Genomic DNA, 288,358 nt, shown 5'->3' with positions numbered 1-288,358 from the left:
ACTACGGACTACGAGAAATAGAATTATCGGTAAGTAAATTCTTATTTTTTGCGTGTATGTCGGATTAATAGTAACTGTAAAGAAAAGGATCTTCAGCTCGAACAGATGTTTCAGAAATGTATTCAGAGAGGTTATCCTGCGGAGGAACTAAGAAAGGCTAGGGTAAAAGCATTAAGTAGACCACGTGACAAACTTCTGGAACCTGGGTTCAAGAAGCAAGGCAAAGGGAGATATCCCTGGGTTACACAATATAACTCTAGTAGCCCTCAAATAGCCAGAAGTGTTAAAAAACTCTGGCCTATCGTATCTACGGACAGAGAGTTGGGTGAAGCTCATCAGTCTAAACTATTGTTTAGTTATTCTAAGAATAGGAGTATATGGGATATGGTAGTGAAGACTGATTTATCTACGTTTAATACATCCAAAACACATTTTTTAACACGAAAAAAAATGGTTGTTTCCGCTGTAGTGGGTTTATAACCTGTAGCTATTTAAGCACAGGTGATACATTCCAACACCCGCACACCGGGAAAAAAATCTTCATACGTTACCCTTTAACCTGTGACTCCAAATTTGTAGTCTATCTGATTACCTGTCCCTGCGGTATGACATACGTGGGAAAAACTGATTGTGAATTCAAGATCAGAATGGCGCAGCATAGGTATGCCATTAGGGAAGCTTATAAGTTGGGCCACAGTGATCAACCTGTGGCCAGACACTTCTCATTGGCAAAACATAGTATGGCAACCCTGCGTTATAAAATAATTGATCAGGTCCCTGGAAGTTTGAGGGGTGGAGACAGATAGAAGAAGTTATTACAAAAAGAGGCAATGTGGATTTTTAAACTAAATACACAATCTCCGAAAGGTCTAAATGAGTCCCTTAGCCTTAGATGCTTTTTGTAATACAGTTCCTCAAGATTCTATGTTATTGCGACATTTGTAACAGTTTGGTGTTACTTGAGTTAAAAGCTGTCACGATGTGTAACATAATTACATACAGCCCTAACAGGAGGCAGAATGATCTAAGCCTTGCTGTACGGGGGATATTTTATTGATAGACTATTACCAGTATGATAAAAACATTTTCAGTAACCAGTTATATAATTTAGGTACTGTTTTTCTCTGACGTCCTAGTGGATGCTGGGTACTCCGTAAGGACCATGGGGAATAGACGGGCTCCGCAGGAGACTGAGCACTCTAAAGAAAGATTTAGGTCTACCTGGTGTGCACTGGCTCCTCCCCCTATGACCCTCCTCCAAGCCTCAGTTAGATTTCTGTGCCCGGCCGAGCTGGATGCACACTAGGGGCTCTCCTGAGCTCCTAGGAAGAAAGTATATGTTAGGTTTTTTATTTTCAGTGAGACCTGCTGGCAACAGGCTCACTGCATCGAGGGACTAAGGGGAGAAGAAGCGAACCTACCTAAGTGGTGGTAGCTTGGGCTTCTTAGGCTACTGGACACCATTAGCTCCAGAGGGATCGAACACAGGACCCGACCTCGTCGTCCGTTCCCGGAGCCGCGCCGCCGTCCCCCTTACAGAGCCAGAAGCAAGAAGGTCCGGAAAATCGGCGGCTGAAGACTTCTGTCTTCTCCAAGGTAGCGCACAGCACTGCAGCTGTGCGCCATTGCTCCTCATGCACACCACACACTGCGGTCACTGATGGGTGCAGGGCGCTGGGGGGGGTCGCCCTGAGCAGCAATATTAACACCTTGGCTGGCGAACTGGCACCATATATAGCCCCAGGGGCTATATGGGTGCTTATTAACCCCTGCCAGAATTTTTACAATGGCGGAAGAAAGCCCGCCGAAAAAGGGGCGGAGCCATCTCCCTCAGCACACTGGCGCCATTTTTCCTTCACAGTTCCGCTGGAAGGAAGCTCCCTGGCTCTCCCCTGCAGTCCTGCACTACAGAAAAGGGTAAAAAAGAGAAGGGGGGGGGGCACAAATTAGGTGCAGTATAAATATATTATGCAGCTATAAGGGGAAAACACGTTTTTATAGGTGATATCCCTGTGATATATATAGCGCTCTGGTGTGTGCTGGCATACTCTCCCTCTGTCTCCCCAAAGGGCTTTGTGGGGTCCTGTCCTCTGTAAGAGCATTCCCTGTGTGTCTGCTGTGTGTCGGTACTGCGGTGTCGACATGTATGAGGAGGAAAATGATGTGGAGGCGGAGCAAATGCCTGTGAATGTGATGTCACCCCCTGCGGGGTCGACACCTGTGTGGTTGGACTTATGGAAGGAATTGCGTGAAAGTGTCAACTCCTTACACAAAAGGTTTGACGACATAGGTCAGCTGGCTACACAGCTTGTGCCTGTTCCAGCGTCTCAAATGTCATCAGGGGCTTTAAAACGCCCGCTACCTCAGGTGACAGATACAGACGTCGACACGGATACCGACTCCAGTGTCGACGATGATGAGACTAGTGTACCCTCCAATAGGTCCACCCGTTACATGATTGAGGCAATGAAAAATGTATTACACATTTCTGATAATACCCCAGGTACCACAAAAAAGGGTATTATGTTTGGTGAGAAAAAACTACCTGTAGTTTTACCTACATCTGAGGAATTAAATGAGGTGTGTGAGGAAGCGTGGACTTCCCCCGATAAGAAATTGATAATTTCAAAACGGTTATTGGCAGCGTACCCTTTCCCGCTAGAGGATAGGTCACGTTGGGAAACACCCCCTAGGGTAGATAAGGCGCTGACACGCTTATCAAAGAAGGTGGCACTACCGTCTCCGGATACGGCTACCCTGAAGGAACCTGCTGATAGAAAGCAGGAAGCTACCCTAAAAGCTATTTACACACACACGGGCATTATATTGCGACCAGCGATTGCATCAGCTTGGATGTGCAGTGCTGCTGCTGCGTGGTCAGATTCCCTGTCGGATAATATTGATACCATGGATAGGGACAATATTTTGCTGACGATTGAGCATATAAAAGATGCAGTCTTATACATGCGTGATGCACAGAGGGATATTTGCCGGCTGGCATCAAGAATAAGCGCTATCTCCATTGCCGCCAGAAAGGGGTTATGGACTCGGCAATGGTCTGGCGATGCCGACTCTAAGCGGCACATGGAAGTTTTGCCCTATAAAGGGGTGGAACTGTTTGGGGATGGTCTTTCGGACCTCGTGTCCACAGCTACTGCTGGGAAATCGACCTTTTTGCCACAGGCTGCCCCACAGCAAAAGAAAGCACCGTATTATCAGGTACAGTCCTTTCGGCCCCAGAAAAGCAAGAGGGCTAGAGGCTCATCCTTTCTGCCGAGAGGCAAAGGTAGAGGAAAAAAGCTGCAACACACAGCTAGTTCCCAAGAGCAGAAGTCCTCCCCCGCGTCCGGTAAGTCCACAGCATGACGCTGGGGCTGCGCAGGCGGACCCCGGGGACGGTGGGGGCCCGGCTCAGGAATTTCAGCGCTCAGTGGGATCTCTCACAAGTGGATCCCTGGGTTTTTCAAGTAATATCTCAGGGGTACAAGCTGGAATTCGAGACGTCTCCCCCCCGCCGTTTCCTAAAATCTGCCTTACCGGCAACTCCCTCTGCCAGGGAGGCGGTGTTGGTGGCTATTCAAAAACTGTATTGACAGCAAGTGATTGTCAAAGTACCCCTCCTTCAGCAAGGAAAGGGTTACTATTCCACAATGTTTGTGGTACCGAAACCGGACGGTTCGGTGAGACCACTCTTAAATCTAAAATCCTTGAACACTTATATCAAGAGGTTCAAGTTCAAGATAGAATCGCTCAGGGTGGTTATTGCGAGCCTGGACGAGGGGGATTACATGGTCTCCCTGGACATCAAGGATGCGTACCTCCATGTCCCCATTTACCCTCCTCACCAGGAGTACCTCAGATTTGTGGTACAGGACTGTCACTATCAGTTCCAGACGCTGCCGTTTGGGTTATCCATGGCACCGAGGGTCTTTACCAAGGTAATGGCCGAAATGATGATACTCCTTCGCAAGAAGGGAATTTTAATTATCCCGTACTTGGACGATCTCCTGATAAAGGCGAGGTCCAAGGAACAGTTGGTAGTGGGGGTAGCGCTTTCTCGGGAAGTGCTACAACAGCACGGCTGGATTCTCAATATTCCAAAGTCACAGCTGGTCCCGACGACACGTCTTCTGTTCCTGGGAATGATTCTGGACACAGACCAGAAAAGAGTGTTTCTTCCAGTGGAAAAAGCCGAGGAGTTGTCATCTCTAGTCAGAGACATCCTAAAACCGGGACAGGTGTCGGTACATCAATGCACACGAGTCCTGGGAAAAATGGTAGCTGCGTACGAGGCGATTCCATTCGGAAGGTTCCACGCAAGGACTTTCCAGTGGGACCTGTTGGACAAATGGTCCGGGTCCCATCTCCAGATGCAACAGCGAATAACCCTGTCGGCAAGGACCAGGGTGTCGCTGCTGTGGTGGCTGCAGAGGGCTCATCTACTAGAGGGCCGCAGATTCGGAATACAGGACTGGGTCCTGGTGACCACGGATGCCAGCCTTCGGGGCTGGGGTGCAGTCACACAGGGAAGAAATTTCCAAGGACTGTGGTCAAATCAGGAGATTTCGCTTCACATAAATATTCTGGAGCTAAGGGCCATTTACAATGCCCTAAGCCAAGCAAGGCCCCTGCTTCAGAACCGGCCAGTACTGATCCAATCAGACAACATCACGGCGGTCGCCCATGTAAACAGACAGGGCGGCACAAGAAGCAGGAGGGCAATGGCAGAAGTCATAAGGATTCTCCGATGGGCAGAGAATCATGTGTTAGCACTGACAGCAGTGTTCATTCCGGGAGTGGACAACTGGGAAGCAGACTTCCTCAGCAGGCACGACCTCCACCCGGGAGAATGGGGACTTCATCCAGAAGTCTTCCAGATGCTGGTAAACCGTTGGGAAAAACCACAGGTGGACATGATGGCGTCCCGACTCAACAAAAAGCTAAAAAGATATTGCGCCAGGTCAAGGGACCCTCAGGCGATCGCTGTGGACGCTCTAGTGACACCGTGGGTGTACCAGTCGGTTTATGTGTTTCCTCTTCTACCTCTCATACCCAAAGTACTGAGAATAATAAGAAAGCGAGGAGTGAGAACTATTCTCGTGGCTCCGGATTGGCCAAGAAGAGCTTGGTACCCGGAGCTTCAAGAGATGCTTGCAGAGGACCCTTGGCCTCTGCCGCTCAGGCAAGACCTGCTGCAGCAGGGACCCTGTCTGTTCCAAGACTTACCGCGGCTGCGTTTGACGGCATGGCGGTTGAACGCCGGATACTAAAGGAAAAAGGCATTCCGGAGGAAGTCATCCCTACCCTGATCAAGGCCAGGAAGGATGTCACCGCAAAACATTATCACCGCATTTGGCGAAAATATGTTGCTTGGTGTGAGGCCAAGAAGGCCCCAACGGAGGAATTTCAACTGGGTCGATTCCTGCATTTCCTGCAAGCAGGTGTGACGTTGGGCCTCAAATTGGGGTCCATTAAGGTCCAGATCTCGGCCCTGTCTATTTTCTTCCAGAAAGAACTGGCTTCACTGCCTGAAGTTCAGACTTTTGTCAAGGGAGTTCTGCATATTCAGCCTCCTTTTGTGCCCCCAGTGGCACCTTGGGATCTCAATGTGGTTTTGGAGTTTCTGAAATCACATTGGTTTGAGCCACTTAAGACTGTGGATTTAAAATATCTCACGTGGAAAGTGGTTATGTTGTTGGCTCTGGCTTCGGCCAGACGTGTGTCAGAATTGGCGGCTTTGTCCTGTAAAAGCCCCTATCTGATTTTCCATATGGATAGGGCAGAGTTGAGGACTCGTCCTCAGTTTCTCCCGAAGGTGGTATCAGCTTTTCACTTGAACCAACCTATTGTGGTGCCTGCGGCTACTAGGGACTTGGAGGATTCCAAGTTTCTGGACGTAGTCAGGGCCCTGAAAATTTATATTTCCAGGACGGCTGGAGTCAGGAAAACTGACTCGCTGTTTATTTTATATGCACCCAACAAGCTGGGTGCACCTGCTTCTAAGCAGACTATCGCGCGCTGGATTTGTAGCGCTATTCAGCTGGCGCATTCTGCGGTGGGACTACCGCAGCCTAAATCTGTAAAAGCCCATTCCACAAGGAAGGTGGGCTCATCTTGGGCGGCTGCCCGAGGGGTCTCGGCTTTACAACTTTGCCGAGCTGCTACTTGGTCAGGGGCAAGGCTAAGGCTAAGGAGGACCTGGAGTTCTCTCATTCGGTGCTGCAGAGTCATCCGCACTCTCCCGCCCGTTTGGGAGCTTTGGTATAATCCCCATGGTCCTTACGGAGTACCCAGCATCCACTAGGACGTCAGAGAAAATAAGATTTTACTCACCGGTAAATCTATTTCTCGTAGTCCGTAGTGGATGCTGGGCGCCCATCCCAAGTGCGGATTGTCTGCAATACTTGTAAATAGTTATTGTTGCAAAAATCGGGTTGTTATTGCGAGCCATCTGTTCAGAGGCTCCATTGTTATCATACTGTTAACCGGGGTTCCTATCACGAGTTATATGGTGTGATTGGTGTGGCTGGTATGAGTCTTACCCGGGATTCAAAATCCTTCCTTATTGTGTCAGCTCTTCCGGGCACAGTGTCCTAACTGAGGCTTGGAGGAGGGTCATAGGGGAGGAGCCAGTGCACACCAGGTAGACCTAAATCTTTCTTTAGAGTGCCCAGTCACCTGCGGAGCCCGTCTATTCCCCATGGTCCTTACGGAGTACCCAGCATCCACTACGGACTACGAGAAATAGATTTACCGGTGAGTAAAATCTTATTATTACCCTTATTAGAAATGTTGGAAATAGCCATGGTATACTTGCTGCTATATTTTATTGCACACGTAGGGTCTTTTGCATTTGTTTGTTATTAACAGTGTGGTTTCTATGACAACCTCTTTTTCAGCCCTAACACGTTTGCTGGTCGGATCGAGGTGTACATGGTGGACATGACCGGAAACCGGGCAGCGTGATTGGAGGCAGCGAGGAGGACTGGTGTGGGTTAAAGTATTTAAACACTTACTGTTTGAATGTATGGTTATCCTGATGAAGGGGCTGCGACCCCGAAACTGTTGATATTATTATGACAGCACTGCATTAAAGCACTTTATGCACGACTGAAAGTCTCCAAGTGCCGCCTGTTTGGGAAATTGTATTGCGGGCTTCATACCTCGGTTCGGGATGGCACGGGAGCAAAGTAATTACCGTTGGTGAGCGGGTGAGTGCCGGGTTATTCAGCCATGCATATATATATATATATATATATATATATAAAATATTTTATCACTTGATGAATTATTTTTATTGGTGTATCCTTACATTGTGTTTTTTTATGGCATCACAGAGATGTTTTTCATATTGCGAAATCGGTTTGCACCAAGTGTAAATTTTACACATTGTTTTGTTGCCGTAGTCCCCGGAGCCGGACGGGTGACGTCACTTCCAGCGCGACGAGGGAGCGCTCACTGCAGGAAGGCGGCAGGCGGGACCTGACAGCACACTGCAGTAGCGCACGCAGGGGGGGTTTCCGAGTACCTGGAAACCCCCCTGATGAGCCACATGTTTAATTTTTGAGACAGAGACAGCAGTGTCTCCGTTTCAGCAAAAGCCGCGACCATGTAGCAGCAGCAGAGAGCTACGTAAAGTAGCTCTCTGCGCATGCTCAGCCGCAGCAGCTCCCTCCCTCCTCACAAGACCACCAGTCTGCTGCTCCCGCCTCCCAGCCCCTGGTGGAAGGGTAACTAGATGCTACCCTGGTGGCATGTATACCACCATATATGTATTCTGAATGTACTGTATGTATTTGTGTGTATGTATGTATATTATATATTATATAAAGTCCAATAGCCTGGCACCCTCCTCCATCAGGAATATTGCCATGGTGCCGTAGTCAAACAATACAGCACATCCAATGTAGGCACTCTGTCTTATTATATATATATATATATATATATATATACATATATACACACACACACACACACACACACACACACACACACACACACACACACACACACACACACACACCACCCCCCATGGAAACCCCCCTGAATAAATCCTGCGTTTGCCCCTGCACTGAGGAAAGCAGGAAGGGGGAAAGGTTCTTTTGTTTTTAAGGTATAAATTGTCACTATTTTCACATGTTGCGTTGTCTGAGGAAGGGGAGAGGACCCCGAGACGTTACACATTAAAGCACACCCTGCGGGGTCTTTTGCACTTTACCACGTGTTGAAAGTCTGAGTGCCGCCTGCTACATGGAAGGTATATTATCCGGGGGTGCACCCTTCAGGAAGGCACTAGAGCCAGGTATTATGCAAGACCGGAGTGCCAGGGCAAATTGGACTAATATAGGTAATACAACGCACTGCTGCGGTAGGTAAGCTCGTTTTCAACCCATGGCACACGGCAATTTGACTTATCCCTTCTGCAGTATCTGGACTTTTATTCACGTTTATTGGTTTCTACAGCACTGATGCAGAACTTGCACTAATAGCAATTGCACTATGGTGATGCACTTTGGTGATGCACAGGCACTTTGCTGGACTTTATACTGCTATTTAAAGGAACACGTCAGAAACTGCAAGTGAGCCTTAGCAAAAAATGGCCACATCAGATGCTGATGGTGATTTTACAGGTTTTTAATTGAATGTGACAATTATGAAACGCTGAGTTTTTCTGATATTGATGCAGAAAGTATACTACATAGATCAGATGATCCAGTGGATTCCAGTTTCGGTATATTCAAATTATGTAAATTGAAAAAGAGGTAATTGGACTTTTTGTACCACAGCAGAACACTCTCCGATTACTACAGGGCCAAGCAGATCACACGTGGTTTCAGGGTTCATAACATCCCAATGATTGGCCGACAAAACACTTCTTTTTGTAAGAGATGGATTTCCATCCTGAATAAATGTGCCATGGACCTCATCCTATTAGTGATAGAAGAATCCACAAAGAAATGGAATGCCATGAAAGAGAAAATTATAGCATTTGAACAGGAGCATTTGACAGCAATAACCATGGATAAATCCATAGATTGGTTAACCAAATTCAAGGAACAAGTGGAGACATATAAGAATGATCTGCTGAAGTATAAGCCTGAAAAGTACAAAAAAGTCCAAGCTGATTACGCACAACATCGCGTTTATAATTGGTTACATCAGACACCGAAAGTTACTAACAGAAGGCAAAATCCACATTTTCGGGGAAGACAACAAAGAGTTCAATTCTCTAGCACCTCTGCGAGTGAATCGTAGGAAACAAGCCAAGGAGCTACAGGTCCCAGTTCAGCGGTGACCCCTTTAGGGGTAAGCACCCGGGCAGGCTTTTCTGCCCGGGGAAGAGGCCAACGCGCTGGGGGGGCAATCAAGTAGGCAAGCGGGCAGGAAGAGCAGTGAAAAACAAGAAGATACCATCTTCAACCTGTCCTCCCACCCTCTGACAGGACCAGAACAACAATTACTTTGTAAAAGAGTGTCCTTCATCCCCACAAACAGACCTGACAAGTTAAAATGGAAGGTTGACTCATATAAGTTAAATCGATCACTGAAACTGAAGGACTATTTTTCAAAACAACCTCCAACTACTGCCACCAAACCATTGCCAGTGAGGATTCAAAGTTTGGGTCCTAAATCAAAATTCGACCCACAATCGACCAATCCAACCCTAAAGACGGTCCATTGTTTATTAGAGGAGGGAATATAGGAGGCTGAAACACTAATAAGTCACAATCTGTCCGAAGATGAGAAAAAGGCCCTGACTAATTTACAACAACGGATGGATATTATAATAGGGGCAGCCGACAAAGGCGGATCCATTGTGATTCAAGATACATCAGGCTACATTGAGGAATGTGACAGATTGCTAAGTGATTCTAACACGTACTGTAGACTAGAGCAAGATCCAACGGTGCTTTATAAACAAGAACTGGATGCTATACTAAAACAAGTAGTGGAACAGGGTTTGCTCACACAGGTAGTTTGTAATAAGTTGTCTTCAGCTTTTCCCATCATTCCTGTATTCTACCTAAAATTCATAAGGACGCACAGAGACCACCGAGCCAACCTATCATCTCTGCCCGTGGGTCTCTGTGTGAACTAGAGATGTGCACCGGAAATTTTTCGGTGTTTTGGATTCGGTTCCGCGGCCGTGTTTTGGTTTTGGATTCGGTTCTGCGGCCGTGTTTTGGATTCGGACGCGTTTTGGCAAAACCTCCCTTAATTTTTTGTCGGATTCGGGTTTTTTTTTCTTTTTCAAAAACAGCTTAAATCATAGAATTTGGGGGTCGTTTTGATCCTATAGTATTATTAACCTCAATAACCATAATTTCCACTCATTTCCAGTCTATTCTGAACACCTCACACCTCACAATATTATTTTTAGTCCTAACATTTGCACCAAGGTCGCTGGATGACTAAGCTAAGCGACCCAAGTGGCCGACACAAACACCTGGCCCATCTAGGAGTAGCACTGCAGTGTCAGACAGGATGGCACTTAAAAAAGTCCCCAAGCAGCACATGATGCAAAGAAAAAAAGAGGTGCACCAAGGTCGCTGGATGGGAGTCCCTCCGCGTCACGCTGAGGACGCTAAGGGAGTAGAAGCCAACCTCTGAACCCGTGCACCTGTACAGGGTGCAGACTTTCTGCTCCTTCTATGGCCTAGCCTCGTGCAGAAGTAGGCCCTCCCGAATTTTCTCGATTTGGCAGCCCAAGGGGACTGCATGAGAGAAGCAGAGTTACGTCTTCTCACAGGTGGTGCTGTGGAAGGATTTGTATTCAGAGTGTCCCCAAGCGGTGTCTCACCTGCGAAGGGGAGGTACCTCTTGGAATCGGCGTCTGCGTTCCATTGGCGGATCCAGAGACCTCTGCGAGCCGCTACTGCCATGGAGGATGCTCTAGAATTCATCAGCCCAATGTCCCTCATGGCTTTCACCATGAATTTAGCTGAATCATTTGTGACCTAGAATCAAAACAACATCGTCCCTATAGATTGTATCAAGGTCTTCTATTAAATTGTCTGACCATTTTAACATAGCCTTAGCTACCCAAGTGCATGCAATAGTGGGCCTAAGGGCAGCTCCAGTAGCAGTGTAAATGGATTTTAGAGTTGTCTCTGTCTTGCGGTCAGTCGGCTCCATTAACGAGGCCGAGCCTGGTACAGGTAATGTAATTACCCCTGATGGCCTGGACACCGAAATGTCCATTATGGGAGGAATCTCCCATCTCCTTCTATCCTCCTCATGAAAGGGATATGTCTTAACTCTTAAGTACTTTATTGGGGATGTGAAAAACCTCTTCTGGGTTTAACCAGGATCTTTCAAATAGGGTATTCAACTCTTCTGAAACCGGGAATGTCACTAATGATTTTGCAGTTAGCATACAAGAATATTCCTTTATTTGTATAGGTATTTCTAACACATCCCTAATGGCATTGGTAAATTGCTGAATTTTATATTCCAATCTATCATAGTGCCCCCATCTAACTTCTGTGTTGATCCCTGTGTCGGCATCAATGTCCGCGTTGGCCTGCAAGACCTGGTAATCAGGAGCTGAGAGGGTCCTAGATGAACTGGACTGATCAATATCTAGAGCATTCTTCGTAGCTTTTTTCCAGCAACTTAATAGAGTATGCCCTAATGAACTCTGAGGAATATTATTTCCTAGGCTATCCAGCCATTCTGTCTCCATCCTAATGGGATGAAACCACTCAGGCAATCCTGAGTACCTGGTACAGACTCCTGTGAGGAAGACACCTCCACAACCTCCAAAACATTTTGTCCTGACATGACACTGACCAGTGATACTGAACACTGTTCAGGATACTAGAAGTGGCATGGAGCTGCAAGATACAGCAATGGCCTGCTGTACTGTACTACTATATACTGATGGTCACCAAAATGCTGCACTGTACTACTATATACTGCTCACAACAATGCAGCACAGATATGGATACTAGAAGTGACACAGAACTGCAAGATACAGCAATGGCCTACTGTACTGTACTACTATATACTGGTGGTCACCAAAATGCTGCACTGTACTACTATATACTTGTCACGATCCGGGTATCTGGACGCCATTTCTTACCCATCAGATGCCTCCTAAGGCTGGCTCAGCGCTCCAGGACCGGATTCCATCTGTTATCCTGATGTGTACATTCCTGTATCCTCTCCTGTCACTCTGGGACGCTGTCACACTAAACGCCATATTACACCTGGCATGGCGTCTCCCGCGGCCTCCGCCGCCGTCCCTGAACTTCTGCATGCAGAGTGTCTGAGTGGCGATTACGTCAGCCGCGGCCTCCGCTGTGTCCGCGTGGTTGGATGTGCATCTGTCAGCCTGGCGCCTCCTGTCTCCGGTGGCCGGCGCCGCCATTACTGTTTTCATTACCACATGGATTACAAACCAAACTTCCCTCCAAGTGTCTGCATGGGCGCAGCCATCTTGGATTCTGTCAGCTGATCATTTCCACCAATCTGTTCTCAGTATTGATAATCTGCATAATTGCCTAGCCAATCCCTTCCTTGCTGCAGGTATAAATACACTGTGCCTGAGCAAGGAAGGCGTCAGTGCTTTGGTTGTCAAACCTAGTTCCTGTTTGTCTCTCTCCTGTGATTGTCTTCCAGGTTCCAGCTCCTGTCTCAAGACTTCCACCATAGAGACCCGCACCAGCATTCCACCTGCGGTGTAGCCTGACTCTCCAATCCATTGTGGATTCATCTGTTTCCAGCTACAACATTACCTGCTTCCAGCTCAGCTTCCAGCAGAGTACAGCTTCCCTTAAAGGGCCGGTGTCCTTTCTACACTTTACCACTCTCCACCGGTATTATTATTTCTCCGCTCTCAAGTTCTACATTTCAGTTCATATTTCATCGCTCCCAAGTTCATTTATTATTTAACTGGTTCCAGCCAGTATCCACTCCGTGCTAACAACAGTCTGGTTCCAGCCAGTATCCACAGCAGCTGTTTTATCTTCAGCAACCCAGCTTTTCCTGGAACACCAGCTGGCACAATCCTGGGTTATCTCCATTGCTACAGTCGGGCCTGGTAAGGACTTTCCATCTAGAAGATCATAAGAACTATCTCACACTACCAGTGCCCTGTGGCTCCTGCCATCCTGTAGTACCCAGGAACTGTATTTATTCTTTGCTGACTTTTACGTTTTCTTTTACTGCTGCTGTGTTGCGGAGTTGTCATAATAAACATCATTGACTTTTATCCAAGTTGTCGTGGTCACGCCTTCGGGCAGTTATTATTCATGTTACTTACATGTCCAGGGGTCTGATACAACCTCCCAGGTTCCGGTACATCTCAGCCCCTACAACTGAGGCTGCCTCCCGTCAGCTCAGGCCCTCAGTTGTGACAGTAAGCACTGACCTAATGAATCCAGCCGGAGACCAGGATCAAGCGGCCAGGCCGATGCAAGAACTGGCAGCCCGACTAGAACATCAGGAGGCTGCACAGGGCCACATCATCCGCTGTCTCCAGGATCTCTCTACTCGGCTGGATGGGATTCAGACAACTCTCCGTGGATCAGGCGCGTCTGGTGCGTCAACCACAGTGACTCCAGCTATAACCCCACCCACCTTACCCATTTCTGCTCCACGTCTTCATCTTCCAACGCCAGCAAAATTTGACGGATCTCCAAGATTCTGCAGGGGATTTCTCAACCAGTGTGAGATTCAGTTTGAGCTACAACCTGGCAATTTTCCCAGTGACCGTACAAAAATTGCCTACATTATTTCTCTTCTCAGTGGCTCAGCCCTTGATTGGGCATCACCGTTATGGGAGAGGTCCGACATCCTGCTATCTTCCTACACTGCCTTCGTGTCAACATTCAGGCGCATCTTCGACGAGCCAGGCCGGGTAACCTCAGCTTCATCCGAGATTCTCCGTTTACGCCAGGGGTCACGTACTGTAGGACAATATCTGATACAGTTCCAGATCCTGGCATCCGAACTGGCATGGAACGACGAGGCCCTGTATGCTGCATTCTGGCATGGCTTATCTGAGCGTATTAAAGATGAGTTAGCTACCAGAGACTTACCTTCTAAGTTAGATGAGCTAATCTCACTCTGCACGAAAGTTGATTTACGTTTCAGAGAGAGAGCAACTGAGCGTGGAAGATCATCTGCTCCAAAATCTTCTGCTCCTCCTCCTCGTCAACTGTCACCATCTAAAGATGAGCCCATGCAACTTGGCCGTTCCCGTTTAACTCCTGCTGAGCGCCGAAGACGTCTCTCCGAGTTTCTCTGTCTCTATTGTGCAGCTCCGTCTCACACCATTAATGCCTGTCCCAAACGTCCGGGAAACTCCAAATCCTAGCTCGCCAAGGAGAGGGCCGGCTAGGAGTAATGATCTCCTCTCCATCTCCTCAAGATTGTAATCTCCCAGTCTCGCTTCAAGTTGCTCAACGTTATCGGAACGTCATTGCCCTCCTTGATTCCGGAGCAGCTGGGAACTTTATTACCGAAGCCTATGTTAAACGGTGGTCCCTACCCACCGAGAGACTTCCTTCGTTCATTTCTTTAACTGCCGTGGATGGCAGCAAAATTTTTGATGCAGTTATTTCTTTAAGGACTCTACCAGTTCGTCTGAGAGTGGGAGTTCTTCATTCCGAACTTACAGTATTTCTTTTTTAGTGATTCCAAGAGCCACACATCCTGTGGTCCTGGGCCTTCCATGGCTCCGTCTTCACAATCCTACAATTGATTGGACGACTACGCAAATCCTGGCATGGGGTTCCTCCTGTGCTGAGACATGTTTGTTTAAAGTATTGCCTGTCTGTTCTTCCTCCCCCAGGTCGTCTGATGTTCCACCTCCTCCATATCAAGATTTCACGGATGTGTTCAGTAAAGCTTCTGCTGATATCCTTCCTCCTCATAGAGAATGGGACTGTCCGATTGATCTCGTTCCAGGGAAGGTTCCACCTCGAGGCCGAACTTATCCGTTGTCTCTGCCTGAGACGCATTCTATGGAGGAATATATTAAAGAGAACCTAGCAAAGGGGTTCATTCGACCTTCTTCTTCTCCAGCCGGCGCAGGCTTCTTTTTTGTAAAAAAGAAAGATGGTGGTCTGCGGCCGTGCATCGACTACAGAGGTTTGAACGACATTACCATCAAGAACCGTTATCCTTTACCCCTGATTACTGAGCTCTTTGACAGAGTTAGCGGAGCTACCATCTTTACAAAGCTGGACTTGCGAGGTGCATACAATCTCATCCGGATCCGTGAGGGTGACGAGTGGAAGACCGCCTTTAACACCCGTGACGGACATTATGAGTACCTCGTCATGCCCTTCGGATTGAGCAATGCTCCAGCTGTCTTCCAGCATTTTGTCAATGAGATCTTCAGAGACATTCTATACCGTCATGTCGTGGTCTATCTAGACGATATCCTCATTTTTGCCAACGATTTAGAGGAACATCGTTTTTGGGTTAAAGAGGTTCTGTCCCGTCTCCGTGTCAATCATCTCTATTGCAAATTAGAAAAATGCGTCTTTGAAGTCAAGTCCATTCCGTTTCTAGGGTACATTGTGTCCGGTTCCGGACTAGAGATGGATCCTGAGAAACTACAAGCAATCCAAAATTGGCCGGTACCCTTAACCCTCAAAGGGGTCCAGAGGTTCTTAGGGTTCGCCAACTATTACCGAAAGTTTATACGAGACTTTTCCACCATTGTGGCGCCTATTACTGCTTTCACTAAGAAGGGTGCTAACCCGTCCAAGTGGTCTGAAGAAGCCATGCAAGCATTTCATCTTTTAAAACAAAGGTTCATCTCTGCGCCTGTTCTGAAACAGCCTGACATCGACTCTCCTTTCATCTTAGAGGTGGATGCCTCCTCCGTTGGAGTAGGAGCGGTGTTATCTCAGAGGGCTAAAGATGGCCATTTACACCCTTGCAGTTTCTTCTCCCGGAAGTTCTCCCCAGCTGAGCGCAACTATGCCATTGGCGACCAGGAGTTGCTAGCCATCAAGCTCGCTCTAGAAGAGTGGAGGTATCTGTTGGAGGGAGCTTCTCATTCAATCACCATACTTACAGACCACAAGAACCTTTTATACCTGAAGGGCGCACAATGTCTCAACCCTCATCAGGCCAGATGGGCACTTTTCTTTTCCAGGTTCGACTTTAAACTCCAGTTCTGTCCGGGCTCTCAGAATCGCAAGGCCGATGCCCTTTCCCGCTCATGGGAGCAAGAAAATGAGTCAGAGTCTTCAGACAAGCATCCTATTATAAATCCGTTGGCATTCTCCACGGTAGGGATGGACTCTACGCCCCCATCAGGGAAAAGTTTTGTGAAGCCGATGCTAAGGAAGAAGCTCATGCATTGGGCCCATGCTTCCCGTTTTGCCGGACATACAGGTATCCAAAAAACCCTGGAGTTTATCTCTAGGTCCTATTGGTGGCCAACTCTGAAAAAGGACGTCTTGGAGTTTATTGCATCTTGCCCAAAGTGTGCCCAACATAAAGTATCCCGCCAGTCGCCTGCGGGGCAACTGGTTCCACTATCCGTTCCCCGTCGACCATGGACCCACTTGTCGATGGATTTCATTACAGACTTACCCATGTGCAACAAGTTCAATACCATCTGGGTGGTAGTTGACCGGTTCCCCAAGATGGCACACTTCATTCCTCTCACCGGTCTTCCGTCAGCTTCCAAGTTGGCTCAAGTATTCATACAAGAGATCTTCCGACTCCACGGTCTTCCTGAAGAAATTATCTCAGATCGAGGAGTTCAATTCACAGCCAAATTCTGGCGAAGTTTATGTCAAGTCCTCCAAGTCAAGCTAAAGTTTTCCACGGCTTACCATCCTCAGACCAATGGTCAAACCGAGAGGGTGAATCAGGACTTGGAGGCCTTCCTCCGCATCTATGTGTCCTCCTCTCAAGATGACTGGGTTCAATTACTTCCCTGGGCCGAGTTCTGTCATAACAACCAGTATCATTCTTCATCTGCTTCAACACCATTCTTCACTAACTTTGGATTCCACCCTAAAGTCCCTGAGTTCCAACCGCTTCCAGCAACTTCTGTCCCCGCAGTGGATATCACCTTGCATCAGTTTGCCAATATCTGGAAGAGCGTACGATCAGCTCTGCTCAAGGCATCGTTCAGGTACAAGAAGTTTGCGGATAAGAAGCGTCGAGCAGTTCCTGCTCTCAAGGTGGGTGATCGGGTATGGTTATCCACGAAGAATTTGAGGTTAAGAGTTCCCAGTATGAAGTTTGCACCTCGCTATATCGGTCCTTTCAAGATTGAACAAGTCATCAATCCTGTTGCTTACAGACTCCAGTTGCCTCCCTTCTTAAAAATACCCAGGACATTCCATGTTTCCCTGTTGAAACCGCTGATCTTGAATCGGTTTCATTCCTCACTTCCTCCAACTCCGAAAGTCCAAACTCAACGAGGCGTTGAGTATGAAGTGGCCAAGATCCTGGACTCACGTCACCGTTACGGTCAACTACAATATCTTATTGACTGGAAAGGTTATGGTCCTGAGGAACGTTCATGGACCAATGCTTCTGATGTCCATGCTCCTGCCTTGGTCCGGAGATTCCATTCCAAGTTTCCTCAAAAGCCAAAGAAGTGTCCTGGGGCCACTCCTAAAGGGGGGGGTGCTGTCACGATCCGGGTATCTGGACGCCATTTCTTACCCATCAGATGCCTCCTAAGGCTGGCTCAGCGCTCCAGGACCGGATTCCATCTGTTATCCTGATGTGTACATTCCTGTATCCTCTCCTGTCACTCTGGGACGCTGTCACACTAAACGCCATATTACACCTGGCATGGCGTCTCCCGCGGCCTCCGCCGCCGTCCCTGAACTTCTGCATGCAGAGTGTCTGAGTGGCGATTACGTCAGCCGCGGCCTCCGCTGTGTCCGCGTGGTTGGATGTGCATCTGTCAGCCTGGCGCCTCCTGTCTCCGGTGGCCGGCGCCGCCATTACTGTTTTCATTACCACATGGATTACAAACCAAACTTCCCTCCAAGTGTCTGCATGGGCGCAGCCATCTTGGATTCTATCAGCTGATCATTTCCACCAATCTGTTCTCAGTATTGATAATCTGCATAATTGCCTAGCCAATCCCTTCCTTGCTGCAGGTATAAATACACTGTGCCTGAGCAAGGAAGGCGTCAGTGCTTTGGTTGTCAAACCTAGTTCCTGTTTGTCTCTCTCCTGTGATTGTCTTCCAGGTTCCAGCTCCTGTCTCAAGACTTCCACCATAGAGACCCGCACCAGCATTCCACCTGCGGTGTAGCCTGACTCTCCAATCCATTGTGGATTCATCTGTTTCCAGCTACAACATTACCTGCTTCCAGCTCAGCTTCCAGCAGAGTACAGCTTCCCTTAAAGGGCCGGTGTCCTTTCTACACTTTACCACTCTCCACCGGTATTATTATTTCTCCGCTCTCAAGTTCTACATTTCAGTTCATATTTCATCGCTCCCAAGTTCATTTATTATTTAACTGGTTCCAGCCAGTATCCACTCCGTGCTAACAACAGTCTGGTTCCAGCCAGTATCCACAGCAGCTGTTTTATCTTCAGCAACCCAGCTTTTCCTGGAACACCAGCTGGCACAATCCTGGGTTATCTCCATTGCTACAGTCGGGCCTGGTAAGGACTTTCCATCTAGAAGATCATAAGAACTATCTCACACTACCAGTGCCCTGTGGCTCCTGCCATCCTGTAGTACCCAGGAACTGTATTTATTCTTTGCTGACTTTTACGTTTTCTTTTACTGCTGCTGTGTTGCGGAGTTGTCATAATAAACATCATTGACTTTTATCCAAGTTGTCGTGGTCACGCCTTCGGGCAGTTATTATTCATGTTACTTACATGTCCAGGGGTCTGATACAACCTCCCAGGTTCCGGTACATCTCAGCCCCTACAACTGAGGCTGCCTCCCGTCAGCTCAGGCCCTCAGTTGTGACAATACTGCTCACAACAATGCAGCACAGATATGGATACTAGAAGTGACACTGAACTGCAAGATACAGCAATGGCCTACTGTACTGTACTACTATATATACTGATGGTCACCAATGCTGCACTGTACTACTATATACTGCTCACAACAATGCAGCACAGATATGGATACTAGAAGTGACACTGAGCTGCAAGATACAGCAATGGCCTACTGTACTGTACTACTATATACTGGTGGTCACCAAAATACTGCACTGTGCTACTATATAGTATATACTGGTCACACAACAATGCAGCAGATATTGAGCACTGATCAGGATACTGTCTAGAACTGAGTCTGACACTGAGCTGCAAGATACAGCAATGGCCTACTGTACTGTACTACTATATATACTGGTGGTCACCAAAATGCTGCACTGTACTACTATATAATACTCACAACAATGCAGCACAGATATGGATACTAGAAGTGACACAGAGCTGCAAGATACAGCAATGGCCTACTGTACTGTACTACTATATACAGGTGGTCACCAAAATGCTGCACTGTACTACTATATAGTATATACTGGTCACACAACAATGCAGCAGATATTGAGCACTGATCAGGATACTGTCTAGAACTGAGTCTGACGGAGCTGCAAGATGCAGTAATGGCCTACTGTACTATACTACTATAATATACTGGTGGTCACCACAATGCAGCACACTGAGCACAGATATTTGCAGCACACTGAGCACAGATATTGAGCTTTTCAGGCAGAGAACGTAGCCACGCCCTCTCCGCTCAATCTCCAATGCACGAGTGAAAATGGCGGCGGCGATGTGCGGCTCTTTATATGGAATACGAATCTTGCGAGAATCCAACAGCGGGATGATGACGTTCGGCCTCGTTCGGGTTAACCGAACAAGGCGGGTAGATCCGAGGCTGCCTCGGACCCGTGTAAAACACGTGTAGTTCGGGGGGGGGGGGGGGGGGTTCGAAACTCGACTAACCGAACCCGCTCATCTCTAGTGTGAACCTGTTGCGGTATACTTAGATGCCTTCTTGCAGCCATGTATACATAATACCTTCAGATTCTGGCACGCTACTTAAGAAATTTGTCCATTTAAGAACTGTCCCGGACAACACAACGCTGGTGACCCTTGATGTCACCACCTTATACATGTGTATACCTCATGAAGGAGGTCTGGCAGCAGTGCGAAGGCTGATCACTGGCAGTATACTGTATGAGGGACCTGATATTGATTTGTTTCTAACTTTATTGGCGTTTACATTGGAACATAATTTTTTAATGTTTAATGGCAATTTTTGAAAACAATTAACGGGGTGTGTGATGGGTTCTTCAGTAGCACCCTCGTTCGCCAATTGTTTTATGTGGGAAACTGAAAAAAGTCTGTTCTTTGAGGATATGTCAATTTCAGTGGCAATATTTGTCTACTACAGATACATAGATGACCTACTGATCTTTTGGAAACAGGATATCTCAAAACTCCAAGAAATTATTGATATTCAGAATCTGTCCTCCAGTCCGATCAAATTTACGTTAACTAGTAGTATCATCGAGATCTATTTTCATGGTATATTTATTAGAGATGAGCGGGTTCGGTTCCTCTGAATCCGAACCCGCCCGAACTTCATGTTTTTTTTCACGGGTCCGAGCGACTCGGATCTTCCCGCCTTGCTCGGTTAACCCGAGCGCGCCCGAACGTCATCATCCCGCTGTCGGATTCTCGCGAGGCTCGGATTCTATCGCGAGACTCGGATTCTATATAAGAAGCCGCGCGTCGCCGCCATTTTCACACGTGCATTGAGAGTCATAGGGAGAGGACGTGGCTGGCGTCCTCTCCGTTTAGAGAAGAGAGAGACACAGTAGAGACGAGAGAGACACAGTAGTAGTAATTTTGGGGAGCATTATTAGGAGGAGTACTACTATACTACTATACTACTTGCTGAAGTGATATAGATTAGATAGTGTGACTGTAAGTGTATTGTATTATCTGACTTGTGGGGGAGACACTGACAGTGGGGAGCAGTTAGAGTCTGAGAGCAGGACTCAGGAGTACATATAACGTACAGTGCACACTTTTGCTGCCAGAGTCAGTGCCACACTGCCATTGTTGTGACCACACTGACCACCAGTATAATAATATATTTTGTGATTGTCTGCTTAGGACTCGGAGTACTAGTTGCAAGTTGCAACGTGAGTGACCTGACCACCAGTTTAATAATCAATCACCACCAGTTTAATATATATATATATATATATATATAATTGTATATAATATATATATATATATATATATATATATATATATATATATATAATATTGTATACCACCTACCCGTGGTTTTTTTTTTCATTCTTCTTTATACATACTACTATAGTAGCTTACTGTAGCAGTCTGCGGTGCTGCTGACCTGACAGTGTCCAGCAGGTCCGTCATCAGTCATTACATAATAAATATATATAGTACCTGTCCGGCTGCAGTACTAGTGATATTATATTGATTTCATCTCATTATCAATAATTTATCATCCAGTCTAGACTCTATATTAGCAGCAGACACAGTACGTTAGTCCACGGCTGTAGCTACCTCTGTGTCGGCACTCGGCAGTCCATCCATAATTGTATACCACCTACCCGTGGTTTTTTTTTTTTCTTTCTTCTTTGTACATACTACTATAGTATAGTAGCTTACTGTAGCAGTCTGCGGTGCTGCTGAGCTGACAGTGTCCAGCAGGTCCGTCATCAGTCATCATTACCTAATAAATATATTATCTACCTGTCCGGCTGCAGTACTAGTGATATTATATATACATACATATATATATTGATTTCATATCATTATCATCCAGTCTATATTAGCAGCAGACACAGTACGTTAGTCCACGGCTGTAGCTACCTCTGTGTCGGCACTCGGCAGTCCATCCATAATTGTATACCACCTACCCGTGGTTTTTTTTTTTCTTTCTTCTTTGTACATACTACTATAGTATAGTAGCTTACTGTAGCAGTCTGCGGTGCTGCTGAGCTGACAGTGTCCAGCAGGTCCGTCATCAGTCATCATTACCTAATAAATATATTATCTACCTGTCCGGCTGCAGTACTAGTGATATTATATATACATACATATATATATTGATTTCATATCATTATCATCCAGTCTATATTAGCAGCAGACACAGTACGTTAGTCCACGGTTGTAGCTACCTCTGTGTCGGCACTCGGCAGTCCATCCATAATTGTATACCACCTACCCGTGGTTTTTTTTTTTCTTTCTTCTTTGTACATACTACTATAGTATAGTAGCTTACTGTAGCAGTCTGCGGTGCTGCTGAGCTGACAGTGTCCAGCAGGTCCGTCATCAGTCATCATTACCTAATAAATATATTATCTACCTGTCCGGCTGCAGTACTAGTGATATTATATATACATACATATATATATTGATTTCATATCATTATCATCCAGTCTATATTAGCAGCAGACACAGTACGGTAGTCCACGGCTGTAGCTACCTCTGTGTCGGCACTCGGCAGTCCATCCATAATTGTATACCACCTACCCGTGGTTTTTTTCTTTCTTTCTTCTTTGTACATACTACTATAGTATAGTAGCTTACTGTAGCAGTCTGCGGTGCTGCTGAGCTGACAGTGTCCAGCAGGTCCGTCATCAGTCATCATTACCTAATAAATATATTATCTACCTGTCTGGCTGCAGTACTAGTGATATTATATATACATACATATATATATTGATTTCATATCATTATCATCCAGTCTATATTAGCAGCAGACACAGTACGTTAGTCCACGGCTGTAGCTACCTCTGTGTCGGCACTCGGCAGTCCATCCATAATTGTATACCACCTACCCGTGGTTTTTTTTTTCTTTCTTCTTTGTACATACTACTATAGTATAGTAGCTTACTGTAACAGTCTGCGGTGCTGCTAAGCTGACAGTGTCCAGCAGGTCCGTCATCAGTCATCATTACCTAATAAATATATTATCTACCTGTCCGGCTGCAGTACTAGTGATATTATATATACATACATATATATATTGATTTCATATCATTATCATCCAGTCTATATTAGCAGCAGACACAGTACGTTAGTCCACGGTTGTAGCTACCTCTGTGTCGGCACTCGGCAGTCCATCCATAATTGTATACCACCTACCCGTGGTTTTTTTTTTCTTTCTTCTTTGTACATACTACTATAGTATAGTAGCTTACTGTAGCAGTCTGCGGTGCTGCTGAGCTGACAGTGTCCAGCAGGTCCGTCATCAGTCATCATTACCTAATAAATATATTATCTACCTGTCCGGCTGCAGTACTAGTGATATTATATATACATACATATATATATTGATTTCATATCATTATCATCCAGTCTATATTAGCAGCAGACACAGTACGGTAGTCCACGGCTGTAGCTACCTCTGTGTCGGCACTCGGCAGTCCATCCATAATTGTATACCACCTACCCGTGTTTTTTTTTTTCTTTCTTCTTTGTACATACTACTATAGTATAGTAGCTTACTGTAGCAGTCTGCGGTGCTGCTGAGCTGACAGTGTCCAGCAGGTCCGTCATCAGTCATCACTACCTAATAAATATATTATCTACCTGTCCGGCTGCAGTACTAGTGATATTATATATACATACATATATATATTGATTTCATATCATTATCATCCAGTCTATATTAGCAGCAGACACAGTACGTTAGTCCACGGCTGTAGCTACCTCTGTGTCGGCACTCGGCAGTCCATCCATAAGTATACTAGTATCCATCCATCTCCATTGTTTACCTGAGGTGCCTTTTAGTTGTGCCTATTAAAATATGGAGAACAAAAATGTTGAGGTTCCAAAATTAGGGAAAGATCAAGATCCACTTCCACCTCGTGCTGAAGCTGCTGCCACTAGTCATGGCCGAGACGATGAAATGCCAGCAACGTCGTCTGCCAAGGCCGATGCCCAATGTCATAGTACAGAGCATGTCAAATCCAAAACACCAAATATCAGTAAAAAAAGGACTCCAAAACCTAAAATAAAATTGTCGGAGGAGAAGCGTAAACTTGCCAATATGCCATTTACCACACGGAGTGGCAAGGAACGGCTGAGGCCCTGGCCTATGTTCATGGCTAGTGGTTCAGCTTCACATGAGGATGGAAGCACTCAGCCTCTCGCTAGAAAAATGAAAAGACTCAAGCTGGCAAAAGCAGTAGCACCGCAAAGAACTGTGCGTTCTTCGAAATCCCAAATCCACAAGGAGAGTCCGACTCCAATTGTGTCTTTTGTGATGCCTGACCTTCCCAACACTGGACGTGAAGAGCATGCGCCTTCCACCATTTGCACGCCCCCTGCAAGTGCTGGAAGGAGCACCCGCAGTCCAGTTCCTGATAGTCAGATTGAAGATGTCAGTGTTGAAGTACACCAGGATGAGGAGGATATGGGTGTTGCTGGCGCTGGGGAGGAAATTGACCAGGAGGATTCTGATGGTGAGGTGGTTTGTTTAAGTCAGGCACCCGGGGAGACACCTGTTGTCCGTGGGAGGAATATGGCCATTGACATGCCTGGTGAAAATACCAAAAAAATCAGCTCTTCAGTGTGGAAGTATTTCAACAGAAATGCGGACAACAGGTGTCAAGCCGTGTGTTGCCTTTGTCAAGCTGTAATAAGTAGGGGTAAGGACGTTAACCACCTCGGAACATCCTCCCTTATACGTCACCTGCAGCGCATTCATAATAAGTCAGTGACAAGTTCAAAAACTTTGGGTGACAGCGGAAGCAGTCCACTGACCAGTAAATCCCTTCCTCTTGTAACCAAGCTCACGCAAACCACCCCACCAACTCCCTCAGTGTCAATTTCCTCCTTACCCAGGAATGCCAATAGTCCTGCAGGCCATGTCACTGGCAATTCTGACGAGTCCTCTCCTGCCTGGGATTCCTCCGATGCATCCTTGAGTGTAATGCCTACTGCTGCTGGCGCTGCTGTTGTTGCTGCTGGGAGTCGATCGTCATCCCAGAGGGGAAGTCGTAAGCCCACTTGTACTACTTCCAGTAAGCAATTGACTGTCCAACAGTCCTTTGCGAGGAAGATGAAATATCACAGCAGTCATCCTGCTGCAAAGCGGATAACTGAGGCCTTGACAACTATGTTGGTGTTAGACGTGCGTCCGGTATCCGCCGTTAGTTCACAGGGAACTAGACAATTTATTGAGGCAGTGTGCCCCCGTTACCAAATACCATCTAGGTTCCACTTCTCTAGGCAGGCGATACCGAGAATGTACACGGACGTCAGAAAAAGACTCACCAGTGTCCTAAAAAATGCAGTTGTACCCAATGTCCACTTAACCACGGACATGTGGACAAGTGGAGCAGGGCAGGGTCAGGACTATATGACTGTGACAGCCCACTGGGTAGATGTATGGACTCCCGCCGCAAGAACAGCAGCGGCGGCACCAGTAGCAGCATCTCGCAAACGCCAACTCTTTCCTAGGCAGGCTACGCTTTGTATCACCGGTTTCCAGAATACGCACACAGCTGAAAACCTCTTACGGCAACTGAGGAAGATCATCGCGGAATGGCTTACCCCAATTGGACTCTCCTGTGGATTTGTGGCATCGGACAACGCCAGCAATATTGTGTGTGCATTAAATATGGGCAAATTCCAGCACGTCCCATGTTTTGCACATACCTTGAATTTGGTGGTGCAGAATTTTTTAAAAAACGACAGGGGTGTGCAAGAGATGCTGTCGGTGGCCAGAAGAATTGCGGGACACTTTCGGCGTACAGGCACCACGTACAGAAGACTGGAGCACCACCAAAAACAACTGAACCTGCCCTGCCATCATCTGAAGCAAGAAGTGGTAACGAGGTGGAATTCAACCCTCTATATGCTTCAGAGGTTGGAGGAGCAGCAAAAGGCCATTCAAGCCTATACAATTCAGCACGATATAGGAGGTGGAATGCACCTGTCTCAAGCGCAGTGGAGAATGATTTCAACATTGTGCAAGGTTCTGATGCCCTTTGAACTTGCCACACGTGAAGTCAGTTCAGACACTGCCAGCCTGAGTCAGGTCATTCCCCTCATCAGGCTTTTGCAGAAGAAGCTGGAGACATTGAAGGAGGAGCTAACACAGAGCGATTCCGCTAGGCATGTGGGACTTGTGGATGGAGCCCTTAATTCGCTTAACAAGGATTCACGGGTGGTCAATCTGTTGAAATCAGAGCACTACATTTTGGCCACCATGCTCGATCCTAGATTTAAAGCCTACCTTGGATCTCTCTTTCCGGCAGACACAAGTCTGCTGGGGTTCAAAGACCTGCTGGTGAGAAAATTGTCAAGTCAAGCGGAACGCGACCTGTCAACATCTCCTCCTTCACATTCTCCCGCAACTGGGGGTGCGAGGAAAAGGCTCAGAATTCCGAGCCCACCCGCTGGCGGTGATGCAGGGCATTCTGGAGCGACTGCTGATGCTGACATCTGGTCCGGACTGAAGGACCTGACAACGATTACGGACATGTCGTCTACTGTCACTGCATATGATTCTCTCACCATTGAAAGAATGGTGGAGGATTATATGAGTGACCGCATCCAAGTAGGCACGTCACACAGTCCGTACTTATACTGGCAGGAAAAAGAGGCAATTTGGAGGCCCTTGCACAAACTGGCTTTATTCTACCTAAGTTGCCCTCCCACAAGTGTGTACTCCGAAAGAGTGTTTAGTGCCGCCGCTCACCTTGTCAGCAATCGGCGTACGAGGTTATATCCAGAAAATGTGGAGAAGATGATGTTCATTAAAATGAATTATAATCAATTCCTCCGTGGAGACATTGACCAGCAGCAATTGCCTCCACAAAGTACACAGGGAGCTGAGATGGTGGATTCCAGTGGGGACGAATTGATAATCTGTGAGGAGGGGGATGCACACGGTGATATATCGGAGGATGATGATGAGGTGGACATCTTGCCTCTGTAGAGCCAGTTTGTGCAAGGAGAGATTAATTGCTTCTTTTTAGGTGGGGGTCCAAACCAACCCGTCATTTCAGTCACAGTCGTGTGGCAGACCCTGTCACTGAAATGATGGGTTGGTTAAAGTGTGCATGTCCTGTTTATACAACATAAGGGTGGGTGGGAGGGCCCAAGGACAATTCCATCTTGCACCTCTTTTTTCTTTCATTTTTCTTTGCGTCATGTGCTGTTTGGGGAGTGTTTTTTGGAAGGGCCAGCCTGCGTGACACTGCAGTGCCACTCCTAGATGGGCCAGGTGTTTGTGTCGGCCACTAGAGTCGCTTAGCTTACTCACACAGCTACCTCATTGCGCCTCTTTTTTTCTTTGCGTCATGTGCTGTTTGGGGAGTATTTTTTGGAAGGGCCATCCTGCGTGACACTGCAGTGCCACTCCTAGATGGGCCCGGTGTTTGTGTCGGCCACTAGGGTCGCTTATCTTACTCACACAGCTACCTCATTGCGCCTCTTTTTTTCTTTGCGTCATGTGCTGTTTGGGGAGGGTTTTTTGGAAGGGCCATCCTGCGTGACACTGCAGTGCCACTCCTAGATGGGCCCGGTGTTTGTGTCGGCCACTAGGGTCGCTTATCTTACTCACACAGCTACCTCATTGCGCCTCTTTTTTTCTTTGCGTCATGTGCTGTTTGGGGAGGGTTTTTTGGAAGGGCCATCCTGCGTGACACTGCAGTGCCACTCCTAGATGGGCCCGGTGTTTGTGTCGGCCACTAGGGTCGCTTATCTTACTCACACAGCTACCTCATTGCGCCTCTTTTTTTCTTTGCGTCATGTGCTGTTTGGGGAGGGTTTTTTGGAAGGGACATCCTGCGTGACACTGCAGTGCCACTCCTAGATGGGCCCGGTGTTTGTGTCGGCCACTAGGGTTGCTTATCTTACTTACACAGCTACCTCATTGCGCCTCTTTTTTTCTTTGCGTCATGTGCTGTTTGGGGAGGGTTTTTTGGAAGGGACATCCTGCGTGACACTGCAGTGCCACTCCTAGATGGGCCAGGTGTTTGTGTCGGCCACTAGGGTCGCTTATCTTACTCACACAGCTACCTCATTGCGCCTCTTTTTTTCTTTGCGTCATGTGCTGTTTGGGGAGGGTTTTTTGGAAGGGACATCCTGCGTGACACTGCAGTGCCACTCCTAGATGGGCCCGGTGTTTGTGTCGGCCACTAGGGTCGCTTATCTTACTCACACAGCTACCTCATTGCGCCTCTTTTTTTCTTTGCGTCATGTGGTTTGGGGAGGGTTTTTTGGAAGGGACATCCTGCGTGACACTGCAGTGCCACTCCTAGATGGGCCAGGTGTTTGTGTCGGCCACTAGGGTCGCTTATCTTACTCACACAGCTACCTCATTGCGCCTCTTTTTTTCTTTGCGTCATGTGCTGTTTGGGGAGGGTTTTTTGGAAGGGACATCCTGCGTGACACTGCAGTGCCACTCCTAGATGGGCCCGGTGTTTGTGTCGGCCACTAGGGTCGCTTATCTTACTCACACAGCTACCTCATTGCGCCTCTTTTTTTCTTTGCGTCATGTGCTGTTTGGGGAGGGTTTTTTGGAAGGGACATCCTGCGTGACACTGCAGTGCCACTCCTAGATGGGCCCGGTGTTTGTGTCGGCCACTAGTGTCGCTTATCTTACTCACACAGCTACCTCATTGCGCCTCTTTTTTTCTTTGCGTCATGTGCTGTTTGGGGAGGGTTTTTTGGAAGGGACATCCTGCGTGACACTGCAGTGCCACTCCTAGATGGGCCCGGTGTTTGTGTCGGCCACTAGGGTCGCTTATCTTACTCACACAGCTACCTCATTGCGCCTCTTTTTTTCTTTGCGTCATGTGCTGTTTGGGGAGGGTTTTTTGGAAGGGACATCCTGCGTGACACTGCAGTGCCACTCCTAGATGGGCCCGGTGTTTGTGTCGGCCACTAGGATCGCTTATCTTACTCACACAGCTACCTCATTGCGCCTCTTTTTTTCTTTGCGTCATGTGCTGTTTGGGGAGGGTTTTTTGGAAGGGACATCCTGCGTGACACTGCAGTGCCACTCCTAGATGGGCCCGGTGTTTGTGTCGGCCACTAGGGTCGCTTAGCTTAGTCATCCAGCGACCTAGGTGCAAATTTTAGGACTAAAAATAATATTGTGAGGTGTGAGGTATTCAGAATAGACTGAAAATGAGTGTAAATTATGGTTTTTGAGGTTAATAATACTTTGGGATCAAAATGACCCCCAAATTCTATGATTTAAGCTGTTTTTTAGTGTTTTTAAAAAAAAAAACCCGAATCCAAAACACACCCGAATCCGACAAAAAAAATTCGGTGAGGTTTTGCCAAAACGCGATCGAACCCAAAACACGGCCGCGGAACTGAACCCAAAACCAAAACACAAAACCCGAAAAATTTCCGGCGCTCATCTCTAATATTTATCCAGATTAACAATGGACAGATTCTGACTTCCCTTTATACAAAACTGACAGATCGCAATGCAATTTTACACGCAGTTTCCATCCCAAAACCACCATACGGGGTATCCCCCATTCACAGTTTTTAAGAGTCTGCAGGTGTAATAGCAATCTCACAACAAGAGAGGTCCAATTAGACAGTATGGTCAAAAGTTTACAGAAAGGGGTTACCAGTTATCAGAACTTAAACAAGTACGGAATAAAGCTGTAAAAGTACATCAACAGAACTCCCCCAAAGTGTCTGCCAGTAGGAATGCTCATACAATAGCATACCTCCCAACTGTCCCGATTTTCGCGGGACAGTCCCGTTTTTTGAGGCCTGTCCCACCAGCGGGCCGCAGTGTCCCTCGGTGGGGGGAAGATGGGAGGCTCCTGCACGCGCTGCCCTGCTTAGCAGAGCAGCGGTGAATAGACGCTGTGCGCATGCGCGCAGCGTCTATTCATTGGAGTCAGAGGGAGAGGGGGCATGCCAGCGGCTCACAGAGCGCTGGGCATGCCCCCTCAGTGACGAAAAGGGGGCGTGGCTCACGGTCGCGGGTCCTCCCGTGAACCCACGCTCCCTTTTCTTAGGCCATGCCCTTTTCCAGGAGCATGTGTCCCTCCTTGTGAAAATGCAAAGTTGGGAGTTATGCAATAGCATGGGTAAATTAATATAATACCAGCAGCCCACAGACATTAAAAAAGTCCAAAAATCTGTGGCAAATGGTGGTCACAGATCCAGATTTAAAATGTTTCCACAAAAGCAGGCTTCAACCAAGTTATTCCCACAGCAGGAATCTTAAAGATTTACTCGTCAAGACTCAAGACTGATATAACAGGGTTTACCAAGTCCACCAGGGACGTGCGGTAAGCTAAATGGCTCAGGAGTCACTGGCTAACCCCAGAGCCAGATTTACATGCAATATATGAGACAAAGGGTACATCTGGGCATTATACACAGGTGCAACAGTATAAACTCCTGGAAATTTGGTGAGTTTTGTTCAGAGATGTGCTGAAAAGATAAGTAGGTTAGGCACTGCCTCACCTGCCATAGACTTTTTACTCCAGAGTTTGGGCTATAAAAATTATTAGAATAATGCAAAGAAGATATTTCAAACAAATTATCAGTATTTTTCATATATTTTATTCAGTCAAAACTCTGGTTTAAACGTAAGTATGACAGGAAAGGCTCTGCCTCACCTGCCTCACCGCACGTCACTGGAGTCCTCTGCACCTCAACACTTCCTAAGCAGGAAGAATGGATGTTTCAAGTGCCTTGGATGTACAACCTGTTATTTCATGTCCGTGGGTGACTCAATTCCACACCCACATACAGGAAAAAGACTTAGTATTAAATGGCCACTTACTTGTACCAGCCACTTTGTAAATTATGTCATATGCCCATGCGGCTTATACAGGGCTGGCTCCGGGTCTTGTGGCGCCCCGGGCGGATTTAGGGGGCGTGGCTTTGTACAGGGGGCGTGGTCATTTACGCCCCCCTGCACAGCTGAATTGATGTGCGGTGCGCGATGACGTCATCACGCACCGCACAGCAAAGGTCCTCTCCACGAAGGGAAACTAGACGCGTAGCGTCTAGTTCCCTTCGTGGAGAGGACCTTTGCTGTGCGGTGCGCGATGACGTCATCGCGCACCGCACAGTAAAGGACCTCTCCAGGAAGGGAAACTAGACGCGTACGCGTCTAGTTTCCCTTCCCAGCGGTAGCGGCCGGGGGCAGCGGGCAGCAGGGGGCACACACCAGTAGCGGATCTTGCCCTGGTGCGGCGCCCTCCGGAGGGCGCCCTGCGCCCTCCGGAAGGCGGCGCCCCGGGCAAAAGTACTGCTTGCCCGTGGCAAGATCCGCTACTGGGCTTATATTATGTTGGGAAGACGGAGTGTCAACTCAAAGTTCGTCTAGCCCAACATGGGTCTGCTATCAGAGGGGCGTGGTCACTGAGACCAGTGAGCAACTCGTAGCGCGCCACTTCGCATAGTACAAACATAATCTGTCTAGTCTTACCTATAAAGCCATTGACCACGTTCCAGCAGCACGGCATGGCGGCGATCGTGACAAGCTATTGTTACAGCTCGAATCCAGGTGGATTTTTCAGCTGGACTGTGTGGCCCCCAAGGACCTCAATGAATCCCTCAGTCTTCTTCATTTTTTATGATGTCAATCATATATAATATTCATAGTTATTGATATTTTTACAGAAAAAAATCAGCATCTGTTAAATGGCTCAGTATAGTTTATATTCATATTTATTTTTATACTGTATTAAACTGCATTCTAAACATTTTCATGGTTTTACCAGTAGATGGCAGCACTCACTTAACTATATGTGTCGCGCATATGATGAGCTATATATGTGCTTTTTGCTTTTAGGAATATTTGCACTGAGTTTTTTTAAACAATGTTTTTTTAGATATGTATATATTTTATAACTTGATGCATTATTTTTATTGATGTATCCTTACATTGTGTTTGTTTATGGCACCACAGAGATGTTTTTCATATTGCAAAATCGGTTTGCACTAAGGGGGTCATTCCGAGTTGATCGCTCGCTAGCTGTTTTTAGCAACCGTACAAACACTAAGCCGCCGCCCTCTGGGAGTGTATTTTAGCTTAGCAGAAGTGCGAACGAAAGGATCGCAGAGCAGCCACAAAAAAAAATTGTGCAGTTTCAGAGTAGCTCCAGACCTACTCCTAGCTTGCGATCACTTCATTTCCTGATTTGACGTCACAAACACGCCCTGCGTTCGGCCAGCCACGCCTGCGTTTTTCCAAACACTCCCTGAAAACGGTCAGTTGACACCCAGAAACGGCCACTTTATGTCAATCACCCTGCGACCAGCAGTGCGACTGAAAAGCTTCGCTAGACCTTGTGTAAAAAAAATTGGCCGTTGTGAAAGTACGTCGCGCATGTGCACAGCGCTGCATGCGCAGAAGTGGCTTCTTTTTGCATCATCGCTGCGCAGCAAACATTTTTAACTAGCGATCAACTCGGAATGACCCCCCTAAGTGTATATTGTACACATTATTTTGTAGCAGTGTATTGCCATAGTCCTCGGAGCCGGACAAGTGACGTCACTTCCGGTGCGACGAGGGAGCCGCGACCGGAAGTGCTCGCTGCGGTAAGGTGGCCGGCGGGACCTGACAGCATACTGAGGAAAGCAAGAAGAGGGGTAAGGTTCTTTTGTCTTTAAAGTATAAATTGTCACTATTTTCACATGTTGCGTTGTCTGAGGAAGAGGGGAGGTCCCGGAAACGTTACACATTAAAGCACACCCTGCAGGGTTTTTTGCCCTTTACCACGTGTTGAATGTTTCTGAGTGCCGCCTGCTACATGGAAGGTATATTATCCGGGGGTGCACCCTTCAGGAAGGCACCAGAGCCAGGTATTATGCAAATTGGACCGATATATATATTTACAATATATTTGCCCAGATCTGTGACTCATTTCCTAACGCTGGGCGGAGTCACAACGCTGGGCGGAGTCAGTGTCAGAGTCACAGATCTGGGTGGCTGGATGCAGGGCATGATCCCTTAACTTTCTGGTGAGTACTTTAAATATAGTTGATGAGAAGCAGACGCACCTAAGATGCAGAGGTCGCGTTCCCTGCCTGACCACATGCTGCTACAATTATTTCCGTCCTGCCCCGCGCACCTGCCACTCCCCCACCCGCTGCACCACTGAACTCGCCCCTACCCCACCCGCAGCACCCCCGCACTCGCCCCTACCCCACCCGCGGCACCCCAGTACCTGCCCCACCCACGGAACTCCCACCCCCCTGCACCCCCTTCCTCACCCGCAACCCCCTATCATACCCCCCCCCCCCCCCCACCCACAGCACTTATGGACCCCCTGCCCCATCCACAGCCCCCCTCTGCATCCACCACTCTGCCACACGCAGCACCTTGGACACCATACGCAGCCACTACCAGCGATTCCCTGAATTGGGTGATCAGCGGCATGGAGAGGCACCTCCACCTCCCTGCACCCACCCCCTTTCCAAGCCCCCCCCCCCCCCCCCCCACACACACACACTCTGAACTTCTGTGAGTATAGGTGCAACCAATGGACATTGGGTTAATAATAAGCAACACTAATACTGTGGCCATTATGTGTATAAGCCACACTGCTACCTGTGGCCATTGTGTATAAGTGGCTCTGCTACTTGTGGGCATTGTGTATAAGAGGTGCTGCTACCTGTGGGCACTGTGTGTATAAACGCAGCTACTACCTGTGGGCATTGTGTGTATAAGCGTCTCTGCTACCTGTAGGCACTGTGTGTATAAGCGGCTATGCTACCTGTGGCCATTGTGTGTCGCGTCTCCCCTGCACCCCCCACTCCTCCAACCACAGTACCTACTAGGTGATTCATTGTGCCCTGCGTGTGCTGTTCATGCTGTCGCAAGGGGCTACGGCCCCTTAACCATCGCACGCCCTATGTCCATGCAATATTTAACCACTCACAAAATTATGATTGGAGGTAATACTCCATTTCTGCTCTTGACTCTGTTGCTCTACCAACCACTATTCACCCTCGCAAATTAACACCTCAACCCTGGCACACCAAATGCACCAGATATCTGCAAAAATGCTCACGTACTGCTGAGCGACACTGGAGGAAATCACGCTCTAAGGCAGACTTCCTCCATTTCAAACTTATGCTCTCATCCTTCAGTGCTGCCCTTTCTCTTGCTAAACAGTCATACTTCAAGAACCTCATCTCCTCCCAGTCTTCCAACCCCCGGCGCCTCTTTGCCACTCTCAACTCACACATCAGCCCACCTCCACCTCGTTTCCCTTCCTCACTCTCTGCTCTTGACTTTGCCACTTACTTCACATCCAAAATTGACTCCATACGTAAGGACATCACATCGCACCAGACCATCAGTAACCAGCTCTCTCCCATCTCTTACCACTCCTCCCCATCCCTCCCACCAACTCTGACATCTTTCTCCCATGCATCTGGAGAGGAAGTCATGGCCCTCATTCGTTCCTGTCCCCTCACCACCTCCCCACTTGACCCTATCCCCTCCCGCCTCCTCCGCTACCTCTCTCCTTCTGCTTGTTCCCATCTTTCTCCACCTTCTCAATATCTCCCTCTCATCAGGCACTGTCCCCTCTGCCTTCAAGTATGCACTCATCTCCTATTCTTAAAAAACCTACCCTTGATCCAAACACTCTCTCCAACTACCGACCCATCTCTTTTCTCCCTTTTGTCTCCAAACTCCTTGAGCGTATTGTCTACAACCGCCTAACTTCCTTTCTTTCCTCACACTCACTACTTGACACATTCCAGTCTGGCTTCCGTCCTCTCCACTCAACTGAAACTGCCCTTACAAAAGTATGCAATGACCTCCATGCTGCTAAATCTAAGGGACACTACTCTCTACTTATTCTACTTGATCTCTCTGCTGCTTTTGACACTGTGGACCATCCTATCCTACTGCAAATCCTTCACTCCATTGGTCTGCGTGACACTGCCCTCTCTTGACTGTCTTCCTACCTCTCTGACCGTTCATTCTCTGTCTCCTCACATGACTCCACCTCCCCCTCACTTCCACTAACTATAGGTGTACCCCAAGGTTCTGTCCTTGGTCCTCTTCTCTTCTCTCTCTATACGTCCTCACTAGGTATGCTCATTAGTTCTTTTGGTTTCCAATATCATCTCTATGCTGATGACACCCAAATCTATCTTTCCTCTCCTGACCTCTCCCCTGCTCTCCTCACTCGTATCTCCAACTGTCTCTCTGCTACCTCTTCCTGGATGTCCCAGCGCTTTCTTAAACTTAACATGTCTAAGACCGAGCTGATCATCTTCTCACACTTGCTTACAAAGCCCTCACCCACTCCTCTCCCATCTACATCTCTGATCTTATCTCCCTTTTCACTCCCACCCGTCCTCTTCGCTCTGCTAATGCACGACGACTCTCGACGACTCTCCTGCCTACGGTTTACTTCCTCCCACTCCTACCTCCAAGATTTTTCACGTGCTGCTCCACTTCTCTGGAATTCCCTACCTCTTCCCCTCAGACTCTCCGCCTCTCTACAAAACTTCAAACGGGCTCTTAAGACCCACTTCTTCACCAAACCCAGCCAAATATCATCCTAACCCACTGTTCGACGTTCTCTATGTACCCCATCTGTGTCACCCCTGTCTGTCTACCCCTCCCTTTAGAATGTATGCTCTCACGAGCAGGGCCCTCTTCCCTCATGTGCTTATCCTTTGTCTTACTTTAATAATCTTCAACTGTACCACATCCAGCAGTCTTCTGCCACCTGATACTTATTCCAGTGTCATCTGCTGATGTAACTGTTTATTTACTCTGTACTTGTCCTATACTGTCATCAACTGTAAGTTGCTGTTTTCCTGTTTGATTATTTATGTTTGATTATTTATGTACTCTGTAATTGGGCGCTGCGGAACCCTAAATAAAGGATGATAATAATAATAATAATAATATAATAAAAATACGATTTTAATACCTACCGGTAAATCCTTTTCTCTTAGTCCGTAGAGGATGCTGGGGACTCCAAAAGGACCATGGGGTATAGACGGGATCCGCAGGAGACATGGGCACTTTAAGACTTTAAAAGGGGTGTGAACTGGCTCCTCCCTCTATGTCCCTCCTCCAGGCCTCAGTTATAGGAACTGTGCCCAGGGAGACGGACACTTCGAGGAAAAGGATTTTTGTTAAACTAAGGGTGAGATACAAACCAGCTCACACCACAACACACCGTACAACATGGCTTTAAAGAAAATATCAGTTAACAGCATGATCCAAAAACAGCAACAGGCTGAACATAACCAAAACACAACCTTTGTGTAACCAAAGCAATAACTATCAACAAGTACTGCAGAAAGAGTCCGCATTGGGACGGGCGCCCAGCATCCTCTACGGACTAAGAGAAAAGGATTTACCGGTAGGTATTAAAATAAGAATTTACTTACCGATAATTCTATTTCTCGTAGTCCGTAGTGGATGCTGGGGACTCCGTCAGGACCATGGGGAATAGCGGGCTCCGCAGGAGACAGGGCACATCTAAAAAGCTTTTTAGGTCACATGGTGTGTACTGGCTCCTCCCCCTATGACCCTCCTCCAAGCCTCAGTTAGGTACTGTGCCCGGACGAGCGTACACAATAAGGAAGGATCTTGAATCCCGGGTAAGACTCATACCAGCCACACCAATCACACCGCACAACTTGTGATCTGAACCCAGTTAACAGTATGACAACAAAACGAAGTAGCCTCTGAAAGATGGCTCACAACAATAGTAATAACCCGATTTTTGTAACAATAACTATGTACAAGCATTGCAGACAATCCGCACTTGGGATGGGCGCCCAGCATCCACTACGGACTACGAGAAATAGAATTATCGGTAAGTAAATTCTTATTTTCTCTAACGTCCTAGTGGATGCTGGGGACTCCGTCAGGACCATGGGGATTATACCAAAGCTCCCAAACGGGCGGGAGAGTGCGGATGACTCTGCAGCACCGAATGAGAGAACTCCAGGTCCTCCTTAGCCAGAGTATCAAATTTGTAAACTTTTACAAACGTGTTCTCCCCTGACCACGTAGTTGCTCGGCAAAGTTGTAATGCCGAGACCCCTCGGGCAGCCGCCCAAGATGCGCCCACTTTCCTAGTGGAGTGGGCCTTTACAGATTTAGGCTGTGGCAGGCCTGCCACAGAATGTGCAAGTTGGATTGTGCTACAGATCCAACGTGCAATCGTCTGTTTAGACGCAGGAGCACCCATCTTGTTGGATGCATACAATATAAACAGCAAGTCAGACTTTCTGACTCCAGCCGTCCTAAACTATATATATATAAATATATTTTTAGGGTCCTGACAACGTCTAGTAACTTGGAGTCCTCCAAGTCCCTAGTAGCCGCAGGCACCATAATAGGTTGTTTCAGGTGAAAACCTGACACCCCCTTAGGAAGAAAACTGGAGACGAGTCCCAGTTCTGCCCTGTCCGAATGGAAAATTAAATATGGCTTTTATAAGATAAAGCCGCCCATTCTGACAATCGCCTGGCCGAGGCCAGGACCAACAGCATGGTCACTGTCCATGTGAGATATTGGTCAACAGCATGTTCACTTTCCATGTGAGATATTTCAAATCCACAGATTTGAGCGGTTCAAACCAATATGATTTTAAGGAATCCCAACACTATGTTGAGATCACACGGTGCCACTAAAGGCACAAAAAAGGGGTGTATATGCAATACTCCCTTGACAATCTGGACTTCAGGAACTGAAGTCAATTCTTTCCGGAAGAAATTCTACAGGGCCGAAACTTAAAACCTTAAAGAACCCCAATTTTAGGCTCAAAACACTCCTGTTTTCAGGAAGTGTAGAAATCGACCTAGTTGAATTTTCTTCGTGGGGCCTTCCTGGCCTCACCCACGCAACATATTTTCACCACATGTGGTGATGACGTTGTGCGGTCACCTCCTTCCTGGCTTTGACCAGGGTAGGTATGACCTCTTATGGAATGCCTTTTTCCTTCAGGATCCGGCATTCAACCGCCATGCCGTCAAACGCAGCCGCGGTAAGTCTTGGAATAGACATGGTACCTGCTGAAGCAAGTCCCTTCTTAGCTCCCCAGGCCCTTAGTCCTCTGTGAGCATCTCTTGAAGTTCCGGGTACCAAGTCCCTCTTGGCCAATCCGGAGTCACGAGTATAGTTCATACTCCTCTATGTCTTATAATTCTCAATACCTTGGTTATGAGAAGCAGAGGAGGGAACACATACACCGACTGTTACACCCACGGTGTTACCAGGACATCCACAGCTATCGCCTGAAGGTCTCATGACCTGGCGCAATACCTGTCCCGTTTTTTGTTCGGGCGGGACGCCATCATTTCCACCTTTGGTCTTTGCCAATGGTTCACAATCATGCGGAAAAACTTCCCTATGAAGTTCCCACTCTCCCGGGTGGAGGTCATGCCTGCTGAGGAAGTCTGCTTCCCAGTCGTCCACTCCCGGAGAGAACACTGCTGACAGTGCTATCACATGATTTTCCGCCTAGCGAAAAATCCTTGCAGTCTTTTCACTGCCCTCCAGCTTCTTGTGCCGCCCTTTCTGTTTACGTGGGCGACTGCCGTGATGTTATCCCACTGGATCAATACCGGCTGACCTTGAAGCAGAGGTCTTGCTAAGTTTAGAGCATTATAATTTTGCTCTTAACTCCATCTATGTGGAGAGAATTCTCCAGACTTGATCACACTTTCCTGGAAATTTTTTCCCTGTGTGACTGCTCCCCAGCCTCTCAGGCTGGCCTCCGTGGTCACCAGCATCCAATCCTGAATGCTGAATCTGTGGCCCTCTAGAAGATGAGCACTCTGTAATCACCACAGGAGAGACACCCTTGTCCTTAGATATAGGGTTATCCGCTGATGCATCTGAAGATGCGATCCGGACCATTTGTCCAGCAGATCCCACTGAAGAGTTCTTGCGTGAAATCTGCCGAATGGAATTGCTTCGTAATAAGCCACCATTTTTACCAGGACTCTTGTGCACTGATGCACTGACACTTTTCCTGGTTTTAGGAGGATCCCGATTAGCTCGGATAACTCCCTGGCTTTCTCCTCTGGGAGAAACACCTTTTTCTGGACTGTGTCCAGAATCATCCCTAGGAACAGTAGACGTGTCCTCGGAAAAGCTGCGATTTTGGAATATTTAGAATCCACTCGTGCTGTCGTAGAACTATTAAAGATAGTGCTACTCCGACCTCCAACTGTTCTCTGGACCTTGCCCTTATCAGGGAAGCGTACCAGTTTCTTTTAAGAAGAATCATCATTTCGGCCAATACCTTGGTAAAGACCCGTGGCGCCGTGGACAATCCAAACGGCAGCGTCTGAACTGATAGTGACAGTTCTGTACCATGAACCTGAGGTACCCTTGGTGAGAAGGGCAATTTTGGACATGTAGGTAAGTGTCCCTGATATCCAGTGACACCATATCGTCCCCTTCCTGGTTCGCTATCACTGCTCTGAGTGACTCCATCTTGATTTGAACGCTTGTATGTAAGTGTTCAAATATTTCAGATCTCACCGAGCCGTTTGGCTTCAGTACCACAATATAGTGTGGAATAATACCCCCTCCCTTGTTGTAGGAGGGGTACTTTGATTATCCCCTGCTGGGAATACAGCCTGTGAATTGTTTCCAATACTACCTCCCTGTCGGAGGTAGACGTTGGTAAAACAGACTTCCGGAACTTGTGAGGAGGAGACATCTCGAATTTCCAATGTACACCTGGGATACTACATGTAGGATCCAGGAGTCCCCTTGCAAGTGAGCCCACTGCGTGCTGAAACTCTTGAGATGACCCCCTACCGCACCTGAGTCCGCTTGTACTGCCCCAGCGTCATGCTGCGGACTTGGCAGAAGCTGTGAAGGGCTTCTGTTCCTGGGAATGGGCTGCTTGCTGCAGTCTTCTTCCCTTTCCTCTACCCCTGAGCAGATATGACTGGCCTTTGCCCGCCTGCCCGTATGGAGACGAAAGGACTGAGACTGAAAAGACTGTGTCCTTTTCTGTTGAGATGTGACTCGGGGTAACAAAAGGTGGATTTTTCAGCTGTTGCCATGGCCACCAGGTCCGATGGACCGCCCCTTTATACGGCAATACTTCCATGTGCCGTCTGGAATCTGCCTCACCTGACCACTGTCGTGTCTTCGTCTGGCAGATATGGACATCACATTTACTCTTGATGCCAGAATGCAAATATCCCTCTGCGCATCACGCATATATAGAAATGCATCCTTAAAATGCTCTATAGACAATAAAATCTTGTCCCTGTCAAGGGTATCAAAATTTTCAGTCAGGAAATCCGACCAAGCCCCCTCAGCGCTGCACATCCAGTCTGAGGCGATTGCTGGTCGTAGTATAACACCAGTATGTGTGTATATACTTCTTAGGCTATTTTTCAGCTTCTTATCAGCTGGCTCCTTGAGGGCGGCCGTATCTGGAGACGGTAACGCCACTTGTTTTTATAAGCGTGTGAGCGCCTTATCCACCCTAAGGTGTGTTTCCCAACTCGCCCTTACTTCTGGCGGGAAAGGGTATACCGCCCATAACTTTCTATCGGAGGAACCCCACGTATCACCACACACTTCATTTAATTTATCTGATTCAGGCAAAACTACAAGTAGTTTATTCACACCCTACAAAATACCCTTATTTGTGGTACTTGTAGTATCAGAAATATGTAACACCTCCTTCATGCCCTTAACATGTAACGTGTGGCCCTAAAGGAAAATACGTTTGTTTCTTCACCGTCGACACTGGAGTCAGTGTCCGTGAGGTAAATGGGCGTTTTTACAAGCCCCTGACGGTGTCTGAGACGCCTGGACAGGTACTAATTTGTTTGCCGGTCGTCTCATGTCGTCAACCGGCTTGCAGCGTGTTGACATGATCACGTACTTCCACAAGTAAGCCATCCATTCTGGTGTCGACTCCCTAGAGAGTGACATCACCATTACAGGCAATTTGCTCCGCCTCCTCACCAACATTTTCCTCATACATGTCGACACACACGTACCGACTTACAGCACACACACAGGGAATGCTCTGATAGAGGACAGGACCCACTAGCCCTTTGGGGAGACAGAGGGAGAGTTTGCCAGCACACACCAAAATGCTATAATTATACAGGGACAACCTTTATATAAGTGTTCCTCCCTTATAGCATTTAATATATATTTATATCGCCAAATCAGTGCCCCCCCTCTCTGTTTTAACCCTGTTTCTGCAGTGCAGTGCAGGGGAGAGCATGGGAGCCTTCCCCTCAGCCTTTCTGTGAGGGAAAATGGCGCTGTGTGCTGAGGAGAATAAGCTCCGCCCCTTTATCGGCGGGCTTTTCCTCCCGGTTTTTTAAGAACTGGCCTGGGTTAAAATACATACATATAGCCTTAATGGCTATATGTGATGTATTTATTTTGCCAAATAGGTATTTATATTGCTGCCCAGGGCGCCCCCAGCAGCGCCCTGCACCCTCCGTGACCATGTCAGTGAGCCGTGTGACAACAATGGCGCACAGCTGCAGTGCTGTGCGCTACCTCTCTGAAGACTGTGAAGTCTTCTGCCGCCTGTTTCCGGACCTCCGTCTCTGCCGTCTTCAGCGTCTGTAAGGGGGATCGGCGGCGCGGCTCCGGGACGAACCCCAGGCTGACCTGTGTTCCGACTCCCTCTGGAGCTCAGTGTCCAGTAGCCTAAGATCCCAATCCATCCTGCACGCAGGTGAGTTGGAGATCTCTCCCCTAAGTCCCTCGTTGCAGTGATCCTGTTGCCAGCAGGAATCACTGAGTGAAAACCTAAAAAAAACTTTTCCAAACAGCTCTTTAAGAGAGCCATCCAGATTGCACCCTTCTCGGACGGGCACAAAAACCTAACTGAGGCTTGGAGGAGGGTCATAGGGGGAGGAGCCAGTACACACCATGTGACCTAAAAAGCTTTTTAGATGTGCCCTGTCTCCTGCGGAGCCCGCTATTCCCCATGGTCCTGACGGAGTCCCCAGCATCCACTAGGACGTTAGAGAAAATCCTATTTTCTCATACGTCCTAGAGGATGCTGGGGACTCCAAAAGGACCATGGGGTTTATACCAAAGCTCCAGACCGGGCGGGAGAGTGCGGACGACTCTGCAGCACCGATTGAGCAAACATGAGGTACTCATCAGCCAGGGTATCAAACTTGTAGAACTTAGCAAAAGTTTTGAACCCAACCAAGTAGCTGCTCGGCAAAGTTGAACCGCCGAGACTCCTCGGGCAGCCGCCCAAGATGAGCCCACCTTCCTAGTAGAATGGGCCTTCACCAAATTCGGTAACGGCAATCCAGCCGTAGAATGAGCATGCCGAATCGTATCACAGATCCAGCGTTCAATAGTCTGCTTAGAAGCAGGGGCCCCAATTTTGTTGGGCTCATACAGGACAAACAGAGTCTCTGTTTTCCTAATACGAGCCGTTCTGGCTACATAAATTTTCAAAGCTCTGACTACATTGAGAGACTTTGAATCAGCCAAGGCTTCAGTAGCCACAGGCACCACAATAGGTTGGTTCATGTGAAACGAAGAAACCACCTTTGGCAGAAATTGTTGACGAGTTCTCAATTCCGCTCTATCCTCATGGAAGATCAAATAGGGGCTCTTGTGAGACAAAGCCGCTAATTCCGACACCCGCCTTGCGGACGCCAAGGCCAAAAGCATGACCACTCTCCAAGTGAGAAATTTTAACTCAACCTTTCGTAAAGGTTCAAACCAGTGTGACATAAGAAACTGCAACACCACGTTAAGGTCCCCTGATGCCACCGGGGGCACAAATGGAGGTTGGATGTGCAGCAATCCTTTCACGAAAGTCTGAACATCTGGAAGGACGGCCAATTCTTTCTGGAAAAAAAATCGATAAGGCTGAAATCTGCACTTTAATGGAGCCTAACTTTAGGCCCGCATCCACACCTGCTTGCAAAAAATGGAGAAAACGACCCAGCTGAAATTCTTCCATAGGAGCCTTCTTGGATTCACACCAAGACACATATTTTCTCCAAATACGGTGATAATGCTTCGCCGTTCCTTTCTTTCTAGCTTTAAGTAGAGTGGGGATGACTTCCCCGGGAATAGCATTCCGAGCTAGGATTTGGCGTTCAAACGCCACGCCGTCAAACGCAACCGCGGTAAGTCTTGGAACACGCATGGCCCTTGCTGCAACAGGTACTCTCTTAGAGGAAGAAGCCAGGGATCTCCTATGAGTAATTCCTGAAGATCCGGATACCAGGCCCTCCGTGGCCAATCTGGAACAATGAGTATCGCCTGAACCCTTGTTCTTCTTATGATCCTTATCACCTTTGGAATGAGTGGAAGTGGAGGGAACACATATACTGACAAACACCCATGGTGTCACCAGGGCGTCCACTGCACTGGCTTGAGGGTCCCTCGACCTGGAACAATATCTTTGAAGCTTCTTGTTGAGGCGAGACGCCATCATGTCTATTTTGAGGAATTCCCCGATGACTTGTCACGTCTGCAAAGACCTCTTGATGAAGACCCCACTCTCCTGGATGAAGATCGTGTCTGCTGAGGAAGTCTGCCCACGCCCGGAATGTACACTGCTTACAGAGCGCTTGCATGTTTTTCCGCCCAGCAGAGAACTTTTGTGGCCTCCGCCAACGCCGCTCTGTTCTTTGTTCCACCCTGGCGGTTTATGTACGCCACTGCTGTAATATTATCCAACTGAATCAGGACGGGCAGACCGCAAAGAAGATGTTCTGCTTGTAGAAGGCCGTTGTAGATGGCTCTTAATTCCAGAATGTTTATGTGCAGACAAGCTTCCTGGCTTGACCATTTTCCCTGGAAATTTTCCCCCTGTGTGACTGCTCCCCAGCCTCGGAGACTTGCATCTGTAGTCACCAGGACCCAGTCCTGGATCCCGAACCTGCATCCCTCTAGGAGGTGAGAACTTTGGAGCCACCACAGGAGAGATACTCTGGTCCTGGAAGATAGGCTTATTTTCCGGTGCATGTGCAGGTGAGACCCGGACCACTTGTCCAACAGGTCCCACTGAAACACCCTGGCATGGAACCTGCCAAACGGAATGGCTTTGTATGCTGCCACCATCTTCCCTAGCACCCGAGTGCATTGATGAATCAACACTCTTGCCGGTTTCAGAATCTCCTTGACCATGTTCTGGATTTCCAGAGCTTTTTCTACTGGGAGAAACACTCTATGCAGTTCCGTGTCTAGGATCATGCCCAAGAATGACAGCCGTGTTGCCGGAACCAACTGTGATTTTGTCAAATTTTGGAGCCAACCATGTTGTTGCAGGACTGTCAGGGAGAGCGCAACGTTTCTTAGTAACTGCTCCTTTGATCTTGCCTTTATCAGGAGATCCTCCAAGTACGGGATAATTGTGACACCCTGCTTGCGCAGGAGCACCATCATTTCTGCCATTACTTTGGTGAAAATCCTCGGAGCCGTGGAAAGACCAAACGGCAACGTCTGAAACTGGTAGACAATCCTGAACAGCAAACCTCAGGTAAGCTTGATGTGGAGGATATATTGGGACATGTAAGTAGGCATCTTTTATGTTGACTGACGCCATAAAGTCCCCCCCTTCCAGGCTGGAGATCACGGCTTGGACACATTCCATCTTGAATTTGAATTTTTTTAGAAAGAAATTGAGGGATTTTAGGTTCAGAATCGGTCTGACCGAGACATCCGGCTTCGGGACCACGAACAGGCTTGAATAAAAGCCTTCTCCACGTTGTGACGGGGGAAACGCAACAATAACTTGCTGCAGACACAGCTTTTGTATCGCAGCGCAGACTACTTCCCTTTCCGGAAGAGAAGCTGGTAAGGCCGATTTGAAAAATCGGTGAGGGGGCATGTCTTGAATCTCCAGTTTGTACCCTTGGACCACTATTTCTAGCACCCAAGGATCCAGGGCCGAACGAGCCCAGACCTGACTGAAGAGTTGAAGACGCGCCCCCACCGGTGCGGACTTCAGCGGTGGAGCCCCATCGTCATGCGGTGGATTTGGCAGCGGCTGGGGAGGACTTCTGCTCTTGGGAGCTTGTCCCAGCCGGCGACTTTTTCCCCCTTCCCCTACCTCTAGCAGCAAGGAAAGAGGACCCTCGTCCTTTTTTTCATTTATTAGACCGAAAGGACTGCATCTGATAAAGAGGCGTTTTCTTTTGTTGTGCAGGGACATATGGTAGAAAAGATGACTTACCCGCGGTAGCTGTAGATACCATGTCCGCGAGGCCCTCACCAAACAAAACACCACCTTTATACGGCAGAGCCTCCATAGCCCTCCGAGAGTCAGCATCATCATTCCATTGATGAGTCCATAATGCTCTCCTAGGCGAGATTGCCATGGCATTGGCCCTTGATCCAAAGAGGCCACTATCTCTCGCAGCCTCCCTTAGATAGACTGCAGCATCACTGATATGACCCAGTGTCCAAAGAATGCTATCCCTATCCATGGTGTCCAAGTCAGATGATAAGTTATCCGCCCACTTTTCAATTGCACTACTCACCCATGCCGATGCCACGGCAGGTCTGAGCAGTGTACCCGTAGTGACATAAATAGATTTCAAAGGAGTTTCCTGCTTACGATCCGCAGGATCCTTTAGGGCCGTTGTGTCAGGGGACGGAAGCGCCTTCTTCTTGGACAGCCGTGCTAGAGCCTTGTCCACCTTGGGGATTGGCTCCCACTTTTTCCTATCATCAGAGGGGAACGGGTATGCCATAATAATTCTCTTGGGAATCAGCAACTTTTTGTCAGGAATTTCCCAAGCCTTTTCAAAAAGAGTGTTCAGTTCATGAGAGGGAGGAAACGTTACCACAGGTTTCTTTCCTTTAAACATACAGACCCTTGTCTCAGGAACAGCAGGGTCTTCCGTGATATGTAACACTTCTTTTATTGCCACAATCATGTACTGAATGCTCTTAGCCAGTTTAGGATTCAACCTGGCATCACCATAGTCGACACTGGAATCCGAATCCGTGTCGGTATCTGTGTCTGCTATTTGGGTAAACGGCCGTTTCTGTGACCCTGAGGGAGCCTGCGGTTGGGATAAAGCACCTTCCATGGATTGTCTCCTAGAGATGAGCGCCTGAAATTTTTCGGGTTTTGTGTTTTGGTTTTGGGTTCGGTTCCGCGGCCGTGTTTTGGGTTCGAACGCGTTTTGGCAAAACCTCACCGAATTTTTTTTGTCGGATTCGGGTGTGTTTTGGATTCGGGTGTTTTTTTCCAAAAACACTAAAAAACAGCTTAAATCATAGAATTTGGGGGTCATTTTGATCCCAAAGTATTATTAACCTCAAAAACCATAATTTACACTCATTTTCAGTCTATTCTGAATACCTCACACCTCACAATATTATTTTTAGTCCTAAAATTTGCACCGAGGTCGCTGTGTGAGTAAGATAAGCGACCCTAGTGGCCGACACAAACACCGGGCCCATCTAGGAGTGGCACTGCAGTGTCACGCAGGATGTCCCTTCCAAAAAACCCTCCCCAAACAGCACATGACGCAAAGAAAAAAAGAGGCGCAATGAGGTAGCTGTGTGAGTAAGATTAGCGACCCTAGTGGCCGACACAAACACCGGGCCCATCTAGGAGTGGCACTGCAGTGTCACGCAGGATGTCCCTTCCAAAAAACCCTCCCCAAACAGCACATGACGCAAAGAAAAAAAGAGGCGCAATGAGGTAGCTGACTGTGTGAGTAAGATTAGCGACCCTAGTGGCCGTCACAAACACCGGGCCCATCTAGGAGTGGCACTGCAGTGTCACGCAGGATGTCCCTTCCAAAAAAACCCTCCCCAATCAGCACATGATGCAAAGAAAAAGAAAAGAAAAAAGAGGTGCAAGATGGAATTGTCCTTGGGCCCTCCCACCCACCCTTATGTTGTATAAACAAAACAGGACATGCACACTTTAACCAACCCATCATTTCAGTGACAGGGTCTGCCACACGACTGTGACTGATATGACGGGTTGGTTTGGACCCCCCCCAAAAAAGAAGCAATTAATCTCTCCTTGCACAAACTGGCTCTACAGAGGCAAGATGTCCACCTCATCTTCACCCTCCGATATATCACCGTGTACATCCCCCTCCTCACAGATTATCAATTCGTCCCCACTGGAATCCACCATCTCAGCTCCCTGTGTACTTTGTGGAGGCAATTGCTGCTGGTCAATGTCTCCGCGGAGGAATTGATTATAATTCATTTTAATGAACATCATCTTCTCCACATTTTCTGGATGTAACCTCGTACGCCGATTGCTGACAAGGTGAGCGGCGGCACTAAACACTCTTTCGGAGTACACACTTGTGGGAGGGCAACTTAGGTAGAATAAAGCCAGTTTGTGCAAGGGCCTCCAAATTGCCTCTTTTTCCTGCCAGTATAAGTACGGACTGTGTGACGTGCCTACTTGGATGCGGTCACTCATATAATCCTCCACCATTCTATCAATGTTGAGAGAATCATATGCAGTGACAGTAGACGACATGTCCGTAATCGTTGTCAGGTCCTTCAGTCCGGACCAGATGTCAGCATCAGCAGTCGCTCCAGACTGCCCTGCATCACCGCCAGCGGGTGGGCTCGGAATTCTGAGCCTTTTCCTCGCACCCCCAGTTGCGGGAGAATGTGAAGGAGGAGATGTTGACAGGTCGCGTTCCGCTTGACTTGACAATTTTGTCACCAGCAGGTCTTTCAACCCCAGCAGACCTGTGTCTGCCGGAAAGAGAGATCCAAGGTAGGCTTTAAATCTAGGATCGAGCACGGTGGCCAAAATGTAGTGCTCTGATTTCAACAGATTGACCACCCGTGAATCCTTGTTAAGCGAATTAAGGGCTGCATCCACAAGTCCCACATGCCTAGCGGAATCGCTCCCTTTTAGCTCCTTCTTCAATGCCTCCAGCTTCTTCTGCAAAAGCCTGATGAGGGGAATGACCTGACTCAGGCTGGCAGTGTCTGAACTGACTTCACGTGTGGCAAGTTCAAAGGGCATCAGAACCTTGCACAACGTTGAAATCATTCTCCACTGCACTTGAGACAGGTGCATTCCATCTCCTATATCGTGCTCAATTGTATAGGCTTGAATGGCCTTTTGCTGCTCCTCCAACCTCTGAAGCATATAGAGGGTTGAATTCCACCTCGTTACCACTTCTTGCTTCAGATGATGGCAGGGCAGGTTCAGTAGTTTTTGGTGGTGCTCCAGTCTTCTGTACGTGGTGCCTGTACGCCGAAAGTGTCCCGCAATTTTTCTGGCCACCGACAGCATCTCTTGCACGCCCCTGTCGTTTTTTAAAAAATTCTGCACCACCAAATTCAAGGTATGTGCAAAACATGGGACGTGCTGGAATTTGCCCATATTTAATGCACACACAATATTGCTGGCGTTGTCCGATGCCACAAATCCACAGGAGAGTCCAATTGGGGTAAGCCATTCCGCGATGATCTTCCTCAGTTGCCGTAAGAGGTTTTCAGCTGTGTGCGTATTCTGGAAAGCGGTGATACAAAGCGTAGCCTGCCTAGGAAAGAGTTGGCGTTTGCGAGATGCTGCTACTGGTGCCGCCGCTGCTGTTCTTGCGGCGGGAGTCCATACATCTACCCAGTGGGCTGTCACAGTCATATAGTCCTGACCCTGCCCTGCTCCACTTGTCCACATGTCCGTGGTTAAGTGGACATTGGGTACAACTGCATTTTTTAGGAGACTGGTGAGTCTTTTTCTGACGTCCGTGTACATTCTCGGTATCGTCTGCCTAGAGAAGTGGAACCTAGATGGTATTTGGTAACGGGGGCACACTGCCTCAATAAATTGTCTAGTTCCCTGTGAACTAACGGCGGATACCGGACGCACGTCTAACACCAACATAGTTGTCAAGGACTCAGTTATCCGCTTTGCAGTAGGATGACTGCTGTGATATTTCATCTTCCTCGCAAAGGACTGTTGAACAGTCAATTGCTTACTGGAAGTAGTACAAGTGGGCTTACGACTTCCCCTCTGGGATGACCATCGACTCCCAGCGGCAACAACAGCAGCGCCAGCAGCAGTAGGCGTTACACGCAAGGATGCATCGGAGGAATCCCAGGCAGGAGAGGACTCGTCAGACTTGCCAGTGACATGGCCTGCAGGACTATTGGCATTCCTGGGGAAGGAGGAAATTGACACTGAGGGAGTTGGTGGGGTGGTTTGCGTGAGCTTGGTTACAAGAGGAAGGGATTTACTGGTCAGTGGACTGCTTCCGCTGTCACCCAAAGTTTTTGAACTTGTCACTGACTTATTATGAATGCGCTGCAGGTGACGTATAAGGGAGGATGTTCCGAGGTGGTTAACGTCCTTACCCCTACTTATTACAGCTTGACAAAGGGAACACACGGCTTGACACCTGTTGTCCGCATTTCTGGTGAAATACCTCCACACCGAAGAGCTGATTTTTTTGGTATTTTCACCTGGCATGTCAACGGCCATATTCCTCCCACGGACAACAGGTGTCTCCCCGGGTGCCTGACTTAAACAAACCACCTCACCATCAGAATCCTCCTGGTCAATTTCCTCCCCAGCGCCAGCAACACCCATATCCTCCTCATCCTGGTGTACTTCAACACTGACATCTTCAATCTGACTATCAGGAACTGGACTGCGGGTGCTCCTTCCAGCACTTGCAGGGGGCGTGCAAATGGTGGAAGGCGCATGCTCTTCACGTCCAGTGTTGGGAAGGTCAGGCATCGCAACCGACACAATTGGACTCTCCTTGTGGATTTGGGATTTCAAAGAACGCACAGTTCTTTGCGGTGCTTTTGCCAGCTTGAGTCTTTTCATTTTTCTAGCGAGAGGCTGAGTGCTTCCATCCTCATGTGAAGCTGAACCACTAGCCATGAACATAGGCCAGGGCCTCAGCCGTTCCTTGCCACTCCGTGTGGTAAATGGCATATTGGCAAGTTTACGCTTCTCCTCCGACAATTTTATTTTAGGTTTTGGAGTCCTTTTTTTACTGATATTTGGTGTTTTGGTTTTGACATGCTCTGTACTATGCCATTGGGCATCGGCCTTGGCAGACGACGTTGCTGGCATTTCATCGTCTCGGCCATGACTAGTGGCAGCAGCTTCAGCACGAGGTGGAAGTGGATCTTGATCTTTCCCTAATTTTGGAACCTCAACATTTTTGTTCTCCATATTTTAATAGGCACAACTAAAAGGCACCTCAGGTAAACAATGGAGATGGATGGATTGGATACTAGTATACAATTATGGACGGGCTGCCGAGTGCCGACACAGAGGTAGCCACAGCCGTGAACTACCGCACTGTACTGTGTCTGCTGCTAATATATAGACTGGTTGATAAAGAGATAGTATACTCGTAACTAGTATGTATGTATAAAGAAAGAAAAAAAAACCACGGTTAGGTGGTATATACAATTATGGACGGGCTGCCGAGTGCCGACACAGAGGTAGCCACAGCCGTGAACTACCGCACTGTACTGTGTCTGCTGCTAATATATAGACTGGTTGATAAAGAGATAGTATACTCATAACTAGTATGTATGTATAAAGAAAGAAAAAAAAACCACGGTTAGGTGGTATATACAATTATGGACGGGCTGCCGAGTGCCGACACAGAGGTAGCCACAGCCGTGAACTACCGCACTGTACTGTGTCTGCTGCTAATATATAGACTGGTTGATAAAGAGATAGTATACTCGTAACTAGTATGTATGTATAAAGAAAGAAAAAAAACCACGGTTAGGTGGTATATACAATTATGGACGGGCTGCCGAGTGCCGACACAGAGGTAGCCACAGCCGTGAACTACCGCACTGTACTGTGTCTGCTGCTAATATATAGACTGGTTGATAAAGAGATAGTATACTCGTAACTAGTATGTAGTATGTATAAAGAAAGAAAAAAAAACCACGGTTAGGTCACTGGTATATACAATTATGGACGGGCTGCCGAGTGCCGACACAGAGGTAGCCACAGCCGTGAACTACCGCACTGTACTGTGTCTGCTGCTAATATATAGACTGGTTGATAAAGAGATAGTATACTCGTAACTAGTATGTATGTATAAAGAAAGAAAAAAAAACCACGGTTAGGTGGTATATACAATTATGGACGGGCTGCCGAGTGCCGACACAGAGGTAGCCACAGCCGTGAACTACCGCACTGTACTGTGTCTGCTGCTAATATAGACTGGTTGATAAAGAGATAGTATACTACTAATATTATATACTGGTGGTCAGGTCACTGGTCACTAGTCACACTGGCAGTGGCACTCCTGCAGCAAAAGTGTGCACTGTTTAATTTTAATATAATATTATGTACTCCTGGCTCCTGCTATAACCTATAACTGGCACTGCAGTAGTGCTCCCCAGTCTCCCCCACAATTATAAGCTGTGTGAGCTGAGCAGTCAGACAGATATATAATATATATAGATGATGCAGCACACTGGCCTGAGCCTGAGCAGTGCACACAGATATGGTATGTGACTGAGTCACTGTGTGCTGTGTATCGCTTTTTTCAGGCAGAGAACGGATTATAAATAAAAGTGGTGGTCACTGGTCACTATCAGCAAAACTCTGCACTGTACACTACTGAGTACTCCTAATGCTCCCCAAAATTAGTAAATCAAGTGTCTCTCTAATCTATTCTAATTCTAAACGGAGAGGACGCCAGCCACGTCCTCTCCCTATCAATCTCAATGCACGTGTGAAAATGGCGGCGACGCGCGGCTCCTTATATAGAATCCGAGTCTCGCGATAGAATCCGAGCCTCGCGAGAATCCGACAGCGTCATGATGACGTTCGGGCGCGCTCGGGTTAACCGAGCAAGGCGGGAAGATCCGAGTCGCTCGGACCCGTGAAAAAAAACATGAAGTTCTGGCGGGTTCGGATTCAGAGAAACCGAACCCGCTCATCTCTATTGTCTCCATGTTTGGTTCTGAGCCTCAGATTTATCCAATCTCTTATTTAATAAAGCCACATTTGCATTCAAGGCACTCAACATATTTACCCAATCAGCAGTCGGCGGTGCCGACAAATTCACTCCCCCACACTGTTCTGTCTCCACTCCAGCCTCCTCCTGGGAAGACAACCAACAGACAATGTTTGCAAACATTTGTGACTAATTCTCTGAATTTTATTACCAGATAGGTTCAGGGATGTTTACAGGTAATTTTCAGTGTGCGGAAGGGAGTTTGGGGGTGGGGATTTGCACCCCCCCCCCCTTTGTCTGTTGTTTGTCTGTGACCCCTCCCCCTTCCAGCACCTGATATATAATTATCTCCAGGTATGATTAAGCAGCTTCCAAATTGTTTGTCTCCTCCTGGGAAGAGCCTTCAGCCTCAGACATGTCGACACACTCGTACCAACACCACTATCACACTAGAGATGAGCGCCTGAAATTTTTCGGGTTTTGTGTTTTGGTTTTGGGTTCGGTTCCGCGGCCGTGTTTTGGGTTCGAACGCGTTTTGGCAAAACCTCACCGAATTTTTTTTGTCGGATTCGGGTGTGTTTTGGATTCGGGTGTTTTTTTCAAAAAACACTAAAAAACAGCTTAAATCATAGAATTTGGGGGTCATTTTGATCCCAAAGTATTATTAACCTCAAAAACCATAATTTACACTCATTTTCAGTCTATTCTGAATACCTCACACCTCACAATATTATTTTTAGTCCTAAAATTTGCACCGAGGTCGCTGTGTGAGTAAGATAAGCGACCCTAGTGGCCGACACAAACACCGGGCCCATCTAGGAGTGGCACTGCAGTGTCACGCAGGATGTCCCTTCCAAAAAACCCTCCCCAAACAGCACATGACGCAAAGAAAAAAAGAGGCGCAATGAGGTAGCTGTGTGAGTAAGATTAGCGACCCTAGTGGCCGACACAAACACCGGGCCCATCTAGGAGTGGCACTGCAGTGTCACGCAGGATGGCCCTTCCAAAAAACCCTCCCCAAACAGCACATGACGCAAAGAAAAAAAGAGGCGCAATGAGGTAGCTGTGTGAGTAAGATTAGCGACCCTAGTGGCCGACACAAACACCGGGCCCATCTAGGAGTGGCACTGCAGTGTCACGCAGGATGTCCCTTCCAAAAAACCCTCCCCAAACAGCACATGACGCAAAGAAAAAAAGAGGCGCAATGAGGTAGCTGTGTGAGTAAGATTAGCGACCCTAGTGGCCGACACAAACACCGGGCCCATCTAGGAGTGGCACTGCAGTGTCACGCAGGATGTCCCTTCCAAAAAACCCTCCCCAAACAGCACATGACGCAAAGAAAAAAAGAGGCGCAATGAGGTAGCTGACTGTGTGAGTAAGATTAGCGACCCTAGTGGCCGACACAAACACCGGGCCCATCTAGGAGTGGCACTGCAGTGTCACGCAGGATGTCCCTTCCAAAAAACCCTCCCCAATCAGCACATGATGCAAAGAAAAAGAAAAGAAAAAAGAGGTGCAAGATGGAATTGTCCTTGGGCCCTCCCACCCACCCTTATGTTGTATAAACAAAACAGGACATGCACACTTTAACCAACCCATCATTTCAGTGACAGGGTCTGCCACACGACTGTGACTGATATGACGGGTTGGTTTGGACCCCCCCCAAAAAAGAAGCAATTAATCTCTCCTTGCACAAACTGGCTCTACAGAGGCAAGATGTCCACCTCATCTTCACCCTCCGATATATCACCGTGTACATCCCCCTCCTCACAGATTATCAATTCGTCCCCACTGGAATCCACCATCTCAGCTCCCTGTGTACTTTGTGGAGGCAATTGCTGCTGGTCAATGTCTCCGCGGAGGAATTGATTATAATTCATTTTAATGAACATCATCTTCTCCACATTTTCTGGATGTAACCTCGTACGCCGATTGCTGACAAGGTGAGCGGCGGCACTAAACACTCTTTCGGAGTACACACTTGTGGGAGGGCAACTTAGGTAGAATAAAGCCAGTTTGTGCAAGGGCCTCCAAATTGCCTCTTTTTCCTGCCAGTATAAGTACGGACTGTGTGACGTGCCTACTTGGATGCGGTCACTCATATAATCCTCCACCATTCTATCAATGTTGAGAGAATCATATGCAGTGACAGTAGACGACATGTCCGTAATCGTTGTCAGGTCCTTCAGTCCGGACCAGATGTCAGCATCAGCAGTCGCTCCAGACTGCCCTGCATCACCGCCAGCGGGTGGGCTCGGAATTCTGAGCCTTTTCCTCGCACCCCCAGTTGCGGGAGAATGTGAAGGAGGAGATGTTGACAGGTCGCGTTCCGCTTGACTTGACAATTTTGTCACCAGCAGGTCTTTCAACCCCAGCAGACTTGTGTCTGCCGGAAAGAGAGATCCAAGGTAGGCTTTAAATCTAGGATCGAGCACGGTGGCCAAAATGTAGTGCTCTGATTTCAACAGATTGACCACCCGTGAATCCTTGTTAAGCGAATTAAGGGCTGCATCCACAAGTCCCACATGCCTAGCGGAATCGCTCCCTTTTAGCTCCTTCTTCAATGCCTCCAGCTTCTTCTGCAAAAGCCTGATGAGGGGAATGACCTGACTCAGGCTGGCAGTGTCTGAACTGACTTCACGTGTGGCAAGTTCAAAGGGCATCAGAACCTTGCACAACGTTGAAATCATTCTCCACTGCACTTGAGACAGGTGCATTCCACCTCCTATATCGTGCTCAATTGTATAGGCTTGAATGGCCTTTTGCTGCTCCTCCAACCTCTGAAGCATATAGAGGGTTGAATTCCACCTCGTTACCACTTCTTGCTTCAGATGATGGCAGGGCAGGTTCAGTAGTTTTTGGTGGTGCTCCAGTCTTCTGTACGTGGTGCCTGTACGCCGAAAGTGTCCCGCAATTCTTCTGGCCACCAACAGCATCTCTTGCACGCCCCTGTCGTTTTTTAAAAAATTCTGCACCACCAAATTCAAGGTATGTGCAAAACATGGGACGTGCTGGAATTTGCCCATATTTAATGCACACACAATATTGCTGGCGTTGTCCGATGCCACAAATCCACAGGAGAGTCCAATTGGGGTAAGCCATTCCGCGATGATCTTCCTCAGTTGCCGTAAGAGGTTTTCAGCTGTGTGCGTATTCTGGAAAGCGGTGATACAAAGCGTAGCCTGCCTAGGAAAGAGTTGGCGTTTGCGAGATGCTGCTACTGGTGCCGCCGCTGCTGTTCTTGCGGCGGGAGTCCATACATCTACCCAGTGGGCTGTCACAGTCATATAGTCCTGACCCTGCCCTGCTCCACTTGTCCACATGTCCGTGGTTAAGTGGACATTGGGTACAACTGCATTTTTTAGGAGACTGGTGAGTCTTTTTCTGACGTCCGTGTACATTCTCGGTATCGCCTGCCTAGAGAAGTGGAACCTAGATGGTATTTGGTAACGGGGGCACACTGCCTCAATAAATTGTCTAGTTCCCTGTGAACTAACGGCGGATACCGGACGCACGTCTAACACCAACATAGTTGTCAAGGCCTCAGTTATCCGCTTTGCAGTAGGATGACTGCTGTGATATTTCATCTTCCTCGCAAAGGACTGTTGAACAGTCAATTGCTTACTGGAAGTAGTACAAGTGGGCTTACGACTTCCCCTCTGGGATGACCATCGACTCCCAGCGGCAACAACAGCAGCGCCAGCAGCAGTAGGCGTTACACGCAAGGATGCATCGGAGGAATCCCAGGCAGGAGAGGACTCGTCAGAATTGCCAGTGACATGGCCTGCAGGACTATTGGCATTCCTGGGGAAGGAGGAAATTGACACTGAGGGAGTTGGTGGGGTGGTTTGCGTGAGCTTGGTTACAAGAGGAAGGGATTTACTGGTCAGTGGACTGCTTCCGCTGTCACCCAAAGTTTTTGAACTTGTCACTGACTTATTATGAATGCGCTGCAGGTGACGTATAAGGGAGGATGTTCCGAGGTGGTTAACGTCCTTACCCCTACTTATTACAGCTTGACAAAGGGAACACACGGCTTGACACCTGTTGTCCGCATTTCTGTTGAAATACCTCCACACCGAAGAGCTGATTTTTTTGGTATTTTCACCTGGCATATCAACGGCCATATTCCTCCCACGGACAACAGGTGTCTCCCCGGGTGCCTGACTTAAACAAACCACCTCACCATCAGAATCCTCCAGCGCCAGCAACACCCATATCCTCCTCATCCTGGTGTACTTCAACACTGACATCTTCAATCTGACTATCAGGAACTGGACTGCGGGTGCTCCTTCCAGCACTTGCAGGGGGCGTGCAAATGGTGGAAGGCGCATGCTCTTCACGTCCAGTGTTGGGAAGGTCAGGCATCGCAACCGACACAATTGGACTCTCCTTGTGGATTTGGGATTTCGAAGAATGCACAGTTCTTTGCTGTGCTGCTTTTGCCAGCTTGAGTCTTTTCATTTTTCTAGCGAGAGGCTGAGTGCTTCCATCCTCATGTGAAGCTGAACCACTAGCCATGAACATAGGCCAGGGCCTCAGCCGTTCCTTGCCACTCCGTGTGGTAAATGGCATATTGGCAAGTTTACGCTTCTCCTCCGACAATTTTATTTTAGGTTTTGGAGTCCTTTTTTTTCTGATATTTGGTGTTTTGGATTTGACATGCTCTGTACTATGACATTGGGCATCGGCCTTGGCAGACGACGTTGCTGGCATTTCATCGTCTCGGCCATGACTAGTGGCAGCAGCTTCAGCACGAGGTGGAAGTGGATCTTGATCTTTCCCTAATTTTGGAACCTCAACATTTTTGTTCTCCATATTTTAATAGGCACAACTAAAAGGCACCTCAGGTAAACAATGGATATGGATACTAGTATACAATTATGGACTGCCTGCCGACTGCAGACACAGAGGTAGCCACAGCCGTGAACTACCGTACTGTACTGTGTCTGCAGCTAATATAGACTGGTTGATAAAGAGAAGATGTCTATGTAACTATGTATGTATAAAGAAGACTGAAAAAAATCCACGGTTAGGTGGTATACAATTATGGACGGACTGCCTGCCGAGTGCAGACACAGAGGTAGCCACAGCCGTGAACTACCGTACTGTACTGTGTCTGCAGCTAATATAGACTGGTTGATAAAATGAAGATGTCTATGTAACTATGTATGTATAAAGAAGAATGAAAAAAAACCACGGTTAGGTGGTATACAATTATGGACGGACTGCCTGCCGAGTGCAGACACAGAGGTAGCCACAGCCGTGAACTACCGTACTGTACTGTGTCTGCAGCTAATATAGACTGGTTGATAAAGAGAAGATGTCTATGTAACTATGTATGTATAAAGAAGAATGAAAAAAATCCACGGTTAGGTGGTATTACAATTATGGACGGACTGCCTGCCGAGTGCAGAGACACAGAGGTAGCCACAGCCGTGAACTACCGTACTGTGTCTGCTGCGACTGGATGATAAATGATATAAAAAATATATATATATCACTACTGCAGCCGGACAGGTATATATTATATATTATATAATGACGGACCTGCTGGACACTGTCTGTCAGCAGAATGAGTTTTATTTTTATAGAATAAAAAAAAAAAAAACACACAAGTGAAGTCACACGACGAGTGTTTAACTTTTTCAGGCAATCACAATATAAGTATACTACTAACTATACTGGTGGTCAGTGTGGTCAGGTCACTGGTCAGTCACACTGGCAGTGGCACTCCTGCAGCAAAAGTGTGCACTGTTTAATTTTAATATAATATGTACTCCTGGCTCCTGCTATAACCTATAACTGGCACTGCAGTAGTGCTCCCCAGTCTCCCCCACAATTATAAGCTGTGTGAGCTGAGCAGTCAGACAGATATATATAATATTATATATAGATAATAGATGATGCAGCACACTGGCCTGAGCCTGAGCAGTGCACACAGATATGGTATGTGACTGACTGAGTCACTGTGTGTATCGCTTTTTTCAGGCAGAGAACGGATATATTAAATAAACTGCACTGTGTGTCTGGTGGTCACTCACTATATAATATATTATGTACTCCTGGCTCCTGCTATAACCTATAACTGGCACTGCAGTAGTGCTCCCCAGTCTCCCCCACAATTATAAGCTGTGTGAGCTGAGCAGTCAGACAGATATATATAATATTATATATAGATAATAGATGATGCAGCACACTGGCCTGAGCCTGAGCAGTGCACACAGATATGGTATGTGACTGACTGAGTCACTGTGTGTATCGCTTTTTTCAGGCAGAGAACGGATATATTAAATAAACTGCACTGTGTGTCTGGTGGTCACTCACTATATAATATATTATGTACTCCTGGCTCCTGCTATAACCTATAACTGGCACTGCAGTAGTGCTCCCCAGTCTCCCCCACAATTATAAGCTGTGTGAGCTGAGCAGTCAGACAGATATATATAATATTATATATAGATAATAGATGATGCAGCACACTGGCCTGAGCCTGAGCAGTGCACACAGATATGGTATGTGACTGAGTCACTGTGTGCTGTGTATCGCTTTTTTCAGGCAGAGAACGGATTATAAAGTAAACTGCACTGTCCTCACTAGTAAACTCTCTCCACTCAGTCTCTACACTTCTACAGTAACAGTACTCCTCCTAGTCAGCTCCAGTAAATCTCTCTCAGTCTCTTATAATCTAAATGGAGAGGACGCCAGCCACGTCCTCTCCCTATCAATCTCAATGCACGTGTGAAAATGGCGGCGACGCGCGGCTCCTTATATAGAATCCGAGTCTCGCGATAGAATCCGAGCCTCGCGAGAATCCGACAGCGTCATGATGACGTTCGGGCGCGCTCGGGTTAACCGAGCAAGGCGGGAAGATCCGAGTCGCTCGGACCCGTGAAAAAAAACATGAAGTTCTGGCGGGTTCGGATTCAGAGAAACCGAACCCGCTCATCTCTATATCACACTGGGCTATAGGTGACAGACCCACAATAAGGCCTCTTAGAGAAACACAAAGGGAGTTTTCCAGCTCACACCCAGCGCCTATCCCGGTCTGAAAGTATATATAATGCCCCAGACCTGTCAGCGCTTTTTATAAATAGTAATCAACACCAAATTTGCTGAGCCCCCCCCGTTTAGCACCCTGTTACTTGTGACAGAAGTGTAGGAGGCCAGGACCAGCATCTCTGCAGCCAGGGGCGGATTGGGAACAAAAAGCGGCCCTGGAAAAATTTGTACTAGTGGCCCCACATGGGCAGCACCAGAGGTGTAAGGTCTAGCCATGGGCCATGGCAGCAGCACCCTCCCCCCAACACTTTCCAGATAGTGGGCATGTCCAGCATCAAGGGGGAAGTTAAAAAAAAAAAAATTATAATAATATTATGAGCACATTATATGATATACCTTCAGAATTTAGGAAACTATATCATTCTTTAGAAAGATATATTTTCTTGCTTATTACACCAACCGTATCCAAATCACTATTCACTCAATCTTATATGTCAGCCAAGCAGACAGACAGAGCATACACTAGATCATCTGCAATCACAGGCTAAGTGGCAAAGTAATTTTCATATATGCAAATTATTTTGCATCTTATTCATTATGTCTATAAAAATGACCACATGTTCTCAAACAAAACAGGCTCCACGGGTGCGTCGGCCCACCGGGAATCTTCCCTGTAAACCCTATGGCCAATCCGCCTCTGTCTGCAGCTCACTGTGGAGAGAAAATGGCGCTGATTAGAGCTGGGAGGACCAAGCCCCGCCCCCGTAATGGCGCGCTTTTGTCCCGTTATTTTTTTATACTGGCGGGGGTCTGTATACAGTGCCTATGCACTGTATATTACTTTTGCCAGGCTGAGCTTGAGGTATTATTGCTGCCCAGGGCGCCCCCCGCGCCCTGCACCCAAGTAGTGCCGCTTATGTGTGGGAGCAATGGCGCGCAGCGTGACCGCTGCGCGGTACCTCTAAGACTGAAGTCTTCTGCCGTCTTTAGTGAAGTCTTCTGTACTTCGGTTACTCACCCGGCTTCTTTCTTCTGGCTCTGTGAGGGGGACGACGGCGCGGCTCCGGGAACGAGCAGCTAGGCTATACCAAGTGATCAGACCCTCTGGAGCTAAAGGTGTCCAGTAGCCTAAGAAGCAGAGTCTTTAACTCACAGAAGTAGGTCTGCTTCTCTCCCCTCAGTCCCACGAAGCAGGGAGCCTGTTGCCAGCAGTGCTCCCTGAAAATAATAAACCTAAATAAAGTATTTTCCAGAGAAACTCAGGAGAGCTCCCCTAGTGTGTGGTCAGTCTCTCTGGGCACAGAATCTAACTGAGGTCTGGAGGAGGGGCATAGAGGGAGGAGCCAGTTCACACCCCTTTTAAAGTCTTAAAGTGCCCATGTCTCCTGCGGATCCCGTCTATACCCATGGTCCTTTTGGAGTCCCCAGCATCCTCTAGGACGTATGAGAAAAAATTGCATGCCACAAGGGCGTGCAGGGGTTAAGGGGGCATAGTCCCTTGCAACGGTGTGAAGAGCGCCCGTAGGGCGCGATGAGTCATCTAGTGTGTGTGTGTGTGTGTGTGTGTGTGTGTATATATGTATATATGTGTGTGTATATATATATATATATATATATTACCTTAGAGAGGGCGGCACTCAAAGACTTGGCAAAAAAGAAGTAAATGAAAACCCCCCGCAGGGCAATCTTTAATGTGACGTTTCGGGGACTAGCCCCTTCCTCAGACAACACTAGTGAACAACAATCAGTGCTTAAATAGACAAAATAATTAGGTGAGACAACTTACCCTCCTCCTCAGTGTGCTTCCAGGTGTGCCCGGCTAACGAACTGCAGCGGCACCTCCGGCCGCGGGACCCCCGTCGCCCCGGAAGTGACGTCACACGTCCGGCCGGGTTACCATGGAGACCCACTGTAACAAAACACGGGGCAGCATAAGTTGTGTGTACACACAATAAAACAATCGTGGACAAAGATCTAAAAATAGGATGCAATGTGAATACACTGCATGGCAGTGTGTAATCATTTAAAATCACAGAATAAAATCTTAAACAGTATAAAACAGTGTTGCGTGTATGTGCCCAGATGCCTAAACAAATCAACCATCAACGTACATTCTATAAAACACTTCAAGGGACACAACGTGAAAATGCTAGTGTAAACATTATTCATTCTATATTTCTAGTTAATAAAAAATCCTTACAGTTTTTGGACACTTAAATTCACATGTATTGGTAAGCAAAATAGACTCCAGGGCATTCCTGCCCTCTTGTGGTGAAACCAAACAGCAGCATGAATTATCTTGATTTCAATTTTTTATTTTTAATTTGTAGTTTTTAATTTTTTATTTTTTATTTAGTTTTAGTTGTAAATTTTAAACAGCCAAACTATCAAAGCCATTAATTGTTTTAAAAAAATAATCAATAATTATTCAAACATAATTCATTTATGCTGCTGGAACATAGGATTAAATCCCATTTACAAGAAATGTGACAAGCCAAGGGATTCATTAAGTCCCTTAGGCGATAAACAATCCAGCCTATGAATCCAACGGGATTCCAGTTGTAGTAATTTTTTCCCCCGGTCCCCCCCACGTCGTGAAGGGGGTATATGATCGACAGCCTTATACCTCAAACTGGCCAAATTGTGTTTAAGCAGGACAAAATGTCGGGCTACCGGTTGTTCACTTGACCCTGACAATAAGGCATTTCTGATAGCCGACCTGTGCTGGGTCAGCCTTACTTTTAGTTGGCACTCGGTTTTCCCGACATAGTAAAGGCCACACGGGCATATCAGGATGTAGATAACAAACCGACTTGTGCACGTTAATGGCCATTTGATTTTGAATCGCTGCCCTGTGTGTGGATGGGGTATGGAATCACCTGTTAATAGATATGAACATGTTGTACACCCCAAACATTTAAAACAACCATTTTTTCTGGTGAGGAAATTTTGGGGTGTGGGAGATGCTAAAAACACTAGAGATGAGCGCCTGAAATTTTTCGGGTTTTGTGTTTTGGTTTTGGGTTCGGTTCCGCGGCCGTGTTTTGGGTTCGAACGCGTTTTGGCAAAACCTCACCGAATTTTTTTTGTCGGATTCGGGTGTGTTTTGGATTCGGGTGTTTTTTTCCAAAAACACTAAAAAACAGCTTAAATCATAGAATTTGGGGGTCATTTTGATCCCAAAGTATTATTAACCTCAAAAACCATAATTTACACTCATTTTCAGTCTATTCTGAATACCTCACACCTCACAATATTATTTTTAGTCCTAAAATTTGCACCGAGGTCGCTGTGTGAGTAAGATAAGCGACCCTAGTGGCCGACACAAACACCGGGCCCATCTAGGAGTGGCACTGCAGTGTCACGCAGGATGTCCCTTCCAAAAAACCCTCCCCAAACAGCACATGACGCAAAGAAAAAAAGAGGCGCAATGAGGTAGCTGTGTGAGTAAGATTAGCGACCCTAGTGGCCGACACAAACACCGGGCCCATCTAGGAGTGGCACTGCAGTGTCACGCAGGATGGCCTTTCCAAAAAACCCTCCCCAAACAGCACATGACGCAAAGAAAAAAAGAGGCGCAATGAGGTAGCTGTGTGAGTAAGATTAGCGACCCTAGTGGCCGACACAAACACCGGGCCCATCTAGGAGTGGCACTGCAGTGTCACGCAGGATGTCCCTTCCAAAAAACCCTCCCCAAACAGCACATGACGCAAAGAAAAAAAGAGGCGCAATGAGGTAGCTGACTGTGTGAGTAAGATTAGCGACCCTAGTGGCCGACACAAACACCGGGCCCATCTAGGAGTGGCACTGCAGTGTCACGCAGGATGTCCCTTCCAAAAAACCCTCCCCAATCAGCACATGATGCAAAGAAAAAGAAAAGAAAAAAGAGGTGCAAGATGGAATTGTCCTTGGGCCCTCCCACCCACCCTTATGTTGTATAAACAAAACAGGACATGCACACTTTAACCAACCCATCATTTCAGTGACAGGGTCTGCCACACGACTGTGACTGATATGACGGGTTGGTTTGGACCCCCCCCAAAAAAGAAGCAATTAATCTCTCCTTGCACAAACTGGCTCTACAGAGGCAAGATGTCCACCTCATCTTCACCCTCCGATATATCACCGTGTACATCCCCCTCCTCACAGATTATCAATTCGTCCCCACTGGAATCCACCATCTCAGCTCCCTGTGTACTTTGTGGAGGCAATTGCTGCTGGTCAATGTCTCCGCGGAGGAATTGATTATAATTCATTTTAATGAACATCATCTTCTCCACATTTTCTGGATGTAACCTCGTACGCCGATTGCTGACAAGGTGAGCGGCGGCACTAAACACTCTTTCGGAGTACACGCTTGTGGGAGGGCAACTTAGGTAGAATAAAGCCAGTTTGTGCAAGGGCCTCCAAATTGCCTCTTTTTCCTGCCAGTATAAGTACGGACTGTGTGACGTGCCTACTTGGATGCGGTCACTCATATAATCCTCCACCATTCTATCAATGTTGAGAGAATCATATGCAGTGACAGTAGACGACATGTCCGTAATCGTTGTCAGGTCCTTCAGTCCGGACCAGATGTCAGCATCAGCAGTCGCTCCAGACTGCCCTGCATCACCGCCAGCGGGTGGGCTCGGAATTCTGAGCCTTTTCCTCGCACCCCCAGTTGCGGGAGAATGTGAAGGAGGAGATGTTGACAGGTCGCGTTCTGCTTGACTTGACAATTTTGTCACCAGCAGGTCTTTGCACCCCAGCAGACTTGTGTCTGCCGGAAAGAGAGATCCAAGGTAGGCTTTAAATCTAGGATCGAGCACGGTGGCCAAAATGTAGTGCTCTGATTTCAACAGATTGACCACCCGTGAATCCTTGTTAAGCGAATTAAGGGCTGCATCCACAAGTCCCACATGCCTAGCGGAATCGCTCCCTTTTAGCTCCTTCTTCAATGCCTCCAGCTTCTTCTGCAAAAGCCTGATGAGGGGAATGACCTGACTCAGGCTGGCAGTGTCTGAACTGACTTCACGTGTGGCAAGTTCAAAGGGCATCAGAACCTTGCACAACGTTGAAATCATTCTCCACTGCACTTGAGACAGGTGCATTCCACCTCCTATATCGTGCTCAATTGTATAGGCTTGAATGGCCTTTTGCTGCTCCTCCAACCTCTGAAGCATATAGAGGGTTGAATTCCACCTCGTTACCACTTCTTGCTTCAGATGATGGCAGGGCAGGTTCAGTAGTTTTTGGTGGTGCTCCAGTCTTCTGTACGTGGTGCCTGTACGCCGAAAGTGTCCCGCAATTTTTCTGGCCACCGACAGCATCTCTTGCACGCCCCTGTCGTTTTTAAAAAAATTCTGCACCACCAAATTCAAGGTATGTGCAAAACATGGGACGTGCTGGAATTTGCCCATATTTAATGCACACACAATATTGCTGGCGTTGTCCGATGCCACAAATCCACAGGAGAGTCCAATTGGGGTAAGCCATTCCGCGATGATCTTCCTCAGTTGCCGTAAGAGGTTTTCAGCTGTGTGCGTATTCTGGAAAGCGGTGATACAAAGCGTAGCCTGCCTAGGAAAGAGTTGGCGTTTGCGAGATGCTGCTACTGGTGCCGCCGCTGCTGTTCTTGCGGCGGGAGTCCATACATCTACCCAGTGGGCTGTCACAGTCATATAGTCCTGACCCTGCCCTGCTCCACTTGTCCACATGTCCGTGGTTAAGTGGACATTGGGTACAACTGCATTTTTTAGGACACTGGTGAGTCTTTTTCTGACGTCCGTGTACATTCTCGGTATCGCCTGCCTAGAGAAGTGGAACCTAGATGGTATTTGGTAACGGGGGCACACTGCCTCAATAAATTGTCTAGTTCCCTGTGAACTAACGGCGGATACCGGACGCACGTCTAACACCAACATAGTTGTCAAGGCCTCAGTTATCCGCTTTGCAGTAGGATGACTGCTGTGATATTTCATCTTCCTCGCAAAGGACTGTTGAACAGTCAATTGCTTACTGGAAGTAGTACAAGTGGGCTTACGACTTCCCCTCTGGGATGACCATCGACTCCCAGCGGCAACAACAGCAGCGCCAGCAGCAGTAGGCGTTACACGCAAGGATGCATCGGAGGAATCCCAGGCAGGAGAGGACTCGTCAGAATTGCCAGTGACATGGCCTGCAGGACTATTGGCATTCCTGGGGAAAGAGGAAATTGACACTGAGGGAGTTGGTGGGGTGGTTTGCGTGAGCTTGGTTACAAGAGGAAGGGATTTACTGGTCAGTGGACTGCTTCCGCTGTCACCCAAAGTTTTTGAACTTGTCACTGACTTATTATGAATGCGCTGCAGGTGACGTATAAGGGAGGATGTTCCGAGGTGGTTAACGTCCTTACCCCTACTTATTACAGCTTGACAAAGGGAACACACGGCTTGACACCTGTTGTCCGCATTTCTGGTGAAATACCTCCACACCGAAGAGCTGATTTTTTTGGTATTTTCACCTGGCATGTCAACGGCCATATTCCTCCCACGGACAACAGGTGTCTCCCCGGGTGCCTGACTTAAACAAACCACCTCACCATCAGAATCCTCCTGGTCAATTTCCTCCCCAGCGCCAGCAACACCCATATCCTCCTCATCCTGGTGTACTTCAACACTGACATCTTCAATCTGACTATCAGGAACTGGACTGCGGGTGCTCCTTCCAGCACTTGCAGGGGGCGTGCAAATGGTGGAAGGCGCATGCTCTTCACGTCCAGTGTTGGGAAGGTCAGGCATCGCAACCGACACAATTGGACTCTCCTTGTGGATTTGGGATTTCGAAGAATGCACAGTTCTTTGCTGTGCTGCTTTTGCCAGCTTGAGTCTTTTCATTTTTCTAGCGAGAGGCTGAGTGCTTCCATCCTCATGTGAAGCTGAACCACTAGCCATGAACATAGGCCAGGGCCTCAGCCGTTCCTTGCCACTCCGTGTGGTAAATGGCATATTGGCAAGTTTACGCTTCTCCTCCGACAATTTTATTTTAGGTTTTGGAGTCCTTTTTTTTCTGATATTTGGTGTTTTGGATTTGACATGCTCTGTACTATGACATTGGGCATCGGCCTTGGCAGACGACGTTGCTGGCATTTCATCGTCTCGGCCATGACTAGTGGCAGCAGCTTCAGCACGAGGTGGAAGTGGATCTTGATCTTTCCCTAATTTTGGAACCTCAACATTTTTGTTCTCCATATTTTAATAGGCACAACTAAAAGGCACCTCAGGTAAACAATGGAGATGGATACTAGTATACAATTATGGACTGCCTGCCGACTGCAGACACAGAGGTAGCCACAGCCGTGAACTACCGTACTGTACTGTGTCTGCAGCTAATATAGACTGGTTGATAAAGAGAAGATGTCTATGTAACTATGTATGTATAAAGAAGACTGAAAAAAATCCACGGTTAGGTGGTATACAATTATGGACGGACTGCCTGCCGAGTGCAGACACAGAGGTAGCCACAGCCGTGAACTACCGTACTGTACTGTGTCTGCAGCTAATATAGACTGGTTGATAAAGAGAAGATGTCTATGTAACTATGTATGTATAAAGAAGAATGAAAAAAAACCACGGTTAGGTGGTATACAATTATGGACGGACTGCCTGCCGAGTGCAGACACAGAGGTAGCCACAGCCGTGAACTACCGTACTGTACTGTGTCTGCAGCTAATATAGACTGGTTGATAAAGAGAAGATGTCTATGTAACTATGTATGTATAAAGAAGAATGAAAAAAATCCACGGTTAGGTGGTATTACAATTATGGACGGACTGCCTGCCGAGTGCAGAGACACAGAGGTAGCCACAGCCGTGAACTACCGTACTGTGTCTGCTGCGACTGGATGATAAATGATATAAAAAATATATATATATCACTACTGCAGCCGGACAGGTATATATTATATATTATATAATGACGGACCTGCTGGACACTGTCTGTCAGCAGAATGAGTTTTATTTTTATAGAAAAAAAAAAAAAAACACACAAGTGAAGTCACACGACGAGTGTTTAACTTTTTCAGGCAATCACAATATAAGTATACTACTAACTATACTGGTGGTCAGTGTGGTCAGGTCACTGGTCAGTCACACTGGCAGTGGCACTCCTGCAGCAAAAGTGTGCACTGTTTAATTTTAATATAATATGTACTCCTGGCTCCTGCTATAACCTATAACTGGCACTGCAGTAGTGCTCCCCAGTCTCCCCCACAATTATAAGCTGTGTGAGCTGAGCAGTCAGACAGATATATATAATATTATATATAGATAATATATAATGCAGCACACTGGCCTGAGCCTGAGCAGTGCACACAGATATGGTATGTGACTGACTGAGTCACTGTGTGTATCGCTTTTTTCAGGCAGAGAACGGATATATTAAATAAACTGCACTGTGTGTCTGGTGGTCACTCACTATATAATATATTATGTACTCCTGGCTCCTGCTATAACCTATAACTGGCACTGCAGTAGTGCTCCCCAGTCTCCCCCACAATTATAAGCTGTGTGAGCTGAGCAGTCAGACAGATATATATAATATTATATATAGATAATAGATGATGCAGCACACTGGCCTGAGCCTGAGCAGTGCACACAGATATGGTATGTGACTGACTGAGTCACTGTGTGTATCGCTTTTTTCAGGCAGAGAACGGATATATTAAATAAACTGCACTGTGTGTCTGGTGGTCACTCACTATATAATATATTATGTACTCCTGGCTCCTGCTATAACCTATAACTGGCACTGCAGTAGTGCTCCCCAGTCTCCCCCACAATTATAAGCTGTGTGAGCTGAGCAGTCAGACAGATATATATAATATTATATATAGATAATAGATGATGCAGCACACTGGCCTGAGCCTGAGCAGTGCACACAGATATGGTATGTGACTGACTGAGTCACTGTGTGTATCGCTTTTTTCAGGCAGAGAACGGATATATTAAATAAACTGCACTGTGTGTCTGGTGGTCACTCACTATATAATATATTATGTACTCCTGGCTCCTGCTATAACCTATAACTGGCACTGCAGTAGTGCTCCCCAGTCTCCCCCACAATTATAAGCTGTGTGAGCTGAGCAGTCAGACAGATATATATAATATTATATATAGATAATAGATGATGCAGCACACTGGCCTGAGCCTGAGCAGTGCACACAGATATGGTATGTGACTGAGTCACTGTGTGCTGTGTATCGCTTTTTTCAGGCAGAGAACGGATTATAAAGTAAACTGCACTGTCCTCACTAGTAAACTCTCTCCACTCAGTCTCTACACTTCTACAGTAACAGTACTCCTCCTAGTCAGCTCCAGTAAATCTCTCTCAGTCTCTTATAATCTAAATGGAGAGGACGCCAGCCACGTCCTCTCCCTATCAATCTCAATGCACGTGTGAAAATGGCGGCGACGCGCGGCTCCTTATATAGAATCCGAGTCTCGCGATAGAATCCGAGCCTCGCGAGAATCCGACAGCGTCATGATGACGTTCGGGCGCGCTCGGGTTAACCGAGCAAGGCGGGAAGATCCGAGTCGCTCGGACCCGTGAAAAAAAACATGAAGTTCTGGCGGGTTCGGATTCAGAGAAACCGAACCCGCTCATCTCTAAAAAACACCCTGTGACATCAGTTTTAACTAGCAGGTCTTTAAGATTCCTGCCGCATGAGTAACTGGGTCTTAATTTGGTTTTCTGAAAGCACTTGAGGTCTAGATCTGAGCTGACCATGTGCCATAATTTTTTGGCCTGTTTTGTAATTCTTGGGCTCTGGGTATTGAATTCATTTACCCAAGTGACTGTCTCCTGTTTTTTCTTCATATTACCGCTGCTTCCAGGGAGATTTTTGGGAGTCTGTTGAGACACACTAATCGCTTTGTCTCTGGCTTTGTGTAATTCCTTAACGTTATAGCCCCTGTCACTGAATTTTTTAACCATCGCATCAAGTTGACCCGTGGCCTGGTTTAAATCGCTATTATTTCTGCAAACACGTAAACTTGTGAATATGGCAGCCCACGCATTGTTGATTTAGGGTGGAAGCTGTCCGCATGCAGAATGGTGTTGCGGTCTGTGGGCTTTGTATACAGGGTAGTGTGAATTTGATGATCTCTAATCTGTATGCATATGTCCAAAAAGCAAATCATGTGTGTATTACTCGTCATAGTGAACTTAATTGGACTACTAGATGCATTTTGTTTATCTATAATCGAATTTAGAACAGAAAGATCATCCTGCCGTAAAATCAACAGATCATCAATATATCGATGGTACATAAATAGTGCAGAGGCAATATCCTGATTTTCAAAAAAGATGTTTTTTTTCGGTCTCCCACATAAAACAATTAGCGAAAGACGGGGCCACCGAGGACTAGTGATGAGCGGGTTCGGTTTCTCGGAAACCGAACCCCCCCGAACTTCAGCCTTTTTACACGGGTCCGAGGCAGACTCGGATCTTCCCGCCTTGCTCTCTAACCCGAGCGCGCCCGAACGTCATCATCCCGCTGTCGGATTCTCGCGAGGCTCGTATTCTATCGCAAAACTCGGATTCTATATAAGGAGCCGCACGTCACCGCCATTTTCACACGTGCATTGATAGGGAGAGGACGTGGCTGGCGTCCTCTCCGTTTAGATAGAGAGTGAGACACTTGATTTACTGGAGCATTAGGAGTACTCAGAGAGTGCAGAGTTTTGCTGATAGTTATACTAGTGGTGACCACCAGTTTTATTTATTATTTAATATAATCCGTTCTCTGCCTGAAAAAAAACGATACACAGTCACATACCATATCTGTGCTCAGCCTCAGTGTGCTGCATGATAATATCATCTATGTATATCTGACTGTGCTGAGTAGTGCTCACTGCTCACACAGCTTAATTGTGGGGGAGACTGGGGAGCAGTTATAGCAGGAGTACATATTTAACAGTGCACACTTTTGCTGCCAGAGTGCCAGTGTGACTGACCAGCAGTGACCACCAGTATATTGTCTGCCTGAAAAAGTTAAACACTCGTGTGGTGTTTTTTTTTTTATTCTATAAACGCATTCTGCTGACAGTGTCCAGCAGGTCCGTCATTCATTATATTTCTATCTTCTTCATACTAGTAGTTTAGGAGTCTGCAGTGCTGACAGTGTCCAGCAGGTCCGTCATTATATAATATATACCTGTCCTGCAGTAGTGATATATATATATTTTTTATATCATTATCATCCAGTCTATACTAGCAGACGCAGTACGGTAGTCCACGGCTGTAGCTACCTCTGTGTCGGCAGTCGCTCGTCCATAATTGTATACCTACCTGTGGTGTTTTTTTTTTTTCTATCTTCTTCATACTAGTAGTTTAGGAGTCTGCAGTGCTGACAGTGTCCAGCAGGTCCGTAATTATATAATATATACCTGTCCTGCAGTAGTGATATATATATATTTTTTATATCATTATCATCCAGTCTATACTAGCAGACGCAGTACGGTAGTCCACGGCTGTAGCTACCTCTGTGTCGGCACTGGCAGTCGCTCGTCCATAATTGTATACCTACCTGTGGTGGTTTTTTTTTTTTCTATCTTCTTCATACTAGTAGTTTAGGAGTCTGCAGTGCTGACAGTGTCCAGCAGGTCCGTCATTATATAATATATACCTGTCCTGCAGTAGTGATATATATATTTTTTTTATATCATTATCATCCAGTCTATACTAGCAGACGCAGTACGGTAGTCCACGGCTGTAGCTACCTCTGTGTCGGCACTGGCAGTCGCTCGTCCATAATTGTATACCTACCTGTGGTGGGTTTTTTTTTTCTATCTTCTTCATACTAGTAGTTTAGGAGTCTGCAGTGCTGACAGTGTCCAGCAGGTCCGTCATTACACAATATATACCTGTCCTGCAGTAGTGATACAGTATATATATATTTTTTATATCATTATCATCCAGTCTATACTAGCAGATGCAGTACGGTAGTCCACGGCTGTAGCTACCTCTGTGTCGGCAGTCGCTCGTCCATAATTGTATACTTACCTGTGGTGGTTTTTTTTTTTCTATCTTCTTCATACTAGTAGTTTAGGAGTCTGCAGTGCTGACAGTGTCCAGCAGGTCCGTCATTATATAATATATACCTGTCCTGCAGTAGTGATATATATATATTTTTTATATCATTATCATCCAGTCTATACTAGCAGACGCAGTACGGTAGTCCACGGCTGTAGCTACCTCTGTGTCGGCAGTCGCTCGTCATCCATAAGTATACTAGTATCCATCCATCTCCATTGTTTACCTGAGGTGCCTTTTAGTTGTGCCTATTAAAATATGGAGAACAAAAATGTTGAGGTTCCAAAAATAGGGAAAGATCAAGATCCACTTCCACCTCGTGCTGAAGCTGCTGCCACTAGTTATGGCCGAGACGATGAAATGCCATCAACTTCGTCTGCCAAGGCCGATGCCCAATGTCATAGTACAGAGCATGTAAAATCCAAAACACCAAATATCAGTAAAAAAAGGACTCAAAAATCTAAAATAAAATCGTCGGAGGAGAAGCGTAAACTTGCCAATATGCCATTTACCACACGGAGTGGCAAGGAACGGCTGAGGCCCTGGCCTATGTTCATGGCTAGTGGTTCAGCTTCACATGAGGATGGAAGCACTCAGCCTCTCGCTAGAAAAATTAAAAGACTTAAGCTGGCAAAAGCACAGCAAAGAACTGTGCGTTCTTCGAAATCACAAATCCACAAGGAGAGTCCAATTGTGTCGGTTGCGATGCCTGACCTTCCCAACACTAGACGTGAAGAGCATGCGCCTTCCACCATTTGCACGCCCCCTGCAAGTGCTGGAAGGAGCACCCGCAGTCCAGTTCCTGATAGTCAGATTGAAGATGTCAGTGTTGAAGTACACCAGGATGAGGAGGATATGGGTGTTGCTGGCGCTGGGGAGGAAATTGACCAGGAGGATTCTGATGGTGAGGTGGTTTGTTTAAGTCAGGCACCCGGGGAGACACCTGTTGTCCGTGGGAGGAATATGGCCATTGACATGCCTGGTGAAAATACCAAAAAAATCAGCTCTTCGGTGTGGAAGTATTTCAACAGAAATGCGGACAACATTTGTCAAGCCGTGTGTTGCCTTTGTCAAGCTGTAATAAGTAGGGGTAAGGACGTTAACCACCTCGGAACATCCTCCCTTATACGTCACCTGCAGCGCATTCATCATAAGTCAGTGACAAGTTCAAAAACTTTGGGCGACAGCGGAAGCAGTCCACTGACCAGTAAATCCCTTCCTCTTGTAACCAAGCTCACGCAAACCACCCCACCAACTCCCTCAGTGTCAATTTCCTTCTTCCCCAGGAATGCCAATAGTCCTGCAGGCCATGTCACTGGCAATTCTGACAAGTCCTCGCCTGCCTGGGATTCCTCCGATGCATCCTTGCGTGTAACGCCTACTGCTGCTGGCGCTGCTGTTGTTGCTGCTGGGAGTCGATGGTCATCCCAGAGGGGAAGTCGTAAGACCACTTTTACTACTTCCACCAACCAATTGACTGTCCAACAGTCCTTTGCGAGAAAGATGAAATATCACAGCAGTCATCCTGCTGCAAAGCGGATAACTGAGGCCTTGGCATCCTGGGCGGTGAGAACCGTGGTTCCGGTATCCATCATTACTGCAGAGCCAACTATAGACTTGTTTGAGGTACTGTGTCCCCGGTACCAAATACCATCTAGGTTCCATTTCTCTAGGCAGGCGATACCGAAAATGTACACAGACCTCAGAAAAAGACTCACCAGTGTCCTAAAAAATGCAGTTGTACCCAATGTCCACTTAACCACGGACATGTGGACAAGTGGAGCAGGGCAGACTCAGGACTATATGACTGTGACAGCCCACTGGGTAGATGTATGGACTCCCGCCGCAAGAACAGCAGCGGCGGCACCAGTAGCAGCATCTCGCAAATGCCAACTCTTTCCTAGGCAGGCTACGCTTTGTATCACCGCTTTCCAGAATACGCACACAGCTGAAAACCTCTTACGGCAACTGAGGAAGATCATCGCAGAATGGCTTACCCCAATTGGACTCTCCTGTGGATTTGTGGCATCGGACAACGCCAGCAATATTGTGTGTGCATTAAATCTGGGCAAATTCCAGCACGTCCCATGTTTTGCACATACCTTGAATTTGGTGGTGCAGAATTATTTAAAAAACGAGAGGGGCGTGCAAGAGATGCTGTCGGTGGCCAGAAGAATTGCGGCACACTTTCGGCGTACAGGCACCACGTACAGAAGACTGGAGCACCACCAAAAACGCCTGAACCTGCCCTGCCATCATCTGAAGCAAGAAGTGGTAACGAGGTGGAATTCAACCCTCTATATGCTTCAGAGGTTGGAGGAGCAGCAAAAGGCCATTCAAGCCTATACAACTGAGCACGATATAGGAGGTGGAATGCACCTGTCTCAAGCGCAGTGGAGAATGATTTCAACGTTGTGCAAGGTTCTGCAACCTTTTGAACTTGCCACACGTGAAGTCAGTTCAGACACTGCCAGCCTGAGTCAGGTCATTCCCCTCATCAGGCTTTTGCAGAACTAGCTGGAGACATTGAAGGAGGAGCTAACACAGAGCGAATCCGCTAGGTATGTGGGACTTGTGGATGGAGCCATTAATTCGCTTAACAAGGATTCACGGGTGGTCAATCTGTTGAAATCAGAGCACTACATTTTGGCCACCGTGCTCGATCCTAGATTTAAAACCTACCTTGGATCTCTCTTTCCGGCAGACACAAGTCTGCAGGGGTTCAAAGAACTGCTGGTGAGAAAATTGTCAAGTCAAGCGGAACGCGACCTGTCAACCTCTCCTCCTTCACATTCTCCCGCAACTGGGGGTGCGAGGAAAAGGCTCAGAATTCCGAGCCCACCCGCTGGCGGTGATGCAGGGCAGTCTGGAGCGACTGCTGATGCTGACATCTGGTCCGGACTGAAGGACCTGACAACGATTACGGACATGTCGTCTACTGTCACTGCATATGATTCTCTCCCCATTGAAAGAATGGTGGAGGATTATGTGAGTGACCGCATCCAAGTAGGCACGTCAGACAGTCCGTACTTATACTGGCAGGAAAAAGAGGCAATTTGGAGGCCCTTGCACAAACTGGCTTTATTCTACCTAAGTTGCCCTCCCACAAGTGTGTACTCCGAAAGAGTGTTTAGTGCCGCCGCTCACCTTGTCAGCAATCGGCATACGAGGTTACATCCAGAAAATGTGGAGAAGATGATGTTCATTAAAAAGAATTATAATCAATTCCTCCGTGGAGACATTCACCAGCAGCAATTGCCTCCACAAAGTACACAGGGAGCTGAGATGGTGGATTCCAGTGGGGACGAATTGATAATCTGTGAGGAGGGGGATGTACACGGTGATATATCGGAGGATGATGATGAGGTGGACATCTTGCCTCTGTAGAGCCAGTTTGTGCAAGGAGAGATTAATTGCTTCTTTTTTGGTGGGGGTCCAAACCAACCCGTCATTTCAGTCACAGTCGTGTGGCAGACCCTGTCACTGAAATGATGGGTTGGTTAAAGTGTGCATGTCCTGTTTATACAACATAAGGGTGGGTGGGAGGGCCCAAGGACAATTCCATCTTGCACCTCTTTTTTCTTTCATTTTTCTTTGCGTCATGTGCTGTTTGGGGAGTAGTTTTTGGAAGGGCCATCCTGCGTGACACTGCAGTGCCACTCCTAGATGGGCCAGGTGTTTGTGTCGGCCACTTGGGTCGCTTATCTTAGTCACACAGCTACCTCATTGCGCCTCTTTTTTTCTTTGCGTCATGTGCTGTTTGGGGGGTGTTTTTTGGAAGGGCCGTCCTGCGTGACACTGCAGTGCCACTCCTAGATGGGCCAGGTGTTTGTGTCGGCCACTTGGGTCGCTGAGCTTAGTCATCCAGCGACCTCGGTGCAAATTTTAGGACTAAAAATAATATTGTGAGGTGTGAGGTGTTCAGAATAGACTGAAAATGAGTGGAAATTATGGTTATTGAGGTTAATAATACTTTGGGATCAAAATGACCCCCAAATTCTATGATTTAAGCTGTTTTTTAGGGTTTTTTGAAAAAAACACCCGAATCCAAAACACACCCGAATCCGACAAAAAAAATTCGGTGAGGTTTTGCCAAAACGCGTTCGAACCCAAAACACGGCCGCGGAACCGAACCCAAAACCAAAACACAAAACCCGAAAAATTTCCGGTGCTCATCACTACCGAGGACCCCATCGCACACCCAGTGACTTGTTTATAGAACTTTCCATTAAAAATAAAATAATTATGTTCTAAAGTAAAAAGCAGTGGCAATCTTTTTAGATTCATATTTACAACCCTGTATTCAGAACACTTTCACACATCTGAAAGACTCCAGCACTTTATTAAAATGTTTTGCTCGAATAGGTGAGGTTCCAGATAAGGTGATTTTGGTGACACTGGACGTCACCAGTTTATACACCTGCATACCACACAAAGCAGGTGTGGAGGCTGTCCATAAGTTGATTTTTGGCAATACCCTGTATAATGGTCCTGACATTGACTTGTTCCTGACGCTATTGCTTTTTACTTTAGAACATAATTATTTTATTTTTAATGGAAAGTTCTATAAACAAGTCACTGGGTGTGCGATGGGGTCCTCGGTGGCCCCGTCTTTCGCTAATTGTTTTATGTGGGAGACCGAAAAAACATCTTTTTTGAAAATCAGGATATTGCCTCTGCACTATTATGTACCATCGATATATTGATGATCTGTTGATTTTATGGCAGGATTATCTTTCTGTTCTAAATTCGATTATAGATAAACAAAATGCATCTAGTAGTCCAATTAAGTTCACTATGACGAGTAATACACACATGATTTGCTTTTTGGACATATGCATACAGATTAGAGATCATCAAATTCACACTACCCTGTATACAAAGCCCACAGACCGCAACACCATTCTGCATACGGACAGCTTCCACCCTAAATCAACAATGCGTGGGCTGCCATATTCACAATTTTTACGTGTTTGCAGAAATAATAGCGATTTAAACCAGGCCACGGGTCAACTTGATGCGATGGTTAAAAAATTCAGTGACAGGGGCTATAACGTTAAGGAATTACACAAAGCCAGAGACAAAGCGATTAGTGTGTCTCAACAGACTCCCAAAAATCTCCCTGGAAGCAGCGGTAATATGAAGAAAAAACAGGAGACAGTCACTTGGGTAAATTAATTAAATACCCAGAGCCCAAGAATTACAAAACAGGCCAAAAAATTATGGCACATGGTCAGCTCAGATCTAGACCTCAAGTGCTTTCAGAAAACCAAATTAAGACCCAGTTACTCACGCGGCAGGAATCTTAAAGACCTGCTAGTTAAAACTGATGTCACAGGGTGTTTTTAGCATCTCCCACACCCCAAAATTTCCTCACCAGAAAAAATGGTTGTTTTAAATGTTTGGGGTGTACAACATGTTCATATCTATTAACAGATGATTCCATACCCCATCCACACACAGGGCAGCGATTCAAAATCAAATGGCCATTAACGTGCACAAGTCGGTTTGTTATCTACATCCTGATATGCCCGTGTGGCCTTTACTATGTCGGGAAAACCGAGTGCCAACTAAAAGTAAGGCTGACCCAGCACAGGTCGGCTATCAGAAATGCCTTATTGTCAGGGTCAAGTGAACAACCGGTAGCCCGACATTTTGTCCTGCTTAAACACAATTTGGCCAGTTTGAGGTATAAGGCTGTCGATCATATACCCCCTTCACGACGTGGGGGGGACCGGGGGAAAAAATTACTACAACTGGAATCCCGTTGGATTCATAGGCTGGATTGTTTATCGCCTAAGGGACTTAATGAATCCCTTGGCTTGTCACATTTCTTGTAAATGGGATTTAATCCTATGTTCCAGCAGCATAAATGAATTATGTTTGAATAATTATTGATTATTTTTTTAAAACAATTAATGGCTTTGATAGTTTGGCTGTTTAAAATTTACAACTAAAACTAAATAAAAAATAAAAAATTAAAAACTACAAATAAAAAATAAAAAATTGAAATCAAGATAATTCATGCTGCTGTTTGGTTTCACCACAAGAGGGCAGGAATGCCCTGGAGTCTATTTTGCTTACCAATACATGTGAATTTAAGTGTCCAAAAACTGTAAGGATTTTTTATTAACTAGAAATATAGAATGAATAATGTTTACACTAGCATTTTCACGTTGTGTCCCTTGAAGTGTTTTATAGAATGTACATTGATGGTTGATTTGTTTAGGCATCTGGGCACATACACGCAACACTGTTTTATACTGTTTAAGATTTTATTCTGTGATTTTAAATGATTACACACTGCCATGCAGTGTATTCACATTGCATCCTATTTTTAGATCTTTGTCCACGATTGTTTTATTGTGTGTATGTAAGGATGTGCCCTGTGGGCACATCCATGCTGCTGTCCCTAACTGGGGGCCGCGCTGGGGCAGCTTGTATGTCCCCAGCGCGGAGTGTGCGGCGGCGGGGAGCGGCGCAGCGGCGCTTTGAACTTGGCGCCGCTCGGGCCGCCAATCAGAAGCGCCGCCCGCAGCGTTTGAATCTTGGCGCCCTCCGGGAGCCAATCGCGGCTCCCGGAGCGGCAGCCAATCGTAGAGAGACGCGGCGAGCCAATCGGCGCTCGCCGCGTCATAGGCCCCGCCCCCGGCGTCTGACGTCAGACGCCGGGCGGGACGGGGAGCAGGAGGCCGCGCCGAAGAGCGGCGAAGACAGAAGAGACGCCAGGCGGGAGCCGAAGAGGGCGCGCGCGCAGAAGAGCGCGAAGAGGAAAGAAGATCCCGGCGGCAAGAAGAAAGAAGACGGGCTCGGAGAAGAAGATGTCCAGCGGCGGCTGGACGCGGCGCGACGACGGCGCCGCTGGCCAGGACGGGCCAGCGGCCGAAGATTAAAGAACAGCGCCGGAGGGGTCACCAGGGGAGGGAAGCAAAGGGCTGCCGAAGCTCCCCCCTGGTGCCTCTCCCAGCGGGTCAGGTAGGCCCTTATCAGGCGCCCCTGTACCCGCCCCTCCCTAGACCACCGGGTGTTCGGGCAATAGGCCCGTGGGCACAGTCAGGCCCTCCCGGCCTGTGGGCATGTAGTCGGGCCCTCCCGGCCCGTGGGCATTTGGTCGGGCCTCTCGGCCCGTGGGGGCACATAGGCAGGCACTAGGCCTGGGCGCAGGTTGGGCACTAGGCCCATAAGTATAGTCAGGCCACCGGCCTGTGGGCGCAGTTAGGCGGGCATTAGGCCCGAGGGGCACGGTCAGGCACTAGGCCTGTGGGAGCATTAGAGGGCATTAGGCCCTAGTGGATTTTGGCCAAATAGGTACGATAAGGTGACCTTGGGCACAAGGCCCAGGTCACCCAACGGGCAGCAAGGTAGGCGGGCGCTAGGCCCGTGGGCAAAGTCAGGCCTCCGGCCTGTGGACAGTTAGGGGGCGCTAGGCCCATCGAAGCAGTGTTTTCCCCGAGGTGAGTAAAGGTGACACTGGGCGTTAGGCTCAGGCCACCCTGAGAGTACGGTAGGTGGGTGAGCTGTGCGGTCCCCACTGCTGGGTGTTCTGAGTCGGGTAGATAAAGGGACAGCACCGTTTTATGTTGTAACTCCGATAGTGTGATATATGTTGTTACCGTGCAGGGCAAAGTGTATGTGTTGTGTAAGTTGTGCATAGTTGTGTTGCACCACACCCACAGAGCTAGTTTGAGGGCTCTGCTGTTGTAGATAGTATAGGGTGTGACACTAGGTCAGAGTTAGGCCCTGCACGGCTGTTTCTCTTTGCCTCCTTACAGGGACCTGTAAGTGGAGAAGATCGGAGTGCAAGACTTGTGACGGTGAGTAGCATCCGTGTACGTCTGTCCCTTGTTTGTCCCCGAGCGCCGGAGTTAGGATTGCTCACGGACGTGAGAATCCCTTCATCACACTACGTGCGAAAGCGCGAGTGTGTGAAAGCTGGGTAGCTGAGGCTTTGTGCCGGTGATGAAGGTCGCAGCCACCCCTGGGGTATCCCCTGTTCCACCGGAAGCAGGGTCGATACCCCCTTTAATGTAGACCATTCTCTCCTCAGCTCGGTCGTCGGTCAGCTCCGAGAGGGAATCGCCGTGTCCGGATCCGAGTGAAGATTTCCAGGTCCGTTGAGGGTTCCGGTACCTGAAGGTGAGAGCGAGCGGCGCCTGGTGAGTACCGAGTCTACACCTGCACGGCAGCAGGCACCACCTCACGCACTCGCAGGCCCCCCACCACCTCTCACATTTGGCGTAGTCGGCAGGATCAAAGAGACCGGATCACGGACACGATGTGGAACGCCACCAAGAAGACCTCCCTGCGGACGGCTCCGGAGAAGACTCACCCCCGGACGTGTCCGGACCAGAGCGACTGGGTGACGGTGTCTGGGGCAGACATCCTGAAGATGGTGCAGCGGTCGGTCCAGCGTGGAAAAGAAGAGCGCCGGGAGAAGGGGCGCAAGAAGGCCGCTGTGACGCCCTGCAAGAAATGTCGGCAAACAGGTCACTTTGCCGAAAAGTGTACTTGGCGAGAGACGTCCCCAAAGAAGGTGGTCCAGGAAGCGGACCGAAGACGTCAGAAGGGCCAAGCGAAAGAGTCCTGGTGTTTGCTCTGCGGAAACTACGGGCATGAGCACAACAGTTGTCCCTGGGACGAAGAGTTGAGCGAAGACGAGGTTGATTCCCGGTGTGAAGGCTGTGGAGATCCCCGACATCGGCTCCTGGAATGTCCATGGACGGAAGACAGGACGGACTACGAGGCCACGGTGAAGCAGCTGACGGAGTCTCGTCAGCAGCTTTGGGACCGGGTGGCTGCAGAGCCTGTGTGTGCGCTCTGCGAGGCGAGAGGACATGCGCTTCCCGATTGTCCGTGGAATGAAGACCGGATGATTGCGGATGGTCGCGCCCAGAGATGGGAGGAGGAAACCAGGGAAATGGAGCGGAAGGCCTTGCTTGAAGTTAATTCGCAGGTGCCCATTTCCTCTGAGCCGGAACCAACGGGTGAAGATTCCCCAGTGAAGGAGGTGGACCAGGAACCCGTCTTGGAGAAGGTGGCAGTGGCCCTCCCTTGTTGGAAGTGTCGGCGACCAGGACATGCGGCCAGTGAGTGCCCTTGGGAAGATGCCGCGGACCTACTTTGTCCCAAGAAAGTGACCCCAGTAAGGCAGGATCCTTTCCCGCATGAGGCGGAGGTGGACGACTGGGAGGTGAGGAGGCCACGCTGTCAAGAAAAGCGTGAAGACCCAGTGACTGAGACGTCCGGAATCTCCCCACGATGGACCCGTCCCCGGCCAGGACGTGCGGAACAGGAGTGTCCTGGGTACCAAGAGATGCCAGCGGAAGCGCAGGAGTACGCTGAGGAAGAAAAGGATCCAGCGGAAGCGAAGGAGTACGCTGAGGAAACAGAGGTGCCAGCGGAAAAGACTAAGTACGCTGAGGAGGGAAATACCCCAGTCCAGATATCGGAAGAAGACTCGGACTACGGTGAGCTGTCCGCCGACGAATCCCTCCAAGAACAGATGGAGGACGACTCTGGCATCGGAAGCGCCGACGAGAGAGACTGGCAGGATCGGGTGGAGTCATGCTCCCAGTTGAATGCCCTCCGTGAAGAGGAGGAGATAGTCCTGGAGCAAGAGTACCTGCCAGGAGTGTCGAGATGGACCGACGTACGGGGACAGGACTGTGATGCCGTGGGAGGACCCATTCCAGAGGAAGACACAGGACCTTTGGAGGTGCCCCACGAGGAAATTCGACATGTGGTGGCTGTTACCCGGGAGGAAACGGATGCCCCGGAGGATTCCGCTGTTGGGTGGTGGTCGATACCACACCCGGAAGACAGGGACGAAGCCACAGACAATATCAGAGGCCAAGAGTGGGTGACTGTTGTCCCCGTGGAGGAAGATTCCCCTTGGTGGCCAGCGTCAAGCGACCGTGAGGAGATGCCACTCCCCCAGAGGATCCGCCGATGGAGGTCAGGCCGTAAGAGGAACCCAGAGCTGGAGGAGGAAGGATGTGGGGTCACAGCTGGTCCAGGCTGGGCCCCCGAATGCTCCCTCGCCGGAAGGACCTTGGAATTCCCTGACCCGCGGACGATGGACGTCGTGAGGAACTTTGTAGGGACTACAAAGGAAAAAGGGGGGGGAAATGTAAGGATGTGCCCTGTGGGCACATCCATGCTGCTGTCCCTAACTGGGGGCCGCGCTGGGGCAGCTTGTCTGTCCCCAGCGCGGAGTGTGCGGCGGCGGGGAGCGGCGCGGCGGCGCTTTGAACTTGGCGCCGCTCGGGCCGCCAATCAGAAGCGCCGCCCGCAGCGTTTGAATCTTGGCGCCCTCCGGGAGCCAATCGCGGCTCCCGGAGCGGCAGCCAATCGTAGAGAGACGCGGCGAGCCAATCGGCGCTCGCCGCGTCATAGGCCCCGCCCCCGGCGTCTGATGTCAGACGCCGGGCGGGACGGGGAGCAGGAGGCCGCGCCGAAGAGCGGCGAAGACAGAAGAGACGCCAGGCGGGAGCCGAAGAGGGCGCGCGCGCAGAAGAGCGCGAAGAGGAAAGAAGATCCCGGCGGCAAGAAGAAAGAAGACGGGCTCGGAGAAGAAGATGTCCAGCGGCGGCTGGACGCGGCGCGACGACGGCGCCGCTGGCCAGGACGGGCCAGCGGCCGAAGATTAAAGAACAGCGCCGGAGGGGTCACCTGGGGTGGGAAGCAAAGGGCTGCCGAAGCTCCCCCCTGGTGCCTCTCCCAGCGGGTCAGGTAGGCCCTTATCAGGCGCCCCTGTACCCGCCCCTCCCTAGACCACCGGGTGTTCGGGCAATAGGCCCGTGGGCACAGTCAGGCCCTCCCGGCCTGTGGGCATGTAGTCGGGCCCTCCCGGCCCGTGGGCATTTGGTCGGGCCTCTCGGCCCGTGGGGGCACATAGGCAGGCACTAGGCCTGGGCGCAGGTTGGGCACTAGGCCCATAAGTATAGTCAGGCCACCGGCCTGTGGGCGCAGTTAGGCGGGCATTAGGCCCGAGGGGCACGGTCAGGCACTAGGCCTGTGGGAGCATTAGAGGGCATTAGGCCCTAGTGGATTTTGGCCAAATAGGTACGATAAGGTGACCTTGGGCACAAGGCCCAGGTCACCCAACGGGCAGCAAGGTAGGCGGGCGCTAGGCCCGTGGGCAAAGTCAGGCCTCCGGCCTGTGGACAGTTAGGGGGCGCTAGGCCCATCGAAGCAGTGTTTTCCCCGAGGTGAGTAAAGGTGACACTTGGCGTTAGGCTCAGGCCACCCTGAGAGTACGGTAGGTGGGTGAGCTGTGCGGTCCCCACTGCTGGGTGTTCTGAGTCGGGTAGATAAAGGGACAGCACCGTTTTATGTTGTAACTCCGATAGTGTGATATATGTTGTTACCGTGCAGGGCAAAGTGTATGTGTTGTGTAAGTTGTGCATAGTTGTGTTGCACCACACCCACAGAGCTAGTTTGAGGGCTCTGCTGTTGTAGATAGTATAGGGTGTGACACTAGGTCAGAGTTAGGCCCTGCACGGCTGTTTCTCTTTGCCTCCTTACAGGGACCTGTAAGTGGAGAAGATCGGAGTGCAAGACTTGTGACGGTGAGTAGCATCCGTGTACGTCTGTCCCTTGTTTGTCCCCGAGCGCCGGAGTTAGGATTGCTCACGGACGTGAGAATCCCTTCATCACACTACGTGCGAAAGCGCGAGTGTGTGAAAGCTGGGTAGCTGAGGCTTTGTGCCGGTGATGACCATTCACCCAGCCGGTGAAGGTCGCAGCCACCCCTGGGGTATCCCCTGTTCCACCGGAAGCAGGGTCGATACCCCCTTTAATGTAGACCATTCTCTCCTCAGCTCGGTCGTCGGTCAGCTCCGAGAGGGAATCGCCGTGTCCGGATCCGAGTGAAGATTTCCAGGTCCGTTGAGGGTTCCGGTACCTGAAGGTGAGAGCGAGCGGCGCCTGGTGAGTACCGAGTCTACACCTGCACGGCAGCAGGCACCACCACACGCACTCGCAGGCCCCCCACCACCTCTCACATGTACACACAACTTATGCTGCCCCGTGTTTTGTTACAGTGGGTCTCCATGTTAACCCGGCCTGACGTGTGACGTCACTTCCGACGCGACGGGGGTCCCGCGGCCGGAGGTGCCGCTGCAGTTCGTTAGCCGGGCACACCTGGAAGCACACTGAGGAGGAGGGTAAGTTGTCTCACCTAATTATTTTGTCTATTTAAGCACTGATTGTTGTTCACGAGTGTTGTCTGAGGAAGGGGCTAGTCCCCGAAACGTCACATTAAAGATTGCCCTGCGGGGGTTTTTCATTTACTTCTTTTTTGCCAAGTCTTTGAGTGCCGCCCTCTCTAAGGTAATATATGCTGATCAGTGGTAACAAGCCCTGAAGGGAAGGCACCGGAGCAGGATTTTGCGTCAGTCCGGAGTGCCGGGGTTCTTCTGTTGTTTATATATATATATATATATATATATATAAAATATGTGTGTGTGGTGTATACGGAAAGGTCTGCATTACTGGGAGCCGCCATGTTGGAGACCAAATTCTGAAGCATAGTGCAATCTTCCTGTTTTTTCCAGCCAGTCCAGGGAGAGTTCTCCTTATAAAAAGGGGGCTGGTTTATGACAGGGACGCCAGTGCTTCAAGTTACAACCCAGTTGTACATTAGGTGCTTCAGCCTGTGCTCCCAGGATTCTTGCCGGGTCCTGGTTACTCCTGACTCTGCTTTGCCGTTTCTTATTTGCTGCTGCAGTCCTGCCGTTTCTAACCTACTGCCGCCTGTGGAAGCGCTCCTGGAAACCACGGTCCAGTAAGAGCCCTTGGGCACGGACGGTTCCGGGCTACAGACTCGTCTTTCAAGTCACAATCCGCAGTTCTTTATCTCCAGCCACGTCTTTAAACCACCATTCACAGTCCGCAGTCCATTATCTACAGCCTCGTCTTTCAAGCCACAATCCGCGGTTCTTTCACTTCAAACTTCTTCTTTAAGTCATCATTCACAAGCCACAGTTCTTTTCCCCAACCTCATTCTCCAGAACTACTACTCACTGACTCATAGCTCCGCCTACATTATCCTTTGATCTCTCGTTCCATGAGAAGGAACTATATCCAGCCTCCACGTCTTCTTCATCCGCAGTCAACTACTTCCTTGGGCAAGACTCAGCTGTTGAATCCTCAAATCCAGCTAAGCGTGACAGTAAGCACTGGCCCCATGGATCCGATAGGTGATCAGGCCTCAGGAGGTGATTCTACTGCGGATATTTTGTCCCGTTTGAGTAAGCAGGAGGCTACACAATCTCAAATTGTACAGTTTATGCAGAATATGTCTGACCGCCTCGACTCTCTGTGTTGCCATGATGGCTCCTCATGTTGTTTCGGCTGCTCCCACAATAGCGCCTTCGGCCCCACTTCCTCCTGCGCCAAGCCCACTTCCACGCTTGCATTTGCCATCACCCAATAAGTTTGATGGGAATCCAAAACCATGTCGCGGCTTTCTTAACCAGTGCGAAATTCAGTTTGAACTACAGTCGGCTAACTTCCCTTTATAACGAACCAAAATAGCCTACATAATTTCTCTGCTCTCTGGGCAAGCGTTGGACTGGGCTTCACCTTTGTGGGAGAGAACCCCATCCTATCAAACTATTCAGACTTCGTGGCCACTTTTCGAAGAGTCTTCGACGAACCGGGCAGGACCTCTGCCGCTTCTTTGGAGATCATGCGCCTACGTCAGGGCACACGTACGGTCAGTCAGTACGTAATCCAGTTCCGGACCCTCTCCTCAGAATTTAACTGGAATGAAGAAACCCTTATTGCGGCTTTCTGGAATGGCCTCTCCGAGAAGATCAAGGATGATCTAGCAACACAGGATGTACCAGACAAATTAGACAAGTTAATTTCCTTGTGTAAAAAATTAGACCTGAGGTACAGAGAACACTGTCTGGAGAGATCACGGTCAGATCGACCCAGGCCCCGAGTAATTCCACCACCGAGACAGCCATCCCTGACTACTGAAGAACCCATGCAGATCAATCGTTCCCATCTCTCCAACGAAGAACGCCAGAGACGGTGACAAGTGAACTTATGCATGTATTGCGGTGCATCCGATCACTTTGTCAGATCCTGTAGTCAACGTCCGGGAAACGCCTGCTCCTAACTTGTACTGGAGAGGTTAAGTTAGGAGAATCCCCAGAATTGCCTACCAAGAAAGAGTCTGTTTTGCTAACCCACCTGGAGCTCCCTTCTCATCCCTGCACTGCTTGATTCCGGAGCCGCTGAAAGCTTCATTACTTCAGCTCTGGTTAAACGATCTGGAATTCAAACGGTCCGTTTGGATCATACTATTTCAATTACTGCAGTGGATGGAAGTTGTATTCCTGAGGGAATTATATCCTTTCGTACTATTCCTCTCAAGATGAAGGTCGGAGTTCTTCATTCAGAAAACATCTCTTTCTTTGTAATTCCTAAAGCCTCTCACAAACTGATCTTAGGGTTCCCGTGGTTAATAAAACACAATCCCCACATAGATTGGCACACCATGGATGTTCTCTCTTGGGGACGAAATAGCTTCCAGAACTGTTTTCCCTCCCTCTGTTCCTCCAGCCTTCCTGTGGAATACCAGGCCTTCCAAGATGTTTTCAGTAAACACGGGGCGGACACCTTACCTCCGCATCACACTTGGGACTGTGCCATTGATTTGGTACCAGGCAAAACTCTTCCCCAGGGTCGAACTTACCCTCTCTCACTCCCTGAGACACAGGCAATGTCGGAGTATATCCAGGAGAATTTGGACAAGGGGTTCATCAGGTCTTCCACCTCTCCGGCCGGGGCGGGGGGGTTTTCTGTAAAGAAGAAGGATGGGGGTCTGCGACCTTGTATTGACTATAGAGGTCTCAACGCGATAACAATTAAGAACAGATATCCGTTGCCGCTGATTCCAGAACTATTCGATCGAGTTAAAGGAGCTACTGTGTTTTCCAAATTGGACTTACGGGGGGCCTACAATCTTATACGTATTCGCCCAGGTGACGAATGGAAGACAGCGTTTAATACATTACGATTACCTGGTAATGCCTTTCGGCCTGTGTAACGCCCCAGCTGTCTTTCAGGAATTTGTCAACAACATTTTCAGAGATATCCTCTATGACTGCTTGGTGGTATATTTGGACGACATCCTTATCTTTTCTAGGGATCTGAAGACCCATCGAGAACAAGTCAAAGAGGTTCTAACCCGTTTAAGGAGGAATCGGTTGTTCTGCAAATTAGAGAAGTGTACCTTCGAAGTACCCACGATCCCATTCCTCGGTTACATCCTCTCGGGACAGAAGTTAGAAATAGATCCTGCTAAAGTCCAGGCGATCCAGGATTGGTCGCTTCCCGCAACCCTTAAGGGGGTTCAACGTTTTCTGGGATTCGCTAACGTCTACCAAAGATTCATTAAGAACTTCTCTTCTGTCATAGCTCCCATTACCGCATTAACTAGAAAAGAAGCAGATCCTGCCAAGTGGCCTCCAGAGGCTTTAGAAGACTTCTCATCTTTAAAAGAAGCCTTCATGACTGCTCCTGTCCTTCGACAACCCAATCTCAGCCATCCATTCCTGGTTGAGGTAGATGCCTCCACTGTAGGAGTAGGAGCAGTGTTGTCCCAACTCTTCGAGGACAAGAAGGTCCATCCCTGTGCATTCTTCTCGCGAAGATTCTCTCCCGCTGAACAGAACTACGCTATTGGAGAACAAGAATTACTGGCGATTAAATTACCCTTTGAGGAGTGGAGGTATCTGTTGGAGGGAGCTCAGCATCCAATTTCGGTAACCACGGATCACAAGAACCTCCTATATCTACAATCAGCTCGATGTCTGAACCCACGACAAGCAAGATGGGCACTCTTTACCCGTTTCAACTTCAAACTTAGTTACCGACCATCTCATTCACTAAGTTCTGAAGAAGCCACTGATCATTCAAAGGAACAGTTTATTTTGGAATCCACCTCTTTCTCAGCAACTCGTACTTGTCCGCTTCCTCCTCCCGGGAGAATATTCGTCGCCCCGAACCTTCGTAAGAAACTCCTCACATGGGCTCACCCCTTCTCCTTTATGGGCCATGCAGGTGGTCAGAAAACGTTCAAATTCATTCAGCGTTCTTGCTGGTGGCCTCGACTCAGGACAGATGTTCAAGAGTTTATAGCTGCTTGTCCGAAGTGTGCCCAACATAAAAGTCTGAAAGGTCATCCATCTGGTTTACTCCACCCATTACCTGTGTCGCAAAAAACATGGACGCATATCTCTATAGACTTTATTACCGATTTACCTGTTTCCGGCGGACCAAATACCGTGTGGGTCGTAGTTGACCGGTTCTCTAAAATGGCACACTTTGTTCCTCTGTCTTGTCTCCCATCAGCATCCCAGTTGGCAAAATTGTTCACAGCAGAGATCTTCCGACTCCATGGTCTACCACAGGATATTGTATCAGATAGAGGTCCTCAGTTTGTGGCCAAGTTTTGGAGATCCCTATGTTCTGCTCTTGGTGTAAAACTGAATTTCTCCTCAGGGTATCATCCCCATACAGATGGTCAGACGGAGAGAGTGAACCAGGACCTGGAGACATTTTTACGTTTATGTCTTCCTCTCAGGATGACTGGCTGGACTTTCTCCCATTCGCAGAATTTGCCCATAACAATCTCTACCATTCTGCTACAAAATCTTCTCCATTCTACATAAACTATGGTTTTCATCCAAAGGTTCCTGACTTCCAACTTCTACCTACGCTTGAGGTTCCAGCCGCAGAATTAGCACTTCGACAATTCACCAAAACTTGGAGACAAGTTCACAAGGCTTTGCTTAAGACATCCAAAAGGTATAAGACCTATGCAGATTTAAAGCGGAAGGCTGTACCAAGTCTTAAGGTGGGAGATCGAGTTTGGGTTTCCACACATAACCTGAGGCTAAAGGTACGTACTAAAAAGTTTGCTCCCAGGTTTATTGGGCCCTACCCAATCGAGAAAGTATTAAATCCTGTGGCTTACAATGTGAAGTTGCCTCCGCATTTAAGAATCCCTAATGCATTTCATATTTCGCTTTTAAAACCGTTGGTACTCAATCGTTTCAGAGCTGCTCTGCCTAAATCTCCCAAGATCCAATCAGCACAAGAAGAAGAATTTGAGATTCACAAGATCCTCGACTCCCGCAGACAATATGGTCGCCTCCAGTATCTCGTTGATTTGAAGGGATATGGACCGAGGAAAGGTCTTGGGTAGGAGCAGAAGATGTCCATGCTCCAAGACTTCTTCGGGCATTTCATGCCAAGTTTCCAGCTAAACCATATAGGTGTCCAGAGTCCAGCCTCAAAAGGAAGGATACTGTCAGTGTCCAGGGTCTTACCGGCACGCCGGGGCCACGGGGTTTGCTGTGCAGGCGGCTTGTGGGCAGTGGCGGAGGAGGGCTGCCGCACCGGGTCCCTGTGCAGCGGTACGCGGAGGTGGAGGGTCTGCTCGTGGCGGCCGGACGCCGCTGCAGCGGTATCTCTCATTTAGGTGGTTGCTAGGAGACCAGGGGCAGGGAGCTGTGTGGTGTATATGGAAAGGTCTGCATTACTGGGAGCCGCCATGTTGGAGACCAAATTCTGAAGCATAGTGCAGGCTTCCTGTTTTTTCCAGCCAATCCAGGGAGAGAGCTCCTTATAAAAGGGGGCTGGTTTATGACAGGGACGCCAGTGCTTCAAGTTACAACCCAGTTGTAGGTGCTTCAGCCTGTGCTCCCAGGATTCTTGCCGGGTCCTGGTTACTCCTGACTGCTTAGCCGTTTCTCATTTGCTGCTGCAGTCCTGCCGTTTCTAACCTACTGCCGCCTGTGGAAGCGCTCCTGGAAACCACGGTCCAGTAAGAGCCCTTGGGCATGGACGGTCCCGGGCTACAGCCTCGTCTTTCAAGTCACAATCCGCAGTTCTTTATCTCCAGCCACGTCTTTAAACCACCATTCACAGTTCACAGTTCATTATCTACAGCCTCGTCTTTCAAGTCACAGTCCGCAGTTCTTTATTTCCAGACACGTCTTTAAACCACCATTCACAGTCTGCAGTCCATTATCTACAGCCTCGCCTTTCAAGCCACAGTCCGCAGTTCTTTGTCTTCAAAGTTCGTCTTTAAGTCATCATTCACAAGCCACAGTTCTTTTCCCTCAACCTCATTCTCAAGAACTACTACTCACTGACTCATAGCTCCGCCTACGTTATCCTTTGATCCCTCGTTCCATGAGAAGGAACTATATCCAGCCTCCACGTCTTCTTCATCAGCAGTCAACTACTTCCTTGGGCAAGACTCAGCTGTCGAATCCTCAAATCCAGCCAAGCGTGACATAAACCTTTGTTTTAGCGAAAAGCAGAAATTACCTTACCGACACACGGGATCCCGGCGGTCAATATACTGACGTCGGGATCCCGAAGGGGAATGCAATGCCAGCATCCCGAACGTCCTTACAGCGGGACGCACTGCCGTCCTGCCGCGGTGTGATAGCTAGATCCCAATAGCAGGTGACAAGAAATCATGTAACACATACCACAGGCTGCGATAGGATCCATCTCCATTTTATAACAGCATTTCTAGTCACCTGCTATTGTAACTAGCTGTCCCGGTATAGCCGGGAGCGTGGAGCCGCTCGCTGCAGCCAGCCGTGACCCATCTCACTGTAGCCGTCTAGGACCCGCTCGCCGCAGCCAGCCGGGTGCCGCTCACCACAGACAACACACTGAACATTGAAGCCGGGAGCACTGCACATGAATCTCAGGTACAAGTAGAGGGAAAGTTAATCACAAGTGTACCTAGCATGCTCACACTCATCCACCAACGGCAACAGATAGAAACGACGGTATAATCATTTCAATAAGTGAACTCTCAATCTACATGCTCATAAAAGACCTGTAAACATCACATTAATCTTTTAATTCTTCATTTTAGGTATTGCGTGCACATATCAAGCGCTGTTATTTTATTTTATTCCACACACATATACACGCACAGCACTTAACACACACATACATATACACGCACAGCACCTGACACATACATATACATGCGCAGCACCTGACAATCACACACATATACACATGCAACACCTGACACACACACATATACATGCGCAACACCTGACACGCGGCAGCTGACGCATACACACGCTGCATCAGACACACTAATATAAACACACAGCACCTGACACACATATACAGGCAGTACCTGACACACACACACACACACACACACACACACACACACACACACACACACACACACACACACACACAGCATCAGACACACACATATACATGCACGTAGCATTTAACACACATATACAGTATACACACGGTACCTGACACACTCGCGCGGTGGCACCACACACACATGTATGTACACACGCGGTACCTCACACACGTACATACATGTGCAGCACCTGACACACACACACACACACACACACGTCATAAAACGGAGTTTAGCTGCGCTCCCTAGTCACGCTTTAGCTCACCTCCACCGCAAGCCTGGGCGTGATCCTTCAATCAAGACGTGTCCCCGCTGTGTCCTGCTGCTCGCCGCTGCGTTCGTGACTGTGTTCCAGCGTCCTTCAGGCGGCCGGTCCAGGCCACAGCACGCCAGAGTTCCTGCCGCTCTCTTCCATGGGCAGCGCCATGACAGTCTCCAGTCAGCTGATTTCCCAGGAGCAAACCCGGAGTCTCTTCCGCGTCATGTGAGCCGCTCATCCATTCAGCTGCAAGCACCGGGTACAAGTTCCAGCTCTTTGCTCTAACAAGCTGTCAGTGCTTTGGTGTCTCTCAGCCTGGAGTGAGCTCCAGAATCTCCTGTTAATAGACTCTGTGCAAGTTACCATCTACCGAACTCCCCGACTCCCTGGATGATTTAAAAGGCCATTGCTGCCACTACATCATGGCATCACCAGCCTCACTGGAAGTCCTCCAGTGATCCAGAGGGACTGTCCTATATTCCTAATATTCCTAGTAGCATTAGAGGCTCTGCTGGTTCCAACCAGCTTCCAGTTAAACTGCTGCGCAAGGTAGTGCACCATAGTATCCAGAAAATCTGCCACTGCAGCCTATCACCTTGCAGTATCTATTGTGCAGAACCACCATACTACAGCTACTGGGAAACCAGCAGTGCTGACCCTGTACTGCACAAGCATACGGAATCCCCATTGCGCTACCATAGCGACCCAGCGTCTGAAAACCTGTATTGCCGATGTCCTCAGCTTTGTCTTCCAGTATTGCCGATGTCCTCGGCTTCGTCTTCAAGTATTGCCGATGTCCTCAGCTTCGTCTACAGCCACTGCTGATGTCCCCAGCTTCACCTACCATTATTGCTGATGCCCTCAGCTTCTTCTACAGTCTTTGCTGATGCCCACAGCTTCTTCTACAGTCTTTGCTGATGGCCACAGCTTCTTCTACAGTCTTTGCTGATGGCCACAGCTTCTTCTACAGTCATTCCCATAGACTTCAGCCTCTTCACAGCTACCACACTGGTCCCAGCCAGTGACCAGTGGCGGATCTTGCCACGGGCAAGCGGTACTTTTGCCCGGGGCGCCGGCTCCATCCGGAGGGCGCCACACCAGGGCAAGATCCGCCACTGTGCCCCCCGCAGTGCCCCGCTGTGCCCCCCCCGCTTTGAAGGGAACTAGACGTGTCTAGTTTCCCTTCATTGAGAGGACCTTAGTTGTGCGGTGCGCGATGACGTCATTGTGCACCCCACAGCAAATGTCCTCTCCATGAAGGGAAACGACGCTACGGTCTAGTTTCCCTTCATGTAGAGGACCTTTGCTGTGCGGTGCGCGATGACGTCATCGCGCACTGCACAGCATAGTGGCACAGACACTAGGGGTAATAATTGACCTCTAGTGTCTATGCTGTTCTATGGGAGAGACGTAATAACGTCTCTCCCATAGATTGAGGAGAGGAGAGGAGAAGAGCGGCGCCGCCGGCGGAGGAGGTCTGCAGCGGTCTGGATCAGGAACGGGGATGGTAAGTTTACTTTTTTTATTTTATTTTTTCTTTCAGCGTCGCTACAAGGGGCATAAATGGGGGCGTAACTGACCACGCCCCCATTTGAAGCCACGCCCCTATACTTTGCCCGGGGCGCCACAAGGCCAAGAACCGGCCCTGCCAGTGACCTAAGCATCTTCTGCATTGCTGGTCCTCCCAGCATTCCATCTACGCAACAGTCCTCACGTGACTCTATATATGTGATAACCCAGCTAATAATTGCACTGGTGGCTCCCACCACCAGTGTTCCAGTACCCATAGCTGGTCACCTTGCATCATAGTTCGTACTGCCTCGCCTGGATGAGCAGACCAATTCTTAAGCCGGCCCAGTTCTGTCCACTGCGCTCAAGACCAGACCCAGTGTCCAGCACTAGTCTGGGTGCACAAACAAACTCAGCAATGACAACACACACACACACACACATATATATATACTAGGTGGTTCATCGTGCCCTACGGGCGCTCTTCACACCGTCGCAAGGGGCTACGCCCCCTTAACCCTTGCATGCCTATCTGGGGTTCAATATTTGTATTATGTGGAGTATTACCTACATTCCTTTGTCATTGGTTAAATATTGCACAATGAAAGGGCATGCAATGGTGAAGGAGGTGCAGCCCCTTGCGACGGCGTGAACAGCACCTGCAGGGCACAATGTACAGAATGTACCGGGTGCAGGGGGGACTGCGGATGGGGGAGGGTGTCTGTAGATGCTGCGGGTGGAGGGAGGGGGGGCCCGAATGGGGAAGTGTCAGGAGGTGCTGCAGGTGGGGGAGGGGCAGAGAAGTGTGAGCTGCAGATGGGGGAGGGTTCTGGAGGCACTGCAGGTGGGGGAAGGGCAGGTGCGGGGATGTTGCGGATGGGTGAAGGGTTCCGGAGGTGCTGTGGGATGGGAAGGGGCAGGGGTGCCGGGGGTGGGGTAGTGGGTCCGGAGGTGCTGCAGGTGGTGGAGGGGCAGGTGCGGGGGTGCCATGGGTGGGGGAGGGGGGGACCGCGGATGGAGGAGGGTGTCTGCAGATGCTGCGGGTGGAGGGGGGGCAGGTGTGGGGGGAAACATATATGGGGGGTGGATGATGGAGGGGGTCTGGAGGTGCTGTGGGTGGTGGAGGGGCGGGGGAGTAAGAGCCACGGGTGGTGTAGGGGGTCTGAAGGCACAGCGTGTGGTGGAGGGGTGGAGTGCCGCATGTGGTGGAGAGGAAGGTGCGGAGGTGTGGTGCATTGGGGAGGGGTCTGGAGGCACTGCGGGTACTGTACCTGCCAAAAAGGTAGTTGGAGGGTATGCAGTAACAGGGTCAGAACAGGGGTGACAGGGTCAGAACAGGGGTGACGGGGCCGGGACAGGGGTGACGGGGCCAGGACAGGGGTGACGGGGCGACAGGGGTGACGGGGCCAGGACAGGGGTGACGGGGCCAGGACAGAAATGACAGGGCCAGGACAGAAATGACAGGGCCAGGACAGAAATGACAGGGCCAGGACAGGGGTGACAGGGCCAGGACAGGGGTGACAGGGCCAGGACAGGGGTGACAGGGCAAGGCCAGGGGTGACAGGGCAAGGCCAGGGGTGACAGGGCAAGGCCAGGGATGACAAGGCCAGGGGTGACAGGGCAAGCACAGGGGTGACGGGGCCAGGATAAGGGTGACGGGGTAAGGGTGACGGGGCCAGGATAAGGGTGACGGGGCCAGGATAAGGGTGACAGGGCAAGGCCAGTGGTGACAGGGACATGACAGAACACAGGGCACGGGAGAGATTGGTATTAGGGACAGAACAGTGGTGACAGACAGATGTGTATTACCGGAGTCACTGCTGCTGGCTTCTGCTGTTCCACTCCAGCCTGTTGGGATCTGCTGCTGGGGGAGACTTGGCATGGCTGACTCTCTCAGGCTGAAGTCCTGCTTCCTCTGCCCGCCCGCATCCCCCCCCCCACTCCTCAGTCACACAGCGCGGACCTCGCGCGGCTTCCGGGCACTGTGGTAAGGGGAGACTGGGAGTGACTGGTTAGCCCCCAGGAGACGCTGCGGCTGGAGGTAGGAGGGGGTCATAGCATGCACGCGGCGTGGACCTCGCGGCTGCCGGGCACTGTGGTAAGGGGAGACTGGGAGTGACTGGTTAGCCCCCAGGAGACGCTGGAGGGAGGAGGGGGTCGGAGCCTGCAAGCAGCGCGGACTTCTGCAGCGCTGCCCGCTGGCTAAAGTGTGTGAAGGAGCTAGGCGCACCTCACTGCAGGTGGCAGCGCTGCAGCTAGCGGTGGGGTTGCCGGGGCTGGAGATAACAGAGGCAGTACGGAACCTGCACAGCGGCAGGTATCCCACAAAACTGCAGCTAAGAAGCGTGGAGTGTGCCAGAAAGTGACGCTCCTCCACGCCAGAGAGACCCTGCTGAGTATGCTGATGTGGGGGATCAAGCACACAGTGATACGGTGCCCGTCTGTCTGTACGGCATACCCCCTAGCACACCCCCATACCTCCCCACTGTCCCGATTTTCGCAGGACAGTCCCGTTTTTGGGGGTTTGTCCCGCTGTCCCACCCGCGGGCCGCACTGTCCCGCGGTGGGGGTGGGGGGGGGGCAGTTGGGAAGCTCCTGTACTCGCTGTTCTGTTTAGCAGAGTAGCGGTGAATAGACGCATGCGCACAGCGTCTATTTAGTGGAGACAGTAGGATAGGGGGCATCAGGGGGTACGGATTAAGGGGGGGGGTCCGGCAGCAGAGCCGGATTAAGGGGGGGCCAGGGGGTACGTGCCCTGGGCCCCTCAGTTTTAGGGGGCCCCCCGGCTGGAGTAGCTCTGAAGCTCCCCCGTCCTGCCAGCAACAGCAGCAGCATTGTGCTACAGTCAGCACACGCTGCTGCATGTTGACAGGTCTGTGGTATTGCTGCCTCCCTGCTTTCTTCTGCCTGTGCGGGTGTGTAGGGGGGAGCGACCGCCCCCTCTGGATTTACCCCTAGCTGAGGGGCCAAAATCCCATTAAAAAAACAACAACTATCCCTGGAATTTGCATAAGGGGGCGTGGCCACATGTCCCGCGATTAGGCCACCCCCCAAAAACCACAGCAGGCACAACAATGAGATAGGGCCCCCCTGTCTCAAGTGCCCTGGGTCCCGCGGACTCCTAATCCGCCCCTGGGGACATGCCAGCAGCTCACAGAGCGCTGGGCATGCCCCCTCACTGACAAAAACGGGGGTGTGGCACGTGATCGCGGGTCCTCTGTGAAGCCACGCCCTGTTTTCCTTGACCACGCCCCTTTTCGCTGCACGTGTGTCCCTCCTTTTGCCTGAAGAAAGTTGGGAGGTATGCACCCCTGTCTGCCTGAAGAAAGTTGGGAGGTATGCACCCCTGCCTGTGCCATGCCCATACCATCTGCTTCTGCTCCTAGTCTCCTATAGATTTGCCCAGATCTGTGACTCATTTGACTAACTCCACCCAGTGTTGTGGCTCCGCCCAGCGTTAGCAAATGAGGCACAAAGTCACAGATCTGGGCTATTATATAGGAGATGCGCAGCACCTGACACACATTTTATATATATATATATATATATATATATATATGTATGCAAATCGGTGGCACTCCTAGGGACCTTCTATATTTGAAATAATGACAGAGACTGCGCCCTGAATTGAAGGTAACGTTTCAGCTGTATTTCAGCTTTCGTCAGACCATTACATGCCGCTGTGTGCTGCGGGCAACCGCTGCCCGCAGCACACAGACGCCCAGAGAGGAGAGGAGCGCACTGCAGTGGCACGGGGGAGAAGGAGGAGGAGGGAGGTGGAGGAGGGAGCCGCAGCAGCACTTTGTTACTGGTGGAGGCGCTGCTGCTGCTGTCCCTCTGCTTCACTATAGGCTGTATTCCAAGAACAGCCTATAGTGAAGCAGAGGGACAGCAGCAACAGCGCCTCCACCGATGACACAGCGCTGCTGCGGCTCCCTCCTCCACCTCCCTCCTCCTCCTTCTCTCCTGCCCGGGAATCGTCAGAAGCTGCACCGAGGAGCCTGAGCCAGCGGAGAGGGTAAATAGAATTCTTTTCTTTCTTTCTTTCTTTCTTTCTTTCTTTCTTTCTTTCTTTCTTTCTTTCTTTCTTTCTTTCTTTCTTTCTTTGGACTGTCTGCCGCAATATGTAAAAAGGGGGAATCTGCCTGCCGCAATGTGTAAAAAGGGGGAATCTGCCTGCCGCAATGTGTAAAAAGGGGGAATCTGCCTGCCGCAATGTGTAAAAAGGGGGAATCTGCCTGCCGCAATGTGTAAAAATGGGGAATCTGCCTGCCGCAATGTGTAAAAAGGGGGAATCTGCCTGCCGCAATGTGTAAAAATGGGGAATCTGCCTGCCGCAATGTGTACAAATGGGGAATCTGCCTGCCGCAATGTGTACAAATGGGGAATCTGCTTGCCGCAATGTGTACAAATGGGGAATCTGCTTGCCGCAATGTGTACAAATGGGGAATCTGCCTGCCGCAATGTGTAAAAAGGGGGAATCTGCCTGATGTAATGTGTAAAAAGGGGGAATCTGCCTGATGTAATGTGTAAAAAGGGGGAATCTTTGCTGCAATGTGTAAAAAGGGAGAATCTGCCTGCCGTAATGTGTAAAAAGGGGGACGCTGTCTGCCGTAATGTGTAAAAAGGGCACGCTGTCTGCCGTAATGTGTAAAAAGTGTACGCTGTCTGCCGCTATGTGTAACAAGGGCACGCTGTCTGCCATTATGTGTAAAAAGGGGACGCTGTCTGCCGTTATGTGTAAAAAGTGCACGCTGTCTGCCGTTATGTGTAAAAAGTGCACGCTGTCTGCCGTTATGTGTAAAAAGGGGGATGCCGTCTGCCGTAATGTGTAAAATGGGGACGCTGTCTGCTGTAATGTGTAAAAAGAGGAATCTGTCCGCCGTAAGGTGTAAAAGGGTCTCTACCTGGTGTAGTGGTGCTACTGTGCGGCGTAATTTGAATAATGGAGACTAATGTGCACCGTTTTATGAATTGGTATTATTTGTGGCCATACCCCTTCCCCACGAAGCCACGCCACTATGTATTTTTGCGCGCGCCTACGGCGTGCACTGCCCCTGTTTTGCATGCAGGGGTGGGGCTCCGATGCCGTTTCTTGCATACAGTGCTAAAATGTCTAGTTACGGCACTGTTGCTAGGTATCCATTTCTCTGGCGCTGAGCAGGTCCCCCTCACCAGATCCTCTCCAGGGGTGAGGGGGTGGACTTGGATGGGATGGGATATATATATAGTTAAGAAGTCTGGTGGCACTCAGGAGACTGTTCAACAAGTACTTAATTTAATGGAATAACATCCGATGTTGGATGTTATTCCATTAAATTAAAACTTGTTGAACAGTCTCCTGAGTGCCGCCAGACTTCTTTACTATTATTGGCTGTTCTGTCCGATGGAGGGCACCGGAGCAGATGCTGTATAAGCAAGGGGAGTGCCGGCTGCATTGACGCTATAATATATATATATATATATATATATATATATATATATATATAATACCTTGGAGAGGGCGGCACTCAAAGACTTGGCAAAATGATGTAGGTGAAGAAAAAACCCCGCAGGGCAACCTTTATTGTGACGTTTCGGGGACTAGCCCCTTCCTCAGACAACACACGTGAACAAAAACCAGTGTTTAAATACACAAAATAATTAAGTAAGACAACTTACCCTCCTCCCCAGTGTGCTCCCAGGCGTGCCCGGCCCCGATCTGCAGCGGCACCTCCGGCCGCGGGACCCCCGTCGCGCCGGAAGTGACGTCACACGTCCGGCCCGGTTACCATGGAAACACACTGCAACAGAAAACGGGGCAGCATAAGTTGTGTGTACACACAAAACGACTGACAACAAGAATATACAATGATGTGCAATACAGATGCAATACATGACAGTGCAAAAGTAGTTTAAAATTGTAGTTTAAAATTGTGTAAGATACTGAACGGTGTTATATACATGTGCCCAGTTTACTTAATATCAACCACCATGAAATCATTCTAATTATCACACCTAGGAGCAAAAGTTAAAGTGCTAGTGCAAACAATATTATTTATATGTTTATGGACTATTAAAATTCTTACAATTAAGAACACTCAATTAACCTTGTGCAGATAAGCAAATAGACTCCTAAACACTGTTGCCCTCTTGTGGTGAAAACTGGAAGCTGCATAAATTGTTTTTAAATGAATAGTTATTTAAAAGTAGTTGGTTTTTGCTACTAAAGAAAATATTCGATGAGATCAAATTACAGGAAATGTGACAGGCCCAGCGATTCGTTGAGTCCCTTAGGAGATAAACAATCCAACCTGAAGATCCAGCGGGATTCCAGTTGTAATAGTTTTCTCAGAGCCGGCCATAGGCATAGGCAAACTAGGCAATTGCCTAGGGCATTTGATATGCCTAGGGGCATCAGCAGCTTCTGCTGATTAAAATGATATGCGGCATGCCTATATTCTATGTGTAGCATTTCATATGCAGATACAGCCACAGTCTCACAGTATATAGGCATGCTGCATATCAGTTTAATCAGCAGAAGCTGCTTGTGCATCCTAGCCACATAGCAATGCAAATAAGATGCATTTTCATAAAAAAAAAGGTGCCTGACGTTAGCATTGAGGCAAGATTTATGAGGACACATCTGTATCCAAGCAGAGGCAGAGGTCACAGTGTTAGTGGCAGTGTGAGTGCTGTGTGCATGTGAGTGTGTTGGTTGTGCAGTAGTGTTCGGAATATGTGTAAGGAGCATTATGTGTATCATGTAAAAATGCATTAATAATGTGCAACATATGTGTAAAGGGGCACTATGTGTGTCATTATGTGTATAAGGGCATTAATAATGTGCGGCATATGTGTAACAGGGTACTACTGTATGTGTGTCATTATGTGTATAGGGGCACTAATAATGTGCAGCAAATATGTAGGGGTCACTATGTGTGTCATTATGTGTATAAGGGCATTAATAATGTGTGGCATATGTGTAAGGGACATTATGTGTAAAAGGGCATTAACAAAGGTTGTCATAATGTGTAAGGTGCATTATGTTTATAAGGGCATTAATAATGTGTCTCATAAGTGTAAGGGGCATTACTGTGTGCAATTGTGTATACATGCATTACTAATATGTGGCATTATGTGTATAAGGTGCTCTATTATGTGGCGTTGCGTATAGAAAGGGCACTACTGTGTCGTCTAGTGTGAATAAAGAGCAATAGGGTGTGGTGTAATGTGAATAAGGAGCAATTCAGTGTGATGTTATGTGAATAAAGGGCTCTACTGTGAGGAGTAACGTTTATAAGGAAAAGTGATACTACTGTGGGATGTAATATGAATTACGAACACTATCACATGATCAAATGTGAATAAAGTTGCAGTAATGTGTGGCATAATTGGAAGTGGGGTTACTATTGAGTGGCCATGCCCCTTGCCAGCAAAAAAACACCCCTTTTTGGGCTGTGCGCCAAATGTGCGAACTGTTCCTATTTAAAATATAGGGGGTACAAACACCAAAATAATGACTGCTATTGGTGAGGGGTGATGGTGCTAGGAAAGAGGTGCAAGGTCAGAGGCGGAACTAGCGGTGGTGCTAGGGGGCACCAGCCAAAATCTTGCCTAGGGCATCATATTGGCTAGGGCCGGCTCTGAGTTTTCTCCCTCGGTCCCCACCACGACGTGATGGGGGTATGTGGTCAACAGCCTTATACCTCAAACTTGCCAGATTGTGTTTAAACTGGACAAAGTGTTGTGTTTAAACTGGACAAGAGGACAACAGTGTTTAGGAGTCTATTTGCTTATCTGCACAAGGTTAATTGAGTGTTCTTAATTGTAAGAATTTTAATAGTCTATAAACATATAAATAATATTGTTTGCACTAGCACTTTAACTTTTGCTCAGTGCCCAGAAACAGCTGTAGCCACTTAATACAATTTTTTTGCAAATATCTGACTCCAGTGCCGTTCATCTTTGGGAGCTATATATATATATATATATATATATAAATATATATATCTATATCCCACATGCAAGCTCCGGCACTCCTGTAGCAGCAATAGATTCCTTGCTCCGGTGCCTTACACCCGGGGGGCTACCCCAGAATACCAATGTAGAACAAATGAGGCGGCACTCAGAGTCTAATGAACAGGTGAACCTTGTATTGGCAAAAGAGTTGACGTTTCGGGGACGTGCTGAGGAAGGGGAGCACGTCTCCGAAACGTCAACTCCTTTGCCAATACAAGGTTCACCTGTTCATTAGACTCTGAGTGCCGCCTCATTTGTTCTACATAGACTTCCTGATGACAATTTAAATAAATTGAAACGTTGAAGCAAGAAGGACTAAGGTCCATTTATTTCTGAGACCAGCACGAGTGCTGCACCATGGAATGGCTATAATATATATATATATATATATATATACACACACACACACACACACACACACACATATATATATATACAGGGCCGGCAAGAGAAATCTTGGGGCCCGGTACACCAATTTCTCCGGGGCCCCCCACCCTGCCTTGACTCCCCCCCCCTTATAAAGTACAAAGTCGCTGTAAAAAAATTATATATATATATATATATATATACACACACACACACACGCACACACACACACGCACACACACATATACTGTATATATATATGTATATATATATATATATGGTCCTTGTATGGGTGGCATACAAGGACCATATACACAGATGCAGATCTGAGGGGAGGGCACCGGAGCAAGGTGAACGGAAGTCCGGAGTGCCAGGGACATTTTTTGCATATATATATATATATATATATATATTGTAACGATGTAAGGGTACAAGGTGCCGTTTCCTGGGATAAATGGCAGCCTGCAGCAGCTGAGGAACCACACAAGTCCAGTTTCCGGTACAACTGGCCCCAGCCAGTTGTTTATTAGACAGAAAATAAAACAAACAGCAAAAGAAAATACCTTGCCTGTCCGGCACTAACTAAACACAAGATGTTCCTAACTATCACTAAACAAAAAAACACAGAGTTCTCCAGTACCCTGTATAGCTCACTTGTATCAGGAAGCGTGTCTCTCACACAGAGATCCTGCAGTCTTCCCAGGCAGTCTGCACACCCTAATCAGGCCAGCAGCTCTATAACACTCTTACACAGCTGAAACCCTGATTAGCCCTCTGTGAGGCCAAAGACCCGAACTGGGCCCAATGTCTAGAACTCGCCTTATCTCTCTCTCAGAGCCTTTACCCAGCTTTTACAGCAAACTGAAAAGGTTATGACAAAACAAAAGCATTTTTCCTAGAAGTTTTCATTTTCTAAAACACGTAAGACAAGAACCTGGGACAAACATACCTGCCCTCAAACACTATCCCAGTGTTCTTGTCACATATCCCCCTCCCCTGTTTCGACCTAGGGGCCGGAACACTTGTAGCCCCCAAACAGAAGATGCGAGACAATGCATCTGCGTTGGCCAATTGTGTTCCCGGTCTATGTTCGACCGTAAACTTAAAGTCCTGCAACGCTAGAAACCATCTAGTTACACGAGCATTCTTGCCTCTATTTACATACATCCATTTTAAAGGGGCATGGTCTGTCACTAGTCTGAATTGTCTACCCAAGAGGTAATATCTCAAGGTATCTAGTGCCCACTTAATGGCCAAAGCCTCCTTTTCCACAATGGCATACCTTTTTTCATGCTCTTTGGGGTCAATTCTATTCGGCAACTAAAGAATAGCACCGGGAATTAGCTCCCGACGCTATTCAATTCTGCTACTAGTTGCCCGCAATTGTCGGGAATTCTTCTCTCATCCCCGGGGGATGAGAGAATAAACCCGACAAAAGTGCTGCCTCGCGGCCGGCGCGAGGCTGATTCTGTCGGGAATCAGCCTCGCGCCGGGTAGTTAAGTCGGAGAATGCCCGTTCTCCCGACAAAACTACCTGTTAAGTCGGCGAGAACGGGACATCGCCGACTTAACTTTAGCTGAATTGAATAGCGTCGGGAGCTAATTCCCGGCGCTATTCTTTAGTTGCCGAATAGAATTGACCCCATTGAGTTTCCTACTCAAATAAATGATAGGGTGTTCGTCCCCATCTCTGGTTTGGGACAGCACAGCACCTATCCCTACCTCTGAGGAATCTGTCTGTACCACAAATTCTTTTGAAAAATCTGGTGTTATCAACACCGGTTGTGAACACAAGGCCACTTTTAACGCTTGGAACGCTTTTTCTGCATCAGGGTTCCATTTCACCATATTTGACTGCTTCCCTTTGGTAAGGTCTGACAACGGCACCGCTGTGGTCGCAAAATTGGGAATAAACCGTCTATAGTACCCAGTAAATCCCAAAAAAGCCCTTACCTGTTTTTTATTCACTGGACGAGGCCAGTTTTGAATAGCATCAATTTTATTCAATTGGGGCCTAATCAGACCTCTGCCTATGGTGAAGCCCAAGTATTTGACCTCCTCCATTGCGAGGCAGCACTTCTTTGGGTTAGCAGTTAACCCTGCCTCTCTGATTGAGTCCAGTACTGCTTGCACTTTAACCAAATGGGACCCCCAGTTTGTACTGTGAATTACCACATCATCCAAATAGGCAGCTGCATATTTTCTATGGGGCCTCAAAATTTTATCCATCGCCCGTTGAAAGGTTGCTGGAGCCCCATGCAACCCAAAGGGTAACATCTTATACTGGTACAGCCCCTCCGGAACCGAAAAGGCTGTTTTTTCTTTGGCGCTATCAGATAAAGGTATTTGCCAGTAACCTTTGGTCAGGTCCAACGTGGTGAGAAACCTGGCTGTTCCCAGCCTTTCTACAAGCTCATCCACACGGGGCATGGGGTATGCGTCAAACTTGGACACCTCATTTAACTTACGAAAGTCATTACAGAAGCGTATGCTACCGTCGGGCTTCGGGATGAGCACTATGGGACTGGACCACTCACTGTTAGACTCCTCTATGACTCCAAGTTCTAACATGGTTTTAACTTCTTTAGAAATAGCTTCTCGCTGAGCTTCAGGTATCCTATATGGCTTTAAATGAACCCTGACCCCTGGTTCTGTGACAATGTCATGTTTTATTATGGTCGTTCGGCCAGGCAGCTCTGAAAATATCTCCCTATTTTGGATGAGAAATTCTTTAACCTGATTGTTCTGATCAGCTGATAATGTCTCTGACACCTTCACTGCGGGAAGCAACCGGGGTGAAGACACCGAAGGGCAAGGCTCCGCTGACAGAGACAACCTATCTTTCCAGGGTTTGATTAAGTTAACATGGTAGATCTGCTCTGGTTTTCTCTTTCCCGGCTGGTATACTTTGTAATTAACCTCATTCACTTTTTCCCTAATCTCAAATGGACCCTGCCATTTAGCTAGGAATTTGATTTCCACAGTGGGTACCAAAACAAGAACTCTATCTCCAGGAACAAATTCCCGTATCTTGGCACTCCGGTTATAGACCCTCTGTTGAGCACTTTGGGCCTGTTCCATGTGCTCTCTGACAACAGGTACCACGGCTGCAATCCTATCCTGCATTTGTGTTATATGTTCAGTAACGCTCCTATAAGGAGTGGGCTGTCCTTCCCACGTCTCTTTGGCAATGTCCAACAGCCCTCTGGGGTGTCTACCATACAACAAATCAAATGGAGAAAACCCCGTAGAGGACTGAGGAACTTCTCTGATGGCCATTAACAAGTAGGGCAACAAACAATCCCAGTTTTTCCCATCTCTCTCAACAACCTTTTTTAACATACTTTTTAATGTTTTATTAAACCTTTCCACCAACCCGTCAGTTTGGGGATGGTAGATGGACGTCCTGAGGTGAGTCACCTTAAATAATTTGCACAATTCTTTCATGATCCTTGACATAAATGGAGTACCTTGGTCAGTCAAAATTTCTTTTGGTATTCCCACTCTACTAAATACCTGCACCAGCTCCCTAGCTATCGCCTTGGTTGTGATAGTGCGTAAAGGGACAGCCTCAGGATATCGAGTGGCATAGTCCATAATTACCAGAATATACTGATGGCCCCGAGCAGACTTTAACAAGGGCCCCACGAGATCCATGGCTATTCTGTCAAACGGGACCTCTATAATAGGCATGGGAACTAGTGGGCTCCTAAAATGGGGTCTAGGGGCATGATACTGGCATTCAGGACAGGAAGAACAATATTCAGACACTTCTTAATAAACCCCTGGCCAAAAGAACCTTTGTAAAACTCTTTCAGTGGTTTTTTCTGCCCCTAAATGTCCTGCGGTAACGTGACTATGAGCTAAATCTAGTACCGTTCTCCGATAAGGCTGGGGAACTACCAGCTGTTCCACCAAATCCTCACCCCTTTTGACAATGTGGTACAAGAGCTCATTACAGATGGCCATGTGGGGATATGTAACCCTGTCACCTGGTACCACAGGTTCCCCATTAACAATCTTAACATTCTCTCTAGCCTTTATTAAGGTAGGATCCTTTAACTGTTCAGACGCAAACGGATCCTTCTTTACCTCCAGGTCAGGCACGCTTTCAGTTCTAACTACTATGTCTCTGTTCCCAGCAAGAGGGTCCTCACTGGACTCCCCATCTGTCACTTCCCCAGCCAAACTAGCAAAAGGCAGAGGGTCAGAAAGTTCCGAAGACACACGTACATCCCTACAATCACCGGTATGATCAACTGGCTCTTTACTTCTCACATCTGTTGATAACCGTGCTTCCCACAGTTTCCAAAAATGAGGAAAATCCCTCCCTATTATGGCCTCATGCACCAAGGTGGGGACCAGTCCCACTTTAACCATTGCTGACCCACAACAAGTTTCTATATTCACTTCAGCAGTGACATAATGTTGGGTATCCCCATGTATGCAAGTTACCCCAATAGGTATTTGCTGGACCTTTAAGGGGTTCACTAACCCAGCTTTCACGAGGGTAACTAAACTTCCTGAATCTAGCAAGGCCTCTACCCGGTTACCCTCTAAGAACACATCGCACATTTGTTTTTCCAGCTCAGGTGAAGGTACCACAGTACAGGCTAACCTAGCAAAGAAAGACATTCTGCGACATTCAAAGGCAGCATCACATTGCATGGGTTCTTTGCGTGACTGGGCAATTGGCAATAACATGACCTGGCATACCACACCTAAAACATTTAACCACACGATTATCAACCCGTTTGGGCAGCATAGACCGTTCTAGCCCCATTGGCCTGTCTCCAGGGCCAGTGTTTACAGTCTCTCCAGCCTTGCGTTCTCTTAACCGCCCAGCAACGTTTTCCCACGGAACAGTCTTACCAGTCTTTACTGAAGGGCGCTGTCGAGGATCTATGGGTTGCTGGGTGGTCATCAGTAGTTCCTCTGCTGCCAAATACCTCTCTACCATGTCCACTAATTGGTCAGCAGTACCCGGGTTTCCATGGCTCACCAACTTGCGCAGGACCATGGGCAAAGATCTCAAGTAGCGGTCCATGACGACTCTTTCAACCATCTGGGGACCAGTTAATGCCTCTGGCTGTAACCATTTTTTTGTTAGCTGAATAAGGTCGTGCATCTGGGAGCGCGGAGGCTTCTCCATGGCGTACACCCAACGGTGCACCCGTTGTGCTCGTACTGACAGCGTGACTCCCAGGCGGGCCAGGATCTCAGTCTTTAGTTTATCATAGTCCCGAGCCTCAGCAGAGCTTAAATCAAAGTAAGCTTTTTGGGGCTCACCTGACAGGAAAGGTGCCAGCAGACTGGCCCACTGTGCTTTCGGCCAGTTCTCACGCTCGGCAGTCCTTTCAAACGTGGTCAGATAGGCCTCCACATCATCAGACTCTGTCATTTTCTGCAGGAAGTGACTGGCCCGTATAGAACTAGAGCTGGTCGGAGCACTGACGGCCACATCTCCAACCCGAGCTGCAAGTCTCTGCACCACTTCTGCTAAGGCCTCTCTATCCTGACGCTGTTGCCTGTAAAGTTCGTCAACAGCTGTCTGCTGTTGTCTCCTATTTTCCTCCATTGCCACCTGCTGCTGTCTGTTGGCCTCCTACTGTAGTCTCCAATTTTCCTCCATTGCCACCTGCTGCTGTCTGTTGGCCTCCTGCTGAGCCGCTGTAGCTTGCAGCAAGGCTTTAAGCAGTTCCTCCATGTCGACAGATTTTTCAGGCGGCTTTGTAGCTGCTTTCACCCAGGACATATATCAAACCCTCGGGGTGAGTCTCAGCAACTTCACACTGTGCTGTATCTGCATAAACCACCGTTTTCTGCAGGCCTCATAGAGCTGCTGCTTTCACTTATGCGCAGAGCGGCATGCTCGCATTCTCCACCAAGTTGTAACGCTGTAAGGGTACAAGGTGCCGTTTCCTGGGATAAATGGCAGCCTGCAGCAGCTGAGGAACCACACAAGTCCAGTTTCCGGTACAACTGGCCCCAGCCAGTTGTTTATTAGACAGAAAATAAAACAAACAGCAAAAGAAAATACCTTGCCTGTCCGGCACTAACTAAACACAAGATGTTCCTAACTATCACTAAACAAAAAAACACAGAGTTCTCCAGTACCCTGTATAGCTCACTTGTATCAGGAAGCGTGTCTCTCACACAGAGATCCTGCAGTCTTCCCAGGCAGTCTGCACACCCTAATCAGGCCAGCAGCTCTATAACACTCTTACACAGCTGAAACCCTGATTAGCCCTCTGTGAGGCCAAAGACCCGAACTGGGCCCAATGTCTAGAACTCGCCTTATCTCTCTGTCAGAGCCTTTACCCAGCTTTTACAGCAAACTGAAAAGGTTATGACAAAACAAAAGCATTTTTCCTAGAATTTTTCATTTTCTAAAACATGTAAGACAAGAACCTGGGACAAACATACCTGCCCTCAAACACTATCCCAGTGTTCTTGTCACAATATATATATACATACACACACACACACACACACACACACACACACACACACACACACACACACACACACACATAGAACTCACCATACACACATTTATATAGAATAATATGGCAGTACCTTGACATAGTATACAGTATGACAGGCTGTGAGGGTGCCATCCAGGCACGTAGGGAGCAGGGTTGGACAGAGGTAGTGCTGCGGGCAGCTGCTATAAGGAGCCCTGACTCACACAGTCAGTGTAGCCTGTGTTTGCTGCTCTGCTGCCCGGCTCTTCAGCGGCAGCAGATCGTCAAACAGGGACGGGGCGGCAGAGAGGCATGCCGCAAGCATAATGAAGGCAACAAAGCGAAGACCAACCAGACCAAGCAAGTGATGGGGCCCCCCTGAAGCTCGGGGCCCGGGAGGGTTGTCCCCTTTGACCCCCCCCCTGTCGCCAGGCCTGTGTGCCACTGCCAACCCACCTCTGTGCGGCTGCCGTCGAGTCTGCATCACGTCACCACAAGTGCAATGTATGCTATCCGGCACTACACAGCACACCAGTGAAACCCATCACCACAGTGTTAATAACAATTGTAGCCACAAGGTGGCAGCACATACTAATGCAAAGGGACATTTTTGTTCATCCTATAGAAAATTCTGGATTTAGAGCACATAAACAGTTATAGACAATAACTGTAAAAGCGATTTGCTGCTCTCCATTAGTTAATGAATACATACAGGCAATAGAAATATATATCATCTGTCCTTATATAAAATAGATTCACTAATGTAAACCTGTAAAGCCAATAGCCAACATATGAGACTATCATGGTGACACTATACAATAATACACTATTAAACGTTAAAAAAGATTAAGGGTGGGATGTACTAAAGGGAAAATACAGTAAACCCCTCCTCTGTTTGTGGTTTTGCCGCATTTCCCATATGTACTAAGCCCAACAATGCCGGACTTCGGTGCGGAGGGTAAGGACAGCTCTAATTGGGAGAGCTGTTCTTTCCGTTACTAATCACATATTAGTTCGTTAGTACATATTTGAATAGTATCAGCGCAATGTGTGAAAGGGGTGTAGTATGTTATGCCGGCACTTGGGATCCCGGCGCCGGTATGCAGGCCACGCTGCGCTCGCCACGCTATTTATTCTCCCTCCAGGGATGTCGTGGACACCCCAAGAGGGAGAATAGTTGTCGGTATGGTGGCTGTTGGGATTCCGGCATTGGTATGGTGAGCGCCGGGATCCCGACAGCCGGAATATCAAATGCCTCCTGTGTGGAAGGAAGTACCACAAGAGGTTTGTACATCCTGCCTTAAGTCAGCAGAAGAATGGACATAATTAATGCGTACAAAATCTCACAGAAAAAAACAAGGTTATACATTCCATTTAGCCTGTAGGATGCACTGGTTCATAAATCCAGCAAGCTTCTAACTGGAGGAGGAGATTCCCTTATTGCCACCCCTAATGTCTTTGGTAGGGAGGCCAATCCTGGGATCGGGATTGGTGGGATCCCCGGATTTAGGCCAAAAAATGGCCGGGATTCAATCCCGGGATTGGAAACTCCAATCCCAGGGATTGCGGGATTTACCTGCCCCATTGTGTTTTTAATGCCGGGCAGCATTGAGTGTCCTCAGGAGGCTCAGATGTTGCCCGGCTTTCTCCCCCTGCCCCCGGCAGTGTGTACTGCACAGAGTGACATGATGTCAGAGGTCACGTTGCGCAGTCTGACACTAGCTGCCCATGCCGTCCGGGCCGCACCTCGTCGCCTGCAGTGTGTGAGCCCTCCCACCCACAATTGTGACTCTGACGCCAGCCACCCACACCGGCCGGACTGCACCTCAGCGCCCACGAGCATGGCTCCCATCCACGATGGTGAGAATTTGTGTGGGCTGGGCGAGTTTTCAACCCAATCCTGGGTATCTCGGGAATCCCTGGATTGACCGTTTTTCAATCCCGATACCCGTCACATTACACCACACAGTAGTGCCCCTTATACACATTACGCCAGGTAGAGCCCCTTATACCACACAAGAAAAACAAAAATACATGAAAAAAAAAAAAAACCCTGACTCATGCCCTTTACATTATTTGTAATTTTCCTCCTTATAGTAATGCCCCTTACACATTATGCCACGCACTGTAATGCCCATTACACATTATTCCACACATCGTAATGCCCATTACACATTATACCACACACCGTAGTGCCTAATGCAATTTATGCCACACACCATAATGCTTATTACACGTTATGTCCCACACCGTAATTCCTTTTACACATTATGCTACACATGGTAATGCCTTTTACACATTAAGCCACACACTGTAATTCCTATTACACTTTACGCCACACATCGTAATGCACATTACATGTTACGCCACACACCGTAATGCCTATTAAATGTTATGTCACACCATAATGCCCATTACACATTATGCCACACACCATAATGCCCATACACTGTAATGTCCCTGACACCAATAATGTCCATTACACATTATGCCCCACAGTAAGGCTTCTAATTATTTTTAAATTACCTGCTCATGACAGCAGTCTCATGCTTGCTGCCAGGGGTCTCATGCTCATTGCCAGGGGTCTTATGCTCGTTCCCAGGGTTCTCACGCTCGTTGCCAAGGGTTTCATGCTGCCCACACGCATGCGCAGTTCTGACAGCTGCGAAAAAGTGCAGCGTGCATATGGGTAGGAATGACCCCACAGGACGCTGCAGTAAAATGATCCCCCCCCCTATCTACAGCACAGAGACTTGCTGCAGATGCAGTGGCATACCCTCCAGCTGTACCTTTTTGGCAGGTACAGTCACTTTTTTTTATGGTCTGTACTCTGTACCCTTTTTCTGGCTCTCCAAGCTTCCATTGAAAGTATAGGAAAAGGGACGTGACCACGGCACTTTACCCATGGCCACGCCCCCTTTTTTCAAATTTGTAGCGATTTTTATGTGTAAATTGTTGCAGGTTATGTTGCTGCAGATTAGAGATGAGCGGGTTCGGTTTCTCTGAATCCGAACCCGCCCGAACTTCATGTTTTTTTACACGGGTCCGAGCGACTCGGATCTTCCCGCCTTGCTCGGTTAACCCGAGCGCGCCTGAACGTCATCATCACGCTGTCGGATTCTCGCGAGGCTCGGATTCTATCGCGAGACTCGGATTCTATATAAGGAGCCGCGCGTCGCGGCCATTTTCACACGTGCATTGAGATTGATAGGGAGAGGACGTGGCTGGCGTCCTCTCCGTTTAGAAATTAAAATAGATAGGAGAGTGAGAGTGAGACACTTCATTTACTTACTGGAGCTTAGGAGGAGTTATACTAGTGACTGATGACCAGTGACCTGACCACCAGTGCAGTTTTATAATTTATTATTATTTAATAATCCGTTCTGTTCTTGTTCTCTGCCTGAAAAAAATGATACACAGTGACTCAGTCACACTCACATACCATATCTGTGCTCAGCCCAGTGTGCTGCATCATCTATGTATAATATCTGACTGTGCTCACACAGCTTAATTGTGGGGGAGACTGGGGAGCAGTTATAGGTTATAGCAGGAGCCAGGAGTACATATTAAACAGTGCACACTTTTGCTGCCAGAGTGCCACTGCCAGTGTGACTGACCACTGACCACTGTGACCAGTGACCTGACCACACTGACCACCAGTATAGTATATTGTGATTGAATGTCTGCCTGAAAAAGTACACTCGTCGTGTGACTTGTGTGGTGTTTTTTTATTCTATAAAAATTAAAAAACTCATTCTGCTGACAGACAGTGTCCACTCCAGCAGGTCCGTCATTATATAATATATACCTGTCCGGCTGCAGTAGTGATATATATATATTTTTTATATCATTATTTATCATCCAGTCTACTAGCAGCAGACACAGTACGGTAGTTCACGGCTGTAGCTACCTCTGTGTCGGCACTCGGCAGTCCATCCATAATTGTATACCACCTACTCGTGGTTTTTTTTTTCTTTCTTCTTTATACATACTACATCTCATTATCATCCAGTCTATATTAGCAGCAGACACAGTACAGTACGGTAGTCCACGGCTGTAGCTACCTCTGTGTCGGCACTCGGCAGTCCATCCATAATTGTATACCACCTACCCGTGGTTTTTTTTTTCTTTCTTCTTTATACATACTACATCTCATTATCAACCAGTCTATATTAGCAGCAGACACAGTACAGTAGTTCACGGCTGTAGCTACCTCTGTGTCGGCACTCGGCAGTCCATCCATAATTGTATACCACCTACCCGTGGTTTTTTTTTCTTTCTTCTTTATACATACATACTACATCTCATTATCATCCAGTCTATATTAGCAGCAGACACAGTACAGTACGGTAGTCCACGGCTGTAGCTACCTCTGTGTCGGCACTCGGCAGTCCATCCATAATTGTATACCACCTACCCGTGGTTTTTTTTTTCTTTCTTCTTTATACATACTACATCTCATTATCATCCAGTCTATATTAGCAGCAGACACAGTACAGTACGGTAGTCCACGGCTGTAGCTACCTCTGTGTCGGCACTCGGCACTCGGCAGTCCATCCATAATTGTATACCACCTACCCGTGGTTTTTTTTTCTTTCTTCTTTATACATACTACATCTCATTATCAACCAGTCTATATTAGCAGCAGACACAGTACAGTACGGTAGTCCACGGCTGTAGCTACCTCTGTGTCGGCACTCGGCAGTCCATCCATAATTGTATACCACCTACCCGTGGTTTTTTTTTTCTTTCTTCTTTATACATACTACATCTCATTATCATCCAGTCTATATTAGCAGCAGACACAGTACAGTACGGTAGTCCACAGCTGTAGCTACCTCTGTGTCGGCACTCGGCAGTCCATCCATAATTGTATACCACCTACCCGTGGTTTTTTTTTTCTTTCTTCTTTATACATACTACATCTCATTATCAACCAGTCTATATTAGCAGCAGACACAGTACAGTACGGTAGTCCACGGCTGTAGCTACCTCTGTGTCGGCACTCGGCAGTCCATCCATAATTGTATACCACCTACCCGTGGTTTTTTTTTCTTTCTTCTTTATACATACTACATCTCATTATCATCCAGTCTATATTAGCAGCAGACACAGTACAGTATGGTAGTCCACGGCTGTAGCTACCTCTGTGTCGGCACTCGGCAGTCCATCCATAATTGTATACCACCTACCCGTGTTTTTTTCTTTTCTTTCTTCTTTATACATACTACATCTCATTATCATCCAGTCTATATTAGCAGCAGACACAGTACAGTACGGTAGTCCACGGCTGTAGCTACCTCTGTGTCGGCACTCGGCAGTCCATCCATAATTGTATACCACCTACCCGTGTTTTTTTTTTCTTTCTTCTTTATACATACTACATCTCATTATCAACCAGTCTATATTAGCAGCAGACACAGTACAGTACGGTAGTCCACGGCTGCAGCTACCTCTGTGTCGGCACTCGGCAGTCCATCCATAATTGTATACCACCTACCCGTGGTTTTTTTTTCTTTCTTCTTTATACATACTACATCTCATTATCATCCAGTCTATATTAGCAGCAGACACAGTACAGTACGGTAGTCCACGGCTGTAGCTACCTCTGTGTCGGCACTTGGCAGTCCATCCATAATTATATACCACCTACCCGTGGTTTTTTTTTTCTTTCTTCTTTATACATACTACATCTCATTATCAACCAGTCTATATTAGCAGCAGACACAGTACAGTACGGTAGTCCACGGCTGTAGCTACCTCTGTGTCGGCACTCGGCAGTCCATCCATAAGTATACTAGTATCCATCCATCTCCATTGTTTACCTGAGGTGCCTTTTAGTTGTGCCTATTAAAATATGGAGAACAAAAATGTTGAGGTTCCAAAATTAGGGAAAGATCAAGATCCACTTCCACCTCGTGCTGAAGCTGCTGCCACTAGTCATGGCCGAGACGATGAAATGCCAGCAACGTCGTCTGCCAAGGCCGATGCCCAATGTCATAGTACAGAGCATGTCAAATCCAAAACACCAAATATCAGTAAAAAAAGGACTCCAAAACCTAAAATAAAATTGTCGGATGAGAAGCGTAAACTTGCCAATATGCCATTTACCACACGGAGTGGCAAGGAACGGCTGAGGCCCTGGCCTATGTTCATGGCTAGTGGTTCAGCTTCACATGAGGATGGAAGCACTCAGCCTCTCGCTAGAAAACTGAAAAGACTCAAGCTGGCAAAAGCACCGCAAAGAACTGTGCGTTCTTCGAAATCCCAAATCCACAAGGAGAGTCCAATTGTGTCGGTTGCGATGCCTGACCTTCCCAACACTGGACGTGAAGAGCATGCGCCTTCCACCATTTGCACGCCCCCTGCAAGTGCTGGAAGGAGCACCCGCAGTCCAGTTCCTGATAGTCAGATTGAAGATGTCAGTGTTGAAGTACACCAGGATGAGGAGGATATGGGTGTTGCTGGCGCTGGGGAGGAAATTGACCAGGAGGATTCTGATGGTGAGGTGGTTTGTTTAAGTCAGGGACCCGGGGAGACACCTGTTGTCTGTGGGAGGAATATGGCCGTTGACATGCCTGGTGAAAATACCAAAAAAATCAGCTCTTCAGTGTGGAGGTATTTCAACAGAAAAGCGGACAACAGGTGTCAAGCCGTGTGTTGCCTTTGTCAAGCTGTAATAAGTAGGGGTAAGGACGTTAACCACCTCGGAACATCCTCCCTTATACGTCACCTGCAGCGCAATCATAATAAGTCAGTGACAAGTTCAAAAACTTTGGGCGACAGCGGAAGCAGTCCACTGACCAGTAAATCCCTTCCTCTTGTAACCAAGCTCACGCAAACCACCCCACCAACTCCCTCAGTGTCAATTTCCTCCTTCCCCAGGAATGCCAATAGTCCTGCAGGCCATGTCACTGGCAATTCTGACGAGTCCTCTCCTGCCTGGGATTCCTCCGATGCATCCTTGCGTGTAACGCCTACTGCTGCTGGCGCTGCTGTTGTTGCTGCTGGGAGTCGATGGTCATCCCAGAGGGGAAGTCGTAAGCCCACTTGTACTACTTCCAGTAAGCAATTGACTGTCCAACAGTCCTTTGCGAGGAAGATGAAATATCACAGCAGTCATCCTGCTGCAAAGCGGATAACTGAGGCCTTGACAACTATGTTGGTGTTAGACGTGCGTCCGGTATCCGCCGTTAGTTCACAGGGAACTAGACAATTTATTGAGGCAGTGTGCCCCCGTTACCAAATACCATCTAGGTTCCACTTCTCTAGGCAGGCGATACCGAGAATGTACACGGACGTCAGAAAAAGACTCACAAGTGTCCTAAAAAATGCAGTTGTACCCAATGTCCACTTAACCACGGACATGTGGACAAGTGGAGCAGGGCAGGGTCAGGACTATATGACTGTGACAGCCCACTGGGTAGATGTATGGACTCCCGCCGCAAGAACAGCAGCGGCGGCACCAGTAGCAGCATCTCGCAAACGCCAACTCTTTCCTAGGCAGGCTACGCTTTGTATCACCGCTTTCCAGAATACGCACACAGCTGAAAACCTCTTACGGCAACTGAGGAAGATCATCGCGGAATGGCTTACCCCAATTGGACTCTCCTGTGGATTTGTGGCATCGGACAACGCCAGCAATATTGTGTGTGCATTAAATATGGGCAAATTCCAGCACGTCCCATGTTTTGCACATACCTTGAATTTGGTGGTGCAGAATTTTTTAAAAAACGACAGGGGCGTGCAAGAGATGCTGTCGGTGGCCAGAAGAATTGCGGGACACTTTCGGCGTACAGGCACCACGTACAGAAGACTGGAGCACCACCAAAAACTACTGAACCTGCCCTGCCATCATCTGAAGCAACAAGTGGTAACGAGGTGGAATTCAACCCTCTATATGCTTCAGAGGTTGGAGGAGCAGCAAAAGGCCATTCAAGCCTATACAATTGAGCACGATATAGGAGGTGGAATGCACCTGTCTCAAGTGCAGTGGAGAATAATTTCAACGTTGTGCAAGGTTCTGATGCCCTTTGAACTTGCCACACGTGAAGTCAGTTCAGACACTGCCAGCCTGAGTCAGGTCATTCCCCTCATCAGGCTTTTGCAGAAGAAGCTGGAGACATTGAAGGAGGAGCTAACACGGAGCGATTCCGCTAGGCATGTGGGACTTGTGGATGGAGCCCTTAATTCGCTTAACAAGGATTCACGGGTGGTCAATCTGTTGAAATCAGAGCACTACATTTTGGCCACCGTGCTCGATCCTAGATTTAAAGCCTACCTTGGATCTCTCTTTCCGGCAGACACAAGTCTGCTGGGGTTGAAAGACCTGCTGGTGAGAAAATTGTCAAGTCAAGCGGAACGCGACCTGTCAACATCTCCTCCTTCACATTCTCCCGCAACTGGGGGTGCGAGGAAAAGGCTCAGAATTCCGAGCCCACCCGCTGGCGGTGATGCAGGGCAGTCTGGAGCGACTGCTGATGCTGACATCTGGTCCGGACTGAAGGACCTGACAACGATTACGGACATGTCGTCTACTGTCACTGCATATGATTCTCTCACCATTGAAAGAATGGTGGAGGATTATATGAGTGACCGCATCCAAGTAGGCACGTCACACAGTCCGTACTTATACTGGCAGGAAAAAGAGGCAATTTGGAGGCCCTTGCACAAACTGGCTTTATTCTACCTAAGTTGCCCTCCCACAAGTGTGTACTCCGAAAGAGTGTTTAGTGCCGCCGCTCACCTTGTCAGCAATCGGCGTACGAGGTTACATCCAGAAAATGTGGAGAAGATGATGTTCATTAAAATGAATTATAATCAATTCCTCCGTGGAGACATTGACCAGCAGCAATTGCCTCCACAAAGTACACAGGGAGCTGAGATGGTGGATTCCAGTGGGGACGAATTGATAATCTGTGAGGAGGGGGATGTACACGGTGATATATCGGAGGATGATGATGAGGTGGACATCTTGCCTCTGTAGAGCCAGTTTGTGCAAGGAGAGATTAATTGCTTCTTTCTTGGTGGGGGTCCAAACCAACCCGTCATTTCAGTCACAGTCGTGTGGCAGACCCTGTCACTGAAATGATGGGTTGGTTAAAGTGTGCATGTCCTGTTTATACAACATAAGGGTGGGTGGGAGGGCCCAAGGACAATTCCATCTTGCACCTCTTTTTTCTTTAATTTTTCTTTGCGTCATGTGCTGTTTGGGGAGGGTTTTTTGGAAGGGACATCCTGCGTGACACTGCAGTGCCACTCCTAGATGGGCCCGGTGTTTGTGTCAGCCACTAGGGTCGCTTATCTTACTCACACAGCTACCTCATTGCGCCTCTTTTTTTATTTGCGTCATGTGCTGTTTGGGGAGGTTTTTTTGGAAGGGACATCCTGCGTGACACTGCAGTGACACTCCTAGATGGGCCCGGTGTTTGTGTCGGCCACTAGGGTCGCTTATCTTACTCACACAGCTACCTCATTGCGCCTCTTTTTTTCTTTGCGTCATGTGCTGTTTGGGGAGGGTTTTTTGGAAGGGACATCCTGCGTGACACTGCAGTGACACTCCTAGATGGGCCCGGTGTTTGTGTCGGCCACTAGGGTCGCTTATCTTACTCACACAGCTACCTCATTGCGCCTCTTTTTTTCTTTGCGTCATGTGCTGTCTGGGGAGGGTTTTTTGGAAGGGACATCCTGCGTGACACTGCAGTGACACTCCTAGATGGGCCTGGTGTTTGTGTCGGCCACTAGGGTCGCTTATCTTACTCACACAGCTACCTCATTGCGCCTCTTTTTTTCTTTGCGTCATGTGCTGTTTGGGGAGGGTTTTTTGGAAGGGACATCCTGCGTGACACTGCAGTGACACTCCTAGATGGGCCCTGTGTTTGTGTCGGCCACTAGGGTCGCTTATCTTACTCACACAGCTACCTCATTGCGCCTCTTTTTTTCTTTGCGTCATGTGCTGTTTGGGGAGGGTTTTTTGGAAGGGACATCCTGCGTGACACTGCAGTGCCACTCCTAGATGGGCCCGGTGTTTGTGTCGGCCACTAGGGTCGCTTATCTTACTCACACAGCTACCTCATTGCGCCTCTTTTTTTCTTTGCGTCATGTGCTGTTTGGGGAGGGTTTTTTGGAAGGGACATCCTGCGTGACACTGCAGTGACACTCCTAGATGGGCCCGGTGTTTGTGTCGGCCACTAGGGTCGCTTATCTTACTCACACAGCTACCTCATTGCGCCTCTTTTTTTCTTTGCGTCATGTGCTGTTTGGGGAGGGTTTTTTGGAAGGGACATCCTGCGTGACACTGCAGTGACACTCCTAGATGGGCCCGGTGTTTGTGTCGGCCACTAGGGTCGCTTATCTTACTCACACAGCTACCTCATTGCGCCTCTTTTTTTCTTTGCGTCATGTGCTGTTTGGGGAGGGTTTTTTGGAAGGGACATCCTGCGTGACACTGCAGTGACACTCCTAGATGGGCCCGGTGTTTGTGTCGGCCACTAGGGTCGCTTATCTTACTCACACAGCTACCTCATTGCGCCTCCTTTTTTCTTTGCGTCATGTGCTGTTTGGGGAGGGTTTTTTGGAAGGGACATCCTGCGTGACACTGCAGTGACACTCCTAGATGGGCCCGGTGTTTGTGTCGGCCACTAGGGTCGCTTATCTTACTTACACAGCTACCTCATTGCGCCTCTTTTTTTCTTTGCGTCATGTGCTGTTTGGGGAGGGTTTTTTGGAAGGGACATCCTGCGTGACACTGCAGTGACACTCCTAGATGGGCCCGGTGTTTGTGTCGGCCACTAGGGTCGCTTATCTTACTCACACAGCTACCTCATTGCGCCTCTTTTTTTCTTTGCGTCATGTGCTGTTTGGGGAGGGTTTTTTGGAAGGGACATCCTGCGTGACACTGCAGTGACACTCCTAGATGGGCCCGGTGTTTGTGTCGGCCACTAGGGTCGCTTATCTTACTCACACAGCTACCTCATTGCGCCTCTTTTTTTCTTTGCGTCATGTGCTGTTTGGGGAGGGTTTTTTGGAAGGGACATCCTGCGTGACACTGCAGTGACACTCCTAGATGGGCCTGGTGTTTGTGTCGGCCACTAGGGTCGCTTATCTTACTCACACAGCTACCTCATTGCGCCTCTTTTTTTCTTTGCGTCATGTGCTGTTTGGGGAGGGTTTTTTGGAAGGGACATCCTGCGTGACACTGCAGTGACACTCCTAGATGGGCCCTGTGTTTGTGTCGGCCACTAGGGTCGCTTATCTTACTCACACAGCTACCTCATTGCGCCTCTTTTTTTCTTTGCATCATGTGCTGTTTGGGGAGGGTTTTTTGGAAGGGACATCCTGCGTGACACTGCAGTGCCACTCCTAGATGGGCCCGGTGTTTGTGTCGGCCACTAGGGTCGCTTATCTTACTCACACAGCTACCTCATTGCGCCTCTTTTTTTCTTTGCGTCATGTGCTGTTTGGGGAGGGTTTTTTGGAAGGGACATCCTGCGTGACACTGCAGTGACACTCCTAGATGGGCCCGGTGTTTGTGTCGGCCACTAGGGTCGCTTATCTTACTCACACAGCTACCTCATTGCGCCTCTTTTTTTCTTTGCGTCATGTGCTGTTTGGGGAGGGTTTTTTGGAAGGGACATCCTGCGTGACACTGCAGTGACACTCCTAGATGGGCCCGGTGTTTGTGTCGGCCACTAGGGTCGCTTATCTTACTCACACAGCTACCTCATTGCGCCTCTTTTTTTCTTTGCGTCATGTGCTGTTTGGGGAGGGTTTTTTGGAAGGGACATCCTGCGTGACACTGCAGTGCCACTCCTAGATGGGCCCGGTGTTTGTGTCGGCCACTAGGGTCGCTTATCTTACTCACACAGCTACCTCATTGCGCCTCTTTTTTTCTTTGCGTCATGTGCTGTTTGGGGAGGGTTTTTTGGAAGGGACATCCTGCGTGACACTGCAGTGACACTCCTAGATGGGCCCGGTGTTTGTGTCGGCCACTAGGGTCGCTTATCTTACTCACACAGCTACCTCATTGCGCCTCTTTTTTTCTTTGCGTCATGTGCTGTTTGGGGAGGGTTTTTTGGAAGGGACATCCTGCGTGACACTGCAGTGACACTCCTAGATGGGCCCGGTGTTTGTGTCGGCCACTAGGGTCGCTTATCTTACTCACACAGCTACCTCATTGCGCCTCTTTTTTTCTTTGCGTTATGTGCTGTTTGGGGAGGGTTTTTTGGAAGGGACATCCTGCGTGACACTGCAGTGACACTACTAGATGGGCCCGGTGTTTGTGTCGGCCACTAGGGTCGCTTATCTTACTCACACAGCTACCTCATTGCGCCTCTTTTTTTCTTTGCATCATGTGCTGTTTGGGGAGGGTTTTTTGGAAGGGACATCCTGCGTGACACTGCAGTGACACTCCTAGATGGGCCCGGTGTTTGTGTCGGCCACTAGGGTCGCTTATCTTACTCACACAGCTACCTCATTGCGCCTCTTTTTTTCTTTGCGTCATGTGCTGTTTGGGGAGGGTTTTTTGGAAGGGACATCCTGCGTGACACTGCAGTGACACTCCTAGATGGGCCCGGTGTTTGTGTCGGCCACTAGGGTCGCTTATCTTACTCACACAGCTACCTCATTGCGCCTCTTTTTTTCTTTGCGTCATGTGCTGTTTGGGGAGGGTTTTTTGGAAGGGACATCCTGCGTGACACTGCAGTGACACTCCTAGATGGGCCCGGTGTTTGTGTCGGCCACTAGGGTCGCTTATCTTACTCACACAGCTACCTCATTGCGCCTCTTTTTTTCTTTGCGTCATGTGCTGTTTGGGGAGGGTTTTTTGGAAGGGACATCCTGCGTGACACTGCAGTGACACTCCTAGATGGGCCCGGTGTTTGTGTCGGCCACTAGGGTCGCTTATCTTACTCACACAGCTACCTCATTGCGCCTCTTTTTTTCTTTGCGTCATGTGCTGTTTGGGGAGGGTTTTTTGGAAGGGACATCCTGCGTGACACTGCAGTGACACTCCTAGATGGGCCCGGTGTTTGTGTCGGCCACTAGGGTCGCTTATCTTACTCACACAGCTACCTCATTGCGCCTCTTTTTTTCTTTGCGTCATGTGCTGTTTGGGGAGGGTTTTTTGGAAGGGACATCCTGCGTGACACTGCAGTGACACTCCTAGATGGGCCCGGTGTTTGTGTCGGCCACTAGGGTCGCTTATCTTACTCACACAGCTACCTCATTGCGCCTCTTTTTTTCTTTGCGTCATGTGCTGTTTGGGGAGGGTTTTTTGGAAGGGACATCCTGCGTGACACTGCAGTGACACTCCTAGATGGGCCCGGTGTTTGTGTCGGCCACTAGGGTCGCTTATCTTACTCACACAGCTACCTCATTGCGCCTCTTTTTTTCTTTGCGTTATGTGCTGTTTGGGGAGGGTTTTTTGGAAGGGACATCCTGCGTGACACTGCAGTGACACTCCTAGATGGGCCCGGTGTTTGTGTCGGCCACTAGGGTCGCTTATCTTACTCACACAGCTACCTCATTGCGCCTCTTTTTTTCTTTGCGTCATGTGCTGTTTGGGGAGGGTTTTTTGGAAGGGACATCCTGCGTGACACTGCAGTGACACTCCTAGATGGGCCCGGTGTTTGTGTCGGCCACTAGGGTCGCTTATCTTACTCACACAGCTACCTCATTGCGCCTCTTTTTTTCTTTGCGTCATGTGCTGTTTGGGGAGGGTTTTTTGGAAGGGACATCCTGCGTGACACTGCAGTGACACTCCTAGATGGGCCCGGTGTTTGTGTCGGCCACTAGGGTCGCTTAGCTTAGTCATCCAGCGACCTAGGTGCAAATTTTAGGACTAAAAATAATATTGTGAGGTGTGAGGTATTCAGAATAGACTGAAAATTAGTGTAAATTATGGTTTTTGAGGTTAATAATACTTTGGGATCAAAATGACCCCCAAATTCTATGATTTAAGCTGTTTTTTAGTGTTTTTTGAAAAAAACACCCGAATCCAAAACACACCCGAATCCGACAAAAAAAATTCGGTGAGGTTTTGCCAAAACGCGGTCGAACCCAAAACACGGCCGCGGAACCGAACCCAAAACCAAAACACAAAACCCGAAAAATTTCCGGCGCTCATCTCTACTGCAGATGCAGTGGTACTATTTTGGGGTGTGGAACTGGAGCTGCAGCTACATCAACCCCATTGTTAATCCTGCTCTGGGAACACACAGCAGCCAAAGGGAAGACCCTCCCATTGGATGTAACCTGTGTGGAAGGGCGTTTCTCACCCAATCAGCTGTGGACTGGTTGTGATAGTCCTGCTGCTAGCCACGCCCAGCTTTAGCCACACAGTCACAGAGTGACAGATCTGGGCTATTATATAGGAGATGCTTCCTGGCTTTTACATACCTCCCAACATGACCCTCTCCAGGAGGGACAGAATGCTCTGCTCCTGGTCTTCCCTCTTAATGTATGATTGACATCACCTGTGGTGAAACACCTTTCTTATCCATTAACCTGTTCAAAACAGGTGCCGGCAATCATAAATTAAGAGGAAAGCCCAGAAGCAGAGCATTGTGTCCCTCCTGGAGAGGGTCATTTTGGAAGGTATGCAAAGATTTATGGTGTTGACACAGTTTGGAGAGCTGATTACACTTGGTGTTTTATAAGACTCTGTTTGTGTACGAGCTAAGACGTTATATTGCATGTGAGCACAAGTTCCATAATATCCGTGGAGCATTTGGGATGAAAAAAGATGAGTCGAGGAGGGAAGTAAAGGATCTGATGTCACTTTTTTATTTGGCACGCATATTATTACTCTCCATAAGGATTGTGATCACACTGAAGGTCCTAGCTCAGCGCAGATTTCCTGGCAGTATGCAGTGAGCCATAACATGAGCACACAACAGAAGAGGTGACCTAACTCAAGGCAGCTGTGAAAAAAGAGCTGATAGAGAACAACAAAGAGTTTTTTTTACCTAAAGAGTTTATTAAATGCTTGTCTTACTCCGTGAGTACTAACAACTTTAATGCTGCATAATATCTGTGACTACACTACATGGACATACTACTGTATATAATATTTGTCGCTGTCTGTGCAAGCTTGTTGCATATTGCTACTTTTCTTATATTTGTGTGACTGCATAGTACAACTTCCTTAGTTGTGCATGCAATTCTCTCACTTTTTTGTTGGTGTTTTGAATTATTCATTTTTCTGCAGTGGGGTACACTGGTATTCCACAGGGAATAATATTGGGGTGTAGAGTTGGATCTTGATCAGAGGCACCAACAGGCTAAAAGCTTTGACTGTTCCCAGGATGCCTTGCACCGCCTCCTCTATATCCCCGCCTCCAGGCACTGGAGCTCAGTTTGTAAGTTTGTGCCTGCAGTGCAGGCAGCTAACAGGGAGGACTGCGCTAGGCAGCCCTGAAAAGAGCTTTTTGAAGAAAGAACACTTCAAGGGCCGCAGCACAGGCACTTAAAAGTGCTATATGTTGTATTGACATATCGTGCTGCGGCTCCCTCACCTTCCCCAGCGGCGCTGTATACTCCTGCGCCCTGGTTGCCGGGTACTTACAGCGGAGGGCTCCGGTCACTTCACGGCACACACCTGCTTGCTGCTCTCCTGGATCGTGTGGCCGCATCTTCGAGAGGAGGTTAGAGGGTCCCCAGGCAGGACCCGCTAAATCGCGGTCTCCAGGAGACGGACCGTGCGTGCTGGCGTGGACACTGTGGCTGTACAGGACCCCAATAAACCACCAGGGCAAGGGGCACAGGTCAGATTTATTAAAATCCATTTCAAATAGGCCCCACAGTACCCAGTGGTGAAGTCCAGCAAGAGGATAAGGCTCTGACCTGTAGCCCCTTCCCCAGCCCCAGGCGCTATTTACTGCAAATGTTTCCGTCCTGGAACTGCATCTCTCTCTCTCCCTCACTCCCGGTCAGCGTTTGGGCACCATTGCACACATGCTGAGCTGATTCTGGGACTGCTGGGCAATGTCTCCTTTGTGAAGCCGCCTGCATCATCAGCGCTGTGCATTTACAGGACACTTAAGTATTCTACATGTCATTTAGACAGTGTTAGTTAAGAACAAGGTAATAACTTCAGGGTTACTTAGTAGAAGTACCCTGTGATATACATCCAGTCTTTACTGTGCATTGTTATATCTGTATATATACATAGCTTTACTTAGTCCAGTTACTTAGTATTGCTAGTCCAGTGCAGTTTTATTGTTTGTAATAATTTCTGAATTGTACATGTGACTGTGTGTGCCAATAGCTGCTGTGTGGTCTCTGTTCAGTGTATCTCACACATATTGCTATCCATATATTCCGTACCCTGAGGGGGGTTCTAAGTGCGTCAGGGTTCTCATATGATATAGGCCCTCATTCCGAGTTGATCACTCGCCAGCTGCTTTTAGCAGCAGTGCAAACGCTAGGCCGCCGCCCTCTGGGAGTGTATCTTAGCTTAGCAGAAGTGCGATCGAAAGGTTAGCACTTCTGCAACTAAAAAATTTCATGAAGTTTCAGAGTGGCTCAAGACTTACTCCTAGCTTGCGATGACTGCAGTCTGTTTAGTTTCTGGTTTGACGTCACAAACACGCCCTGCGTTCGGCCAGCCACTCCTGCATTTTTACCTTGCACGCCTGCGTTTTTTAGCACACTCCCTGAAAACGCTGAGTTGCCGCCCAGAAACACCCACTTCCTGTCAATCAAACAACGAACACTCGAGCGACTGAAAAGTGTCGCTCGAGCTTGTGTAAAACTACAAAGTTTTGTGTGAAAGTACTTAGCGCATGCGCATAAATGCTCGGCAGCGAGCGATCAACTCAGAATGAGGGCCATAGTGTCTCACAGTATATACTACTTTGGTATTTTTCTCTGTGTGTTTCAGTCACCATATACCTCTTAAATTCTCTGTTTGTGCTCTGCTTTGCAGTCACACTATACAGGGGATTTTTGTCGGGTATTTTGTCTGCTTTTATTGTACTATTACGCCCTAAGGTTACGCTTACAGATAATGTCTGCTAAACAGGGTGGTAGATCCATGGCTGATCCTGCACCATGCAGTGCTGACACCATGGATTGCTCGGAGGAAAATATTGCAGCTGAGGGTTCAGGTACCGGGGGTTCTATACCCCTCAGTCAGTCTGCAGCACCGGGGGCACACGAAGACCCACCTTGGGCTGTCTTTTCTAATTTACTAACTACGCTGGTAACTAGACTTGCGCCCCCTGTGGGACTTCCTGTGCCTTTACAGCCACATATTGTCCCTGCGGTTAATCCCCCATGGGCAGATAATCTGTCCACTCAGTTACAGCAATTAAATCAGTCTTTGGCAAAACAAAAACCTAACCCTCGCCCGCCTAAGACCAAGGTGTCATCTAAGTGGGCCATTACTTTCTCACAATCCACACATGTTTCGGATACTTCATCTGATGAAGATGGCGCATATACTAACCCATCAGACACTGATGCAGATGCTTCTGATGGGGAATCTATTACACAGGTTGATGTTCCTGACCTCTTGGAGGCTATCAGACTGATTCTTCAAATTGATGATGAAGCAGAACCTCCAGATACCTCTAAGAAACCTGATAAGTTCAAGCGTCAGAAGGTTACTAAATTCGTTTTACCACATTCTGACCATTTGGTTGACATACGTCAGGAATCCTGGGAGTATCCAGGAAAGAAATTCTCCCTGTCTAAGAAGATGCTAGCTCATTATCCCCTGTTATGCACACCAGTGCCTGCAGGAATGTACTGGTTAAGCAAAGAGAATAAAAAAGAAAGACTCTGTGTTGGGGCACGCTTAGAAATTTGAAAAAAGTTTATTAAAACTTAACATTTAATTAATAACGAATAAAAGTAATGAGGAGTTTGATACAAAAAAATTGTTCAAGAACACAAAGTAAACATATATATTGACAGAAATCAGGATAAGCCTGATACAAAATTATGGGCACCTGTGGTGAAAAATATACTGAAAAACATAAAAAATTACAAAAAATTAATATTATTAAGGTGCCTGAGTTAATCAAAATTCAAAATTGGAGTAGAGGTAAATGATATGTACATATAATCACCGCAGTGATAATTGTAGGTAAGCACCTAGTCTAAAACCTCATGAGAATAGATGAGAGGCACAAAGGTTCATAATTGAAATGTCAAATGACTGAGGGTAATCACCTGGTAGAGATTCTGTTTGCTAAAAGGCTAGATCCTTGTAGATAACAAAGCATTTAAGATAAAAGTATGATTATGAAAGATACAAAAGAGCATTGATAAATAAGCCTAAAGGCAAAGCCAATTGTAGATAAATAGAAGGTTTGCGGGAAAGTTGGATAAGGAATAGGTAAGTTTCAGAAGTTGCTCTAACACTTCTGCTGTTTGTGATCAGAGGTCACAATCTTACTGCACCTGATATTCCCAAGAGGTCACCCTACTAGGTACTGATCAGGCTTATCAGCGCTTAGCTTCCAAGGTCGGATGAGATTGGGCGTTGCTGCTGAAATATGGCAGTAATAAACACTAGGACACAAATGAGAGAGTGTAATGAGTAGTGAGCAACAAGGTACTTCTGCTGTCCAGTTTCTAGCGCAGATTCTCTGTTGCTGTGAGCATTGCAGAGAGTGGTCTCGCATCTGGATGAGAGGGTACTAAAAATAGAAGTGAGATATGCTCAGAATAGGGAGGAAACCCTGCCTTCTGCTGTCCACTGTCTTATATAGATATATAGCGGACAGTGGATGAGAGAGGTGGATTAGGCTTACCTATTGAAAAAAAGGGTGGTGGGAAAATTAGAAGAAGGAGAAGAAATGGTAATGTGGTGAGATCACAAATTAACAAAAAATTAAGTAAATTATGAAATAAAACAATCATGAAATCAACGATTAATTGGAAAAAGGAAAGTAAACACAGGCTGCATGGTAAAGGCTTACCAAAATGGGTATAAGACCCTGTTTATGCAGAAAGGATTCTGCAAAAAAGTATTACATTTAAAAGGAAATACCAGAAAATGGTTTAGAGCAATAATTAAGGATCAAAAATAGCAAACATGGAAAAAAACAATATTGATTATATATCAGTATCAGTTAAATAACTGGAGTCCAAATGGGCACATACAATACCAGGGAGTCCCAAAAAGTGATCTGAGCTAGAAAGAGTTCAGCATCACTGAGCACAGACGGACCGTTTCACCAGGGTGGCTTGTTCACTGTGAACTGTTATGCACACCAGTGCCTACAGGAATGTACTGGTGTCTGAACTGTTATGCACACCAGTGCCTGCAGGAATGTACTGGTGTCTGAACAGATAGGGATGCAAAACAAATGAACTCACAGACAGACTGGGGAATATGACATTACGTACACAGAAGGTGATAAGGTAACAAAATAAACACAAAGTGAACAGAGAAGCCCAGAGGCTAAGAAACTGGGTGTCTCCCTAGTATTAGGAATGCTCAGATGGAAAAAGCAAGATGTTGCTAAGGGCAACATACGTAGAGAACCCGAAATGCTGTTGCTAAGGGCAACAGCAAAACCCTAAAGGGTTACCAACGGGTGTGGCAGTAAACTCCTTGGTCAGAGATGGAATGATAGACACAAGGAGTCTCCACAATCCTAATCCTCACTTGCAGTGCACAGGTTCAGCTTACTGCCACTAAACTGACACCTGAACACCTTGCACAGTGAGACAGGATTTAGGCAGGCAAGTCTGAGAATACAGCCGCAAACTTGCTAAGTTCACAGAGTAGCAAAAGAACCCCAGCAAGTTAAACGACTGACTCCAGTCTTACTGCTAGGTCTGGATTGGCAGAGTGTAGTACCAAATCCCAAGGCCTATTTGCAGTAAGCAACAACAAATACAAAGCTACACAGTACTGGCTAACTTTCAGGAACTAACTAACCAACAAAGATTCAGCAGCATCTGCTTAACCTGAGAAGAGGCCTTATATAGCAGGTGATGTCCACGCCCCACTCAGACCTCACAGACTGTGAGCACAAAAACCAGCACCGGATCCCCTGCCGTGCACAGAGCCTGTAACCACTGCACAGCAAAAGACCCGAACCGGAGTATCAGCTGCGCTCAGGTTACTCCGCTAGCACTTGTCTCCCGGTTGCCATGACGACGTGGCAGCACAGGGCAGGAGACCCTAACAGTACCCCCCCTCTGACGAGGGGTCAAAGAACCCCTACCACCGGGTTTATCGGGGAACTGCGAGAAGAAAGAGCGTATCAGTCTGGGGGCATGAAGATCACAACTGCGCACCCACGACCGCTCCTCCGGGCCATACCCCTTCCAGTGCACCAAAAACGACAGCCTACCCCGAACCATCTTGGAGTCAAGAATCCTTTCAACAACAAACTCCCTCTGGCCACGTATCAGAAGAGGGGAAGGTCTTCCACTGGAAGAAGGATTACTAATCGCCCGTTTTAAAAGGGAACAATGAAATGTTTTATTGATACCCAAAGAACGGGGCAGATCTAACTGAAATGCCACCGGATTGATAACCCTGGTGATCTTATAAGGGCCGATGAACCGGGGGCCTAACTTATGAGATGGCTGTCTCAACTTCAAATTCTTGGTAGACAACCAGACGAAGTCTCCTAATTTGAAGCTGCAGGGTCTTTTCCGCTTATCAAAAACCCTTTTGGTCACTAATGACACAGACACAAGGGCTTTCTTCACTTTCCTCCAAATACCTCTAAGGACCGAAACCACAGAGGAACCACCAGGCGTGGAGTCCAGGGGGTCAAAAGAATTGGCCTTAGGATGATGCCCATACACACAAAGGAAGGGAGAGATCCCTGTAGCAGAGTGAGCCGCGTTGTTATAGGCAAACTCCGCCATGGACAGATGAGCAACCCAGTCAGTCTGACACTTGGAGACATAACACCTGAGGAACTGCTCCAAGGACTGGTTCACCCTTTCAGTCTGCCCATTAGACTGCGGATGGTAGCCTGACGACAAGCTGACAGAAATCTGGAGATCGGAACAAAATGCCCTCCAGAATTTGGCCACAAACTGGGATCCGCGGTCAGAGACCACATCAAGTGGCAACCCGTGGAGACGCACAACATGCAGCATAAATAATTCAGACAGGCGTCTGGCCGATGGCAGCCCAACCAGTGGAACGAAGTGCGCCATCTTCGAAAACCTGTCAACGACAACCCAGATGGCTGTCATCCCCGAGGATTTGGGCAAGTCCACCACAAAATCCATTGAAATGTGGGTCCATGGCTTAGATGGGATAGAGAGTGGATGTAATGGGCCAACAGGAACCCCTCTAGGAGTCTTATTTCGGGCACAGATGTCACATGCCCGAACCCACTGATCCACATCCTTAGCCACCGAGGGCCACCACACCGCCCTAGATAGCAACTCCCGAGTTCTGGCAATACCCGGGTGACCTGCCGACTTCTTGGCATGGAATTCCAGGAACACTCGCTGTCTTAACCTAGGAGGCACAAACAAAAGACCTACCGGAAGGTCTGGAGGAGCCTGCTCCTGTGCTCTAAGGACTAATGATAAGAGGTCCTGGGTAATGCCCACTTTAATACATGATGGGGACACAATGGGCAACGGCTCCTCGGTGGTCTCCTGGATTGGAGCAAAACTCCGCGAGAGCGCATCAGCCTTGATGTTTTTTGACCCAGGGCGATATGTTATCAAAAAATGAAAGCGAGCAAAAAACAAAGCCCATCGTGCCTGCCTGGCATTGAGACGCTTCGCTGACTCTAAATATGCCAGATTCTTATGGTCGGTGAGAATTGAGACCACAAACTTAGCCCCCTCAAGCCAGTGTCTCCACTCCTCGAGTGCTTCCTTAATAGCCAACAATTCCCGTTTACCCACGTCATAATTCATCTCGGCAGGCGAAAATTTACGGGAAAAGTAAGCACAGGGACGAAGGCGATTATCAGACACTCCCATCTGAGAGAGCACTACCCCAATACCCATCTCAGAGGCATCCACCTCCACCACAAAAGGACGCTCTGGATCTGGGTGTCGCAGCACCTTGGCCGATACAAATGCCCTTTTGAGACGGGCAAAAGCCGCTTTAGCCTCACAAGACCAGTGAGCAACATCCGCCCCTTTCTTAGTGAGTGCCACCAAGGGCGCCACTATAGACGAAAACCCAGCGATAAATCGTCTATAAAAATTCGCAAAGCCCAGGAAACGCTGAAGCGCCTTCAAACTAGTGGGCTGCACCCAATCCAGGACTGCCTGTACCTTGGAACCCTCCATTTGGAAACCTTCTGGGGAGATAATATATCCTAGAAATGCGATTTGCTGAACTTCAAATTCGCACTTCTCCAGCTTCGCCCCAAGCCGGTGGTCTCTGAGTTTCTGGAGGACTAAGCGTGCATGCTTCCGATGTTCCTCCAGGGAATGGGAGAAGATTAGGATGTCATCTAAGTATACAACTAAGAATCTATCCAAATATTCCCTGAGTACATCGTTCATGAAATCCTGGAAGACTGCCGGGGCATTACAGAGCCCAAAAGGCATCACCAAATATTCATAATGCCCTGAGTGGGTATTAAAGGCAGTCTTCCATTCATCCCCCTCTCTTATTCGGATTAGATTGACCTACGTGGGGCGTACAATCTTAGAAAAAATGGTGGCAGTACGAAGCTGGTCAAACAAGACCGAAATGAGAGGCAGTGGGTATGAGTTTTTAATCGTGATACGGTTCAATTCCCTGAAGTCGATGCATGGTCGCAATGAACCGTCCTTTTTACCCACGAAGAAGAACCCCGACCCAACTGGAGACTGTGAAGGTCTGATAAATCCCTTAGCCAAGTTCTCCTGAATGTACTCTGCCATAGCCTGAGTCTCAGGACGTGACAGGGAGTACAACCTGCTCTTGGGAAGCTTAGCATTTGGCAACAAATCAATGGCACAGTCATAGGGGCGATGGGGAGGTAGTACCTCTGCAACTTTTTTGGAGAACACGTCCACAAAATCTGCATAACACCCTGGCAATCCTGGCAAACTTAGCTGCGAGAGCCTGACTGGAAGGCTCAAGCCAGGGCCGGCTCCAGGCCTACTAGCACCCTGAGCGAGAAAATTTAAAAGTGCCCCCCCCCCTCCCCCATGCGCGCGCCGAAGGCGCGCGCTCCTGAAAAAGTGGGTGTGGCCTCCTGAAAAAGTGGGCGTGGTCTCGCCCCCCAGCAGTGCCAGCTACACATGACATGCCCTCCGGCAGTGCCAGCTACACGTGACATGACTCCCAGCAGTGCCAGCTACACATGATAGTGTTCACTTTTTAGGGCAGGTTGCTGATCACAGGGAGGGCACATTTTTAAGTTAGGTGGGCAAAATGATGTACATATTGTAATGCTTGTTGTACCCATTTCCACACGCTAAAGCATGGACAGTGCGCGCCGAAGGCGCGCAGCAAAAATTTAGGGGAGTTACTTCGTGGGGAAGGTGCGTAGCCACATTATAGTGGCAATTCACATTACACCACACAGTAGTGCAGCTAATACACATTGCACCAGGTAGAACCTCCTATAAGAGCACGTTAGACACATTGCGCCAGGTAGAGCACTGAGACACACTGCCCAGCCACAGACGCCTAGCGGGAACACTACATGATATGCCCCCCAGCAGTGCCAGCTACACATGACATGCCCCCCAGCAGTGGCAGCTACACGTGACATGCCCCCCATCAGTGCCAGCTACATAAATGGCCACACAGTTCCAGATGGATAAATGCCCCCACAGCGCAGATATGCCCCCACAGTGCCAGATACATTAATGCCCTCACAGTGCAAGATATGCCCCCACAGTGCAAGAAATGCCCCCACAGTGCAAGAAATGCCCCCACGGTGCCAGATACATAATTGCCCCCACGGTGCCAGATACATAATTGCCCCCACGGTGCCAGATACATAATTGCCCCCACGGTGCCAGATACATAATTGCCCCCACGGTGCCAGATACATAAATGCCCCCACGGTGCCAGATACATAAATGCCCCCACGGTGCCAGATACATAAATGCCCCCACGGTGCCAGATACATAAATGCCCCCACAGTGCCTGATACATAAATGCCCCCACAGAGCCAGATAAATGCCCCCACAGAGCCAGATAAATGCCCCCACAGAGCCAGATAAATGCCCCCACAGTGCCAGATAAATGCCCCCACAGTGCCAGATAAATGCCCCCACAGTGCCAGATAAATGCCCCCACAGTGCCAGATAAATGCCCCCACAGTGCCAGATAAATACCCCCACAGTGCCAGATAAATACCCCCACAGTGCCAGATATGCCCCCACAGTGCCAGATATGCCCCCACAGTGCCAGAAATGCCCCCACAGTGCCAGAAATGCCACCCACAGTGCCAGATATGCCACCCACAGTGCCAGATATGCCACCCACAGTGCCAGATATGCCACCCACAGTGCCAGATATGCCACCCACAGTGCCAGATATGCCCCCACAGTGCCAGATATGCCCCCACAGTGCCAGAAATGCCCCCCACAGTGCCAGATATGCCACCCACAGAGCCAGATATGCCCCCACAGTGCCAGAAATGCCCCCCACAGTGCCAGAAATGCCCCCCACAGTGCCAGATATGCCACCCACAGTGCCAGATATGCCACCCACAGTGCCAGATATGCCCCCACAGAGCCAGATATGCCCCCACAGTGCCAGATATGCCCCCACAGTGCCAGAAATGCCCCCAGTGCCAGAAATGCCCCCCACAGTGCCAGATATGCCCCCCACAGTGCCAGATATGCCACCCACAGAGCCAGATATGCCCCCACAGTGCCAGAAATGCCCCCCACAGTGCCAGAAATGCCCCCCACAGTGCCAGATATGCCACCCACAGTGCCAGATATGCCCCCACAGAACCAGATATGCCCCCACAGAGCCAGATATGCAATGCCCCCCACAGTGCCAGAAATGCCCCCCCCATAGCCAGAAATGCCCCCACAGTGCGGATCCCCCCAATACCTGCGGCGCTGCTGGGGAGGAGTACTGCTGCTGTCCGCCTGTCCGAGTGTGCTGGCGAGCGGGCGGGAGTGCTGGCGGGCGGGCGGGCGGCCGGCGAGTCAGAGTGAGCCTGGGTCCGGGTGGCCACTTGTGTGCACTATGGCGCCGGCGTCTGACGTCAGACACCGGCGCCGCGCAGCGCGCATAGCGCACAGTGCACACGGGCCAATGCTGCACACACAGGGCCGGCTCCAGCATCGAATATGGCGGCGCCAGCGCGCGGCGCCCATTAAGGGTGGCGCCCTGTGCGGCCGCTCTATTCGAACATGCCTAGAGCCGGCCCTGGCTCAAGCAACTCCTGAAACAATCAGTACCCCAACTAAGAATCTCCCCAGAGACCCAGTCAAATTGAGGATTGTGGGCCCTTAACCAGGGTAACCCCAACACCAATGGGGCAAAAGTACAGACAGTCACATAAAAGGACAATTTTTCAGAGTGTGTGGCTCCAATAAACAAAGAAATCTGGCTAGTGCAAGAGGTAATTTTACCTTGGGATAATGGTTCCCCGTTTAACCCATAAATCTCAATTTCCGATGCCAAGGGTACTAAGGGAACAGAGTGTTTCAGGGCGAATTGGCGGTCCATAAAAACCCCGTCGGCCCCACTGTCCACAAAGGCCTCAGTCTTGACAGTTTGACCGAGGATCTTCAAGGTCACCGGAATGATAAAAGTCTTCTTGGGAAATTCTGACTTCTGGCCTGACAGGATATTTCCCATCACCCTCAGGCCCTGAAGTTTTCCGGCTTTTCTGGGCATGATACTACCACATGACCTTTATTCCCACAGTACAAACACAACCCCTGCTGTCTCCTCCGCGTCTTCTCACGCGAGGAGAGGCTGGTAGCCCCAATCTGCATAGGCTCCTCGGAAAATTCCTCAGAGTCTGAGGTTCCCTTGGGAAAGAAGGAAACCTCGGTCTCCCTTTCAAGCCTACGCTCTCTCAGCCGTCTATCCACCCGGATGGATAACTGCATGAGCTGATCCAAGCTATCAGGCAAGGGATATTGTACCAGTTGGTCTTTTATCTGGTTAGAAAGACCTCTTCGGTACTGGTGTCTCAGGGCTGGGTCATTCCACTGGGTATCATGGGCCAACCTCCGAAACTCCGTACAGTAAACCTCAACTGGCCTTCGCCCTTGCTTAAGGATCGAAATCTGAGCCTCGGCTGAGGCCGTCTTGTCAGGGTCATCATACAACATGCCCATTGCCGTAAAAAAAGCATCAACACTTTTAAGCGACGGACAGTCAGGCTGCAACCCATATGCCCAGACCTGTGGGTCTCCTTGTAGCAAGGAAATCACTATGCCCACCCGCTGAATCTCCGACCCAGAAGACTGAGGCCTAAGCCGGAAGTATAGCTTGCAGCTCTCCTTGAAACAAAAGAACTGCGAGCGATCTCCAGAAAAACGATCCGGGAGATTTACTTTCGGCTCCTTAACCCCTGAAGGTGCTGCTGCTGCGGGAGCTCCGCCAGCGGCCTGGGAGGTGTGCATTTTAATGGACAAATCATTAAATTGTTGAGTCTGGACCTGCACCTGATCGACCACCTGTTGCAACGTGTTTTGAGGGGTATGCTCCATATTCCCACAAAATTTCAACAGGAGTATTAGGCTGCTGAATATGTTATGCACACCAGTGCCTGCAGGAATGTACTGGTGTCTGAACTGTTATGCACACCAGTGCCTACAGGAATGTACTGGTGTCTGAACTGTTATGCACACCAGTGCCTGCAGGAATGTACTGGTGTCTGAACAGATAGGGATGCAAAACAAATGAACTCACAGACAGACTGGGGAATATGACATTACGTACACAGAAGGTGATAGGGTAACAAAATAAACACAAAGTGAACAGAGAAGCCCAGAGGCTAAGAAACTGGGTGTCTCCCTAGTATTAGGAATGCTCAGATGGAAAAAGCAAGATGTTGTGTTTTAATACGTAGAGAACCCGAAATGCTGTTGCTAAGGGCAACAGCAAAACCCTAAAGGGTTACCAACGGGTGTGGCAGTAAACTCCTTGGTCGGAGATGGAATGATAGACACAAGGAGAGTCTCCACAATCCTAATCCTCACTTGCAGTGCACAGGTTCAGTTTACTGCCACTAAACTGACACCTGAACACCTTGCACAGTGAGACAGGATTTAGGCAGGCAAGTCTGAGAATACAGCCGCAAACTTGCTAAGTTCACAGAGTAGCAAAAGAACCCCAGCAAGTTAAACGACTGACTCCAGTCTTACTGCTAGGTCTGGATTGGCAGAGTGTAGTACCAAATCCCAAGGCCTATTTGCAGTAAGCAACAACAAATACAAAGCTACACAGTACTGGCTAACTTTCAGGAACTAACTAACCAACAAAGATTCAGCAGCATCTGCTTAACCTGAGAAGAGGCCTTATATAGCAGGTGCTGTCCACGCCCCACTCAGACCTCACAGACTGTGAGCACAAAAACCAGCACCGGATCCCCTGCCGTGCACAGAGCCTGTAACCACTGCACAGCAAAAGACCCGAACCGGAGTATCAGCTGCGCTCAGGTTACTCCGCTAGCACTTGTCTCCCGGTTGCCATGACGACGTGGCAGCACAGAGCAGGAGACCCTAACATCCCCTCACTGCAGAGTTAAGTAAAAACTGGGAAATACCATCGCGCGTCTGGTGGTGTCATCTGCTCTGCCTGTCACTACCGTCACCTCTCTTATGGAACTGACGGATAAGCGTGTGGAGGGTTGCTTGTAGTCTATTTACACTCTTGCAGGAGCTGTGCATAGGCCCACTATTGCGGCTACTTGGGCTGCAAAAGCTATCAAAGCCTGGGTTCAGGAAGTTGAAGCGGAGCTACCGTCTGATTTTCCTGATAATGCCAGACAGTGTCTTTCCTATATTATTATAGCCTCTCATTATATTTAGGAGGCTGCATCTGATGCCGGTGTTCTGGCGGCCAAAGCGTCTACTACGTCCATTCTGGCTCGCCGGATTCTCTGGTTGCTGTCCTGGTCTGTAGATCTGGACTCTAGAAAGACCTTGGAGGTGATCCCCTTTAAGGGGAAGATCTCAACAAGATTGTTGCTGATTTAGCATCCGCTAAGACCGCCTTTCTGCCTAGTACTAAATCTTCGGCTCCGGGTAAAGCAAAGGGTCAGGCGTACCCGAAACAGGCTCGCACTTTCAAATCTGCTAAGCCCAAACCTAAACGTTCCTGGGCTGCCAGTCAGCCTGCTTCCAAAACGGAAAAGCCTGCTGCATGACGGGGCGGGCCTCCTGCTGGGGGACCAAAGGGTGGGAGGCCGACTTCTGCGGTTTGCTCAGGTATGGTTACAGATCACTTCAGATGCCAGGTTAAAGGAAGTCATCACTCACGGATACGCCATCTCTTTCAAGAACCGTCCCCCTTGCCAGTTTTGCTCAACAAACATCCCTTCGGATCCGGTAAAAGCAAAAACTCCATTTGGTGGTACAATCCCAAATGGATACAGGGGTAAAAGTACCGGTACCTCTGGCTCAGAGAGGCAGGGGGTACTACTATTCAAAGTTGCTCCTAGTTCTGAAACCAAATGGGTCCTCCCAGCCCATTCTCAACCTCAAGTCTTTGAACAAATTTGTGAAGGTTTCCAAATTCCATATGGAAACTCTTCGCTCTATTGTTCTGGCCTTGGAGCCCATGGACTATATGGTATCCCTGGACATACAGGATGCTTACCTGCATATACTTATTGCCATGTCGCATCAACAATACCTGCGGTTTGCTATTGGCAACCTACATTTTCAATTCCAGGCCTTACCTTTTGGTCTGACCACGGCTCCGAGAATCTTCACCAAGGTCATGGCGTTCATGACAGCTCTGCTCCACCTTCAGGGTATCAGGATCCTGCTGTACCTGGACGACTTATTGATCTGGAGAACTCTCTCCGGAGGTTCTCCTCTGTCATCTGGAACTGACTGTCCAATTCCTGCAAGCCCATGGGTGACTCATCAACTGGAAGAAATTCTCACTGGTCCCTGCTCAGTGCATGGTGCACCTGGGGGCATTATTGGACACCCACAACCAACGGTTGTTCATGTCTCCGGAGAAAGTACTGAAACTTCAGGACAAGATAAGGTGCTTACTCTCTTGCCTACATGTGTTGATACACTCGGCGATGCAAGTACTAGGCCTCATGGTGTCGGCTTTCGACATGGTGGAGTACGCTCAATTTCATTTACACCCTCTGCAGAGGATAATCCTTTCCAAATGGGACGACCTGCCTCACCAGATCAGGACTCACATGATCTCCTTGACTCCGGAGGTTGGCCTGTCACTGACCTGGTGGCTACAAGACCAACAATTGAGCAGGAGTCGTCCCTTCTGGATCTCCGACTGGGTCCTTCTAATGACGGATGCGAGTCTGTGGGTTTGGGGCGCGGTGGTCGAGCAACACTCTCTTCAGGGTCGATGGACCAGGGAGAATCTCTCCTTCCGATAAACATTCTGGAGTTGTGGGCACTGTTCAATGCTTTGAAACTGGCCCTGCCTCTGGTACAGAACAGGCCTGTTCAAGTACAGTCGGACAACGCCACCATGGTGGCATACATAAATCATCAAGTCAGCACTCGAAGCTGCATGGCAGTGATGGAAGTGTCAAAAATTCTTCAATGGGCAGAACGCCATTTGCCAGCTATATCGGCAGTGTTCATTCTGGGGGCCCTCAACTGGGAAGCGGACTTCCTCAGTCGTCAGGACATACACACCGGAGCAGTGGCGGAACTAGCGAGCGGTGGGCCCATGTGCGACAAAATGGCTTGGGCCCCCCCCCCATCCCATTCAAGTCCACCCCCTCACCCCTGGAGAGGATCTGGTGAGGGGGGACCTGCTCAGGGAACAGTGCCGTAACTAGACATTTTAGCACTGTGTGCAAGAAACGGCATTGGAGCCCCACCCCTGCATGCAAAACAGGGGAAGTGCGCGCCGTAGGCGCACGCAAAAATACATAGTGGCGTGGCTTCGTGGGGAAGGGGTGTGGCCACAAAATAATACCAATTCATAAAACGGTGCAAAGTAGTCTCCATTATTCAAATTACGCCGCACAGTAGCACCACTACACCAGGTAGAGACCCTATTACACCTTACGGCGGACAGATTCCTCTTTTTACACATTACAGCAGACATCGTCCCCTTTTTACACATTACGGCAGACAGCGTCCCCCTTTTTTAACACATAATGGCAGACAGCGTGCCCTTTTTACACATAACGGCAGACAGCGTGCACTTTTTACACATAACGGCAGACAGCGTCCCCTTTTTACACATAACGGCAGACAGCGTGCCCTTGTTACACATAGCGGCAGACAGCGTACACTTTTTTCACATAACGGCAGACAGCGTGCCCTTGTTAAACATAGCGGCAGACAGCGTATACTTTTTACACATAACGGCAGACAGCGTGCCCTTTTTACACATAATGGCAGACAGCGTCCCCTTTTTACACATTACGGCAGACAGCGTGCCCTTGTTACACATTACGGCAGACAGCGTGCCCTTGTTACACATTACGGCAGACAGCGTGCCCTTGTTACACATTATGGCAGGCAGATTCCCCCTTTTTACACATTGCGGCAGACAGCGTGTCCTTGTTACACATAGCGGCAGGCAGATTCCCCCTTTTTACACATTGCGGCAAGCAGATTCCCCCTTTTTACACATTGCGGCAGGCAGATTCCCCGTTTTTACACATTACGGCAGGCAGATTCCCCATTTTTACACATAGCGGCAGGCAGATTCCCCATTTTTACACATTGCGGCAGGCAGATTCCCCATTTTTACACATTGCGGCAGGCAGATTCCCCGTTTTTACACATTGCGGCAGGCAGATTGCCCGTTTTTACACATTGTGGCACACAGTCCCCCTTTTTTGTAGGAAAGAAAGAAAGAAAGAAAGAAAGACAGTAAGACAGAAAGAAGAATTATACTTACCCTCTCCGCTGGCTCCGGCTCCTCGGTGCAGCGTCAAACGATTCCCGGGCAGTAGAGAATGAGGAGGAGGGGGGGTGGAGGAGGGAGCCGCAGCAGCGCTGTGTTATTGGTGGAGGCGCTGCTGCTGCTGCCCCTCTGCTTCACTATAGACTGTTCTCTGAAGACAGCCTATAGTGAAGCAGAGGGGCAGCAGCAGCGCCTCCACCAGTAACAAAGCGCTGCTGCGGCTCCCTCCTTCACCTCCCTCCTCCTCCTTCCCCCGTCCGTGCCGCTGCTCCTCTCCTCTGTGGGCGGCTGTGCGCTGCGGGCAGCGGTTGCCCGCAGCGCACAGCGGCATGTAATGAGTCAATTTGACTCATTACATGCTTGGGCCCCTGGAAAGAGGCGGGCCCCAGTGCAACGCACTGCTTGCACTGGCGGTAGTTCCGCCTCTGCGCCGGAGAGTGGAGTCTTTATCCGGTAGTCTTTCAACTCCTAGTGGACAAGTGGGGCCTACCAGATTAGACCTGATGGCACCTTCGGAGCAAGGTCACGGGATCCTTAAGCAGCATTCGTGGATGCACTGGCAATTCCGTGGAACTTTCAGCTGCTGTACATGTTCCTTCCAGTGTTACTCCTGCCCAGTGTAATAAGGAAGTTCAAGCAAGAAGGAGGAATCCTACTTCTGATCTCTACAGTGTGGCCCAGACGGCATTGGTTCTCAGACCTGCAGGGTCTCTCGATAGAGCATCCTCTTCTGCATCCGCAATGCCCAGACCTCCTCGTTCAGGGCCCCTGTGTACACCAGGATTTGGCCCGACTGGCTTTGATGGCGTGGCTCTTGAAGCTTCAGTTCTGAGGGCCAAATGTTTTTCTGCGGTGGTCATTCAAACGATGTTGAAAGCCCGTAAACCGGCTTTGGCATGGATTTATTATAGAGTCTGGAATTCTTACTTCACCTGGTGTGCGGCTAAGAGTTTTGATGCATTCAAACTCGGTACCACCACACTTTTGGCGTTTCTCCAACAGGGCCTGGACTCAGACCTTCATCTGGCCTCCCTCAAGGTTCATATTTCTGCCTTGTCGATTTGGTTTTAGAGAAAAATTGCGACTCTGCCTGATGTTCATACCTTCACTTGGGGTGTTTTACGGATTCAACCTCCCTATGTCCCTCCTGTGGCTCCTTGGGATTTGTCGGTTGTTCTGGATGCCCTGTAAGAGTCTCCATTTGAACTAGTGATGAGCGGGTTCGGTTCCTCGGAAACCGAACCCCCCCGAACTTCACCCATTTTACACGGGTCCGAGGCATACTCGGATTCTCCCGTATGGCTCGGTTAATCCGAGCGCGCCCGAACGTCATCATCCCGCTGTCAGATTCTCGCGAGATTCGGATTCTATATAAGGAGCCGCGCGTTGCCGCCATTTTCACTCGTGCATTGGAAATGTTAGGGAGAGGACGTGGCTGGCGTCCTCTCCGTTTGTGCTTATTGCTTAATTGTGGGCACTGGGGAGCAGCTGTATTATATAGGAGGAGTACAGTGCAGAGTTTTGCTGATCAGTGACCACCAGTTTTATCCGTTCTCTGCCTGAAAAACGCTCCATATCTGTGCTCAGTGTGCTGCATATATCTGTGCTCACACTGCTTTATTGTGGGGACTGGGGACCAGCAGTATTATTATATAGGAGGAGTACAGTGCAGAGTTTTGCTGACCAGTGACCACCAGTATACGTTGTCTGCCTGAAAAACGCTCCATATCTGTGCTCAGTGTGCTGCATACATCTGTGCTCACACTGCTTTATTGTGGGTACTGGGGACCACCAGTATATTATATAGGAGGAGTACAGTGCAGAGTTTTGCTGACCAGTAACCACCAGTATACGTTGTCTGCCTGAAAAACGCTCCATATCTGTGCTCAGTGTGCTGCATATATCTGTGCTCACACTGCTTTATTGTGGGTACTGGGGACCACCAGTATATTATATAGGAGGAGTACAGTGCAGAGTTTTGCTGACCAGTGACCACCAGTATATATAGCAGTACGGTACGGAAGGCCACTGCTCTACCTACCTCTGTGTCGTCAAGTATACTATCCATCTAGATTTTATACCTGTGGTGCATTTTAGTTTTGCAGTTTGCTGACAGTGACCACCAGTATATATAGCAGTACGGTATGGAAGGCCACTGTTCTACCTACCTCTGTGTCGTCAAGTATACTATCCATCTAGATTCTATACCTGTGGTGCATTTTAGTTTTGCAGTTTGCTGACAGTGACCACCAGTATATATAGCAGTACGGTACGGAAGGCCACTGCTCTACCTACCTCTGTGTCGTCAAGTATACTATCCATCTAGATTCTATACCTGTGGTGCATTTTAGTTTTGCAGTTTGCTGACAGTGACCACCAGTATATATAGCAGTACGGGTCGGAAGGTCACTGCTCTACCTACCTCTGTGTCGTCAAGTATACTATCCATCTAGATTCTATACCTGTGGTGCATTTTAGTTTTGCAGTTTGCTGACAGTGACCACCAGTATATATAGCAGTACGGTACGGAACGCCACTGCTCTACCTACCTCTGTGTCGTCAAGTATACTATCCATCCATACCTGTGGTGCATTTCAGTTGTGCGCAGTATATATAGTAGTAGGCCATTGCTATTGATACTGGCATATAATTCCACACATTAAAAAATGGAGAACAAAAATGTGGAGGTTAAAATAGGGAAAGATCAAGATCCACTTCCACCTCGTGCTGAAGCTGCTGCCACTAGTCATGGCCGAGACGATGAAATGCCATCAACATCGTCTGCCAAGGCCGATGCCCAATGTCATAGTAGAGAGCATGTAAAATCCAAAAAACAAAAGTTCAGTAAAATGACCCAAAAATCAAAATTGAAAGCGTCTGATGAGAAGCGTAAACTTGCCAATATGCCATTTACGACACGGAGTGGCAAGGAACGGCTGAGGCCCTGGCCTATGTTCATGGCTAGTGGTTCAGCTTCACATGAGGATGGAAGCACTCATCCTCTCGCTAGAAAAATGAAAAGACTTAAGCTGGCAAAAGCACAGCAAAGAACTGTGCGTTCTTCTAAATCACAAATCCCCACGGAGAGTCCAATTGTGTTGGTTGCGATGCCTGACCTTTCCAACACTGGACGGGAAGAGCTTGCGCCTTCCACCATTTGCACGCCCCCTGCAAGTGCTGGAAGGAGCACCCGCAGTCCAGTTCCTGATAGTCAAATTGAAGATGTCACTGTTGAAGTACACCAGGATGAGGATATGGGTGTTGCTGGCGCTGGCAACCGGGGAGACACCTGTTGTCCGTGGGACGAATATGGCCATTGACATGCCTGGTCAAAATACAAAAAAAATCACCTATTCGGTGTGGAATTATTTAAACACAAATGCGGACAACAGGTGTCAAGCCGTGTGTTGCCTTTGTCAAGCTGTAATAAGTAGGGGTAAGGACGTTAACCACCTAGGAACATCCTCCCTTATACATCACCTGGACCGCATTCATCAGAAGTCAGTGACAAGTTCAAAAACTTTGGATGACAGCGGAAGCAGTCCACTGACCACTAGATCCTTTCCTCTTGTAACCAAGCTCCTGCAAACCACACCACCAACTCCCTCAGTGTCAATTTCCACCTTACACAGGAAAGCCAATAGTCCTGCAGGCCATGTCACTGGCAAGTATGATGAGTCCTCTCCTGCCTGGGATTCCTCTGATGCATCCTTGAGTGTAACGCCTACTGCTGCTGGCGCTGCTGTTGTTGCTGCTGGCAGTCGATCGTCATCCCAGAGGGGAAGTCGGAAGACCACTTGTACTACTTCCAGTAAGCAATTGACTGTCTAACAGTCCTTTGCGAGGAAGATGAAATATCACAGCAGTCATCCTGCTGCAAAGCGGATAACTCAGGTCTTGTCAGCCTGGGTGGTGAGAAACGTGTGTCCGGTATCCACCGTTAATTCACAGGCAACTAGAGACTTGATTGAGGTACTGTGACCCCGGTACCAAATACCATCTAGGTTCCATTTCTCTAGGCAGGCGATACCGAAAATGTACACAGACGTCAGAAAAAGAGTCACCAGTGTCCTAAAAAATGCAGTTGTACCCAATGTCCACTTAACCACGGACATGTGGACAAGTGGAGCAGGGCAGACTCAGGACTATATGATTGTGACAGCCCACTGGGTAGATGTATTGCCTCCCGCAGCAAGAACAGCAGCGGCGGCACCAGTAGCAGCATCTCGCAAACGCCAACTTGTTCCTAGGCAGGCTACGCTTTGTATCACCGCTTTCCATAAGAGGCACACAGCTGACAACCTCTTACGGAAACTGAGGAACATCATCGCAGAATGGCTTACCCCAATTGGACTCTCCTGGGGATTTGTGACATCGGACAACGCCAGCAATATTGTGCGTGCATTACATCTGGGCAAATTCCAGCACGTCCCATGTTTTGCACATACATTGAATTTGGTGGTGCATAATTATTTAAAAAACGACAGGGGCGTGCAAGAGATGCTGTCGGTGGCCAGAAGAATTGCGGGCCACTTTCGGCATTCAGCCACCGCGTGCCGAAGACTGGAGCACCAGCAAACACTCCTGAACCTGCCCTGCCATCATCTAAGCAAGAGGTGAAAACAAGGTGGAATTCAACCCTCTATATGCTTCAGAGGATGGAGGAGCAGCAAAAGGCCATTCAAGCCTATACATCTGCCCACGATATAGGCAAAGGAGGGGGAATGCACCTGACTCAAGCGCAGTGGAGAATGATTTCAACGTTGTGCAAGGTTCTGCAACCCTTTGAACTTGCCACACGTGAAGTCAGTTCAGACACTGCCAGCCTGAGTCAGGTCATTCCCCTCATCAGGCTTTTGCAGAAGAAGCTGGAGACATTGAAGGAGGAGCTAAAACAGAGCGATTCCGCTAGGCATGTGGGACTTGTGGATGGAGCCCTTAATTCGCTTAACCAGGATTCACAGGTTGTCAATCTGTTGAAATCAGAGCACTACATTTTGGCCACCGTGCTCGATCCTAGATTTAAAACCTACGTTGTATCTCTCTTTCCAGCAGACACAAGTCTGCAGAGGTTCAAAGACCTGCTGGTGAGAAAATTGTCAAGTCAAGCGGAACGTGATCCGTCAACAGCTCCTCCTTCACATTCTCCCGCAACTGGGTGTGCGAGGAAAAGGCTAAGAATTCCGAGCCCACCCGCTGGCGGTGATGCAGAGCAGTCTGGAGCGAGTGCTGACATCTGGTCCGGACTGAAGGACCTGCCAACGATTACTGACATGTCGTCTACTGTCACTGCATATGATTCTCTCACCATTGAAAGAATGGTGGAGGATTATATGAGTGACCGCATCCAAGTAGGCACGTCAGACAGTCCGTACGTATACTGGTAGGAAAAAGAGGCAATTTGGAGGCCCTTGCACAAACTGGCTTTATTCTACCAAAGTTGCCCTCCCTCCAGTGTGTACTCCGAAAGAGTGTTTAGTGCAGCCACTCACCTTGTCAGCAATCGTCGTACGAGGTTACTTCCAGAAAATGTGGAGAAGATGATGTTCATCAAAATGAATTATAATCAATTCCTCCGTGGAGACATTCACCAGCAGCAATTGCCTCCAGAAAGTACACAGGGATCTGAGATGGTGGATTCCAGTGGGGACGAATTAATAATCTGTGAGGAGGGGGATGTACACAGTGAAAGGGGTGAGGAATCGGAGGATGATGATGAGGTGGACATCTTGCCTCTGTAGAGCCAGTTTATGCAAGGAGAGATTGATTGCTTCTTTTTTGGTGGTGGCCCAAACCAACCAGTCATTTCAGTCACAGTCGTGTGGCAGACCCTGTCGCTGAAATGATGGGTTCGTTAAAGTGTGCATGTCCTGTTTATACAACATAAGGGTGGGTGGGAGGGTCCAAGGACAATTTCATCTTGCACCTCTTTTTTCTTTCATTTTTCTTTGCATCATGTGCTGTTTGGGGACTATTTTTGAAGTGCCATCCTGTCTGACACTGCAGTGCCACTCCTAGATGGGCCAGGTGTTTGTGTCGGCCACTTGTGTCGCTTAGCTTAGTCACACAGCGACCTTGGTGCGCCTCTTTTTTACTTTGCATCATGTGCTGTTTGGGGACTATTTTCTTGAAGTGCCATCCTGCCTGACACTGCAGTGCCACTCCTAGATGGGCCAGGTGTTTGTGTCGGCCACTTGTGTCGCTTAGCTTAGTCACACAGCGACCTTGGTGCGCCTCTTTTTTTCTTTGCATCATGTGCTGTTTGGGCACTATTTTTTTGAAGTGCCTTCCTGCCTGACACTGCAGTGCCACTCCTAGATGGGCCAGGTGTTTGTGTCGGCCACTTGTGTCGCTTAGCTTAGCCATCCAGCGACCTCGGTGCAAATTTTAGGACTAAAAATAATAGTGTGAGGTGTTCAGAATAGACTGAAAATGAGTATAAATTATGGTTATTGAGGTTAATAATACTATGGGATCAAAATGACCCCCAAATTCTATGATTTAAGCTGTTTTTGAGGGATTTTTGTAAAAAAACACCCGAATCCAAAACACACCCGAATTCGACAAAAAAATTTCAGGAAGGTTTTGGCAAAACGCGTCCGAATCCAAGACACGGCCGCGGAACCGAATCCAAAACCAAAACACAAAACCCGAAAAATTTCCGGTGCACATCTCTAATTTGAACCTCTTGAGTCTGTGGACGTTAAATGGCTTACACAAGGTCTTGTTTTTGCTGGCTATTGCTTCTGCTAGACGGGTTTCAGACTTGGGTGCCTTATACTGTAGGTCTCCCTTTCTGATTTTTCAACATGACTGCGGTTCTTAGAACTCACCCTGGTTATCTACCTAAGGTGGTGTCATCTTTCCACCTTAACTAAGAGATTGTGGTTCCGGCCTTTATCTCTCCTGGTTTGTCTTCAAAAGAGCGGTCTTTGGATGTGGTACGGGCTGTCTGTATCTATGTAAAGAGAAATGCTTCTCTAAGGAGATCTGATTCTCTCTTTGTTAGTTTTGGTTTTCACAAACGTGGCTGGCCTGCAAATAAGCAGACCTTGGCCAGATGGATCAGAATGGTGATTGCACAAGCTTATGTACATGCTGGACTTCCAGCTCCTGCTACTATCAAGGCCATTCTACTCAGTCTGTTGGACCTTCTTGGGCGGCCCGCCGTGGCGCGACCCTTGAACAATTGTGCAAGGCGGCTATGTTGTCCTCAGTGAACACGTTCATAAGGTTTTATGCCTTCAATACTTCTGCCTCCCAGGATGCTTCCATTGGATGCTGGGTTATTGTGCCCGCTACAGTGCGTCCCCTCCCGTGAGGAACTGCTTTAAGACATCCCCGATGTTATTCCCTGTGGAATCACAGTATTCCCCGCTGCAGAAAAGGAGATAAGAACTTACCTTTGTTAAATCTCTTTCTGCGAGGTACACTGGATTCCACACTGCGCCCACCCTGACGCACTTAGCTTCTTTGGGTTTGTATGGCATTAGCCACTGGTACCTTCTCCTGTTGTGAGAATGTAGTTGTACGTGGCTACTGACTGTTGTCGTCTCTCTTACCTGCTACTGCATTGGACTGGTTAACAAAACTGAGCTCCAGTGCCTAGAGATGGGGATATAGAGGATGCGGCGCTATGTATCCTGGGAACAGTCAAAGCTTTTAGCCTGTTGGTGCCTCGGATTAAGATCCAACCCTACACCCCAATGTTATTCCCTGTGGAATCCAGTGTACCTTGCAGAAAGAGATTTAACAAAAGTAAGTTCTTACCATAAATCTCCTTATTTGATCTGTATGGTGGCCCTCATTCCGAGTTGTTCGCTCGGTAAAAATCTTCGCATCGCAGCGATTTTCCGCTTAATGCGCATGCGCAATGTTCGCACTGCGACTGCGCCAAGTAATTTGCTATGAAGTTAGGATTTTTACTCACGGCTTTTTCTTCGCTCAGGCGATCGTAGTGTGATTGACAGGAAATGGGTGTTACTGGGCGGAAACAGGCCGTTTTATGGGCGTGTGGGGAAAAACGCTACCGTTTCCGGAAAAAACGCAGGAGTGGCCGGAGAAACGGAGGAGTGTCTGGGCGAACGCTGGGTGTGTTTATGACGTCAAACCAGGAACGACAAGCACTGAACTGATCGCAGATGCCGAGTAAGTCTGAAGCTACTCTGAAACTGCTAAGTAGTTTGTAATCGCAATATTGCGAATACATCGTTCGCAATTTTAAGAAGCTAAGATTCACTCCCAGTAGGCGGCGGCTTAGCGTGTGTAACTCTGCTAAAATCGCCTTGCGAGCGAACAACTCGGAATGAGGGCCATTGTCCAGTTTCTGCTTCTGTATGCTGTACAATTTAAAATGAAAAAGGAAACATTACGTGTTGGGGCAGTTGGGCTGTATGAAAAACATCAAGGTAGGAATTCGGTACGGGAGGTAAGAATACCGACACCGGCATCCCAACTGACAAAATCCTGGCATGTGGGAGAAACTAAACTAACCCTAATCCTTCCCTTAACCCTTCCTTCCCGCAGCCTAACCCTCCCTCCCTACAGCCTAACCCTAACCCTACCTCCCTACAGCCTAACCTTAACTAACCTTATCCCGCAGCCTAAAGCTAATCCTCCCCTCCTGCAGCCAAATCCTAACCCTCCCTTCCCACAGCCTAATCCTCCCTCCCTGCAGTCTATCCCTAAACCTCCCTCCCTGCAGTCTAACCCTAACCTTCCCCTCCTGCAGCCTAACCCTAACCCTCCCTTCCTGCAGCTTATCCCGCAGCGTAAAGCTAACACTTCCCTCCCACAGCCAAACCCTAATCTTCCACCCCCCACAGCCTAATCCTAACCCCCCTGCCATACTTACGTTCGGGTTTCTGGGTGTTGGGATTCCGGCGTCAGCATTCTGACAGGTGTTGGGATTCCGGTACCGGTCTACTGACCACTGGGTTCCCATCCGACGTGATGCCCACTACATTGCCAAGGTAAGGATGGCCATAGACCATTGATTGTCTCAACCCATTGTTGTAGTATTACCATTGATGATAGATATCAGGGTGGTTTCCCACCATCGATGGTAGCCATGGGTCTGATGGTCCCCTTCCTTACACAGGAGTGTGTGATAGCTGGGCCATCTGTATCCTGGGACACTGTTAATGACATACATACAGTGTGCTGGGATACTGGTGGCCCGCCTCGCTCTATTGCTGACTTGACAGGCTTATTAAATACCGCGGATGGGGCTGGGAGATACTGTGAGTGGGGGAGGGGCGGGTAATGCTTATCCTGCTTCTCCTCCTGTCAGCATCGAAGCTGCTGTCCTCCCTTTGGCAGTGGCTCAACCGGAGACTCACACAGCAGCCAGTCACTATTGTTTGCGCCGATGTCCCAACGCGCCGCATCACAGGGAAGAAGATGTATGCAATAAACTACAGCTCCCAGCAGCCCTAAGGGGTGTAATGCTTCAGTGCTAATGGCTGCTGACAGCTGTAGTTTATGTAGTGCATCTACTTCCCTGTAATGCGGCGCATTGGGACACTGGTGCTAACAATAGTGACTGGCTGGCAGAACTGTGTGACTGGCTGAATCAATGTAAAAGGTGAGAGTGCTGTGCAGTGTTAGTGTCAGTGACACTACACACAGGCCCGGCGCTAGCCGCTCAGCAAAGGGATGCAGTGCAGAGAGGTACCAGGAAGGAGAGGCGTTCTCCCTGCTCTGCATCCCTGTGCTGAGCTGCTGCTGCTATCCCTGCTGCTGCTGCTATCCCTGCTGCTGCCGGCTGCTGTCACACATGCAGCGGCGCCGGCAGCACAAAGCCTCCTCTCCCCCCTCCCCTCCCCTGTGTGACATTCAGTGGCCGGGAGGGAGCCAAACTGGGCAGAGCTAGATGGGAGTAAGGGGTGGAGCTACACGGGACCATGCTGCAACAGGAGGATGAGCTGCTACAGCTTCGGCCAGCCAGACTTCATTAGATAAGTGTCTGGAAAGAGAGTGAGTGTGTGTGTGTGTGTGTATATACAGTGTCTGTGTATATACTGTATATATGTGTGACTGTGTATGTGTGTAATGTATGTACAGTATGTATGTGTGTGTGTTTGTATATATGTGTCTGTTGTGTGTGTGTATGTGTGACTGCTGCATAATGTGTGTAAGTGTTGCTGGTACAGGGGGCGTTACGTGTGTAAGCGACACTGGTAAAGAGGGTGTTACGTGTGTAAGCAGCACTGGTAAAGAGGGCGTTATGTGTGTAAACAGCACTGGTACAGGGGGCGTTACGTGTGTAAGCGACATTGGTATAGGGGGCGTTACGTGTGTAAGCGACACTGCTACAGAGGGCGTTACGTGTGTAAGCGACACTGCTACAGAGGGCGTTGTGTGTGTAAACGGTACTGGGAGAGGGGGCATTACATGTGTAAGCATCACTGGTACAGGTGGCATTGTGTGTGTAAGCGTCACTGGTACAGGGGGCGTTGTGTGTGTAAGCATCACTGGTACAGGTGGCGTTGTGTGTGTAAGCGTCACTGGTACAGGGGGCGTTACATGTGTAAGTGTCACTGGTACAGGGGGCGTTACGTGTGTAAGCGTCACTGGTACAGGGGGGGCATGACATGTGTAAGCGTCACTGGTACAGGGGGGGCATGACATGTGTAAGCGTCACTGGTTCAGGGGGGGCATGACATGTGTAAGCGTCACTGGTTCAGGGGGCATTACATGTGTAAGTGTCTCTACTACAGGGGTCATTATGTGCGCTGTGCGTTTGTAAAGTATGCGATGGTGCAAATTTATAGTTTGGAGGGTGCTCCGAACACCCTAGCACCGGGCCAGACTGCACACCCACCGCACTGCACAGCACTGTCACCTTTTACATTGATTCAGCATCCAGACATTACCCTCCGCGATATCACCCTCTCTATCCGTTACATTAACCATCTCGGGGCTTCCAGGCCGGCAGGCCAGGTGCTGTGTTGCGGAGTCAGGGCCTCTGGGGATCTGGGTGCGGCTGTGGATGGGAGGCACTTCTGTGACATCACAGGCAGAGCAGGCTCCCGGGCTCAGAGAGTATGCGGTGCAGGGAAGGCTATGAAAGTCTTCCGGTGCGCCGCTTTCATACACATCCATGCCGGTGGCCGCAGCAGCTTTTGTTCCACCTGCGGCGCGGCTAGGGAGTGGGGATTGTCGATGCCGGAGGGGGCAGGTGAACTGGCAGCAGGACATTTGTGGTCATTCCGAGTTGATCGCTCGCTAGCAGTTTTTAGCAGCCGTGCAAACGCTATGCCGCCGGCCACTGGGAGTGTATTTTAGCTTAGCAGAAGTGGGAACGAGGGATCGGAGAGTGGGTACAAAATTTTTTTGTGCAGTTTCAGAGTAGCTTCAGACCTACTCAGCGTTTGCGATCACTTCAGACCATTCAGTTCCTGATTTGACGTCATGAACACGCCCTGCGTTCGCCCAGCCACGCCTGTTTTTTTTTCCAAACACTCCCTGAAAACGGTCAGTTGACACCCAGAAACGCCCACTTCCTGTCAATCACTCTGCGCTGCCTATGCGACTGAAAAGCATCATCGCTAGACCCTGTGTAAAACTACATCGTTCGTTGTAATCGTAAGCCGCACATGTGCATTGCGCTGCATACGCCTGTGCAGAAGTGCTGAGTTTTTGCCTGATCGCTGCACAGCGAACGAATGCAGCTAGCGATCAACTTGGAATGACCCCCATAGGACGCTGCAGTAAAAGGATTGTTTTTTACCCTATATGCAGCACAGAGACTTGCTGCAGATGCAGTGGCATACCCTCCAGCTGGACCTTTTTGGCAGGTACAGTCCCTTTTTTTTATGGTCTGTACCGTTTTTTGACTCTCCAAGCTTCCATTGAAAGTATAGGAAAAGGGGCGTGGCCAAGCTGTACCCGTGGCCACGCCCCCTTTTCGAATGTGTATCAATGTTTATGTGTAAATTGTTGGAGGGTATGTTGCTGCAGATGCAGTGGGACTATTTTGGGGTGTGGGGCTGGAGCTGCAGCTCCATCAGTCCCATTGCTAATCCTGCTCTGTGAAAACACAGCAGGCAAAGGGCAGAGCCTCCCATTGGATGTAACCTGTGTGGGAGGGAGTTTCTCGCCCAATCAGCTGTGGGCTGGGTGTTATAGACCTGCCACTAACCCAATGAGAGCTCCTAGCCACGCCCAGCGTTAGAAACCCAGGCACAGAATCACAGGGCTATTATATAGGAGATATATATATATATATATATATATATATATATATACACACACTAGGTGATTCATCGCACCTTGCGGGCGCTCCTCACACCGTCGTAAGGGGCTACACCCCCTTAGCCCTTGCACTATTTTCATTATACCTCCAATCATAATTGTGTGAGTGGTTAAATATTGCACGGACAAAGGGAGTGCGATGGTTAAGGGATCATAGCCCCTTGCAGCAGCGTGAACAGCGCACGCATGGCCTGATGAATCACCTAGTAGGTGTTGTGGTTGGAGGAGTGGCGGGTGCGGGGGAGACGCAGATGGGGTAGGGGGTCCGGGGATGCCACGGGTGGGAAAGGGGCAGCTGCGGGGGTGCCACAGATGGGGGAGGGTCTGGTGCGGTGTTGCTGTGGGTGAGGGAGGGCCGGGTGCATGGGTGCAGCGAGTGGGGGAGGGGGTCCGGAACCACCACGGGTGGTTGAGGGTGTGTGTGTGGGGGTGCCACGGATGGGGCCCGGAGGTACTGCAAGTGGGGGAGGGGCGGGTAATGCTTCTCCTGGAAGCAGCTAAGCTGCTGTCCTCCCTTTGGCAGTGGCTGTCCCGGAGGCTCGCACAGCAGCCAAGCAGCCAGTCACTATTGTTAGCGCCAGTGTCCCAATGCACCGCATTACAGGGAAGAAGATAAATAAGAGAAATAAACACTCAATAAACTACAGCTCCCAGCAGCCCTTAGCACCGGAATGCTTCAGCACTAAGGGATGCTGGGAGCTGTAGTTTATTTAGTGCGTCTACCTCCCTGTAATGCGGCGCGTTGGGACACCAGCACTAACAATAGTGACTGGCTGGCAGAACTGACTGACTCGCTGAATCAATGTAAAAGGTGAGAGTGCTGTGCAGTGTCCCACTGCACTGCACAGCACTGTCACCTTTTACATTGATTCAGCATCCAGACATTACCCTCCGCGATATCACCCACTCTGTCCGTTACATTAGCCATCTCGGGGCTTCCAGGCCGGAAGCCCAGGTGCTGAGTTGCGGAGTCAGGGCCTCTGGGGATCTGTGCGCAGCTGTGACGGGGAGGCAGTTCTGTGACATCACCCGCAGAGGAGGCTCCGGGGTTCAGAGAGTATGCGGCGCAGGGAGGGCTATGAAAGCCTTCTGCTGCGCCGCTTTCATACACATCTATGCCGGTGGCCGCAGCAACTTTTGTTCCACTTGCGCTGCGGATAGGGAGTTTTATGGTAAGAACTTACCTTTGTTAAAACTCTTTCTGCGAGGTACACTGGGCTCCACAAGTCTGGACAATGGGGTGTAGAGTAGGATCTTGATCCGAGGCACCAACAGACTCAAAGCTTTGACTGTTCCCAGAATGCACAGCGCCGCCTCCTATATCACCCCGCCTCCCAGCACAGGAGTTCAGTTTTAGTTAACCAGCCAATGCAGTAGCAGGAAAAGAGACAACGGTTAGTAGCCATATACACCACACTCTCACAACAAGAGAAGTGTCAGCGGCCAACGCCATATCAACCCAAAGAAGCTAAGTGCGTCAGGGTGGGCGCCTTGTGGAGCCCAGTGTACCTCGCAGAAAGAGTTTTAACAAAGGAAGCGGCAGTATCGAAGGCATAGAACCTTATGAACGTGTTCCCGGAGGACCACGTAGCCGCCTTGCACAATTGATCAAGGGTCGCACCACGTTGGGCCGCCCAAGAAGGTCCAACAGACCAAGTAGAATGGGCCGTAATGTGAGCAGGAGCTGACAGACCAGCCTTCACATAAGCATGTGCAATCACCATTCTAATCCATCTGGCCAGGGTCTGCTTGTGAGCAGGCCAGCCGCGTTTGTGAAATCCAAACAAAACAAAGAGAGAATCAGATTTTCGAATAGAAGCAGTTCTCTTCGCATAGATACGGAGAGCCTGTACCACATCCAAAGACCGCTCTTTGGGAGACAAATCAGGAGAGACAAAGGCCGGAACCACAATCTCCTGATTAAGGTGGAACGAAGAAACCACCTTAGGTAAATATCCGGGACGAGTCCTAAGAACCGCCCAGTCACGGTGAAAAATCAGATATGGGGAACTACAAGACAAGGCACCCAGATCCGACACTCTTCTAGCAGAGGCAATAGCCAGCAAGAACACCACCTTAAGGGAAAGCCACTTAAGGTCAGCTGAACCAAGAGGTTCAAATGGAGGCTCCTGCAACGCCTCCAAAACCACCGACAAGTCCCAAGGAGCCACAGGCGGGACATAGGGAGGTTGGATACGCAACACACCCTGAGTGAAAGTATGAAGTTCAGGTAAAAACGCAATTTTTCTCTGAAACCACACCGACAAGGCAGAAATATGAACCTTGAGGGAGGACAGACGCAGGCCTAAATCTAGGCCCTGCTGCAGAAAAGCCAAAAGTTTGGCTGTACTAAACTTGGAAGCGTCATAATCGTTAGATGCACACCAAACAAAGTAGGAATGCCAGACCCTATGGTAAAGCCGAGCAGAAGCCGGTTTCCGGGCCCGCAACATAGTTTTAATGATCTCTTCAGAAAAACCCTTAGCCCTCAAGACGGAAGCTTCAAGAGCCACGCCGTCAAAGATAGCCGGGCTAGGTCCTGGTAGACACAGGGGCCCTGAACGAGGAGGTCTGGGCGTTGTGGAAGTAGAGGTGGACGCTCTGACAATAGGCCTTGCAGGTCTGAGAACCAGTGCCGTCTGGGCCACGCCGGAGCTATGAGAAGCAGATTTCCTTTTTCTTGCTTGAACTTCCGAATTACCCTGGGCAGGAGTGACACCGGAGGGAACACGTACGGCAGCCGAAACCTCCACGGCACCGCCAGCGCATCCATGAATGCTGCTTGAGGATCCCTTGTCCTTGCTCCGAAGACCGGAACCTTGTGATTGTGTCGAGACGCCATCAGATCCACATCTGGAAGACCCCACCTTTCCACGAGGAGTTGAAACACTTCTGGATGGAGACCCCATGCACGTCCTGATGACTCAGAAAGTCCGCTTCCCAATTCAGGACTCCCGGAATGAATATTGCCGGTAGATGGCGTTCTGCCCACTGTAGAATCCGTGAGGCTTCCTTCATTGCCAAATGGCTTCAAGTGCCGCCTTGATGATTTACGTAAGCCACTGTGGTGGCATTGTCCGACTGTACTTGAACAGGACGGTTCTGAACTAAATGCTGGGCCAGGTTTAACGCATTGAAGACCGCCCGCAACTCCAGAATGTTGATCGAGAGGAGAGATTCCTCCTTGGTCCATCGACCCTGCAAGGAGTGCTGCTCCAGCACCACGCCCCAACCTCTTAGACTGGCATCTGTCGTCAACAGGACCCAGTTGGATATCCAGAAGGGACGGCCCCTGCAGAATTGTTGGTCCTGGAGCCACCAGAGCAGCGACAGACGGACCTCCGGAGTGAATGAGATCATTTGAGACCTGATCCGGTGAGGCATGCCATCCCATTTGGCTAGAATCAGCTTCTGGAGGGGGTGAGAATGGAATTGAGCATACTCCACCATGTCGAATGCTGACACCATGAGGCCCACCACCTGCAACGCCGAATGTATCGACACTTGCGGACGAGAAAGGAAGCAACGAATCCTGTCCTGAAGCTTCAGGACTTTCTCCTGAGACAAGAACAACCTCTGGTTGTGAGTGTCCAACAGCGCTCCCAGGTGCACCATGCTCTGAGCAGGGACCAGGGAGGACTTCTTCCAGTTGATGAGCCACCCGTGGGCTTGTAGAAACCGGACCATCATATCCAGATGATGCAGGAGAAGAACTGGGGAATTTGCCAGATACGGCAGTATCCTGACCCCTTGACGGCGGAGTACCACCATCATCACCGCCATAACTTTGGTGAAGACTCGCAGAGCCGTTGTTAAACCAAAAGGTAATGCCCGAAACTGGTAATGGATGTTGCCAATAGCAAACCTCAGGTATTGTTGATGTGACACTGCTATAGGAATATGCAGGTAAGCATCCTGTATGTCCAGGGAGACCATGTAGTCCCCAGGTTCCAAGGCCAGAACTATAGAGCGAAGGGTTTCCATAAGGAACTTGGAAATCTTCACAAACCTGTTCAATGCCTTGAGGTTGAGAATGGGCCGGGAGGACCCATTTGGTTTCGGGACTAGAAACAGCGGAGAATAGTACCCCTGGCCCCTCTGAGCAAGAGGCACCTGTACTACGACTCCTGTATCCAGGAGGGTCTGTACCACCGAGTGTAGAGTTTTTGCCTTTGTCCGGTCCAGAGGGACGTCTGTCTGGCAAAATTGATGAGGGGGTCGGTTTTTGAAGGCTATGGCGTAACCTCGAGTGACGACTTCCCGTACCCAGGCATCTGAAGTGGTCTTCAACCATTCCTGGGTATACCCTAGAAGCCGGCCCTCCACCCTGGGATCCCCCAGGGGGAGGCCCGCCCCATCATGCGGCAGGCTTATCGGTCTTGGCAGCTGGCTGACGGGCAGCCCAGGCTCTTTTGGGCTTCGGCTTACCAGGTTTGGAAGTGCGGGCCTGCTTATGGTACACCTGACCTTTTGCTTTACCTGAAGGACGAAAGTGGCGAAAGGACGTACCTTTAGCCTTCGACACAGAAGGAGCGGTATTAGGCAGACAGGCAGTTTTGGCAGTAGCCAAGTCAGCCACTATCTTATTTAAGTCCTCCCCAAACAGAATATCTCCCTTGAAAGGGAGTACCTCCAGGGTTTTTCTAGAGTCCAGATCCACAGACCAGGATCTCAGCCACAATATCCGGTGAGCCAGGACTGACGTAGTAGAGGCCTTGGCTGCTAGGATACCGGCATCAGAAGCCGCCTCTTTAATATATCGAGAAGCTGTGACAGTATATGACAAGCATTGTCTAGCATGGTCAGAGGAGATTTCAGCTTCTAACTCCAAGGCCCATGCTTCAATAGCCTCAGCAGCCCATGTAGCTGCAATAGTGGGCCTTTGCGCAGCACCCATGAGGGTGTAAATTGCTTTTAGACAACCCTCCACACGTTTATCCGTAGGCTTTTTCAGAGACGTGGCGGTAGTGACAGGTAGAGCTGAGGAAACCAGTGGCGTGCAGTGAGGTCAGTGGCTGGTGAGGCACTACAGCCATAATGTATGCCGGATCCTGCCGATGACCCCTACCGCTGCTGAGCCAATGCCCGCTACTGCCTCTGAGCCAATGCCTGCTGCCACCGCCAATGGCTTACAAACTTGCCCACCATCAACTGACCCAGCCCTCCGCCACTAATTTGCATCTCAATCCGATGCCTCCTATGCCCGCTGCCTGCCTGCTCATCATACGTGTGATATATTGTACATTTTTATAGAAAAACAATAAAAATTAGTGTTTGGGACTGGGAAGGTAGTGGGAGGAGGACATGAATGCAATTTTGTTGTCCAGGGCTTCCATTAACTTAATGGAGAAGGGTCTGAATGGGTTAAAAAATGTAAAAAAAAATGCATGAGGTCCCCCTTCCTAAGTATAACCAGCCTCGGGGTCTTTGAGCCAGGCCTGGTTGTTTAAATACTGGGAAAAAATTGGACAGGTGTTCCCCGTATTTAGACAACCAGCACCAGGCTCTTAGACCGGTCCTGGTTCCAAAAATATTGGGGACAAAAGATGTAGGGGTCCCCCGTATTTTTAAAGCCAGCACCGGGCTCCACTAGCCAGGGACATAATGCCACAGCCGGGGGACACATTTATGTAGATCCCTGCGGCCGTGGCATTACCCCCCCATCTAGTCACCCCTGGCCAGTGTTCCCTGGAGGAGTGGGAACCCCTTAAATCAAGGGGTCCCCCCCCTCCAGACACCCAAGGGTCAGGGGTGAAGCCCGAGGCTGTCCCCGGCACCCCTGGGGGGTGGGTGCCGGGCTGATAGCTATAAGTGTGTAAAAAAAAGAATATTGTTTTTTGTTGTTGAACTACAAGGCCCAGCAAGCCTCCCCCGCTTGCTGGTACTTGGAGAACCTCAAGTACCAGCATGCGGGGAAATAACGGGCCCGCTGGTACCTGTAGTTCTACAACAAAAAAATACCCAAATAAAAACACAAAACACACACCGTGAAAGTAAAAATTTATTAAAACACACTTACACACTCACACATACTTACCTACATCCCACGCCGGTCACGTCCACTTGTCCATGTAGAATCCAATAGGTGGTTCCTGTAAAAATGAGAGAGAGATTACTTACCTACATCCCACGCCGGTCACGTCCACTTGTCCAGTAGAATCCAATAGGGCCGGTACCGGTAAAAATGAAAATTATACTTACAAATGAAGTAATCCACAGGAGGAGAGAGAGAGAAATAGAGAGAAATTAATGAATATTATACACTCGCTGACGCGGGAGGACGTTAGCACAGACAGGGTTGAGTGCTGCTGCTGGCCGGGATGATGGAGCAGGCTCCCTAAATAGTTGTGAGCCCAGTAGCTGTACCCCCAGTAGCTTTGCCACCTGTAGCAGTGCCAAGAGTAGTTGTGATCCCTGTAGTTGTGCCCCTTTTAGCTGTGCCCCTGTAGCTTTGCCCCTTGTGGCTGTGCCCCCAGTAGTTGTGACTCCTGTAGCTGTGCCCCTTGTAGCAGTGCCCTGAGTAGTTGTGCCCCCAGTCGCTGTGGCCCCTGTAGCTTTGCTCCCAGTCGCTGTGCCCCCAGTAGTTGTGACCCCAGTCGCTGTGCCCCTTGTAGCTTTGCCCCCAATAGCTGTGCCCTGAGTAGTTGTGACCCCTGTATTTGTGCCCCCTGTTGCTGTGCCCCCAGTCGCTGTGCCCCCTTTAGCTTTGCCCCCAGTAGTTGTGACCCCAGTCGCTGTGCACCCTGTAGCTTTGCCCCCAGTAGATGTGCCCCTTTTATCTGTGCCCCCAGTAGTTGTGACCCCTGTAATTGTGCCCCCAGTTGCTGTGCCCCTTGTCGCAGTGCCCCGAGTAGTTGTGACCCCTGTAGTTGTGCCCCCAGTCACTGTGCCCCCAGTAGTTGTGACCCCAGTCGCTGTGCACCCTGTAGCTTTGCCCCCAGTAGCTGTGCCCCTTGTGGCTGTGCCCCCAGTAGTTGTGACCCCTGTAATTGTGCCCCCAGTAGCTGTGCCCCTTGTGGCTGTGCCCCAGTAGTTGTGACGCCTGTAATTGTGCCCCCAGTTGCTGTGCCCCTTGTAGCTGTGCCCCTTGTAGTTGTGCCCCCAGTTGTTGTGCCCCTTGTAGTTGTGCCCCCAGTTGCTGTACCCCTTGTTGCTGTGCCCCTTGTAGTTGTGCCCCCAGTTGCTATGCCCCTTATAGTTGTTCCCCCAGTTGCTGTGTCCCTTGTTGTTGTGCCCCCCAGTTGCTGTGCCCCTTGTAGTTGTGCCCCCAGTTGCTGTGCCCCTTATAGTTGTGCCCTGTTGCTGTGCCCCCCAGTTGCTGTGCCCCTTATAGTTGTGCCCCTTGTTGTTGTGTCCCCCAGTTGCTGTGCCCCTTATAGTTGTGCCCCAGTTGCTGTGCCCCTTGTAGTTGTGCCCCCAGTTGCTGTGCCCCTTATAGTTGTGCCCCTGTTGCTGTGCCCCTTGTTATTGTGCCCCCCAGTTGCTGTGCCCCTTATAGTTGTGCCCCTGTTGCTGTGCCCCTTGTTGTTGTGCCCCCCAGTTGCTGTGCCCCTTATAGTTGTGTCCCTGTTGCTGTGCCGCTTATAGTTGTGCCCCTATTGGTGTGCCCCTTGTTGTTGTGCCCCCCAGTTGCTGTGCCCCTGTTGCTCTGCTCCCAACACAAACACATAAAAAAAAAAAAAAAACACACACACACACACACACACACACACACACACACACACACACACGCGCGCATACCGCTCCTGCAGCGCTGACCTCTGGTGTCAGTCAGCGGCGCTGGCTGCAGCGGGCGCCCAAACAGCACACTGCGCCTGCTGCAGCCGGGAAGGGGGATCGCTAATTATTGGACAGCGGATCCAGCACTGGATCCGCTGGGCCAATCACATCTGTGGCAGTGACAGGGGCGTGCATTCATCGGGGCTGAATGCACGCCCCTGTCATTGAGGCACCTGTAGTGGTGCTGCTTCACCATTCATTTTCAATGGGCTTTCACAGCCCATTGCTGCGCCCCGCCCCCTGCCCGGACTTTTAGTGTTAGCAGCAGGAGGCACCTCTCCCGCTGCCTCCAACCCTCACATGTAGCCATAGCAAGAGGGGAAAAATGATTACAATAATAAAAGAAGATATTTATCACATACTCTGTTATAAATATCTTTTTTTTATTATTTTAATCATTATGACAGGGGAGGCACTGCCTCCCCTGACTGCACGTCCCTGGAGGAAACCACCATCCTAGCCACATGTGAGTCCACTGGAGGAGGTGTTTCCCAATTCTTGGACAGCTCTGGCGTGAGGGGATAGCGAGCCAGCATCTTCTTTTGAGAAACAAACTTCGTACCCGGGTTTTCCCAGGGTTCCTGACGTATATCCACTAGGTGATCAGAGTGAGGTAAAACTTGTTTAACCACCTTCTGACGCTTGAACCTATCTGGTTTCTTAGGAGGGACGGATGGCTCGGGATCATCCGTAATCTGCAGATTTAACTTAATAGCCTCCAAAAGATCAGGAACATCCACATGTAAACTACCCTCCCCATCAGCCGTATCTGAGTCAGAACCTGTGGGGTCAGTGTAAGTGCCGTCCTCATCAGACGAGGTGTCAGTGACAGCAGTGGATTGTGAGGAGACGAGCGCTCGCTTAGAGGACCGTTTGGACTTAGGCGAGCGTTGGTCAGACTTTTTAGTAGTCAAGGACTGGTTCAACTTCTTTAATTGAGCAGATAAATCGTCCGCCCACGGCGGGTTAGCTGCAGGGACCACATACGGTTGTACCGGCATTGGGGGTCCCATAGGGGGAGTTAGTTTGTGAACTAGCGTATGCAGAAGCGTGGAAAAAGCGGCCCACGGTGGGTCAATATGTGCCTCTGTTGCCACAGTCCCACTGGGGGGCAAGGAACCCCCAGAACCAGAGCCCACAGCTGCTATATTCTCCTCATATGTGCCTGTGGCTTCAGCAACACCAGCAGTGTGTTCCGCCCCAGAACCGTAACCCTCAGAAGCAGACATGATATAACTTGCAGTATGAGGTAACACAGTACAATTATTAGCAGCACTATATCCCTAAACCCAAACCCCTGCGCAGTGTAGTCAGCACTAGCAGAGATAAAGGAGAGATATGGTGACTAAATCACAGAGAAAATACGTAATACAGTATATCTTTGTGAAAATCCTATATTAGATAACACCTGACGCACCAAGCCCCCTCAGGTTATAGAATATAGGGATAGCGAGTTGAGTGAAAGACACGAAATGGACACCACTCAGCTATCAATGCACACACAAATAGTCACAGTTTGTATAATGCAGAGGTTATTACTGACAATAATACTGCACTGGACTAGCTTATACAGCCATATAACAATAGATATAACAGTACACAGTAAGAACTAGATGTATATCACAGGGTAATTGTACTATAAAACCCTGACTAAATGCACTCTTTCTTAACTATCACTGTCTAAAAAGGCAGGTAGAATACTTAAGTGTCATGTAGGCACAGCGCTGACAACCAGGCGGCTTTACATAGGAGGATTTGCCCAAACAGTCCCAGGAACAGTGAACTGAGGGATAATGGCGCCGCAGACACTGACAGGGAGTGAGAAAAAGACAGAGATGCAGCTCCAGGGCGGGAACATTTGTGGGAAATGGTGCCCTGGGGCTGGGGGAGGGGCTTCAGGTCTAAGCCTTATCCCCCTGCTGGCAAAACCACCGGGTACTGTGGGCTACTGAAAATGGTTTAGAGAGAAAACCTGACCTGCATCCTTGCTCTGGTGATCTAGTGGGATCGCCTGTACTGCCAGTGTCCACTGCCAGCGCGCGCAGCCCGCCTCCCACTGACCGCGCCGGATCGCGATAAAGACCTGGTCCTACGAGCGGGACCCACTTACCACCTCCCGAAGCGTGGCCACGCGACCCTAGAGAGCCCCAGCCGTGTGTGACTAACATGAAGAAAACCGGAGCCTCCGCTGTAGGTACCCGGCAACCAGGGCTTGGGAGTGTACAGCGCCGCTGGGGAGAGCTGGAGCTGCAGCAGTGAATGTCACAAAACATTTACCACCGCTGCTGCCCTTAAAGTCTTCACTTTTTACTTCATAAAAAGCTTTTCTCAGGGCTGCTTGGAGCAGCCCCTCTGTTAAGTGCCTGCTTACTGCAGCACCAACTTACAAACTGAGCTCCTGTGCTAGGAGGCGGGGTGATATAGGAGGCGGCGCTGTGCATTCTGGGAACAGTCAAAGCTTTGAGTCTGTTGGTGCCTCAGATCAAGATCCTACTCTACACCCCATTGTCCAGACTTGTGGAGCCCAGTGTACCCCGCAGCAGAAAAGGATTCCCCCCCCCCCCTATATATACCACAGAGACTTGCTGCAGATGCAGTGGCATACCCTCCAACTGTACCTTTTTGGCAGGTACAGTACCTTTTTTTCATGGTTTGTACCGATTTTTGGCTCTCCAAACTTCCACTGAAAGTCATTAAAGCCACTTTACCTGTGGCCACGCCCCCTTTTCGAATTTGTAGCGATTTTTATGTGTAAATTGTTGGAGGGTATGTTTCTGCAGATGCAGTGGGCCTATTTTGGGGTGTAGAGCTGGAGGCGGAGCTGAAGCTGCAGCTCCATTAGCCCCATTGTTAATCCTGCTCTGGGAACACACAGCAGCCAAAGGGCAGAGCCTCCCATTGGATGTAACCTATGTAGGAGGGCGTTTCTCGTCCAATCAGCTGTGGGCTGGGTGTGATAGACCTGCTGCTTACCCAATGAGAGCTCCTAGCCACGCCCAGCATTATACACACAGGCACAGAGTGACAGGTCTGGGCTATTGTATAGGAGATATATATATATACACTAGCTGGAGTACCCGGCGTTGCCCGGGATTTTAAGAATGTTTGTTTACAAACATTAATTTAAATATTAAACACATAGTATAAAAAATTCACGATCTTCAAAAACTTGTGGTTTTTAAGTAATTAAAAATTAACAGTAATAAATGTTGTTTTCAAATTTTTTTAGCTGCCTTGGCCGTGTTTTAATACGCTCGTATGTAAAATTTCACGATCTTCGCTTGTAAACTGTGGATTTGTATAGAAAGAAGCACAGAAAGACAGAAGTACAAATTTTCGCTTTTATATATTAGATAAGTACCTAGATAGATCCTCCTCCCCCAAACACTCTACAGTTTCTTATATAGCACAGCACATTATGTATCTCCTGATATACTCTGTGCTGCTGGGGGACCGTGCTACTTCCACTATATATCTCTCAGTGGGTGGGTTTGTGCTACCTCCATTCCCCTCCTCACATCATGTCACTGCCCCTGTCACATGCAGCCCTGTCATCACTGACATATCATGCATGTCCTGATATAGTCTGTGCTGCTGGCCCACCCCTAGGGGTGCTAGTGGTGTGTTACCCCCACAGTGTTTGTTCCCAGAGTGTAAGTAATATGTGTAGCAAGTTTGTTGAAAATTGCTCCAGGCATTCCAGAGTTATGCTGTCTGCTGAAAAACTCTGTGTTGCTGCCTGAACCCTAAGGGGCTAAGGGTGTCTTACCCCCACAGTGTTTGTTCCCAGCTTGTAAGTTCTATGTGTACCAAGTTTTTTGTAAATTGGTCTAGTCATTCTGTAGTTATGCTGTCTGCTGAAATACTCTGTGCTGCTGTCCCACCCCTAGGGGTGGTAGGGGTGTTTTCGAGATTGTAAGTCAGAGGTGTACCAAGTTTGGTGTAAATTGCTCCAGGCCTTCCACAGGTATGCTGTCTGCTGACATACTCTGTGCTGCTGTCCCACCCCTAGAGGTGCTCGGGGTGTCTGATACCCATAATGTTTGTTTCCAGAGTAAAAGTCATGCCAAGTTTGTTGTAAATTGCTTCAGGCATTCCAGAGTTATGCTGTCTGCTGAAATACTCAGTGCTGCTGCCTCACCCCTATGGGTGCTAGGGGTGTCTTCCTCCCACAGCGTTTGTTGCCATATTGTAAGACATATGTGTACCAATTTTTGAGTACATTGCTCCAGCAATTCCGGAGTTATGCTGTCTCCTGGCATACTCTGCACTGCTGTCTGCCCCCTAGGGGTGATAGGTATTTCAATATGTTTTAGTTGCCTCTGCCATGTTTTAATACGCTGGGGTATATATATATATATATATATATATATATATATATATATATATATAACCATGTATATCGGCACTCGAAAAAAAGACACAAATACCTTGGTGATCCAGTCCTATCATGCGGTAGGCATGATTAGATAATTCCAAGAAGAGGGACGGCACTCATAGGATTTTGCAACAAGCACATTGTATTCCAATAGAAAAAAGTTCCAGAGATTACATCAACGTTTCGGTGTAGAACACCGTCATCAGGATGTACAGAAATCACATACACGAACAAAGGTGAACATACATGTAACAGCAACTTACCACACTTATATATATGATAACACGACTAACACCTGTGCCGCCGCGCCAGCACGCCAGCATCACGGGGCGCATGCCAAAGACGTCATCCTCAGTCAAAGAGAAAATAATTCCGGTGTAATACTAATGAAAGCAGTTGTAACACAAACTCTAGATCTGGCCCACTGAAGAAGCGATTTCCCCGCAGGAATTGCGCAGCCGCCGCAAGACCTTCATCATGCTGAATTGAAGTGTACAAACTGTGTACATCCAGTGTGCACATCAGTAAAACAAAAGGACCCTTAGTGAATTCACACACAGCAGCCAAAAACGCAGATGTATCCTTGAGGTAGGTCGGCTCATGAATAATGCACGGCTGTAATAAGGTGTCCAGATATTGGGATACAGGCTGATACAAGGAATCCCGCGCTGATACAATGGGACGTCCGGGTGGAGCAGTAGGATTTTTATGAATTTTGGGAATGGAATATAGGATTGGAGTGATGGGGAGGTCCTGAGACAGTGCTTTGAAAACTCTTTCAGATATGATCTTATTCTGTTTAGCGGAAAGGAGGATTTGGTCCAGCTCTTTCTTGAACACAACAGTTGGATCAGTTGGCAACTTCCTATATACTTGCTGGTCACTTAGTTGTTGTAACTTTTCATTATGGTAGTCATGGCTATTCATGATGACTATGGCCCCGCCCTTGTCTGCAGGGCGAATGACAATGTCCTCATACCGTCCCAAGTTTGTGAGTGCCGTCCTCTCTCCAGGCGTAAGATTGTAGCGTACGGGTCTGTTTTCACAGCATTGTATTTTTGAATAGAATCGTCAAGAAGTCTGGTGAAACATCTAATAGAAGGGTTTGTCACAGGTGGATCAAAGGAAGATCTATTCTTCTGCCTGCAAAACTTATCAACAGGATCTTGCTCGGTGCTCATGTCCAAGGGTGCTGCTGAATTGGAGAAATGTTCGCAAAGTCTCATCCTTCTGCTGAACTTGTGCAAATCCCAACTCCAATCAAAAGGGGAGTGTTTGTTTGTAGGGACAAAGGCCAGCCTCTTATTAAGGACCGACTGTTCATCTGCAGACAGCACCCTGTTAGAAAGATTAAAGATCACTTGTACCTCTTCCACGGGGGTCTTCCTACCCCTCTTTTTTTGACCACCTCCTCTTGTACGGGAACGTTTGTTTTTTGGTTTGTCATGCGTGGACGTGCCCCTAAAGGGACAGACTGTGAATTCCCCATATCCTCTCCCTCTGAAATAGCAAAGTCACTGTCACTTTGTGAAGTCGTGACCTCACATGGTTGTCTCACTGAACGTTGTGTTCGCTGATTCCTATTGAACTGTCTTGGATATCTGGGGGTGTCCCCGTTAACCCAACGGTACACACGGTTGTCCTCGTAGTCCTGTACTACCTTCAGACGTTTGACTTTTTAAACTTAATGAGATCCTGTCGATATTTGTCACACTGATTGCGTAATTGCGTGAGCCAATCATGTGAAGAATCTGTTTGTAATGTGTTGAGATTGATTCTCTCAAAGTCTGCAATCTTGGATTTGACAGTTATTAATTCCTTAGACGCCTCTTCTACCACCAATACCATGAGGTCAGAGGAACACTTGTTAAGTATTGCCACCCACTTACGGCAAAACTCTGGACTATGACGGCCGATAGTGGGGGTGTTCCTGACCCTAAAGCCTCGTCGGATAAACTTATCCCGGTAGTAGTCAGATAAAGTCAGGCCATGCAGAGTATCTCACAATTTTTCATTCTAAACAGAGATTGAAATAATTCTTCACAGGAATCCACTTGATTGATGTATTATGGATCCCCCAAAAACAAAATCTTATCAATTTGATCAGTGCTGTAGCTTAACATTTCCCCTAATGGCAAAGCAAGATGATGAGGGACTTCAGACGTCATCTTGAGCAGAACAAAACCCACCCAAAGTCTAAATTGGCAATTCCGTCCTCAGGCAAAACAGTGGGTCACACAATTCTCAACAGCTGATAAGTTACCCTAAGTAAATTTTCATCGATCATCTCCCTGAGTTCAAACGTGGTGGAGATAGAAACAAACAATTACTTATTATGGAAGCAAGATGGATTGTCCGGCTGGACACTGTCGCCCCACGGGGCTTAAATGAAAAAATCTGTTGGAACAGCCTTACTTGATATCATTTGCATTTGTTGTGTTTACAATGTATCTTTTTTCTTGATATTTGTGATTGCTAATTCAGAATCAGCCTTTAGAGGTCTTTGGATGAGTTAACTAAAATCAGTATGTGATTTGCGATATTATATAGGTATACTGGGATTCAAATGTTACCCTTGCTGTCCTGTGTCTATGGTGGGTTACATGATTCTCTGTTTTTACACACTGGTGATCCGGTGTGGTTGTTTTTAAACCTTCTTTGTTATTGTTTATGTAACCCTGATTTAGGGTTTAAACAACACTTATACTGAGGTAGTTATAATATGGTGACTAAAATGGAGTATAAGCATATATATTATTCATATAAAAGTTAATGGATGTTGTAATACTGTATGCATGTTTTGAGGTAAATAATACAGTTCACATATATGTAATTGTATGTACATTGATGTAAATGTAGTGGTGAATACAATGAAGGCTTATTTTATGGTTTCACAGTGTATCTAAAGGGTTAATGTCCTTGTGCTCCTAACTGTCAATCACCTAGTGGGGTGATTGCCAGTGGGCGGGGCATCACCTCAGAGTGGGTCATGTGACTACTAGAGAGGGGTGGAGAGGTGCTGTGAGTGTAGCTGAGGGAGAGACTGCATATCCCTTGGTGAGAGGACATAGTTTTTTGCTGCTCCGGCCGTCGCCCGCATTAGAGCTGAGCGGTATACATTGCAGCGGCCGGAGGGGGCTTAGTGTGTGTAGCCAGAACAGGGCTTCCTTACTGTAAAGGTGGTGACAGCAGCATTGAGACTCAGAACTGTTCATAGAACCCAAGATCAGCGCTAGTCAACTCACCCAGCAGTATTGGAAGGGCACATCTATGACAGGGAGACAGAGAGGCTTCCTTCCTACCTATTACCGGCACAGACTCTGACAGCCACAACAAAGAAGCCAGGACCAGCAGCAGAGGCTCCATTCTGTGTGGCTGTAAGTGTAAGGGAGGAGTCGGGGGAGCATCCTGCAGCAGCATCACTAGATGGTAGAAGTGTGAGTGCATAATCCAGCCATTTATATTACCCCTACACTAAGCACAGCAAGCCATAGGTGACTATTGTACATAGTCAATTTCATATTGGGACTAAGGACTCCAGGGCTAGGCCGCAATAATGGCTATTAAGCAGGAGGATAGTAATGGGTCACAGTAGTCAGAGTGACCTATAATTACAGTTCCATGTATGGCTTAATCATAGTGCTAAGGAGAAGGTAGAAAGCACTGGGTATATATATGTAACAGGAGGAGTGGAGTGAAACTTGAACTGTTTAACGCTTCATAAATAGTTTTAAAACTCCCCCATATATCAGCATCACATCAGTCAAAGGAGAGCCAGAGACATTGTTCCGCAGCGCTAAATAGAAAGTAACACCCAAAAGCTGCCACCTAATGTGTGTATTTATGCCCCTGAATTAGCAGAATTAGAGTCAAGGACATTAAAGGTAGCCATACTACAGTGACATTGGATGAATGTTAAAGCCTCTTAGCCACAAAGGATTAGACTATCATCCCGATTCAAGGACTAGCTTGTGGCACTTTAATACAACTGTGTTATATGTATATTCGTGAACCTGTAAGAAGGACTGACACGTAAGAGACTATTAGTTTTAAAGTTAAAGGATTTGAGCTCGCTGTGACTATAAGAGAAACCATCTCTTGCAGATATATTTAATATAGACTCATCCTAAGAGACAACAATAATTTGAGGCATACAGGAATCGAAAAGCTATATATGCTCTGAACTATAGAAAGCATCAGCTACTTCAAATGGACACAAGGACGCAGCATAACAAAGGTTTATCATACCAGCTTCTTAGGAGTTTAGTTTAATACTGGACAACTACAGTAACATTTTTACTGAGGAAAGGATACAGATTCCTTGGTAATCAACTGTTGATGTTACTATCTATGAGCTAAATAGATACTTTCTGTTATCTGCCAAGGAGGAACTATAAGTAACCTTATAGGAGAAAGTAATCGCTACCATAAGTAGACTGAGCCAAACATCTTTCTCTTTAACTGAAGGGAGAACTGATAGTTGATACTAAAACATAGTGTCAGACATTCTGTATTAACTGCTGTTATTTTTAGGAAGTTTATGGGCCCTTATAGTGCACTATCATATTAAGAGTACCCGGGTCACTCTAACACCTAAGGGTGTGTTGAAAAGAAAAATGATTTGTTGTATTGCATGCAGGTACTGTGTATAGGCCTAATTGACCGGGGGTTAGCATGGATTAATGACTTAAAGGGGAATGTGTAATTGATGAAATGTTAATGTATACTTAATCCATTTGGTACTGGTCATTAAAGTGTTATACTTGCCATGTGTGTCTGGTCCGTCTGGAAGTTGATCTGAAGATCCTGGAAGAAAGAGACAGGTATATTAGATAATATATCTATGATATAAGGGAATCATCCCCTAAGGATAGAGATCAGGCTTACTCAAGCAAGCCTTAACGGTAGTTAAATACTACACATAGCTTGAGTGGAGGCACAGCTATTAGGTAACCATCCCTTAATAGAATACATAGACAGCTCTCGTTCAAGGTATTGAGGGTAGGGTTACATTTGGAGGCACCGCGTGAGATAGAAGTTACACTCAGGCCCTGTTACACCACAGGTGTCAGCTGCCATTAATTATTATTGATAAAGTCCTCACATCCCTAAAAATAAAATACAAATATGGGAAAGAAGCAAAGGAACAGGGAGAAGGTTGGACATAAAGCCATTGCTGTATCAGTTGGGAGAGTTGAAGCCAATGGAGAATGTAAAAGTATGGACAAACAAGAGTACCATAAGGGACCAGGCTTAAAGGAAGAGGTGACATGCAAGTTTGTGGGAACTTTTGTAAATAACCTAGGTGTGAAAAAAGAAAAAATATTAGATGTCCCTGTAGAGTTGGAGAAGAAAAAGAAAAAATCAAAGGACAAGAAAGTCAGACTTGATCCCCACCTAAAGGATAGTGAGGGAGGTGTTAGTGACAACCTTGCTCATACTTTGGTCGCTAACATGGATTATGGAATGAAAGGAGATAAGAATGTACTACCACTGAAAGAGAGAGTTCCAGGGGAAGTGAAGATAGATGTAGGTATACAGAGATTAGAAACTGTGCTAAAGCAAATAGCTGAGGATTATAAGAAACATGGACAATTAGTATTAGCTCTTCCAAAAGATCAACAGAAGGACCTGCTTTCCCTGTTTCCAACTTCCATTGAGGAACCAACAAGAAGAGATAGCCCAGTGGATCTACAGACCCCGATAGAGGTGATAAGACATATAGCACTGGACAGGTCTAAACATATTTATCAGTTGTTGGAGGTTCTAGATGAAACCCGATGGAAGCTAAAAGAAGAACAGATGTTTAACACCAAAATTGATGAGAGGAACAAAGAGCTTGAAAGAGAACTTTGGTTTATACAGAGAGAGATGGAAACCATGGCATCTGATGAAAGACAAACCAGAGTGGATCAGGAGCAACAAAAGTTGATAATGTACCAGCAGCAGGAAGACAATATTCATTCTCTGGAATCAAAAATAACTGAGTTGTCTGAATTATTGGAAGTGGGTAAAGAAACTGAAAAGGAGGATCATATTTGTCTGAATGAAATGAAAGAAAGACTGTCTCAGCTAGAATCTGAGAATAAAATACTCAAGGATGCCAACTTCCTAAACAACTGTCCTGAAGACCGTATCCATGAATTTTTTATGCGACCGGATACTAAGGACATAGCATTACAGACTGAGGTAGTGGATGGTATATTGCTGAGACAATCTTCTATGAATAAAGTTGATAGTAAAGGGACACAGTATATGTCTCTTAAAATGACTGGCACAGTAATATGGTTCCATGTGAAGAAAGGCTATGGCTTCATTAAAAGGCATGACACCGGAGAAGACATATTTGTACATTGGACATCCATAACGAAGAATAACCCCCTAAAACTGTTGTACAGTGTAGGAGATGGAGAGAAAGTAGAATTTGAAGTGTTGGAAGGGGAAAAGGGTGTACATGCAGCAAATGTGACTGGCATTGGTGGAGTACCAGTGAAAGGGAGTCGATTTGCTCCAAACCGACGAGGATCACACAGTTATTGTTATCAACCACGAGAAAAAGCGGTTGATGAAGGAAGTGCATATTCAGAACAAAGGCAAGGGAGAGATCCAGCTCCATGTCATCCTTCTACAACCTTACATTACCGACCTCTCTCTCGAGATTCAATGGTAGAGTAAATCAGTCCCAGGATCAAGAAACGGAAAATTCAGATGCTAAAGACTTGATAACTTTAGAAGCTTCGTCAGAGAAAGAAACTAGTCTCAGTGACAATCGTAGTGAGGTACATGATAACTTTACCCTAGCACAATATCTTAAATCTTCCATCCGAAGTCCAGTACTAAAAGAAGACAATAAATCAGGTGTAGAAGAGCTAGGGAAACCAGCACGATCAGAGAACACTATCCCTGGGAGGCATGAAGGCTATGTAGTTCCATCCCTCCCTATTTGGCCAACAGTTAAAATGGTTGAGATGAGGTGGCTTGCTAATGGATGTGAATGAATATATACTATTTTAGCATAGTGAGTAAGGTAGATGGTGCATTGGCACCTAAAGATGTTAAACAGTGACAATGCACCAGGGGGAGAAATGTAACCCTGATTTAGGGTTTAAACAACACTTATACTGAGGTAGTTATAATATGGTGACTAAAATGGAGTATAAGCATATATATTATTCATATAAAAGTTAATGGATGTTGTAATACTGTATGCATGTTTTGAGGTAAATAATACAGTTCACATATATGTAATTGTATGTACATTGATGTAAATGTAGTGGTGAATACAATGAAGGCTTATTTTATGGTTTCTCAGTGTATCTAAAGGGTTAATGTCCTTGTGCTCCTAACTGTCAATCACCTAGTGGGGTGATTGCCAGTGGGCGGGGCATCACCTCAGAGTGGGTCATGTGACTACTAGAGAGGGGTGGAGAGGTGCTGTGAGTGTAGCTGAGGGAGAGACTGCATATCCCTTGGTGAGAGGACATAGTTTTTTGCTGCTCCGGACGTCGCCCGCATTAGAGCTGAGCGGTATACATTGCAGCGGCCGGAGGGGGCTTAGTGTGTGTAGCCAGAACAGGGCTTCCTTACTGTAAAGGTGGTGACAGCAGCATTGAGACTCAGAACTGTTCATAGAACCCAAGATCAGCGCTAGTCAACTCACCCAGCAGTATTGGAAGGGCACATCTATGACAGGGAGACAGAGAGGCTTCCTTCCTACCTATTACCGGCACAGACTCTGACAGCCACAACAAAGAAGCCAGGACCAGCAGCAAAGGCTCCATTCTGTGTGGCTGTAAGTGTAAGGGAGGAGTCGGGGGAGCATCCTGCAGCAGCATCACTAGATGGTAGAAGTGTGAGTGCATAATCCAGCCATTTATATTACCCCTACACTAAGCACAGCAAGCCATAGGTGACTATTGTACATAGTCAATTTCATATTGGGACTAAGGACTCCAGGGCTAGGCCGCAATAATGGCTATTAAGCAGGAGGATAGTAATGGGTCACAGTAGTCAGAGTGACCTATAATTACAGTTCCATGTATGGCTTAATCATAGTGCTAAGGAGAAGGTAGAAAGCACTGGGTATATATATGTAACAGGAGGAGTGGAGTGAAACTTGAACTGTTTAACGCTTCATAAATAGTTTTAAAACTCCCCCATATATCAGCATCACATCAGTCAAAGGAGAGCCAGAGACATTGTTCCGCAGCGCTAAATAGAAAGTAACACCCAAAAGCTGCCACCTAATGTGTGTATTTATGCCCCTGAATTAGCAGAATTAGAGTCAAGGACATTAAAGGTAGCCATACTACAGTGACATTGGATGAATGTTAAAGCCTCTTAGCCACAAAGGATTAGACTATCATCCCGATTCAAGGACTAGCTTGTGGCACTTTAATACAACTGTGTTATATGTATATTCGTGAACCTGTAAGAAGGACTGACACGTAAGAGACTATTAGTTTTAAAGTTAAAGGATTTGAGCTCGCTGTGACTATGATAAGAGAAACCATCTCTTGCAGATATATTTAATATAGACTCATCCTAAGAGACAACAATAATTTGAGGCATACAGGAATCGAAAAGCTATATATGCTCTGAACTATAGAAAGCATCAGCTACTTCAAATGGACACAAGGACGCAGCATAACAAAGGTTTATCATACCAGCTTCTTAGGAGTTTAGTTTAATACTGGACAACTACAGTAACATTTTTACTGAGGAAAGGATACAGATTCCTTGGTAATCAACTGTTGATGTTACTATCTATGAGCTAAATAGATACTTTCTGTTATCTGCCAAGGAGGAACTATAAGTAACCTTATAGGAGAAAGTAATCGCTACCATAAGTAGACTGAGCCAAACATCTTTCTCTTTAACTGAAGGGAGAACTGATAGTTGATACTAAAACATAGTGTCAGACATTCTGTATTAATTGCTGTTATTTTTAGGAAGTTTATGGGCCCTTATAGTGCACTATCATATTAAGAGTACCCGGGTCACTCTAACACCTAAGGGTGTGTTGAAAAGAAAAAGGATTTGTTGTATTGCATGCAGGTACTGTGTATAGGCCTAATTGACCGGGGGTTAGCATGGATTAATGACTTAAAGGGGAATGTGTAATTGATGAAATGTTAATGTATACTTAATCCATTTGGTACTGGTCATTAAAGTGTTATACTTGCCATGTGTGTCTGGTCCGTCTGGAAGTTGATCTGAAGATCCTGGAAGAAAGAGACAGGTATATTAGATAATATATCTATGATATAAGGGAATCATCCCCTAAGGATAGAGATCAGGCTTACTCAAGCAAGCCTTAACGGTAGTTAAATACTACACATAGCTTGAGTGGAGGCACAGCTATTAGGTAACCATCCCTTAATAGAATACATAGACAGCTCTCGTTCAAGGTATTGAGGGTAGGGTTACATTTACATTGGTGACGCGCTCTGGCCATGCCCACGGCTCTGACGACGGCGTGACGCGGGCCGTCCAGCTCAATGACGCGGCTGCGTCTTGGGCTTCCATGGTAACCGCGACCATTGTCATGACGGCGGCGGGACGCGGCCTGGGCGTGCATGAGGATGACGTCTTTGGCATGCGCCCCGTGACGCTGGCGGGCTGGCGCGGCGGCACAGGTGTTAGTCGTGTTGTCATTTACTGGTCTATATAAGTGTGGTAAGTTGCTGTTACATGTATGTTCACCTTTGTTTGTGTATGTGATTTCTGTACATCCTGATGACGGTGTTCTACACCGAAAAGTTGATGTAATCTCTGGAACTTTTTTCTATTGGAATACAATGTGCTTGTTGCAAAATCCTATGAGTGCCGTCCCTCTTCTTGGAATTATATATATATATATATATATATATATATGGATTGGGTAGTGGGGGTATGGCGCCACAGGTATGTGTGAGCAGATAAATATTAAAACAATATATATGTTATTTATAGACACTCCTTTAAAAATGTAAGGTGTCTGCTATCCCCTAAGTAATCAGCAGTGATAAGCTGCCTTTAAAATGTGAGAAAAAGAGGGGGAAATAGGGGTACCTGCGACTTACAGTGTCTATCAATTAAAATAACTATGAAGAATATGGCAGGATACGGTTTTAGAAAAAGGGTAACAATATATTTATTTATACAATTTATAACATAATGATGGGATAAAAAAGTAGGTAAAAGTTTTTTTGATATGCAGTAAAAAAAGAGATTTTTAAAAAACATAAACAGGTAAAAATAGAGTATATAATTTAGCTAGAATCCAAAATCATGTAAAATCAGTAAAAGCAATTTCATACTGATAAAAAAATTTTGGCTGATAAAAATGATGCTTATCTTTTTGAAGATGGAGAGTCAGTGGAGGTTGGGTGTACCTCCACTGACTCTCCATCTTCAAAAAGATAAGCATCATTTTTATCAGCCAAAATTTTTTTATCAGTATGAAATAGTTTTTACTGATTTTACATGATTTTGGATTCTAGCTAAATTATATACTCTATTTTTACCTGTTTATGTTTTTTAAAAATCTCTTTTTTTACTGCATATCAAAAAAACTTTTACCTACTTTTTTATCCCATCATTATGTTATAAATTGTATAAATAAATATATTGTTACCCTTTTTCTAAAACCGTATCCTGCCATATTCTTCATAGTTATTTTAATTGATAGACACTGTAAGTCGCAGGTACCCCTATTTCCCCCTCTTTTTCTCATATATATATATATATATATATATAAACAAGTCCCAGTGTCCGGCTCTTTCCTAATGCTGATATGCTTCGCCGGGTGCCCGCATGTACAATCAAATCCACAGCTATACAAATATACAGCACTCCTGGCATCATGAATAACCACTCTTACAGCACAATGAAGGTACAACGTTTCAGTGCCCTTTATTGTGGCACTTTCGTCAGGTATCAACAAGTAACAGAAATCACACTTACCTAAATACCCCTCCATACACCCGTGACTACAATCAGCTCCGTTGGCGGGACGAGTTCCCGGCCGGGCGGCGCATGTGGTGTGACGTCATCGTTTGATGCGTCATCATCGTGCTCCCCATCACCATAGCTACAGAGAACACAAATAATACAGATAGCGTAACATGGCATATAGAGACAGTGATCATGTCTAAAGTGAACAGCAGCATCAATGGCTAATAATATCTGCATGCATATCGTCCTACACAGATACTACCTATAACTGAAACAGATTTTGGCCTGTAGTCTTACTTACAGAAATCTAGTAGAAAGATTTACACAAGAACATAAAGCTGAAGGATAAGCATATTCAAATGCAGCTACCTACAGAATGACATGGCTACAGAAAGCAGTTCAAACCCAAATGCTCATTAAGCCCCTTGAACTGTAAAGTACCTAGCATATGTATCCAGCGTGTTTCCAGTTGCAGTAACCGTAGGCCACGGTTACCGCCCCGTATGGATTGAGGTACATGATCTATCATGCGGTATCGCACCGACACCAACGGGTGCCTAGCTGCCACAAAATGTCTAGCGACCGGTTGGTCGCTTTGCCCTGTATTGATCGCTGCCTTGATGGCCGACCTGTGGGCTGCCATCCGCTCCTTAAACATACGTTCGGTCTTACCTACGTATGACAGCCCACAGGGGCACATCAACTGGTAGATCACGTATTTGGATGAGCATGTTAAACGATGTTTGATAGATATGGGCCTACCCGTGAGGGGGTGCGGGAATTGATCCCCAGCTATAAGGTACTGGCAAGTGGTGCAGGTGCACCTAATACACCCTTTCTTCCTGCTCAAGAAAGTGGTAGTATCTCTAGGGCTGGTACTGTCAGCTTTGACTAGTATATCTCGTAGATTCCGGTTCCTAGCATAACAGCACATGATTCTCGTATCTCCTAGATTCAGATCTACATCTGACTGCACTATAGGCCACAGGTTCTTTACTGTCTGCTGGATACCATAGCGCTGTGGATGATATTGGTTAACCCATGGCAAAATTGTGCCAGTATCTTTCTTCCTACTGTCGACTAATAGCTCTCGTCGGTCCATTGACAGGGCTTTAGCTTTTGCAGCTTGTAAATCACACATATGGTACCCTCTTGCAGCAAATTTCCCTACCATGACATCCATTTGGGCCTCTGCCACTACCGGGTCAGACGTGATCCGTCTGATGCGTAGTAGCTGCGAGTAGGGAAGCCCCCGTTTAAGTGGTGCTGGATGGCAACTTTTGTAGTGTAAAAGATTATTCCTGTCTGTAGGTTTGGTATATAAAGAGGTAGTGATCTTGCCCATGTCAAGTTTAATCTCTACATCTAAAAAATTAATAGATTTGTCACTGATAGTATACGTGAATTTAACTGGGTGCTGCTTGCTATTATGATTATCAATCAATGCTATGAATGCCTCTTCAGTACCTTTCCAGAAAATCAGCAGATCATCAATGTAACGGAGGTATAGTGCGATATTACCTCTGATCGCAGGGTCATTGAAGAAGACATCCTCTTCGACCTCAAACATATACATATTACTGTACGATGGGGCCACACTGGACCCCATCACACAGCCCCTCAATTGCAGGAAAAAATTCCCGTCGTACAGAAAGTGTTATGACTGAGGTTTTGTGAATCCGGTGTTAGTGAAGTCTGTGCGGGCGACTGGAGGATTATATGAATACTACCACTGACCTGGTTTGGGAGTGTTGTGGACTCGGGGTTTCTTCCGGTGACTGGGAAGTGGAACCGCAGCAGAGATGGCCGAATCTAGGTTCTCCTCATGCAGGATTAGGTCGGCAGACAGGAGGCACGTGTGGACGCTGAAGGTCTCCTGAAAGACAGAACTGGAAAGGCGCTGATGAACCAGTGAAGATACCAGGTACAACTGCGCTAAAGTGCACTGGGTGCTTGGAGACACTGAGATGCTTGGAGACACTAAGGTGCTAGGAGGCGCGGAGGCGCTTGGAGACACTGAGGTACTAGGAGGCATGGAAGTGCTTGGACGCACTGAGCTGCTTGGAGGTACTGGGATGCGAATAGACACTGGGGTGCGTAGAGACACTGGGGTGCGTAGAGACACTGGGGTGCTGGAAGTACGGAGGTGCTGAGGCACGGAGGTGCTGAGGCACGAGGTGCTGGAGGCACAGGGGTGCTGGAGGCACAGGGGTGCTGGAGGTACTGAGGTGCTGAGGCACGGGATGCTGAAAGCACGGAGGTACTGGAGGCATGAGGTGCTGAGTGACGGAGATGCTGGAAGCACGGAGATGCTGGAAGCACGGAGGTGCTGAGGCACGGAGGTACTGGAGGCACGAAGGTGCTGAGGCACGGGGTGCTGAAAGCACGGAGGTACTGAAGGCACGAGGTGCTGAGTCACGGAGGTGCTGGAAGCACGAGGTGCTGAGGCACGGGGGTGCTGAGGCACGGGGTGCTGGAAGCACGGAGGTGCTGAGGCATGGAGATACTGAGGCACGGAGGTACTGAGGCACGGAGGTGCTGAGGCACGGAGGTGCTGAGGCACTGAGGTACTGAGGCACGGAGGTGCTGAGGCACAGGGGTGCTGGAGGCACGAGGTGTTGGAGGTACGAGGTGCTGGAGGCACAGAGGTACAGAGGCACGGAGGTGCTGAGGCACAGGGGTACTGGAGGCACGAGATGTTGGAGGTACGAGGTGCTGGAGGCACAGAGGTGCAGAGGCACGGAGGTGCAGAGGCACGGAGATTCTGAGTCACGGAAGTACTGAGGCACGGAGGTACTGAGGCACGGAGGTACAGAGGCACGGAGGTACTGAGGTGCAGAGGCACGGAGGTGCAGAGGCACGGAGGTACTGAGGTGCAGAGGCACGGAGGTGCAGAGGCACGGAGGGACAGAGGCACGGAGGCCACAGGGATACGGGAGCTCTGGAGATCACAACTTTAGGGAGCTCAGCATTAAGGCTCACACATAGCTGTGTGTGACACGAGGAACTGGCCCAGTTTCTAACTCAGCCTCCTGACTTATACTTCCTGGTCCTTGGTGATTGGTGAGCAGGATTAGATGATGCAGATAGTCTCAGGCTGGAAGAGGATTGGACAACTCTGGGTCAGGTGAACAGTCACTGTCATGTGACTACTCTAGCCTAGGCTGTGATGTAAAATGAGGCCTAGCAGGCCGAGAGAACACTGAAGCCTGAACTTCTGCAATTCATAGGATGCTGGCTTTTAGGCCTAAACTTCAGATCACTGAATTCAGACTCACACAGAAGATCACCACAGGTGGAGCTCGTTAACTATTACCTTCCAGGCAGAGAACTCAGGAAAGTCATGGTGCTGAGAAGCTGTTTATCTCAGTGAGCAAAAACGGCACAGGATCCAGGACAGATGGCAGAGGTAAGTCACCAAATACGAGAATTACAGTCAGGATCGTGACAGTACCCCCCTCTTCAAGGGTGAACTCCGGACACCCAACTTGAATCTTAGGGGAACTTGAGAAATTCATACAGAAGAACTTGACGAATAACTTGTACACAAAGATTCAGAAAAGTGGAAACCTGAGGGTCCAGAAACAAAACTTAAGCTGAATTCTTCAGAAGTCTTCCTGATCATCTTCTGAACAGGTAGACCATCCATCATTGACAAAACTGGAATTTCCTTCATCTGAAAGGACTGAGGAATAAACTGTAGAAGGTTTCTTTCCTAGATTAGTAGTACGAGAGGATTGTGCTTTTGAAGCTAGCACTCCACTGAGGCTTAAATTAATTCTTGTTCTATAGTGAGGACTTTTCATACCGAGACCTGTAGAGTTTTTTGGTAATTCTGGATCCTCTTCATGCGTTAAAGTATAACAGGAACGAATGGGACCTCCCAGGAAAGGAGTAGAATCATAAACTGAATCAAATTCAGAGTCTGAGTCCAAGTCTATTGGAAGATACCAGTCTTCTTTGGGAGTAACTACATCCGTTTCGTAAGCTGCATTAACAAGTTCAGAATAACACAAGGAACTTGGAGTGGAATCAATGGAAACATAACCAACTCTTAAATCAACAGGCTGTTGTCTTTGTACAGTTTCCCAATTCTTGGCATCACTGAAATTCTTAAGGTATTGGTTCATCAAGGCATTATCTTGCTCAGAAAGCGAGGAGTCAAAAAACGGAGCATTGGCTGAATGTTCAGAAGACTGAGTGGAGGATGAAATTGGACTCAAGGAAACAGATGTCACTGAAACATTAGACTGAGGTACACATTCAGACATTAGGTCAATAGCCTTGGTATTTTTTTTGACTTTAGATGCTACAGCAGAATTATCCCGACATTGATGAGAAAATATCCTTTCTGAAGTTGCCTCACTGGAATCCTCAAATGAGACTGAAAAGTCACTTGAAATCTCATTCTGGATGGTGATGCTAGTAATTTCCCCTGAAGCTGCGACACTCGCGTCTGCGACTGAGGCAAATGACTCTGATGACTGGATTGAGAAAGCAACATCAGTATCCTTCTCAGCAATATTAGTCTGATGTCCTTTATCCGAATCAGCAGATGGAACATTAGGTTGCTCAGACAAGCTTAGGGACAAAGCTGAGAAAACTGTACTCAGATCGGTATCTGGCTCTGTAGCACATTCAGACTTTAAGTGAGTAGCCTTGGGAATTTGCTTGACTTTGGTGGCTACAGCAGATTTAGTCTGACATTGATGAGAAGATGTATTAGATTTCCCTGCAGAAGTTGTGGACTCAAAGCTGGAAGACGAGGAAACAGAATCAGAGACAGACTGAAGTCTAATTTTAGAACTAGATGGTGGAAGTCCTTTACTGGGACCAACTGACAAAAGTTCTTTACTCGGACCAATGCTTGGAATCGGTTTGAGTCCAGATGAGTTTGAACAGACTGAAACTGGAGAAATCTCTGGCTGGACGAGTAGGACTGGATTAGATCCAGGATACTTGAATTGGCTGGAGCCAAAGGAGACTGACCAGGCTGGTCCTGGAGTATCGATGGACCAGCTGGAACTGGAACGGACTGACCAGGCAGGGCCTGGAGTATTGCTGGACCGGCAGGAGCTCCCTCTTCACGGGGCTGAGCTGAGGCAAGAGCCCCCACTTCACGGGGCTGGGCTGAGGCAAGAGCCCCCACTTCACGGGGCTGGGCAGCACTCTGTAGACTCTCTGGCTGGGCAGCACTCTGTAGACTCTCTGGCTGGGCAGCACTCTGTAGACTCTCAGGGGCTGGACCCTTTGAACCCCTCACAGGGGCTGGAGATACGGACGCCCCTCCTGGGGCTGGACACTCTGAAGACGCCCCTCCTGGGGCTAGACACTCTGAAGACGCCCCTCCTGGGGCTGGACACTCTGAAGACGCCCCTCCTGGGGCTGGACACTCTGAAGACGCCCCTCCTGGGGCTGGACACTCTAAAGACGCCCCTCCTGGGGCTGGACACTCTGAAGACGCCCCTCCTGGGGCTGGACACTCTGAAGACGCCCCTCCTGGGGCTGGACACTCAGAAGACACCCCTCCTGGGGCTGGACACTCTGAAGATGCCCCTCCTGGGGCTGGACACTCTGAACCCCTCTCTGGGGCTAAAGACACGGACGCCCCTCCTTGGGCTGAAGACACGGATGCCCCTCCTTGGGCTGAAGACACGGATGCCCCTCCTTGGGCTGAAGACACGGACTGCTCTGTGACTCTAAATGGCTTGAATATTCTTCTCTGGACACCCAACTTGGGATAAGGTCTTTTAATCACCGGACCCCAGTCATAAATTTGAGTCTCTTTCAGAGTAGCCATCTTGATACCCCTGTCAGCAGTAGCAGGATCGGCTACTGTGGATGACTTGTAGACATGAGCACTGTGAAACTGAGATTTGTCACCATTCCCAGGCTTACGAAGAATGCAATCTTTAACAAAATGACCGGAATTTCCACAGTAAAGACAGAGGTGTAGCTCCCTACGCCGCTGCGGTTCAGCTTCAGAGAGTTTGGGCCGTGGATAGCTCTGATGAACAACTTTTCATGCACAGAGGAAGAGACTCTATTAACTGGATGGGACAAAACAGGATCAACAACGTTGGTAGTATTCCTGAAGAGATCAGGCATCACAGAAAGAATACTAGACAAAAGTTCTTGTAACTGTAATAACATCTGGAAGAAAATCTGCAGTTGGTCAGGAGTCTTAGTGCAGAAGGTCAGAGAATCTCTGGAGAAAGAATTCCGCTGCAGACACTGTGCTAATTGATGCTGAGTCGACTCCAGACCTTCCAAGCGTCCTGCAATATTGCTTAGGAGGTCCTGCGTCAGACAAACACTTTCGGCCGGGTCCATGTGGCCAGTTCCTACTGTCATGACTGAGGTTTTGTGAACCCGGTGTTAGTGAAGTCTGTGCGGGCGACTGGAGGATTATATGAATACTACCACTGACCTGGTTTGGGAGTGTTGTGGACTCGGGTTTCTTCCGGTGACTGGGAAGTGGAACCGCAGCAGAGATGGCCGAATTTAGGTTCTCCTCATGCAGGATTAGGTCGGCAGACAGGAGGCACGTGTGGACGCTGAAGGTCTCCTGAAAGACAGAACTGGAAAGGCGCTGATGAACCAGTGAAGATACCAGGTACAACTGCGCTAAAGTGCACTGGGTGCTTGGAGACACTGAGATGCTTGGAGACACTAAGGTGCTAGGAGGCGCGGAGGCGCTTGGAGATACTGAGGTACTAGGAGGCACGGAAGTGCTTGGACGCACTGAGGTGCTTGGAGGTACTGGGGTGCGAATAGACACTGGGGAGTGTAGAGACACTGGGGTGCGTAGAGACACTGGGGTGCGTAGAGACACTGGGGTGCTGGAAGTACGGAGGTGCTGAGGCACGGAGGTGCTGAGGCACGAGGTGCTGGAGGCACAGGGGTGCTGGAGGCACAGGGGTGCTGGAGGCACGGAGGTGCTGAGGCACGGGATGCTGAAAGCACGGAGGTACTGGAGGCACGAGGTGCTGAGTCACGGAGATGCTGGAAGCACGGAGATGCTGGAAGCACGGAGGTGCTGAGGCACGGAGGTACTGGAGGCACGAAGGTGCTGAGGCACGGGGTGCTGAAAGCACGGAGGTACTGGAGGCACGAGGTGCTGAGTCACGGAGGTGCTGGAAGCACGGAGGTGCTGAGGCACGGAGATACTGAGGCACGGAGGTACTGAGGCACGGAGGTGCTGAGGCACTGAGGTACTGAGGCACAGGGGTGCTGGAGGCACGAGGTGTTGGAGGTACGAGGTGCTGGAGGCACAGAGGTACAGAGGCACGGAGGTGCTGAGGCACAGGGGTGCTGGAGGCACGAGGTGTTGGAGGTACGAGGTGCTGGAGGCACAGAGGTACAGAGGCACGGAGGTGCAGAGGCACGGAGGTGCAGAGGCACGGAGGTGCAGAGGCACGGAAGTACTGAGGCACGGAGGTACTGAGGCACGGAGGTACAGAGGCACGGAGGTACAGAGGTGCAGAGGCACGGAGGTGCAGAGGCACGGAGGTACTGAGGTGCAGAGGCACGGAGGTGCAGAGGCACGGAGGTACAGAGGCACGGAGGTACAGAGGCACGGAGGCCACAGGGATACGGGAGCTCTGGAGATCACAACTTTAGGGAGCTCAGCATTAAGGCTCACACATAGCTGTGTGTGACACGAGGAACTGGCCCAGTTTCTAACTCAGCCTCCTGACTTATACTTCCTGGTCCTTGGTGATTGGTGAGCAGGATTAGATGATGCAGAGAGTCTCAGGCTGGAAGAGGATTGGACAACTCTGGGTCAGGTGAACAGTCACTGTCATGTGACTACTCTAGCCTAGGCTGTGATGTAAAATGAGGCCTAGCAGGCCGAGAGAACACTGAAGCCTGAACTTCTGCAATTCATAGGATGCTGGCTTTTAGGCCTAAACTTCAGATCACTGAATTCAGACTCACACAGAAGATCACCATAGGTGGAGCTTGTTAACTATTACCTTCCAGGCAGAGAACTCAGGAAAGTCATGGTGCTGAGAAGCTGTTTATCTCAGTGAGCAAAAACGGCACAGGATCCAGGACAGATGGCAGAGGTAAGCCACCAAATACGAGAATTACAGTCAGGATCGTGACAGAAAGAAATTCTTAGTTAATGTCATCTCCAATAAACCTATGCAAAAGTCCAGTTGAGGACCCTTGTATAGTGTGCTATTACTCAAGAAACGTTTGGCTGCTGCCAATCCCATGCTATGCGGAATGATAGTGTACAAACTTTGTACATCCACACTGCATAATAAAAGGGATTCAGTAAATACTGGTAGATCATTAATTTTCCTGAGCAAAGTGCTGGTGTCTAATAGATATCTTGGATGATTCTGTATGCTTGGCTGAAATGAAACTGGCTGGAACAGGGACTGTCTGGCAGAAATTATAGGTCGGCCAGGTGGCCTAACAAGAGATTTATGAATTTTAGGAGTTGTGTAAAGGAGTGGTACCACAGGATGCCCAGGTACCAATGCCTTACACAATTGATCGTCAATTATGCCACATTCCACCGCATGACCAAGATAATCTATTAAATCTTGTGTACCTCAGCGGGGTCTCTAGAGAGATGACAATAAGTCTCTAAATCACTCAATTGATTGTAGATCTCCGCTTTATAGTCACTCAGGTTTTGTACGACCAACGCCCCACCTTTGTCAGCCGGGCGAAATACCAAGTCACGGTTCTCTGCTAGGTGATCTAGTGCTTGAGCCTCCGCTTTGGTTAAGTTAAAGTGACGTTTAGCAGGTTTATTAACCAAATTGTCGGTATCTTGCTCGAGTAGTCGCATAAAGGTTCTAATCTATGCGTTTGTTGATTGAGGCTCAAACGTCGATCTGGGCTGGATCTTCTGCAGTTGTGCAGGGATAGGCATACTAGCTGGTGTGGAGATTGGCTGATTTTTGGCAAAGTATTCTTTAAGTTTTAATTGTCGGTATAGTTTAAACTTTTCAATTTTCCATCGTAATGGATTGATCCTATCCGTTGATATGAACGATAGTCCTTTTGCAAGAACTGCTTTCTCAACATCGTTTAGATCATAATCCGACAGATTTACTATTTGGTTTTCGGGTTCTTTGGTGGTCTGCCTACCCGCTTTTTGCCTTTGCCACTGGTGTCCGTGTCTGGTATAGGCTCTCCATCGTCGCGTAGGTGGGCTCGTGTAGCTACCCCTAAAGGGCCACGATTGCCTTGTAAATTTTGTGCCGTTTCTGAGTCGCTAGTAGTAGGTGTATGATCATTGGAGGACTCCATATCTCTAGTCCGCTGTGGTCTCCGCCTGAAGAAAGGTTTTTTACCATCACGTCTGGTGGTGTTCTCGTTCCACCGATAGACGTTATTGTGCTCATAGTCCATGTACACCTTCTGTTTTTTTTTTCATTTTTAAATTTTATCAGGTCACGCTTATATGTCTGTATCTGGCCATTGAGTTTTTCGTACCAATTGGTGGTCTCGTCTGCCTCTAAACTGGATTTATGCACTGTTTCCATCGCTGCTATTTTATCTTTCAGCAAATTCATCTCTTTGGTGGATTGTTCTATAATTAGCAACATTAAATCCAGTGAGCATCGATTCATAATGCCAACCCATTTACGGCAGAACGACGGGTCATTACGCCCTATTGTAGGTGAATTTCTCATACGTAGGCCTCTCGGAATTTTTTTGGAGCGGTAATATTCACTTAAAGATAAGCAGTGATAACAATAGTCGGTTTCTTTCCGTTTCCATTTCAACAAATTACGGTATATCTGTTCACAGGATGAAGCTTCCTCTTGTTCATTAATGACTTCCTTGTACAGGATGCCTTCTGCCTCTACTTCTGAATATCCATGGGTATCACCCACTGGATAGACCATGTGCGTATAGCCAGTGACTGCCTCATGTGTCTGATGCTCAATTACTCTGTATAGAAGTTCAGTATACCAGCAACTAGGTGACACCAAAGTGGAACTTAAAACTCAAATATCAAATGCTGTGAACACAGCATTACAACCAAGCAGCAGACATGGCTGCCTGGACAAACGCCTGGAAGCAGGGAATGTACACTGACGTATAGAGATGAAGAATAGCAGGGGAGCCCTGACTAGAGCGACACACTTGTGCCGAGTGTGTGGGCCATATGCAAACAAGTCCCAGTGTCCGGCTCTCTCCTAATGCTGATATGCTGCGCCGGGTGCCCGCATGTACAATCAAATCCACAGCTATACAAATATGCAGCACTCCTGGCGTCTTGAATAACCACTCTTACAGCACAATGAAGGTACAACGTTTCAGTGCCCTTTATTGTGGCACTTTCGTCAGGTATCAACAAGTAACAGAAATCACACTTACCTAAATACCCCTCCATACACCCGTGACTACAATCAGCTCCGTTCCCGGGACGAGTTCCCGGCCGGGCGGCGCATGCGGCGTGACGTCATCGTTTGATGCGTCATCATTGTGTTCCCCATCACCATAGCTACAGAGAACACAAATAATACAGATAGCGTAACATCGCATAAAGAGACAGTGATCATGTCTAAAGTGAACAGCAGCATCAATGGCTATTAAGTGCCACAATAAAGGGCACTGAAAGGTTGTACCTTCATTGTGCTGTAAGAGTGGTTATTCAAGACGCCAGGAGTGCTGCATATTTGTATAGCTGTGGATTTGATTGTACCTGCGGGCACCCGGCGCAGCATATCAGCATTAGGAGAGAGCCGGACACTGGGACTTGTTTGCATATGGGCCACACACTCGGCACAAGTGTGTCGCTCTAGTCAGGGCTCCCCTGCTATTCTTCATCTCTATACGTCAGTGTACATTCCCTGCTTCCAGGCGTTTGTCCAGGCAGCCATGTCTGCTGCTTGGTTGTAATGCTGTGTTCACAGCATTTGATATTTGAGTTTTAAGTTCCACTTTGGTGTCACCTAGTTGCTGGTATACTGAACTTCTATACAGAGTAATGGAGCATCAGACACATGAGGCAGTCACTGGCTATACGCACATGGTCTATCCAGTGGGTGATACCCATGGATATTCAGAAGTAGAGGCAGAAGGCATCCTGTACAAGGAAGTCATTAATGAACAAGAGGAAGCTTCATCCTGTGAACAGATATACCGTAATTTGTTGAAATGGAAACGGAAAGAAACCGACTATTATTATCACTGCTTATCTTTAAGTGAATATTACCGCTCCAAAAAAATTCCGAGAGGCCTACGTATGAGAAATTCACCTACAATAGGGCGTAATGACCCGTCGTTCTGCCGTAAATGGGTTGGCATTATGAATCGATGCTCACTGGATTTAATGTTGCTAATTATAGAACAATCCACCAAAGAGATGAATTTGCTGAAAGATAAAATAGCAGCGGTGGAAACAGTGCATAAATCCAGTTTAGAGGCAGACGAGACCACCAATTGGTACGAAAAACTCAATGGCCAGATACAGACATATAAGCGTGACCTGATAAAATTTAAAAATGAAAAAAAACCAGAAGGTGAACATGGACTATGAGCACAATAACGTCTATCGGTGGAACGAGAACACCACCAGACGTGATGGTAAAAAACCTTTCTTCAGGCGGAGACCACAGCGGACTAGAGATATGGAGTCCTCCAATGATCATACACCTACTACTAGCGACTCAGAAACGGCACAAAATTTACAAGGCAATCGTGGTCCTTTAGGGGTAGCTACACGAGCCCACCTACGCGACGATGGAGAGCCTATACCAGACGCGGACACCAGTGGCAAAGGCAAAAAGCGGGTAGGCAGACCACCAAAGAACCCGAAAACCAAATAGTAAATCTGTCGGATTATGATCTAAACGATGTTGAGAAAGCAGTTCTTGCAAAAGGACTATCGTTCATATCAACGGATAGGATCAATCCATTACGATGGAAAATTGAAAAGTTTAAACTATACCGACAATTAAAACTTAAAGAATACTTTGCCAAAAATCAGCCAATCTCCACACCAGCTAGTATGCCTATCCCTGCACAACTGCAGAAGATCCAGCCCAGATCGACGTTTGAGCCTCAATCAACAAACGCATAGATTAGAACCTTTATGCGACTACTCGAGCAAGATACCGACAATTTGGTTAATAAACCTGCTAAACGTCACTTTAACTTAACCAAAGCGGAGGCTCAAGCACTAGATCACCTAGCAGAGAACCGTGACTTGGTATTTCGCCCGGCTGACAAAGGTGGGGCGTTGGTCGTACAAAACCTGAGTGACTATAAAGCGGAGATCTACAATCAATTGAGTGATTTAGAGACTTATTGTCATCTCTCTAGAGACCCCGCTGAGGTGTATACACAAGATTTAATAGATTATCTTGGTCATGCGGTGGAATGTGGCATAATTGACGATCAATTGTGTAAGGCATTGGTACCTGGGCATCCTGTGGTACCACTCCTTTACACAACTCTTAAAATTCATAAATCTCTTGTTAGGCCACCTGGCCGACCTATAATTTTTGCCAGGCAGTCCCTGTTCCAGCCAGTTTCATTTCAGCCAAGCATACAGAATCATCCAAGATATCTATTAGACACCAGCACTTTGCTCAGGAAAATTAATGATCTACCAGTATTTACTGAATCCCTTTTATTATGCAGTGTGGATGTACAAAGTTTGTACACTATCATTCCGCATAGCATGGGATTGGCAGCAGCTAAACGTTTCTTGAGTAATAGCACACTATACAAGGGTCCTCAACTGGACTTTTGCATAGGTTTATTGGAGATGACATTAACTAAGAATTTCTTTCTGTACGACGGGAAATTTTTCCTGCAATTGAGGGGCTGTGCGATAGGGTCCAGTGTGGCCCCATCGTACAGTAATATGTATATGTTTGAGGTCGAAGAGGATGTCTTCTTCAATGACCCTGCGATCAGAGGTAATATCGCACTATACTTCCGTTACATTGATGATCTGCTGATTTTCTGGAAAGGTACTGAAGAGGCATTCATAGCATTGATTGATAATCATAATAGCAAGCAGCACCCAGTTAAATTCACGTATACTATCAGTGACAAATCTATTAATTTTTTAGATGTAGAGATTAAACTTGACATGGGCAAGATCACTACCTCTTTATATACCAAACCTACAGACAGGAATAATCTTTTACACTACAAAAGTTGCCATCCAGCACCACTTAAACGGGGGCTTCCCTACTCGCAGCTACTATGCATCAGACGGATCACGTCAGACCCAGTAGTGGCAGAGGCCCAAATGGATGTCATGGTAGGGAAATTTACTGCAAGAGGGTACCATATGTGTGATTTACAAGCTGCAAAAGCTAAAGCCCTGTCAATGGACTGACGAGAGCTATTAGTCGACAGTAGGAAGAAAGATACTGGCACAATTTTGCCATGGGTTAACCAATATCATCCACAGAGCTATGATATCCAGCAGACAGTAAAGAACCTGTGGCCTATAGTGCAGTCAGATGTAGATCTGAATCTAGGAGATACGAGAATCATGTGCTGTTATGCTAGGAACCGGAATCTACGAGATATACTAGTCAAAGCTGACATTACCAGCCCTAGAGATATTACCACTTTCTTGAGCAGGAAGAAAGGCTGTATTAGGTGCACCTGCACCACTTGCCAGTACCTTATAGCTGGGGATCAATTCCCGCACCCCCTCACGGGTAGGCCCATATCTATCAAACATCGTTTAACATGCTCATCCAAATACGTGATCTACCAGTTGATGTGCCCCTGTGGGCTGTCATACGTAGGTAAGACCGAACGTATGTTTAAAGAGCGGATGGCAGCCGACAGGTCGGCCATCAAGGCAGCGATCAATGCAGGGCAAAGCGACCAACCGGTCACTAGACATTTTGTGGCAGCTAGGCACCCGTTGGTGTCGGTGCGATACCGCATGATAGATCATGTACCTCAATCCATACGGGGCGGCAACCGTGGCCTACGGTTACTGCAACTGGAAACACGCTGGATACATATGCTAGGTACTTTACAGCCCAAGGGGCTTAATGAGCATTTGGGTTTGAACTGCTTTCTGTAGCCATGTCATTCTGTAGGTAGCTGCATTTGAATATGCTTATTCTTCAGCTTTATGTTCTTGTGTAAATCTTTCTACGAGATTTCTGTAAGTAAGACTACAGGCCCAAATCTGTTTCAGTTATAGGTAGTATCTGTGTAGGACGATATGCATGCAGATATTATTAGCCATTGATGCTGCTGTTCACTTTAGACATGATCACTGTCTCTATATGCCATGTTACGCTATCTGTATTATTTGTGTTCTCTGTAGCTATGGTGATGGGGAGCACGATGATGACGCATCAAACGATGACGTCACACCGCATGCGCCGCCCGGCCGGGAACTCGTCCCGCCAACGGAGCTGATTGTAGTCACGGGTGTATGGAGGGGTATTTAGGTAAGTGTGATTTCTGTTACTTGTTGATACCTGACGAAAGTGCCACAATAAAGGGCACTGAAATGTTGTACCTTCATTGTGGTGGAAGAGTGGTTATTCAAGACGCCAGGAGTGCTACATATTTGTATAGCTGTGTATATATATATATATATATATATATATATATATATATATATATATAATATGTATACACATCGAGTGGGTATTGCTATCTTTTCAATTTTAAATATATTAAATAAACTTTAATACATTTTAAGATAAGGAATACTACAACATTGTTTTGTGGAAAGGTGATGGGTGCACCCATATTTAAACTGGTTCCCTTTTTTATCTTCATTGTTCTAAATGTGATGTTTGTCATAAGTATGGACCATTTCTTGTGATCAGCTGTGATCTTTCACACATGCAGTAACAATTTAATGTCCCCAAACTGACGGACAAACAAATGTGACACACTGGTACCATGCAATAACCTTACCATTTATATACTGTAAGAGACTAAAACAAATGGTAATAAAACACCCAACCGATGTATTAAAAACCATATCGGAGATTATAGGTAAAGAATGTATTTTTTATGGTTCAGTGAAAAACAAAATGTACCTAACTTACATAGAATAATTAACCAGATGCTATGGGGGGAATTCAATTGTTATCGCCCCCGATCTCCCGTGTAAAGTGACGGGAGATCGCAGGGGACGATATACAATTGATGTCCCCTATCGCGCTGATTGTGCCCATTAGTGTCGGGTTTAGCCGCGTAAAAGTGGCTAAACCTGACTAAACTAATGGTTGCGATCGGTAAAAGTGCCGTTTGGGGGCCCCAAACAGATCACTTTTCACACATTTCAGCTCGCCACCCCCGGCGGGTGCAAGCTGAAATGTAGACTTCGGCAGCCAATCGTGCACGAACAGGGCTACATTTTAATAGCTCCGTTCAACGCCATCTAGTGGCTGCCGGCGGGAATAACATTTGAATGCCGCCCTATATGCTGTTCTCTCATTGGAGAAAAAATTATTTGTTATTTACCACAGCACTATTTTTGATTCTTTCAAAAACTTTTGATTGATGTATATTTATCATTAACACCGGGCACACTAATATGTTTATGTGCCTGTGATATTTTGTCATTTTTAAGGATAAGAAAAATAAGTGCTACGTTTTAATATTCTTTAATATTCTTTCAACTATCTTTATACTTTGAGTGCCCCTCGAAGGGATTTCTTCCTTGGATCATCTTCTTGATCCTACACCCTAGCTGAGTACTAGATATTGAATTCCTCCAGCCTACCCTGAATCTTGTGTATCTTTCATATATGACCTTTGATATGCTGGTTTTGATATGCAATACATATTTATTGTAGTCCTATGCTGGTAACCACCCACACTCTTATTTATTTCCAAATAACCTCCAATGTGACTTCTAGAAATCTACAACTCTTACATAAACGTGAATAACTATCTATGTATTCAGTATTCACAGGTTGAACGTCATTATGAAGCCATTAGCCTTCGACAAATTGTATCTTCTGCTGCTGGTAATCATATTCCTTATCAGTTTCCAGTGGTACTGGAGCTTACATCAAGTAAGAATACATTATAGATTTGTTTTTATGGAACATATCTTATTTCTAGTGAGTGTGATGGGGATGGGGTCACAGTTAATGGTGTAATCTAGGCCCCCATTTATCAAGCCTTGGAGAGTGATAAATAGCACGATGATAAAGTACCAGCCAATCAGCTCCTAACTGTCATGTTACAGGCTGTGTTTAAAAAAAATGACAGTTAGGAGCTGATTGGTTGGCACTTTATCACCGTGCTATTTATCACTCTCCAAGGCTTGATAAATCTGGGCCTTAATTTAGTCCCAGATTTATTAAGCCTTGGAGAGTGATAAATAGCACAGTGATAAAGTACCAGCCAATCAGCTCCTAGCTGTCCTTTTTCAAACACAGCCTGTGACATGGAAGTTAGGAGCTGATTGGTTGGTACTCTATCACCGTAATATATATCACTCTCCAAGGCTTGATAAATGCGGGCCATACTTTGTAATAATATAGTACAGTATTTGGGAGTTTGGTGCTTGTAAATAGGGAACACTAACATACTGTAAATTTGGGTAATTTTTTTTTTCTAAGGAAGATTATAGAACATCCCTGCCTAAATAATTGGACATTAAAATTACAAATATTAATTCATTATTTTAAAATAATATAAAGGTAAGAGGACAAAATGATGTGTGGTATAGAAGATCTACACAATTTTGGTCAATAGAAAATAGGTTGACACCAAATGGTTGACATGCGTAAAAGGCGGACAGAAAAAAGGTCGACTGAAGTTAAGGTCGACAGATACAAAAGGTCGACAGGATCAAAAGGACGTCATGACAATGGTCGACGCACAAGCGGGCAACACAAGTTTTTTTTAGTCAAATCTTGTACAGTACAGATGGAGCCGTGCTAATCTTTGCTGCAAAGATTAGCATGGCTCCATCTGTACTGTTTGTACGCCCCCTAAAGTTAAAGAGGTGAAAAAGGATAGGGAAGGGGCTGACAGAGCTGGACGTGGACAGTAAATGATTGGTTGCATGCATGTATGTATGACAGTAAGATCATTTTCCATTGCTCGTTCCCTCGTGCAAAATATGTACCTTCAATAAGGATGATCTGCAGCGACTCCTGGTTGGCTGGGTGTGTCCTGATCCCTCCCCTGGCTGCTATTTCTATAAGTATGGCTGCTGTGGCCTATTCACATGATTTGATGTCTGCAATTAGTCCTCAGCACTAAAGCAGTGTGCCATTTTTTTTAAAGGTTAAGACACTGTATGTTGCATTTAATTAAACTTAATTAGTATTTTTGTGTTGTCATCAGCATTTAATTGTATTTAACATTATTTATTAGTATCACTGTCCAGACCAGCGACAGACATGGGGCACAAACTACCCTGGAATTTTTTGCTCACTCCATAGATGCGCATGTGAAAAGAGTCATGGTCAGGCCTAATTGGGAGGGTGATCATGCCTCATGGGTGCATGTCATGAGTTACTGGGCGTGGCCTTGTGACACCCCCCATATTTCCTTTTAGGCAGCCGGACTAACCCATCTGAAGGTCAGCCCTTCTAGCATTTGCCAGAAGAGCCAGATGGCCAGTCAAGCCCTGATCCAGACACAGATAAATAATCACAGTATTTAATACAAACGCTGTCAAGCCACATCTCCTGGCACCAGTGGAGGATTTAACACGAGGCAACCAAAGTGGCTGCTTAGGGCCCTGTTGATCCCAGGGGGCCTGCCAACAAGCCTGTATAAAGGGCTTTAACAGTGAACAACGGGCTTCACCAAAATTGTCTGAGAGCTGGGCTGGCTAAAGACTCCTGGCAGGCTGTCAGTGCATGCCTATGTCTTTAGTCCTGCAGTACCGTTGGTGTGACCAGTCATGACACACGTGTGTAAGACATCAGATGCTTAGAGAATGGAGCCGGGATGTGCACAGAAAAAAACATGAGGTCTTCCAGCAGGGCTGTCTTAACAGCAGTGTAGGCTCCTGGGCAAAGCAATGCACTGGAGCCCCTACCCAGACCTCAGCGGTAGGAGTGGGGGTGCTATCAGCCGCAGCTTTGATGTCCCATGGGTGTTAGGGGGTGTTTTATCTTCCGCTCAGCATGTAGGACCTGGAGCAGTAATTTCTGCTAATTACACCTTTACTGCACAGATGGTGGGAGATGGGGCGGGAGGGAGAACACTAAACTGTAGAGGGGGCATTGGGCTGAATGAAGGACCCCCGGTACATGACTTCCATGGTGGTAGGGGGTGTTTCATACGCAAGGGAGTGGTGTATAGTGGAATGGGCTTAATATTCATAATTTTCTGGTGGGAGGGCAGCTTTCTTGACCTCAGATATCTCCAATTCCTGGAAATAGATTTCTTTCAGTGGAATAAAAACTAGAGAGTCCCACCTTTCAGGAGATAATGGGGACTTGGGGATCAGAGTTCAGGAGCCACAGCAATCCACCTACAAAATATAAAACTGCTTACCAGGCGTGTAGAGCTGGAGCAGGGACCAGCTGCTGGATGGCTGATATGTCTGGTTCCGGGCATAGTATAGACAAGCTACCAGGGTCCACAGAAAGGAGAGAGTCCCAGCTTTTGGAGTATACCCTCAGAAAATATCTAAGTCATTCAGAACCCAAGACAGCTTGCTGGGAAGAGCAATTAACAGGCTCGGATGGGGACCACTGCATAGAAGTTGGATATCTCTGGTTTCCCATTGCCAATTTTCAAAAATCTGGTACCCCTGGAAAAAGGGGTCCCTCAGCTATCAGCCTAGGGTCATTATACTCCTGGGGCCCTTTGGACAACTGCCCATTGAGCCCATACGAAAAGACTGCCCTTTCTCCCAGTGTACTTGTAACGGCTGAGTTTGTTTGTGAACCTGGACTAGTACTGGACACTGGGTTCAGTCTTGAGCACAGTGGACATACTTGGGCTGGCTTAATGAATGATTCGCTCATCCAGACGTGGCAGTCAGGCAGTATCCTCCATGAGGAAAGGTGACCAGCTATGGGTACTGGAACACTGGTGGTGGAAGCCACCAGTGTAATGGGTAGCTGGGTTATCACCTAATGGAGAGTCACGTGAGAACTGGTGAGTTGACAGAGTGCCGGGAGTATCAACAATGCAGGAAAGTCACAGATCACTGGCTGGAACCAGTGTGATAGCTGTTGATGAGGCTGAGGACAACAGCAATGACTGTAGATGAAGCTGAGAGCATCAGCAGTAACTGTAGACGTAGCTGAGGACAGCAGCGATGACTGTAGAGGAAGCTAAGGGCATCAGCAATAACTGTAGATAAAGCTGAGGACATCAGCAATGACTGTAGAGGAAGCTGAGGGCATCAGAAATAACTGTAGATGAAGCTGAGGACATCAGCAATGACTGAAGAGGAAGCTGCGGGCATCAGCAATACCTGTAGATAAGGCTGAGGAGGTTGGCAACACTTGCAGACGAAGCTGAGAATGTCAGCTATACTTGTACACGAAGCCGAGGAAGTCAGCAATGCTTGTAGACAAATTTGAGGATGTCAGCGACACGGGTTTCCAGATGCTGGACAGTTGAAGTAGCGCAGTGGGGATTCCGTATGCTGTGCAGTGCAGTGTCGGCACTGCTGGTTTCCTAGTAGCTGAGATGCGGTGGTTCTGCATAATGGATACTGCAATGTTGTAGACAGCAGTGTCAGGTTTTCCGGATACTATGGCGCACTACCTTGTGGTGAACTGGAAGCTGACAAGAACCAGTAGAGTCTCTAATGCTGCTAGGGATATAGGATAGTCCCTCTGGATCACTGGAGGACTTCCAGTGAATCTGGAGATGCCAGGATGTAGTGGCAGTTTAAAGCATCCAGGGAGTCAGGAAGTGTGATAGATGGTAACTGCACTGAGTCTATTACAGCAGGAGATTCTGGAGTTCACTTCAGGCTGAGAGACACCAAAGCACTGACAGCTTGTTAGTGCTGAGAGCTGGAACTTATACCCGGTGCTTGCAGCTGAGTGGATGAATGGCTCACATGATGCAGAAGCGAATCTGGAATGGCTCCTGGAAGATCAGCTGACTGGAGACTGTCATGACGACGTCCATAGCCGGTTTTGGAGGGAACTCCAGCATTGTGGGACCACATGGAAGTAGTAATGGCCGCAGAGTCAGCGGAGACTGTATCTGGTGACCACTGGGGTCAGGAAGGCATGTAATATAATGATAACATGGACAATGCTGTATAGGCACAGCATGGAGATACTTGCTGAATTGAGTATTCACACAGGTGGTTAACCAGCACAGATGCAACTCGTTAGCAAGTCTCAGTTCCCAGGCAGAGAACTCAGCATTCAGGCAATTCATGGTACAGGAGAGCTGTATTCCCAGTGAGCAGAAAACAAGCAAAATATAGGACAGATGGCAGGGGTAAGTCACCAAATGTTATGATTTTAATCAGGATTGTGACATTACTTTATTACCGTATTGTTAAAATTTTATATAACATCCACCTACAAATTCCAATCAGGTGGGAGTTGGTGATGGGGAGGGGGGGATGGACAGTGTTGTTTTAAGCACAGTGTCTAACATTCACCTGCTACAGTCATGGCTGGGGAGGAGGCACACACTGACTGGTGATATATCGGAATATACAGTATACTATTTACCAGTGGCCATGATGCCGGCTGTCAAGACAACGACAGCGGCATCCCGGCCGCCAGTATGCCGACAGTGGGGCGAGCGCTAGAAAGCCCTTTGCGGGCTCGCTCTGCTCGCCATGCTGCGGGCATGGTGGCTCGCTGCGCTCGCTACAGGTTATATTCTACCTCTATGGGTGTCGTGGACACCAACAGAGGGAGAATAGCCTGTGGCGCCAGTATTCCGGCTGCGACATTTCACAACCTTTCAGGATTCTGGCGTCAGCATTGTGACCGCCGGGATCCCAACAAGCGGTCTCGTAATTGCCTCCGATATATCAATATGCTATAATACTCTATAAAAATACTTCTGTGTATGGGAGATGCCTGCTACAATCAGTGGGGCACTGAGATATAATCAATACAATCACATTGACTGAGGGGTTTTTATAATGGGTATTAAAAGGGATAGGGGTCCTACTAGGCTGCTACAATCAATAAGGGGGGAGAGGCACTCATATATAATGCAGTCACAACTAATGTAATGGTGCCTATATTATAAACCTGTGCCCCCCCCCCCCCCTACTGATTGTAGCACATCACCCATTCCCTATTAGCAGGTCCCCACATCCCTTATATCCCTAATATCCATTATTGCACCCCCCCAGTCAGTGACCGTCTTGACTGTATACAGTATCGGTGCTTTTAGTGTGACTCCCATTATACGAGATCTGACGATTAAGTTAGTAAACTAGCCACCATGTAGCAACTGATTTACCACTAGTCAACCAAAGCAGCCGTAGGGCCCGGCGGGTATCAGAGGGCTCACCGACAGATCATGTAGATTGGAGGACATTTCTTATATCCACTGAAAATGTCTGAGTGCTGAGTACTGGCTGAATAGTCCCGGCAGGCTGTCAGCGACTAGATAGCTGCCAGGTGCCACTGGCCTGCACCTGCCTGTGCGCACTGCCTAAAGTATGATTTTAAGGACAACACGGACAGTGTAATGGTTAGCATTACTGCCTAACAGCACATACAGTAGGTCATGGGTTCAATTCTCACGATGGCCTAAACTGTGTGGAGTTCGTATATTCTCTCCATACTTGCATGTCTTTCTTCCAAGTACTCCGGTTTTCCTCCACAATCCAAAAATATACTGGTAAGTTAATTGACCCCCAACAAAATTAATCCTAGCGTGAATGTGTCTACATGTACATGTGTTAGGGACTATAGATTGTAAGCTCTGTCAGCGTCTGGGGTCTTACCGGCACGCTGGGTCCGCGGGGCTTGCTTCACAGGCAGCTTGTGGCCAGCGGCGGAGGAGGGCTGCCGAGCCGGGTCTGTGGGCGGCAGTAGCGGTGGAGAGGGGGTTCGCTCGTGGCGGCGGAACGCCGCTGCTGCGGGTCTCTCTTGCCGGGACGGTTGCTAGGAGACCAGGGGCAGTGACCTGTGTGGCTATGCAGAAAGGTCTGCATTTCTGGGCGCCGCCATGTTGGAGACCAAGTTTGAGGCATAGTTTTGGCTTCCTGTTTCTTCCAGCCAATCCAGGGAGAGTTCTCCTTATAAAAGGGGGCTGGTTTATGACAGGGAGGCCAGCGCTTCAAGTTACAACCCTGTTGTAGGTGCTTTAGCCCTGTGCTCCCAGGATTCTTGCCGTGTTCTGGTTCCTCCTAACTCCGCTTAGCCGTGTCTCAGTTTCTGCTGCAGCCCTGCCGTCCCTAACCTACTGCTGCCTGTGGAATCGCTTCTGGAATCCCCGGTCCAGTAAGAGCCATAGGGCACAGACGGTCCCGGGCTTTCTGCCTCATCTTTCAAGCCACAGTCCGCAGTTCATTATCTACAGTCTCATCTTCCAAGCCACAGTCCGCAGTTCTTTGTCTCCAGCTACGTCTTTAAACCACCATCCACAGTCCACAGTTCATTATCTACAGTCTCATCTTCCAAGCCACAGTCCACAGTTCTTTGTCTCCAGTTACGTCTTTAAACCACCATCAACAGTCCGCAGTTAATTATCTACAGCCTCATCTTCCAAGCCACAGTCCGCAGTTCTTTTCTCCAGCCACGTCTTTTAACCACGATTCACAGTCCGCAGTTCCTTATCCACAGCCTCGTCTTTTCAAGCCACAATCCGCGGTTCTTTGTCTTCAAACCTCGTCATCAAATCAACGTTCACGAACTACAGTTCTTTTCCCTCAGTCACGTTCTCAAGAACTACTACCCACTGACTCATTGCTCCGACTACGTTCTCTATTGATCCCTGTCCCATGAGAAGGAACTATATCCAGCCCCCACGTCTTCTTCATCCGCAGACAACTACTTCCTTGGGCAAGTCTCAGCTGCCGCATCCTCAAAACCAGCCGAGCGTGACAGAAAGCACTGGCCCCATGGATCAGACGGGTGATCAGGCCTTAGAAGGTGATTCTACCGTGGATATTTGGTCCCATTTGAGTAAGCAGAAAGTCACACAATCTCAAATTGTGCAGTTTATGCAAAATATGTCTGACCGCCTCGATTCCCTCTGTGTTGCCATATCGGCCCCTCAAGTTGTTACGGCCGCTCCTTCATTAGCGCCTCCGGCTCCACCTCCTCCTGCGCCAATTCCACTTCCACGCTTGCATTTGCCATCACCCAGTAAGTTCGATTGAAATCCAAAACTATGTCGCGGGTTTCTTAACTCCAGTCGGCCAATTTCCCTTCAGCACAAACCAAAATAGCCTACATAATTTCTCTGCTCTTTGGGCAAGCGTTGGAATGGGCTTCACCTTTATGGGAGAGAGCGGATCCCATCCTTTCTAATTATTCAGACTTCGTGGCCACTTTTCGAAGAATCTTCGACAAACCGGGCAGGACCTTTGCCGCTTCTTTGGAGATCATGTGCCTATGTCAGGGCGCACGTACGGTTAGCCAGTACGTAATCCAGTTCCAGACTCTCTCCTCAGAATTAAACTGGAATGAAGAGGCCCTTATTGCGGCTTTCTGGAATGGCCTCTCCAAGAAGATCAAGGACGATCTAGCCACGCAGGATGTACCAGACAAACTAGACAAGCTAATCTCCTTGTGTAATAAATTTGACCTGAGGTACAGAGAACGTTGTCTGGAGAGATCACGGTCAGATCGACCCAAGCCCCGAGATGTCCCATCCCCGAGACAGCCATCCCCGACTACCAAAGAACCCATGCAGATCAATCGTTCCCGTCTCTCCAACGAAGAACACCAGAGGTGGCGACAAGGGAACTTATGCATGTATTGCGAGGCGTCCGATCATTTTGTTAGATCCTGTAGTCAGCGTCCATGAAACGCCTGCTCCTAACTTATGCTGTAGAGGTTAAGTTAGGAGAATCCTCAGAATTACCTGCCAAGAAAGAGTCTGTTTTGTTAACCCATCTGGAGCTCACTTCTTCCACTCTTCTCATCCCTGTACTACTTGATTCCGGAGCCGCCGAGAATTTCATTACCTCAGCTCTGGTTAAACGATCCGGAATTCAAACGGTCAGTTTGGATCGTACTATTTCTATTACTGCGGTGGATGGAAGTTATATTCCCGAGGGAATTATATCTTTTCGTACTATTCCTCTCAAGATGAAGGTCGGAGTTCTTCATTCAGAAAACATCTCTTTCCTTGTAATTCCTAAAGCCTCTCACGAACTGATTCTAGGTTTCCCGTGGCTGACTAAACACAATCCCCACATAGACTGGCAAACTATGGATGTTCTCTCTTGGGGAAGAAACTGCTTTCGGAATTGTCTGCTCACAGTAAGATTCCTCTGTTCTTCCAGCTCCTCTAGTCTTCCTGCGGAATACCAGGCCTACCAAGATGTCTTCAGCAAACACGGAGCAGACACATTGCCTCCACATCGAACTTGGGACTGTCCCATTGATCTGGTACCAGGCAAAACTCCTCCCTGGGGTCGAACTTACCCTCTCTCGCTCCCTGAGACACAAGCAATGTCGGAGTATATCCGAGAGAATTTGGATAAAGGCTTCATCCGGGCCTCCACCTCTCCGGCTGGGGCAGGATTTTTCTTTGTCAAGAAGAAGGATGGGGGGTTGCGGCCCTGCATTGACTAGAGAGGTCTCAACGAGATAACTATTAAGTACCGGTATTCGTTGCCCCTGATTCCGGAACTATTTGAATTAGTTAAGGGGGCTACGGTTTTTTCCAAGTTGGACTTGTGAGGGGCCTACAATCTAATACGCATCCGTCCAGGAGAGAGACGAGTGGAAGACAGCATTTAATACTCGAGATGGGCATTACGAATACCTGGTAATGCCCTTCGGCCTGTGTAATGCCCCAGCTGTCTTTCAGGAATTCGTCAACAAAATTTTCAGAGATCTCCTTTATGTTTGCGTGGTGGTGTATTTGGATGACATCCTCATCTTTTCCAGGGATCTGAAGACCCATCGTGAACAGGTCAAAGAAGTTTTAACCTGGTTAAGAAGGAATCAGTTATTCTGCAAACTAGAGAAATGTACCTTCGAAGTATCCTCAATTCCATTTCTTGGTTACATCCTCTCGGGGCAGAAGTTACAGATGGATCCCGCTAAAGTCCAGGCGATCCAGGATTGATCGCTTCCTGCTACCCTTAAGGGGTTCAGCATTTTCTGGGATTCGCCAACTTCTACCGGAGATTTGTTAAAAATTACTCATCTGTCATAGATCCCTTCACCGCATTAACCAGAAAAGGAGCAGATCCTGCCAAGTGGTCCCCGGAGGCTCTAGATGCCTTTTCTTCTCTAAAGGAAGCCTTCATGACCGCCCCTGTCCTGCGTCAACCCGATCTCAATCGACCATTCCAGATTGAGGTTGATGCCTCCACCGTAGGAGTAGGAGCAGTATTGTCTCAGCTCTTTGAGGACAAGAAAGTCCATCCCTGTGCGTTCTTTTCACGAAGATTTTCTCCCGCTGAACAGAATTACGCTATTGGAGAGCAAGAACTATTGTCGATTAAGTTAGCATTTGAGGAGTGGAGTGTCAAAGTCAAAAATATTACATAGAGAGACCATACAGACTCCACACATTATGAGTCGCTAAGCTTGCAAATACGCGCAGCGAGTACAGCAAATATAGTAACATACGCATTTACACAGACATGCCACAAAGATATATTCAACACATATTTCATACAGCACATAAATTGAACATATCAAGCGCCAGACATCATAAAGTTTTAAATTATATAATGGAGTAACGTCATGTATGTGTATTATTGGAGCGGAGCAAGATGGACATGTCGTGTTTGGTGTCACAGTAACCAGATTAATGTGTAGATTCATTTGATGCCTGTTATTAAGTTGTAGCACATTGCCATTAGTAGATATGATTAAATGTATGAAAGCTAAAGTCACTCTTATTAGAACAATGGATTTCCTGGAAGACAGCATGCCTGACCAGTGGCTATCTCCTGTAATTACACCATCAAGGCTGGACCTTGCTTGCATATGAACTGACCAGTGACTCATAATGAATGAGAAAGTTCCCTCCCCTAGACTAGTCTATGCACTCCCCCAAACTACATAGTATATAGCTGATTACCTACACAAGAGCTGGCTGTTCTTTTGTCCCAGATGATGGTGGAGATGTTGACTGTCCAGTGGCTGCATGATTTTACAGAGAGAAAGAGAGAGAGAGAGAGAGAGAGAGAGAGAGAGAGATGGAATGAAGGCTTTATTTGAGCAAAATATGGTAATTGTATCTTTGGCCATGTATGTATTTGAATTAGTTTGTATTAACTGCTTACTGTGTAAATTGTAACCATGTAACTATATATATATATATATATATATATATACTGTACTTTGTGATATATTGAATACATATCCTTTTAATAACAAACATATACATCAATGAGCTTTGGAACTCAGATAATGTGTGGGTGTATTGTTTTCTCTTATGGGATGCAGTGTTTTGCGATGTATAGTGCACATTCATAGCACATGGTAATAAGATACGCAGGCGTCCACAGTATATATTAGAGCGGGCATTTTAAATATTTGTTAGAAAACAATTTGACATTTACAGATGGGTGCTCGTCCGGGATATCACGTTCTTAATGATGCACTGTACATTACAAGCGTGGCTGTGGTCGACTGGCTAACGATGGACGCATCGCGACATGCTGACGAATCACATCCACGTGTTTTGTTGTGTTATTAGCAAGGCGCTGATATGAAATTCAAGGGACAATGTGTTTCTCATAATATTTAAGATGCTACAGCGTATTTTTATTGTTGCAAATCAAAGTTCAAATAAGTCATATTGTGTTTGATTCAGATTGGATTGTTTATCTGTTAAGTAGATTTAAAATACTTTTAAAAGTTGCTGCATAGCCATAACATAGCTGTGTTAGCATGCTGAGAAAATGTGTATAATTTTTAAAACTCAGGCCTAAAGTAACTTTGGTGCCTGTATAGAGTGTGATTTCTTTGTGACAAAGGAGCCGCATGGTCTGTCCTCCATTTTGGCCTAGCTACATGGCATGTCCACCATCTTGTGTAAACCTCATGGATGTGGAAGGGGGAGGAGCAGTGGCCATTTTAGGAAGGTCACTTTCTAAATAGCTGATTTTCAGTTTGCTCAGAACAATCAGTTTCCTTTGTCACAAAGTTTCCACATATCTACAAATCCAGCACCATTTATGAGTTACCAATGAATTTATTTAACCCATGCCATAGTCAATTACAAATAGTTTCAATTGGGCCTAGTGAGAGTAAATGGTGAGATAAGTGAATACTTGATTTATAGAGAATTACACACAGATAAAAAAAAAGAGTTTTGTTTGTTTTTTCTTTCTTTTTTTCCAAGATTTGTGGAGTCTGTTTACTAGGATAGGCATTGAAATGCAAATTAACCTGTGTAACTACTTTTTGTTTTTTAGTAGTAAAAAGCAAATATCTTTGATATGCAAATTAGAGGCAGTGAAGAGGTGAGGTGTCTCATAGGAGGGCAGTAAATGGTATATATATATATATATATATAGGTATATGGGTCGCACTCACGTTTTGATCATAGTCCATCCGCTGGGGTGTCATCCAAAGAAGTTCTCACGAACATCCAGTTGTATATAGAAAAAATTGGAGCACTCACCAGTCTCAATATTCAAATATGCACCAGATTTATTTGTATTGACAGCATAATTCAGCTGTGCCTCACAGCCTATGTGGTATCAAATGTACCTTCCAGTATACAGGGTATCTCAAACGTTTTCGGTCATTGCAGACCATCATCAGGAGATATTCAATAATGTTCAAGGAAAGCTGTCTAAACCATCCATTCATCCATCTGCAGCAGTAATTCTCTATAAATCAAGTGAATACTTGATTTATAGAGAATTACACACAGATAAAAAAAAAGAGTTTTGTTTGTTTTTTCTTTCTTTTTTTCCAAGATTTGTGGAGTCTGTTTACTAGGATAGGCATTGAAATGCAAATTAACCTGTGTAACTACTTTTTGTTTTTTAGTAGTAAAAAGCAAATATCTTTGATATGCAAATTAGAGGCAGTGAAGAGGTGAGGTGTCTCATAGGAGGGCAGTAAATGGTATATATATATATATATATATATATATATAGCAATGGTAATATGTGCGGCACTCATGCAGACTCCACAGCGTGAGTAAGATGATTTACTTTATTACGGCCAACATGTTTCGGGGACCTAACCCCGTCCTCAGGGCCAGACAAGCCACATACAACAAAGACATTACTTATATAGAGAACAAAACAAGACATTAATGCAGATCATACTCACCTGCTTCGCGGCGCAGCCGCCCGCCAAACCGTCCGGCCACACTTCCGCGTCGCCATCCAGTGACGTCACGGCGCGCCGCGTCGCAGGCGGGTATCCATAGCGACCAGATAAAGCCACTGCCCGGTCACCTACGGAAGCACAATAAAGGCAAAAAACAGTGTTAAGACAAACATACAATGATAAAAAAATGTTGAAAGACTTTGGTGTACATACAACTAGTAATAAACTGCAGCAACAGCAATATAAATCTTTGTATATATAACCACTAAATTCTGATTATACACCTGCGGTATATGAAAATGAGCAAGGGGAATATAAGGTGATGTACTCAAAGGGATATATAGCCGGGCCTATGTATTATATTAAAGGAAACACTGCAATCCCAGGTTCTCATTAAGCCCCCCGGGTGACAGAGTTCCCAGTTTATATATCCATCTGGATTCCTTTTGTAATAATGCCCTATCCCTATTTCCACCCCTTAATGTGCAGGGAACATGATCTATAAGGATGGCTCTAATGCTAGCTACCCTATGACCCGTTAACATACAGTGCCGCGCAAAGGGTTGATCACTTTCTTTCTTTTCAAAGGCCTTCTTTATGGCACTCCTATGGAGAGCCATTCTCTCACGGAACTGCCTAATGGTCTTGCCAACATATGCAAGACCACAGGGGCACATGAGAAGTTACACCACATGGGATTGCAGTGTTTCCTTTAATATAATACATAGGCCCGGTTATATATCCCTTTGAGTACATCACCTTATATTCCCCTTGCTCATTTTCATATACCGCCGGTGTATAATCAGAATTTAGTGGTTATACATACAAAGATTTATATTGCTGTTGCTGCAGTTTATTACTAGTTGTATGTACACCAAAGTCTTTTACATTTTTTTTATCATTGTATGTTTGTCTTAACACTGTTTTTTGCCTTTATTGTGCTTCCGTAGGTGACCGAGCAGTGGCTTTGTCTGGTCGCTATGGATACCCGCCTGCGACGCGGCGCGCCGTGACGTCACTGGATGGCGACGCGGAAGTGTGGCCGGACGGTTTGGCCGGCAGCTGCGCCGCGAAGCAGGTGAGTATGATCTGCATTAATGTCTTGTTTTGTTCTCTATATAAGTAATGTCTTTGTTGTATGTGGCTTGTCTGGCCCTGAGGACAGGGTTAGGTCCCCGAAACATGTTGGCCGTAATAAAGTAAATCATCTTACTCACGCTGTGGAGTCTGCATGAGTGCCGCCCATATTGCCATTGCTATCTACTTGGGATATTGTATCTCTAACTGGGAAGGCACCTCAGCTGTTGCTGTTATTCTGAGTGGAGTGCCGGGCTGTTCCTGTTTGTTCTATATATATATATATATATATATATATATATATATATATAAATAATGTTATTATTATTATTATTAGAATTGTGTGTATATTTTTATCAGTGTATGTTCTGCAAGATAGCTATCCAGTCTGAATCATAGCATTTAAATTATAGATTATTAGTCATTATAGATCTGTGTGAAATCGGATACATTTGTTTGCTATATAGATAAATTTGAAATAAATGTATTAAGGGTGTAATCGTAAAAGACATGAAACGCAGTTCTGGCCTAGTCATTAAAGGTTTATACAGAAAAACTGGGTGTTGTGTTTATGAGCGATAGTAGCTTTTATTGCTCATATTTATAGAGACTGTGTGGTTTGTTGAATTGTGGACGCACTTTTGTACACGTGGTACGGACAGAGTACAGGGTCGCACACGTGGCGTAAAAGGCACGCTCGGTCACGTGTTTACTCAAGGTTGCGTAGGATTGCGGGCGCAAAGTACAAATCACACAATAGTTGTTCAATTAAAGGCGGGATAGTATACATTTAATACAATAGCACATAACTATCCGATTTCAAAAGCAGATTAGTGTGAGACTTTGTTTAGACGGTACTGCCTCTGGGGTAAAGTAACCAACCTAAGGGAGTGGAATTTTCTGTACAGAAAAGAAAAACAAGGTGTATTTTGAGTGAGTGAAAGCGGAGTGAGTGGATTTGAACCCCGGAAATCGGGTCCCGTGGTACACGAAGTAAGTGGAGGCTTGGTGGCGTGAGGCGGCTGACTTACGTTAATACAGATAGAGATAATACGCAAATCGTGAGGTGATTTGCAGAGGAGCGTGATATAGAATTGTTCATTGAGAAGTATAGAAATTGTGAATTGAAGTTTAAAGGTTTTGTGTTACACTCCGGCTGAGGAGCGCAGCTTGTATATTCGACTCCAGTGATTGTAGGGCGGACAGGTAACAAGTACCTATACGCTGTGCGATTGGACCGCAAGTTTGTGGGTGCGATACGTGACACAACTTTTTACCCTCTTTGCAAGCTTTTGCGTAAACAAAGGTATCATTAGCGCCGTGTAGAGCATATGCAAGCGTGATTTGTGTATTGCATAAAGGGAAGTTTTCGCTGGTCTCTCTCAGGAAAATCTTCAACGGTGGATATTCACTGGAAAAGGTAAGTTACTCCAAAAACTTCCAGTGAATAGAAGCCAGTTAGGGCCTCACTGGGTACGCGGTGGTCACTATTGGAGTGAGTCGTGGTACATCAGCGGAGAAGGAGCGAGTGAAAGCGTTAGGTGTCTTTCACCATCTATTGTGTTGTGCATTTGGGGATTTCATTTATAGGCAAAAAGTCTGTGATGGGATCCAATTGCACAAGCAGTGGGCGTTTGGTAGCTAGGGTTCAGGCTGAAGAATTGCGACCGAGAGGGTCAAAATTGCGGCCGAAAGGGTCAGCGAGGTTTATTATGTGTTTGAAATATGGTTCACACATGGAGGCTTTTTGCAATGAATGGGTATGTATGACTGCTGAAGATAGGGTATCATTCTCTGGGGTTGGTGAGTTTGAGCCTAAAGTATTGCAGGTGGTATCTCTAACCAAAGTCATATAAGACAAGAACGGAAATATAAGAACTGTTTGAACTTGTAGCAACAATAAACAAGTAGGAAGAAAAAGAGAAAGCAAGTACACCGCCATATGTAGATGTGGAAGCAATTACGGCCAGCATACAAACTATAGAAAATAATAAAAATATGAAAAATATGAATGTAACCTATATATGTACTAATGAATGTCGAAGTTTTATCTAGGAGGAGAAGGCGACCTGACTAGTTTCAGCCATTTCTCATGCACTCAGAGGAGTATCCAACCGGTAAAAGAAGAGCAGTAGCCTGCGGGGGAAGTGGCTGAGACCAGTGGAACTGGTAAGTATGGTGTCATTCGTGTGCATATATAGTAAAACACAAAAATAAAATAAAAATCAAGAAAGTAACGTCAGAAATGGAAAAAAAAAACCTGTCCGCACATTAGTATTTGCCAGTAGGAAAGCGGACAGAGACAGGGTAACCCCCGGGTATTTCTTTTAGTTACCATATAAGAAGTATTCATTCCTAGTAATGCCCCTAGTCAAGATGAGCTCGGAAATGTTTGTTGGACCATGTACAGACCCTTTATACGGGATGAGAAGGATTGAATGAATACTTTGCATGACCTAGAAGCTTGTTAAAACATTTTTTTTGTCTTTTGCAGTAATAGAAAATTCTCCGTCTGGATAATTTCACTGGAAAACACTAATTCTGCAAATGGGAGGAACGAAAGAAGTGCAACATTACCCTTTGATAAAAAAACCTGCTGAAGTTACGATTGGGCCACCACAATGCTAAACCCTTTCCTTTCCTTATTTTTTCTAACAGCATTGGCCCCTGGCTAACTTAATCGACAGAGATTTTGTTAAATGTGAAATATATATATTGTACTCCCGCTCAGGAAGTACAAGGTATGTTCGATACCCTCAAAGACTAATGTTGCATTACACTGTTCTAGATTCATGTCCATCACAGGTAGAGAAAATTATCTCACAGATACCGGGTTCCCTATGAACTTAAGATGGACAGGACACTGGATTGATGGCGAATGTAGCCCCAGTAGTAGTACAAATAAAAGGTAGCAGGATAGCTCCAAAAATCCCTCAGTACCCTCTGAAGCCAGAGGTGGAATTAGGAGTATACCCCGTCATAGAACGGCTGCTACAGCAGGGCATCCTAGTCAGGACGTCCAGCACAGCCAATAGTCCCATCTTCCCTGTGAAAAATAAGAGTGGGGGGAAGGAGTTACAGGCTAGTGCAGGGTCTAAGGGGGATAAACAAGATAGTTGAGAGTCAATTCCCCTTAGGACCCAATCCAGTTGTCATTTTATTAAAATCCTCTCCACCTCTACAAACTTATCTGTCACCAACCTCTATTCTGTTTCTCCACAGTTTCCTCTTCATCTTTTGCGTTCACACAGGGTGGTACAATACATGGACCCGATTACAGTTCAAACACTACATGCCTAATTGGTCCTTCAGAGTTCTGCCTGAACCCAGTATATCTCACCAGTATTACTGCAGTGTGCCTTGTCATGCACAAAGGGTGGAGGGAGGATGAGAATACTGGTGAAGGGAAATTTTGTACAGACACTGATATGCCTGTTGGTTAATGGCAAACCTGACATTTTCTTTTTCATTTTCTCCTTTCTCTCCTCTAGAGATGTTTTTTTTTTTGAGTTATGCTCATGGTACTTTACATTGCAAACACACAACAGTTAAATTAAGATACAAATTTGTGTTCCCTACAGGAAAAGGAGGTCTGGAAGGCGAAGGGATATGGTCAGGAGCCCTCAGGACTTTGGACAGATGGACACGGTAAGCCAGTGGCCCCCAGAGCATATCTACCAAGCCTAGCTGAGGCGGCACATGGTCTGACTCATCTAGGTAAAGAAGGTATGTGCAAGCTGGTAAGTGCCTACTGGAGTGCACCAGGGTTCTCTTCTCATGCAGGTAAGAAAGCAGTGACATGTCTTACTTGCTTGTGGAAGAATATTGGTAAGGAAATACCAACAGAGCCATCCCATATCCCTCCTGCAGACAGACCTTTTCAGGTAATACAAATCGACTTCGTACAGTTAACACCCTTTAGGAATTATTGTTATGTATTGGTGTGCACTGATGTTTTCTCAAACTGGGTAGAGGCATTTCCTGCCGCCACGGATGCTGCTGTGTTTACCGCAAAGAAAATTGCGCAGATATTTGTGTGTAGATATGGTACCCCTAGAAGTAGGAGCAAAGTGATACTGGACTATTGTGGTCATAGACACTGCCACTAGTATTATGTAGCATCGGAACCACTCCCAAATCTTCACTTAACGAATCACCCTCTTCGAAATTTTTGTTTTTGTTTTTGGTTTTTGTGTCTTTTTTTTGGGGGGAAGACAACCTCATGTCATGATTGATCCGCACAATGATCAGAAATACACCAATGAGGTGACAGTACAGTACCTTATCGAGATGAGCCAGCATTTGAGAACTTGACAAAAGAACTTGAAACTGTTGATTCCTGGTATTCCAAATACTAACTGTCTTGATTGTGAACCAAGAGACTATGTGATTGGTCTTATGCTCAGGTTGCCTAATAGAGAGGTGGGAAGGACCGTACCAGGTTTTGTTGACAGCACTATCCCAGTGAAAGTAGCCGAGAGAGAGACTTGGGTCCACGATTCCCATTGCAGGAAAGTCAGTAGTCTGGAAGGAACTCGTAAATGGAGTGAAATCGCAAAAGTATCACCAGAGAGTCTGTTCCGTGAAGACTGAGAGGTGGCACTGTTGAACACTACCTGAGCGTACTAAAGTATTACAGAAAGACCAGTCGTTGTAATTGATTTGCTATGGACAAGAGCTATTTTGTTCTATTTCTCTTTTCTCTCTTTCCCACTGACAAACATTTTTTTTCAGGACATTCTATTTTTGCAAGGTTTTTCATGAGGAGTCGAGTGTGTGACTGGAACTGGTTCTGGAGGAAGGAGTGATTTCTTTATAGGATCCCAGGATTAGCCGATCAGTTTGTTAAAGCCAGAGAAAAATCAAAGGTCTAGTAGTTACGGAGTTCGGAGGTAACGTGATAGGCTATTGTCTGAGGAATACTGTATTTTGTAGTTATTGTGACCCCATATTTGAAGATGAGAGCATCCAGATATGTCAGTCTAGCAATAAGGCAGCATTTGACAGACATCCATTGAGTGATTACCACTCACTAGTGGGTAAGGTCTTAAACCAAACGGAATGTTGGATGTGCTCACAGGTACCTCTAAGACGAAAAGATGCAGGATTAGTGCCATATTTTTTTTAGAGTTAGCTGAGGTACTTGAATTACACGGAAGGGGGAGGGGACCGGTGAGACCCCCTAGCCTTAAGATCCACCAGTACCATAGATAAATCCTTGGTATGTTTAAATCTCACCAATTTCAGGAAATTGGGAGGTAATCAGGAACAATCAGACAATGGCTTTTCACACATAGCAGATAAAGAGCTCATTAATATATGTGGAAGAAAGGTTTATGAGTGGCTCTCCCCGAACTCCGAAGGTTTATGTTATCTAGGAAGGACACTACTTATAACCCTTGTTCAATGATTAAAAAGACCTAGCATACGTTCCAGAAATGGAAACAATGTTCAGAAAATGATAGGAATATGTAAATCATGAACATTTTATATGTCACTTTCACAATTTGTTTGTGTCTTCTCCCTCAACCCAGCAGAACCTCAATCGAATCCGAACATCAGTGTACGAAGACGTAGGTACATGTATGTGTGAAATGTTCATTCAAATCAGACATTATAGGCCAAAGCACTGTCCCAGCATACTTTATAGGTTGAATGTTGTCCCACACCCAACCAGTGGTCCCGTGACCGCCGAGTCCATATAGAGGATGTCTCGTCCTCCTCCCTGTCTACCCCAAATATAGGCAAGTGTCTGATTTGCGAAATGAATACATACGTGTGTCTAGGTCACCGATTATTGTCTGAAATATTTTTTCTTATGTTAATAATGAATGGCAGTTATTGTTTACTGCCAAAGTCAAAAATATTACCTAGGGAGAACATACAGACTCCACACATTATCAGTCGCTAAGCTTTCAAATACGCGCAGCGAGCACAGCAAATATGGTAACATACGCATTTACACAAACATGCCACAAAGATATATTCAACACATATTTCATACAGCACATAAATTGAACATATCAAGCGCCAGACATCATAAAGTTTTAAATTATATAATGGAGTAACGTCATGTATGTGTATTATTGGAGCGGAGCAAGATGGACATGTCGTGTTTGGTGTCACAGTAACCAGATTAATGTGTAGATTCATTTGATGCCTGTTATTAAGTTGTAGCACATTGCCATTAGTAGATATGATTAAATGTATGAAAGCTAAAGTTACTCTTATTAGAACAATGGATTTCCTGGAAGACAGCACGCCTGACCAGTGACTCATCATGAATGAGAAAGTTCCCTCCCCTAGACTAGTCTGTGCACTCCCCCAAACTACATAGTATATAGCTGATTACAGACACAAGAGCTGGCTGTTCTTTTGTCCCAGATGATGGTGGAGATGTTGACTGTCCAGTGGCTGCATGATTTTACAGAGAGAGAGAGAGAGTGATATGGAATGGAGACTTTATTTGAGCAAAATATGGTAATTGTATCGCTAGCCATGTATGTATTTGAATTAGATTGTATTAACTGCTTACTGTGTAAATTATAACCATGTAACTATATATATATATATATATATATATATATACTGTACATTGTGATATATTGAATACATATCCTTTTAATAACAAATATATACATCAATGAGATTTGGAACTCAGATAATGTGTGGGTGTATTGTTTTCTCTTATGGGATGCAGTGTTTTGCGATGTATAGCGCACATTCATAGCACATGGTAATAAGATGCGCAGGTGTCCACAGTATATATTAAAGCGGGCATTTTAAATATTTGTTAGAAAGCAATTTGACATTTACAGGAGGTATCTGCTGGAGGGAGCCCAACATCCAATATCTGTAATCACGGATCACAAGAACCTTCTATACTTACAGTCAGCCCGATGTCTAAACCCCGGCCAAGCAAGATGGGCCCTCTTCTTTACCCGTTTTAACTTTAAACTCAGTTACCGACCAGGTTCCCTCAACAAAAAGGCAGATGCACTATCTCTTTCCCTAAGTTCTGAAGAACCCTCTGATCGTTCAACAGAACAGTTTATCTTGGAGTTCACCTCTTTCTCAGCAACTATTACTTCCCCACTTCCTCCTCCTGGGAGAATTTTCGTTGCCCCGAATCTACGCAAGAAACTTCTTACATGGGCTCACTCCTCCTCCTTCATGGGCCATGCGGGTGGTCATAAAATGTTCAAGTTCATTCAGCGCTCCTACTGGTGGCCTCATCTCAGGACTGACGTTCAGGAATTCATGGCTGCTTGTCCGAAGTGTGCCCAACATAAAAGCCCCAGAAGTCCTCCAACCGGGTTACTCCATCTGTTACCTGTGCCGCAAAGACCATGGACACATATCTCTATGGACTTTATTACTGATTTACCTGCATCTGGCGGACGAAATACCCTGTGGGTCATAGTTGACCGGTTCTCTAAAATGGCACACTTCGTTCCCCTGGCTAGTCTTCCATCCGCATCCCAGTTGGCAAAATTGTTACTAGCAGAGATCTTCCGACTCCATGGTCTACCACAGGAGATCGTATCTGATAGAGGTCCTCAGTTTGTGGCCAAGTTTTGGAGATCCCTATGTTCTGCTCTCAGTATGAAACTGAATTTCTCCTCAGGATATCATCCCTAAACAGATGGTCAAACAGAGAGAGTGAACCAGGACCTGGAGACATTTCTACGTTTGTTCATGTCCTTCTCTCAGGACGACTAGCTGGATTTTCTCCCATTTGCAGAATTTGCCCATAACAATCTCTATCATTCTGCTACAAAATCTTCTCCATTTTTTTATAAATTATGGTTATCATCCGAAAGTTCCTGACTTCCAACTTCTACCTAAGCTCGAGGTTCCTGCCGCAGAATCAGCACTTCGACAGTTTACCAAGACTTGGAGACAAGTACACGAGGCCTTGCTCAAGACATCCAAGAGGTATAAGACCTATGCGGATCTGAAGCGAAAAGCGGTACCAAGCCTTAAGGTGGGAGATCAGGTTTGGGTTTCCACACGTAACCTAAGGTTGAAGGTACCTACTAAAAAGTTTGCTCCCAGATTTATTGGGCCCTACCCAATCGAAAAAGTATTAAATCCTGTGGCTTACAAGTTACAAGGTGAAGTTGCCTCTGCACTTAAGAATCCCTAATGCATTTCATATTTCTCTTTTAAAACCGTTGGTACTTAATCGATTCAGAGCTGCTCTGCCTAAATCTCCCAAGATCCAATCAGCACAAGGAGACGAATTTGAGATTCACAAGATCCTCGACTCCCGCAGACGATATGGTCACCTCCAGTACCTTGTTGATTGGAAAGGATATGGACCTGAGGAAAGGTCTTGGGTAGGAGCAGAAGATGTCCATGCTCCAAGACTTCTTCGGACATTTCATGCCAAGTTTCCAGCTAAACCATATAGGTGTCCGGAGTCCATCCACAAAGGGGGGAGGGGGATACTGTCAGCGTCCGGGGTCTTACCGGCACGCTGGGTCCGCGGGGTGGCTTCACAGGCGGCTTGTGGGCAGCGGCGGAGGAGGGCTGCCGCGCCGGGTCCGTGGGCGGCAGTAGCGGCGGTGAGGGGGCAGTGGGTCTCTCTTTCCGGGACGGTTGCTAGGAGACCAGGGGCAGTGAGCTGTGTGGCTATGCAGAAAGGTCTGCATTTCTGGGCGCCGCCATGTTGGAGACCAAGTTTGAGGCATAGTTTTGGCTTCCTGGTTCTTCGAGCCAATCCAGGGAGAGTTCTCCTTGTAAAAGGGGGCTGGTTTATGACCAGGGAGGCCAGTGCTTCAAGTTACAACCCTGTTGTAGGTGCTGTAGCCCTGTGCTCCCAGGATTCTTGCCGTGTTCTGGTTCCTCCTAACTCCGCTTAGCCGTGTCTTAGTTGCTGCTGCAGCTCTGCCGTCCCTAACCTACTGCTGCCTGTGGAATCCCTCCTGGAAACCCCCGGACCAGTAAGAGCCATAGGGCACGGATGGTCCCGGGCTATCTGCCTCATCTTTCAAGCCACAGTCCGCAGTTCATTATCTACAGTATCATCTTCCAAGCCACAGTCCGCAGTTCTTTGTCTCCAGCCATGTCTTTAAACCACCATCCACAGTCCACAGTTCATTATCTACAGTCTCATCTTCCAAGCCACAGTCCGCAGTTCTTTGTCTCCAGCTATGTCTTTAAACCACCATCCACAGTCCACAGTTCATTATCTACAGTCTCATCTTCAGAGCCACAGTCCGCAGTTCTTTGTCTCCAGCTACGTCTTTAAACCACCATCCACAGTTCATTATCTACAGTCTCATCTTCCAAGCCACAGTCCGCAGTTCTTTGTCTCCAGCCATGTCTTTAAACCACCATCCACAGTCCACAGTTCATTATCTACAGTCTCATCTCCCAAGCCACAGTCCGCAGTTCTTTGTCTCCAGCTACGTCTTTAAACCACCATCCACAGTCCATAGTTCATTATCTACAGTCTCATCTTCCAAGCCACAGTCCGCAGTTCTTTGTCTCCAGCTACGTCTTTTAACCACGATTCACAGTCCGCAGTTCCTTATCCACAGCCTCGTCTTTTCAAGCCACAATTCGCAGTTCTTTGTCTTCAAACCTCGTCTTCAAGTCAACGTTCATGAACTACAGTTCTTTTCCCTCAGTCACGTTCTCAAGAACTACTACCCACTGACTCATTGCTCCACCTACGTTCTCTATTGATCCCTGTTCCATGAGAAGGAACTATATCCAGCCCCCACGTCTTCTTCATCCGCAGACAACTACTTCCTTGGGCAAGTCTCAGCTGCCGGATCCTCAAAACCAGCCGAGCGTGACAAGCTCCACTGGGAAAGGGACTGATGAGAATGGCCAAATATTCTCTGTAATGCGCTGCGGAATATGTGTGCGGTATATAAAAATAACTGGTAATAAATAATAATAATAAATACACTAGTACAACTACCATCTGCCTACTATAATTTGCATGGGGCAGATTAGGGAGCATACACTGATTGGGGGGCAGCATAATGAGCGGGGATCTGTCTCCTACAACTGTTGGTGACCAGCCAGTCAGCTGCTGTCATTTTTCAAACCCAGCCTGTAACATGGAAGTTAGGAGCTGATTGGCTGGTACTTTATCACCTTACACTTTATCACTTCACCAAGCTTAATAAATCTGCCCCTGTGTGCTGTGGCACCCTGGGGTGCCTTGGTACACTTGTAGGGGTGCCTTGGATTGGTGGTCCAGGATCAATTAAAATTATTTATGGTCAATGTAATAGGCAAAACCAGTGCTGGTGGCTACCAATCATAAAATATGTGGACAAACAGAAGCAATTCCTGTCCCACACCACACAATTGAACCTAAGGATGACATACAGTATAAACTAGAGATGAGCGGGTTCGGTTCCTCGGAATCCGAACCCGCCCGAACTTCATGTTTTTTTACACGGGTCCGAGCGACTCGGATCTTCCCGCCTTGCTCGGTTAACCCGAGCGCGCCCGAACGTCATCATCACGCTGTCGGATTCTCGCGAGGCTCGGATTCTATCGCGAGACTCGGATTCTATATAAGGAGCCGCGCGTCGCCGCCATTTTTCACACGTGCATTGAGATTCATAGGGAGAGGACGTGGCTGGCGTCCTCTCCATTTACAGAGATTCGAGAAGAGAGTGAGACAGAGAGAGACACAGTAGTAATTTGGGGAGCATTAGGAGGAGTACTACTACTACTAGTACTTGCTGAAGTGATAGAGAGAGATAGTGTGACTGTATTATCTGACTTGTGGGGGAGACACTGACAGTGGGGAGCAGTTAGAGTCTGAGAGCAGGACTCAGGACTCAGGAGTACATAATATAACGTACAGTGCACACTTTTGCTGCCAGAGTGCCAGCCACACTGCCATTGTTTGTGACCACACTGACCACCAGTATAATATATATTGTGATTTTCTGCTTAGGACTCAGGAGTACTACTTGCAAGTTGCTGATAGTGTGACCAGTGACCTGACCACCAGTTTAATAATCACCACCAGTTTATGAGTTTAATATATATTATATATATATATATATATAATTGTATATAATATATATATAATATTGTATACCACCTAGCACCTACCCGTGTTTTTTTTTTTTTTCTTTCTTCTTTATACATACTACTATAGTAGCTTACTGTAGCAGTCTGCGGTGCTGCTGAGCTGACAGTGTCCAGCAGGTCCGTCATCAGTCATTACATAATAAATATATATACCTGTCCGGCTGCAGTACTAGTGATATTATATATACATATATATTGATTTCATCTCATTATCATCCAGTCTATATTATCAGCAGACACAGTACGTTAGTCCACGGCTGTAGCTACCTCTGTGTCGGCACTCGGCAGTCCATCCATAATTGTATACCACCTACCCGTGGTTGTTTTTTTTTCTTTCTTCTTTATACATACTACTATAGTAGCTTACTGTAGCAGTCTGCGGTGCTGCTGAGCTGACAGTGTCCAGCAGGTCCGTCATCAGTCATTACATAATAAATATATAATATATATACCTGTCCGGCTGCAGTACTAGTGATATTATATATACATATATATTGATTTCATCTCATTATCATCCAGTCTATATTATCAGCAGACACAGTACGTTAGTCCACGGCTGTAGCTACCTCTGTGTCGGCACTCGGCAGTCCATCCATAATTGTATACCACCTACCCGTGGTTGTTTTTTTTTTCTTTCTTCTTTATACATACTACTATAGTAGCTTACTGTAGCAGTCTGCGGTGCTGCTGAGCTGACAGTGTCCAGCAGGTCCGTCATCAGTCATTACATAATAAATATATATACCTGTCCGGCTGCAGTACTAGTGATATTATATATACATATATATTGATTTCATCTCATTATCATCCAGTCTATATTAGCAGCAGACACAGTATGGTAGTCCACGGCTGTAGCTACCTCTGTGTCGGCACTCGGCAGTCCATCCATAAGTATACTAGTATCCATCCATCTCCATTGTTTACCTGAGGTGCCTTTTAGTTGTGCCTATTAAAATATGGAGAACAAAAATGTTGAGGTTCCAAAATTAGGGAAAGATCAAGATCCACTTCCACCTCGTGCTGAAGCTGCTGCCACTAGTCATGGCCGAGACGATGAAATGCCAGCAACGTCATCTGCCAAGGCCGATGCCCAATGTCATAGTACAGAGCATGTAAATTCCAAAACACCAAATATCAGTAAAAAAAGGACTCCAAAACCTAAAATAAAATTGTCGGAGGAGAAGCGTAAACTTGCCAATATGCCATTTACCACACGGAGTGGCAAGGAACGGCTGAGGCCCTGGCCTATGTTCATGGCTAGTGGTTCAGCTTCACATGAGGATGGAAGCACTCAGCCTCTCGCTAGAAAAATGAAAAGACTCAAGCTGGCAAAAGCACCGCAAAGAACTGTGCGTTCTTCGAAATCCCAAATCCACAAGGAGAGTCCAATTGTGTCGGTTGCGATGCCTGACCTTCCCAACACTGGACGTGAAGAGCATGCGCCTTCCACCATTTGCACGCCCCCTGCAAGTGCTGGAAGGAGCACCCGCAGTCCAGTTCCTGATAGTCAGATTGAAGATGTCAGTGTTGAAGTACACCAGGATGAGGAGGATATGGGTGTTGCTGGCGCTGGGGAGGAAATTGACCAGGAGGATTCTGATGGTGAGGTGGTTTGTTTAAGTCAGGCACCCGGGGAGACACCTGTTGTCCGTGGGAGGAATAGGGCCGTTGACATGCCTGGTGAAAATACCCAAAAAATCAGCTCTTCGGTGTGGAAGTATTTCACCAGAAATGCTGACAACATTTGTCAAGCCGTGTGTTGCCTTTGTCAAGCTGTAATAAGTAGGGGTAAGGACGTTAACCACCTCAGAACATCCTCCCTTATACGTCACCTGCAGCGCATTCATAATAAGTCAGTGACAAGTTCAAAAACTTTGGGCGACAGCGGAAGCAGTCCACTGACCAGTAAATCCCTTCCTCTTGTAACCAAGCTCACACAAACCACCCCACCAACTCCCTCAGTGTCAATTTCCTCCTTCCCCAGGAATGCCAATAGTCCTGCAGGCCATGTCACTGGCAATTCTGACGAGTCCTCTCCTGCCTGGGATTCCTCCGATGCATCCTTGAGTGTAATGCCTACTGCTGCTGGCGCTGCTGTTGTTGCTGCTGGGAGTCGATCGTCATCCCAGAGGGGAAGTCGTAAGCCCACTTGTACTACTTCCAGTAAGCAATTGACTGTCCAACAGTCCTTTGCGAGGAAGATGAAATATCACAGCAGTCATCCTGCTGCAAAGCGGATAACTGAGGCCTTGACAACTATGTTGGTGTTAGACGTGCGTCCGGTATCCGCCGTTAGTTCACAGGGAACTAGACAATTTATTGAGGCAGTGTGCCCCCGTTACCAAATACCATCTAGGTTCCACTTCTCTAGGCAGGCGATACCGAGAATGTACACGGACGTCAGAAAAAGACTCACCAGTGTCCTAAAAAATGCAGTTGTACCCAATGTCCACTTAACCACGGACATGTGGACAAGTGGAGCAGGGCAGGGTCAGGACTATATGACTGTGACAGCCCACTGGGTAGATGTATGGACTCCCGCCGCAAGAACAGCAGCGGCGGCACCAGTAGCAGCATCTCGCAAACGCCAACTCTTTCCTAGGCAGGCTACGCTTTGTATCACCGCTTTCCAGAATACGCACACAGCTGAAAACCTCTTACGGCAACTGAGGAAGATCATCGCGGAATGGCTTACCCCAATTGGACTCTCCTGTGGATTTGTGGCATCGGACAACGCCAGCAATATTGTGTGTGCATTAAATATGGGCAAATTCCAGCACGTCCCATGTTTTGCACATACCTTGAATTTGGTGGTGCAGAATTTTTTAAAAAACGACAGGGGTGTGCAAGAGATGCTGTCGGTGGCCAGAAGAATTGCGGGACACTTTCGGCGTACAGGCACCACGTACAGAAGACTGGAGCACCACCAAAAACAACAACTGAACCTGCCCTGCCATCATCTGAAGCAAGAAGTGGTAACGAGGTGGAATTCAACCCTCTATATGCTTCAGAGGTTGGAGGAGCAGCAAAAGGCCATTCAAGCCTATACAATTCAGCACGATATAGGAGGTGGAATGCACCTGTCTCAAGCGCAGTGGAGAATGATTTCAACATTGTGCAAGGTTCTGATGCCCTTTGAACTTGCCACACGTGAAGTCAGTTCAGACACTGCCAGCCTGAGTCAGGTCATTCCCCTCATCAGGCTTTTGCAGAAGAAGCTGGAGACATTGAAGGAGGAGCTAACACAGAGCGATTCCGCTAGGCATGTGGGACTTGTGGATGGAGCCCTTAATTCGCTTAACAAGGATTCACGGGTGGTCAATCTGTTGAAATCAGAGCACTACATTTTGGCCACCATGCTCGATCCTAGATTTAAAGCCTACCTTGGATCTCTCTTTCCGGCAGACACAAGTCTGCTGGGGTTCAAAGACCTGCTGGTGAGAAAATTGTCAAGTCAAGCGGAACGCGACCTGTCAACATCTCCTCCTTCACATTCTCCCGCAACTGGGGGTGCGAGGAAAAGGCTCAGAATTCCGAGCCCACCCGCTGGCGGTGATGCAGGGCAGTCTGGAGCGACTGCTGATGCTGACATCTGGTCCGGACTGAAGGACCTGACAACGATTACGGACATGTCGTCTACTGTCACTGCATATGATTCTCTCACCATTGAAAGAATGGTGGAGGATTATATGAGTGACCGCATCCAAGTAGGCACGTCACACAGTCCGTACTTATACTGGCAGGAAAAAGAGGCAATTTGGAGGCCCTTGCACAAACTGGCTTTATTCTACCTAAGTTGCCCTCCCACAAATGTGTACTCCGAAAGAGTGTTTAGTGCCGCCGCTCACCTTGTCAGCAATCGGCGTACGAGGTTACATCCAGAAAATGTGGAGAAGATGATGCTCATTAAAATGAATTATAATCAATTCCTCCGTGGAGACATTGACCAGCAGCAATTGCCTCCACAAAGTACACAGGGAGCTGAGATGGTGGATTCCAGTGGGGACGAATTGATAATCTGTGAGGAGGGGGATGTACACGGTGATATATCGGAGGGTGATGATGAGGTGGACATCTTGCCTCTGTAGAGCCAGTTTGTGCAAGGAAAGATTAATTGCTTCTTTTTAGGTGGGGGTCCAAACCAACCCGTCATTTCAGTCACAGTCGTGTGGCAGACCCTGTCACTGAAATGATGGGTTGGTTAAAGTGTGCATGTCCTGTTTATACAACATAAGGGTGGGTGGAAGGGCCCAAGGACAATTCCATCTTGCACCTCTTTTTTCTTTCATTTTTATTTGCGTCATGTGCTGTTTGGGGAGTGTTTTTTGGAAGGGCCATCCTGCGTGACACTGCAGTGCCACTCCTAGATGGGCCCGGTGTTTGTGTCGGCCACTAGGGTCGCTTATCTTACTCACACAGCTACCTCATTGCGCCTCTTTTTTTCTTTGCGTCATGTGCTGTTTGGTAAGGGTTTTTTGGAAGGGACATCCTGCGTGACACTGCAGTGCCACTCCTAGATGGGCCAGGTGTTTGTGTCGGCCACTAGGGTCGCTTATCTTACTCACACAGCTACCTCATTGCGCCTCTTTTTTTCTTTGCGTCATGTGCTGTTTGGGGAGGGTTTTTTGGAAGGGACATCCTGCGTGACACTGCAGTGCCACTCCTAGATGGGCCAGGTGTTTGTGTCGGCCACTAGGGTCGCTTAGCTTAGTCATCCAGCGACCTCGGTGCAAATTTTAGGACTAAAAATAATATTGTGAGGTGTGAGGTATTCAGAATAGACTGAAAATGAGTGGAAATTATGGTTTTTGAGGTTAATAATACTTTGGGATCAAAATGACCCCCAAATTCTATGATTTAAGCTGTTTTTTAGTGTTTTTTGAAAAAAACACCCGAATCCAAAACACACCCGAATCCGACAAAAAAAATTCGGTGAGGTTTTGCCAAAACGCGGTCGAACCCAAAACACGGCCGCGGAACCGAACCCAAAACCAAAACACAAAACCCGAAAAATTTCAAGTGCACATCTCTAGTATAAACACAATTTACTTCATTTAATATTTATTTCTAAGTATACTGTCATATACTACTGTTCTCTCTTTATGTAAAACTGGCACACATTATACCCTTGCAGTTCTGGGCACATCTTGGGATACATCCAGCTTTGCAAGCTGCGTAAAATAGTTCTGCTTTCTCAGGGACATTTTCACCATATTTGCTGGTATAATGGCTGCCTCCTCTGACAGTGGGCTGCCATGTCGGTAATGTGGGGGGTGTGGGGCAGCCAAGTGAGTGGTACGGGGAATAGGGGCATGATGCCGTTATTGCATCATCGTGGTGCCACACCACGCTATACAATGTTGGGAGTACAGACTGCTAGATAAAAGAAAGATGGCCAGAAATCCAATTTATTATGAAGCTGTTGGTAGGATTAAAACAATTTATTTGCTTCTTTTAAAGAGCATCAGCACACTGACTGCTAGCAATAACAACATGTACAATTTTATTTTAAATTTGCAGGATTTGGTTCCTCCTTTCCCTTCAAACTGTTATGTGCCAATCCAAACTGAGATCACTTTCCCAGGAATAAAAGGGTTAACGCTTCGTGCTATGAAATCTGAGCTACAATTAAGAATAGATGCAATCTTTGCCAAAATCCAAAATCTCATCCCCAATGTCACATTTAGCAACTTTAACAGAAGCACAAGTGGGAGACACAGTAGAGCTTTCATAGTAAATCCCAGGAGACAATATTGTGTTGGAGAGGACTTTGTGGTACAGTTCGACATGTACGATCACCAAGGCAACAGGAAGACCTACGGAGGAGACTTCATTAGGTCAAGGCTGATTTCTAAAGACCTTGGAGCTTCTGTGTCTGGAACAGTGAAAGACTTCAGCAATGGGTCATACCAAGTTATATTTCCTTTATACTGGGTAGGCGAAGCAAAAGTCTCGACTCTGTTGTGGCACCCCAGCGAAGGCATTGCAGCTCTCTGGCGAGCGAGACATTCCAGTCAGGGATTTCTTGGTTTTCAAGGGAAATTTGAGATGAATGGTACAAAAATGGCCACAACGTGTGGTTTACTGCTTGACAAGGAAGAAGGGAAGGAGATCTGTGCGTATGAGGACACTGACTACGAGGAGGCCTACTATTGTTTTAAAGTTCCAAAATTTACTTGTGAAAGTCTGACTGAGATGAGGGGTTTTATCCTTCCGGTGTCGTATCTCACTCCTGAGGAAGTACTCCTATTTCAAAGGTATAATATCCTTTCATTATATATATTTATATTCATGTTGTGTTCCAGTCCATTTAATTAGCTTACACATAAATCTTGTGAGCAAATGGCAATAGAAGTGATTGGAGATTACTGCAGTGACAGAAGCCGGCCATAGTCACTCCATGGATGTAGCTATAGTGGGTGCAAGGGGTGCCATTGCCCAGTAGTCTAACTATTTCCTGAAATTGTCTGTTAATAAATTGGGTCTGGACCAATACAGGGGCAACTGTATTAAGCCTGGAGAAGGGATACAGAAGTGATAAATTGAAGGTGATAACGCACCAGCCAATCAGCTCCAAACTGTCATTTTTCAAATCTGTAATGATTGGCTGGTGCGTTGTCACCTTCCACATATCACTGCTTTATCACTTCTCCAGGCTTAATACATCTGCCCCAAAGTACCAGCCAATCAGCTCCTAACTGCCATGTCACAGGCTAGGTTGAAAAATGACAGTTATGAGCTGATTGGCTGGTACTTTATCACCTTGTAATGTATCACTTTTTAAGGCTTAGTACATTTGGCCTTATAACTCTCCCATTTGATTAGCTATGCTCCCTGAATAACCGCCATAATCCTGTTTCATGCATACAGACACAGCTGAGCTAATTAGTATGCCTAGCACTGCTGGAGAGTAGGTTTCTCCTTGTTTACTGCCTTCGTGAAGCTGGGGGGCAAGAATTGAGCACCAAGATTAGGACCAGCAGCGGCTCCTACCTGTGTGGTGGAGGGGGGCTTCTGCTGGCCATACTGCCTGCTTGGAGGATGAGAGGAGACACTGTTACCAGCTGCCGGGTCCCGTCACCTGCACAATGGAGCTGACAGGTGACGGGACTGGAACATACGCAGATACAACCACGGCACTGCGCATACGCAAAACACCAGCTTCTATGGTCGTCATCAACTGCAGTCCATAGAAGCCGGATAGGACTGATGATAAGGCAGTGAGTGGCTTCCCACAGGAAGCACGCTCTCTGCTAATTGCAACCCGGTCTAGCAGTCCTGGAGGGAGGAAACTCCCCAGGGGCTGCCCTTAGTGTCTGTGACTGACAGGTAGGACTACCAAGTACCAATAGGAAGTCACTACCAGTCACAGTGAAGCCAGTGTAGTCATGGACTGCAACTGGCTCACTGGGGAGGGGGGGGGGGGGGGGCTGCAGCCCATAGGTAAAATTCACCACTGATTAGGACTATCTAAGAAAGGGACCGTGTTCATAAAATAACAATGTCTCTAATCAAAATGGAATGTCTTGCATTAGGAAGTCTCTCCCACAGGTAGGAGCTGGCTGATTCCCACCCTCTATTTGGCATACTGTGAACAGGAGGTACTGTGTGGCATAATGTGTACTGGCAGCACTGCAATATGGCATATGGTGAACTGTAGTGAATACAATGTGGCATAATATGAATTGGTGTTATTACGAGAACTAGGGCACTTCGATTATGTATTAGGGCACTATTACTGTATGGTGTATTAAAGGAACTAGGACAATATTATGGAGCGTAAAATGAGCAACCGCTGTAGAGAGGCAGGATTCTGGTCATGCCCCTAGTTAAACCTCAACACAAGTGCACACACCTGGATTTGTTGTCAGGAAGAATAAGTACATCTTTTCCCTGTTGATGTACAGAATTTCTACATGACTTTACAACAATTGAAAATAGAGAGCTTAATAGGTCTAGTATACAGGATGCCTTTATCGGCTCATGCATAACAATCATGAATAACAATAAATAAATAAGTAATTAGGGCGCTTCAAGATTTCTTAGCATGTGAGTTAGTGACCTCTTTGTGTTACGATTCTGTCTTAATGGGATCAGGTACTGTAACTTCAGCAAAAAAACAAAAATAATGGCCACTAAACCCACTTGGAGTGGTGCGGCTTGGAATGGGGAGTGTGATCCCTCTTAATAGACAAGCTGTAGCTGATCATACAAGTATCAGGGTCCAGAAGCTGAGCCAGCACAGACATGCAAACAGCGCGTCTCTGGCGACCTCTTCTACTAGAAAGCCCGGCTGACCCTACAGAGCAACAGTGTGGAACCACCAAAAAGGCCACTCACTATTAAAGAAAAAAAGAATAACGGACCTGCACTGCACAAACTGTGGGAGGCCCCTAACGCGTTTTATCAGCCTTTGTATATGAACAAATATCTTACATCCTATTGAGGTATTGGGAACTAGTTTAGTATTGCTTTGCTCACTTTCCACAACATCACACTAATTATTTTCACTGTAGTCTCCAGTTTGTGTTATACTGTATTGTGGGCCTGATACAGAAGTGTGAGCTATCCAGTCGCAGCGGGAGCCATTCAAGTTGCCGGCTGTCGGGATCCCGGCGGTCAGGATACCAACACCGGAATCCCGACACCCGATGAAATACCAGCTGTCGGAATCCAGACCACCGAACGGAATCTCCACTCGGGTGATGGTCCACGCCACCACCCGAAGGGGAATATAACCCTGTGGCGACCTAAAGTCACCACATGGATCCTGACAGCCGTGGGGGAATATAACGAAATCCGTTGCAGCCGCTACTGCGACATTATGCTAATGCTGTCTATTGAGACGACCCCTGGCTGCAGCTCTAATCTGTTGTGGTGCACACCATTGGTAGCACAACAGCCAATCCCTATGGTTGCGAAGAATGTCTCACCCTTATACCGCCCCCCCCCCCCCTTCCCCCCCTAGTCACCGCCCAGGAATGCTTATTGGAACTGTATGGAACTGCAAGCAGTTCCAATATGCATATGCCAACGGTAATAATCGGGAAGCATGTGCATTGCGTGTTGTCGGGAAGCATGCGCATTGCGTGTTGGACACATATGCGTATGTACAGTTTCCACCTCTGAATCAGGCCTTTACTGATGTGACATCACAAACACACTCCTGTTTGTCATGACAAACATTTTACCTTTAGTAACATAGTAATTAAGGTTGAAAAGAGGCAAAATGCTCATCGTGTTCAACCTGTATTAAATTGTGTTGATTATAATGAACCTGCTGAAGTAATGTTTTATGACTAGTTAACAACTATAAATCATGTTACACCCGGATTAACAACGTCAATATTTTAAATGTTATAACCGTGGATATCTTTTTCAATCAGAAATTTATCCAATCCTTTTTTAAATGCATTTACAGAGTCCGCCATTACCACCTTCCTGGCAGTGAATTCCAAATCCTTATTGCCCTAACAGAGAAGAACCCTTTCCTCCATTGCGTACCACACAGTGTTCTTTTAATAAATAATTCCTCTGATAACTCTTTCATATCACTTACACAATATAACGCTTCTTTACTATTCATCTTTGAAGGTCAAACATTGCTGTGGAAATCCCTATCAACTTTGCGCCCATAACAGTTGCTATGTGCAGCAGTAAGTGTTACCCTTCTTACGCCATGCTTTCTTCTGCATTACATTGCCTAAACATGGAACAAATGAAATAAAATGTTCTGCTTCAGTGAAGTATTATACAGTATATGACTGGAATCATTGTTAATGGTAGGTGTCAAACAGCCAATCAGAGCAGTCAATGGATTTCAAACTGCGGGTTAATAAATCGACCTCTGGTGTCTGCAGGTTCATTTACCATTAGATAAAGTTGTGGAACTACACTTAGTGCCCGATTCAGTAAGGATTGTAAATTCAGAATTCACAATCCTTCTGAACGCATGCTGGGGGCCGCCCATCGCAGGGCACGGCCGCCCAGCATGCTGACCGCCGCTCCCTGCTTGATCGAGGTGAAGAAGGCCCTCCGCCATCTTTCTGGTCGCGGTGGGTGCGTGTGACGTCACGCAGCCACCGCGATCATGCCCACGCCCTGTTTGTAGGATGCTGCCCCCGTTTCCCCGCCTCCAACCCCCAGTAACACTCTGTCTCCACCTAGGAAATGGAGCGTTGCCGCCCCCCCCCACTCTGTGAACACCTCTGCCTGATTGACAGGTAGATGCGTTCACATTTTCTGCGTCCGCATCACTTTAGTAATTTTTGCGGTTGGATCGCGATTAGCATTCCAACCTGAATCAGGCCCTTTAATTATATATATTTTACCTAGTTTACATGCAATTTAATAATCCTTCTCTTTTCCAGACACTGCATTAAACCCAAAGCCGAAATGTCAGACAGGAATGAGCTCTCCTTTCCCCAGCGGATACTTTTTCAAAAATACCTGGAACCCTGTTTACTGCAACATGACGGATTATAAAACCGCAGAGAACTTCACTACGTGTCTGCAGGGGAAGAAACTCTTTCTCATTGGAGACTCCACGTTACGCCAGTTTATCATGCACTTCACTGCGGGCATCAACCGTAAGACTTATTTCACTCATCCTGCGTGTACCGTAGCAGATAAAACATGCAGTACATTGAAAATGACCTGATAGGAGCAAACTTCCACCTTTGGCCGTCAACTGCTACTTAGGTGTACACAGTGGCGGAACTAGCAAGCGGTGGGCCCATGTGCGACAAAATGTTTTGGGACCCCCCCCCCCATCTAAGTCCACGGCCTCACCCCTGGAGAGGATCTGGTGAGGGAGACCTGCTCAGTGCCGTAATTAGTCATTTTAGTGCTGTGCGCAAGAAACGGCATCGGAGCCCCACCCCTGCATGCAAAACAGAGGCAGTGCGTGCCGCAGGCGCGCGCCAAAAATAGGGGCGTGGCTTCGTGGGGAAGGGGTGTGGCCTCAAAATAATAACAATTCATATAACGGTGCACAGTAGTCTCCATTATTCAAATTACGGCCCACGGTAGTACCACTACACCAGGTAGAGACCCTTTTACACATTACGGTGGACAGCTTCCCCTTTTTTACACATTACGGCAGACAGTGTCTCCTTTTTACACATTACGACAGACAGCATCCCCTTTTTACACATTACGGCAGATAGCGTCCCTTTTTTACACATTACAGCAGACAGCGTCCCCTTTTTTAACATTACGGCAGACAGCTTCCCATTTTTTGCACATTACGGCAGACAGCGTCCCATTTATTACACATTACGGCAGAGAGCATCCCATTTTTTGCATATTACGGCAGACAGCGTTTCATTTATTACACATTACGGCAGACAGCGTCCCATTTTTTGCACATTACGGCAGACAGCGTCCCATTTATTACACATTACGGCAGACAGCGTCCCATTTTTTGCACATTACGGCAGACAGCGTCCCATTTTTTGCACATTGCGGCAGACAGCGTCCCCTTTTTACACATTACGGCAGACAGCATCCCTTTTTTACACATTACAGCTGACAGCATCCCATTTTTACACATTATGGCAAACAGGATAGATAGATAGATAGATAGATAGATAGATAGATAGAATAGGTATACTTACCGTTTCCGCTTGCTCAGGCTCCTCGTGCAGCTTCTGGCAGGGGTGAAGAAGGAGGAGGGGGGGCGGAGGAGGGAGCCGCAGCAGCGCTATGTCATTGGTAGAAGCGCTGCTGCTGGCCCTCTCCTTTACCATAGGCTGCCCTCTGCCGCTGTGAATGCTGGGATGTGATGCGCATCCCAGCATTCACAGCGGCAAAGGGCAGCCTATGGTAAAGGAGAGGGCCAGTAGCAGCAGTGCTTCTACCAATGACATAGCGCTATTGTGGCTCCCTCCCCCCCCCTGTAACCGGCGCACAACCTCGCCTCGGTGGCGGCACACAGCGCCAGCCAGGCGGCATGTAATGAGTCAGTTTGACTCATTACATGCCGCTCTGGCTTTGGGCCCCTTGACAGTGGCGGGCCCCAGTGCAAGGCACTGCCTGCACTGGCGCTAGTTCCGCCTCTGGGTGTACAGACAGCAAATACCAATGAGGGTGTCTATGGCAGTTTTCAGCTGGAACCCTTCTTGCTCAAAGATCACCCCATCCAGCTGTTGGGCGTTCTGATGAATCAGCTTCTCGTTGTATCTTTTGAATGGCGTCGTCAAAACTAGTGGAATTATTTCCAGTTTGGTGATAGCACCGACCTGCCGCACATCCAGCAGCCGGATACAGGGCCTAATTCAGCATGGATCGCAAAGGCAAATCCTTTCTCTAATGGACAAAACTATGTGCACTGCAGGCTGCAGGAGGGGGGGGGGGGGGCAGATATAACATGTGCAGAGAGAGTTAGATTTGGGTGGGGTGTGTTAAAACGGGTGGTATTCATGTGACCGCCGGTCAGCTGACCGACAGTCAAATGACCTCCTCCGTGAGCCCGGCGGCTCACTATCCCGATGGTCGGCATGCCGACCAACATGGACTATTTTCACTCGTGGGTGTCCACGACACCCATAGAGTGGGAATAGAACCCGTAGCGACCGCAGGTCGCCACCGAGCCCGCAGCGAGCCCGCAAGGGACTTGCTGCACTCGCCCCTCCCCGCCGGGATCTCGGCGTCGGTATGCTGCCGTGATCCCGGCGTCGGTAAGGTCACCAGTACTACACCCGTTAAAACTGAAATCTAAATTGCAGTGTAACAATAAAGCAGCCAGTATTTACCCTGCACAGAAACAATATAACCCACCCAAATCTAACTCTCTCTGCACATGTTATATCTGCCGCACCCCCCATCCCCCCTTCCGCCTTGCAGTGCACACGGTTTTGCCAATTATGGAAAGATTTTGCTTTTGCGAACCATGCTGAATTAGGCCCACAGTGACCTCTGCTTTTGGAGGGTCATTCCGAGTTGATCGCTCGCTAGCTACTTTTAGCAGCCGTGCAAATGCATAGTCGTCGCCCAAGGGGGGGGGGGGGGGTATATTTTTGCTTGTTCCACCGAGCGGGACAAAAAAGTTTGTTGCAGTTTCTGAGTAGCTCTGGACTTACTCAGCCCTTGCGATCACTTCAGTCTTTTTGGTCCCAGAATTGACGTCAGACACCTGCCCTGCAAACAGCCGGACATGCCTGCATTTTTCCAAACACTCCCAGAAAACGGTCAGTTGCCACCCACAAACACCCTCTTCCTGTCAATCTCCTTGTGAACGGCTGTGCAAATGGATTCTTCGTTAAATCCAACCCCCGGCAACGATCCGCTTTGTACCTACCCATACGACGCGCCTGCACATTGCGATGCATACGCATGCGCAGTAGTAACCTGTTCGCTGCAGTGCGAAAAACGGCAGCGAGTGACCAATTCGGAATGACTCCCTTGGTCTCTGGTGTTCCGGCGAGGAGATACAAAACAGGGTCCTTCTTTTCATGTAGCTAGACTAGCGTCACCATTTCACGAGCAAGGGATGCCCAGAACTGGACGTTGCCTTTAACTCAGTGAATTTTCCATGTAGATCAGAAATGCTTATTACCTTCTACTAATGTATTAAGCACTGTTTAATACATAACTGTTATACAGATACTGTTATATACTGTATACAACACATGCATTTCCTCTGTTAGTGGAAACCTACATACTGTATGCACTAGGGTGTAACTGTGACCCGAGAACTGGAGGCATGTTCTCCGGCAACCCCCTCTATCTCCCCATTTCTCTTATCGATCCATGCAACGGGTGACAGTGGAGCCATGAGGCAAAGTTCAGGAAGGGGCAGTGACACAGGTCACAGGAAACTCTCTTTCATGATTGATATAGCCATTGTTTATACCTATTAATGTAACGATCAGCTCAGATTACATAATATTACTCTAGGCAGCCGTCTTCTATGGTGTATGGCCCCAAAACAGTAAGGGAGACTCCCTGAAAGACAGAGTATAAGGCATAGACTATTAAGCTAGCCCTGGGCTACTGCAATCAGTGCTTAAATTGGTCCTAGAGAAGTGGTGGAACTCCCCCCGCTTCCCTACGACGCGTGCCCCAAAAAAGGGACGTGGTCTCAAAAAGAAATAGGCGTGGTCACACAATAGTATCACCAATTAAAATTATGCCACACAGTAGCACAATCTTATTCACGTTACACCACATAGTAGTGTCCCTTATTCATGTTATGAAACACATTAGTGTCCTTATACACAAAGCCCAAAGTAGTAGCACCCTGTAATACACATAATGCCCACAGCAGTAGCACCCATTATACAATGCCCACAGTTGTAGTGCCCCTTATGCAATGTCCACTGTACTGGTAGTGCCCCTTCTATAGAGCCCATAGTAGTGGTACCCCTTATGCAATGCCCCCAGTAGTAGTGCCCTTTATGTCCCCAGGAGTGATGCCCCTTATGAAGTGCCCCCTTTGCAATGCTCTCATTAGTAGTGCCCCCAGTAGTAATGCCCTTAATGGTAATGCTCCCAGTCGTTATGCCCCTGTAGTTATGACCCCAGTGGTAATGCCCCTGCGGTTATGACCCCAGTAGTTTACCCCCCTTTAGTTTAGCCCCCAAGTGGTAATGCCCCCAGTAGTTTAGCCCCTGTAGTTATGCCCCCAGTAGTTTAGCCTCCCTGTAGTTTAGTCCCCATGTAGTTTTCCCCATGTAGTTTAGACCCTAGTGGTAATGCCCCCTGTAGTTATATCCCCTGCAGTTATGCCCCCAGTAGTTTAGCCTCCCTGTAGTTTAGACCTCGTGTAGTTTAGCCCCCCAGTAGTTTAACCCCTGTAGTTTAGCCCCCATTTAGTTAGCCCCTTGTAGTTTAGTCCCCTTGTAGTTTAGTCCCCTTGTAGTAATGCCCCCCAGTAGTAATGCCCCCCCTGTAGTTTGCCCCATTAGTTAGCCCCCTTGTAGTTTTCCCCCAGTAGTAATGCCCTGCTGTAGTTTGCCCCCAGTAGTTATCCCCCAGTAGTTAGACCCCAGTAGTTCTACCTCCTTGTAGTTTGCCCCAGTAGTTATTCCCCTTGTAGTTTGCCCCCAGTAGTAATGCCCCCTTGTAGTTTGCCCCCAGTAGGTGAGCCGCTGATACAGTCAAACATGAAAAAAACAAACACAATACTCACAAAGCCCCACTCTTGTGTCCGACCACTGCAGTCCTTCCGGCGCCCGCTCCTTGGCACTATGGGAGAGACATCATGACGTGTCTCCCATAGCGCACACTGACAGAGCTGGGAGCCGGAAGGCGGAGCTCAGTAGTGAGCTCCTGCCGTCTGGCTTCCACTGTGAAGAGAGAGCTGGGCGCCCACTAGTAATACAATCTTAGCGGGCACCCGGCATCTTCCTACGGCGCTGAGTACACATCGGGTTAGGTGAGCCGGAGGAGGCGGAACTGCGTTCCGTCTCCAAGTGAAACTGACGGAACGCAGTTCTGCCCCGTTCCGGCTCACTTTAACCCCTGACTACAATGCCAGCTAATTCTTTCCCTGTCCTTTGGAATGAATGTCACTGCCATTCGAGAGGGTCTGACGGCAAATGATATAGGAGCATACAGGTGAATAGATACATACCTTAACATTTCTGGGACTTACAGTAAGTCACATTTGGAGTGAGACATGTACTTTCTTCGTAATAAGTCAACCAGAGAACATCATATTATTAGCTATTTATCACCAGTTATTTATATAGCCCACACATATTGTGCAGCACTTTGCAGAGAATATTTCAGTCATTCACAGCAGTCCCTGCCCCAACGGAGCTTACAATTTATCAGCCTGAGTCAGAGATGTAGGCAAGTCCTTTTTTTTGCAATTGGGGCCAAAAAAAAAATAATGCAAGTGGTGGTCCCATTTCGGGGGCAGGTCACAACTGTGATTACGAACCGGTATCCAGTTACTATGTCTCCGGCGTCTTGTTTCCAGCAGCCATGCTGCGCAATCATCAGGTTACTTAGATGATCAATGTTTGCCTGATCTACGTCCGATGGTTGCATCTTTGTACCCAAGTGGCAGATCGGAGATACTGATTAGTGGCATCGCTGTACAACTCCTGGAGACATTAGCATATATGTGCACATCAGCTGCATACATATTTGCAGCTGCGACTGCATTAGTGTGATTGCTGAATAAGGCCCGATATTCCCTACCACACACACACACTAGAATTCATGTATTTTGTCAGTAGCTAGTTAGTCTACCAGTATGTCTCTAGAGAGTGAGCACCCAGAGAAAACCCACAGATGGGGTCTTGATCAGGTATTGAACTCACAACATCAATGTTAGGAGGCATTAATACTAACCACTACACCACCATGCAGTATTAACCTTCACTAACTAATGTGTTTGTTTCCATCAGTTGTGAATTATTTCCGTTTCAATGAAAAAGATTGGTCTGGTTGGGAAAAGACTCTGCTTGCTATGAACATGGAGAAGGACCTCTATATATCCTACAGGAGACATGGGTTCCCTTTGGAACATGTTGCCTATTACAACTTCAAGGATGACATGTATATGAGTCGGCAGATTGATCAGATCGTTGGGGGAAAGGACACTATCATCGTCATTACATTTGGACAGCATTTCAGGCATTTCCCCCTTAAACTCTTCATTAGACGGGCACTCAACATCCGTAGAGCTACGGAACGACTGTTCCTCAGGAGTCCCGACACCAAAGTCATCATCAAGTCAGAGAACACCAGGCAAACAGATTCCGCGGTGGAAAGACAATCGGACTTCCATGGATACACTCAGTATTTAGTGTTAAGGGACGTTTTCCAAGGGCTCAACGTTGGTTTTGTGGACGCTTGGGACATGACGGTGGCTTCAGGCACAGCAAATGTTCATCCTGTGGGTTATACATTAACAAGTATTATGAGCCTGACATTTACTTTTGCATGTTAATAAAGCAATAAGGAAGGAAGGCAAATGTTGACTGGTAAGTTGACTGTTTTTGTTCCAAGTAGCCAACCAGTTGGTTAGTTGGGCAGATATACTTAACATCTAAAGTAAACCATGGAACCAAACTGCACTCCTTTAATTGTTTCCATTGTAACAAATCATGTTAAGGGAAGTCATTTTTTTTGCAACTATGTAGGGAGTTGAAGAGTAAATAGTGCTCCTATTAATATTAAATTACTCAGCAAAAGTAAAACAGTAAAAAGACCACATCATCGTTTCATCAACATGATAAATATCAATAACTAGGTGATTCATCGCGCCCTACGGACGCTCTTCACACCGTCGTAACGGGCTACGTCCCCTTAACCCTTGCACACCCTTGTGGCATGCAATATTTTTTATTATATGGGGTATTACATCCAACCATAATTGTGTCAGTGGTTAAATATTGCACGGACAAAGGGCGTGCAATGGTTAAGGGGTCGAAGCCCCTTGCAACGGCGTGAACAGCGCACGCAGGGCCTGGTGAATCACCTAGTAGGTGCTGTGGTTGGGGGAGTGGCGGGTGCGGGGAAGATGTGGATGGGACTCTGGGGTGCCGCGGGAGGGGCGGTTGCAGTGGTGCCGCAGGTGGGGGAGGGGCTGGAGTGGTGGTGCCACAGGTGGGGGAGGGTGCGTAGGTGCCACGGGTGGTGGTCCGGAGCCACTGCGGGTGGGGGAGGAGCAGTTGCCGAGCTAGATGGGAGTAAGGGGCGGAGCTACACGGGACCATGCTGCAGTAGGAGGATGAGCTGCTACAGCTTCGGCCAGCCAGACTTCATTAGATAAGTGTCTGGAAAGAGAGTGCGTGTGTGTGTATATATACAGTGTCTGTGTATACTGTATATATGTGTGACTGTGTATGTGTGTAATGTATGTACAGTATGTATGTGTGTGTGTTTGTATATATATATGTGTATATATATGTGTCTGGTGTGTGTGACTGCTGCATAATGTGTGTAAGCGTCACTGGTACAGGGGGCATTATGTGTGTAAGCAACACTGGTACAGGGGGCGTTACGTGTGTAAGCGGCACTGGTACAGGGGGCGTTACGTGTGTAAGCGGCACTGGCACAGAGGGCGTTACGTGTGTAAGCGGCACTGGCACAGAGGGCGTTATATGTGTAAGCGGTACTGGTACAGGGGGCGTTACGTGTGTAAGCGGCACTGGCACAGAGGGCGTTATATGTGTAAGCGGTACTGGTAGAGGCGGCATTACGTGTGTAAGCGTCACTGGTACAGGGGGGCGTTACGTGTGTAAGCGTCACTGGTACAGGGGGGGCGTTTCGTGTGTAAGCGTCACTGGTACATGGGGGCGTTACGTGTGTAAGCGTCACTGGTACAGGGGGCGTTACGTGTGTAAGCGTCACTGGTACAGGGGGCGTTACGTGTGTAAGCGTCACTGGTACAGGGGGCGTTACGTGTGTAAGCGTCATTGGTACAGGGGGCGTTACGTGTGTAAGCGTCACTGGTACAGGGGGCGTTACGTGTGTAAGCGGCACTGGTACTGATGGCGTTACGTGTGTAAGCGTCACTGCTACAGGGAGCGTTACATGTGTAAGCATCACTGGTACAGGTGGGCGTTACGTGTGTAAGCATCACTGGTACAGGGGGCGTTACGTGTCTAAGCGGCACTGGTACAGAGGGCGTTATGTGTGTAAGCGTCACTGCTACAGGGGGTGTTACTTGTGTAAGCGTCACTGGTACAGGGGGGGGCGTGACATGTGTAAGCGTCACTGGTTCAGGGGGCATTACATGTGTAAGCGTCTCTGGTACAGGGGGCATTACATGTGTAAGTGTCTCCACTACAGGGGTCATTATGTGCGCTGTGCGTTTGTAAAGTATGCGAGGGTGCAAATTTATAGTTTGCAGGGGGGCGGCGAACACTCTAGCACCGGCCCTGACTGCACACCCACTGCACTGCACAGCACTGTCACCTTTTACATTGATTCAGCGTCCATACATTACCCTCCTCTCTATCCGCTACATTAGCCAACTCGGGGCTTCCAGGCCGGCAGGCCAGGTGCTGTGCTGTGTTGCGGAGTCAGGGCCTCTGGGCGCGGCTGTGGCTGGGAGGCACTTCTGTGACATCACACGCAGAGGAGGCTCTGGGGCTCAGAGATTATGCGGCGCAGGGAGGGCTATGAAAGCCTTCCGCTGCGCCGCTTTCATACACATCTATGCCGGTGGCCGCAGCAGCTTTTGTTCCACCTTCGGCGTGGCTAGGGAGTGGGGATTGTTGATGCCGGAGGGGGCAGGTGGACTGGCAGCAAGACATTGGTGGTCATTCCGAGTTGATCGCTCGCTAGCAGTTTTTAGCAGCCATGCAAACGCTATGCCGTCGCCCACTGGAAGTGTATTTTAGCTTAGCAGAAGTGCGAACGAAGGGATCGGAGAGTGGGTACAAAAATATTTTGTGCACTGTAAGAGTAGCTTCAGACCTACTCAGCGCTTGTGATCACTTCAGACCATTCAGTTCCTGATTTGACGTCATGAACACGCCCTGCGTTTGCCCAGCCACTGCTGGGTTTTTCCGAACACTCCCTGAAAACGGTCAGTTGACACCCAGAAACGCCCTCTTCCTGTTAATCACTCTGCGGCTGCCTGTGCGACTGAAAAGCATCGCTAGACCCTATGTAAAACGACATCGTTCGTTGTAATAGTACGCCGCACGTGCACATTGCGCTGCATACGTATGCGCAGAAGTGCCGAGTTTTTGTCTGATCGCTGCACAGCGAACGAATGCAGCTAGCGATCAACTTGGAATGACCCCCATAGGACGCTGCAGTAAAATAATGTTTTTCCCTACTATCTACAGCGCAGACTTGCTGCAGATGCAGTGGCATACCCCATACCTCCCAACATTAAAGTAGAAGGAGTGACATCTTGGCGCGCGACTGAAAGGGGGCGTGGCCTATGTAGAAGGGGTCGTGGCTTCGCGGGAGGGCCCGTGATCGCGAGTCACGCCCACGTTTTAGTCACTGAGGGGGCATGGCCAGCGCTCTGTGAGCTGCTGGCATGCCCCCCTCTCCCTCTAACTCACTGGAATAGACGCTGTGCGCGTGCGCACAGCGTCTATTCACCGCTGCTCTGCTCTCAACTGAGCAGAGCAGTGAGTGATCAGGAGCCTCCCAACTGCCCTCCCCCCACCGTGGGACACATGCGGCCCGCGGGAGGGACAGCGGGACAGACCCAAAAAAACGGGACTGTCCCACGAAAATCGGGACACTTGGAAGGTATGCATACCCTCCAGCTGCACCTTTTTGGCAGGTACAGTCCCTTATTTTTAATGGTCTGTACCAATTTCTGGCTCTCCAAGCTTCCATTGAAAGTATATGAAAAGGGGCGTGGCCACGCTGCTGTACCCGTGGCCACGCCCCTTTTCGAATGTGTATCAATGTTTATGTGTAAAGTGTTGGAGGGTATGATGCTGCAGATGCAGGGGGACTATTTTGGGGTGTGGGGATTGAGCTGCAGCTCCATCCGTTCCATTGCTAATCCTGCTCTGTGAAAACACAGCGGCCAAAGGGCAAAGCCTCCCATTGGATGTAACCTGTGTGGGAAGGCGTTTCTCGCCCAATCAGCTTTGGACTGGGTGTGATAGACCTGCCACTAACCCAATGAGAGCTCCTAGCCACGCCCAGCGTTAGAAACCCAGGCACAGAATCACAGGGCTATTATATAGGAGATTCTGCGATCTATTGAGCTTTAGGCTGCAGGGGGAAAGGTTGGGCTTCAGGGGGAGGGGATTCACTGCTTCGGGATGCCGGTGTTGGTCACATGATCGCTGGCATCTAGGGTTGCCACCTCATCCCTTTAATCCTGGAGACCTGTGATTTACACAGGTTTTGTGGCTGATTAAAACCAGGTGGAATGCAGGCTGGAATTTAATCAACCACAGAACCTGTATTATTCATAGGTCTCCAGGATTAAAGGGATGAGGTGGCAACCCTACTGGCATCCCATCTGCCGGGATATCGTATGTATCCCTTGAAGACAACATCTTACATGTTAATCGATTATTCCTCATAAAGAGAGGGAACAAACATTCTCATAGTGTAGTAATTAGTCTAGAAAGGCTACACTGTTCATGTTCAGATTTATGAGGGGTAAATTTATTAAAGTGCAGGTTTACAGAAGTGGAGATGTTGCCCATAGCAACCAATCAGATTCTAGCTATTATCTCCTAGAAGGTGTTAGATAAATGATAAGTCGAATCTGATTGGTTGCTATAGGCAACATCTCCACTTCTGTAAACCTGCATTTTAGTAAATATACACCTAAGAATCTGTGACGATGTCACTACACCAGAGGTATGTCAATATAACTTTAAAACCCAAGAAGTGTAAATAAACGTCAATCAATTCCTAGCATGGCGATGTAAGTAATACCCAGGTTAAGTGCCCGAAGCTATTCAATTGATAAGCATCGTGCCTATCACATGTCAAGAGATGCCATTTACCATGACTAATGCTCTGGGGTTTAGTGGCGGTTAATGGCATTTCGTGACTTAAGTTCTGTTAACGCACACAGTAAGCCCTAGTTAAATTGAATTTCTGCTCCCTCCTCAGCATGAGAAATCCAGGGCACTCATCTCCAGAGCCAGGGCTGCCAAGAGAAATCCTGGGCTCCGGTACAACAACTTCCTAGGCCCCCCTGGAGGGGGTGTGGCCAAAGCATGCTGTGGCATAGCCACACCTCTTTTGGGGCGTGTCTAGCACATGAGAAGCACCCACTCACAGGAGCGTGGCATGCTTCCCAGCCAGGGCAGTATAGAGCCTTGCTGGGCCCAGGTACTTTTCAGGCGGCAAGGTCTAATCACAGGAGGCATGGACCTGGGCCCCCACTGGGCCCCTCCAGCAATCCTGGGCCCAGGTAATTTGTACCCTCTCCCCCCCTCTCTCTACGCCACTGCCCTGAGCTAAAACTGCCACTGAATTGTATTCCCTCCAAAGATAATGATAATGACAAGGAGATACACACTTTAATATCTTGGGAAGTAACAATTCTGTATACTGTTACATCTTCCATGATAATGGTAGCGGTCTGATATTGTACCATCAGAAAAAGTGGAACGGCTCCCAAGCGCTGCTTTATATGTATACACGGGTAACTTCTCTTAGAACTCCACAGACAAATCCTCAAAAGAAAGAAAGGGACATATTCATGCAATGTAAATGTCCATATATATGTTATTCATTCGTATAGATGATCCTCAACTGACCTCTGGGCAATGCCCTATGTTCACATCAAGGTTTCTTTATATTTCCAAATTTCATAAAATCACTTCTTAACTTATTGGTATATGGCTCACCTTCGGTAAGTACCCTATGTGCATCAAAAAGGTTTCTTTCTAGTACCCCATTCGTCTGGATCAGGCTGAGCGATGTCTGGCTCTTATACCGTCATGATATATGGAGTATATCAAAACCGAAAGTCCATGCAATGTCAGGTATAAACCGATTTATTCATAAAAATATAAAAATATATACAATCCACTGTATCATGGACACACCTTGATGAAGGAACATTGTTTCCGAAACGCGTCGGTGGAATTGCAACACTCTTCATAGGTTCACTACGTCACTTACCGTGAGGAATTGGTAAAGACCTTTTTTGGTTACATCTGCTTTACCCACACATGATTCCCTTTTTCTCTCTCCCTCGTTTTTTCATCTGAGGGGTGTGCGGTGATATAGATCTTGCCGGTTGGGAATACTTTTGTGACCTACGATACAGTGGATTGTATATATTTTTATATTTTTATGAAAAACCATGCCTTGTTTTTTAAAGGGGCAATCACTTATAAGGCAAAACCACGCCTTGTAAGTGATTGCCCCTTTAAAAAAATGTCCAAGATCGGCCAGCATCCCGCTCCTCTCAGACTCTATTACATCCTGCCCCATATATTTAGTCTTCTATACTTGTAGGTCTTCTCCACTAGGGATTCATGTCAGTGAAATATAAAATAAAAATTGCCTTCCACTCCAGTGTGTGTTCATCATTGCAGAACAGTAGTAAGTGGGCTGTACAGTACCTGCCAAATTTCATAGCACCGGGGACAAATAGGCCCATGGTGGTGGTGGTGGCGGTGGGACAGTGCCCTTAATTCAGTCTAGAGCCCTCATATCAGAATGGTTCTGCCTAGGACAAGACAGTTAGGAAGTGGGATAAAGCAATGGATAACTTTTGAGGTCATCGTGTCATATGTGTTTTAGGGGCTGATGCATCATTCTTCGCATTTTACTTTTTCTCATCTTATATCACATTTGTTATATTTTTCAGGTGACATGTATAAATCAAATGCAATATATATAATGAATGCGATGAATGTCATGTTTTGCAATTATTTAAATTTTTTTTATCAAAAAGCCATATTTTCCATTTTTTTTACCACATTTTTGCTGCACACATGCGCAGTTGAATGAGTCAGGCGCTGCAGGGTCAGGTGAGCTGTTTACAGCGATTTACAGCTATTTACAGCCTCTGAGCAGCGCTGGTGTGGTGGGTGGTATCTGTAGGTGCCCTGTCTCCTGTCTCGAGAAAGACGGTCTCCTGTCTCGAGAAAGACGCTGCAGGGGCCAATAAAAAATAAAGAAAATTTCATTTTTTTAAAATAAATTATATAAAAAAAAAATATATATAAGACAGCTAAAAAATGGGCAGAAATAAGACAATTGATTAATTTCTTTTTTTTTAGAGAATAATTAAATTTAACTACATCAAAGGCATTTAATGCCTTCCACAGCTACCGTTAAATATATAAAAAAAATTTCCAATAACAATCTGCCTGGATTATTTGATACGTATGATTTATATTGCATTCAATAGACTCCAATGGGTCTGGAATGCTTTTTGCAATAGAGAAAAACATATTTTTATCTTCCCCCCAAAAATTAGATAAAAATCTGATTAACAGCTTGTTACATAAACCTGAAAATAAACTATTGCAATAAGCATGCTTAACGGTAAAAGTTACTGCAGAAACACCTTGATACATCAGCCCCTTCGTCTATTTAGTAATCATGAAAGACATCTTTATGGTACCATATTTTTTTGTATTGGTTTCCTGTAATAATTCCGGTTCTACAGATCAGCCAGACAGCCATCACTAACATCTATGACAATACCACCAGACTCAGAAAAATATCTTAAACATATAATGGGATTGCACGCAAAAAATCTTCCCCCAAAATCACAGCCTTTTATCAAATATTGCCAGTGATTTATGTGACGAATAGTAGTAGTTCGACCAATCACAGTAGGTAAGCGTGACACCATTTCTTTTTGTATGTTCCATACTGAAGATATCACCATACCTCCCAACATTCAAGAATGAGGACTCGGATGACACTTTGAAATATTTGCCAGTTAACATATTCCCCTCTACATCTGGGCTGTACAAAGCCAATTTAATTGTTAGCCAAGATTGAACACCTCTAGGAAGGCTGGCAATATTTGCCATTGTCACTACTGGGAAGGGTTGCAGTGTTGGAAAAGTATTATTTTACCGAAATTATCTTATTTAATACAGATGTTACCTAACAGTATTTCTAGGAAAGACCAAGCTTTTTCTAATTTCTTATTTACAAAATTCCTCTGATGAGGGAAATAGCTTAGACTTTCTTCGACTAAACTACAGTTGTCACGATCACACGGAGGCTTGGGTGTACCTGATATTGGCAGTTTCACCAGAGCTGTCTTATTCCGCTATATTTTAGACTGGATCATCTCCAATAGTTGCTACACTAACCTAGATATGGAGTTGGCCCTCTTTTCCCCTTTCCATCCTAGAGCTCTCCTTCACACGCCTCGATCGGATTTTCTGTCAGGATTACTGTCTAATATTATCTTTCGGGACACTTACCCCTTCTAGACATACGACCCGGGAATTTCCCTGCTCAGTCCCGGGTTTTTCATCTTTGAGACATAACCCCTTTCACACATAAGCCTGGTCTGCCCAGTCAGGGCAGACCAGGCTACTACTCATGTCACACACACACACACACACACACACACACACACACACACACACACACACACACACACACACACACACACGTCACACTCGTACCAGTCTTACACACACACACACGTCACACTCGTACCAGTCTTACACACACACACACACACACACACACACACACACACACACACGTCTTACACATGTCACACACACACGTCTTACACATACAGATTTCACACTCAAACAAACACATACATGTAATATACACACACACACACACATGCCAAATTCATACATACACACACTCAATCAATCAATCAATCAATCAATCACTCACCACAACAGACCGCCTCTCTGTTAGCTGCGCCGGCTGCTTCTACAACTACACTGCAGCACGGACAACAGCATCTGGCGCACGCCCCCTCCAGGCAGCCCCGCCCCTTCCTGTCCAGCACCAATCAGAGGCATGTAGGAGCAAATTCCTGGGTGACAAAATAACGGGAATTTGGAGCATGTCTGAAAGGGCTATTATTTTGCTCCACAGGAATCCTCTTAGTTCTAGATTCATCACATTTTGGGGTAATCCTCTATTCAAGCCTGGTCTGGAAAATGCTATGTACCAGTCCTGAAGGACAGGGCTGCCATCAGAAATGATGGGGCCCGGGACTGACCCACACAAGGCAGACCCCAGTACGATCCCCCCCCTTCCCTGCATTCCTCAAACGACCAGGTCAGCTGCCTGCCTGCGCATCAGCAGGCAGGCACGGAGAGACAGAGCCACAGTCATATTCTTAATACAGATATGGGTGGGAGCCAATCGGAGCTCACGGACCGGCAGTCAATCAGGAGCTGCAAATGGCAGTACCCGCCATTCCCCCCTTGATGGCGGGCCTGCTGGAGGGGTACGGGTATTTCGGCTATACATGACGTGTTCGAACCCAGCAGCCTACTGCATTCTTTTCAAGAACTCAAACAAAAATATAGTATTCTGAACAACACATTTTTCATGTATTTCCAGGTCAGACACTTTAGGCATCGTGAATATGATAAAGTGACAGACTGCGACCCCTATGGATAGAGGTATAGTACTGCTGATCTGCTGCTCGGGAGTAACAAGGAAATCCCCTACTACCTCTTGGGTGGAGTATTGGTATGATGGCAGGGGTTCCCAGCGCACGACTTACAGTATTAAAGAACAATTTTGGTAAAATAAGCAATATATTTATTGAATTGCAATGGTATACACTAAAAAAGATGAATAGGTACTCTTTTTAAAAATCTAAGTCTTTCGTACATAAACAAAATCAGTGTACATACATGTTGTCGGTTGAAAATCTCAAGCGACCAGGTTCTGGGATACAATGTGTTAAATATAGAGACTGACACAGGACATATACAAAAAGGATAAGCATTTATTTATCTAAGTCACAATAATGAAAACATGCAAATAAGTAACAAATTATACTCAGTTACAATAATGACAAGAACAAATTAGAATACTTAGCTCTTATCTCAGATGTTTTAAGGGGTGTAGTATGTGAAGCCGGTGGCCGGGCTCCCGGCGGCCAGCATACCAGTGCCGGAATCCCAACCGCCGGCATACCAACAGCTGATTGAGCACAAATGAGCCCCTTGCGGGCTCACTGCGCTCGCCACACTGCGGGCTATCTATTCTCCCTCCAGGGGGGTTGTGGACCCCCAAGAGGGAGAAACGGTGTCGGTATGCCGGGTGTCGGGATTCCAGTGCCAGTATACTGTGCGCCGGGATCCCAACAGCCGGCAAACTGAAGACCACCCATTTTAAGATCTGTCCCAGATGATGGTCATCAATTACGTAGTTTAAAAACTGTAGTTCAGTCGCCCTCAGGGTCCCGCTTTAATAACTACATCTGAATTTATTAAACTGAGGTGGGTTTGTAGAAGTCTAGGTCCACTGTAGACAGACCTAGCTTCAATCGGAACCAATCTGCTATGTGAAAGTCTCTAGGCTGGATACCGCCGCTAACATTGTCTTAACAGATATTACATTCAGGGGGGTAAATTTACTAAGATTCGTATTTTCCCGTTTGAGGTCAAAGTTCAATCACGAATGACATCGAAAGTGTAAAATTGCAACTTTTTGAATTGATTACGACTAATTTACTAAGCTGCCGTATTCTGCATTTTCGGGTTTTCCGATGTCGATGTCATTCGTTTTTTTTGGCAGTGTTTTACGTGAGTGAATTGTAAAACACTGCCGACTTTAATACAATGAATCTCGGCCGGATCTGAGAGATCCGTGCTGGGCTTCATTGTGCACCTTGTTAAAAAAAAAAAAAAATAGTTTAAATGTTAAAAAAAAATTGCGTGGGGTCCCCCCTCCTAAGCCAAACCAGCCTCGGGCTATTTGAGCCGATCCTGGTTGCAGAAATATGGGGAAAAAATGGACAGGGGTTCCCCCATATTTAAGCAACCAGCATCGGGCTCTGCGCCTGGTCCTGGTTCCAAAAATACGGGGGACAAAAAGAGTAGGGGTCCCCCGTATTTTTGAAACCAGCACCGGGCTCCACTAGCTGGACAGATAATGCCACAGCCGGGGGTCACTTTTATACAGTGCCTTGCGGCCGTGGCATCAAATATCCAACTAGTCACCCCTGGCCGGGGTACCCTGGGGGAGGTGGAACCCCTTCAATCAAGGGGTCCCCCCCAGCCACCCAAGGGCCAGGGGTGAAGCCCGAGGCTGTCCCCCCCATCCAATGGGCTGCGGATGGGGGGCTGATAGCCTTTGTTTGAAGTAATGAATATTGTTTTTAGTAGCAGTACTACAAGTCCCAGCAAGCCTCCCCCGCAAGCTGGTACTTGGAGAACCACAAGTACCAGCATGTGGCGGAAAAACTGGGCCGCTGGTACCTGTAGAACTACTACTAAAAAAATACCCCAAAAAAGACAAAACACACACACCTTGAAAGTAAAGTTTTAATACATCCATCCACACCTCCATATACACATACTTACCTTATGTTCCCACGCAGGTCGGTCCTCTTCTCCAGTAGAATCCATGGTGTACCTGTTGAAAAAATTATACTCACCAAATCCTGTGTAGATGGCTCCTCGGATAATCCAGTTGTAATCCACGTACTTGAAAAAAATAAAAAAACGCAGACCCGACCTCGCACTGAAAGGGGCCCCATGTTTTCACATGGGACCCCTTTCCCCGAATGCCAGAAACCCACTTTGACTTCTGTCTAAGTGGGTTTCTTCAGCCAATCAGGGAGCGCCACGTTGTAGCACCCTCCTGATCGGCTGTGTGCTCCTGTACTGTCTGACAGGCGGCACACGGCAGTGTTACAATGTAGCGCCTATGCGCTCCATTGTAACCAATGGTGGGAACTTTCTGCTCAGCGGTTGACCGAAAGTGACCTCACCGCTGAGCAGAAAGTTCCCACCATTGGTTACAATGGAGCGCATAGGCGCTACATTGTAACACTGCCGTGTGCCGCCTGTCAGACAGTACAGGAGCACACAGCCGATCAGGAGGGTGCTACAACGTGGCGCTCCCTGATTGGCTGAAGAAACCCACTTAGACAGAAGTCAAAGTGGGTTTCTGGCATTCGGGGAAAGGGGTCCCATGTGAAAACATGGGGCCCCTTTCAGTGCGAGGCAGAGGCGTCACCGGGTGTGGTGACACCCGGTGTGCGCTCCTGATCTCCTGCCGCGATCGCTGCAAAAAGGGGCGTGGCCTTGTACTTAGGGGCGTGGCTTCGCGGGGATCCCGGAATCGTCACTCTGGGGGCGTGCCCAGCATCTCCGGAGATGCTAGGCTTCCCCCAGAGCCAGTCTCAGTCCGCTGTCGTCTCCTCTTCTGTGACAGGAGCCGGGTGCTGTAGGAGACTTTCTCACTGCAGCACCTGGTTCTTGTCAGTGCGGAGGAGCTGACATTTGGTGTCACCCTCCTCCAGGCGTCACACCCGGGTGCGGGCCGCACCCCCCGCACCCGCCTTGTGACACCACTGGTGCGAGGTCGGGTCTGCGTGTTTTTATTTTTTTCAAGTACGTGGATTACAACTGGATTATCCGAGGAGCCATCTACACAGGATTTGGTGAGTATAATTTTTTCAACAGGTACACCATGGATTCTACTGGAGAAGAGGACCGACCCTCGTGTGAACATAAGGTAAGTATGTGTATATGGAGGTGTGGATGGATGTATTAAAACTTTACTTTCAAGGTGTGTGTGTTTTGTCTTTTTTGGGGTATTTTTTTAGTAGCCCAGTTTTTCCGCCGCATGCTGGTACTTGTGGTTCTCCAAGTACCAGCTTGCGGGGGAGGCTTGCTGGGACTTGTAGTACTGCTACTAAAAACAATATTCATTATTTCAAACAAAGGCTATCAGCCCCCCATCCGCAGCCCATTGGATGGGGGGGACAGCCTCGGGCTTCACCCCTGGCCCTTGGGTGGCTGGGGGGGGGACCCCTTGATTGAAGGGGTTCCCACTCCCCCAGGGTACCCTGGCCAGGGGTGACTAGTTGGATATTTGATGCCACGGCCGCAAGGCACTGTATAAAAGTGACCCCCGGCTGTGGCATTATCTGTCCAGCTAGTGGAGCCCGGTGCTGGTTTCAAAAATACGGGTGACCCCTACTCTTTTTGTCCCCCGTATTTTTGGAACCAGGCGCAGAGCCCGGTGCTGGTTGCTTAAATATGGGGGAACCCCTGTCCATTTTTTCCCCATATTTCTGCAACCAGGATCGGCTCAAAGAGCCCGAGGCTGGTTTGCCTTAGGAGGGGGGACCCCACGCAATTTTTTTTTGAAAATTTATAACATTTACCCCCTTCCCACTGAAAAACATGCACGTATCTCATGGATCCGTGCATGCCTATCCAAACACGGGATAAAAAAGCAGGTCTGCTTATATTAGCACTTTTTCACGTTTTGTATTTTAGCACGGCAGTGTTTGGCTATTGTCGGCAGTGTTTGTGTTTTGCACTTTTTAGTAAATTCTCGATTTCTACCAAATTGCAGGCGTATTTGACCGATGGTGTATTGATTCGTGATTTTTTTCAAGGACTTCCAAAATATTACGAATGCCCTCATCACTGCCGTGATTTTTGCTTAGTAAATGACCGAGATGACACTTTGAAGAAAAAACGGCATCTCGGTCAAAATCGTGACCTTAGTAAATATACCCCAGGGTCTGTGAAGCTGGGTGCAGTAGTCGTTCAGTATAACATAATTTATGTTTTCCCGGACAACTGCATCCTTTCACCTACTTATGAATACAATACCCCAAACATCTTACAAGACAGTTCTCATCTGAGATACTGATAACAGGGACATATATATTTCTCTAACGTCCTAGTGGATGCTGGGGACTCCGTAAGGACCATGGGGAATAGACGGGCTCCGCAGGAGACATGGGCACTTTAAGATAGAATTTAGGTTCTGGTGTGCACTAGCTCCTTCCTCTATGCCCCTCCTCCAGACCTCAGTTTGATACTGTGCCCAGACGAGCTGGGTGCTTTTCAGTGAGCTCTCCTGAGTTTGCTGAGAGAAAGTATTTTGTTAGGTTTTTTATTTTCAGGGAGCTCTGCTGGCAACAGACTCCCTGCATCGTGGGACAGAAGGGAGAGACGCAGCCCTACTCTCTGAAGCTAGGTCCTACTTCTTAGGCTACTGGACACCATTAGCTCCAGAGGGATCGGTACGCAGGATCTCACCCTCGCCGTCCGGTCCAAGAGCCGCGCCGCCGTCCCCCTCGCAGAGCCGGAAGACAGAAGCCGGGTGAGTATGAGAAGCAAAGAAGACTTCACAGGCGGCAGAAGACTCCGTGATCTTCACTGAGGTAACGCACAGCACTGCAGCTGTGCGCCATTGCTCCACACACCTACACATACTCCGTTCACTGTAAGGGTGCAGGGCGCAGGGGGGGGCGCCCTGGGCAGCATTTGGGACCTCTTTTGGCAAAGTTAAACATATATACAGCTGGGCACTGTATATATGTATGAGCCCCCGCCAAGAATTGCATATTTAAGCGGGACAGAAGCCCGCCGCCGAGGGGGCGGGGCTTCTTCCTCAGCACTCACCAGCGCCATTTTTTCTCCACAGCTCAGCTGAGAGGAAGCTCCCCAGGCTCTCCCCTGCAGATACACGGTAGAAGAGGGTTAAAAAGAGAGGGGGGGCACATAATTAGGCGCAAAAACACAATATAAACAGCAGTTACTGGGTTAACATTAAGTTACTGTGTTATTCCTGGGTTTATAGCGCTGGGGTGTGTGCTGGCATACTCTCTCTCTGTCTCTCCAAAGGGCCTTGTGGGGGAACTGTCTTCAGAAAGGGCATTCCCTGTGTGTGTGTGTGTGTGTGTGTGTGTGTGTGTGTGTGTGTGTGTGTGTGTGTGTGTGGTGTGTCGGTACGCTTGTGTCGACATGTCTGATGAGGAAGGCTATGTGGAAGCAGAGCGGGAGCAAATGAATGTGGTGTCTCCGCCGACGGCGCCGACACCTGATTGGATGGATATGTGGAAGGTTTTAAATGATAATGTTAATTCCTTGCATAAAAGGTTAGACAAAGCTGAAGCCTCGGTACAGTCAGGGTTTCAACCCATGCCTGATCCTATGTCGCAGAGGCCGTCAGGGTCTCAGAAGCGCCCACTATCCCAAATTGTTGACACAGATACCGACATGGATTCTGACTTTAGTGTCGATTACGATGATGCAAAGTTACAGCCAAAATTGGCTAAATCCATCCGTTATATGATTATAGCAATTAAGGATGTGTTGCACATCACAGAGGAAACCCCAGTTCCTGACAAGAGGGTGCATATGTATGGGGGAAAGAAGCCGGAGGTAACCTTTCCCCCCTCACACGAGCTGAATGAGTTATGTGAAAAGGCTTGGGAATCTCCAGATAAAAAACTGTAGATTTCCAAAAGGATTCTTATGGCGTATCCTTTCCCGCCAACGGACAGGTTACGCTGGGAATCCTCCCCTAGGGTGGACAAAGCTTTAACACGCTTATCCAAGAAGGTAGCCCTGCCGTCACAGGATACGGCTACCCTCAAAGATGCTGCGGATCGCAAACAGGAGGTTACCCTGAAGTCCATTTATACACATTCAGGTACCTTACTGAGGCCGGCGATCGCGTCGGCCTGGGTGTGTAGTGCTGTAGCAGCATGGACGGATACCTTATCTGAGGAAATTGATAACTTAGACAAGGATACTATTAGTGATGAGCGGGTTCGGTTTCTCGGAAACCGAACCCCCCCGAACTTCAGCTTTTTTTACACGGGTCCGAGCAGGCTCGGATCCTCCCGCCTTGCTCGGTTAACCCGAGTGCGCCCGAACGTCATCATCCCGCTGTCGGATTCTCGCGAGGCTCGGATTCTATCGCGAGACTCGGATTCTATATAAGGAGCCGCGCGTCGCCGCCATTTTCACACGTGCATTGAGATTGATAGGGAGAGGACGTGGCTGGCGTCCTCTCCGTTTAGAGTAGACTAGAGAGTAGTAGAGACACTTGATTTACTAATTTTGGGGAGCATATTAGGAGTACTACTTGCTGATAGTGTGACCAGTGACCACCAGTTTATTTAATCCGTTCTCTGCCTGAAAAAAAACGATACACAGTGTGACACAGTCACATACCATATCTGTGCTCAGCCTCAGTGTGCTGCATCATCTATGTAATACTGTATATCTGACTGTGCTGAGTGCTCACTGCTCACACAGCTTAATTGTGGGGGAGACTGGGGAGCAGTTATAGCAGGAGTACATATTTTAACAGTGCACACTTTTGCTGCCAGAGTGCCACTGCCAGTGTGACTGACCAGTGACCACTGACCACCAGTATATTGTGATTGTCTGCCTGAAAAAGTTAAACACTCCTCGTGTGGTGTTTTTATTCTATAAACGCATTCTGCTGACAGTGTCCAGCAGGTCCGTCATTATATAATATATACCTGTCCGGCTGCAGTAGTGATATATATATATTTTTTATATCATTATCATCCAGTCTATATTAGCAGCAGACGCAGTACGATAGTCCACGGCTGTAGCTACCTCTGTGTCGGCAGTCGCTCGTCCATCCATAATTGTATACCACCTACCCGTGGTGTTTTTTTTTTTTTTTATATCTTCTTGATACTAGTAGCTTACTTTAGGAGTCTGCAGTGCTGAGCTGACAGTGTCCAGCAGGTCCGTCATTATATAATATATACCTGTCCGGCTGCAGTAGTGATATATATATTTTATATCTCATTATCATCCAGTCTATATTAGCAGCAGACGCAGTACGGTAGTCCACGGCTGTAGCTACCTCTATGTCGGCAGTCGCTCGTCATCCATAAGTATACTAGTATCCATCCATCTCCATTGTTTACCTGAGGTGCCTTTTAGTTGTGCCTAATAAAATATGGAGAACAAAAATGCTGAGGTTCCAAAAATAGGGAAAGATCAAGATCCACTTCCACCTCGTGCTGAAGCTGCTGCCACTAGTCATGGCCGAGACGATGAAATGCCATCAACGTCGTCTGCCAAGGCCGATGCCCAATGTCATAGTACAGAGCATGTAAAATCCAAAACACCAAATATCAGTAAAAAAAGGACTCAAAAATCTAAAAAAAAATTGTCGGAGGAGAAGCGTAAACTTGCCAATATGCCATTTACCACACGGAGTGGCAAGGAACGGCTGAGGCCCTGGCCTATGTTCATGGCTAGTGGTTCAGCTTCACATGAGGATGGAAGCACTCAGCCTCTCGCTAGAAAAATGAAAAGACTCAAGCTGGCAAAAGCACAGCAAAGAACTGTGCGTTCTTCGAAATCCCAAATCCACAAGGAGAGTCCAATTGTGTCGGTTGCGATGCCTGACCTTCCCAACACTGGACGTGAAGAGCATGCGCCTTCCACCATTTGCACTCCCCCTGCAAGTGCTGGAAGGAGCACCCGCAGTCCAGTTCCTGATAGTCAGATTGAAGATGTCAGTGTTGAAGTACACCAGGATGAGGAGGATATGGGTGTTGCTGGCGCTGGGGAGGAAATTGACAAGGAGGATTCTGATGGTGAGGTGGTTTGTTTAAGTCAGGCACCCGGGGAGACACCTGTTGTCCGTGGGAGGAATATGGCCATTGACATGCCTGGTGAAAATACCAAAAAAATCAGCTCTTCTGTGTGGAAGTATTTCACCAGAAATGCGGACAACATTTGTCAAGCCGTGTGTTGCCTTTGTCAAGCTGTAATAAGTAGGGGTAAGGACGTTAACCACCTCGGAACATCCTCCCTTATACGTCACCTGCAGCGCATTCATCATAAGTCAGTGACAAGTTCAAAAACTTTGGGCGACAGCGGAAGCAGTCCACTGACCAGTAAATCCCTTCCTCTTGTAACCAAGCTCACGCAAACCACCCCACCAACTCCCTCAGTGTCAATTTCCTCCTTCCCCAGGAATGCCAATAGTCCTGCAGGCCATGTCACTGGCAATTCTGACGAGTCCTCTCCTGCCTGGGATTCCTCCGATGCATCCTTGCGTGTAACGCCTACTGCTGCTGGCGCTGCTGTTGTTGCTGCTGGGAGTCGATGGTCATCCCAGAGGGGAAATCGTAAGACCACTTTTACTACTTCCACCAAGCAATTGACTGTCCAACAGTCCTTTGCGAGGAAGATGAAATATCACAGCAGTCATCCTGCTGCAAAGCGGATAACTGAGGCCTTGGCATCCTGGGCGGTGAGAAACGTGGTTCCGGTATCCATCATTACTGCAGAGCCAACTAGAGACTTGTTGGAGGTACTGTGTCCCCGGTACCAAATACCATCTAGGTTCCATTTCTCTAGGCAGGCGATACCGAAAATGTACACAGACCTCAGAAAAAGACTCACCAGTGTCCTAAAAAATGCAGTTGTACCCAATGTCCACTTAACCACGGACATGTGGACAAGTGGAGCAGGGCAGGCTCAGGACTATATGACTGTGACAGCCCACTGGGTAGATGTATGGACTCCCGCCGCAAGAACAGCAGCGGCGGCACCAGTAGCAGCATCTCGCAAACGCCAACTCTTTCCTAGGCAGGCTACGCTTTGTATCACCGCTTTCCAGAATACGCACACAGCTAAAAACCTCTTACGGCAACTGAGGAAGATCATCGCAGAATGGCTTACCCCAATTGGACTCTCCTGTGGATTTGTGGCATCGGACAACGCCAGCAATATTGTGTGTGCATTAAATATGGGTAAATTCCAGCACGTCCCATGTTTTGCACATACCTTGAATTTGGTGGTGCAGAATTATTTAAAAAGCGAGAGGGGCGTGCAAGAGATGCTGTCGGTGGCCAGAAGAATTGCGGGACACTTTCGGCGTACAGGCACCACGTACAGAAGACTGGAGCACCACCAAAAACGCCTGAACCTGCCCTGCCATCATCTGAAGCAAGAAGTGGTAACGAGGTGGAATTCAACCCTCTATATGCTTCAGAGGTTGGAGGAGCAGCAAAAGGCCATTCAAGCCTATACGACTGACCACGATATAGGAGGTGGAATGCACCTGTCTCAAGCGCAGTGGAGAATGATTTCAACGTTGTGCAAGGTTCTGCAACCCGTTGAACTTGCCACACGTGAAGTCAGTTCAGACACTGCCAGCCTGAGTCAGGTCATTCCCCTCATCAGGCTTTTGCAGAAGAAGCTGGAGACATTGAAGGAGGAGCTAACACAGAGCGATTCCGCTAGGCATGTGGGACTTGTGGATGGAGCCCTTAATTCGCTTAACAAGGATTCACGGGTGGTCAATCTGTTGAAATCAGAGCACTAAATTTTGGCCACCGTGCTCGATCCTAGATTTAAAACCTACCTTGGATCTCTCTTTCCGGCAGACACAAGTCTGCTGGGGTTCAAAGAACTGCTAGTGAGAAAATTGTCAAGTCAAGCGGAACGCGACCTGTCAACATCTCCTCCTTCACATTCTCCCGCAACTGGGGGTGCGAGGAAAAGGCTCAGAATTCCGAGCCCACCCGCTGGCGGTGATGCAGGGCAGTCTGGAGCGACTGCTGATGCTGCCATCTGGTCCGGACTGAAGGACCTGACAACGATTACGGACATGTCATCTACTGTCACTGCATATGATTCTCTCCCCATTGAAAGAATGGTGGAGGATTATATGAGTGACCGCATCCAAGTAGGCACGTCAGACAGTCCGTACTTATACTGGCAGGAAAAAGAGGCAATTTGGAGGCCCTTGCACAAACTGGCTTTATTCTACCTAAGTTGCCCTCCCACAAGTGTGTACTCCGAAAGAGTGTTTAGTGCCGCCGCTCACCTTGTGTTAGGGTCTCCTGCCCTGTGCTGCCACGTCGTCATGGCAACCGGGAGACAAGTGCTAGCGGAGTAACCTGAGCGCAGCTGATACTCCGGTTCGGGTCTTTTGCTGTGCAGTGGTTACAGGCTCTGTGCACGGCAGGGGATCCGGTGCTGGTTTTTGTGCTCACAGTCTGTGAGGTCTGAGTGGGGCGTGGACAGCACCTGCTTTATAAGGCCTCTTCTCAGGTTAAGCAGATGCTGCTGAATCTTTGTTGGTTAGTCAGTTCCTGAAAGTTAGCCAGTACTGTGTAGCTTTGTATTTGTTGTTGCTTACTGCAAATAGGCCTGGGGATTTGGTACTACACTCTGCCAATCCAGACCTAGCAGTAAGACTGGAGTCAGTCGTTTAGCTTGCTGGGGTTCTTTTACTACTCTGTGAACTTAGCAAGTTTGCGGCTGTATTCTAAGACTTGCCTGCCTAAATCCTGTCTCACTGTGCAAGGTGTCAGGTGTCAGTTTAGTGGCAGTAAGCTGAACCTGTGCACTGCAAGTGAGAATTAGGATTGTGGAGACTCTCCTTGTGTCTATCATTCCATCTCTGACCAAGGAGTTTACTGCCACACCCGTTGATAACCCTTTAGGGTTTTGCTGTTGCCCTTAGCAACAGCATTTCGGGTTCTCTACGTATTAAAACACAACATCCTGCTTTTCCCATCTGAGCATTACTAATACTAGGGAGACACCCAGTTCCTTAGCCTCTGGGCTTCTCTGTTCACTTTGTGTGTATTTTGTTACCCTATCACCTTCTGTGTACGTAATGTCATATTCCCCAGTCTGTCTGTGAGTTCATTTGTTTTGCATACCTATCCGTTCAGACACCAGTACATTCCTGCAGGCACTGGTGTGCATAACAGTTCAAACACCAGTACATTCCTGCAGGCACTGGAGTGCATAACAGTTCTGACACCAGTACATTCCTGCAGGCACTGGTGTGCATAACATATTCAGCAGCCTAATACTCCTGTTGAAATTTTGTGGGAATATGGAGCATACCCCTCAAAATACGTTGCAACAGGTGGTCGATCAGGTGCAGGTCCTGACTCGACAATTTAATGATTTGTCCATTAAAATGCACACCTCCCAGGCCGCTGGCGGAGCTCCCGCAGCAGCAGCACCTTCAGGGGTTAAGGAGCCGAAAGTAAATCTCCCGGATCGTTTTTCTGGAGATCGCTCGCAGTTCTTTTGTTTCAAGGAGAGCTGCAAGCTATACTTCCGGCTTAGGCCTCAGTCTTCTGGGTCGGAGATTCAGCGGGTGGGCATAGTGATTTCCTTGCTACAAGGAGACCCACAGGTCTGGGCATATGGGTTGCAGCCTGACTGTCCGTCGCTTAAAAGTGTTGATGCTTTTTTTACGGCACTGGGCATGTTGTATGATGACCCTGACAAGACGGCCTCAGCCGAGGCTCAGATTTCGATCCTTAAGCAAGGGCGAAGGCCAGTTGAGGTTTACTGTACGGAGTTTCGGAGGTTGGCCCATGATACCCAGTGGAATGACCCAGCCCTGAGACACCAGTACCGAAGAGGTTTTTCTAACCAGATAAAGGACCAACTGGTACAATATCCCTTGCCTGATAGCTTGGATCAGCTCATGCAGTTATCCATCCGGGTAGATAGACGGCTGAGAGAGCGTAGGCTTGAAAGGGAGACTGAGGTTTCCTTCTTTCCCAAGGGAACCTCAGACACTGAGGAATTTTCCGAGGGGCCTATGCAGATTGGGGCTACCCGCCTCTCCTCGCGTGAGAAGACGCGGAGGAGACAGCAGGGGTTGTGTTTGTACTGTGGGAATAAAGGTCATGTGGTAGTATCATGCCCAGAAAAGCCGGAAAACTTCAGGGCCTGAGGGTGATGGGAAATATCCTGTCAGGCCAGAAGTCAGAATTTCCCAAGAAGACTTTTATCATTCCGGTGACCTTGAAGATCCTCGGTCAAACTGTCAAGACTGAGGCCTTTGTGGACAGTGGGGCCGACGGGGTTTTTATGGACCGCCAATTCGCCCTGAAACACTCTGTTCCCTTAGTACCCCTGGCATCGGAAATTGAGATTTGTGGGTTAAACGGGGAACCATTATCCCAAGGTAAAATTACCTCTTGCACTAGCCAGATTTCTTTGTTTATTGGAGCCACACACTCTGAAAAATTGTCCTTTTATGTGACTGTCTGTACTTTTGCCCCATTGGTGTTGGGGTTACCCTGGTTAAGGGCCAACAATCCTCAATTTGACTGGGTCTCTGTTGAGCGCCTGAAATTTTTCGGGTTTTGTGTTTTGGTTTTGGGTTCGGTTCCGCGGCCGTGTTTTGGGTTCGAACGCGTTTTGGCAAAACCTCACCGAATTATTTTTGTCGGATTCGGGTGTGTTTTGGATTCGGGTGTTTTTTTCCAAAAACACTAAAAAACAGCTTAAATCATAGAATTTGGGGGTCATTTTGATCCCAAAGTATTATTAACCTCAAAAACCATAATTTACACTCATTTTCAGTCTATTCTGAATACCTCACACCTCACAATATTATTTTTAGTCCTAAAATTTGCACCGAGGTCGCTGTGTGAGTAAGATAAGCGACCCTAGTGGCCGACACAAACACCGGGCCCATCTAGGAGTGGCACTGCAGTGTCACGCAGGATGTCCCTTCCAAAAAACCCTCCCCAAACAGCACATGACGCAAAGAAAAAAAGAGGCGCAATGAGGTAGCTGTGTGAGTAAGATTAGCGACCCTAGTGGCCGACACAAACACCGGGCCCATCTAGGAGTGGCACTGCAGTGTCACGCAGGATGGCCCTTCCAAAAAACCCTCCCCAAACAGCACATGACGCAAAGAAAAAAAGAGGCGCAATGAGGTAGCTGTGTGAGTAAGATTAGCGACCCTAGTGGCCGACACAAACACCGGGCCCATCTAGGAGTGGCACTGCAGTGTCACGCAGGATGGCCCTTCCAAAAAACCCTCCCCAAACAGCACATGACGCAAAGAAAAAAAGAGGCGCAATGAGGTAGCTGACTGTGTGAGTAAGATTAGCGACCCTAGTGGCCGACACAAACACCGGGCCCATCTAGGAGTGGCACTGCAGTGTCACGCAGGATGTCCCTTCCAAAAAACCCTCCCCAAACAGCACATGATGCAAAGAAAAAGAAAAGAAAAAAGAGGTGCAAGATGGAATTATCCTTGGGCCCTCCCACCCACCCTTATGTTGTATAAACAAAACAGGACATGCACACTTTAACCAACCCATCATTTCAGTGACAGGGTCTGCCACACGACTGTGACTGATATGACGGGTTGGTTTGGACCCCCCCCAAAAAAGAAGCAATTAATCTCTCCTTGCACAAACTGGCTCTACAGAGGCAAGATGTCCACCTCATCTTCACCCTCCGATATATCACCGTGTACATCCCCCTCCTCACAGATTATCAATTCGTCCCCACTGGAATCCACCATCTCAGCTCCCTGTGTACTTTGTGGAGGCAATTGCTGCTGGTCAATGTCTCCGCGGAGGAATTGATTATAATTCATTTTAATGAACATCATCTTCTCCACATTTTCTGGATGTAACCTCGTACGCCGATTGCTGACAAGGTGAGCGGCGGCACTAAACACTCTTTCGGAGTACACACTTGTGGGAGGGCAACTTAGGTAGAATAAAGCCAGTTTGTGCAAGGGCCTCCAAATTGCCTCTTTTTCCTGCCAGTATAAGTACGGACTGTGTGACGTGCCTACTTGGATGCGGTCACTCATATAATCCTCCACCATTCTATCAATGTTGAGAGAATCATATGCAGTGACAGTAGACGACATGTCCGTAATCGTTGTCAGGTCCTTCAGTCCGGACCAGATGTCAGCATCAGCAGTCGCTCCAGACTGCCCTGCATCACCGCCAGCGGGTGGGCTCGGAATTCTGAGCCTTTTCCTCGCACCCCCAGTTGCGGGAGAATGTGAAGGAGGAGATGTTGACAGGTCGCGTTCCGCTTGACTTGACAATTTTGTCACCAGCAGGTCTTTCAACCCCAGCAGACCTGTGTCTGCCGGAAAGAGAGATCCAAGGTAGGCTTTAAATCTAGGATCGAGCACGGTGGCCAAAATGTAGTGCTCTGATTTCAACAGATTGACCACCCGTGAATCCTTGTTAAGCGAATTAAGGGCTGCATCCACAAGTCCCACATGCCTAGCGGAATCGCTCCGTGTTAGCTCCTTCTTCAATGCCTCCAGCTTCTTCTGCAAAAGCCTGATGAGGGGAATGACCTGACTCAGGCTGGCAGTGTCTGAACTGACTTCACGTGTGGCAAGTTCAAAGGGCATCAGAACCTTGCACAACGTTGAAATCATTCTCCACTGCACTTGAGACAGGTGCATTCCATCTCCTATATCGTGCTCAATTGTATAGGCTTGAATGGCCTTTTGCTGCTCCTCCAACCTCTGAAGCATATAGAGGGTTGAATTCCACCTCGTTACCACTTCTTGCTTCAGATGATGGCAGGGCAGGTTCAGTAGTTTTTGGTGGTGCTCCAGTCTTCTGTACGTGGTGCCTGTACGCCGAAAGTGTCCCGCAATTTTTCTGGCCACCGACAGCATCTCTTGCACGCCCCTGTCGTTTTTTAAAAAATTCTGCACCACCAAATTCAAGGTATGTGCAAAACATGGGACGTGCTGGAATTTGCCCATATTTAATGCACACACAATATTGCTGGCGTTGTCCGATGCCACAAATCCACAGGAGAGTCCAATTGGGGTAAGCCATTCCGCGATGATCTTCCTCAGTTGCCGTAAGAGGTTTTCAGCTGTGTGCGTATTCTGGAAAGCGGTGATACAAAGCGTAGCCTGCCTAGGAAAGAGTTGGCGTTTGCGAGATGCTGCTACTGGTGCCGCCGCTGCTGTTCTTGCGGCGGGAGTCCATACATCTACCCAGTGGGCTGTCACAGTCATATAGTCCTGACCCTGCCCTGCTCCACTTGTCCACATGTCCGTGGTTAAGTGGACATTGGGTACAACTGCATTTTTTAGGACACTGGTGAGTCTTTTTCTGACGTCCGTGTACATTCTCGGTATCGCCTGCCTAGAGAAGTGGAACCTAGATGGTATTTGGTAACGGGGGCACACTGCCTCAATAAATTGTCTAGTTCCCTGTGAACTAACGGCGGATACCGGACGCACGTCTAACACCAACATAGTTGTCAAGGACTCAGTTATCCGCTTTGCAGTAGGATGACTGCTGTGATATTTCATCTTCCTCGCAAAGGACTGTTGAACAGTCAATTGCTTACTGGAAGTAGTACAAGTGGGCTTACGACTTCCCCTCTGGGATGACCATCGACTCCCAGCGGCAACAACAGCAGCGCCAGCAGCAGTAGGCGTTACACGCAAGGATGCATCGGAGTAATCCCAGGCAGGAGAGGACTCGTCAGACTTGCCAGTGACATGGCCTGCAGGACTATTGGCATTCCTGGGGAAGGAGGAAATTGACACTGAGGGAGTTGGTGGGGTGGTTTGCGTGAGCTTGGTTACAAGAGGAAGGGATTTACTGGTCAGTGGACTGCTTCCGCTGTCACCCAAAGTTTTTGAACTTGTCACTGACTTATTATGAATGCGCTGCAGGTGACGTATAAGGGAGGATGTTCCGAGGTGGTTAACGTCCTTACCCCTACTTATTACAGCTTGACAAAGGGAACACACGGCTTGACACCTGTTGTCCGCATTTCTGGTGAAATACCTCCACACCGAAGAGCTGATTTTTTTGGAATTTTCACCTGGCATGTCAACGGCCATATTCCTCCCACGGACAACAGGTGTCTCCCCGGGTGCCTGACTTAAACAAACCACCTCACCATCAGAATCCTTCTGGTCAATTTCCTCCCCAGCGCCAGCAACACCCATATCCTCCTCATCCTGGTGTACTTCAACACTGACATCTTCAATCTGACTATCAGGAACTGGACTGCGGGTGCTCCTTCCAGCACTTGCAGGGGGCATGCAAATAGTGGAAGGCGCATGCTCTTCACGTCCAGTGTTGGGAAGGTCAGGCATCGCAACCGACACAATTGGACTCTCCTTGTGGATTTGGGATTTCAAAGAACGCACAGTTCTTTGCGGTGCTTTTGCCAGCTTGAGTCTTTTCAGTTTTCTAGCGAGAGGCTGAGTGCTTCCATCCTCATGTGAAGCTGAACCACTAGCCATGAACATAGGCCAGGGCCTCAGCCGTTCCTTGCCACTCCGTGTGGTAAATGGCATATTGGCAAGTTTACGCTTCTCCTCCGACAATTTTATTTTAGGTTTTGGAGTCCTTTTTTTTCTGATATTTGGTGTTTTGGATTTGACATGCTCTGTACTATGACATTGGGCATCGGCCTTGGCAGACGACGTTGCTGGCATTTCATCGTCTCGGCCATGACTAGTGGCAGCAGCTTCAGCACGAGGTGGAAGTGGATCTTGATCTTTCCCTAATTTTGGAACCTCAACTTTTTTGTTCTCCATATTTTATAGGCAGAACTAAAAGGCACCTCAGGTAAACAATGGAGATGGATGGATTGGATACTAGTATACAATTATGGACGGACTGCCACGGTTAGGTGGTATAAAAAAACCACGGTTAGGTGGTATATATTGTAATACAATTATGGATGGACGGACTGCCTGCCGAGTGCCGACACAGAGGTAGCCACAGCCGTGAACTACCGCACTGTACACTGGTTGATAAAGAGATAGTAGTATACTCGTAACAACTAGTATGACTGACTATGACGGTATAAAGAATGAAAAAAAAACCACGGTTAGGTGGTATATATTGTAATACAATTATGGATGGACGGACTGCCTGCCGAGTTCCGACACAGAGGTAGCCACAGCCGTGAACTACCGCACTGTACACTGGTTGATAAAGAGATAGTAGTATACTCGTAACAACTAGTATGACTGACTATGACGGTATAAAGAATGAAAAAAAAACCACGGTTAGGTGGTATATATTATAATACAATTATGGATGGACGGACTGCCTGCCGACTGCCGACACAGAGGTAGCCACAGCCGTGAACTACCGCACTGTACACTGGTTGATAAAGAGATAGTAGTATACTCGTAACAACTAGTATGACACTATGACGGTATAAAGAATGAAAAAAAAAACACGGTTAGGTGGTATATATTATAATAATACAATTATGGATGGACGGACTGCCTGCCGAGTTCCGACACAGAGGTAGCCACAGCCGTGAACTACCGCACTGTACACTGGTTGATAAAGAGATAGTAGTATACTCGTAACAACTAGTATGACTGACTATGACGGTATAAAGAATGAAAAAAAAACCACGGTTAGGTGGTATATATTATAATACAATTATGGATGGACGGACTGCCTGCCGACTGCCGACACAGAGGTAGCCACAGCCGTGAACTACCGCACTGTACACTGGTTGATAAAGAGATAGTAGTATACTCGTAACAACTAGTATGACACTATGACGGTATAAAGAATGAAAAAAAAACCACGGTTAGGTGGTATATATTATAATACAATTATGGATGGACGGACTGCCTGCCGACTGCCGACACAGAGGTAGCCACAGCCGTGAACTACCGCACTGTACACTGGTTGATAAAGAGATAGTAGTATACTCGTAACAACTAGTATGACACTATGACGGTATAAAGAATGAAAAAAAAACCACGGTTAGGTGGTATATATTATAATACAATTATGGATGGACGGACTGCCTGCCGAGTGCCGACACAGAGGTAGCCACAGCCGTGAACTACCGCACTGTACACTGGTTGATAAAGAGATAGTAGTATACTCGTAACAACTAGTATGACTGACTATGACGGTATAAAGAATGAAAAAAAAACCACGGTTAGGTGGTATATATTATAATACAATTATGGATGGACGGACTGCCTGCCGACTGCCGACACAGAGGTAGCCACAGCCGTGAACTACCGCACTGTACACTGGTTGATAAAGAGATAGTAGTATACTCGTAACAACTAGTATGACACTATGACGGTATAAAGAATGAAAAAAAAACCACGGTTAGGTGGTATATATTATAATACAATTATGGATGGACGGACTGCCTGCCGACTGCCGACACAGAGGTAGCCACAGCCGTGAACTACCGCACTGTACACTGGTTGATAAAGAGATAGTAGTATACTCGTAACAACTAGTATGACACTATGACGGTATAAAGAATGAAAAAAAAACCACGGTTAGGTGGTATATATTATAATAATACAATTATGGATGGACGGACTGCCTGCCGACTGCCGACACAGAGGTAGCCACAGCCGTGAACTACCGCACTGTACACTGGTTGATAAAGAGATAGTAGTATACTCGTAACAACTAGTATGACTATGACGACGGTATAAAGAAAGAAAAAAAAATACCACGGTTAGGTGGTATATAATTATACAATTATGGATGGACGGACTGCCTGCCGAGTGCCGACTGCCGACACAGAGGTAGCCACAGCCGTGAACTACCGCACTGTACTGTGTCTGCTGCTAATATAGACTGGTTGATAAAGAGATAGTATACAACAATATACTACTATACTGGTGGTCAGGCACTGGTCACCACTAGTCACACTGGCAGTGGCACTCCTGCAGCAAAAGTGTGCACTGTTTAATTTTAAATTAATATAATATTATGTACTCCTGGCTCCTGCTATAACAACCTGCAGTGCTCCCCAGTCTCCCCCACAATTATTATAAGCTTTTATACATTGATGTGCAGCACACTGGGCTGAGCTGAGTGCACACAGACTGAGTCACACTGTGTGACTGCTGTGTATCGTTTTTTTCAGGCAGAGAACGGATATAGCAGAGAACGGATATATTAAATAAAAGTTAACTTAACAACAACTGCACTGGTCACTGTGGTAAACTCTGTCTGCACAATCTCTCTCTCTTCTAATCTATTCTAATGGAGAGGACGCCAGCCACGTCCTCTCCCTATCAATCTCAATGCACGTGTGAAAATGGCGGCGACGCGCGGCTCCTTATATAGAATCCGAGTCTCGCGAGAATCCGACAGCGTCATGATGACGTTCGGGCGCGCTCGGGTTAACCGAGCAAGGCGGGAAGATCCGAGTCGCTCGGACCCGTGAAAAAAAAAGTGAAGTTCGTGCGGGTTCGGATTCAAAGAAACCGAACCCGCTCATCTCTAGTCTCTGGGGAGATTCTTAGTTGGGGTACTGATTGTTTCAGGAGTTGCTTGAGCCTTCCAGTCATGCTCTCGCAGCTAAGTTTGCCAGGATTGCCAGGGTGTTATGCAGATTTTGCGGACGTGTTCTCCAAAAAAAGTTGCAGAGGTACTACCTCCCCATCGCCCCTATGACTGTGCCATTGATTTGTTGCCAAATGCTAAGCTTCCCAAGAGCAGGTTGTACTCCCTGTCACGTCCTGAGACTCAGGCTATGGCAGAGTACATTCAGGAGAACTTGGCTAAGGGATTTATCAGACCTTCACAGTCTCCAGTTGGGTCGGGGTTCTTCTTCGTGGGTAAAAAGGACGGTTCGTTGCGACCCTGCATCGATTTCAGGGAATTGAACCGTATCACGATTAAAAACTCATACCCACTGCCTCTCATTTCGGTCTTGTTTGACCAGCTTCGTACTGCCACCATTTTTTCTAAGATTGACCTACGCGGTGCGTACAATCTAATCCGAATAAAAGAGGGGGATGAATGGAAGACTGCCTTTAATACCCACTCAGGGCATTATGAATATTTGGTGATGCCTTTTGGGCTCTGTAATGCCCCGGCAGTCTTCCAGGATTTCATGAATGATGTGCTCAGGGAATATTTGGATAGATTCTTAGTTGTATACTTAGATGACATCCTAATCTTCTCCCATTCCCTGGAGGAACATCGGAAGCATGTACGCTTAGTCCTCCAGAAACTCAGAGACCACCGGCTTGGGGCGAAGCTGGAGAAGTGCGAATTTGAAGTTCAGCAAATCGCATTTCTAGGATATATTATCTCCCCAGAAGGTTTCCAAATGGAGGGTTCCAAGGTACAGGCAGTCCTGGATTGGGTGCAGCCCACTAGTTTGAAGGCGCTTCAGCGTTTCCTGGGCTTTGCAAATTTTTATAGACGATTTATCGCTGGATTTTCGTCTATAGTGGCGCCCTTGGTGGCACTCACTAAGAAAGGGGCGGATGTTGCTCACTGGTCTTGTGAGGCTAAAGCGGCTTTTGCCCGTCTCAAAAGGGCATTTGTATCGGCCAAGGTGCTGCGACACCCAGATCCAGAGCGTCCTTTTGTGGTGGAGGTGGATGCCTCTGAGATGGGTATTGGGGCAGTGCTTTCTCAGATGGGAGTGTCTGATAATCGCCTTCATCCCTGTGCTTACTTTTCCCATAAATTTTCGCCTGCCGAGATGAATTATGACGTGGGTAACCGGGAATTGTTGGCTATTAAGGATGCACTCGAGGAGTGGAGACACTGGCTTGAGGGGGCTAAGTTTGTGGTCTCAATTCTCACCGACCATAAGAATCTGGCATATTTAGAGTCAGCGAAGCGTCTCAATGCCAGGCAGGCACGATGGGCTTTGTTTTTTGCTCGCTTTAATTTTTTGATAACATATCGCCCTGGGTCAAAAAACATCAAGGCTGATGCGCTCTCGCGGATTTCTGTCAGCTTGTCGTCAGGCTACCATCCGCAGTCTAATGGGCAGACTGAAAGGGTGAACCAGTCCTTGGAGCAGTTCCTCAGGTGTTATGTCTCCAAGTGTCAGACTGACTGGGTTGCTCATCTGTCCATGGCGGAGTTTGCCTATAACAACGCGGCTCACTCTGCTACAGGGATCTCTCCCTTCCTTTGTGTGTATGGGCATCATCCTAAGGCCAATTCTTTTGACCCCCTGGACTCCACACCTGGTGGTTCCTCTGTGGTTTCGGTCCTTAGAGGTATTTGGCGGAAAGTGAAGAAAGCCCTTGTGTCTGTGTCATTAGTGACCAAAAGGGTTTTTGATAAGCGGAAAAGACCCTGCAGCTTTAAATTAGGAGACTTCGTCTGGTTGTCTACCAAGAATTTGAAGTTGAGACAGCCATCTCATAAGTTAGGCCCCCGGTTCATCGGCCCTTATAAGATCACCAGGGTTATCAATCCGGTGGCATTTCAGTTAGATCTGCCCCGTTCTTTGGGTATCAATAAAACATTTCATTGTTCCCTTTTAAAACGGGCGATTAGTAATCCTTCTTCCAGTGGAAGACCTTCCCCTCTTCTGATACGTGGCCAGAGGGAGTTTGTTGTTGAAAGGATTCTTGACTCCAAGATGGTTCGGGGTCGGCTGTCATTTTTGGTGCACTGGAAGGGGTATGGCCCGGAGGAGCGGTCGTGGGTGCGCAGTTGTGATCTTCATGCCCCCAGACTGATACGCTCTTTCTTCTCGCAGTTCCCCGATAAACCCGGTGGTAGGGGTTCTTTGACCCCTCGTCAGAGGGGGGGTACTGTTAGGGTCTCCTGCCCTGTGCTGCCACGTCGTCATGGCAACCGGGAGACAAGTGCTAGCGGAGTAACCTGAGCGCAGCTGATACTCCGGTTCGGGTCTTTTGCTGTGCAGTGGTTACAGGCTCTGTGCACGGCAGGGGATCCGGTGCTGGTTTTTGTGCTCACAGTCTGTGAGGTCTGAGTGGGGCGTGGACAGCACCTGCTTTATAAGGCCTCTTCTCAGGTTAAGCAGATGCTGCTGAATCTTTGTTGGTTAGTCAGTTCCTGAAAGTTAGCCAGTACTGTGTAGCTTTGTATTTGTTGTTGCTTACTGCACATAGGCCTGGGGATTTGGTACTACACTCTGCCAATCCAGACCTAGCAGTAAGACTGGAGTCAGTCGTTTAGCTTGCTGGGGTTCTTTTACTACTCTGTGAACTTAGCAAGTTTGCGGCTGTATTCTAAGACTTGCCTGCCTAAATCCTGTCTCACTGTGCAAGGTGTCAGGTGTCAGTTTAGTGGCAGTAAGCTGAACCTGTGCACTGCAAGTGAGAATTAGGATTGTGGAGACTCTCCTTGTGTCTATCATTCCATCTCTGACCAAGGAGTTTACTGCCACACCCGTTGATAACCCTTTAGGGTTTTGCTGTTGCCCTTAGCAACAGCATTTCGGGTTCTCTACGTATTAAAACACAACATCCTGCTTTTCCCATCTGAGCATTACTAATACTAGGGAGACACCCAGTTCCTTAGCCTCTGGGCTTCTCTGTTCACTTTGTGTGTATTTTGTTACCCTATCACCTTCTGTGTACGTAATGTCATATTCCCCAGTCTGTCTGTGAGTTCATTTGTTTTGCATACCTATCCGTTCAGACACCAGTACATTCCTGCAGGCACTGGTGTGCATAACAGTTCAAACACCAGTACATTCCTGCAGGCACTGGAGTGCATAACAGTTCTGACACCAGTACATTCCTGCAGGCACTGGTGTGCATAACACCTTGTCAGCAATCGGCGTACAAGGATACATCCAGAAAATGTGGAGAAGATGATGTTCATTAAAATGAATTATAATCAATTCCTCCGTGGAGACATTGACCAGCAGCAATTGCCTCCACAAAGTACACAGGGAGCTGAGATGGTGGATTCCAGTGGGGACGAATTGATAATCTGTGAGGAGGGGGATGTACACGGTGATATATCGGAGGATGATGATGAGGTGGACATCTTGCCTCTGTAGAGCCAGTTTGTGCAAGGAGAGATTAATTGCTTCTTTTTTGGTGGGGGTCCAAACCAACCCGTCATTTCAGTCACAGTCGTGTGGCAGACCCTGTCACTGAAATGATGGGTTGGTTAAAGTGTGCATGTCCTGTTTATACAACATAAGGGTGGGTGGGAGGGCCCAAGGACAATTCCATCTTGCACCTCTTTTTTCTTTCATTTTTCTTTGCGTCATGTGCTGTTTGGAGGGTGTTTTTTGGAAGGGCCATCCTGCGTGACACTGCAGTGCCACTCCTAGATGGGCCAGGTGTTTGTGTCGGCCACTAGGGTCGCTTAGCTTACTCACACAGCTACCTCATTGCGCCTCTTTTTTTCTTTGTGTCATGTGCTGTTTGGGGAGTGTTTTTTGGAAGGGCCATCCTGCGTGACACTGCAGTGCCACTCCTAGATGGGCCAGGTGTTTGTGTCGGCCACTAGGGTCGCTTAGCTTACTCACACAGCTACCTCATTGCGCCTCTTTTTTTCTTTGCGTCATGTGCTGTTTGGGGAGTGTTTTTTGGAAGGGCCATCCTGCGTGACACTGCAGTGCCACTCCTAGATGGGCCAGGTGTTTGTGTCGGCCACTAGGGTCGCTTAGCTTACTCACACAGCTACCTCATTGCGCCTCTTTTTTTCTTTGCGTCATGTGCTGTTTGGGGAGTGTTTTTTGGAAGGGCCATCCTGCGTGACACTGCAGTGCCACTCCTAGATGGGCCAGGTGTTTGTGTCGGCCACTAGGGTCGCTTAGCTTACTCACACAGCTACCTCATTGCGCCTCTTTTTTTCTTTGCGTCATGTGCTGTTTGGGGAGTGTTTTTTGGAAGGGCCATCCTGCGTGACACTGCAGTGCCACTCCTAGATGGGCCAGGTGTTTGTGTCGGCCACTTGGGTCGCTTAGCTTAGCCATCCAGCGACCTCGGTGCAAATTTTAGGACTAAAAATAATATTGTGAGGTGTGAGGTGTTCAGAATAGACTGAAAATGAGTGGAAATTATGGTTATTGAGGTTAATAATACTTTGGGATCAAAATGACCCCCAAATTCTATGATTTAAGCTGTTTTTTAGGGTTTTTTGAAAAAAACACCCGAATCCAAAACACACCCGAATCCGACAAAAAAAATTCGGTGAGGTTTTGCCAAAACGCGTTCGAACCCAAAACACGGCAGCGGAACCGAACCCAAAACCAAAACACAAAACCCGAAAAATTTCCGGTTCTCATCACTAGATACTATATTATTGACCCTGGGGCATATTAAAGACGCTGTCCTATATATGAGAGATGCTCAAAGAGACATTAGTCTACTGGGTTCTAGAATAAATACTATGTCGATTTCTGCCAGAAGGGTCCTGTGAACTCGGCAATGGACAGGTGATGCCGACTCAAAAAGGCATATGGAGGTTTTACCTTACAAGGGTGAGGAATTGTTTGGGGAGGGTCTCTCGGACCTGGTCTCCACAGCTACAGCTGGAAAGTCAAATTTTTTGCCCTATATTCCCTCAAAGCCTAAGAGAGCACCGTATTATCAAATGCAGTCTTTTCGATCACAAAGAAACAAGAAAGTCCGAGGTGCGTCCTTTCTTGCCAGAGGCAGTGACAGAGGAAAGAAGCTGCACAACACAGCTAGTTCGCAGGAACAGAAATCCTCCCCGGCCTCTACAAAATCCACCACATGACGCTGGGGCTCCACAGGCGGAGCTAGGCCCGGTGGGGGCACGTCTTCGAAATTTCAGCCACAAGTGGGTTCACTCCCAGGTGTATCCCTGGGCAATAGAAATTGTGCCTCAGGGATACAAGCTGGAATTCGAAGAGATGCCCCCTCACCGATACCTGAAATCGGCCCTACCAGCTTCCCCCCACGAGAGGGAAATAGTGTTAACTGCAATTCACAAATTGTATCTTCAACAGGTGGTGGTCAAGGTTCCCCTCCTTCAACAGGGAAGGGGATATTGTTCGACCATGTTTGTAGTCCCGAAACCGGACGGTTCGGTCAGACCCATATTGAATTTAAAATCCCTGAACATATACCTGAAAAGGTTCAAGTTCAAGATGGAATCGCTGAGAGCAGTCATCGCAAGCCTGGAAGGGGGGGATTTTATGGTGTCTCTGGACATAAAGGATGCATACCTTCATGTCCCCATTTATCCACCTCATCAGGCGTACCTCAGATTTGTGGTACAGGATTGTCATTACCAATTTCAGACGTTGCCGTTTGGTCTCTCCACGGGACCGAGAATATTTACCAAGGTAATGGCGGAAATGATGGTACTTCTGCGGAAGCAAGGGGTCACAATTATCCCGTACTTGGACGATCTCCTCATAAAAGCGAGATCAAGAGAGCAGTTGCTGAACAGCGTATCACTTTCTCTGGAAGTGTTACGGCAACACGGCTGGATTCTAAATATTCCAAAGTCGCAGATGGTTCCTACGACTCGTCTGCCTTTCCTAGGCATGATTCTGGACACAGACCAGAAAAGGGTTTATCTCCCGATAGAGAAAGCTCAGGAACTCATGACCCTGGTCAGGAACCTATTAAAACCAAAACAGGTGTCAGTGCATCACTGCACTCGAGTCCTGGGAAAGATGGTGGCATCATACGAGGCCATTCCCTTCGGCAGGTTCCATGCAAGGACCTTTCAATGGGACTTACTGGACAAGTGGTCCGGATCACATCTTCAGATGCATCGGTTAATCACCCTATCCCCCAGGGCCAGGGGGTCACTCCTGTGGTGGCTGCAGAGTGCTCACCTTCTCGAGGGCCGCAGATTCGGCATTCAGGACTGGGTCCTGGTGACCACGGACGCAAGCCTCCGAGGTTGGGGAGCAGTCACACAGGGAAGAAATTTCCAAGGTCTGTGGTCAAGTCAAGAGACTTGCCTTCACATCAACATCCTGGAACTAAGGGCCATATACAACGCCCTGCGTCAAGCGGAGAACTTGATTCGCGACCAACCGGTTCTGATTCAGTCAGACAACATCACCGCAGTGGCTCATGTAAACCGACAAGGCGGCACAAGGAGCAGAGTGGCGATGGCGGAAGCCACCAGAATTCTTCGCTGGGCGGAGAATCACGTAAGCGCACTGTCAGCAGTGTTCATTCCGGGAGTGGACAACTGGGAAGCAGACTTCCTCAGCAGACACGACCTCCACCTGGGAGAGTGGGGACTTCATCAGGAAGTCTTCGCACAGATTACAAGTCGGTGGGTACTGCCACAGGTGGACATGATGGCATCCCGCCTCAACAAAAAGCTACAGAGGTATTGCGCCAGGTCAAGAGACCTTCAGGCAGTAGCTGTGGATACCCTGGTGACACCGTGGGTGTTCCGGTCGGTCTATGTATTTCCTCTTCTTCCTCTCATACCCAAGGTACTGAAGATAATAAGAAAAAGAGGAGTGAGAACAATCCTCATTGTTCCAGATTGGCCACGAAGGACTTCCAAATCTGCAAGAAATGCTCACAGAGGAACTGTGGCCTCTTCCTCTAAGTGTACCAAAATATTTATATTCCCCTTAGGCGCTCCTTGGATCTAACATGTCATAAAACGTGTATCTTCAATATCACAACCTATACAATGTAACTTGATGTTCCTCAATTAATGAGGGACAACAAGAATACAAAGGGAAAGAAAAAGACCACAATAGTGTAGAAGTCCTTTTTAAGAAATGTGCAGGAGTACTGTTCTTAATACATCTCACTCACAATATTTCCGAAATAAGCAGGCACATAAGGCTTTTCTTTATGGTGTAGATTTTCTCAAGATGGATTCGCAAGTAGTCAGGGAATCTCTTTCCACCTTTGTCCTAAAGGTATATGCCAGGATACCTCCAAAATATGGACAATACAGAGAAGAAAGCAATAGTGCAATAATCCTTTGGACAAATAGATATTTATTTTTCTACGTATGCACTCACATAAAAAAGAAGATTAAAAGCATATCACACAGTGTTGTCTCAAAATTCCCCCACAGAAAGCCACACTGGTTAGCTGAGAGTGGTATAACAGCAGGTACAGTCAGAGTTCCGGTTACTCACGGCTCCCCTCCAGGTGAAATGGTGGAGGAATGGAAGGACAACGCCAGCATGCAAGAGACCAGTCCGCTTAACGCGTTTCGGTTATTACCTTTTTCAAAAGCGGATAGTCCAACCCAAAAAGTCCTCCCCTTTTAAACCCCTTAAACAGCCCAAATAGAACACAGGTGGTTGCCAATTCTTTCAAATTACACCATCATTCCGTACTTCCGCGGACATCACTTCCGGTAACTTCCGGTCACGTGATGTCACATCTCAACGGAACTTTCATATGACCAATGTGTGCTGGTTTCTTCTTATTTCCTTGCGTGTCAGAATGCGTTCCACCAGACATCACATCCGGAGACTTCCGGTCATGTGATATCGCGACTTTACATATCAAACAAGTGGTGTACGCTAAGCTTTTCCTTTTGCCTTGCGGGTCAGGATACGTTCCACCAAGCGAGATATCACTTCTGGTCACATGATATGCAATGTAGGACTTCTTTGGGCTAGAGGTGGGATTCCGGAGATCAACATATAATAGCACCATTTTGGAAGATAACATAAAATAAAATAAAAAGCAAAAATTAGTTTAGATAAATAACACTTATGTTTAAAAGAAATGTACATAAATTCCAGAGGTAACAATTGATTTTATAAGATAAGACATTCGCTATAAAAGGTCAATCAATGACCATATCAAGCTCATTATAAAAATAAAAATAATTAATTTAAAAACCACTTTAATTCAAATTCTCCATTAAGTCCATACGGAACCAGTGTCTTCAAATTAAAAATCCACCTCATCTCAGATTTAGCCAACCTAGTTTCAATATTCTTATTTTTCCATGTACCTTTTATTTGCTCAATTCCCCAAAAGTTCTTAATCTCACATTCTTTTGAATTATGTACTTGTTTAAAGTGCATGGAGAGGGTATGATTTTCTAGGCCCTTTCTAATGTTATATATATGCTCACATAGGCGGGTTTTTAACATTCTTGTTGTTTTTCCCACATATATAAGACCGCATTTACACTCGATAGCATATATTACGTTCTTCGTTGTACACGTAATGAATTGATTAATTTTGAAACAATTCCCATTGATGTTAATTTCTTTATATTTGGAGGTGTTTCAATGGGAATTGTTTCAAAATTAATCAATTCACCACGTGTTTGATATGTAAAGTCGCGATATCACATGACCGGAAGTCTCCGGATGTGATATCTGGTGGAACACATTCTGACACGCAAGGAAATAAGAAGAAACCAGCACACATCGGTCATATGAAAGTTCCGTTGAGATGTGAAATCACGTGACCGGAAGTTACCGGAAGTGATGTCCGCGGAAGTACGGAATGATGGTGTAATTTGAAAGAATTGGCAACCACCTGTTTTCTATTTGGGCTGTTTAAGGGGTTTAAAAGGGGAGGACTTTTTGGGTTGGACTATCCGCTTTTGAAAAAGGTAATAACCGAAACGCGTTAAGCGGACTGGTCTCTTGCATGCTGGCGTTGTCCTTCCATTCCTCCACCATTTCACCTGGAGGGGAGCCGTGAGTAACCGGAACTCTGACTGTACCTGCTGTTATACCACTCTCAGCTAACCAGTGTGGCTTTCTGTGGGGGAATTTTGAGACAACACTGTGTGATATGCTTTTAATCTTCTTTTTTATGTGAGTGCATACGTAGAAAAATAAATATCTATTTGTCCAAAGGATTATTGCACTATTGCTTTCTTCTCTGTATTGTCCATGGAGGTCATTCCGAGTTGTTCGCTCGCAAGGCGATTTTAGCAGAGTTGCTCACGCTAAGCCGCCGCCTACTGGGAGTGAATCTTAGCATCTTAAAATTGCGAACGAAGTATTCGCAATATTGCGATTACACACCTCGTAGCAGTTTCTGAGTAGCTCCAGACTTACTCGGCATCTGCGATCAGTTCAGTGCTTGTCGTTCCTGGTTTGACGTCACAAACACACCCAGCGTTCGCCCAGACACTCCTCCGTTTCTCCGGCCACTCCCGCGTTTTTTCCGGAAACGGTAGCGTTTTTTCCCACACGCCCATAAAACGGCCTGTTTCCGCCCAGTAACACCCATTTCCTGTCAATCACATTACGATCGCCAGAACGATGAAAAAGCCGTGAGTAAAATTCCTAACTGCATATCAAATTTACTTGGCGCAGTCGCAGTGCGAACATTGCGCATGCGCATTAAGCGGAAAATCGCTGCGATGCGAAGATTTTTACCGAGCGAACAACTCGGAATGAGGGCCCATATTTTGGAGGTATCCTGGCATATACCTTTAGGACAAAGGTGGAAAGAGGTTCCCTGACTACTTGCGAATCCATCTTGAGAAAATCTACACCATAAAGAAAAGCCTTATGTGCCTGTTTATTTCGGAAATATTGTGAGTGAGATGTATTAAGAACAGTACTCCTGCACATTTCTTAAAAAGGACTTCTACACTATTGTGGTCTTTTTCTTTCCCTTTGTATTCTTGTTGTCCCTCATTAATTGAGGAACATCAAGTTACATTGTATAGGTTGTGATATTGAAGATACACGTTTTATGACACGTTAGATCCAAGGAGCGCCTAAGGGGAATATAAATATTTTGGTACACTGTGAAATTTGTGAAGTAGGTGAAACTTCTTTTTATTATCTCTGGGCTGATCTTTGGACCTTTTATTGCGCACTTTACAACCACTTCTTTCATTTTTGTATTGCCTCTTCCTCTAAGACAGGACCTGTTGCAACAGGGGCCCTGTCTGTTCCAAGACTTACCGCGGCTGCGTTTGACGGCATGGCGGTTGAACGCCGGATCCTAGTAGAGAAAGGCATTCCGGATGAGGTCATTCCTACGCTGATAAAGGCTAGGAAGGACGTGACAGCTAAACATTAACACCGTATATGGCGAAAATATGTTTCTTGGTGTGAGGCTAGGAATGCTCCTACGGAGGAATTCCAGCTGGGCCGTTTCCTTCACTTCCTACAGTCCGGAGTGAATTTGGGCCTAAAATTGGGCTCCATTAAGGTCCAGATTTCGGCCCTATCCATTTTCTTTCAAAAGGAGTTGGCTTCTCTACCAGAAGTTCAGACGTTTGTAAAGGGAGTGCTGCATATTCAGCCTCCTTTTGTGCCCCCAGTGGCACCTTGGGATCTTAACGTGGTGTTAAGTTTCCTGAAATCCCACTGGTTTGAACCACTTGAAACGGTGGAGTTGAAATATCTCACGTGGAAGGTGGTCATGCTATTAGCCTTGGCTTCGGCTAGGCGTGTGTCAGAGTTGGCGGCTTTGTCACATAAAAGCCCCTATCTCGTTTTCCATATGGATAGAGCAGAATTGCGGACCTGTCCACAATTTCTGCCGAAAGTGGTTTCATCTTTTCATGTGAACCAACCTATTGTGGTGCCTGTGGCTACTCGTGACTTGGAGGATTCCGAGTTGCTTGATGTGGTCAGGGCTTTGAAGGTTTATGTAGCCAGAATGGCTAGGGTCGTTGTTTATCCTGTATGCATCCAACAAGCTTGGTGCTCCTGCTTCAAAGCAAACTATTGCTCGCTGGATCTGTAACACGATTCAGCAGGCTCATTCTGTTGCTGGATTGTCGCTGCCAAAATCAGTTAAGGCCCATTCCACTAGGAAGGTGGGCTCTTCTTGGGCGGCTGCCCGAGGGGTCTCGGCATTACAACTTTGCCGAGCGGCTACTTGGTCAGGTTCAAACACTTTTGCAAACTTCTACAAGTTTGATACCTTGGCTGAGGAGGACCTCTTGTTTGCTCAATCGGTGCTGCAGAGTCATCCGCACTCTCCCGCCCGTTTGGGAGCTTTGGTATAATCCCCATGGTCCTTACGGAGTCCCCAGCATCCACTAGGACGTTAGAGAAAATAAGATTTTACTTACCGGTAAATCTATTTCTCGTAGTCCGTAGTGGATGCTGGGCGCCCGTCCCAAGTGCGGACTTCTTCTGCAATACTTGTATATAGTTATTGCTTCAATAAGGGTTAAGTTATGGTTGCATCAGGGTTTGAACTGATGCTCTGTTATTTGTCATACTGTTAACTGGTTGTTATCACATGTTATACGGTGTGATTGGTGTGGCTGGTATGAATCTTGCCCTGGATTACCAAAATCCTTTCCTTGTACTGTCAGCTCTTCTGGGCACAGTTTCTCCTACTGAGGTCTGGAGGAGGGGCATAGAGGGAGGAGCCAGTGCACACCAGAACCTAAATTCTTTCTTAAAGTGCCCATGTCTCCTGCGGAGCCCGTCTATTCCCCATGGTCCTTACGGAGTCCCCACCATCCACTACGGACTACGAGAAATAGATTTACCGGTAAGTAAAATCTTATTTTATATATATATATATATATAAAAAATAATCAGCCAGCCTAAAAGCTATATACACTTCCCACTTACTATGTCTTTCACACTATGTTGAAGGTGAAAGACAACTAGCAACTTAACGAGAGACTATATTTCTAACTGGTGCCTATATGTCTGCAAAGCACTAATCCTAATAAAAAGTACATATATAAAGCAATGAGGTCATACATATACAAAATGGAGATACACATGGACAAAATGGCGTCTAAAAAGTAGAGATGTGCACCGGAAATTTTTCGGGTTTTGTGTTTTGGTTTTGGATTCGGTTCCGCGGCCGTGTTTTGGATTTGGACGCGTTTTGCCAAAACCTCACCGAATTTTTTTGTCGGATTCGGGTGTGTTCTGGATTCGGGTGTTTTTTTACAAAAAACCCTCAAAAACAGCTTAAATCATAGAATTTGGGGGTCATTTTGATCCCATAGTATTATTAACCTCAATAACCATAATTTACACTCATTTTCAGTAGAGATGAGCGGGTTCGGTTTCTCTGAATCCGAACCCGCCCGAACTTCATGTTTTTTTTCACGGGTCCGAGCGACTCGGATCTTCCCGCCTTGCTCGGTTAACCCGAGCGCGCCCGAACGTCATCATGACGCTGTCGGATTCTCGCGAGGCTCGGATTCTATCGCGAGACTCGGATTCTATATAAGGAGCCGCGCGTCGCCGCCATTTTCACACGTGCATTGAGATTGATAGGGAGAGGACGTGGCTGGCGTCCTCTCCATTTAGATTATAAGAGAGAGAGATTTACTGGAGCTTAGGACTAGGAGGAGTACTGTAGAAGTGTAGAGAGTGCAGAGAGTTTACTAGTGAGTGACCACCAGACAGTGCAGTTTATTTAATATATCCGTTCTCTGCCTGAAAAAAGCGATACACACAGTGACTCAGTCACATACCATATCTGTGTGCACTGCTCAGGCTCAGCCCAGTGTGCTGCATCATCTATATATATTATATATCTGTCTGACTGCTCAGCTCACACAGCTTATAATTGTGGGGGAGACTGGGGAGCACTGCAGTGCCAGTTATAGGTTATAGCAGGAGCCAGGAGTACATAATATTATATAGTGAGTGACCACCAGACAGTGCAGTTTATTTAATATATCCGTTCTCTGCCTGAAAAAAGCGATACACACAGTGACTCAGTCACATACCATATCTGTGTGCACTGCTCAGGCTCAGCCCAGTGTGCTGCATCATCTATATATATTATATATCTGTCTGACTGCTCAGCTCACACAGCTTATAATTGTGGGGGAGACTGGGGAGCACTGCAGTGCCAGTTATAGGTTATAGCAGGAGCCAGGAGTACATAATATTATATTAAAATTAAACAGTGCACACTTTTGCTGCAGGAGTGCCACTGCCAGTGTGACTGACCAGTGACCTGACCACACTGACCACCAGTATAGTTAGTAGTATACTTATATTGTGATTGCCTGAAAAAGTTAAACACTCGTCGTGTGACTTCACTTGTGTGTTGTTGTTTTTTTAATTCTATAAAAATAAAACTCATTCTGCTGACAGACAGTGTCCAGCAGGTCCGTCATTATATAATATATAATATATACCTGTCCGGCTGCAGTAGTGATATATATATATTTTTTATATCATTTATCATCCAGTCGCAGCAGACACAGTACGGTAGTTCACGGCTGTGGCTACCTCTGTGTCTGCACTCGGCAGGCAGTCCGTCCATAATTGTATACCACCTAACCGTGGTTTTTTTTTCTTCTTTATACATACATACTACTACGACATCTCTTTATCAACCAGTCTATATTAGCAGCAGACACAGTACAGTACGGTAGTTCACGGCTGTGGCTACCTCTGTGTCTGCACTCGGCAGGCAGTCCGTCCATAATTGTATACCACCTAACCGTGGTTTTTTTTCTTTCTTCTTTATACATACATAGTTACATAGACATCTCTTTATCAACCAGTCTATATTAGCAGCAGACACAGTACAGTACGGTAGTTCACGGCTGTGGCTACCTCTGTGTCTGCACTCGGCAGGCAGTCCGTCCATAATTGTATACCACCTAACCGTGGTTTTTTTTTCTTTCTTCTTTATACATACATAGTTACATAGACATCTCTTTATCAACCAGTCTATATTAGCAGCAGACACAGTACAGTACGGTAGTTCACGGCTGTGGCTACCTCTGTGTCTGCACTCGGCAGGCAGTCCGTCCATAATTGTATACCACCTAACCGTGGTTTTTTTTCTTTCTTCTTTATACATACATAGTTACATAGACATCTCTTTATCAACCAGTCTATATTAGCAGCAGACACAGTACAGTACGGTAGTTCACGGCTGTGGCTACCTCTGTGTCTGCACTCGGCAGGCAGTCCGTCCATAATTGTATACCACCTAACCGTGGTTTTTTTTTCTTTCTTCTTTATACATACATACTACTATGACATCTCTTTATCAACCAGTCTATATTATTAGCAGCAGACACAGTACAGTACGGTAGTTCACGGCTGTGGCTACCTCTGTGTCTGCACTCGGCAGGCAGTCCGTCCATAATTGTATACCACCTAACCGTGGTTTTTTTTTCTTTCTTCTTTATACATACATAGTTACATAGACATCTCTTTATCAACCAGTCTATATTAGCAGCAGACACAGTACAGTACGGTAGTTCACGGCTGTGGCTACCTCTGTGTCTGCACTCGGCAGGCAGTCCATAATTGTATACTAGTATCCATCTCCATTGTTTACCTGAGGTGCCTTTTAGTTGTGCCTATTAAAATATGGAGAACAAAAATGTTGAGGTTCCAAAATTAGGGAAAGATCAAGATCCACTTCCACCTCGTGCTGAAGCTGCTGCCACTAGTCATGGCCGAGACGATGAAATGCCAGCAACGTCATCTGCCAAGGCCGATGCCCAATGTCATAGTACAGAGCATGTCAAATCCAAAACACCAAATATCAGTAAAAAAAGGACTCCAAAACCTAAAATAAAATTGTCGGAGGAGAAGCGTAAACTTGCCAATATGCCATTTACCACACGGAGTGGCAAGGAACGGCTGAGGCCCTGGCCTATGTTCATGGCTAGTGGTTCAGCTTCACATGAGGATGGAAGCACTCAGCCTCTCGCTAGAAAACTGAAAAGACTCAAGCTGGCAAAAGCACCGCAAAGAACTGTGCGTTCTTCGAAATCCCAAATCCACAAGGAGAGTCCAATTGTGTCGGTTGCGATGCCTGACCTTCCCAACACTGGACGTGAAGAGCATGCGCCTTCCACCATTTGCACGCCCCCTGCAAGTGCTGGAAGGAGCACCCGCAGTCCAGTTCCTGATAGTCAGATTGAAGATGAAGATGTTGAAGTACACCAGGATGAGGAGGATATGGGTGTTGCTGGCGCTGGGGAGGAAATTGACCAGGAGGATTCTGATGGTGAGGTGGTTTGTTTAAGTCAGGCACCCGGGGAGACACCTGTTGTCCGTGGGAGGAATATGGCCGTTGACATGCCTGGTGAAAATACCAAAAAAATCAGCTCTTCAGTGTGGAGGTATTTCAACAGAAAAGCGGACAACAGGTGTCAAGCCGTGTGTTGCCTTTGTCAAGCTGTAATAAGTAGGGGTAAGGACGTTAACCACCTCGGAACATCCTCCCTTATACGTCACCTGCAGCGCATTCATAATAAGTCAGTGACAAGTTCAAAAACTTTGGGCGACAGCGGAAGCAGTCCACTGACCAGTAAATCCCTTCCTCTTGTAACCAAGCTCACGCAAACCACCCCACCAACTCCCTCAGTGTCAATTTCCTCCTTCCCCAGGAATGCCAATAGTCCTGCAGGCCATGTCACTGGCAATTCTGACGAGTCCTCTCCTGCCTGGGATTCCTCCGATGCATCCTTGCGTGTAACGCCTACTGCTGCTGGCGCTGCTGTTGTTGCTGCTGGGAGTCGATGGTCATCCCAGAGGGGAAGTCGTAAGCCCACTTGTACTACTTCCAGTAAGCAATTGACTGTCCAACAGTCCTTTGCGAGGAAGATGAAATATCACAGCAGTCATCCTGCTGCAAAGCGGATAACTGAGGCCTTGACAACTATGTTGGTGTTAGACGTGCGTCCGGTATCCGCCGTTAGTTCACAGGGAACTAGACAATTTATTGAGGCAGTGTGCCCCCGTTACCAAATACCATCTAGGTTCCACTTCTCTAGGCAGGCGATACCGAGAATGTACACGGACGTCAGAAAAAGACTCACCAGTGTCCTAAAAAATGCAGTTGTACCCAATGTCCACTTAACCACGGACATGTGGACAAGTGGAGCAGGGCAGGGTCAGGACTATATGACTGTGACAGCCCACTGGGTAGATGTATGGACTCCCGCCGCAAGAACAGCAGCGGCGGCACCAGTAGCAGCATCTCGCAAACGCCAACTCTTTCCTAGGCAGGCTACGCTTTGTATCACCGCTTTCCAGAATACGCACACAGCTGAAAACCTCTTACGGCAACTGAGGAAGATCATCGCGGAATGGCTTACCCCAATTGGACTCTCCTGTGGATTTGTGGCATCGGACAACGCCAGCAATATTGTGTGTGCATTAAATATGGGCAAATTCCAGCACGTCCCATGTTTTGCACATACCTTGAATTTGGTGGTGCAGAATTTTTTAAAAAACGACAGGGGCGTGCAAGAGATGCTGTCGGTGGCCAGAAGAATTGCGAGACACTTTCGGCGTACAAGCACCACGTACAGAAGACTGGAGCACCACCAAAAACTACTGAACCTGCCCTGCCATCATCTGAAGCAAGAAGTGGTAACGAGGTGGAATTCAACCCTCTATATGCTTCAGAGGTTGGAGGAGCAGCAAAAGGCCATTCAAGCCTATACAATTGAGCACGATATAGTAGGTGGAATGCACCTGTCTCAAGCGCAGTGGAGAATGATTTCAACGTTGTGCAAGGTTCTGATGCCCTTTGAACTTGCCACACGTGAAGTCAGTTCAGACACTGCCAGCCTGAGTCAGGTCATTCCCCTCATCAGGCTTTTGCAGAAGAAGCTGGAGACATTGAAGGAGGAGCTAACACGGAGCGATTCCGCTAGGCATGTGGGACTTGTGGATGGAGCCCTTAATTCGCTTAACAAGGATTCACGGGTGGTCAATCTGTTGAAATCAGAGCACTACATTTTGGCCACCGTGCTCGATCCTAGATTTAAAGCCTACCTTGGATCTCTCTTTCCGGCAGACACAAGTCTGCTGGGGTTGAAAGACCTGCTGGTGACAAAATTGTCAAGTCAAGCGGAACGCGACCTGTCAACATCTCCTCCTTCACATTCTCCCGCAACTGGGGGTGCGAGGAAAAGGCTCAGAATTCCGAGCCCACCCGCTGGCGGTGATGCAGGGCAGTCTGGAGCGACTGCTGATGCTGACATCTGGTCCGGACTGAAGGACCTGACAACGATTACGGACATGTCGTCTACTGTCACTGCATATGATTCTCTCAACATTGATAGAATGGTGGAGGATTATATGAGTGACCGCATCCAAGTAGGCACGTCACACAGTCCGTACTTATACTGGCAGGAAAAAGAGGCAATTTGGAGGCCCTTGCACAAACTGGCTTTATTCTACCTAAGTTGCCCTCCCACAAGTGTGTACTCCGAAAGAGTGTTTAGTGCCGCCGCTCACCTTGTCAGCAATCGGCGTACGAGGTTACATCCAGAAAATGTGGAGAAGATGATGTTCATTAAAATGAATTATAATCAATTCCTCCGCGGAGACATTGACCAGCAGCAATTGCCTCCACAAAGTACACAGGGAGCTGAGATGGTGGATTCCAGTGGGGACGAATTGATAATCTGTGAGGAGGGGGATGTACACGGTGATATATCGGAGGGTGATGATGAGGTGGACATCTTGCCTCTGTAGAGCCAGTTTGTGCAAGGAGAGATTAATTGCTTCTTTTTTGGGGGGGGTCCAAACCAACCCGTCATATCAGTCACAGTCGTGTGGCAGACCCTGTCACTGAAATGATGGGTTGGTTAAAGTGTGCATGTCCTGTTTTGTTTATACAACATAAGGGTGGGTGGGAGGGCCCAAGGACAATTCCATCTTTCACCTCTTTTTTCTTTTCTTTTTCTTTGCATCATGTGCTGATTGGGGAGGGTTTTTTGGAAGGGACATCCTGCGTGACACTGCAGTGCCACTCCTAAATGGGCCCGGTGTTTGTGTCGGCCACTAGGGTCGCTAATCTTACTCACACAGTCAGCTACCTCATTGCGCCTCTTTTTTTCTTTGCGTCATGTGCTGTTTGGGGAGGGTTTTTTGGAAGGGACATCCTGCGTGACACTGCAGTGCCACTCCTAGATGGGCCCGGTGTTTGTGTCGGCCACTAGGGTCGCTAATCTTACTCACACAGCTACCTCATTGCGCCTCTTTTTTTCTTTGCGTCATGTGCTGTTTGGGGAGGGTTTTTTGGAAGGGCCATCCTGCGTGACACTGCAGTGCCACTCCTAGATGGGCCCGGTGTTTGTGTCGGCCACTAGGGTCGCTAATCTTACTCACACAGCTACCTCATTGCGCCTCTTTTTTTCTTTGCGTCATGTGCTGTTTGGGGAGGGTTTTTTGGAAGGGACATCCTGCGTGACACTGCAGTGCCACTCCTAGATGGGCCCGATGTTTGTGTCGGCCACTAGGGTCGCTTATCTTACTCACACAGCGACCTCGGTGCAAATTTTAGGACTAAAAATAATATTGTGAGGTGTGAGGTATTCAGAATAGACTGAAAATGAGTGTAAATTATGGTTTTTGAGGTTAATAATACTTTGGGATCAAAATGACCCCCAAATTCTATGATTTAAGCTGTTTTTTAGTGTTTTTTTAAAAAAACACCCGAATCCAAAACACACCCGAATCCGACAAAAAAAATTCGGTGAGGTTTTGCCAAAACGCGTTCGAACCCAAAACACGGCCGCGGAACCGAACCCAAAACCAAAACACAAAACCCGAAAAATTTCAAGTGCTCATCTCTAATTTTCAGTCTATTCTGAACACCTCACACCTCACAATATTATTTTTAGTCCTAAAATTTGCACCGAGGTCGCTGGATGGCTAAGCTAAGCGACACAAGTGGCCGACACAAACACCTGGCCCATCTAGGAGTGGCACTGCAGTGTCAGGCAGGATGGCACTTCAAAAAAATAGTCCCCAAACAGCACATGATGCAAAGAAAAAAAGAGGCGCACCAAGGTCGCTGTGTGACTTAGCTAAGCGACACAAGTGGCCGACACAAACACCTGGCCCATCTAGGAGTGGCACTGCAGTGTAAGACAGGATGGCACTTCAAAAAAATTGTCCCCAAACAGCACATGATGCAAAGAAAAAAAGAGGCGCACCAAGGTCGCTGTGTGACTAAGCTAAGCGACACAAGTGGCCGACACAAACACCTGGCCCATCTGGGAGTGGCACTGCAGTGGCAGACTGGATGGCACTTCAAAAAAATTGTCCCCAAACAGCACATGATGCAAAGAAAAAAAGAGGCGCACCAAGGTCGCTGTGTGACTAAGCTAAGCGACACAAGTGGCCGACACAAACACCTGGCCCATCTAGGAGTGGCACTGCAGTGTCAGACAGGATGGCACTTAAAAAAATAGTCCCCAAACAGCACATGATGCAAAGAAAAATGAAAGAAAAAAGAGGTGCAAAATGGAATTGTCCTTGGGCCCTCCCACCCACCCTTATGTTGTATAAACAGGACATGCACACTTTAACGAACCCATCATTTCAGCGACAGGGTCTGCCACACAACTGTGACTGAAATGACTGGTTGGTTTGGGCCCCCACCAAAAAAGAAGCAATCAATCTCTCCTTGCACAAACTGGCTCTACAGAGGCAAGATGTCCACCTCATCATCATCCTCCGTCTCCTCACCCCTTTCACTGTGTACATCCCCCTCCTCACAGATTATTAATTCGTCCCCACTGGAATCCACCATCTCAGATCCCTGTGTACTTTCTGGAGGCAATTGCTGGTGAATGTCTCCACGGAGGAATTGATTATAATTCAGTTTGATGAACATCATCTTCTCCACATTTTCTGGAAGTAACCACGTACGCCGATTGCTGACAAGGTGAGCGGCTGCACTAAACACTCTTTCTGAGTACACACTGGAGGGAGGGCAACTTAGGTAGAATAAAGCCAGTTTGTGCAAGGGCCTCCAAATTGCCTCTTTTTCCTGCCAGTATACGTACGGACTGTCTGACGTGCCTACTTGGATGCGGTCACTCATATAATCCTCCACCATTCTTTCAATGGTTACAGAATCATATGCAGTGACAGTAGACGACATGTTAGTAATCGTTGGCAGGTCCTTCAGTCCGGAACAGATGTCAGCACTCGCTCCAGACTGCTCTGCATCACCTCCAGCGGGTGGGTTCGGAATTCTTAGCCTTTTCCTCGCATCCCCAGTTGCAGGAGAATGTGAAGGAGGAGCTGTTGACTGGTCACGTTCCGCTTGACTTGACAATTTTCTCACCAGCAGGTCTTTGAACCTCTGCAGACTTGTGTCTGCTGGAAAGAGAGATACAATGTAGGTTTTAAATCTAGGATCGAGCACGGTGGCCAAAATGCAGTGCTCTGATTTCAACAGATTGACCACCCGTGAATCCTGGTTAAGCGAATTAAGGGCTCCATCCACAAGTCCCACATGCCTAGCGGAATCGATCTGTTTTAGCTCCTCCTTCAATGTCTCCAGCTTCTTCTGCAAAAGCCTGATGAGGGGAATGACCTGACTCAGGCTGGCAGTGTCTGAACTGACTTCACGTGTGGCAAGTTCAAAGGGTTGCAGAACCTTGCACAACGTTGAAATCATTCTCCGCTGCGCTTGAGTCAGGTACATTCCCCCTCCTTTGCCTATATTGTGGGCAGATGTATAGGCTTGAATGGCCTTTTGCTGCTCCTCCATCCTCTGAAACATATAGAGGGTTGAATTCCACCTCGTTACCACCTCTTGCTTCAGATGATGGCAGGGCAGGTTCAGGACTGTTTGCTGGTGCTCCAGTCTTCGGCACGCGGTGGCTGAATGCCGAAAGTGTCCCGCAATTCTTCGGGCCACCGACAGCATCTCTTGCACGCCCCTGTCATTTTTTAAATAATTCTGCACCCCCTATTTCAATATATGTCCAAAATATGGGACGTGCTGGAATTTGCCCAGATGTTATGCACGCACTATATTGGTGGAGTTGTCCGATGTCACAAATCCCCAGGAGAGTCCAGTTGGGGTAAGCCATTCTGCGATGATGTTCCTCAGTTTCCGTAAGAGGTTGTCAGCTGTGTGCCTCTTATGGAAAGCGGTGATACAAAGCATAGCCTGCCTAGGAACGAGTTGGTGTTTGCGAGATGCTGCTACTGGTGCCGCCGCTGCTGTTCTTGCTGCGGGAGGCAATACATCTACCCAGTGGGCTGTCACAGTCATATAGTCCTGAGTCTGCCCTGCTCCACTTGTCCACATGTCGGTGGTTAAGTGGACATTGGGTACAACTGCTTTTTTTAGGACACTGGTGACTCTTTTTCTGACGTCTGTGTACATTTTCGGTATCGCCTGCCTAGAGAAATGGAACCTAGATGGTATTTGGTAACGGGGACACAGTACCTCAATCAAGTCTCTAGTTGCCTGTGAATTAACGGTGGATACCGGACACATGTTTCTCACCACCCAGGCTGACAAGACCTGAGTTATTTGCTTTGCAGCAGGATGACTGCTGTGATATTTCATCTTTCTCGCAAAGGACTGTTGGACAGTCAAGTTGCTTACTGGAAGTAGTAAAAGTGGTCTTCCGACTTCCCCTCTGGCATGACGATCGACTCCCAGCAGCAACAACAGCAGCGCCAGCAGCAGTAGGCATTACACTCAAGGATGCATCGGAGTAATCACAGGCAGGAGAGGACTCATCAGACTTGCCAGTGACATGGCCTGCAGGACTATTGGCTTTCCTGTGTAAGGTGGAAATTGACACTGAGGGAGTTGGTGGTGTGGTTTGCAGGAGCTTGGTTACAAGAGGAAGGGATTTAGTGGTCAGTGGACTGCTTCAGCTGTCATCCAAAGTTTTTGAACTTGTCACTGACTTCTGATGAATGCGGTCCAGGTAACGTATAAGGGAGGATGTTCCTAGGTGGTTAACGTCCTTACCCCTACTTATTACAGCTTGACAAAGGCAACACATGGCTTGACACCTGTTGTCCGCATTTGTGTTGAAATAATTCCACACCGAAGAGGTGATTTTTTTTTGTATTTTGACCAGGCATGTGAATGGCCATATTCGTCCCACGGACAACAGGTGTCTCCCCGGGTGCCTGACTTAAACAAACCACCTCACCATCAGAATCCTCCTTGTCAATTTCCTCCCCAGCGCCAGCAACAACAATATCCTCATCCTGGTGTACTTCAACAGTGACATCTTCAATTTGACTGTCAGGAACTGGACTGCGGGTGCTCCTTCCAGCACTTGCAGGGGGCGTGCAAATGGTGTAAGGCGCAAGCTCTTCCCGTCCAGTGTTGGGAAGGTCAGGCATCGCAACCGACACAATTGGACTCTCCTTGGGGATTTGTGATTTAGAAGAACGCACAGTTCTTTGCTGTGCTTTTGCCAGCTTAAGTCTTTTCATTTTTCTAGCGAGAGGATGAGTGCTTCCATCCTCATGTGAATCTGAACCACTAGCCATGAACATAGGCCAGGGCCTCAGCCGTTCCTTGCCACTCCGTGTCGTAAATGGCATATTGGCAAATTTACGCTTCTCATCAGACGCTTTCAATTTTGATTTTTGGGTCATTTTACTGAACTTTTGTTTTTTTGATTTTACATGCTCTCTACTATGACATTAGGCATCGGCCTGGGCAGACGACGTTGATGGCATTTCATCGTCTCGGCCATGACTAGTGGCAGCAGCTTCAGCACGAGGTGGAAGTGGATCTTGTTCTTTCCCTATTTTAACCTCCACATTTTTGTTCTCCATTTTTTAATGTGTGGAATTATATGCCAGTATCAATAGCAATGGCCTACTACTATATATACTGCGCACAACTGAAATGCACCACAGGTATGGATGGATAGTATACTTGACGACACAGAGGTAGGTAGAGCAGTGGCCTTCCGTACCGTACTGCTATATATACTGGTGGTCACTGTCAGCAAACTGCAATACTAAAATGCACCACAGGTATAGAATCTAGATGGATAGTATACTTGACGACACAGAGGTAGGTAGAGCAGTGGCCTTCCGTACCGTACTGCTATATATACTGGTGGTCACTGTCAGCAAACTGCAAAACTAAAATGCACCACAGGTATAGAATCTAAATGGATAGTATACTTGACGACACAGAGGTAGGTAGAGCAGTGGCCTTCCGTACCGTACTGCTATATATACTGGTGGTCACTGTCAGCAAACTGCAAAACTAAAATGCACCACAGGTATAGAATCTAGATGGATAGTATACTTGACGACACAGAGGTAGGTAGAGCAGTGGCCTTCCGTATCGTACTGCTATATATACTGGTGGTCACTGTCAGCAAACTGCAAAACTAAAATGCACCACAGGTATAGAATCTAGATGGATAGTATACTTGACGACACAGAGGTAGGTAGAGCAGTGTCCTTCCGTACCGTACTGCTATATATACTGGTGGTCACTGTCAGCAAACTGCAAAACTAAAATGCACCACAGGTATAGAATCTAGATGGATAGTATACTTGACGACACAGAGGTAGGTAGAGCAGTGGCCTTCCATACCGTACTGCTATATATACTGGTGGTCACTGTCAGCAAAACTCTGCACTGTACTCATCCTATATAATACTGCTGGTCCCCAGTCCCCACAATAAAGCAGTGTGAGCACTGATATATGCAGCAGACTGAGCACAGATATGGAGCGTTTTTCAGGCAGACAACGTATAATACTGGTGGTCACTGGTCAGCAAAACTCTGCACTGTACTCCTCCTATATAATACTGCTGATCCCCAGTCCCCACAATAAAGCAGTGTGAGCACAGATATATGCAGCACACTGAGCACAGATATGGAGTGTTTTTCAGGCAGACAACGTATAATACTGGCGGTCACTGGTCAGCAAAACTCTGCACTGTACTCCTCCTATATAATACTGCTGGTCCTTAGTCCCCACAACAAAGCAGTGTGAGCACAGATATGTGCAGCACACTGAGCACAGATATGGAGCGTTTTTCAGGCAGAGAACGGATAAAACTGGTGGTCACTGATCAGCAAAACTCTGCACTGCACTCCTCCTATATAATACAGCTGCTCCCCAGTCCCCACAATTAAGCAATAAGCACAAATGTTTGCAGCAACATTAATAAACGGAGAGGACGCCAGCCATCATCCTCTCCCTAACATTTCCAATGCACAAGTGAAAATGGCGGCGACGCGCGGCTCCTTATACAGAATCCGAATCTCTCGAGAATCCGACAGCGGGATGATGACTTTCGGGCGCGCTCGGATTAATTGAGCCATACGGGAGAATCCGAGTATGCCTCGGACCCGTGTAAAATGGGTGAAGTTCGGGGGGGTTTGGTTTCCGAGGAACCGAACCCGCTCATCACTACTAAAAAGTAGTTAAAAATATCACCCCATACACCGGTATACAAAGGGAAGGGTGGGGGGTGGTTGGATGCATAAGAGAGAGAGAGAGAGAGAGAGAGAGAGAGAGAAGTGAGAGAGAGAAAAAAAACCTCACAACTTTAAAAATTTGTTAAAAAACAAAAAATAAATGTAATTTATGAAAAGGACACACTGTCCCTTTGGTACCAATAGGCTGTGAAGGGTGAATTCTGTAATAAATTCCAAATGGTATTTCCTTTTAAGGAGTGAGTGATAATAAATTCTGCTTCCAAAGGGGAGATATCTCCCTTGAATGTATATAAGGTACTGGAGATGGGTTTTGCCAGCAAGAAATGGGTAGGGTTATCTTTGAAGGTGGTACCTGGCCCACAGCACTTCCTCCCACGTACCCGGCCCACAGTATATTTCATTGTTCTTTATGTGTGTAATGTTCATTTACATGGATTTGTGAAACTTAAAAAATTGTTGAAAAAAAAGAATGAGGACTCAGGACTTCTGTGAGCAGCTTCGCCATGCGTGTCCAGCAAGAGTGTGTGGCCTCATTGATCACAGGCCACACCTCCCTATTTTCATCACTGAGTGGGCATGCCCAGTGCTCTGTGAGTTACTGTCATGCCCGCAGTCCCTCTGTCTCCTGTGAGTAGGCACTGTGCCTCCCAATTGCCCCCTCCTCACCGCAGATGGGACAGTGCCCAAAAAAATTGAACTGTCCTGCGAAAATTGGGACAGGTAAGAGGTATGTATCACTGATAGAGGGTGTAGGGCTTTCAAAGCGAGGTCAATATTACTTGCATTTCTGTATATAGCACTGTATATATAGTTATGGTTGCATAGCTCCCAACTGTCCCAATTTTTGTGGGATAGTCCCATTTTTGGGGGACTGTCCCACCTGCGGGCCGCAGTGTCCCGCAGTGGGGGGAGGAGGGGGCGGGGCAGTTGGGAGGATCCTGTCACTAGCAGCTCTGCAGTAAGTAGACTCTGTGCGCATGCGCGCAGCATCTATACACGGGTGACAGAGGGACTGAGGGCATACCAGCAGCTCATAGAGCGCTGGCATGCTCCCAGAGTTCCTTTTCGACAATGCGCGCTTTCAGCATGTGATAGGTCTCGCTCACGCTGCGATATCTGGTTGCTGTTTTTTCTTGGTTACTTTGGGACACGTTTAATTTGCCAGCTGTCGGGATCCCGACGGTCAGGATATCGATGCCGGAATCCTGACAGTCGGCAATCCCACAAGCGGGAATCCTGGCGCAACAGGACTATTCCCGCTCGTGGGTGTCCATGACACCCATACAGTGGGAATAGATCCTGTGGCAAGTGCAACGAGCCACAGAACACGCAGCACACAAGGGCACCCTTATCACTCGCCCCGCTGCCAGAATTCTGGTGGGCAGGATGCCGCTGTCAGGATTTTGACAACCAGCATCCCGCTCGGCGGTAATCCATACCAAACCCGTTACTTTGTGTGATTGGTAAAATAAAGTTCTAATTGTACAATTGCTATTGTGTCATTCCTGAGTGATCAGGGGACTAACGAGGTACCGCAGTACCATGTGGCTACCAACAGCAGCCTATGTCAAGGCGGTAAGGCAGACATACTGTATAGCTAGTAGTGATGTGCACCGGAAATTTTTCGGGTTTTGTGTTTTGGTTTTGGGTTCGGTTCCGCGGCCGTGTTTTGGGTTCGAACGCGTTTTGGCAAAACCTCACCGAATTTTTTTTGTCGGATTCGGGTGTGTTTTGGATTCGGGTGTTTTTTTTTAAAAAACCCTAAAAAACAGCTTAAATCATTGAATTTGGGGGTCATTTTGATCCCATAGTATTATTAACCTCAATAACCATAATTTACACTCATTTTCAGTCTATTCTGAACACCTCACACCTCACAATATTATTTTTAGTCCTAAAATTTGCACCGAGGTCGCTGGATGGCTAAGCTAAGCGACCCAAGTGGCCGACACAAACACCTGGCCCATCTAGGAGTGGCACTGCAGTGTCAGGCAGGATGGCCCTTCCAAAAAATACTCCCCAAACAGCACATGATGCAAAGAAAAAAAGAGGTGCAATGAGGTAGCTGTGTGAGTAAGCTAAGCGACCCTAGTGGCCGACACAAACACCTGGCCCATCTAGGAGTGGCACTGCAGTGTCAGGCAGGATGGCCCTTCCATAAAATACTCCCCAAACAGCACATGACGCAAAGAAAAAAGAGGCGCAATGAGGTAGCTGTGTGAGTAAGCTAAGCGACCCTAGTGGCCGACACAAACACCTGGCCCATCTAGGAGTGGCACTGCAGTGTCACGCAGGATGGCCCTTCCAAAAAATACTCCCCAAACAGCACATGACGCAAAGAAAAAAAGAGGCGCAATGAGGTAGCTGTGTGAGTAAGCTAAGCGACCCTAGTGGCCGACACAAACACCTGGCCCATCTAGGAGTGGCACTGCAGTGTCACGCAGGATGGCCCTTCCAAAAAATACTCCCCAAACAGCACATGACGCAAAGAAAAAAAGAGGCGCAATGAGGTAGCTGTGTGAGTAAGCTAAGCGACCCTAGTGGCCGACACAAACATATTCCTCCCACGGACAACAGGTGTCTCCCTGGGTGCCTGACTTAAACAAACCACCTCACCATCAGAATCCTCCTTGTCAATTTCCTCCCCAGCGCCAGCAACAACAATATCCTCATCCTGGTGTACTTCAACACTGACATCTTCAATTTCACTATCAGGAACTGGACTGTGGGTGCTCCTTTCAACACTTGCAGGGGGCGTGTAAATGGTGGAAGGCGCAAGCTCTTCCCGTCCAGTGTTGGGAAGGTCAGGCATCGCAACCGACACAATTGGACTCTCCTTTGGGATTTGGGATTTCGAAGAACGCACAGTTCTTTGCTGTGCTTTTGCCGCAAGTCTTTTCTTTTTTCTAGCGAGAGGATGAGTGCTTCCATCCTCATGTGAAGCTGAACCACTAGCCATGAACATAGGCCAGGGCCTCAGCCGTTCCTTGCCACTCCGTGTCGTAAATGGCATATTGGCAAGTTTACGCTTCTCCTCAGACGCTTTTAATTTAGATTTTTGGGTCATTTTTTTACTGATCTTTTGTGTTTTGGATTTTACATGCTCTGTACTATGACATTGGGCATCGGCCTTGGCAGACGACGTTGATGGCATTTCATCGTCTCGGCCATGACTAGTGGCAGCAGCTTCAGCACGAGGTGGAAGTGGATCTTGATCTTTCCCTATTTTTTTAACCTCCACATTTTTGTTCTCCATATTTTGCGCACAACTAAAAGCCACCACAGGTATACAATGTAGATGGATGGATAGTATAGTATTAGTTATACTTATGGACGACGAGTGACGACACAGAGGTAGGTACAGCCGTGGCCTACCGTACTGCTGCTTAGTGCTTATATATATAATATACTGTATAACGGACCTGGTGGACACTGTCAGCAGACTGCTAAACTAGTATGTAGAAAGAAAAAAAAACACCACAGGTATACAATGTAGATGGATGGATAGTATAGTATTACTTATACTTCTGGACGACGAGTGACGACACAGAGGTAGGTACAGCCGTGGCCTACCGTACTGCTGCTTAGTGCTTATATATATAATATACTGTATAACGGACCTGGTGGACACTGTCAGCAGACTGCTAAACTAGTATGAAGAAAGAAAAAAAACACACCACAGGTATACAATGTAGATGGATGGATAGTATAGTATTACTTATACTTATGGACGACGAGTGCACTGACGACACAGAGGTAGGTACAGGCGTGGCCTACCGTACTGCTGCTTAGTGCTTATATATATAATATACTGTATAACGGACCTGGTGGACACTGTCAGCAGGCTGCTAAACAAACTAGCATGAAGAAAGAAAAAAAAAACACCACAGTGTTTTTCAGGCAGACAAACGTATACTGGACTGGTGGTCACTGTCAGCAAAACTGTGCACTGTACTCCTGCTATAACTGCTCCCCAGTCCCCACAATTAGGCAGTGTGAGCAGAGCAGTGCACTGAGAGTCAGCACAGATATATCATGCAGCAGTGCAGCACACTGAGTGAGCACAGCCACAGATATGGTGGAGCGTTTTTTTTCAGGCAGAGAAACAAAGGATTAAAATCACTGGTGGTATAATCAAAACCCTGCACTGTACTCCCTAACAGCTGCTCCCCGTCCCCAATCCTCCCCACAATTATAACAATGTCACTTAGTCTTTTCTATTAAGGAGAGGATGCCAGCCACGTCCTCTCCCTGTCAATCTCAATGCACGTGTGAAAATGGCGGCGACGCGCGGCTCCTTATATAGAATCCGAGTCTCGCGAGAATCCGACAGCGGCATGATGACGTTCGGGCGCGCTCGGGTTAACCGAGCAAGGCGGGAGGATCCGAGTCGCTTGGACCCGTGTAAAAAAAAGTGAAGTTCGGGCGGGTTCGGATTCCGATGAACCGAACCCGCTCATCACTAATAGCTAGAGAGAAAGAACAGGATAAAAATTGTTATGCAATCCATATTAGAAGTAAATGGGCAAAGGTTGGCATGTGTAGATGTTTAGGTGATTTGTAATTGAAATCTTTATTATTCTGTTTGTATTATTAAAATTGACAAAGGATCATGTAATACTATGTAGCTCAGACACTTTAACCACTTCGCTGCTGATGGTTTTCTCACCCTTCTGCTGAGGTAATTTTTTCACATTTGCGGTTGTCACATTCCAAAATCAATATCACTGTTTTTTTTAATGTGGTTGACAATGGCCCTCATTCCGAGTTGTTCGCTCGCTAGCTGCTTTTAGCATCATTGCAAACACTAGGCCGCCGCCCTCTGGGAGTGTATCTTAGCTTAGCAGAATTGCGAACGAAAGATTAGCAGAACTGCTACTAAATAATTCTTTGCAGTGAGTAGCTCCAGACCTACTCACAGATTGCGATCAGATCAGCCGATTTAGTTCCTGGTTTGATGTC

General features: G+C 47.5%; 1 protein-coding gene and 1 pseudogene across 2 annotated transcripts; one reads left to right on the top strand and one right to left on the bottom strand.

Moving 5' to 3' along the window:
• The first annotated feature begins 121,283 nt into the window (after nucleotides 1-121,283).
• On the top strand, nucleotides 121,284-230,425 carry LOC134943816 (NXPE family member 2-like). Of its 2 annotated transcripts, none has more exons than XM_063932430.1 (6): nucleotides 121,284-121,705; nucleotides 188,902-189,013; nucleotides 219,011-219,747; nucleotides 223,085-223,146; nucleotides 223,861-224,079; nucleotides 229,852-230,425. In XM_063932430.1, the coding sequence occupies exons 2-6, from the start codon at nucleotides 188,924-188,926 to the stop codon at nucleotides 230,394-230,396; spliced, it is 1,653 nt and encodes a 550-aa protein (XP_063788500.1). In that variant the 5' UTR covers nucleotides 121,284-121,705; nucleotides 188,902-188,923; the 3' UTR covers nucleotides 230,397-230,425. The 2 variants fall into 2 exon arrangements, with proteins under 2 accessions (XP_063788500.1, XP_063788501.1); XM_063932431.1 differs by lacking the exon at nucleotides 121,284-121,705 and adding an exon at nucleotides 193,243-193,382 and having other exon boundaries at nucleotides 188,929-189,013.
• On the bottom strand, nucleotides 125,104-125,222 carry LOC134945947 (5S ribosomal RNA; annotated as a pseudogene).
• Nucleotides 230,426-288,358: the final 57,933 nt, after the last annotated feature.

This window comes from Pseudophryne corroboree, chromosome 7 (genome assembly GCF_028390025.1).
Source record: "Pseudophryne corroboree isolate aPseCor3 chromosome 7, aPseCor3.hap2, whole genome shotgun sequence".
Taxonomy (NCBI): domain Eukaryota; kingdom Metazoa; phylum Chordata; class Amphibia; order Anura; family Myobatrachidae; genus Pseudophryne; species Pseudophryne corroboree.
The sequence above is the reverse complement of the archived record's forward strand: the minus strand, read 5'-3'. Positions and strand labels throughout refer to the sequence as shown.

Excerpts from the sequence above, each read along its gene's own strand:
- LOC134943816 (XM_063932430.1), top strand. The coding sequence starts at position 188,924 with ATGAAGCCATTAGCCTTCGACAAATTGTATCTTCTGCTGCTGGTAATC. Across the intron at positions 189,014-219,010 it reads GGTACTGGAGCTTACATCAA|GATTTGGTTCCTCCTTTCCC; the intron begins GTAAGAATACAT and ends TTAAATTTGCAG. Across the intron at positions 219,748-223,084 it reads GAAGTACTCCTATTTCAAAG|GTCAAACATTGCTGTGGAAA; the intron begins GTATAATATCCT and ends TCATCTTTGAAG.